The sequence below is a fragment of the Anabrus simplex genome, chromosome 14 (assembly GCF_040414725.1).
Source record: "Anabrus simplex isolate iqAnaSimp1 chromosome 14, ASM4041472v1, whole genome shotgun sequence".
NCBI classification, from domain to species: Eukaryota; Metazoa; Arthropoda; class Insecta; order Orthoptera; family Tettigoniidae; genus Anabrus; species Anabrus simplex.
The window spans coordinates 61444199-61694761 of NC_090278.1; the positions used below are offsets into that span (position 1 = coordinate 61444199).

The 250563-nt window shown below is 38.9% G+C and overlaps 2 protein-coding genes across 5 annotated transcripts; one reads left to right on the forward strand and one right to left on the reverse strand.

Annotated features, from left to right (window-relative positions):
* Window positions 1–1575: 1575 nt before the first annotated feature.
* RpL8 (ribosomal protein L8) lies at window positions 1576–17942 on the reverse strand. 2 transcript variants are annotated; one of them, XM_067158384.2, is made up of 5 exons: window positions 17866–17942; window positions 17377–17525; window positions 17040–17181; window positions 8281–8499; window positions 1576–1906 (listed from the first exon to the last, which is right to left on the reverse strand). In XM_067158384.2, exons 2-5 carry the CDS (start codon window positions 17512–17514, stop codon window positions 1629–1631), a joined length of 777 nt encoding a protein of 258 aa, XP_067014485.1. In that variant the 5' UTR covers window positions 17515–17525; window positions 17866–17942; the 3' UTR covers window positions 1576–1628. The 2 variants fall into 2 exon arrangements, with proteins under 2 accessions (XP_067014485.1, XP_067014486.1); XM_067158385.2 differs by lacking the exon at window positions 17866–17942 and adding an exon at window positions 17803–17864.
* A 490-nt stretch (window positions 17943–18432) lies between these two features.
* On the forward strand, window positions 18433–191638 carry bel (ATP-dependent RNA helicase bel). 3 transcript variants are annotated; one of them, XM_067157812.2, is made up of 14 exons: window positions 18433–18560; window positions 19115–19190; window positions 52450–52548; window positions 66841–67331; window positions 83410–83622; window positions 92857–92981; window positions 107580–107705; window positions 110743–110887; window positions 113397–113556; window positions 125836–126044; window positions 127660–127777; window positions 146315–146489; window positions 154635–154780; window positions 174966–191638. In XM_067157812.2, the coding sequence occupies exons 1-14, from the start codon at window positions 18516–18518 to the stop codon at window positions 175064–175066; spliced, it is 2229 nt and encodes a 742-aa protein (XP_067013913.1). In that variant the 5' UTR covers window positions 18433–18515; the 3' UTR covers window positions 175067–191638. The 3 variants fall into 3 exon arrangements, with proteins under 3 accessions (XP_067013913.1, XP_067013914.1, XP_067013915.1); XM_067157813.2 differs by having other exon boundaries at window positions 125863–126044; XM_067157814.2 differs by lacking the exon at window positions 52450–52548.
* The last annotated feature ends 58925 nt before the right edge of the window (window positions 191639–250563 follow it).

Sequence of the window (250563 nt, forward strand, 5' to 3'; positions counted from 1 at the left end):
TTGACCATGACCATAATTCTATAAAACCCTTATCCCTTTTCTGTAAGTGTTTAAATTTTGAGAAAAAATGTCCTTAAAAGTTTTGGAAACATTTTACACTTTGTAAGAACATAATTTATATACTGACCAACACTTGCGTGCAAATACCTACCCCACTATGCATTAGTTGGATCAAGGAAATCTTAAAATAGTGGCAAGAAATAAAATACATTTTCGAAATAATTTATCTTCTTAGCATTGTGGTAAAAAAAAATTAGTTGCAAAATGATGTTAGAATTGCTGTAGTCATTGGTACTCCTGTTTCGTTTTTAAAAGATATCTGTTTAGATGTAATTCATTGTCAATGGTAAATCACCATTTATATGGCACATGCAAAGAAAGATGGAATGTTCCACGTCGGGGATAGCTATACAACAGGGGAATTTCAAAATAATAAAAAAATATATAGGCCTAAGCTCATTTTATCCCATACACAGTGTGAAAATTGGAATGGCATTAAGTACATTACTACTAATTTGATGCTGTTACTGTGCAGTATCCCTTCTTCTAGGGCCGCTATCCCTTGCGGATTTTCTCTCTCTGAAAAGAACATATGATTGCTACTGTCTGCGTCTGATGAGAATTCGCGGCAGCTTGTAGGTAACTAAGGAGCAATTGCACTACCACTTTGAAAACTTCACGACAGCACCTCAATTCCCAAGAGTCACCATGGTCTGGGCTGATGTTAATTGTCAGACCTTGAGACAGCCGCATGCACTGTAGCCATGCTTACCCCTTGCACTCTTACCCCGCATCTTCTCGTCAGACGACAACAGTAATGATGTAAAATAATTAATTGTTCTAAATGTATTATAAGGAGGAGATCAAAAAGTTTCCGTTCGACGGCCGTACAGTCCTGAATCAGGATGTCAATCAAGCAATATCGTCGTGAGCATTGAGTGACTCATCCAACCGATGCACCAGGTTGAAAATCCCCGTGTCCTGCTGTGTGAAGAAGTCCGTAACCGTCTGCTGCACATCCTCCAGGAAGAGTCGACTCTTCAAGGCCTTTTTGAGGGGACCAAAGGCGTGATGATTGCATGGGGACAGATCAGAACTGTAGGGCCTCATCAATTGCTCCCTTGTTGTTGTTCGTAATAGATGAGATTGTGGCCTCCCAGATCAACAGGCGTCTTGTGTAAAACGGAACGTCGAAATTGACGAGCAGACAGCCAGATGGCATCAAATCAAAATGTCTGCACATGGTAGCTGAGGTCATATGATTATTATTATTATTGTATTGTTTTCTCTCATTTCATTAAAAATGATATCAATTGAACTGTACAAAATCTGGATATTCAAGAACAAAGATACTTTCAGCAAGCCCAATAGGTGATTAGGGTTGAAGGGTGCTCTATGACTTGGTGCAATAAAACAATCTTACAATATAAAAACCAAGAGGGGAAATTTGAATAGCCGCTGAGCAGACTCCAGAGAAATTAATAATACTCTAACACAAGTGATGAATGTAGGAGAAAAAATATAATGCGAGGAATGCTATTTAAAAAAAAAAAAAAAAATATATATACAAGGGAATATGGTCACGATATACGTTATTTATTATTAACATCACATTACATTCCAGCTGTCTAATCGTCGCCCTTCTTGGTGTCAGTCTTGCCACCACGGATCCTACCGGTTCTTCTGGCAGCGATCAGACCAATCTTCCTACCAGCGCTGGTGCCTCTCTTGACAGTGGATGCTTTACCAATATGCTGGTGGTTACCACCTCCATGAGGATGCTCCACAGGGTTCATAGCCACACCACGAACCTTAGGCCAGCAGTTACGCTTGGCCTTATATTTGTGGTATGCTCGTCCTGCCTTTAAGATGGGCTTATCAATACGACCACCTCCAGCAACAATACCTGGAATACAAAGAAAGTAGTTGTTAACAAGCTGATCTCAATTCCGAAATGATTTAACTTCCAAACTTTTCCAGATACTCAGAAAGAGCCTCTAGATGATGATCTTCACAACCCATTCAGAGGTAGGTGAAATCTAGAAATCATCATGATATCTGGAGTTCCTACAAATATTGTTAGAAGACTATGTATTGCTAAATCCATCAACTTTCTAAATGTAGAGCCTACTAATAATGAAAGAAAAGGTCAACATCCCTCACGCATTGCTGAACGGGCACACAATGCACCAGTGATGACTGGCCTTGGTAAGGATTTGGTAGAGAACAATTTCACAACCCGAGCGTGTCGGCCTTAAGCTGCAGGGAGCGCCAGTCTCAAAGCAGTCTTTGATATGGGCATGTGTTTGTTTGGATCATGCAACAGTAGCTCGTGTGATGTGTTGGTGCTTAATTTTACGTTTGTAAGTAGACTGTGGAACAATGTACATAAATTAGGTTTGAAGGACATTCAGTTATGGAGAAGAAGAAAGCGAGAGAGTACAAATAATGAAAAATGAAAGTTTACTGAGAAAACTAATGCTAATCCACACATGAAATGTGTGCAAATCGCCCACACGTTGGACACCCCTACATTAACTTTAAACATAATTGTAGGCGACTCGTATTGCTCGCGCCTCTAAGAATGTTTTTCCTGGATGATTTACTATGTTGGTGTTCTTAAAATACATTATGTCTTGATATATTTCATTAATCATAATTGTAAACATTTGTTTCCTTTTTTTCATCACAATTACTTTTATGTTCAAACCTACCCTTAAATTTAAAAGTGTAATTTTTACATTTTTTTGGCACATTCCATCATTATGACATTTTTTCTCTCCCCACAAAAACGTCCTAACCAGTTTTGGCTGTATATGGCAAGCCACACTGCATCTACAATTTAGTGGAGAAAGCTGATTCAGCTCTGTGTGCACATAGCTTCAGCCCAATTACATCCAACTTCTGTTGTTTCCCTTTCTGGCATTTCTCCAATAATTCGGGGCTGGCATTAATGGAGATTAAGCCAATTTTTAAGACAGGATATCCTCCCACAAGCTAACCCCATGCGGAGCGATGTATTCATTGCTGAGTGCTTCTGTGGTGGTTGGTAGTTTGGTGTGCTGCATGTAAATGAAGATGCACATTACGTAAGTATAGGAAAGGAACAAACAAGTGTCAAATCAAGTCAGAGAGAGAGAGAGAGAGAGAGCGAGCGGATACCCAGCCTGAGCAATTAATCAAATGTGGCTAAAAATCCCCAGTTGGGAATAAAACATGGGACCCTCTGAATAGAAGGACCCACTAACTACTCTTATGGTTTTCGGTGACGCCGAGGTGCTGGAATTTAGTCCCGCAGTTTTTTTACGTGCCAGTAACCGACACGAGGCCAACGTATTTGAGTACCTTCAAAACCACCGGACTGAGCCCGGATCGAACCTGCCACCTTGGGGTCAGAAGGCCAGTGCCTCAACCATCTGAGCCACTCAGTCCGTTAAACGTAAATAATATACTTAAAACAAGTGTAATGAATGTCATTTGCAAACTGCAGAATATACATTAAACAGTATTGAGTTACTTGTGTGTGTTTCTGTCATCCTAGTTTCAGATCACAATACCTAGAGATGGTAGATTTTAGCTGTTTAGAACCAATACTTTCTAACATTTAAAAAATTAAATCTAACCTCTTCTAGTGTTATTAATGTTAGCGTTTTACAATGGAAGTGATGTTTTTGAATGGAGAATTAGATGTTAAAATTGCTGGGAAATCGTTCTCCACCCACACTGTTAATATGTGCCCAGATTGGCTTAGCAAATAGTGGACAGTAGTTTAATACTACTGCTATTGAGATGGGAATTTGCCTATTTTATTCCTGTGTTCAGAAACGTAGGCTCTTGAGATATAAATCCGTTTTAGGGTCTTTTTAGCTATATTTCATTGGTTTTATTGTGCCTACAAACGCATATTTCAGGGGTTTGTGCCATTTGGAGTATAATTGACCATTTGATGCCTTTTGACTGTATTTTTAAAAAAGTTATTTTTTCCAGTGCATTATATTGTAGCTAGTGGGCTCGACGGAATTATATTCTCCTTCCACAACATCTGTTTACCCCACGATCAAAAATGGAAATTCTCAGAAGTCACCAGAAAAAGTTCTAGGAATTTTCCATCAGGAGAAATAAGGAACAATTTGACCTCGAAGTCTTCAACCCCTCCAACCTCGTAAGACATATGCAAGAACCAGTCAACGTCGAACTATGTTGCACAACCCACATACCCTGTACCTCCCTTTCGATGCAAACTGTTGTATGTGTACACTTTATGATCAGAACGTGTTGGTTTTTATTGTGAAGTGGAAGAAGAAGCAGTAGAAGAAGTGTGTTTGCGTCAATGCCCAAAGAAAAATCGTCGCAGTCCTACTGGCTGAAGCAGTGGATCACATGGGATCCCAATTTCACTACGGATGGAAGGGTAGTCTGTCAAGCTTGCTGTAAGGAGGTAAACTCGTTTGTTCCTTTTATATTTTTTTTGTGATTGAGAACTATGGTCGCATTTCATTGTTGCATATATAGGCCTATTCATTTATGTATTGTGGCAAGTTTTTTGTTGCAATGCTGTATTAGTCGTGAACCTTCAATAATTTATATTGCTAAAATGTAAATACAGTAGAACCTCGATTATACGTTCCCGGAAACTGCGTTTTCTCGTATTATCAGTTCAAATTATGTGGTCCCGCGAGCATCCTAATTAGATCACGTAAATATCCTGCATTATGCGTTCCTCGAATAAACGATTTCCCGGACCAACCGACCAGAAATTTCAGTCCCATCAACGCTAAATCCTCGATCATGCGTTTTTCAAAAAACTGCATCTCATGAAAGGACGGCTACGGCATACTTACGGATCTTGGTGTTAACACCTTGTCCTTGTGGTAATTTGAGGAAGTACTATACTGGAAAACCGATCGCGGCGAACTTGCATAAGCGACCATCTTAGCATCGCATTTGGGTGGTATTGTTTAGAGAATCCATGGAAATCATAAAGCAGAGTGTGTCCAAAACAATTGGAAGGAGACAGAGCGCATTTTGACAGCTCTACTTGAAGACGGAACGAATTTCGTCAAATGTTCGCACTTGCAAAACGTCTACTACATTATGTCCAGGGTTAGATGTTTATATTTTTGTAACTTTTTTCGAGTGTATATTCACTGGGCTTTCAGGCAGGAATCGAAACTGCTCCTAAATTAACACAAATTTACAGTAGTATTTTAATATTATCGTACACGATTATGTTATTGAGACCAGAACAGACGTTGCATCTTACATACACAAAGCCATGGGAGGTTTTGGGATTGCCTATTACTGTTTTTGTCCTAATATAAGACTGGGAATTTCACATTTTTGTGTTAAAATGTTGTAAAAAACGCAGACGTTTTATTTGCGCACGTTACATTTAAAGCTTTGTATCATTTCGGACTCGTACCGACTTATACAGTGAGCGCACTTTCCAGCTGAGCTCAAGGTTGCGAATAATCGTAATTTCGGAAGTGTCAATGATATTTTTTCTCTTCCCAATTCGATTGTGATTAGTGACTGGCAGAATTGAATTTAATGCATTCGAGAACTTGAAGAGTGATGCTTACATTGGAAACAATTCGAAACCATATTCTCGAGTTCAACAAAACCTTGAAAAGCTGATGTAGGCCTAATTTACGCGGTACAAGATTTCCATAAACTGGCTATGAACAGTATACCGGTGACCAAATTACAATGGAAGATAAAAAAAGAGGATTTCGCCATCATGTTGGGCGCTTTTATAACTAATGGGCTTTATTTATTCGATTAGAGAATTAAAAACCACTTGTGGTCGATTGTTTGATTTGCTGTTACGAGTATTAGATTTTTCGAAGAGTTTGACTGATCAAAGTTGCTGAACTGAAAGAAGTTTTCATATCAAAACTGACGAAGTTTCCCCGGTAAAACTGAATGTAAAGTTTCGAGATTTGTAGGTCGCGTACTGGTAATTAATGTTTGAAGCCGGCCCCGCGATCTAACTTGCCTGCCTCTCACCCGGAGGGCCCCGGTTCGACTACCGGCCAGGTCAGGCATTTTTACCTTGATATGAGGGCTGGTTCCAGGTTCATTCATTCTACGATTACCTTTAATTGAGGAGCTATTGAATGGCGAGATGGCGGCCCCAGTCTAGAGAGCCCGGAATAACGGCCAAGAGGATTCATCACACTGACCATGCGTCACCTCGTTATCTACAGGCCTCCGGACTGAGGATGGTCGCTTGGTAGGCGGAAGGTCCATCGGGGCTGTAGTTTGGTTTGGTTTAGGGGTCTTAAATATACATATTTCATTTTTGTGATGTTTAGCCAAATTGTTGATGGTTCATTCATTCCCGAATTTTCCGTTTTCCCGTGTTGTACATTTTTTTCCATGGTCCCTCCAAACATGGAGAATCGAGGTTCCACTGTAATCATTAAATTACTGAACGAGGAGTTAGAATGCCGGTGGTCTCTTGTCACATAATGGATGAAAATTAAATCGGTATTTTGAACTGCGATTAATTTCCTATGAAAGTAGAGATTTACAACTGAAACACAATTTTTAAAACTCCCTTTAAAATATCGTGAATTCTATTACACCTCCGCTAAGCCTTCGGGAGACACAGATCGCAGATCCAATGTAGCTCGGCTACGACGATGCTACAGTGCGTTTTAAAAGGTTGCCAAGATCTTTACAAGACCAGGCCAGCGAAAAGACCGTTGGTCTAGATTGGTGAGGTCCGGTTAGTAACCGTTGTGCTTTGGGGGGGGGGGAAAGAAAATAGAGTCCGAGGGGCATCAGCTCCAGGTTAACAAGCCTCTAGGATCCCCTCTAGTCCTGTTAAATTGCAACAAAAATAAGGTTATGCGCGCATATCACGACAATTTCAAATTACACGTTTTGTTTTAATTTTCAACGAGGGTGGTGGCCTTCTGGGTACACATGATGCAGGATCTACTGCAGGCAACAGAAAAATAGTCTTCATGACAGCTGACACAGATGACCAAACCCAGTGCCTCTACGCTATTCCAGTATCGTTTCATGTAATTTTTATTATATCTTTTACCCGGTGAACTCGACACGACACTGCCAAATTATAACTGAAAATCCTTGAGGATATATTTCCATGTAAATTACTAATTCCCTTGTTCCTACTTTAAAAATTTGTACTTCTAGAAATATTATCTCTAATAGTCTTTTTTATGAAACAAATGTGTGATATATACTAAGCATTATTGCCAATTAGCCCAACTGTAGAAATTTAAGATATAGGGACAATGTAATTTATGTCAATTTTATTATTTTTCAGATCAAATGTGAGAAAAATACCACATATATCAACTTAGGAATACTGCGATGCATCTGATACGAGTACAGAAATATGTATCAACGCAGCCTTTTTACCAATCCACTTTGAGCAGTGACCAACAACCATTTTCTTCACACCAATGCACTGCAATGTTGGGAGCTAATATGCCCCTGCATAAACCGGAGCATCTTCAAATTTCAACAAGCTGCCGGGAGCAATCAAAAAGTTGGAGAATAGAGGCATGCCCCTGGTGGAGTCATTTAGGCTTGTGGAAGAAGTCAGGGGAAGTTTTAACCAAACCTCTGGGAAGGCACCCGCTGTCAGCGAAATAAAACAAGATGAAGTGACTTCATTGAAGTTTTGTCCAATCACTTCATATGAAGTAGAGAGATCCTTCTCTTCGTACAAAAACATTATGCATGAGAGAACAAGACTGTTACCGGAAAACATTGAAACGTTGCCTGTAGATTCCTTTTATTTTTTCATACCTATTTTACATGTGAGTGCTTATTTAAAAGCTTATTTTGGCTATTTTAAGAGCCTATATGCCTGCCTATTTTAACTGTTTTTAGTGACTATAATTCCCTTATCTACTAATAACATCTGCAAGCAGCCAACTTTGGAATTCTTCTTAAAAAGAGTTGTTTATGTGTTTGTGAATGTAATCATAACCACATAAAAGTACACCTGGATGTTAAATTATGGGGTACTTGTCATACACACTCATGTCGCATTAAAATGGTATTTCACTCACATTTTGCATATGCATGAACATTTTATTGCAGATAACAAACCCCCACAACCACACACTCTTTTGAACATGAAATACACTTAATATTTACAGCATATGATCCCACTTTGTAGTTATTGTGATTTAAAATCTACCATTTCTAGGATAATCAAAGTGAAAACAGCATACATTCAACTTCTAATAAAATGATGAAAATACAAAGTAAAAACAATCCAGTAAGGTTACTCACCAACCATAGCTCTGTTGTTAGAAGGCATTACTTTCTTTGCTCCGGATGGAAGTTTCACCCTAGTCTTCTTAGTGTCGGGGTTATGTGCAATCACTGTGGCATAGTTGCCTGAAGCACGGGCCAGACGACCACGGTCCCCGGTCTTCTCCTCCAAATTGCACACAATTGTTCCCTCAGGCATAGTTCCAACTGGCATCACATTTCCAATCTGAAGGTTGGCTAGAAAAATAAAAAATAAGTAAATAAATTAATAAAATAAATAGATGAAATAAACCAAACATTGATCTACATTTAGGGTTGTTGCTCAGAAGGCAGATTCCTTACCAATTCTTTACCTGGTATTTTCTGAAACAACTTCGAAGAACTTGAAAATTTATCGAAAATTTTCTTGGGAAAAATTATTCCAACCCCTAATTCCTCTACCTATAAATAGACACTTGCCCAATTTACCCTCCTGAATTCCAACTATGATCTTTTTTATCATCAGAAGAACCAATCAAACTTATTTGTCTACTAATGTCATTCCACACCAGCACTCCACTGACGGCTCAGAAAATACCACTTAAAATCAATAAATTTGACCATTTTTGGTCTAGGATTTATTCGCATTGACTAAGCTCATGAAATATACCACGGCTGGAGTCATAATTATGTAAATTTACAAATTTTATAATAAATATTGACAGGGGGGACCCAACAACCAACCATGGTATTTTACATCACACACCACTTAGTCAAGCAGCTAGTCTCCTTTCTGCCAAATCTTCCCAGCGCGAAATTTGCAACATTGTTGTAACGCAACTGTTTTGTCAGAAATCCCTAGGAACAAATCATGCTGGTTTCCTTTGGATCTCCAGTTCTTGCATGAAGTTATCCTAGTGTAGGCTCCATATATTGGAACCATACTCTAACTGGGATCTTACCAGAGACTTAGGCCTATATGCCCTCTTCTGTACACCCGCACTACAACCCCTATATACCCTCATAGCCATGGCTCGGATAATTTGTGTGCAACTTTTCAGAAATATGTATTTTATTCATGCACTTGAAAAGTTGAAAATATGTGATTAAAGAGTGGAAGAAAAGGTCACTTCGGAACCTTTCATAGCACTGATTGTTTTGTCTTATACCGCTACCAGAGTACATAAATACGCTTTACAGGTGTAAAAAGTAAATTTCACTCTCAGCACACCTACACAAACACACACAGACAGTTCATGTGCAGGACATATGGAACTTGTTTCCTGGGCCCCCCGGGCAAATTCTCTAACTTCTAACAGACTTCAAGGATGTTCTGCAGCGATGAAAGTTGTATACCTTTCTTTTGAAGAAAACAAAGATTTAATGTGTACCAGTCTCCTTGAAACCCCTTTGCACACACAGCTTTTAAAGACTCATCATCTTTGTTTAGCTTTTTGAGGACGATTTTATAAGCAAAGTACCTGCACTGGTGGACACTGCCAGTGGAGGAAGCGACAAATTAGCAGCCACAGTTTGAATTTAACTCGCACCACTGGGTGTTCTAATGAACACTTCTCCTCGGATGCTATTACTCTGTTCACTTTTGTAAAAATACTCCTTACTGTTTAAAAATATCGTGTATACTGTGCACTAAACAGGTTAAATGAATCACCTTGCTATACACAATCTTATTAACCATTTCCCTGCCAAGTTAAGATACTGTAGAACTGCTAAAACAGGCAAACTATAAGGTTAAATGTAAGGTTTTATCTCTTTATTTATTTCGACTTTGCCAAACTGGAGATGCCCCTGTCCCCCAGAAATATATTTACCTTCATAACCTAACATCATGAATCGTGTGACATTTCAGGACGTTCAATCAATCACAGGTGAAAAACCACAGAAAAATTACGTGATATGATACCTAAAGTAACGTAGAGCAGTAATATTCAAACTTCTTGGTCGGCATACCCCCAAAATCCAGTTGTTTTACCTTCGTACCTCCAAAGTACAAGTATATTGCGATAATGGTAGAAATAAGAAGTGATTGTTGCTGGATGCCATAACTATAATAATCATCCTCACGTTTAGCAATTAATACAGATGCCCATCAAAACTCCGCCTGATCTCACAAACCCCCCAACAATCCAAGAGGTGGAAACAACATTCGGAGAGTTGAAAAATGATAAGGCATGCAGAGATACCAAGTTTTCGCAGAAATGTGGAAATATGCCTGTGATACAGTTCGAACATCCTTACACATGGCCCTAACAAAAATCTAGATAACAAAAAAGTTCCCCAAACAATGGACCACAGCCATAATCCACCCACTCCACAAAAAAGGAGATAAAAGCAATCCAGATAATTACAGAGGTATCTCTCTCTTACACTGCATATGCAAGATTTTCTCCAGAATCCTATACAAGAGGATCAAAGAGCAACTAGAGGAAGAATTAGGTGAATATACCACGGAGGCTTCAGACCTTGGAGAAACTGTGCAGAACAAATCATCACTCTAAAATTAGCCAAACAAACCTCTTGCAATAATCTTCGTGGACTTCAAAAAAGCTTACGACTGTAGCCATAGACCTTCAATGTTGAGAATTTTAAGAAATTTCGAGCTCCATCCCAAATGAATCAAATTGATAGAACTCACCTTAACCAACACTAAATCAAAAGTCAAGTTCAGAGGGGAATTCTCTGAGCCATTCATCATAAAAACAGATTTAAAAGACAAGGAGATTGCTTGTCACCACTGCCGTTCAACTGCGCCTTGGAATATATAATGAGGGAATGGTACAAGATTAACCCAAAGAAAATTCAAATTAGAAGACCCAAAAAAGTTTAAATTGCCTAGGATTTGCCGATGACCTTGCTCTCTTGTCCAACAATATTCAGGAAACCAGACAAGTTATATCACTATAGGAAACAACACAGAAAATTGGTCTTGGAATATCTTTTGAAAAGACAGTAATCATGTTTACTGCCCACCACTCATGAACAAAATTGCCATAGGAAACCAAGAAAACAAAATTGTAGATAAATTTAAATATCTTGGAGAAATCATAACAAATAACCTCAATAAAAAGCCAGCATGGCATAACAGAATAAATAAAATGACCAGAGCACAATATATCACCGAGAATACCTACAACAAAAAGGACCTGTCAATAGCAACAAAATTAAAACACTACAAAACAGCCACTCAACCAGAAATAACATACGCAAGTGAAACTATCTTCAAAACAACTAACACTGCACAAATAGACAAAATACTCAAGATAGAGAAGAGTCATTAGGACGTGCATCAACAAATCACACCAAAAAGATGGACACTGAAGAGTAGCTTCTAATGAAACAGTCTACAAGGAAATAGCACCAGTAATGAGCACAATCAGGAAGAAACGCATTTCATTTTTTGGACATCTAATCAGGACACCAGAGAACAGGATCATCAGGAGAATAATAAAAAAATTATGGAATAGTAAGTGCAACATAGAGTGGATTACAGAAATCAAGGAAGATATGGAGGAACTACAAATTACAATGGAAGAACTATGAAACAAAACAAACAAAATAAGGAACCTCACATACAAGCAAACCAGAATCAACAAAAAGACAATAGGAAGGGTGATTTCTGATGAAGAAAGAAGGATAAGATCAGAGAGAATGAAGAAGTACTGGGCTGACAGGAATCTGAAAAATTCCAGACCAATCGTCTTGTCCAGATGCTCTCCTAACCGTCCGCACGGCAAGAACGAGGAACAATCGAAGCATAGTACCTAACGTCCTTTCCGAGAAGGCCGCGAGCGAGTAAACAAACAACAGTTGTTACGCGTCTGTGTACATGGTGGCTCGCGGTCTGAACTAATGATAAGTATTGTTTCACGTCATTCTTTTTTTGCGATTTTCACCTTTGTAAAAACGCAAACTAGCTAGAAAAGTGGAACTATAATAAGACCGTTGGATAGTTAGGTCCCAAATCCTAAGAACATCCGGCACCTGCCTAAACAAGTCACTTTCAAAGTTCCAATTGTACTTGCTGCTGATCTAAATTCAGGGCTGTCGCCCAGGTGCCAGATCAGTTGTTCACGTAGTCATTTTTGTCATGATTTTCTCTTTCCTACAAATACGAACGAGCTATTTAAGCGTAGCCAAATGAGACTTATAATTCCCCAAAACAAATACAACTGGTCTCACTAACGTAATAACGTCAACTCTGAAGCATGCAGAAAACAGCAAAGGCGAAGAAAGGCACAAACCCTTTTTCATTATAATTTTACTTTCCGCAGCCCAGCACTCGCTACATTCAGCTGCGTGCGGAACGGCTGTTATTTGTTTACACGCTCGGGAAGGATGCTGTCAAGAGGTGCTCAGTGCTAGGAACTAACAAGTGGTACTTTCATAGCTAGTGGTGGTGATTACTGTTACATTGGTTAGACCTTTGGTCTGGATTGATTCTTGCCGTGCGGGCGGTTAGGATATGATCTGGACAAGACCCTTGGTCTGGACGGTTAGAAGCCGCGAAGCGGCCATAGGCCCCTAGTTTCGTGAGGAAACACAATTGGTCTGGAGGTTAGGATTCTTGCCGTGCACAAGACGATTGGTCTGGACAGTTAGGATTCTTGCAGTGGAGAAGACCATTGGTCTGGACGGTTAGAGGCCGCAAAGCATCCCTAAGCCTCCAGTTTCGTGTGGAAACACGACTAGTCTGGACGTGCGGACAGAACCTGGACAAGACCATTTAACGTCAGTATTAAATTACTGACGTTGTGTATTTCACATAGTTTCCTTCACATGGTGTTTTTTCTTTGTGCTTTTATTCAGCCGGGGTCGGTAACACAATGTGTTAATCGCACTGAAGGCAATGACGTCGTAAAGCTTCCATACCCGGTGTGCAAAAGTAAGGTTAGACATCCAAAATGGCGTGACTCGGGCGAAGTCACGTAACACTCGGGAGGCTTGCCAACTTACGTATTCTTAGTGACAAGACAATTGGGCTCGGACGCTCTGCGGCGGGTGATGCTCTTTTCTTTCTCATTCACTAGATTGCCGATAGGAGCATCTACCAGCGATCTGCGAATTGTAACGACATTGTACGATACTAGTAAATTACATTTTTTTCTTGCCATGCAGGCAGTATGCGCCGTGGCGATAGTTAAGCCTCTCGAAGGGAATATGACCCCTGAACAGGCCCACTGTTCTCACGACGGAGCTTGGCCTGGATTTGCAAGGATAGGTGAGAGCTACATTTTCTTTTTTCTTGACAGGCGAAGTAACACCGTGTTCTTATTTTTCGCAGTTTGGTAATGGGAGCTGCGAGTTAGGAATTCTGGGAATGACATCATGTCAGTGAATGAAATCTTCCATTAGGTTATAAAAGTAAATGTGCAGTTTTGGGCTGCCTGGGTGGGTCCCTGGCATTGGTAATGAACACATCTCCCTTCTACAAGCATTTTAAGGTATAATTCATATATATATTTTGGCAAAGTTGTGTTACAGACTGGAGTGAATACACTCATTTCTACAATCTGGAATGTTTGAAATTCATGGTTCTCTTACTTTTTTTTTTGCTAGGGGCTTCACGTCGCACCGACACAGATAGGTCTTATGGCGACGATGGGATAGGAAAGGCCTAGGAATTGGAAGGAAGCGGCCGTGGCCTTAATTAAGGTACAGCCCCAGCATTTGCCTGGTGCGAAAATGGGAAACCACGGAAAACCACCTCCAGGGCTGCCGATAGTGGGATTCGAACCTACTATCTCCCGGATGCAAGCTCACAGCCGCGCGCCTCTACGCACACGGCAAACTTGCCCGGTCTCTCTTACTTTTAGCAAATATGGCAGCCCTGTACTTGCACACGATGCGAGCTCTGTCGGAGAAAGCTTTTCCGGCGAATAGGAACTCATCGCAAACAATGGCCGGCCAACAGGAACACAGCACATGGTCACAATCAGCTCATTTAAACAGTCTGTTTTAATTCTGTATAAGTAAGAATACTTCTTGGGGCAGGACGGTGAGTTTCTGGCAAGCATGAAGGAAGGATCTCTCCTTTCTACTACTTAAGGTACTGTTGTACATCATTCTTATATGATTTTTATCATCCCCAAGTCTGCACACCGGGTAGAGAAGCGGCACCAATGAAGTCACATTCTATTCACGATGACGAATGAGAATGCAAGTAGTTACTTTCGCTGTGGCTGATGGCGGGTGCTGCTCTTATTAGGTTATAAAAGTAAATGTACTTCTGGGGGCGGGATGGTGGGTTCCTAGACATTGCAATAAAAACATCTCTCCTCTAAAAGGAATTCCAAGAAAGACTTGCATTATTTTTGCTTCATTATAATGTTAAAAACTCTGGGCTGAGGAAGAAAAAATGATACTCCATTTTTCATCAATTATAGTGAAAGGTGTGTACAGAATACCACAGTAACTGACCGACATTAATACTTTAGCCCGGCTGTCAAGATTTTGGTGCTCAGTGCTGACAACCTCTGTACTTAGGAACTAGTCATATTGACAAAGATAATAAGAATTCACAGACATAGCACTCCTATTCGTTGGTGCTAGCCCTGGACCTCAAGAAAGTTCTGCTTTTTTTTGCTAGGGGCTTTACGTCGCACCGACACAGATAGGTCTTATGGCGACGATGGGATAGGAAAGGCCTAGGAGTTGGAAGGAAGCGGCCGTGGCCTTAATTAAGGTACAGCCCCAGCATTTGCCTGATGTGAAAATGGGAAACCACGGAAAACCATTTTCAGGGCTGCCGATAGTGGGATTCGAACCTACTATCTCCCGGATGCAAGCTCACAGCCGCGCGCCTCTACACGCACGGCCAACTCGCCCGGTCAAGAAAGTTCTTGCCGTGCGGATGGTTAAGAATAGGATCTGGACAAGACCATTTAGTCCAATATAAGTTCCTTGGGCATTGTTGATTCCTTATTCATTGAATGGAAAAATGACTGCCTGCAGTGCTTGCGTTATTAGTGCTTCTGAATTCGCTATAACATATAAAAGCAATTTAAATGATTTAGCGGAGTTCCATGAACGTCACACTTTGCTATCCAATAAAACAGTTTGTGAAAACTGTGGACGTGATGTTCCATTGCGCGTGATTAAGTGTGGCAAAAGAGTTGAACAAATAAGCTTTCGATGTCGACTACTCACACGTGATATGCAATGTACATCGTTTGTTAGTGCTAGAAAAAAGACCTCCTTTGAAGGCTCTAATTTGAGCTTATATGAAATTGAGGTAAGTTTCACATATCTTTATTGCAGTTGTGTATTGTACATCGTTTCTTTAACATGTTACATTTTCTTGTGCTGGGGTTGGTAACGGATTATGATTAACATTATTGACTGCATTGACATCACATTAGCCAACAGGGATGCAAATAGCTACTTCAGAAATGAATTTTCTTTTTTTGCTAGTTGCTTTACATCGTGCCGACACAGATAGGTCTTACGGTGACGATGGGACAGGAAAGGCCTAGGAATGGGAAGGAAGTGGCAGTGGCCTTAATTAAGGTACAGCCCCAGCATTTGCCTAGTATGAAAATGGGAAACGGTGCCGCTTCCGTACCCGGTGTGCAGACTTAGGGATGATAAAAATCATATAAGAATGAAGTGCAACGATACCTTAAGTAGCAGAAAGGAGAGATCCATCCTTCATGCTTGCTAGAAACCCACCATCCCGCCCCAAAAAGTATTCTTACTTATATAGAAGAATTAAAACCGAGACTGTGTAAATGAGATGATAGCGACCATGTGCTGTGTTCCTATTGGCCGGCTAATATTCGCGAAGAGTTCCTATTCGCCGGACAAGCTTTCTAATGTCTCCGGCAGAGCTCGCATCGTGTGCAAGTACAGGGCTGCCATATTCGCTAAAAGTAAGAGAACCATGAATTTTAACTCGCTGTAACCTATCTTTGCAAATCCAGGCCAAGCTCTGTCATGAGAACAGTGGCCCCCTTCGGGGGCCACACTCCCTTCGAGAGGCTCTTAACTATGGCCGCGGCGCATACTGCCCGCACGGCAAGAAAAAAAAAAGTAATTTAGCAGCTCTAACCTATCTTTGCAAATCATGTTTGCAAATCCAGGCCAAGCTCAGCAGCTCTAACCTATCTTTGCAAATCATGTTTGCAAATCCAGGCCAAGCTCTGTCATGAGAACAGTGGCCCCCTTCGGGGGCCACACTCCCTTCGAGAGGCTCTTAACTATGGCTGCGGCGCATACTGCCCGCACGGCAAGAAAACAAATGTAATTTAGCAGCTCTAACCTATCTTTGCAAATCCAGGCCAAGCTCTGGTCTTGTCACTAAGAATGCGTAAGTTGGCAAGCCTCCCGAGTGTTACGTGACGTCGCCCGTGTCACGCCATGTTGGATGTCTAACCTCACTTTCGCACACCGGGTACGGAAGCTTTACCTGGGAAACAATGGAAAACCATCTTCAAGGCTGCCAACAGTGGGGTTAGAACCTACTATCTCCCGAATACTGACCGCACTTAAGCAATTGCAGCTATTGAGCTCGGTAGAAATGAAAATGGCGTGGAACATTCATTAGGTTATAAAAGTAAATGCAGTTCTTTGGGTGGGATAGTGGGTTCCTGGACTTCGCAATGATCACATCTCTCCTCCGAGATGCTCTCCAAGTAAGATTTCTTTACTTCCCATTTAATATAACATTACAAATAACATGACAACCGGGCTACATTTTTACCTGACCGACCCCTTTGCAAGCTGCTAGTTGTCAGAATAAGCAAAGAATTATTATGGTAAGCCCAATAGAATAAACTCACCTTTCTTCCCACAGTATACGAACTGGCCGGTGTACATGCCCTCCGGAGCTATGAACAGCTCCTTCCGAGTCTTAAATCGGTAAGGGTCACGGAAGTGTACGATAGCCAAGGGCGCACCTCGACCTGGATCGTGAATAATATCCTAAAAGGAGTATGAAGGAAAATTAAAACAAGATAAAATACCGCATATGAGAAGGCTTTTTAAAGGCTTCATCCAAACATTCAGAAAGAGCCTCTTAAAGATCTTCAATGAACTTCAGTTTACATGGAAAAGAAATCATCACAACGTCTGGAAATATGTCAACAGCATAATCACAATACAACACGAACCACCTACCTTAACAACTCCCTTGATATACCCATGTCTTTCAGCAAAATCTAATGCCCTCAATCTCGGAGCTCCTTTCCTGTGTTTGGTATGCGAACGGAAAACACTTCCCGCACCTTTACGCTGAGCACGAATTACACGTCCCATTCTTCCTTAACCTAAGAGTATAGAAAAATATTTAATACATCTTATAACCTAACATGGTTAGAAAAAAATAGAAATATCACTTTCATACACCAAAACAAAGTTATAACAATTCCGCTGCTCTGTTAATATAAACACAGAAGAATTAAATCACGAGGCATACTAAAGTATAACACGTCGCCGTATGCGAACAGTGTCTCATTACATTTAGGATACTAATACTAAGTAGCAACTGAAAATAAATAATTTATATAAACAATATGCTACTAAAAAAACACAAGAATCAATTACAATTTCCAGATGAAAAGTTTAGGGTAAGATTTCAGCAGATTTTCACTAATGTTCAATACGTACCCTAACCCCGAAACGTCCAAAGAAGTTGAAGGAGATCGCACTATCGAAATCATGGTTTAGCGATATCTCGAAGTGCACCAGACTGATTGGGGAGAATGTCAAGATGGGCTAGTAATCCTAATTATTTTCGGTGCTTACCTGGCTGGTTTAGTGAAAATTTAAATACGTATCGTCAAACTATACAAATATTTCAATCAATATTTTCGCTGAATATGAATAATGCAATAAAGTGCCAATCGATAGACTTCCAATATATTACTATCGATTGCGTTACTCATCCGTACGAATGATTATAAAGAAGCTAGATGTATAATGTTACATATTTTCTCTACACATATACGACTTGATACGAATAATAGGAATAATTAATTTCAATTTAATATCATCATTGAATGAGATATGTTGAAATTTCAATGATTTGACTAAGAGAAGTGTTTTCAATTTCCCTACTTTCCCGCTATATGCTGCCATCTGTGCACATTTATGTGAAACTAGCACACGGAAAGAAGTCCCAAAAGAAATATGATCTAATCATCCTCGTCGATCTGTATTTGGCAAAATCAACGTCGTTATCCTTTGTGTGAGATCTTCTTGAAAAGACGACGCTTCAAAGAAGAGCTCTCTAAACAAACGTCTTGATTTGTAGTAATATGAGTAATGTACCCAACCAAAATGGATCAGGTCTAGAGCAGCAGGTAATGTAACTATTTTTATATTAACACTGCTTCTCGACATTTGTATTTCCTGAACGGCTTGAAGGGCTTGTATAGACCTGTCCGGTCGTAGGCCTAAAAAGCTCGGTTATCGATTTGTGTTTTCTGCATGCTGATTGCAATTTATGTTTTGTTTAGGCCACTGGGAGATTATATGTATGTTATGGTCTAGCTTCCAAATTCCTGAGGGTCGGTCCGTAATCTTGTTAATTTCTACAGTGCTAACTTATGCCTATACGTGTCGTATTAATGGCGGCTTATGAGCAAGTGTTGGTTGAAGTATGCTGAAATGACAAAAATGTGTATCGTCTTACAGTTCCCCGCTCATTCCCTTTCATAGTTACGGTAATGATGATCTCTTCAGTGTTATTATTCCTTATATGCTATGTTACTGGCAGTAGCCTGCCTTGTGTAATTATTATTGTGGCAAATGTCAGTTACAGTTCTGTCAGTCAGGTTCCTCTAATGCACTTCCTAAAGGGAGAAGGTAGAGTGGTTATTGTAACCTATTTTATAATGCTATCTCCTTTTTTCAGTTTGCTGGTCTGGACTTGCAGGGCGGTCGCCAGCAATCAACCGACCGCTACGTGCCCCCACATTTACGCAACAAAGGTTAGTATCGTTATGAATTTAGAATTTATAACATTTGTTTTGTGCAAGTACATACAAATCAGTATTGTAGATTTCAGCATGGCTATGTTCCATTGCTTTAGTTGAAATGATTGGTCAAATTCTTGTAGTTTTCATGTTTTTTTTTCTTTTTCCCTGGAGTTGGTTAATCTTGTATGAACTTCCTACTGCTGCTATCAGTGGAGATGCTGTCAACTATATGAATAGTTTCTTGTTATCAGTATAGAACATCCTTTTTTTAATGTAATTTGGTAATTTAAATCATCCATTGGTAGTTTTTGTGGCTAGTTATGCGATAATGTTTTCAGTACCCCTTTTTTTATTTTATATTTTACAACTGCCATTCAAGAAACAAGTTGTTTTGGAGATAATGATCACTTGCTGCAAGCATTTTTGATTGAATATCTTAAAGTTAATTAGGTGGTACTTCCTTACCCAGTTTGAGGCTGTAAAAATTTTTTAAATGATGTTTTAGAGTACCTGACGTAGCAGAGGAGAGATCCTTCCTGGACGCTTGCTTGTGACCATCCTGCCCACCCCAAAAGCTACTTTTATTTAAATAGTGTAATAAAACTGGAGATCGCCACCATTTTCTTTCTCCCTATTGGCTGGCATCAGTCAGCTGTGAAAGGCTTTGACGAAAATAATGTTATTCTTTCCGATAGGGTTCGCATGAAATGTAGCCACAGGGTTGCCACATTCGGCGAAAGAAGGCAATAGTGGTTGTTTGAAACTAGAAATGGCGTGTGCTGGATGTGATTTCAATATAAACTATATTTGTGTTTTGGGTACCGAGCAGGTTAAATTCAAGGATTATTTAAAATGCCACAGATTAATTAAGGCTTCTATTCTCGGTGGTTCGTGTGCTAGGGAGCTATAAGTGAAAGTTTCTGGCACCAAGCTACGTTTTACTTGCCCCTAAAGCACGTGTAACCAGACCTAACTTATCCAGATCAATGGTCTTGTCGCTAGCCGGGTTCTAACCGTCCAGACCAATGGTCTAACCTATCCAGTCCAATGGTCTTGTCCAGATCCTATCCTAACTGTCCGCATGGCAGGACCCAGTCCAGAGCAATTGTGTTTTCTCCTTTAGCTAATATATCTAGACCAATTGCGCTCTTAAAACAATAATCACCACCACCACTTCTGCGATGCTGCGACTCGTAGGTTGGAAGCCTTGTCTAGCTCGCTCTGATGTCAACCGAGCTGCGCCATGTTGTTTGTGTAACAGCTGTGACATAATCCGAGCCGTGCTAAGTTGTGCGGAGCCGTGCCGTGTTGGCTCGCACACGAACCAGGTACGGAACATTTACCGTTAATTACTTCATGGAAGTAAGGAGTCTCGTATATGGGAGTGGGTGCAAACTGATGCGAAAAATTCTTGAGTTTTTCTTCAGAGTGATTCATATATTGTCTCATTAAGTTTTTCTGTTCTGTTTTCTGTGCTGTTCATCTTCTGTTGTAAATAAACATGACAACAATTAATCTTGCATTGAAATAACTGATTTGCAGCTATTATCTAATTAATCCCTGATCCCTGTATAAGATTAACTGATTTTAAAGCACAATTAGGTAATGTCTGTACTTGAAAAAATCTGTTGAATTGAGCCTGTCTCAATTTTAATTACACTAATATAATTTGTAGAAACTGGGGTAGTTCTGACAAGCTGATTCTTATGCTTGAACTAGGCCAGTATTTGTAAGAGCGAAAGAGTGAAGCAGCTGATTTGAGAGTTGTTTGTGTGTGCTGGTCCAACTCTAACATATTTGAATAAATAAAGAAAAATTAGAATTCAATGGTAAAATAATATAATAACCAGTGATATTGATTCTCTGTAGTATATTCTGTTACTACACCAATCAATAAATAATCTAGAGCATACAGTGATTGTCCGACTCATTGGCTTGAACGGTCAGCGTACTGGCCTTCGGTTCAGAGGGTCCCGGGTTCGATTCCCGGCTGGGTCGGGGATTTTAATCTTAATTGGTTAATTCCAATGGCACGGGGGCTGGGTGTATGTGTTGTCTTCATCATCATTTCATCCTCATCGCGACGTGCAGGTCACCTACGGAGTCAACTCGAAAGACCTGCACCTGGCGAGCCGAACATGTCTTCGGACACTCCCGGCACTAAAAGCCATACGCCATTTCAGTAAGAATGTAAAGGAGAGGGCACTGAAATTGCTGGTAAGAACCTGGGTAGAGTACGGTTCATGTGTTCGGGACCTTGCTAGAATGTCCGGCTCCATGGCTAAATGGTTAGCCTGCTGGCCTTTGGTCACAGGGGTCCCGGGTTCGATTCCAGGCAGGGTCGGAAATTTTAACCATCATTGGTGAATTTCGCTGGCACGGGGGCTGGGTGTATGTGTCTTAATTTCATCCCCATCACGATGCACAGGTCGCCTACGGGGGTCAAATCAAGACTGCACCTGGCTAGCTGAACATGTCCTCGGACACTCCTGGCACTAAAAGCCTTATGCCATTTCGTTTTACCAGGATTACTTGATTAAAGTGGGAAGGATCCAAAGGAAAGCAGCTCAGTGTTTTTCTGGTGATTTCAGACAAGTGAGGAATGTTATGTTGTGAATTTTAGGCTGGGAAAACTTGGGAGTAGGAGATAAGCTGCTCCACTAAGTGGTATGTTCCAAGCTGTTCGTGGAGAAATGGCGTGGAATGACAGTAGTAGAGGAGAAAGCTTGATTTGAGGTTTTAAAAATAGGAAAGATCATAAAATTAAGTTGGCATTCTAGAGGACAAAAGAAATCTTGCGCGACAATATTCTGACGCCATGATACTTCTGAAATCTTTCAAAGTAGTTAATGGGGTATAAAACTAAGGAATATGGTCTATAAATTTCCAACTTCTTTGAAACTGTTTAAGAAAAGACTAGGTTAACACTTTATAGGTAATGTCACGTGGGCAACAGTCCTAAATGCAAATCAATGGCGATCATGATTTCCATGTAATGAGCGCTTGCCACTCTGGTAGGCTGGCTGAATATCCAATTAAGTTTCAAAAATTTACTATCGCTAGCTGTTTAAAGCATGCCTAGATTGAACACAGTACTCAGTACAGTAGGGTCCCGAAAACTTTCAGTAACTCTACACCTACAAAACTTTCTTCTCTGTTTTGCTTAATGGGTAAATCATGAAATTAGTCATATTTTATTTCTGTACTTTAATTGAGCCATGTGACTTACGTGCAGTCATTTTTAAAACATAACTGGAGTTTATAACTACATTTATGGTGACGAGAGACTTGTATGGGGAAATTCCTACCTATGTCCTCGGGTAGGAGCGCCTGAAGGTGGGACAGTGTGCATCATTTACTCTTTTACTGCATTCCTTTCAATTTTTGTGTGGCATTTCTGTGGATCAGATTTTCCATTGAAGAATGTATTTGAAAGATTGCATGTCGTGCTGTAGCTACAAATTTCTTTCAGTTTAACGTGTGGTGGATTGGATCTGCCATTTTGATGCGATTTGATTTTTCGACTAGTGTTGTCGGTTTACCAGTGAAAATGTGTGAGGAGAGGAAACAAAACAAGGCCGTTGTGGATTTGGAGCTGGATGTGTTAGATTGGATAAAGGGGGAAGTGTATAATTTTAACATTACATACATAATCATTATAGACTGTTATGCCTTTCAGCGTTCAGTCTGGAAGCCTCTGTGAATTTACTAAACGTTGCCACAATCCTCGATTTGCAACAAGTGTTGTGGCCTCATTTAGTTCTAATTTTAATATAACCTGAAATTAGTTTAACCTTCCACATGTCCGTAAAACTCAGCAATTTCGTAACTTAGGCATTCACAGTCTGCATTTGGTCAGTTTTTTGGGACTACTGTATTACCACACAGTTACACATCTTAAATTTTTGGTATGTAACTTATAGTCCTACTTAGTACAGAGGGTGTATTTCTTTGGTTACACTTTGCTGGCAGTAGTGGGGGGCTTGTTTAGGGAGAATAGTCTGCAAAAAGGATATGAAATGATATCTTAAATAGCAGAAATAAGAGATCCTTCCTTTTTACTTGCCAGGGTCCCATCAGCCTGCCCCTAGAAATATTAATAGATTAGGTCAGTCTGGTTAATGTGACCAATATCTGCATTCCTATTGGCCAGATCAGTTTCCTATTGTCTCCGATAGAGCTTTCATCATGTTTTGACACAGATCTGCCACATTCTGTAAAAGTAACAAAACTGTGAAGTTTGAAAGTATTGTGGCATGTGCCAGCTGTATCCACAACAAAAATATAGGCCTAAGTACAGGAGGAGTGAACTTTACCAATCTTTAAGCCAGATCAGTGGTCTTATCACTAGTCAATACTACTGCCAGTGATACTGGATGTATGTAGGCTGCTTTGTGGTTCTCTTATGGGTGCTTCCACTTTGCTTGTCCCAGACCTATTGTTTAATCAATACAGACTATGTGGTTCTGTCAGTAGCCACTAATCTAACCAAAACCAGACTAAGGGTCTTGTCATTAGCCACACCTAAATTGGCAGTCTTATGTGGCATGTTATTATGTTGTGCGAATTGCACCATATTGGGTTCTTTACCGGTCGTTTGCATCCCTGTTCATAAAGTTTTACACTTCTTTATATTGAACTAACACTTTGATAACTAAGTTACCATATAATCTCGAATACCACCCACATTCTTTTCCCCCAAATATTGGTTCTAAATCATGGGTGCGGTCCGTATTCAAGCCGTTCATTCTCGTAAATCTTCACTACCCGTCTTACTAATAAACTGTGTATAACTTTCATACAAGTTGTGTACACAGTTTATGTGAAATTTGTTACTAATAAATCGTGTATAAGCCTCCTGTATGTACGTCTGTTATAGTTATTCATTGAATTGCTTATACAGACCAGGACTCTTGTATAGGCGTTGTATAGCAGTGAGTAGCAGAAAAAGAAACGAGTGAGCGGTTTATTTTCGTGGTATTTGTCTACGGTAATATAATCATGGTGAAATATTTGACTTACCCATTTAACATTGAACACACATTGAAAGAATGGACGATAACGTTGATGATCTTCACAATATTTTAAACATAGAAGACATACAGCATTCAGAGGTTATGGTGACCAGACATCTTCGTAAAATAAAACTCTTTAAGGAGATGCACTGACAATGAATAACTATAAAAGAAATGATGGTTGGGCATATTTTTGTGTAATGATGTGTTACTGCTTAATAGACTTTTGAAATTGCGAGGTATTATACATTATATGCCTCTACAAAGATCTTTCTCAAATTTGAGTATGAAAGGGCCATATTCCTCGACATAAGAAATTGTATAACTTGAAAACTGTACGTAATATTATTTCCATACTTTGAATATGCAGAAATATGATGTATAAATGCCCAATAAAAATTTTTTTGACAAACCTTTCTTTTAAGCTACAAAACAGTTTTTCTTTTCTCCTGAAAAGTAAGGATTGTAGAATGTGTACCCTTTTCAACTCGCCAATTCAATTGTAATTGCTTATGTTTTCCGTACTATCCCAGTTAGGAGCTTTTGATCTTTTCTTAAGCTTTTCCATTTCTTTTTTGGCATTTACACAAGCAAGCTGAGGAAATGTTATCAATATAAGCCAGTTTCCAGCTGTCTCACTTTGTGTTGCCACTGCCTTTTCGATATGCCGTGTTACTGCGCGACTTTCCGGAAGAAAGTTTTGCTCGTAGATAACCAGCAGAAGCGATCATAAGGGCGGTGGACGTGCAAAATACGTCCGTGAACTGCAGGAAGAGATTCCTACGCCTTGGAATCAGTGGATATGTGCTGTATAGTAATACAATGCGTATACCACGTTTATTAGTAAGAAAAATATACAACGCTTATACAGGGTTTATTCACTGTATAACTATACAAGTGTTAAACAACTGTATAAGGACTTTTTATTAGACAGTACGTTTACATGGAGTATTGAAATAGATTTAAATAGTTACCATACTCAATATACCACATGTAAATGGGCATTCAGGTCTTATTGTGTTAGTTGCGTTCTAGAAAAAAGATATGGTTACAGTGGCATGTAAACACGAAATGTAAGATAATGAAATACGGTAAATCAAGGAATATGGCTAAATATGAAAGCTGCTGCGGATGCTCGATTGTTAGTTTAGCAAGTGTTGCTGGCATGCTGGGTGCACGAATAGCTGATCTCATCGTACTTTGCAAGAGTCGAGACCGTTGGTTACGGAACTCTACCTTGTTCACATTCGAGTTCCGTATCTGTCCCATGAAAGTGCATCTCGATAGTAAGCGATGGATTCAAAACAGCGTCTGCGGTCATTTACTGTGCGTAAGAAACTTAAAGTTGTAAGCGAAGCTGAAATATACGGGAATCGTGTATTCGCGATTGTGTAAGAAGAAAAAACTTCTAAGAAGTAATGGCTATCGTACAACATTCCATGGGCGGAGTACAGTGTTTTCGGAAATTGAAGAACGACTCCACAAATTTGTGATCGAAAAACGTGAGTCAGGATATGGTGTTTCTAGTGAAATATGTCAATTGAAAGCACTAGATATCTCAAAAGAACTCTGAACACAGGGTTTTACTCCGTGGATGGATCCGAAACATTTTTCGGAAAAAGGGACTGTGCCTTCGGAGATGTACGTCTATTTCACAATGTCTCCCTGGGGCGTATGAAGAAAAATGTAACGGCCTTTCAGCATAAACGGTCACTATTTCTTTGTAAAGACCCTACATCCTTTGTTCCGCTTCTGAGAATTGTTTGATTTTCTTATTGCAGCTGTGCATTACCTTCCTCAATATGAATTACTAAACTGCTCCAATCTCATGAAAGACAAATTCACAAGAGAAATAAAATATAACACTTGTAGTGATGGACTTTCACAGCTCGTTTTAGAAATATTTCTATAGTGACTTCAGGCAACATTGTCTCCAATCATTTACAGAAGTGCAAGCGATTTATAAAACTTGCTAAGAAACCTGTCAACTTCTGTGAAATCTTAACGGCAAAACCAAGAAAGTGGCGTAATTTTTATCTATGAAACGTGCAGCCTTAATGTTGCAACTATTTATTTATTTATTTATTTATTTATTTATTTATTTATTTATTTATTTACTTTTCATAAACCTTGGCATACTGGAATTGCATGTTCAGTTTAAAAAGGTACTGTAGAAATTACGATTTGCAAATATCGCTATGAGGTATGAGGGGATTTAAGATGAAAATACTTCATTTCTACCAACTGTGCGCATTTGAAGGTTGAGGAAGTAGGGAGCTTAACTCCGAACCTGGTGAATGATTGTCGAACAATTAGCTTGCCGACTACCATCAGCTGCTTATCTGCCAGCCATATTGTATTTCACAGGTGAAGGACCGAACTTAACAGAGTTGCTCCAAGTGGCTGCACATTGTCATGCGCTAGACATAAGTCCAACCTGCCCCTAGAAATTGGCATACTCTTCCTTATATAGCTAAATTAAATCAGACATAACAGTCTGTGATGTGCTGCCATTCCTGTTACTGCTATGGGCTTTTGGGCAGTTCTTATTGCCTCGGAGCCCACATCTCCACTGCTACCATATTCTCTGAAATTAATGAAACCTCAGGGTTCAGAAGTGACATCGTGGCAAGTGAAGGTTGTCGTTACACTCTGTGCGAGGTAAGGTGTAAGTCATAGTTGATTGTGTAAGAGACCTGCAACTGAAAATCACCAAAACTTGCTGTGTGTATATTTGTTTAAATACAGCTATGTTGCATTTGACACAACTCTCACTGATACATGTTACTCAGCAAGGCAGACTTTTACCAGTTGAGCACACAAGACAATGATTATTTTAGTTTTCAACACCCGTGTAACAGCTCAGCTCCAATTTTAATATCGTATGTGTAACAGCTCAGTCCAATTTTAATTGTACATGTACAGGGGTTTCTTATTAGGACTGCTCATTTTAGATTAAAACCAATGGTGTCCAGCTCCATGGCTAAATGGTTAGCGTGCTGGCCTTTGGTCACAGGTCCTGGATTTGATTCCAGGCAGGATCGGGAATTTTAACCCATCTATTAAGGGGCAATGCTCAGCGCAGTGCACTCTGCGATTTATCACTACGCCACCTTTTCCATGACCAGTTCAGTTGTTTGTATTGTGGACCTAAGGAAATTCATCTCGGATACCTGCAGCCTTGATGAGTCTTTCTTAGTGAAGGTGCAGGCTTCAGTAAATAGGTTAAGATTGGTATGAATTACTGATTTAACATCACCAGGTTTGATTTTGTTGGTACTTAGGGATCCCAGAGGAGTGTTCGTACTTCCTGGTAAAAGTGAGAGCTCTTCTGCACTCTATTTACCACCTCCTTTGTGGCTAGTGTATCACGAGATATTACACTGCCGAGATATGTAAAGCTTTCCACACTTTATAGTGGATGCTTTCCTAGCATGATATTCGTTGGTTGTCCCTCTCTGTTTATTGCCATCACTACTGTTTTGAGTTTGCTTATCTTGAGATTCAACTCCTGGAACTTAACCTTCCATTCATTGAGTCTCGATTGTAACTTCTTCCTCAGTTTCTCTCCAGATCATATCAGTGAAGGCATTGCATTTTGTTCACCAGAGGTTTTCTTATTCTATACACATATTTTCCAGCCCTTTCCACAGAATATTAAAGTCCAGGAATGAGAATTTAGTCTAGGTTGGAATATTACTGATGGATTATGTAGTATTTATCATTACTGGCAAACTGGCAGTGGATGTAGCTGGTGCTGTCCTTTGTGACTGAATTTCAAATAATTTTTTCAGATATAGATTTGTGTTCACTTGTGTTCATATTAAATATAGTACGCAAACCTTTTCTTGATCCCAAGTTCCCATTCAGCACTAAGGAGCTCAGGGATCAAGAAAAGATTCGCGTACTATAGATGTCACAGTGATTCAGTGGTAGTGTGATAGACTTAACGCTAGCTTGCAGGCTCGATCCTGTTCATGGTGGAAAAGTTTTGGAGCACTGGAAAAACTTGAGGTACTTGTCATAATTATTTGTGTGCTAGTTACTTGACAAATTTAATTCAGTTATATAATGTGTCCAGTTTAAATTATTCACTTCTGTAACGCATCTCTACCTTAGGCTGCAGTGCAGAATAGGTGGTGTATGGCCACGTTGTTGTGATTTCTACTACTGCATGACAAGACTGAAGATTCTGGAGTTGAATTGAACTTCCTTGAATTATTGCATTCATGCATGCATAAGGTTATATAATGTAAGCAATGTTATTATTATTATTAGTGGCTAATTATTAGTTCGTGGCGCAGTCTGGTGGTATTTGAAAGTGGTCAAATACATCGGCCTTGTGTCTGTAGATTTACTGGCACATAAAAGATCTGCGGGACTAAATTACGGCGCCTCAGTGTATCCAAAGACCATAAAAGTACTATAGTCGGTGAGATGTAAAACCAATAACATTATTAGTTAAAATTTTGATGTAGTGGAATATAAATGAAGTTTCAATTCAATTCCATATTGCTGTGAACAACACTTCAATAAATTTTCAGTACATAAAAATACATGTCCAAAAAATGGGCATGAGAAATTCTCTAAATAAACTTATACTAATTAATATATGGACAGGAAATATCGAGGCATATTTTGAAATAAGAAATATATGTAAAGGGGGTAGAATGGATTTATTGGTCCAAAACATAAGTACAGTTCATACTGAAATGAAATTCACAATAAAATTAGCAATCTCAACCCCAAAATCGGTTGTAAAAATTTGACTCGCACTAGATAAACAATAAATTCAAAGAAAACGAAAGCGGGCAACGGCCCGTAAAATGTTACTAAATCTATTTCCATGGAGATTTGATCCATGTTACAAATTGTGTAGCTGTGCCAGCTAAGCACCTAAGTTTATTTGCCCCAGGGCATTGATCTTAATCGTCTGTATTGTGTTCCGGAAATACTAATACCCTAATACAAAAATAACTATATTTATACTCCAACAGATTTGGATGCAAATAATAAAACACATTGGTGCAGGGTGGTTCCTAAACATTACCTCCAAAATAAAGCACCGATTCTACTGTATGAGTCCGCACTGATATGCAAATTTCACCATACAAAGGTGGCTTCCCAGCAAATTAGCTATTGAGCTAAATATCCCCAAATTTACACAACACGAGACACACAAAAACAAATAGGTACACTCACACAAATAGAACAAACCTGTTGATAAAAACACATACAGCCAAGCATATAAAATAATAAAGATATCGGGTATCAAACCCGAATTAGGCAAGCTTTGTACGCTTACGCCTAAAACAGACACAGTTGTCAATCTCTTGCTCCACGTGTGTAGGTCAATCAGCTGTTTAAAATGCAAAACATTATCTAACAGGTGCAAAGCTCTGGGAACACACAACGGAATCTCACAAATCCACTTGCACTTAACACAAGGGGAGCTAGTTAGCCTTTGGCTGTCAAATGGGCCAACGTGCTGGGGAACTTATACAGTGGGACAGGCCTTCTGCCTGCAATACGTTTCGTGAACGAAGAAACGTATTCTTTCACATATCTTCACTCAGCTGTTACTTTCTTAAGGAACTCATCAGCTGGCTAATTATTGCCTATACAAACATGGCTCCCAGCAATAATACAGCATTTCTTGCCTAATCACAAACATTTGGCCCCAAAATCATCCCTTTTGCACTTCAAGCCGTTCACTTTGCATATCCTTGGTTCAGTCCCATGATGTTCCTGAACTTGCCTTCCAAATGATCCTATTCTGACACAACGGTGGACATAGTCACTGCACATCTTGGAGTTACTGAAATTATCCGTCACATACATAGAACAACGTAACTAATCCACGTTGCTAATTATCTGAATATATTCCAACACATCGGGCATATAGCCTGTTTGATATTTTAAGGAACTCTATCTGAAATATCTCTATGATAAGTGACATAAAAGAAAAATAAGATACACTAATCAAGCAAAAAAAACCCCATCTATCATTATCCTATCATTACCCTTTCTCCCATGTAGCTAAATATGTACACTTAAAATAGGCTAAAAGCATGCACACCACCAGCCCTGACTAAATTTAACATCAAGTAAATTTGAACAAAAACAATTGCCACTCTGGTCGACTTTTAATCATTGAAATACTCAAACTAACCCTACTCTAGTGTATTAATATTTCCTAAAACATGTTTATGTGGACATTGGCACAGCTTTTGCAGCTTCTCGCCATTCACCACGAATCACATCTCCGCTGTGTCACAATCACCTTAGCCAATCGTGACAGCGGTCAGCAACGGTTGAGTGGTCCTGGTTTCGATTCCTTGTACAGCATCGTTGTCTTCTTCTCATTCCTGGAAAAGTCTGAAAGGATGCTTTGCATGCACGAATGCACAATATTGATCCTAATGATAGGCCATAATTTTCTTAGCCTACGCGCGAGTTTAGGTCCCGACTTGAGCGTCATTACGTTAAGGGCGTAAACCCGATCAACATTAGTCCTTTTTTGCTGCTCAAAATATACGGAACTCATGTGTGATATCTTACTTGCGAACACGTACCGACCTGATATTCTAATTATAGCGTTAATTGTACTTCTATTTCACTCGCAGGTCTCGAGTTATTATTCTCAGATTAATGAATATATGGAATCTGACCGGCACGAGACCGCACTCGGTATTTCAAAATATTTGATAAAGACCAAGATAGAGGTAACCTTTTAAAAGTACTGCTAGTCACAAAGCAAATTGTAAGTTCTAGAACGCACACATAGCGTGTAACTGACTTTGATATTCACAAAGAAAAATATCACCTCTCGTGGAGAACGACACTCACCACGTACAACTCACTGAAAATACTTCTGGCGAATGGGAGAGCTTCCCCCACCACGGGAGTTTAAATAGTCTTACAATTTGTCTGTTGCTCGAGGTGAATCCCCGGCTAACAGAGACAATGCCTGTTAATGGATTTCCAAACTCTAACTGCTTCACGTTCAAATGAGTTTTGTTATCAAAAGTGCTCACATAATCATTATCACTCAGAAGTGAATGATAAATCTGTTTCCATTTTCTCATTAATTCGGACCTGTGGAATTTTTAACTTGGTGGCGAATATCTCTGCTTGAATTCAAAGGATCCCAGTCCTGTGAAGAGGAAGTTGGTCAACCTTATTTAGTTGTGGAGTTCCCAACTTCCAAATTTTACCTCTCCCCACGCTCATATCGGTTCAATGTGAAAAGTAGAGTGGGGTCTGCATGCCTGGATACATAGCCAATGGTTCGATTTGAACTTGAAAAAGTTTGCTGTTAATGGAAAAGTGCTGGGTGTGCCTCGCCTATGTCGCAGCTCTTTTGACATCCTGCCTTCATTCCCAGCTCCTTGCATATACATAAAATAAAATATTTCCACAGTTTTATAAGTAAATAATTGAGGCATATACGATATGGCTCAATGGCAATAAAGTAAGTCTTCATTAACTGTTAAGTGCAATACTCTTTTTGAATAAGAAATCTACGTATGTGTGGAGAATATAGTACACAGCATGCGTAAAAGAACATTGTCGTTTTTCAGACATTTGAACAGGCTGACAAAACAATTTTTAATAAAATCAAAAACCTTAAAGTACAACTGGCGTGGTTTACATTGACATTAACGATACACATAGTAGGAAGTTGTTTAATGACAAAATTTAAAAAGTGATCTTCAGAGATGGACAAGGAAGAAAAAAGAAAACAGCCATGTAACAGAACAATTCCAGAAACAGAGATCAGAACGAATGAAACAGGGAAACTACGGAAAACAATCTTCAGGGCTGCCGATGATGCGTTTCGAATCTACGATCTCTAGAATGCAAGCTACATCTAAATGGCCCGTACAACACACTCAGTTACACATCACTATTTCTTCATCTTCCCTTCGTCGAAGCTGCCGTATTTATGAGTAGATTACACTCACTGTAACAACACTATAATCAAAGCTACACTTCTCCGTTCAGTGGCGTGTCAATATTATGATGAGATTTAATTTCCACCGAAATTTTTACTCTTATCTATGGGCAAGTCATGCTCATGCTTAGCCGTATTTGAGTAATGTGTAGGAAGACAAAGAGCTGATTGGCGTTGGATGCACGCACAGATGAATTTCATTGGTTGCGACCAGCAAAGAGTTGTATGAAAGATATTTCTGTTTCCATTTTCAAAGCAAAATTGAAACTTCAAGTGATGTCTAGTTAAACATCGACTGAACATTGTTTGTGCAATGGAAGATCGTGCTTGATTTAGACGTCGTTTAGGTAGACGTTGTCTAAGGCTTAAAACTAGTAATCATTTCTGCAATCGGCTCTTAAGTTTTTTAATTTTATTGCCTTATTAGTTAAGTACTATGATGGCCCAAAAGGGTTCAAACATGTACTGTATATTATTAAATAATATTTTGTATCAATCCTGAAGATTGGATATTAGCGTATTGAACTATGTAGAATAAAACCCACTTTTTAATTGAGGCTAGGAAAATATAACGTATGAGAACAAGCAACTGGTGAAAAGTGGGAACTCTTGCACAAGTAAGCCAGTTATTACATCTCAATATGATAGATCAACTGTTACATGTTAGTAGAAAAGAGATACAGGGGATTAGCAGATGATATTAAAGAATTTATCATCATCATTGTACAATTCCAGTTTCCCGGGTACTGTTAATGAGCCTCTTCCACTTCTTCCTGTCCATATACAACTTGTCATGGAGAACATTATCCACTGTTCATCCTCTGGTAACTAGATCAACCTTGATCATGCCCTCCGGGTTTTAAGTCTTCCTTCTGGTCTTTTCCCCTCCAGCTGTCTTTCCAAATTTATTCTGGCTGTTCTGGTAAGCTCCATCCTCATCACATGCCCGTACCACCGTAGTCTGGATGTGCCGATTCGGTGTAATATGGACGTCTTTATTCCAGGTTTCTTTCCTAACCTGCCGAGCTGAGTGGCTCAGACAGTTGAGGCGCTGGCCTTCTGACCCCAACTTGGCAGGTTCGATCCTGGCTCGGTCCGGTGGTATTTGAAGGTGCTCAAATACGTCAGCCTCGTTTCGGTAGATTTACTAGCACGTAAAAGAACTCCTGCTGGACAAAATTCCGGCACCTCGGCGTCTCCGAAAACCGTAAAATAGTAGTTAGTGGGACGTAAAGCAAATAACATTATTAAAATTCTTTCCTAACCTCCTCATTTCTTAACTTGTCCATCTTGGTCTACTGGATGGTGGATCTAAGAAATTTCATTTCTGCTGCTTGCAGTCTTGATGAATCTCTTTTTGTGAGGGTGCAAACTTTCAATACCATAGGTCAATATTGGTATGAAATAGCTGTTAAACATCATCAGTTTGGCCAGTTGCAGAATTGTCATCCCATAAGTGTTCTTACTTGTTGGCAGAATTCTGATCCCTTTTGCACTGTGTTTGTAATTTCCTTTCTGACCAAATTATCACTGGAGATTACACTTCCAAGGTAAGGAAAACTATCCACACATTCTAGCTGGTGGTTTCCTAGTTTTTCACTTGCTGGATGCCCTTCTCTGTTGACTGCCATCATCACTGTCTTGGTCTCACTGATATTGAGATTATATTCCTGGAACTGGGATTTCCATACGTTTACTCTGGCCTGTACGTTCTCTTCTGTTTCACCCATATTCTAATATCAGCAGCAAAGGCCACTACATTTAGTTCACTTAACTTTTCCTTGACGTTCATTATGTTGTCCATAACAGTGATGAACAGTAGTGGGGACAGTGCACTTCCTTGCTGAACTTCACTCTTGGTCTCAATCCATGTTGATCGACCTTCCCCAATTTGTACATCTAAATAGCAGGGTTTAAAAAAAAAAAATCTCATACATGGTATTTAGCCCCAATGGATAGAGCAGTAATAACTGTCCCAGAATGTGTTAAAACCTGACCGTCGCCATGTTTGAAGATATGTGGTAATAGAACTAAGGCTGCCAACATGCTCATTTGTCCCTATTCATCAGGAAGGTAATGAAGATAATTGGAAATAAAAACGTAAATGAAAGAGCGCATAAAGAATTACGGAAAAGGTAATCATAAGGTGGGGGGCTAAAAGCCCTAATGTCAAGAGTTGGAAGAAAACGTGATGGTTACAATGTCCTAAACTTCTAAAAAATTAACACACCGACAGACTAAAGTTAGGAAGATAGGAAAAAGTTAGTTGAGATGTACTTTGTTTCTTCTGCTCTTACTACTGAGCTCCATTATATGGCATAACACAAATAAATGATGTGAAACTTAAGTTTATTTCAGAAGCCTGACAGATCAAAGGAAATGCCTACTCGTGAGTTGGCTGCTTCCTGCCCTCCATCGTTGCTATATGACTTGTCTGAGTCGGTGTAATCTATAATCAGTAGCAAAGAATGTCAACTCGAGATTCTGTGTACAAACTATCAAACGTGTATTATTTGGAAAAAAATTGACTGAGACATCAGGGTGTCCTTTTAAAAATTTGTTTTATGAGTAGGATAATCTGACATCACTGTTTAGTATGATTTTAGGGCCTACATGAATCAGGAGTGCTTTGCTTTTTTACTTCTGTAATAAGATGAGAATCTGTTAAGTAAAAGTAATAATTACATAATATTTTGTGGATATTAGGTAGTGTTATAATAATGCTGACATGTTGGTCTTGCAACCAAGACAGTCTTCAGGGCAATGTACTGTAGATTGAAAACCGTTAATGGCAATTATCACTCCATAGTAAGTGGACTAAAGATAGAAATACCTTCTTAGAAATGTAATTCATTCCAGGGCCATCAGATTCAAGGAGGAAGGTGTTAGACTTAACTATACCCCTGTGGGTGAGGGACGCAGATGAATACACCCACAGTATCCCCTGCCTGATGTAAGAGGCAACTAAAAGGGGCAACCAAGGGATGATTGAATTAGAACTATGAAACTACTTGTGATTAGTACAATCACTCGGGGAATGCCTTGGGTCGCCTTTACTTGCAAGTAGTACCACTATGTTAGGTACACAATAGGTTTGTGATTAGTAGCAGCAGAGAGCGGTTCAATGTGGGTTTCCAATACCTGTGATCAGTACCACTATATGTGGGTCTGGGCGTTGCCTGTGATTTGTACCCACTATGTGAGGAACACCATGGGATGGTATGAGTCCCTGTGAATAGTACACCTATGCGAGGTGCACCATGGGTTCGCATTGCCTATAAGTGGCACCATTTTGTTAGAAACCCCATACGTCCGCGTTACCTGTATGACTTACCGTACTTGTGAGTAGTGCCGTAATGTTTGGAACACCGTGAGTTTACGCTACCTTTGATTAGTCAATTAGAAATAGGAAAGGACTTCCACCTATCAACTTACTTATTGCACTTATTATGCTATAGTACTGGTTTTGACTGCCTACATAGGATCATCTTCAGCTGAACAATACATTCACATATAGATCATGAAGCTATGATTAAGATTACATTGTCTGGGGAATGACATGATAAATATTTGGTCACGTCCAAATGGGACATGTCAAAACGGGATCTGGCGTGTATGGCACTATGTGTGACAATGCAATTGTACGTCTATAATGATATGCTTTAGGTCTTAAAATTAGTTTATAAAATGCTATCTCCACTTAAAACTAACTTATAAGTATTTAAGATAAAAACAATATATGTAGGAACACTTCATGCACATGAACGTTCGTGTCTTGTGTGTTGTTCAGTTCATCGGTTGACTTCTTTGTTCAAGTCTTATTTACATAGTTGTACACTTGGTTGATGTTTTTGGAGCTTGAATGATACGATTTGCTTGTAAAATTATCACGTATGTATAAAGATTTTGTCTTCATGTATATACATAGAATAAAACACTTTCCAAGTTAGTGCCAGCTCACATATCAAACGCAACTCAACCACACCATTAACAATAACATCACTGCACAGATACAGATGGAAAAGGAGCCACTACTTTGAATCCATTGCCACTCAAATTTTACGGATGTCACAGGACAACATGATTCAATCTATATATATAAAATAAGAGTTTCGTCTGTACATTGCTCAGAATTTGAAAAAAGTGGTATTTCTGTATCAGTCATGTCCACAGTAACAAGGAAATGCATTTTTTACTTTTCCGTAATTTCTGTCTGTATGTATGTACACGCATCACGAGAAAACGGTAGAAGAGAACTTCATGAAAATCGGTATGTAAAGTCGGGGGATGAACCACTACAATCTAGGCTATAAATTATTTTATTCGCGCTGAGTGAAATGGTAGTTTAGGGGAAAAGGCCTAAAATTCAATTCTCGAATATTTATATTATTAGTGGCCCTATCGATAAATATTACATAACTAAAGTTACATAGAATTAAATTTCCGATCATTTATGTGTTATACATTTTTACCGTACCGGCTGCGATAACCGAGATATTCATGAATTTCGATTTTTGTTGCTAAGTCCACATCAACGCCGAGCCATGAGAAAATGAACAGAATTTAATCAAAATCGATATATAGAGTCGAGGAAGAAGAAATTATAGCCTAAGCTATAAACAATTTTACTGACCCAGGATTAAATTATAATTTAGGGGTAGCACGTTAAATTTTAATATTTAAATAGCCTACCTCTGTTATTGGTCCTATAGAAAAGTACTGCATAACAAAAGTTATAGAGAATACAACTTCCTATCATTTATGTTTTATTCAGTTTTACCGTACTGACTACGATAAGAGTACCGTAGTATTTCAGAGTCAGAAGGAAACTAAATGTGAAGGCCTACAATATCGAAAGCGCATAACATTGATCAACAATAACATTACATTGACCATTGTTTGTTGTGATGTTCTTTGTTTGTTACGGTGCCACTCAACTCCAATTGATGGGATTATTGTTGCGTACCGAGTTAAATTCTACATTCATTTTATTCCAAATTAGCAGTGAAGAGGGGTTTTCTCTTCTGGCTTGGAGGAAAAATTTGCCTCCAAGTCAGATTTTTCCGCCGCCAATGTAGTGAAATGAGATTTCCCGACTCATCGGGTATTCCTAGGAAACAGATTAGTGAATGGACAGAGATTTGCACTGGGACTCTCCACTATTCGACCCCCAACCCCCCGCCGAAAAAAGACAGATTTCAAGGATGACGGCTGTCTGCGGCTTGGTCTTTCCAGCTCCGGAACTTTGGACTGTTAAATCGGCAGCATAGTACTCTTTGTTAAAAGTGAGAAAATGCGTGGTTTTTAATTTGATCTTGTATTTCATATTGCTTTAAATCGTGCCGTTTCTACCGACGTCTTTGTAATGACCTATGTTCATTTCACTTGGGAAAACCACTATGACAGTCTTTGTGAGGATGTTAAAAAAGTGGAGAGTGAGTGTCTGCCATTATAATGAAAACTTCCCAACATGATTGTGACTGATGATAGGCAAGCAGGCCTACCATAACAATGAAAATTCCCTAACCCAGTCTTCAAATGAGAAAAGACGTTTGGTGACTTCCCCGCCGTGTTTCTAGGGCAACGTTAGGAGCTATGCAATATAATACAATCTTGCTCACAAGGTGTACACTACCTAATCTAGAATTCCGTAGCGAAGCACAGGTACTTCAGCTAGTTTTAACATAAAGCAACAAGATTCAACTTACAGCAGAGCGGAATATACATATTTTATCCTAATTGTATCCATACACCTGGCACTTTTTTTTTTTTTGGTAACTTCTTGAATCTGGTGTGCCATCTTTTCACCTGGGGTGCCAGCAAACTCTGTTGTCTTACGCTGTGAATTTACAATAGATGCCATTTTACCCATTTTATCCCTTGATATTCCAGTAGACTGCGAGCAGCTTATCCACAAGCAAAGCAGCTGGTTGGTATGCACTAAGACACAAGGAACAGTCAGGGTGAATCTGTTTTGGAGCCTGCAGCCACACACCACCTTCCAACAGTTGACCCTCTAATGCCAGTTTATTAATCATAATTTGATCACTTTATCATATCTTCAACTCTTGCTGGTGTATTAATGGAATACTATTCCAGTAGCATTTATTGTGCTGGCTTTCCCGTAATTGATCAGTTCTTCCCATAATGTGCTTTTGGGCCTTTACATCGTCACTACCATAACGGTTAGCTGTCATCCTTGGGGGCCAGGGTTCAATTTCTGGTACTGCCAAAGATTTAAGAGGGGCAGGAGGGTTGGTATGTGGTTAAAATGGTACATGCAGTTCACCTCCTTTGGGGGTATGCCAAAAAGAGCTGCATCATCTCAGGAAGAAGACACAGGTTTACTTTAATATTTCTATTTTGTTTCTTGGGCGCAGCATATCTGTTGTAAGTTTGCTTATGACCTTGCATAGCTCACCACTGCATCTTGTCATTGTGCTAACATTCTAAGTTGCTACTTGGGGTGTTGGGAATGCTTTCCAAGTTATTTTCTCTTATAATTTGTGATATTTGTCCGTTGACAGGAATGCCCCAGGGTTTGTATCTTCGCTAAGGCATAAAGATACCAATATTTTCGTAGGTGTTTCATGAGTAGTGTAAAATAGTTTTTATTTTACGGTCAATTATCGCCTGACGCCTAGGCCTTGTTGCAAGACCAGAGTGCTACCATTCACCATAAATCAGCCCTGTCCAACGCGGCACCCGAGGTGCCATTTTATGGCGCCCTTTGCAATTAATTTCCAAATTAAATTTTACTTAATATTTGAAAACAATACTTTTGCATTTCAATAAATATTCTTACCTTTCTTTTAAAAATACCGTCCTCAAAGTCAGGAATTTGTTTTATCCGTACCTCCAAATACACAAAGAGCTTTGAGTAAGCCATAAATGCGATATAGGCCTGACTGACTCGTGTCCGCAGTTAGTGAATAGATAGAAGAAAGGTTCAGAAAGAGAGCTATTCGACATGTACGTAGTTGCGACAAAGGGGAATCCTCCACAAACCTCACTGTGGGGGGTCTAGCGTCAGGTATAAGGCCCTCTCTACTCACGGAGCCAAATATAGCCCCATATTTATTATGCCAAACAGAACTGCTTCCTTATGATTCACTTGATTGCAATGCCATAAACTACCCACCATGACAGAGTTTCACCACGACGACAATGGGACACCCAATTTGCCCACAAAGTAACTTTAATCCCAATAAAGCTGTGCCGTAAACAATGATTTATGAGTCTTGCAATTGGAATGTTCCCAGTTCCTAGCTTTCAGGCGAACATTCAGTATTACTTGTGCGCTGTCCGACTCGTTGGCTGAATGGTCATCGTACTCGCCTTCGGTTCAGAGGGTCCCGGGTTCAATTCCCGGCCGGGTCGGGGATGTTAACCTTAATTGGTTAATTCCAATAGCCCGGAGGCTGGGGGTTTGTGCTGTCCTCAACATCCCTGCAACTCACACACCACACATAACACGATCCTCCACCACAATAACACACAGTTACATACAAATGGCAGATGCCACCGACCCTTATCGGAGGGTCTGCCTTACAAGGGCTGCACTCGGCTAGAAATAACTACACGAAATTATTAGTATTACTTGTGAGCTTATGCAGGGCTTATGGAATACGTTTTGAGTGCCTTGTGTTGTGATAAGTTGTACATTCAACATGTTTCGTGTGCTTTTTTTTGTTACTATTTAAACTAAATTATTCAGTTTATAATCAATTATATTTCATTAAACACAACTCTTCTTAACATGGCTAAAAGCCAAAGAAATTATAACTTTAACAGTGAATGGGAGGACCAGTATTACTTTATTGAAAACAAAGGGAAGTCTGTGTTTGTGTAATGCTAGCGTGTCTGTTCCTAAAAGAAGTAATGTATAGCGACATTTTTTTGACTAATTGCAAAAAATTTGACTGAATTTCCTGTTAATTCTGAACTAAGAAAACACAAAGTGAAAGACCTAAAATCTAAATTAGCATTGCAACAATGTGCGTTTAAGAAGCCAATTGAGCATACGCGTAACGTGACAATAGCTTCTTACAAAGTTTGTTACGTCCTAGCTAAAAGGGAAAAAAAAAGCTTGCAGTGATGGGGAAGTAGTGAAAGAAGCTATGCTAAATGCTGCTGAATCTCTGTTAGAATCTCTCAAAGATAAATCTGAATTGATATCTTCAATCAAAGGACTTCAGTTGTCTCACCAAACTGTTGCTAGGCGAGTTGAAAAGATTTCTAATAATATGGAATCTCAGTTACATCAGGATTTGAAATCGTGTGAACATTTTTCACTCCAGTTTGATGAATGTGCTGATATGTCTGACACTGCTGCGTTGTGTGTATTTGCTAGAATGGTTTTTAATGATTTTACAGTAAAGGAAGTATTTGTCAAGCTATTGCCACTTCATGGACGTACTCGGGGAGAAGACATATTTAATGTTTTCGTTAAATTCACCAAAGAGAGTTCTTTCTGTTTGTTTGCGCTAAGGATGAATCATTTCCAAAATATCTTTCTTATTATTCTATTATTCACCAAGAAGCTTTATGCGCAAAGGTTTTAAAGTTCGATCATGTCATGAAAATTGTAACTTATGTCGTGAATTATATAAGATCGTCATCTACTCAGCATCGATTGTTCAGAAATATTTTAACTATGTCAGATTCGGAGTATGGTGACGTCATCCTTCATGCATATGAATAGTAACACAGTAAGGTTTCCACCTATTCAGTACTAATATGTATTTACAATGTTATAAATTACATGGAACTAGTTTCGACCCGCCTAGGGGTCATCATCAGCCATATTAAAGCATACATAAGTATTTTGTCGAATCCTAAAAACATGTTATTTTTAACTGTAATAATCGTATGGATTTTATAATTTATAAAGTGAAGTTTGGTAATGAGATGAGAAATGTTAGTATGGTACAGGTGAGTAGTAAATAATAATATATATACAAACAAGTTTGGAACAAAGTACTAGTGGGGTGTTTAGAGTTGTAAAATATAACCTCGTGGATGTCAGTAGTCCTCGTACTAAAGAAACGATGTAAAATGACACATATAAACATATATACAAGTATGTACAAAGTCTGGAGAGTAAAGAGTGATACTCTTTTAATGTTGAGTTGGCTTGACACTGATCACTTAAGCGGAGAAATTAGGTATTTGGTGTATTAAAGCTGTGTTGGTCAGTTGCGTTGTTGGTTGTTGGACGTGAAGTTGTTTTTGAATTTCTGGTTGAGAAGAAGGTGGAAACTGCGCGTGGATATATTGATTCTCAGTTCTTAGCGGAAACCAAATTGGACCTGTTTAAATGGAGAAAGTCAGTAAAAACAAAAATGGAGATAGGAAAAGGTTAACATAAAGTGAAAGGACGCTTACCTCGCGCTGCGGTGTGTGTAGTATAGCTGATGGTGTGCGATTGGTGGCGGGGAGAGAAGTGTGGGCAGAGAGGAGGGCAGGCGCGTGCGGGTTAGGAGGGGGTTAGGAAGAGTGGGGGTGGCTTGGGGTGAGGTGGGGGTGGGGAGCTTTTAAGGCGGGGCTGAAGGGTGCGGGAAAAAGGGTAATTGTCTCGGAAAAGTACCTTTGATTAGACTTAGGATTGAGTTTTGGTTGGCTGCATTATTGTTTCTGAGGAAAGTGATGAATAGATCGAAGAGTATGTTGGGTTTCTCTGAAATTTCATTGAGATTGTGACTGGCATTGAAGTATTGGTCTAGGTGTATGTAGTAATTTTCCATTATGTTGAGTAAAGGGCCCTTGTTTGCTAATTCGAGGATGTCCATGTCCTGTTCGATATTGGTGAAATTATGGTTATAATCATGCATGTGTTGGCCGATGGCTGAAAACCTGTTGTATTTTATTGCATTAGTGTGTTCGTGGTATCTGGTATTGAAGTTTCTACCGGTTTGTCCGATGTAGGATTTTTCACAGGTGTTGCATTTGATCCTGTAAACTCCTGATTTTACAAAACTGCTGGTCTTGTTGATGTGTGAAGTATTGTGTAAGACGTTCGTGTTCTTATTGTTGGTTTTGAAGGCTATTTTAACGCCTTGTTTCTTGAAGGTATTGGTTAACTTGTAGATATCATTGTTGAACGTGAAGGTGGAGAATGTTAGAGGTTTAGTCACTTCTTTTTTGAGGGTAGTTTTAGGGCGATGTTTTTGTTTATTGATTATCCTTTCTATAAAATGATTGCTGAAGCCGTTGTATTTTGCAATTCCGCGAATTGTGTTAAGTTCGTTCTTTAGATCTTTCTTGGACATAGGTATGCTGAAGGCTCGGTGAACTAGGTTGTTGTATGTGGCTCGTTTGTGGGACTGGGGGTGCACTGAATCTTGGCGAATGGTGGAGGCTGTTTGAGTAGGTTTTCTGAATATTTTATAACTGAAAGAATCTGAGTTTCTAGTGATAGTTAAATCTAGGAAGTTGATTTTTTGATTTGATTCGGATTCTAGTGTGAATTTGATATGAGAATCAATAGTGTTGAGTTTTAAGAGGGTGGTGGAGGCATTAATTGATTGCTCATTCATGATTACGAAGACATCGTCAACATATCTGGCCCAAAAGAGAATGTTTTCAAATTCATTGTCAATTTTGGTGTGTTCGAGGAAGTCCAGGTATATTTCTGCTAAGATGCCTGAGGCCGGTGATCCCATTGCCAAACCATCTTGTTGATATATAACATTGTCGAAAGTGAAGAAGTTGTTGTTGATGATTAGTTTTAATACTGTGATAAAGTCTTGTGTCTCTAGTTTGCTTAAGTGGCTGTTTTTGTTTAAATTGTTTTTAATTATTGGAATTAATTTTGATACTTGTATGCTTGGGTACATGTTTACAATATCGAAATTTCAATTTCAATTTCAATTTGCAACCGGATTACTCCATCCACTCTTTCGATATTGTAAACATGTACCCAAGCATACAAGTATCAAAATTAATTCCAATAATTAAAAACAATTTAAACAAAAACAGCCACTTAAGCAAACTAGAGACACAAGACTTTATCACAGTATTAAAACTAATCATCAACAACAACTTCTTCACTTTCGACAATGTTATATATCAACAAGATGGTTTGGCAATGGGATCACCGGCCTCAGGCATCTTAGCAGAAATATACCTGGACTTCCTCGAACACACCAAAATTGACAATGAATTTGAAAACATTCTCTTTTGGGCCAGATATGTTGACGATGTCTTCGTAATCATGAATGAGCAATCAATTAATGCCTCCACCACCCTCTTAAAACTCAACACTATTGATTCTCATATCAAATTCACACTAGAATCCGAATCAAATCAAAAAATCAACTTCCTAGATTTAACTATCACTAGAAACTCAGATTCTTTCAGTTATAAAATATTCAGAAAACCTACTCAAACAGCCTCCACCATTCGCCAAGATTCAGTGCACCCCCAGTCCCACAAACGAGCCACATACAACAACCTAGTTCACCGAGCCTTCAGCATACCTATGTCCAAGAAAGATCTAAAGAACGAACTTAACACAATTCGCGGAATTGCAAAATACAACGGCTTCAGCAATCATTTTATAGAAAGGATAATCAATAAACAAAAACATCGCCCTAAAACTACCCTCAAAAAAGAAGTGACTAAACCTCTAACATTCTCCACCTTCACGTTCAACAATGATATCTACAAGTTAACCAATACCTTCAAGAAACAAGGCGTTAAAATAGCCTTCAAAACCAACAATAAGAACACGAACGTCTTACACAATACTTCACACATCAACAAGACCAGCAGTTTTGTAAAATCAGGAGTTTACAGGATCAAATGCAACACCTGTGAAAAATCCTACATCGGACAAACCGGTAGAAACTTCAATACCAGATACCACGAACACACTAATGCAATAAAATACAACAGGTTTTCAGCCATCGGCCAACACATGCATGATTATAACCATAATTTCACCAATATCGAACAGGACATGGACATCCTCGAATTAGCAAACAAGGGCCCTTTACTCAACATAATGGAAAATTACTACATACACCTAGACCAATACTTCAATGCCAGTCACAATCTCAATGAAATTTCAGAGAAACCCAACATACTCTTCGATCTATTCATCACTTTCCTCAGAAACAATAATGCAGCCAACCAAAACTCAATCCTAAGTCTAATCAAAGGTACTTTTCCGAGACAATTACCCTTTTTCCCGCACCCTTCAGCCCCGCCTTAAAAGCTCCCCACCCCCACCTCACCCCAAGCCACCCCCACTCTTCCTAACCCCCTCCTAACCCGCACGCGCCTGCCCTCCTCTCTGCCCACACTTCTCTCCCCGCCACCAATCGCACACCATCAGCTATACTACACACACCGCAGCGCGAGGTAAGCGTCCTTTCACTTTATGTTAACCTTTTCCTATCTCCATTTTTGTTTTTACTGACTTTCTCCATTTAAACAGGTCCAATTTGGTTTCTGCTAAGAACTGAGAATCAATATATCTACGCGCAGTTTCCACCTTCTTCTCAACCAGAAATTCAAAAACAACTTCACGTCCAACAACCAACAACGCAACTGACCAACACAGCTTTAATACACCAAATACCTAATTTCTCCGCTTAAGTGATCAGTGTCAAGCCAACTCAACATTAAAAGAGTATCACTCTTTACTCTCCAGACTTTGTACATACTTGTATATATGTTTATATGTGTCATTTTACATCGTTTCTTTAGTACGAGGACTACTGACATCCACGAGGTTATATTTTACAACTCTAAGCACCCCACTAGTACTTTGTTCCAAACTTGTTTGTATATATATTATTATTTACTACTCACCTGTACCATACTAACATTTCTCATCTCATTACCAAACTTCACTTTATAAATTATAAAATCCATACGATTATTACAGTTAAAAATAACATGTTTTTAGGATTCGACAAAATACTTATGTATGCTTTAATATGGCTGATGATGACCCCTAGGCGGGTCGAAACTAGTTCCTTGTAATTTATAACATTGTAAATACATATTAGTACTGAATAGGTGGAAACCTTACTGTGTTACTATTCATATGTTATTCTCAGTTCAGTACGGACCAACAAAATGAAATTCATAACCCTTGATCCTTCATGCAGACGTAAGATAGGGGGAAAACACTCGAACGGTTTTGCTGCCTGTTGGATGAGATACGAGACTTTATGAAATCATCTCCTGGGAAATATCACGAACTTCATGATATATCTTGGCTAATCGAATAAGCATTCTTGGCAGATATCACCTCAAAATTGAATGAGTTAAATCTCGAATTGCAAGGAAAAGATCATGATATTTCAGGTATGATAAGTATTGTCAATGCATTTGAAAAGAAACTTAAGGCATGGATTGTCCATTTAAATAGAAATTCCCTTTCACATTTTCCAAATTTGAAATCTATGGCTGATACAGTAAATGGCGGCAAGCGTGGTTTTTCATCCCTTGCTAAACATCTTGAAACTCTTGGGTCCAAATTTGGTAGCAAATTTAGCCAGTTTTCAATGCTTGAACCAGTGATCATGTTTGTCAATCACTTCGCTTCTGTTGACATTTGTGAGCTTGGAAGAAGGGTGTGTGAAATATTCGAAAACTATAATCCTGAAGAATTAGAAATGGAAATTTTAAGCCTTCAGTCAGACCTTTCTTTGAAATCGCAACATGTGGCAATTTCTGGACTCTGGTGGACGGTAAAAAATATCCCATTACCAGCAGTGTTGCTATGAAGATGCAATCTTGTTTTGATTCAACCTATCTTTGTGAAGTCGCGTTTTCGACTATGAATATAATAAACGAATACCGATCCTGCCTGATAGACTCGCACCTGGATGACACGTTAAGAGCAGCCTGTTCCAGTTACACACCAGACTTTCCTCAACTTGCAGCGAGCATGCAGTGCCCGATTTCACATTAATTATGCGAGTAAATATATTTTCATATAATTTTTAATTCTAGATTTATTATTATTATTATTAGACTAATATTATTTAAATAATAATATAGTCGCAGTACCGATAATAGTAGTCGAATTAGTGGAATCGTACCTGGCGCCCGCATACCCTTAGTTATCACGTGAATGTGCTCGGGTAGAAACGAACGTTGGACAGCCCTGCCATAAATGGTTCATCACCCACAAACTCTTCTGAGCCTACAGCGCTACCAGTTACCTTATCACTGGATATATTGAAACTGCTTACAGCATGGATGGATTCCAGTGACATTTCCTCTGCTGAGGAATTTTCATTCCAACCACTGAGGCTCATCTGTCGGAAACTGTCGGCTCCCTCAGGGGATAGACTTGTAACACCACTCAACATTTCACGTGGAGGAGCTGGCTGTGCGGTCTACTCAAGTGCCGTAGCAGGATACTGCTTATACTCAGCCAGGCTGATTTGAAATAACTGAATCAGTGGTTTTGAAAAGGGCATAAGTCGGTGGACTCTTCAACTTTTGGGAAAATGAAAAAAATACTTTATTAAGAAGTTGTCAACTTGACATATATTAAAAAAATTATCCCTTGTTACTTATTGTCAAAAGGCATATTCTACCCCTTTTTGATTTTTTACATTTAAGGTGAGTTTGTACAAATTTAATTAAACGATACGACTGATGCCCTTTCCAAAAGAGAGGGAATAAAAAATAATAAAACATACATGATGTAGCATAAACTATTTTAATGTTGTGTAATTGTACTGAGAAACGAGAGAATTGCAGTGTTTTAAGACACATTAAAACCAAAAACTGTATGTTGAAAACTGAAATTTATAATTGAATTTTTTTTCTTTTTTCTCCATCCTTTGTTGACCACTGACATATATCAGCGTAAAATGGTATGTGCTCTTCAGGAATGTAGTGTTATCTATTTTTTAGGGTTAATTGGACACTTATGTATGCCTTCACAGTAGGAAAAGGTATTGTTTCACATTTTGCCAACTTAAAACTATGGGACCTCAATAAATTTGCAGACTTTCATTGCTCCCTTGTTCTTCGTCACATATAAACGTGTAATAGTTTGACATGCTAAACTGTTCTTTTTCCTTTTTAGGAACATTCCTCCATAAAGATTCTACACAGACTTTTTTCTTATAAAATTTCTGCCACCAGTTTTTAAAATCAGTTGAAAAAATGTCCTCGTGTAATACACTTGCAGCTTGAACTAGCCTCCACCAACATTTTTGGATATTAAGTCCTTGACTGATGCCATTTTCAGAACCACTGATTCAGTTATATTGATGTTGCTTGAACTGGTACTTTAGGGGAAGGTCTACAAATTAATTCTCAAATATATTACTGATCCTGTTGATAACAAAAGTTGTAGGCAATAAAATTTCCAGTCTTATGTATGAGCTGTGCAAATGAATCCTATGGTGAATAGTAATGGAAATACAGGATTGGAAATATTTTAATTTAATTGTTTAAATTTAAGAACCTATTAGATATCACGGAAGGCAACCTCCTTCACTACAGAATTCCTATTGCTAGATCTTCTCCCTAGCGCCATAGCAATTGGAGGATCATTACAATATCGCTGGTTAGGTGAAACTGAACGTGCCTGTCAGTGACATGTAGGTCAGTTTTCTTAATCTGGGCTTCCTCTTGCTGTTGACAGTAAACTTGAACTATCAGTTTAATCCCAGTATAATTTTGTGATATGGACTGCCTCAAGATAAAAAAGTCCTTCCTGTGATGCTCTTGTTAGTTTGTTAGAACTCTTGTATGTATGAAAAGAGAATACTATTTATAATATTGTGATTTTATCTTAAGCCTTATCAGTTATTGCTGTGGTCATTGGAGATGCCCTGCCTCCTTTGGGTTGTCACTTTACAGTACCACATATTTCAGATGACCATTTTGACCAGAATTAGAGCTTTTGACTGTCTAGACTATCTCTTGTGGATGGGAAAATGTCTGTTTTGAAAGTAGGTGAAGATGTGCCAGCCAAGTTGTGTAGGCGTACCAGGTCAGTCCGTTACCCGAAGACCCTGGGTTCGATTATTCCCAGCCAAGTCGGTGATTTTAGTTCCACTCAGCCTATGTGAAAATTGTGGAGCTATCTGATGGTATAGCACCCCTAGTATAGAAAGCCTAGAATAACACCAGAGAGGATTTGTCATGCTGGCAGATGTGTCAGCCTGTAATTGGCAGACCTTAATATTGAACTACAGGTGCTTGGTAGGCCAAGGTTCATGAGGGCTGTATAGTGCCATAGGGGATTTTTTTGACATTGTTCTTGTCCTGTGCTTTGTTTGTCCTCGTCTCCCTTTCTGTTGCTCCCTCTTCTGCTGCTGACATTTCATTGTGTTTATCCCATTCATGTTCCCTTGTTATTTATTTATATGTATGATTTATCTATAAGTAAGTGTACCATAATGCAAAGCCACATAAATTAATTTCATTCTGTTTTTGTTATTCTAAACCACAATATTGTCTTGTTTTCTTTTCAATAAACTTGTAGCTTTGTTCTATTAGTCACAGAGGCTTTTGAGAGGGTATGCATTGTAAGATATAAAATTTCTTCAAAAATATAAACAAAGTGAAAAATAGTTTTGTCTGAATACTGTGTTCCAAACGGCTTCATGGCTAAATGGTTAGCGTGCTAACCTTTGGTCACAGGGGTCCCGGGTTCGATTCCTGGCAGGGTCGGGAATTTTAAATATAATTGGTTAATTCCCCTGGGACAGGAAGTGGCTGTATCTGCCATCATTTCATCCTCATCACGATGTGCAGGTCGCCTACGGGAGTCAAATCAAAAGACCTGCACCTCTCTGGAAGTCACATGCTATATTATTATTATTATTATTATTATTATTATTATTATTATTATTATTTCTCATTTGAACTTCCCAATTTGAAGTCTAGGATAAGTCTCTTACAAATGCAGAACTTCTATTCATTTCTTGTGATAGTAACTTTTCAATTGCCAGCACATGCTTACTATGCAAGCCTTTTGCTTCTTAATATATTCCTCAATACTGGTCTGTCTAAAAATTAACATGCAGTAGAACTGGTACAGCTAGTATGTGACAAATTCTAGAAGTAAGGATATTGTGCAAGTATTTTTTAAAAAAAAGTTTGCTTTGGTTGCTGATGTTGGTACAAATTCCAGTTCTTTAAAGTAATGTTCCATTATCTACATTTTGATAAGGATCAAGGCCTGATGTGTTTGTTATCATTTTTAGATCCAAGTGTGTAATTTGGAGGAAAACATAGTTCATTTTTTGTACCTTGTGGAGATTCCTTACTTACGCCATTTAATTCTTATAGGTGTTCAGTAAGTGAATTCATGGTATTAAATGCGTACAGCTCTGTGTGGTACAAAATCTCATAAAACTCTGAAATGTGAGCACCTGTTAGTTACCCATTAAAAGTTTAACCTTTCATGTGATTCATTTCTTTTGAGTAGCTGTTCCTACAATGGCATATCCATAAGATACTGATTATTCAAGTCTTCAGTTTGTACATTTAGTCCTGTTGCACCATGAATGTAAACTGAGAGATCCTATTTTTGTCTATACACCGTGCTGGATATCAGTGCTAGTGTTAGTCACGTTCACGTATGTCTTTTTCACCATAGTACTTGCTGTCACGTGACATTTCAACATTTCATGTGAACTAAAGTCAGTGATCAGACAATTTTAGGTTCCTTTTAATTATTCATAATAAATTTCTGTGCTGGTGACTAGCACACCATTTGTGGAAGCCTGTCTACACCGTAGTGATTTAATGGGCATTTTTTTTTTTTCCCTGCGGACTCTGATTCCCTACTGGTCACCAAAGACTATTGCTTATTATTATTGTTGTTAGGTTATTGTTGTGAAGATTACTGGAAATAGAATTGTAAATGAACATATATATAGAACAAGACTATTTTCAGATCATCAGGTTCTACAACAAATATGGATCCAGAACACACGTTGTATTTCCTAAATTTTTGAAGAAGTTGTGCTCAGAAATGACACAGTTGAGAAAAAATATCAACAAAAAAAAAGATGTGAAAATAAAATTACAGTGTAAATATTTGCTCATGAATGAAAAATGTATCACAGGCTTATCTATTCTGAATGATACTTTCAGGGGTTCATAAAAGCCTACACCTCAGGATGAAATGACCATGGTAATTATGACAATGTAAATGTACAAACCACCGGGCGAGTTGGCCGTGCGCGTAGAGGCGTGCGGCTGTGAGCTTGCATCCGGGAGATAGTACGTTCGAATCCTACTATCGGCAGCCCTGAAAATGGTTTTCCGTGGTTTCCCATTTTCACACCAGGCAAATGCTGGGGCTGTACCTTAATTAAGGCCACGGCCGCTTCCTTCCAACTCCTAGGACTTTCCTATCCCATCGTAGCCATAAGACCTATCTGTGTCGGTGAGACGTAAAGCCCCTAGCAAAAAAAAAAGAAATGTACAAACCTTACTAATGTTGTAAACAGTGTATAAACCATGTATAAAAATATGAAGAGTTCACCAGCAGATAAGCACATTAAGTTCTTTGCAAGTGTAAAAATTGCAAATGTATTTTAGATACATTATAAATAAATATTATTATTTTTACATTTTAAGTGGCTATTACGACATGTATTTATTGGCATGTATTGATGGATGAATGACCCCAATCTTGTCAAATTAATAAAATGGTGTTATCCTACTTTAAAGCTACCTTAACAATGTTATTAGACAAATTAGAATGTGGGAGGATTTCTATGACCTAAAAATGTTAGAAATACAGTATACTTCAATCATCTCAAACCATTCAAATGCAGGTCTATATCAGTGTTGAAACTGTGATCCTGTGGTGTGGTTATTTACTTACTAGTGACTCATCTGGCTTCGCACTGGAACAGTTTTGAATTTCTAGCGATAGGCCTTAAGATATTTCCTTGTGGGCGATATTAGGGGTTTTTCTGCTGACAGATATTGAATGTAATGTAATGCTATGCAACATTTTTGCAAGACCCTTCTGTCTGCCTGCTTATTACTAGAATTTCACTAACAAGGGAAGGCCGCTTACCGGGGAATCGCGGATCTTGCGTAAATTTTTCACGCGTTAAATTAGTCAAGAATAACACAATGGCCAAAGTACTTCTTTGGGAAATTTGTGTGAACTACAGAAAGCATAGGTAGTGTAGCATATTTCATATGCTTGAATTAGTGCGCTTGGCTATGCAGGCCGCTACTCTATACCCTACCCACAACTTGCACTGTCCAGCAGCTGATTTGAGCCCATGCTGACATACGCTTATAGTCGTATGGGGCACATGGTTGTTTGTGTAATGGTAATGAATTTATCAAAGTTATTTTTGTGTTGGAAGAAAAATATGGAACGTGATATTAACCCCAACCTCACTTCGTTATGTGTAGTTGGTGTAGAACCGCTTTGTGTTTTCAGCATTTCTACCCTGGGCATCACTGTTGCAGAAAATATATGGAGTATCGTGCTTTTGTGTGTAACGTCCCTTGTTATGCTAATTAACCTTTATTTTCACTGTAACAATCTATTGCCAATATTGACCCAAAATCAATGCAGGAATTAAATTCTTTTAATGCCGCTAAATCATTTTCACACTGTGCTACGCAATTGCTAACAGAATAGAAAAGATCAATGGTTCCTTGACAAGTGAACCCAGCACGCGCTGGAGTCCTGCGTAGCCAAGCGCGCCGGTTCAAACATGCAAACGCTTTCTGTAGGTCGTACGAGTTAATTTCCGAAAGATGTTTTGGCTGTTGTTATTCTTCACTCATTTAATGTGCGTGTGCAAAGTTTACAGAAGGTCCTTGAATCCCTGGTACGCGCCCTTCTCTTGTAAGATCTCTAGTGCTTGACTTCCGTACCTGTAGATTTTCCTACAGCTATACTTTTCTTGACAAGTACAGTGATAAAAACCTCTCAAAATCTCTTTGGTGTTCTTGACGTTAGCCCGCACGGACAGGCACCTGCTGGTGACTTCATTCTGTAATACGAAGAGAAATTGCCTCTTCTGCGAGATGTGATTTTATATTTTCCTCTAATAGAGCTGCGTTATTAGGAATGTTAAATGCTGATTTCATATTACAGCAATGAATGGTAACAATTCATAGGGGTGATTGGTACGGGGGATGAAGCTTCTGTATGAAATCACAGATTTGATACCATTTGAAATATGCAAGGATTGTGACTAATAATGTTGTTACAATTTAAGTGGTACTTGTACTTGTTCGCAATGTAAAGTGAGTGAAGTATTAAAGTGGAAAATGTCCTTCAGTTCTAAAACTAACTAGTGACTTCTCACCTTGTTGAGAACAGAATCTCAAGGGGGCACCTCATCGCACCAGGACAGTCGGGACAGTCGAGACAGTTACGATTACCGCAGCCAAGACAGAGGAGGAGGAAGTTACTCCAGAGGTAATTGGGCGTAGAGTAAATGAAATTAAATGTGGGTTGTGTGTGCTGTACTAACCTTTTCAGACTGCCATATGGAATTGAAATAAAATGCTCTCAACATTTATTACCACTTCTGTTGGAAATTATTTAGGAGAATAGTTCCAAATACTGCTGATATTATTGAATAAAACTGTGCTGGAAATGCTAGATGTTCTCAAACCTCCTGTGCTCTTACACCTCTTGACAAAATGGTGTTTGTGCGTGCCATCTGGATGTACAGTTAGTTACTTTGTTCTCCATTTAGTTCTAGCTAATTGATACTTGAGCTTATCCCCTGGTGCTATTCGACAGAATGCCGCCAGCAGGTTTCATCCTCTCCCTATTATTATTTTATTATATCATGCCATTAATTTAATCTCATTAACTCCTCTAATCTTGACTTCAGGAAGGGCATCCAGTCATAAAAATTTGCTACAAAGATTAGTCTTTCTTCATACCTCACCTTGTAGAGTAGCAGGAGAAGGGTTGGACTTTTACTGGAAGTTTTCATTAAACAATATTTAATTCAGATATTTTTAAAATGAAAGCTACACAAAAGGAAATCCACAATAAAACAATACCAGTCGAAATATCTACTTCAAAAACTATCCTCTATTTCTCGAATAAATTTTACTTTTTCTTCTAGGGAGATACATTTTTTTTTTTCTCTCACCCATGTCTGCTATAGACCTACTGGTCAGTCATTTGCATGGATGTGGAAATTAAATCTCTTACGTAGTGTGTCATTTACACCTACTGGAGTAAAATGTCACCTGAGCATTTTTCTCATTTTGTTTACCAGCACCACTATTGCAGTTCTTTCTTCTGTTTTCTGTTAAGAGTTTCATTTGTCACACTGTTATACACTTGATGTGTTCTGAGAGCAAGTATGGAATAAGAATACATATAATTCAGGAGATGATTATGTAATACTGTGGTTTCACTTGCTCTTAATTCTGAACCCTGTACAACTAGATTGTGTATAATCCAGTTTCATCTGTATTAGAAATAGGTTGGATGGTTTGCTGCATTCATGGAGTTAGTTACCATTTGTGTTCCCAAATTTTCTGTTAACTGTTCATACCATAATGACCTTCAATCGTCAGAAGAATGTGCTGGGGGCAATTTCCTTGAAAGAAGACATTTTCTTATGATTAAGTAAGGCTTGATGTTGTCTTTACAAGATAATCTGATAAAACATTTCTCTGCTTATTCTCGATTTTTCTGGGATAGCTTGATCCACTCTAGCCCATTTTAGGGGTTGGCCAATGTTTAAGACCAAATGTCCTTCCTGACACCACACACATCCGGTTTAAATTCCAGCAGAGTATCCACCATGATTTGAGTGTTGGTCATCTGACAAGGGAACAGTTTGGGTTCGACGAGACAAATTTACTGAAACTCGTGTGAATGTTTGGTCAATCAGCATGGCCTGAGTTTAATGATAATTCTGGTGCAGAATGACCGTTTGTTTGCACTGTAGAAATACTCCGATAGTTATATTTTAAAGTTGCATAAAATGTTTCATATTGAAAATATGATTTAGACACAACACTAACAAATATATCTTAACACTTGTAGTACATGAATGTATCAAAACATGAGGATTTTAATATTTCTATATTGTTTATAATGGAAGCTAAAATATTATGTAGTATGAAGCCTTGGTCATATACAGGTTATAATATTTTATTAGCACAAGCGAGGAAACAACTGAATTCCTGTTTAGAATTGCTCATTTTGTCATACTGTGGACCACCTACGTAATGACAGCAGACGTACTGCGATGTTCTGATTTCCTATTTCATCATCCTCCCATGTTTTATTGCATTCAGTTCTCACCAACCCAAACAAGTTACTCTTGTGAGTGGAAAGCCTTTAGCTAATCATCCCTACCCTGACAACATTAGTAAATGTTAGAAGATAACCATTGCTTATTTATGACAAACTGCCCTCGATGTTGCTTTGTTTCTTAAATAGTATTCTTATAGCAACTGATTTTTTTTTTTTTTTTTTCAGAGATGTAAAAGTGTTTTTATTAAGAGAGCATTTTATCTCATCCATACCTGCTTTTAAAGATGCAGAATGTTTTGCTTTGTCTAACAAACGTGCTGTAAGGTGCAACTGTGATGTGTTCCTGCTGTGAACTTGCCTAATGATGCAAACAATTGCGTGCTATGTTTTGGGGGAAGACTTTATCTGTTTAACACATTGAATGCTCATACTCTTAATATGTATTAGATTAACGGTTGTCCATTGGTTCTCTTGTATTAACTGCATCTCATTTTTCTTCACTTAAGTGGAGGTAGTTTCTGTATGAATTTATGGATACAAATCCTGGTTAAGGATTAATTTCATGTTGAAGAAAGTGAATATTTTAAACTAAAAATCAGGTTTTCCTTAGTGACATTTTCATAGTGTACGAGAGGAAGACTTACAATAGTAGGTTTTTATTTTATTTTTTTTATTTTTTTAACATAATGAACAAACACCATTTTCTAAACACAAAATGGTTCCTTAATAATACACCATTAAGATTGAGCAGCATGTATCTGCACAGTAGTTCATGCAATATAGCCGCTCCTCTGTCCTCGGCTGTTGTGTCATTCTTACCAATCAACGCAACACGTGTATGTACAGAAGAAATCAAAATACAACAGCCATTTTATAAAAACTACACAAATCAGAGTGTGTTAATTATTTGTTTATATAATTTGAATGTGTAACACAATGTTTTGGAAACTGCAGTACTAACACCTATATACATCAAAAGAAAGGTCTCCATCTCAGGATTACTAGATTACTAGAAAAATATTATTTCGTTAAATCCTTTATTTATGCAGTTATTTATTTGAATACTACAATGTGTGGGTCGTTGCAGTTAACTGTATTAGCCGGTAGATCCCTCTATGAAAGTTGTCTCCGCTGATCTTTCTATGCCAGCTCGATAGAAGACTGTGAAGGTTGGCTGCTCAGATCTATGTTCATCCAATAGATGGCTATATTTCATAAAGTCTTTTATTATGAAACTTACATTGAATTATTCAAGGGAGGGTTGTTAAATGAAATCTGCATGCACTGCCAAGCACATTTCACTGCAGAAATGGTAAATGGAGATTTCAGTTAGTGTTGCCACAATGGTTTGGTTTATTTTCGATAACTTCAAGTAAATGACGGACTTAATGGTATATGATGTACATGATAATAATTTTGTGAACCATATAAGGTATATGTCCTTTGCATTCTTCTCTGCTAACCGTTAGCCACATTTCAGGATTAGGTCCTTACTGATTTAAGATTCAGGGGATGATTCACAGGTACATTTCAGATTTACTGCGAACTGATAATTGCTAAGCATTATGTGACAGATTCAAGTCTTGCGAACAGAATTCATTGTGAAAATTCTATAAATTGCCAAGGTTACAAAATCCCATATGTATAGTTGCAACAGAAGTGTAAGTTTAAAGGCAAATAAATGGTCTTCCAGAGTTCAATATATTTTCTGTTATTGTTCATGCTTCATTTCATTTTTAGTCTCCGTAGCTATTGCTGAGACAGGCCATTAGTATACTATAATTTTATTATGAACAAAAAGAAGCCTTTAACCCTTGAGAGGTCGTAAACAGAGTTTTTGTCCGACCTTTAAATAAGTACAAATGTATGTCACAAGATTGTGCTTGTGGGCTGTGCCTTCAATAACTTTTCTTGAAACTGTTGGCTAGTGGTATGAGAAGTTTTAGCCCGGCAACAATCCTGTTTGCAAGAAATCGGCTTCATTTCCCGTATCAAATCCTATTTACAATGAATCAATAACAGTAAATTTCCACCTTTTTGATACATTTGCGTTAAGCAAATCATTCATGTAGAGTACATGTTTCATTCCATTTGAAACATCTTCAGCTGTATTACAACGCTTAGGTGAAATTACAAAGTATTTATCTTCTTAAGAACATCTTAATGGTTACCTTGTTTTACTTCAAAATCTCTTTGAATTTAAAAATTGAAATAAATTAAAATCAATGTGGATGGTTAAATGGGAGGGAAATGGATTTACTTATTTTAGCCTATTGTAAACCTAAATCTGTTCATTGGAACAGATGTTATAAAAAATGTTTTTGTTGCCAGCACTTTTCACTATATGGTATTCTGCTTGTCTACTAATAAAAAAAAAATTAAAAATAATTTTCCGTTGTCACTGTTCTATATTTTACTAGGATGTTCTCTTCTTTTGCTCCTTCCAAGACAAATGTTTGTTTTAATTTTATAAAAGTGTCTCTTGAATTCAATTAATTCAGGATCCCTGGAGCTTATTGCTGTCTTACTATTATTAAAAGAGCCTCCCCAAAATCTGAAATGAAATAAAATGAGGGATTGCTTTAAAAAAGTCTTTTAACTCTGCACAAGGATACCTAGTATATAAGAGTGGTTTCATACCTTGTTGTTGACAAAATCTACTGTGTCCTTGGAGGAGCGAAATCTGATGCAGCCTTCCGTCTTGTGAAGTAATTATGTGTGTGTTCCAAAGCTTGCTCCACCTTCGGGGGAGGCAAGGCTGTAGAGTAGGGAGGAGGCGTGTCGCTTAGGTCACAGTTTCGGCTTTAGAAGAAGGGGTAGGGGTTCGAACCCTTTATACAAAGGGATATTATCACATCTGGAAACATTAGGCATTAAAAACAACAGACAATAAAAGAAAGAAAATGAACGAACTTCTGTCCTTCCCGTATATTTAAAATAAGCAAATCCATTTCTCTCCCATTTCATCACCCCATTCAACCATCCACATTGATTTTAATCTATTTCATTTTTAAATTCACATAGATTTTAAGTAAAACAAGGTACTCATTGAGATGTTTTTATGAAGATAAATACTTTGTAATTTCACCTAAGCGTTGTAATACAGCTGAAGATGTTCCAAATGGAATGAAACATGTACTCTATATGATTGATTGATTTGCTTAATGCAAATATAAGTATCAAAAAAGTGGAAATTCACTGTTATTGATTCGTTGTAAACAATCATGTTGTTGGTGTGGGCGCACTTTTCATGAACGCCTGGAGCATTCCTCCATGTGAGACCCCGCACGTTTCTCAGTGAGACAGAGTTTTCATCCGTGTGCGACCTCTTGTATTACGGAAAGTACACGAACATTTATGCTCAATGTGTAAATATTTCAGTTGTAATGTGTTCTGACATTCTTCATGGACATGGAAGAAGATAACAAAAGAATTTGAAGACCGTTGGACAGTGTAGAATGCAAATAGGGATGGTCCAATTAGAAGACAGTTATTTGCTAAAGAGACAGAAGAGAAGCCAATTGATGATGATGCCCATTGTATTGGAAGACAACTCTCATTCCGAAATTTGTCACTGAATTACAGGAACTTGCTAAACTAGATGAAGTAAATGCAATAAACCAACCCGTGTGATACTGGAAGAGATGGGATAACATACTGGAACATTCACATACCGCCTAAAAATGTTAGAACTTTTGCTCACCACAAAATACGAATCCATTTACCCCAAGTGTGGAAGCAGGCCGTTGAAACGTGCTCTCCACGACATGTGTGGAAAGTTCTTTGCTAAAGATATGATAAATGATATAACTAAGTTTACAAACATATGGATAGAGAATAATCAAAGTAATAACTCGCGAGAAAGAGACGCTGTGGACACGACTGCAGAACCGAGACGTGTTCAAGAAATTTGTGGAAAACCGGCAGTGTAATTATGTAATTAGTTCCGTCACGCATTGTTAAAGTAGGCAATTATTGTGTTTTCTTGGTGTTTTAATTATGTTTTACTACTTCTGTAAAATACAACATAGCTTCATAAAAATTCTGTTACCGTTAAAATAAATTTTTATAATTCTAGATTTAGGATTTGAACAAAAGGTATGAAAAATGAGTTCAACGGAGATGTATTTGTTACTAGAATATTCCAGCTACAAAAAAATGTCAATTATGACAAATATATCGTAAGTGAAGCTCTATTTCTCTTTATCATGATCACAGAGGAGAACGCCTTGTGCGACCTCTGGCGTTCGAACATTCTACGCGCCATCTCACGGGTTAGTATAGTTTCATAATTGCTACTTGACAAAACTCCATTTTCTATGATTGTGAATATCTCAAACAGGTCATTACTGGCTCTCTAAACTCTATAGCAGTGCCCTTCATCTCTCCAAATTGCAAGTAAATTGATGTGCTCAGAAAGTGTGGTGTTTCCTTGTAAATTAAGAATTTCTGATGCCTATGTTTTAATATGTTTGCTTTGGGATCTGGTGCATGGATTTAAAAATTTTATTTCTTGCATGTATTTATAAATTAACATGTCTACAAAATTGAAATTTTAAGTATTCTGTTAACAAGGTAAAGATTGTAATACAGCCGGATTAATATTTAGTGTGTATTGTAAAGCTACACTGAAGAACATTGGAATGAATTATGTGGACACTCATAGGCCCTTTGAATGCATGTAGTCATTGCTCCTGGAAAAACCACTGTGATGATGATGTGGCAAAAATACTGACCTGTAGCACATATATCGTAAGTGCAAGAATTCTTTGAAATTACTCTCACGATATTGAACCTTTCTAGCCGAAGTACTAAGCTGAAATATTTCACATAGTGTTTTTTTCACAGGTACAGTAGCGATAATCCTTTCCAGCCAAAGTACTAAGCTGAAATATCACATAGCGTTTTTTTTGCAGGCACAGAGTAGCGATAAAAAATAGTTTAAAATTAAAAATATTCAATGCCCTGTGTGTGTGTCTTTTCAAGGTTGCAGTTAAACAAAATTTACAGATCTAGGTGATTGTTGAAACAGTTTTATGGTAAGCTTATTAGCCAAACATAGGCTAACTAAAAATACTTAATATTAATGCAATCCAATAGCATCTGTAGATTATAGTTTCATGTGTTAAGTGACAGTTTCCCAGTATGTTCTGTAAAAGACCAAGCATAAAAAGAAATGATCAATTACTGTTGTGGTAATAAGTAATTTTCCCCCCAAGTTCTATTGATCATTTCTACTCATCGTATTTAAAATGGAGATCCTCTTGCATGATACAAAACTCATATTGTTTAGGCACCATTTTACAGGTGGAAAAACATAACAAATATTATTTATAGACTATCTCAGACGACCGTTGAATCAGTCGTTGCAAGTGATGCCTGTCCTTTTGTTTTGGAGAAAAAACATTGTCATGCTAGATGTTGTGATCAACTTCGTGTCAAATGAGAATCCCTTTGTAGAAATGTGCTTTTTTTGTAATGGTTTAATGTCTCGCTAATGCATCAAAGGTTTTCGGCACTGCAAGGGTGGGTGAGGACTAAGGTTGAGAAGAGCGCGACTGGTCTTAAGATACAGCCTTGTGTGTAGAACAGAATCCATCTTCAGGGCTGCCAACGCTGGGATTGAACCCACCTCTTCCGAATGGATGCTCACGTGTACGCAATCCAAACATTGCAGTCAACTAATTTCTTGAAGTGAAACCATTGATTCCCAGTTCAGGATGACCACTTTCTGCTAGATTTCTGCAGGCTAATGACAACTCTGAGCTATGAGATTAGAATTTGCTCTCATTTGGACAATTTGTGGTTGTATGTTTCATAGTAGGTCTTTAACACTTATGTTTCCCCAAGTCATTGTTCAAATTTCTCATCGCTTGACATAATAGCTGTTGAACTCCTGCAAATTTCTCCTGGTGTCTGCTGTAGCCAATACTGTCGTTATTTTTCCACCAACATTGCAATACAAAAACTTTGCTGTTGATGTCCATAGACCTGTTTGATGAATCTTTTCATGCCATCCTACCCTGTGCTAATCTTTTCATTTCTATGTAACTGCTGCATCATATATTTGCTCTAATCTGCTTGTCATATTCATACCTACAGTTCTTACTGCTTACACTTCCCTCAAAAACAAACTGATCAAGTCCAGGTGTCGTAAGATGGTCTTGTCATTCTATCTCTTCTCGTCATATTTAACCAAATCAATCTCTCATAAATTCAGTTCGGTATCTCTTCATTCGTGATACAATCTAACCATCTCACTTTCAGCATTCTTCTGTAACACCACATTTCAAAAGCTTCTAGTCTCTTTCTTTCTGAGCTAGTTATCGCCCATGTTTCACTTCTTACTATGCCACACTCCAGATGAAAGAAAGTCTAATTTCCTATATCAGTGTTTGAAGTGAGTAAGTATCCCAAGTAACAATAGGCCTATTTCAAGTACTTCTTTTAAGACTTACTTTTCTAACCTAATCATTGCCATTGTTTTGGACTTATTTTCATCTTGTACTCCTTACTCAAAACTCCATCAAGACCATTCACTAATTTCTCCAGATCTTCTGCAGTCTTAGGTAAAATAACAATATCGGCAAATCTCAGGGTTTTGATTTTCTCTCTTTGGATTGTGATTCCCTTTCCAAATTCCTCTTTGATTTCCTTTGCTTGTTCTATATAAATATCAAAAAGGAGGGGGACAAACTGCAGCCTTGCTTCACTCCTTTCTGTATTGCTGCTTCGATTTCAAAGCCCTTGATTCTTATCGCTGCAGACTGATTTTTATTCAGATTGTAGGTAATTCTTTGTTCTCAGTATCTGATCTCATTGAACTTCAGCATCTCAAATAGCTTGGTTCAATCAACATTATAGAATACTTCTCCTAGATCTACAACCGCCATATACTTGAACTTGTCCTTAATTCGATCCTCCAAGTTCAGGCGTAAATACAGGATTGCTTAACTTGTTCCTACATTTCTTCTGAAGCCAAATTGATCTTCTCCCAACTCCGTTTCAACTTGTCTTTCCATTCTTCGATAAATAATACGTGTTAAAATTTTGCAGACGTGAGATTCTAATCTAATGGTGCGGTAGTTCGTACTTGTCAGCACAGACATGTATAACAACATTCTGCCAAAAATTGGATCGCAATTCCCTGTCCCATACATCTTGCACACTGAATGGAATTACCTCACCATGCTGGTTTCTCTGAAGTCAGTCAGTAACTCGAGGGAATGTCATCAATTTCAAGAGCCTTGTTCTTATTTGGATCTCTCAAAGCTCTGTCGAATTCTGGCCTCAAATGGGGCTCCCATTTCATTAGTATCATCAGCCTCTTTTTGTTCCAGAATTATATCTACATCTTTACCTTAATACAACTGTAGGATATGTTTCTGCCATCTTTCTGCCTTGTCTTCTTCCCTTAGAAGTGGTTTTCCATCTGAGCTCTTAATATTAATACCCCTCGTTTTCTTTTCTCCAAAGGTTTCCTTAGTTTTCCTCTATGCAGCGTCTACCTTTCCCAGGACCATACAACCTTCAACATCCTTGCACTTCCTTCAGCCATTCTTCCTTAGCTGTCCTACACTTTCTATCCTCTTCATTCTTTAATCGCCTGTATACTTTTCTGCCCTCTTCATTTTTTGTATTTTTGTTTTTTATCATTCTGGTGTAGTATCTCCTGAGTTATCGATTGATTCTTAATTGATCTGAATTATATTGTGGATGTTGAATCGGAGGCTTCCCCACTCATACCTCAGGCTTATTTGTCCATATTTTGTGGTCTGAGGTTTTACCAGGAGCGGAAATTCATAGAAGACTTTCAGCACAATACGAGGACAATGTTTTGCCACAGCTAAGTGTTTACCAGTGGATTCAACCGTTGGAAAGGGGTCGCATGAGCGTGAAGGCTTAGGAAGATCCGGGCGTCCATCTGCAGCCGTAATTGATGCCAATATTGAATAAGTGCGTGATATGATCCTGAATAACGGACGTGTGACTGTTGATGTGGCAAACCATGAGCACATGTGCTGTTCTTCCTTGGTGCAAGCAGAGAGTAGCGCGACCATATTTACATTGCAACAGCACAAGCTATACTGACCTGACAACACTGAAACCTACCATAGACGTATACAACGGTGTCATCTAGCGGCTGTTGAGCACACAATGCCGTAGAGCGAACCTGAAGTCAATTAGAGCAAAATTGCAGATACTTATTGACATGCCTTCATATATATATAATTTGATCGTGTAACACAGTGCGAGTAAACCGCAATACTAAGCCCGTGTATTATACATCAAAAGAAAGTTCTCCCTCTCAGGATTTCTAGAATTTTTTTTTTTTTCCCTTAAGACTTTTATTTGCGTAAAATACGCATTTATTCGAATAAGATACTTGGGTCATTGAAGGCAAGTGTATTCGCCGATAGATGGCTCTGTGAAATCAGTTATCAGAATGTTATTTGTTGCTCCATGTTGGTTCTAATAAATGAGAAACAGAAAGAAATCAGTCCTTCAAAAGTCCTTTATTATGAAACTTGGCATTGAATTTTTCAGTGTAGGGTTATTAAATGAAATTTGTATGCACTCTCACGCACATTTTGTTGTGGAATAGTAAATGGACGTTTCAGTTCGTGTTGCCATAATGGTTTGGTTTACTTTCCACAACCTCAAGTAAACGGCGTGCTTAAGGGTGTGGTGATTTCATGAAGCGTATATATAATTCACACATATATAAAATAACTTGTTCTGACTGACTGATTGATCATCGCCGAGCCAAAACTACTGGACATAAAGAAATGAAATTTTGGGGATATATTCATATTATGATGTAGGTGCTCGCTAAGGGAGGATTTTTGGATATTCCGTTGCTAAGGGGGTGAAATTTTAAAATTAGTGTATCTACATCTGTAAACTTTTAAAAGTTTACAGATGTAAAAAATGGTAATTTGAGTCTTCTTTAAAAATAAGGAAACACTTTTTTTTTTTGTTTTCAGAAAATCCCAATAGGAGGGGTGAAAAAAGGGTTGAATGCCTTTAATCAGGATACTGGTACTTATATCTCAGAAACTGAAGATATTACAGACCTGAAAATTGGTGTTTGGGATCTCCTTTAAAAATAAAGAACCATGTATTTTTTTGTTTTTGGAAATCCAATTAATGGGGGGTGAATTTTTAAAATGAGTGTATCTATATCTCAAAACTTTTAATGTTTATAGATGTAAAAATTGGTATTTAGAATCTCCTTTAAAAATAAACATGTGTTTTTTTTTGTTTTCGAAAAATCCCAATAGGAAGGGTGAAAAGGGGTTGAATGTCTTTAGTGAGGCTACTTATATTTCAGAACCTGAAGGTATTACAGATCTGACAATTGGTATTTGGGATCTACTTTAAAAATAAAGAAACAGGTAGTTTTTCGTTTTTGGAAAATCCAAATAATGGGGGGTGAATTTTTTAAAATGAGCGTATCTATATCTCAACTTTTAAACTTTATAGATGTAAAAATTGGTATTTAGAGTCTCCTTTAAAAATAAACACGTATTTTTTGTTTTTGGAAAATCCCAATAGAAAGGGTGAAAAATAGGTTGAATGCCTTTAATGAGGCTACTTATATTTCATAACCTGAAGATATTACAGACCTGAAAATTGGTATTTGGGATCTACTTTAAAAATAAAGAAATGGATATTTTTTCGTTTTTGGAAAATCCAAATAATGGGGGGTGAAAAGGGGGGTGAAGTTTTTAAAATGTGTCTACATCTTAAAACTTTAAAAGTTTACAGATGTAAAGATTGGTATTTAGAATCTCCTTTAAAAATAAAGGAGAATGTATTTTTTTTTCTTTTTTTTTTTTTTCTGTAAATCCCAATAGGAGGGGTGTAAAAGGGTGAATAATGGGTTGAATTCCTTTAATGAGGATACATATATCTCAGAAACTGAAGATATTACAGAACTGAAAGTTTTTATATGGGATCTCCTTTAAAAATAAGGAAACACGTATTTTTTTTGTTTTTGGTAAATCCAATTAATGGCAGTTAAACAAGGGTGAGAAACGTAAAATGTTAGGCGTAAAAAGTGGGTATTTGGAATCTCATGTAAATATAAAGAAACATAGGTGATTTGTTTTTGGAAACTCCATTTACGGGGAACTAAAAAGGGATGAAATTTTAAAATGAGAATTTCTACAGTATATGTCAAAAAACTTAACATGTTACAGAAGTGAAAAATGGTATTTTATATCTGTATTAAAAATAAAGAAACGTGTATTTTTAGTTTTTGGAAATACCACTTGGGCAGGAGGGGGCTAAAAGTGACTGAAAATGGTGTTGAATTCTTAAACACATTTGAAATAAATGATAGGAATGAGATTGACCGTCAAATTGTTCACCTCTATAATAAGGTCAATAATGCACTGAAGTATGTCATTCGTATCGCCAGAAATCCCGCACTCTTGCCTACGCGCGACAACAGTGCTGGTCACATTGTCGACAATGGCAGCAGATGTAATTTACTGCCAAGTAGCTGTCTTGCATCTTGCTGTGGGGTCCAGAACATCTAATAATAATAATAATAATAATAATAATAATGTTCTGGACCGTCGTCAAATTTGCGGACTAAGAATGCAGTCCGGTCGCGGGTTCAGTACCGCCAAGGCACCCAAGACGACACCACGCCGGATCTCCTGAAGTATTTGATATCCATGTTAAAAATGCTTATATTACAAGATGGCAAAGATTTAGGGACCCAACTGACCGGGTGGAATATCTGGACCTAGCCCGGGAAGTACGAATTAGATTGCTGGAAAGAAAGATTGAAAAATGGGAGGAAACTTGCCGTAATCTATTAGAAAACAAGTCAGATCGCGAATTTTGGCAGATTCTCGCAGAAAACAAGTCAGATCGCGAATTTCGGCGGATTATTTATCTAAAACAGTAAGCATTCAGTTATAAATTTCAGTATAATACCATAGCGAAGCATGGGTATCTTGCTAGTATAGTATAATTTAACTCGTTTTCATGTTTCTCTGCTTACCATAGCCACATTCCAGGATTAGATCCTTACTGTTTTAAGATTTGAGGGATGATCATAGATACATTTCAGATTTACTGCCTACTGAAAATCGCTGAGCTTAATGTGATGGATTCAAGTCTTGCAAAAAGAATTTGTTGTGAAAAGTCTTTAAATTCGCAAGGTTAAAAAATTCCATATGTTTGGTCACAATGGATGTTTAAACTGAAAGGCAAATAAATGGTCTTCTGGAATTCAGTATATTTTGTTACTTTCCTTGTGCTTCCTTTATCAGTTTTATTTTTAGTCTTTGTTCGTGGCTATTGCTGTGACAGGCAACTAGTCATTTATATTTGTTACAGTTGATTGAATGAAATTTGGCTAAATAAAAAAAGAACTTGTTTAACCAAATCCACTTCATTGTAAAATGTATGAACGATATTTGAATGCATATTGTGTGTGTTTTTTGTATTGTTTATGAAACTATTTGAGTTATAGAAATTTCTATTTATTTGGCAAATCCAGCATCTCGAACCATTACTACCGCATAGCATGTGGTGTTTGGTTTCCAACAGTTCTCGTGTCATTTTATTACATTGCTTTCTGCTAAGGTGGGCTTGGAATGTGTGTGATGCAACTGCTTGATGATGTAATCATGTTTGTCTCTTTTTGTCCTAGATCAATTCTTGCAGGGTAATCAGCTGCTTACTGTACATTTGTTCTGTGAAGTGTTGGACATCTTTCTTTTTTCTATTTTGATTATAATTAACTTCAACTGCTTAGTTGTTCAGTAGTTTAGTTTATTTGCATGTGAAAAAATTGTAGAAGCTGTAATTTTTAATGTGTAAGATGGACAATGGGCTATGAATATCAAGAAACATTGGGACTTGATTAATTTAAATTATAAAAAGCTCATTATTTTGATAAACTTGATCTTTTGAGCCCCTGCCTAGGTTGTATTTATATAAGCCAGAGGACTCTTTAAGTAAACAGATTTTTCAAAAATGACCAAATTTTTTTATAAATCGGGAATCATAATGTAGCGTACCCAGCCATGTTTGTTCATATTATTACAAGTCATTATCATCATGGTTAATCTGTATTGAATACTGTTATTAACAAGAGTTTTATAATTGTTTATATTGCCAATGAATTGCAACTGTAGGTGAGACTTCTAGAAAAAGCTCTATTATTATGAACTTTTGGAAACTACCGGTATCTGCAAACCTAGAGAGTACAGTACGTAATGAATCCAACCAGTCAAACAACTGTACTTATATTTCAGGATTTTAGAAAGCTTACTTTGACACCTGGGTGGGCAAGACTTCAAACAACGTGACACGGAGGTAAAATGTTCAGAAACCACAGGCATACATTGTATACAAATATCTTTGTAATTGATATGAAGGTTCACCTCGGTCTGCTTTGGAGGAATGTGTGCGAATGGTGCCCAAAATGTACTGACTTTCATTTGTTTTTAACAGGTGGACAGCAGAGCCGTGGTGACTACGGGAGCAGTGGAGGAGGCAGTGGTGGTTCCTTTCGTAACCGACGCAGTGATGAACGCTTCAGCGGCAGTGGGGGAGGTGGGCAGCAATATGCCAATGGTGGTGAACAATGGGGAGGGGATACTGGCAACTATCGTGGGGGGAACCGTGATAGCGACTGGGGTGGACGGAGTGGAGGACGCTGGAATGATCGCTCGAACGAACCACCTACACGCAATGATCGCTGGCAGGAGCCTCCGGGAGGCAGCCGTAGCTTCGGCGGCGACGGACGAGGAGGAAGTGGGGGTGGCAGCCGTTGGAAGGAAGGGGGTGGAGGTGGAAATGTTGACTGGACCATCCCAACTGCTAGAGACGAACGCTTGGAGTATGAACTCTTCGGCTCAGGCAATACCGGCATTAATTTCAACAAATACGAAGACATTCCTGTGGAGGCGACAGGTGAAAATGTCCCTCCACACATCTCCACTGTGAGTATTTGTTATTCATTTATTCTTGATTGTTTTAGAAAATTTATTTAATCTTGTAAAGGGTGAATAGGTTTGTTCATTGTAACTCCGGTATTTAATGACTTGTGTTTTTAATAGTGTAAGCCACTTTATTTCAAGTCTGTTTCACAAGAATGACATATTGTAGGCCTGCCATTTTGACCGGTCAGTATGTCCTTTGTATGAAGTACAAATCTAAATATTCTAATTACAGCAGAACATCATTAATCTGGACTAATTGAGGTTCTGGGTTGTCCAAATTAATGAAATTCTGGATTAAACAAAATAACTTAACGAAATTAGCCAAGGTACATATTGAAACACTGATCAGCAAAAAGAATGTGTACAGTACAGTACAGTATTTTAAATTTAAGACATACAAAGGTAATTTAGTGTGTAAGATATATGCAATACAGTATTAGAATGGAGTTGACAAAACCATTTGTAAACTGAATCATCCAGGAATTGATATAGTGGCAACAGCATTTTTTTTAATGGCACTTGCTACATCATTGTATGTTTCTGTAGGCCTACTAAACACACAGACAAAAGCACTTTCTAAAAAATCACAAAAGTAACACGAAATACTCCGAAGTGTAATCACGTATGAAGTGTATCAGGTGATAGACTGATTGAGACCAATGGGAGGCAGTGCATGTGAAAGTTGACATGTACACGCTCAACAACAGAGTGGCCTTGGGAAGGTCAGCAATCTGCCACAAGCTGCGTAGTTTACAGCATTGTACTCGTAACTCAGCTTTATACTGTAATTACATTTACATATAACTCAAGTTCAAATGTTGCCGTACAGGCTTTGATCATAGCAGACCAGTTGGTAAATTTGTGCTTATGATTCTCTTAATATATAGTGAAACCTGTCTGAACAACCACCCCTCTAAACGGCCATTTTTTAAAGGAACGGACTTAAAATCCCAGAAGGATAATACGTGTTGTACCTCTATTTAACCCCTCAGTGATGCAGACCGCTACTACCCAGTGGATGGAGGTGATTCAGCTGCGAGTGCTACGAAAGTGTGGTTAATGGGACAATCGGTTCTTGAGAAAAAGGCCATGTAATTTGAGGTGTATTTCTCTCCGTCTAGCATTTGGGCTCTAATGTGCACGCTTATTTTGTTTGCTGTTTGTCAGATTTGCCTCTCTTAGTAGAGATTTGCCTTACCTTAGTAATTCAATTTGGTGTGATACAGCTTGAAACACTTCAATCTAAAGGCCTACATCACACTCCTGGTAGCAATATACAGTAAAACCTCGTTAATTCAAAGTCGTTGGGATGCAACAATCGGACTTCGAATTAACCGCCAACACGTACTTCGGAAATGCCAACCCTTGCGGCGTTACAATATATTCTAAGACCCGTTACTGCATGCAATTAACATTGATTCACAGTTTAAAGGTTTCAAATGCCATGGAAAAATTGATCTCCAAAATGTATCCAACAAGGTGCATTTACAGTATTCAAATAATGCACTTGGGTAACTCACCGGCAAACTTAACCTCACGCAATGAAATCAAATGAAATCAAAAGAAAGACAATTTGATTCAAAGACGAGGAGAAATCTATACTGGCTTCCCCGTGCAAGTGCTTTATTCATTGGATTATTGTATTGTATGCATTTTAGATGCCTTGTGCTTGCATGGAATGTACCCGATGCCCTTAAGACATCGCTGCTTATCGAACTTTCCTACGACAAGAGGAAAAAGTCTCTTGCTTCCGTCCACATTACAACAGTACAGTGACTATACTTCTACGATTTCCCGCCATGGCACTTCTAAGACCCATCAATGCAGGCAATCACCTTGATTCTCAGTTTAAACTTTTCAAATGCCATGGAAAATACTATTTCAGAAATTTATCCAACAAGGTGCATTTACATTATTCAAATAATGCACTTGTATAAAACAGTGACAAACATAACCTCAAGCAACGAAAGGAAGAAAAACGCGATTCAAAGACGAGGAAAAATCATGCTGGCTCCCCTGTGCAAATGCTTCATCTTTTGGATTACTGTACTGTCTGCATTTTTACATGCCCTGTACTGGCATAGAAAGTGCCCGACGCCCTTACAACATTGTGGCCTTTCGAACTCTCTCGCTTCCGTGTACAATGTGCACTGCATAACACGGTACATTTCCCGGTTGGCAATTCTCTCCTTTAAAACTATAAGTCCATTTGGCCTCAGCATTTTAAAAAATAAAACAAACAATGTAGTTTCATCGGAGCTGACAATATTGTTTGGTGCGTAGAAATTGATTGTAGGCTATAAGCCACGCTTCTTTGCCAACTGTCTGCATCGCCACTGTTCACGGATTCTACCTCTACGCACACTGCCTGCTAAGTGATAATGTGGTGTTCCTAAAAACACGTAATACAAAATAATTACAATTCCGCTCGAAAATAGCAAGTATGAAGCACACTGTACACACGCCGAAGGAGGTGAAAGTGTGCAAAGTTAGCCCTTCACGTTCCGAAAGATGCGTTCTGTCATGCCGCGGAGAAATTTTGAATTTAAATTACTCTGTAAAATACTACTTTTTTCAAAATGTAAAGGCAGTTTCGAATTAAAAATCTGAATTTTGGTAACGGGACCGACATTGTTCTTCGAATTACGAATTATCCGTATTTCGAATTAAACTATTTAAATAACATGCAAAACCGTACCTCATGTTTCCGGGAACGAGAGCTGCTTCGAATTAGGCACGATTTTGAATTAACCAATTTCGAATTATCGAGGTTCTACTGTACATGGTGTTTCAAAAAGAATATACGTATTACAAAGTATTATTTTCTCCAAACTATCGATCGCTTCGGCTCGGCTTTTGGAGGATTGAATACATATTCTAGTTTATATTAATAGCCTCCTAGACATAACAAAATATTTTCAATAATCATCCTTAATAGGATAAGTTTACAATTTGAGAAAGAACTAGGAGAATATCAAGGAGGTTTCAGACCCTGGACGAGCTGTCCTGATCAGATCATGAGTCTTAAGTTGATAATGGACAGAGAGAAACAGAGATATGGTGATAACATTTGTATATTTCAAGAAAGCTTGTGATTGCATCCATAGAGAATCTCTTTTTAAAATTTTAAGACACCTTGGACTACACCCAAAATTATTAAACATGATAAAATTGACTCTCACCAACACCAAATAAAAAATGAAGTTTAGGGATGAAACATCAGAGACATCTTAAATTAAAACTGCACTGCAGCAGGGAGATGGGCTCTTGCCACTATTATTTAACTGTGCTCAATAAATGGTAATGAGGGAATGGTTGAGGAAATGTCCCCCCAAAATAAAGATTGGCCAAAAAATCAAAACAAATTGCCTGGGTTTTGCTGACGATTTAGCATTACTAGCAGTGGACATAAAAGAAGCAAAAGCCCAGATATCAGAACTTCAAAACATTGCAAATAAAATTGGCCTCAAAATATCATTTGAAAAACAGAAATTATGCCCCAAAAACCAACACAGCTACAAGAAGTTACCATAAATGGTAATAAAATCAAAATAGTAACTCAATTTAAATATCTTGGTGAAGTAATAACACATAACCTAAATGAAAAAATCTCAATCCAAATAAGAACAAATAGATTAGCTAAAGCACAAAAATTAACATGGGATATCTACAAAAAGAAATGTCTATCAATAAATACAAAACTAAAACACTACAACACAGTTATAAAACCAGGAGCTACATATGCAGTGCAAACACTCTTTTACCTGAATAAACAATCAAAGACTGACAGACTTCAGAAAATTGAGAGGAGGATTGGAAGAACCTTCATCAAGAAAAAAATACCAGAAAGATGGACAGTGGAGGTTAATACCTAACAAAGTCGTGTACAGAGAGCTAGAACCCATTACAGATACTATGCATAAGAGGAGACTGGGATTCTTTGGACATATCATGAGGATGCAGGATTCGAGACTTCTGAAACAACTAGTACAACAAATCTCGTCTCAAAAAAATACCACAACAGGATGTCAATGGGTCAGAGAAGTAAGAGAGGATCTGAAGGAAATAGGCCTTACAACAGAAGACATCACAAATAAGATAAAATTGAATACAAACCTCCGCTTTACCCTTACACAAAACAAACCAACAACACCCATATTTTCAACTGAGGAAAGGGCACGAAGATCGGAGCGTCTGAAGAAGTACTGGGAGCACCGCAAAGCCCGAACAATCCCTTCAAAGAGACCTGAACGATGGACTGATTAAAGTGATCATATGTGGTCATAAAGGAAGAAGAAGAATAATAATAGCCGCTAGATGTCAGTTGTCTTCTGTTTTGCTTGGTAACCGTCATGTTTAAAATGGCTACTCCGCAGCAGAAATCATTTGGTGTTCTCGAGTTTGCGAAGTGCAATTCCGTGATTACAGTGCAATGACGTTTCTGGTTGAGGTACCACATTGATCCTCCGAATGGGTGGAACATTCACAGATGGTATCGACAGTTTATAGATGCAGGATGTGTATGTAAAGGAAAGAGTCCTGCCCGCCCTCATGTTCCTGAAGAAAATGTTGCACGAATTGAAACTGCTTTCCAACGTAGTCCTTCAAAATCAACTTCTTGTGCCAGTCCGGAGTTACAACTGCCTACAACAACAATTTGGCGTGTTTTGAGTCGTCAGTTGGTTATGAAGCCGTACAAGTTACAGCTGTTACAAGCTCTGCGCCCTGATGACAAACGCAAACATGCGGCATTTTGTAACGAGGTTTTTGATGCTATTGACAATGATAACACTTTCGCGGAACGCATCTCATCGTAGTGTCTAGCAGCTAGCCTGCTGCACAGAGCTCTGGATCTCAGGTAAGATGATATGGGCTTTTACTGACCCTCTTATATACTGAAATGTGGGCTACGTCATGTTCGTTGCATCAGTTGTGTTACGGCAAGAAATCAGGTGATGTAAAGCGACATGTCGTAACCTTGGCTTACGTCACTCGTTTCACGTCAACCAAGGCAGGTTGGCCTATCTTCACCCTGAAAGTCTTCGTACTTTAAAATGATATCTTCTGTACCAGTGTTTCGGGTATAATACCGAAGTCTTCCAGGCTTGATGCACATGACTAATCTCCTCTGTGACATAGATTTTTTGCCTTTAGGTGGCACTTTTCTGATGAAAACTCTCTCTCCGTTAGCTTTGCCAGTGTGTTATCTAAAGGACGTCTTCCTACTCTTAATTTTTGACCACCGTGAAAATATTTAGTAAACAGCTCCTCCACTAATTGTATTCTGAGTGAAAGGTGTGTTCTGTTTATTTTCCAGTCACTTGTATACTAATTATAAGAGTTTAGTACAGCACAATTCAACAGCCTCTCAAAATGTTTCAGGTACTACTTTATCATAAGTTTCCTTTGAACTAGATACAGAACATCTAATCTTTCAGACAATATCTCTCTATCCACTCGTTTGTACTCGACCACGCATGACTGCAATCTGCCAGCCTCTTTTTGTCACTTACACGATGTCAGCATTGCGGTATCTCATATATTAGTTTCAATTTTTCCATTTTGCTGGGTCTACAATTCTCAATTATAAGGGTTGGATGTTACCAGCTAATCAATATTACCGTATTTACCCGAATAATCCCCGCCGTTGAATAATGCCCGCACCCTCATTTTAAGAAGGCTCATTTTGAAAAAAGTGAAATGGACTAAAATTCCTTCCATCGAAAGAGTAACGTAGGCATAAACAAATATTTTGTATCACTCTGGCGAGGTGCAAGTGGTCTTTACGCAAATATCACTGCTGTGAAATATATTTTCCATGAAAATGAGCAAGTAGGCCTACTTGCGTGACAGGTATTTCATTAATCGGAACTTGCAATAGACTCAGTTCCCTGTAGATGGGAAGATTTGTTGTCTCTTGCAGCACTAGAATCCTCTCCTAAATTAGCATCACTAGAATCCTCTCCCAAATTACTTACAAGTTTGTGGAGTTGGCTTTTATCTTAGTTTAATGCTACATAATCCAAGTTTGTATTAACCAACATTATCTCAGACAATGAGTATTATCTCGGTTTGAAATTTTACCGGAGATTGTTTGGCCGGTAAAATGGGAAATCTAAGATTCCAAGTTGGCTACTCGTAGACGGCTGGAATGTCTAATTGCTAGAGAAAGTCCCAGCAACAAGTAATATGATCAAGATTGTGCAATTAACAAACGTCTTGGATGGATGAAAGTACGTGCGGCATATTTTGAGGACTATGACTACTATACACATTTTAGGTTATCTAAAGCTTCGACACTGTCAGTATGTAAAGATAAAAATTTCATTGTTCCGTATTGAAAGTATTAACGTTAAAAATTGAATAATTGAAAAAGAGGTTCAACCTATTCAATACATAAGAGAAAGAAATGTAGTGATTACATTCTTACTTAATAGTAAATAGAAATGGGACCAGTTTCGACCCTAGTCCAGGTCATCGTCAGCCATTCAAAACATAAAAAGACCCAACCACAAAAATCCAGCGCCTACTCAAACATACTTTAAAAAACTCTTCCTTTCTCCTCACAGATCAAGAAAAAACTAAATTAATAAACATGAGCCCAGGACTACCCACTGCCAAAGCCCTCCCTAAAAAACATTCCCATCCGTCCAATAATCAATTAGACCCAGTCCCCTATACAACACTCCTAAATTCATCCAAACATTTTTACTAAAAAATTATTGATTTTTATCCAACAAATCTATCAAAAACACTGCTGATCTAATCAACAAATTAAAGAATTTTGAAATCCAACCAAATTTTTCTCCATTCTTTTGACATTGTAAACATGTACCCTAGTATTCCAATTTCCAAATTATTCCCCATTATAAACAACCTAAACAAATTCAGTAACCTAAGTAAACTTGAAATTCAAGACTTCATGTCTATTTTAAAATTAGTTCTCAACAATAATTATTTTACCTTTGACAACACCATTTATCAACAAGATGGCTTGGCTATGGGCTCACCAGCTTCTGGCATTCTTGCTGAAATTTACCTCGACTTCTTAGAAAACACAAAAATTAATAATAATTTCTCCAACATCCTCTTTTGGGCCAGATATGTTGATGACACTTTGGTAATTTTAAATGAGGAATCAACCAACGCAACCTCTACACTTCTTCATCTCAACAACTTAGACTCTAAAATTAAATTCACCCTCGAATCAGAACACAACCAAACTCTTAATTTTCTATACCTAACTATCACTAGACATCCTTCTTCTTTATCTTACAAAATTTTCAGAAAACCAACCCAAACAGCAACCACAATACGACAAGATTCTTCGCACCTTCAAGCTCATAAACGTGCTACTTATAACAGCTTAATTTTTCGTGCCTTCAACACCCCTATGTCCAAAAAAGATTTAGATAACGAATTAAACACCATCCGCAACATCGCTAAATTCAATGGCTTTAACAACTCCTTCATAAACCGCATCATCAACAAATTCAAACACCGTCCAAAAATCACTTTAAAGACACAATAAAACCAACTGCTTTTTCCACCTTCACTTTCACTCAGGATGCTTATAAAATAACTAATATTTTAAAAAAACATAACATGAAAATTCCTTTTAGAACTAACAATAGAAATCTTGATATCTTACACAACTCTAAATTTCTAAATAGGTCTAATGCTTTTTCTAAATCTGGTGTATACAGATTCAAATGCAACAACTGCAATTCCTCCTACATCGGACAAACTAGCCGCAACTTCAATATCAGATACTCTGAACATATCAACACCATTAAATAAAACAGATTCTCTGCCATAGGACAACACATACAAGACTCCAAGCATAGTTTCACCAATATTGACAATGACATGAAAATACTTAAAATCATTAACAAAGGCCCCCTCTTAAACATTACTGAAAATTGCTTTATCCACCTTGACCAGTACTTTAACCCTTTTATCCACCTTGACCAGTACTTCAACCCTAATTTCAATTTAAACGACATTTCTGAAAAACCCAACATCCTTTTTGACTTTTCTAATTCTTCTCAAAATTCCAAAATCCCAATTCTATTTTCCATGCCTTACAAAGTTCCCACCCACATTTTCTACCTCCAATAACCCACCCTCCTAACCCACCCTAAACTACCCCTCCTTCATTTCCCTATCTTATCCTTCAACACCATTTAACTTCAGTTTCTTTTATTCTTCTCTTATTTCACTATCACTCTTCCTCTATTAATTCTACCTTTTCTAAAAAAAAAAAAAAAAAAAAAAAAAACCCTACCTTCATTTCGGTTCTCCTCATTCAAATTTTAACTCTTGTCTTGTGCCAACTTCAACTACTTCAATCATGACCTAAATTTTTTCATTTAAAAAATAGCGCACTGTGCATATGTGTTTTCATTTGTTTTCCGATATTGCGCTTTTTACTATATTTTTTTCTCTTTACAATTGTTTTTTCAAGTCAACTGTTTTCCAAGAACTCAGGAGGAGCACAATTACTCATTCAATTATACTAAATTGCGTTGTATATTTCCATATATACGTACTTAACTTCCTGCAACCGAGGCAAATACTGGATCTTCAGGATATTCTCCATTTACTTTGGCGTTCGAGACCACAGCGCATGACCTTGAGTGTGCCACGCTGATCACCGGGAGTTGGCAGTTTGCTTCTATAAATCTATTCGTCTTCGACTTCAACATATTTATGGATCTTCATATGTTGTTCGATAGTGTTGTGACTTTGTACCTGACGGTGTGTAAAAACTGACCCATTTGACCGTTCTCCACTATTCATAAACATTGTGAGACTTTACCTATCATTGCGTGTGCCGTACTACCATTCATAATATTACGTACTGTTTTCTTTTAAGTGACTCACAATTTCTACTCCCATCATCAATTTATATTTCATCTTATACCGATCCAGAGCTCACTTAATCTTTTTCTTTTTCATATGCATTGTTTTTCATGTTTTTTATGTTTTGAACGGCTGACGATGATCTGGACTAGGGTCGAAACCGGTCCCATTTCTAATTACTATTAAATAAGAATGTAATCACTACATTTCTTTCTCTTATGTATTGGAATAGGTTGAACCTCTTTTTCAATTATTCAATTTTTAACTGTCAGTATGATCGAACATAAGCTGGAATTCCCAACACAGACAAGCCTAAAATGAAGTCTCGATTATATCTTGTACGGTACACGACTGGGTGACTTTTAAATAAAGAACGAAGAAATACTGCGTTATAATTTGAGTGAAATATACAATGGTCAGGCCATAATTTATTTCTTATCTTTGTTCATGCTTTCTGCCACTAGATTTAATAACAATCACGCTCTCGGAAAGTCATGTTAGGCTTCTTTCTTCGTTTCTGCTCAATAGCCGACATAATTTCAAGATGTTGGGGAAAAACAGAAAATCATCACATGAAGTCAATATATCTATTTAAAGGTCCAACTTCACTTTGTGTATGCAAATTTGAAAATTCAATTGGTTACTGCTCCATTAGACTATCAGAATGCTAAAGCATTGCGCTCCAGAGGCAATAGCACAGACTTGAGGAAATTTCATAAAAACAAAACAAATACTTGCTCGATCATGTCAACATACATATTGTAACAAGAAAGGCACAGTCTTGTGAACCTAAAAGACATAACGTGATCAGCATAATTCAAAAGACAGAAATTAACACTGTCCAAGAACTAAACGACAGTCTTTAGAAATTATGATACAGTTCATTGTGAAAGACTGATATGAGTCAAATGGTCTCATTTGTAACTGAACTATCACTTCCCTGAATATATACAATAACACAACGAACTATTATGTGGCGAGTCTGCCCAGTTTGTGCAAGTTGATAATTTATGATTATTCACTCGAAGAATTTAGTCCCGTTCTCAAGAACGTTAATTACTCGAATTGTTCAGGTTTTAATACACAAGTCTAGCAGCTGTTGACGACTCAGAATATTATATCACTTCCTATATCGCACAAAAATAAAGTTCAAAGTTTCCACATTCGACACTTAGAAATTTGTACGTCCATAGACGCGAACACTTGTACTTTCCATATTGAAAATGTGTCAATTTATTTCGTATAATTCAACTGCCTTCGGCAGTTTGCCGAACAGAGTAACGATCTCTGACCGATATCTTCCACATGTGGTCTGCACACCGTGGCAGCTGGAAATACACACAGATACTGATTTAAGCTAAATGAACTAGCTCCTTTTATATCCGTAGTCTGGGCATCGTGGCTTCTGATTCGTCAATCTCCTATCTTCAATTTCTTTGTTATCCCACCGCTGATTTTAATGAAATTTGGTATTCTACCCCCTGTTGTTATGGGCTACACGATGATGTAATTGAAATTTTTGTATCGCATTCGGTTCTGGAAATTATGAGATGGAACGAATCAAATGTCCGATGGCTACGTCATATATCCTTCGCTGGTTTTCCATCAGCAAGCAGGTTGCGTGCATAGCTGCTTCATCAGTCACCTGCATGCACAGTGGTCTTTTCAAGCCTCTCGTACAGCTGTTGTTACGAATTGCGCTTGTTTGCTCCAGAAATACTTTGATAACTAATGTCGCTGTAACATTCCCGTTTCAATATCAAATGAAAGGTGATGATTTGGAGTGCTATCAATTTATGTAAGGAAATGTGATGTATTGAGCCACACATCCGCTAGAATGCAGAAGAAATTTATGACTGCGTGTTTCAGCGGAAAGAGGGAAGACAATTTCAAATGCTGTAAAAAGAAACAGCTGGTAATTTAGGCTCATTTCATAATTAGAAGGAAGAGTTCATCTTCAAAGATATGTCATTTCCAACTTGACAGCGTTAAAATTTTATTAAAAGCTAGAGCAAAATTAATGCATATCACGAATGGAGGTCAACAGCATGTGAAGAACAATGGATCTATACGACTTATGGAGGTTGGCCTCGAGGGTTTAAAGATCAGCCTCTCCCTGACCACCGACCACGTATTCTGATTGGTCTGACCTCTTTAAAAGACCACTTGGATAAAATACTCTGCAATAAAGAATTAAGTGAACATCAGGAAGGCTTCAGACCTTAGAGAAGCTGCACAGGAAAGATCACTTCAAAATTGATCGTGGCATATGCCGGAAACAAAACAAAACAAGCCTCCTGCAATAACTTTTGTAGACTTTAAGAAAGCATATCATGTTTTTAATATGCTGCTCAAGATCATTGTATTTTAATTCCACACCCTTCATCAGTGTTTTTATTTGTTTGCATAAATGTAATATTTGAGCTTCTACTGAGGATGGCCTTTGGATAGGCTGAAACATGTATAGATATAGTCCCATCTAATGTAGATGGTTCTTTTATATTGAAAAGGATGATTATATAAGACTTTTTATTTGTTAAGTGATAACTGTCAATTTGGAATGAGATTTAGAATATGCAACTGAGTTTTGGTATTTGAAGCTTTGTCATCTTGTCCATCACTAGAGCTGTCGTCTGTAACTGTTCCATCTTCTTGAGCAGTGCCATGTTCAGATATCAGCCATGATCACCACCTCTTGTCAGGCTCCACATACAGCAGATCATCATCAAAGTGTACATACGTATTGAAATCATTTGTCTCTTTGAAAGTACACAGGCATTGGGCCCAGTACAGTACATTCTTAACACAGCAATACTTATAATACATATGTAAGTAGAAAAATACAAAATTTAAAAAAAGAAAATGCAGACAATGGAAAAGAATGAAAAGAAGAAAATACATATACAGAGAAAACAACAATCTAAAGTACATAAAGATATTTCTATACCATGAAAATACAAGAGTTAAAACAAAGATATAAGCAAAGTAATAAATGACTGTAATAATACATACATTGAGGAGCACCAATTATTTCAAAAAGGTTCGAATTTATAAATTAGAAACACAGGCCTTTAAACGTGTATTAATGACAGTGTGAGGTTCTAAAAGTAAATCTATTCCTGCAGCAAATGTGTTGTAAAAATGTAATATTTTAATAAATGGTAAATTCAGATGATGGAGATGTTCTTGATATTTGAACGTGAAATATGGTGTCTTGCGAGCTCTAACTCTTGGAACACTAAAGGGTGGAAAAAATTCAACAGTCCTCTGGTTAATGTAGTGGCTCACTGCCAGGCGTCTTCAGATGTACGAGTCATCAGACCATAGACTGGTTTGATGCAGCCTCCATGCCACCCTGTCCTGTGTTAACCTTTTCATTTCTACAAAACTACTGCATCCTACATCTGCTCTAATCTGCTTGTCATATTCATACCTTAGTCTACCCCTACTATTCTTACCACCTACACTTCCCTCAAAAACCAACTGCACAAGTCCTGGGTGTCTTAATGTGTGCTATCATTCTTTCTCTTGTGAAATTTAGTCACAACGATCTCTCACCAATTCGATTCAGTATCTCTTCATTCGTGATTCGATCAATCCATCTCATCTTCAGCATTTCAAAAGCTATCTTTTTCTGAGAGTTATCGTCCATGTTTCACTTCCATATAATGCCAAAGTCTTCAAAAACATTTTTCTAATTCCTATATCAATATTTGAAGTGAGCAAATTTCTTTCTTAAGAAAGCTCTTCCTTGCTTGTGCTAGCCTGCATTTTATGTCCTCCTTACTTCTGCCATCGTTATTTTACTACCCAAGTAACATTATTCATCCACTTCCCTTAAAACTTCATTTCCTAATATAATATTTCCTGTATCGCCTGACTTCATACGACTTCACTCCCTTACTTTTGTTTTGGACTTACATTACTCACCCAAGACTCCGTCCATACCATTCAGCAACTTCTCCAGATCTTCTGCAGTCAGATAAAATTACGGTATCATTGGCAAATCTCACGGTTTTGATTTCCTTTCCTTAAATAGTGATTCCCTTTCCAAATTCTTTGATTCCACGAACCTGCTATGCTGGGTCCTAACCGGCTTGCCGGCAGACTTGAAGGAAAAAAATGCCTCTCGCGGACCAAACACACAACCCCTTGTGGGTGGGGGACGCAGGCGAAGAATTAACCCACGGTATCCTCTGCCTGTCGCAAGAGGCAACTAAAAGGGGTGACCAGGGCGTGATCAAGTTAGAACCGTGCAACTACTTGTGTTTAGTACCACCACTCGGGGAACACCATGGGTCGCTTTTACTTGCGCGTAGTACCACTATGTTCGGTACCGTGATTAGTAGCAAACAAGGGCTCAAAGGCTTTTACAGTACCTGTGATTAGTAGCACTATATGAGCGACAACATGGGATGAGGGAACCCTTGGTTCTGGTTTGCCTATGATTAGTACACACTATCTGAGTAACACCACGGGATAGTACGAGTCCCTATGGTTAGTATACTTGGGTGATGAACACCATAGGTTTGCGTTGCTTGTAAATGGCATCGCAATGTGCAAAACACAGTAGGCCTGTAATATATGTGCGAACTTTACTACCTGTGAGTAGTACCATAACGTGTGGAATACCGCGAGTCTACGCTACTCTCGATTGGTACCGCAACATGACAAATACCATGGTTCTACTTTTCTAGCGAGAAGTACCATTATAAGGGGCCGATGACTTGGATTTTGGACTCCTTTCGACTACAAGCATTTCAGTATCGTGCTATAGAGGCAGTCCCTTGGTTAGTAATACTATTGTTACGCCAGCTTCTGTTCATGTGAGGCACTGTGGTTCGGTTTCACTGATCGTTTTAAATTCATATCTATTCATTCTTCGTCCTCACGTTTGAATTGTGGTCAGTGGAGAATTTTGGGTTTTTAATTTGTCATTTCATTTTCTCATTTCATACCATTAGGGGCTGATGACCTAGATGTTAGGCCCCTTTAAACAAAGCATCAATCATCTTTGATTTCCTTCAGTATCTTTACAAAAGGGAGCTGCTTCTTGTAGAAGATCAGCTTTATGGAAGCAGTTAATTGTGGAAGACACATGCTCCCAGGCTGCCGTAGTGAACCCCTTGTCCTGGGGTAAGTTAATGGACAAATGATCATTTCCTGCATCTGTGTGTGTTACACAATGTATAAATATTTTCATGTAGTGCATTTGGAAGTGTGCAATGATACACAAGTCATGCAGCTGAAGAACGTCGATGCAGTTTGAGGGGAAGAATTCCAGTCGAACATTTCCCAAGGATATTTTTGCTGAATGGGCTGCGCACCATTCTGTTAGCAATAGCATGTTTTTCCATTCCTTTCTCATTCTAAAGTACATATTTTTTTAGTCACTGCTCTGTAATCATGTTCATCCACAAATTTCTGTTCAGCTCGTCAGTAGTTTTGTTTTGACATACCTAAAGCCCCTTTGATTTTGAGATTTTCCTATCGCAGGAGGGGGCAGTTTGTCGGAGCTGTCTGCTTTGCAGCAAGAAGAGCAGTAACACTTTTTTTTTTTTATGACATGGGTCACCTTTTTCTGCTAGTGTTTCACTTGGAAGGAGATAGTAGAATAGAGCATTCTCATCACAGATGTAAATGTTTGAGGCTAATATTCTTCTGTGGTTTGTGATAGAAACTCTTTTGAAGGATGCTTACCTTGGTAGATCGTCATTCACAGGTTTTACCTCTTGAGCTTCAGATGTACCTCACATACTCTCAGCTTGTAACTGTTGATGCCAAACACACACAACCTGCTCCAGACACAGAAATTTAGCTATGTAATCGTTTATCGTAAGCCATAAATAGTCCAAAAACTGCAGAGACAATACAAAACAGATTAGTAGATCTGGAGAAACATGTTGGAACGGCTTATTTGATGTTGTAAAACAAATCCTCCAGAAAAAGAGAAAACAGCTGTGCTTCACAAAGCATTAAATCTTAAAACCGAAACTTCTGTAGCTTGAATTTTATTATGTCAGAGAATACATACATTGCACACCACGTCTTCTGGAAGCTTCAGATGTTGTATAGGGTAAAATGCAGCAGTTTGAGCATTCTGTACTCAACTCTTGTCCCTTTAAACTGTTACTTGAAGTGTCTCTCTAAAGCAAAGAACAACGATTTGAAAACTATTTTACGCTTTCGAGTCAAGGAGCAGAAGATGCTGCCATAGTAGTCCTCCCCTGCCTACAAATCCATAAAACTAAATAGATGTCGTGTATTAACACATTGATGACGGGCCCAGATGGAGGCTGCTACCCCATTCAGAACAAATAGTTCAAGCCTTAAAAAAAAAAAAAAAAAACTGATGCATTCAAACTACTGTAACTTGAAAATTGTTCTCAAGATATTGACTTCAAACTTGGAACATACACTTGCTAGGTTGCTTAGTAGTCTGTATGGTGTGATAGCTTTCAAAGCCGTATCCTTTCTGGCTCCATTTAATAATCTTTCTCACCATGGTGTAAAGGGAAATATACTGATCTGCCATGTCTGAGCCTTTGATGTACTTATTGTATGCAAGGATTTTTCTTTACGGTGACTTCCTGTTTAGGGTTAGTCGTTTACCGTTAGAAATGTAGTATCCAATTCAGTGTCACTCCGTACATCTTGTAAACAATCTGCACATAATCGCATAAATCGGTATGTCAGCAGCTGCATGCACTGCCCTATGTTGACATCTGCACTGAAGCTCCAGGGATTAGTTCTACATTTCTTATATTTTAACAAAATGAAAGTAGAGGGAGGCATACGGTGATAGCTCCTTTATACTCTGTTTCATTACTACATCGTTTGAAACTTAAAACATCGCCATCAAATTGTAGCAGTGATTGAGGAAATATGTGTGTAAAAACAAGAATTCTCATAGCCCATCACCTATAGTCAGCTGAGAAACTGCAAGAATTCTCAGGGCCCGTCACTCGCGTAACACATCAGATAATGAATGTGCGTATAATATATATGTAGTTTTCATGGTTGCAAAGTGTGTGCAAGTGGAAAGATATTTACCCATGTTTTTTCCGCGATATTTAAATTATTACTGATTTCTTAATAGAGTTTGAACTTAAGTTGAAAGATCTCCATTCTGTGGAAGGAGACCTGGAGACAATCTCACAGGTAAAAGAATTTATTTGGAAATGCTGATGTCATTTTTCCCTTCCCATTGCAGTTTGAGGACGTGCAGATGACTGAGATAATCTCAAACAACATTGCTTTAGCACGATATGACAAACCCACTCCTGTGCAGAAGTATGCCATCCCGATCATAATGGGTCGCCGGGACCTGATGGCCTGCGCTCAGACCGGTTCTGGCAAGACAGCAGCTTTCTTGGTACCCATCCTGAACCAGATGTATGAGCGAGGACCTCAGAGAAGTAACCAGGTAAGAACATGTGAACTGCTTTAAAGATTACCTCTGAGATTGTGTATGCCTTTTTATACAGTAAACTTTGGTACCGATACATTTTATTTCTTGTTTGTGTTGGAATATCGAAATCAGATGGACTGTTAGTAGTCCAAATGATGTGATTTTTAATCTAGAAAACCTTGGAAAAATATCACATTATGTAATGTACGTTCAGTTCCATCCTTTGTAATGTGAGACTGGTATACAGATTTTATAGATAATGCACAAAAATCACCAATTAAATATTCAGTGTGGTTATTATTATTATCATCGTTATTATTATCGTATGATGAATCTATGTACCCACATGTATATAGTTCAGGGTAAATGTGCGTAGTTGCAAGTCCGTACAATACTATAACCCTAGGTCTAGCATTTTGACCCAATCAACTGCTTCGTCCGATGTGCGGTGAATGTCCGTTAGCGTTCCTTTGAAAGCTCAAATTGGGCAGTCAGCAACAATGTGGTGGATTGACTGAGAAGAGGCACCACAGTCACAATCTGCAGACCTAGTCCATCCCCATTTACACAACAGATAACCAAATCTGCATTGTCCAGTTGTTATCCGATTGATGATTCTCCACTGTCGTCTTGGAAGATCAAATCCTTGTACTCGTTCAGAAGGATTCTCAACCAGATGTTTGTTCACTACTGAAGACTGATCCCACTGGGCTTTTCATGAACTGTTAACATGAAAAGAGGTTCTTTCAAGATCCTTTGCTGTACACCAGGGTGGTTTCCTTTATTTCAGTCGTTGATGTTCAGTGTGCGTAATATCTTGATGGATGGGTAGTTGGGGGTTCTGCTGAATGTTCTTCCAAACCTTTAGGAGAGCTTCTGATCGTCTTAGGGCTGGAGGTGCAATATTGCTGAGAACAGGACGCCATAGTGTGTTCGTGCTCCGAATGCAACCCGAGATTATGCGCATTGCCTGATTGAGTTGTACATCGATCTTCTTTGTGTGAACACTATTGATCCAAGAGGGGCAGCAGTATTCAGCAACAGAATATAAGGCTAATGCTGTTGATCTTAGAACATGAGTATTGGCTCCCCATGATGTACCAGCAAGTTTCTGAAGAATATTATTTCCAGTTTTTACTTTAGCAGCTACATTTGAAAGATGTTGCTTGAAAGTCAAAGTTCTATCAAGTGTTATTCCCAAGTATTTTGGTGTACTGCAGAACGGCAACACTTCACCTCGGAATCTGACTGTTGGTTTGTAATTAGATTGTCTGTTGCGTAAGTGGAATGTAGATATAACTGTTTTTTGAGGATTTAGGTGAAGGCACCATTTCTTGAAGTATACTTCCAAGGCTTCCAGATCAGTGGCTAAAGTAGTTTCAGCATCATAAAAGTTGGAGCACTGAGTCACCAAACAAATGTCATCAGCATTAATGAATTTTCTTGATGATGTGTCTGGGAGGTCATATATATACAGACTGAAAAGAAGGGGGGGGGGGGGGGGGGAAGGACTGATCCTTGAGGTAAACCATTGTTTAATTTAAACACTCTACTTCTGTCATTATCAGCGTAGATCTGGAAGTACCTATTACTGAACATATTGCTAAGTAAGGCCGTAAGTTTACGACATGGGATCGCACTCAAAAATTGTAGGAGTCCTCCTTGCCAGACAGTATCATAGGCAGCTGATAGATCCAAAAAGGCAGCCACGCTTACTGATTACCTCTCATATCCATTTTCAATATGCGTGGTGAGGGACAGTACTTGATCATTACAACTTCTTCCAGGTCTAAATCCTGCTTGCTCTACAGGAATGTAGATGTTGATTGTTTCATAAATTCTATTGTAGATCAGTCGCTCAAGGAGTTTATATGTAACACGTAGAAGTGCTATTGGACGGTAGCTTTCCACTTTAGATGGATTTTTATTTGGTTTCAGTATGGCTATTATCTTTGTTTTCATCAGAGGTGGTATGTTTCCAGTTTGCAGAATATTAATGAAGAAGTTGGTTAACCATTTTATTGTGGCTGGTCCGCAATGAGCCAAAAATTCAGGATAAATTCCATCAAATCCTGGAGCTTTTCCAAGTTTCATACTTTTCATTGCGGCTTCAGTTTCCCCTTCTTTGAATGGAGTAGAGAATTCAGAAAACTGCGGCGCTGCCCTTTTCTTGATGTTCAACTTTAATTTGATATCCTTTTTGGTTCGCTTGTCTTTTGTGTTTTTGGAAACTGATATTAGATGATTAGAAAAATCATTGAGATTGATGGCTGTTTCTGATCTCTCAATTGCAGGGTTTGAAGAATCCAGTTTCCTAATTATAGACCAGGCCTTTCTGCTAGAATGAGTGTAATGTAGGGATTCCACTGTTTCATGCCAGATCCTTCTTTGACTCTCGTCCAACGATTGGAGGAGACGAGCTGCATTGTCGGAATTAGGATGTTCTTCATATTCTCGTAGTAATTCCTCACTCTCTGAACTCCAGCCAGGGATATACTCCTTACGATATCCTCTAGGGATGCATCGTCTTGCTGCACCTTTTATAACCTCTACAAATCTGCTGTAGTTGTATGTTGGTTTGATCCATCTTATATTGGAGTCTGTTTGCTTTGCAAATTCAGTCCAATTGGCTTTCTTGAAGTTCCAACTTGGTTTAGGATGTGAACGTACAACAGGTAGACATCCCAACCTCCAAGAGAACAGGCCTGTGTTGACTATGTGGGAAATCGTTGAGCACTGTACGTCGAACTTAACTGTGTGAATTATGAAGCCGATTTGTGCAACAAATATCTGCGGTGTAGCCTCGAGACCAGCGAGCTGATTGAAAGGTAGGCAGGTCCTTAGCATCAAAAATCAGGTTCAAATTTTCAGTTTCCATCCAGTCCACAAGAACTTCACCATTAGTCATTCTTGTTATATCCCCAAAGATGATGATGGCGACTATTGAAATCACGGAGATATATAGTAGGATACTGCAGAGAAGGTATAGGAGGATTAGGCAAAGTAATATCTGGTGGCTTGTACACATTAACTATTGTCAAGTTTTCATTGTTAACTGTAGTAGTAAAAACGTCATTTTCAGAATTTACTGATAGTAATTGGTAATTTGTTTTATCATTCCTGACATAAGTTGCAAGGCCATAATTTTGATGATAGTTAGACGCTACCAATTTAAAGCCTGGAATTTTCCTCCTACTCTGTAACTGTAGTTCGTCTGCTGTGTGTGTTTCTTGAAGCACGATGACATCAACTGCATATTTCAGTGCAATCCTGGAAAGATACTCGCATTTCGCTCGACTAATCCCTTCGATATTAAATTGACAAATGCGCAGTGATGGTCCAATTCTACGAACTTGAAGGTCCTGAAAAGGACCACACACCTCCTTCTTGTTCGCTCTTTGACCGAGAGGTAGTTTCCGACAGTTCGGTCTCGTCTTATCACTGTTGCTTTCTTAGCACCACCCGGGGGACAAGTGTAGGGCAGTGTAGTGGTTAAACCTACGGGCGTGAAGCAACGTACTTGTAAATATATCATTAGGGTAAGTGGTATTGTTGAATGACCAGAAGTTAAGAGCACCTTTAAATTTCTTGCCTAGGTACACTGAGGTAAATCTACACTAGGTCAAAGAGAAAATCTTCAACTCTCTATTTTGTTTTTGCCCGGGATGAATATAAAGAATGCAGGAAGTAGTTGTGAGTGACAGACAGGTGCCAGTTCCGCTAATATTACTGTTCAGTTAAAAAGCATTTACTTCGCGTTTTGCAGTGGTTGGGTGTTTTATTCGCACATGTCGTGTATCTCAGTGTTCCGCTCTTCCCGTACGGGTCACAAACACATGATTAGTGTATCCTTGCATGGCCGCCATGTTTCTAGTGTACACAAGTGTTCTGACAGGTTACAGCAGACACTCATGTTTGCCTGAATTTCTTTTCATCGTTGGTTATCTTTTTACTCTTTTAAATGGATAGTGGAATAATCCTACTGACAAGCCAGAAAGTAAAAATGTTCTAGTCCATAGAAGAAAATTTCAAATTTTTGCTTGGCGCTCAACATCTTAAACATTGTTTTCTGATCCTAATCTTTGGCCATGAATTACTTGAAAATATTCTCACCTTCTCTCCATTTCAATGACAGCAGGCTCTGAGACTAGACTAGACTACAAAATTGGGCCTATCTTGGAAATACTTTTGGACAAATTTTCGTTAGTGTACACTCTCGAACGAAAGTTTGCATTAGATGAAGGGATGTTTGCTATTAGAGAGCACGTAAGGTTCTGCATTTACAATCCTGGTAAACTAACGAAGTATGAAATTCTAGTTAAAACAGTATATGAATCAATCAGGGGTTCATATGTAAACCAAGGATTTACGATACTAGTCGAATGAACCTTAGGGACACTATTTTTTATTTGCTGAATCCGGTTTTTGCCATTTTCTTTGACAATTACTACAATAGTGTCAGAATTGCTAAGGAGCTGTACAAACACACACCGTGATTTGTGTCACAGTTAGGCAAAACAAAGGGATATGGAAGGACTCGAGGGAACAGCTAAAGACTTCTGAAGAAGGGTGAAATGATTCTCATAAGGTGTCATGATTGGACAAGGTGAATACTTTCATATCCTCAATGAACTCCACAAATATAGTAAAAGTTACTGAAAATCGTATTTGAAGATTGGGAAAAAATGAAACCAGAAACCACAACTGACTAGTCAGCACACGCATGAAATGGACATTGCGGCTAGTTCCTTTCACAGTATCCCTTAATGCAAAAAACAGCAAAATGGCCTAAGAAGGTATTTTTTTATTTACTGCTTTGTACACTTTTCAGTGCATTCCAGTTATTCCTTAAACAAATTGTCCCTGCAATTTGTGGAGATTGTGTGTGGGAACTAGTTTTAAAAAAGCAAGAAAAGTACAGGAATATAGTGCGGCCACTTCACCAGCTCTATCTGAAGCCTCTATTGCATCCTCATCCGCACTAGGTCCTATTAGTGATTTCACACATTAGTAATTTCACGCTTTCTTTCTAAGTCATATTATTATCGTATGGCATTTACAAGCATAATGTGCAAAAATATACAATGAATATAGAAGTAATTAGACTAGAATGTCCAGCTTTGACAACCAGCCATAACTAGGCTGTCACAAGACAAATATGTACCACGTTACTGAACTTCTCTCTGTTAGGTTCTTAATCCATGAGTAGGCTATTGCATGACAAAATACGTTCACTGTCCTTCTCTGTAGCCCGCCTGGGGGCCGTGATCAATAAGGCGCAGAAGCCTAAACAGTCTGATACCGTGGTTAGCCGGTTCGAGTCTCTTTGGTCGAAAAAAATTTCACCATCAGAATGTTGGCCGGCAAGGTAGGGGGGGTGGTGGTATTAAATTTCTAATTTCCAAAAGCCTGGATTAAATTCCAAACATCTTCGCAGTGCACATATGGAGTGAGGGCATATGACTCTGTTGATTGTGATTCGTTCGTCGGGTGGGGATGTTAAGCCTTGAGCAGACTCTTTGGTGCTATTTGGCGGAAGTAGGCTATGTGCCGGCACCGGGTTTCGCCCTCTCCCTACTATCATATATCATGTCATTCATTTCATCTCATTAACTCCTCTGATGAGGTTGACGTCAGGAAGGGCATCGGGTCATAAAAACCTGCCATGACAAATTCATCTTACCGCATCCCGACCCCGTATAGAATCGGGACAAGGATTGAACAAAAATCCTTCTCTGTACAGCTCAACACAAATTTATGACTGGAATGCAAAATACAAGCACAACAACCTCGTTGAATTCTTCAGTATCCACACTGCTATTTGGCAAGTAAAACTGAACTTTCCTGTTGTTAATAGATTCTTCTTTTTCTTCCCCGGTTGTATATTTTACCAGGAACCATTGGTCACCTGTAACATAAATTTATAAAGTCCGATATTTGTAACGGTACGGCCAGAGTTTTCACGAGTTCTCAACGACGCAGCACGGCTATTCAGCATGCAGTCCACATCACCTGTTCCACGTTGCTGATGACGTAATAGCACCTGAACAAGTCGTGGTGATCGAGAACCGTCTTGTACATTTAATGACTGTGTTGAATTGTGATACATTCGTAACAAGTGTGAAACATTGAATTGCATTTTTTCTTCTTTCACATTCAAACTCTGAACGTCTCAGTTTCATTCACAAATGGACATTGTCGTGTGTTAATTGTTATAAATATTATGAGACTTACACTTCGTATTCATGAGTCGACTTTATCATTGCGTGCAAACACTTGTAAAATTACGTGAAATGAGCTTTACTATCAGACTTCATTTCTGCAAAAGCATTTGTAAAATACAATTTCGTCAGCAAACTCTGTTTTTTAGTAACATTACTTTCAAATTTGATTTTTATCGGTGTAAGAAAACTTTGTTCCAAAGTAACGACAGTTGAATAATTATTCATAATAAACTATGCTTTTAATAAACTGTAATCTCAGAGTGATATGATTTATGGATAATTGAACCGTGCTATAGATAGACTGTGATATCCAAGTAATATTACTTACGAGTAACTGAATTGTGCTTTTAATAAACTGTGATATCCGAGTGACATTAACTACGGAGGATAGAATTACGCATGTAATGGACTATGATTTCCAGTACAAAGTCTTGAAATATGCTGCTAGTGATTGAAATAACTCACTCGTGTGCACTTTACCAAATAATGTGGTATGTTAAGGACACACTTAATGTTAATGATAATCAGTTGAACTTTATCGTGTTCTACAACTACATTTGAACACGATAAATCTGACAAGTGCCTATCGCAATCATCTACACCTGTCAACGAGGGAGGAGAAGAGTTGGTTCGACGTGGGACATCAGGCCTTGCTTCAACGAGGGAATCAAACGTGGTACCATTGTGGACATCACAAGATCAGATTACAGGGATTCTACGTGTGGTTCGCTGAACTACGTGTTGTCCAGTACAGTGTTCCAGTGCTTCAAAAAAAACTTTGTGGTTCCACCAGTCTAACTTTTCATTTGTGGAACGGTAGAGTCAGTGATTTTGGAATGGGCAGTTCTGCGAACACTATAAACTTTAACTGAAAATCGTTCTGGTCTAACGCAATTGTCTAAAAGACAAGCTTAAGTTCTTATTAGACAAACTTTATTTACTTTTTTCACAATTTTGCAAATTTCAGTGTTAACACGTGAGAGGTTGCACCAGTTTTAGAACACGAGAGGTCGCGCGAAGGCAAATTGCTCACGCTTAATGTTCTACTGAGCTATTGCTATTTTCCTTTTGCAGTGAATGCTCTGATAAAAATATAGATATGTACCCTGTTTAACTGCCTTTCAACTAGTACTAACATAATTACCCAGTAACAATATTTTCTCAATGTAAAAAATTAATGAAATGTTTTTGCAAAATCTGGTGAAATTACACGAGTTTTTAAAGAACGCGAGAGGTCGCGCGTGAACAAATTGCCTCAACGTTTGCATTTGTACATTCAATGAATGATTTGGTCACAATTCAACATAAAACTACAGCACCACACTTCACTGAAAGCCGCCATAAACGTCATGAACATTACTTAAGAAACTTTCTTGGAAATGCAGTCATGTAAGAATACATTGCGTGAGTGGTCGCTCGAAAGCAATTTGCCGCGGCAAATGCAAGAATGAAAGATAACTTAAACTACAATGAAACGCAGCAGGCAATACACTGACGATAATCGTCAGGCGGGAGAAAGGGAGGGGAGGGATAAAATGAGCGCCCTAAGCTCTATAGCGGCTAGCAATGAAATTAACAAATATTTTAAGAGTGCGGCAAATTGACGCGGGTGCGGCCTCTTGCATGTTAAATATTTAGATAAACTCTAGGCAAAGATTTGCGTCTCAATTGCTCCAAAACTCTAAATATGATAGAATATTTAATTTAATCATTTTCTGTTCACTTAATATGAACTTATTTCAAGAAAGACTTTATCAGAAGAATTTGTTGCCTTAAGACATAGTTTCTTTTCATTCAAGAGAAAACTCTTAAGGACTTGGATAAGTGTTTGTTATTTTTGACAAGCCTATTTGTATGATAAATATTCTTTGTCATTTCAATGGAGGCTAGCCAATTTTTTTGTAAATCTATTATCAAGAGAAATGATAGGGAAATCAACCGTTCATGCTCAATGAAGGGAATAAATGTTTAAAAAAATATATACTGTCATTTCGCATACCTCTCTGTACCGCTCCAGAAGAACTGTATAACCTTTTGACGAACACTCATGCCTTATTTTCCTGGTACAATATGTACCCATAAACTGGCACTCCCAAGCTCACTAAGGGTCGGCTCGTCTAACTCCGAGAGTACTCTGTCTGATGTTCTTGCACAGGATATAATGGCACTTCACTTTTCCTTAAGGCAGCCTCAGTAGTTCCATGTTGCCTTAGAACACCTTCTTCCTCTCTTCAGCTCTCTGATAGCAAGAGTGGTGGTGGTGGTGGTGGTGGTTATTGTTGTAGAGCTTTCCGTATTAAATGGTGTTCTTCATGTCTTCTGATGTGGCCATACCAGCAGAGCTGTTTTTCCTCCATCTTGTCTCCGATGAGCACAACTTTTTAAAAGATGAACATGCTCATTGCACACTTTGTCATGCAGACTGATGCCTGCCGACCCTCGCAACGTTCTGTGACATGGTTCACCCCTGGTCATACTTCTTCTCTTGCCCATCATTTGGAGCTGTACTTTAGGCCAGGCCGGATAGTGGTTTCATTCATTTCACCCTATTTGACTAGCATCTGCTTATTTCACAGATCACTAATAAGAAACTGCAATTTCATCCAACCAACACCAATGCATCGCTCCTCGATGGTGCAGTTTAGTCTGTGAATTTAAAGATCAGAGTCGTTCACTATTCTTGTTCAACTTCCGCCAACCTGTCTCCAATGGCGTGGGTTCTTATCTGTTTTGGAAATTGCACTCCATGCACAAGGCATAACAGAACATTTTCAGGTGGGGAAAGTGGTTAAAGCAAAAAAAAAAAAAAAAAATTGTGACGATGATTAAGGTTTTTATAAACACGTAGATTTGATATGATGGGAATAGTCCTTGAATTTATCATCTTAGTGAGAAAAATGTCTTGCTGAGGAACGCATTGATGAGGCTCCGCTAAACCTTGATTCTAGAATCTGTTAAAATTTACTTTTGTGTCTCTCTCTTGTGTTTAAAAGGTATTATCTTATTTGTGTTTTTGGTGTTGCAGCAATACAGTCGGCGCAAGCTTTATCCACTGGGACTGGTGCTTGCCCCTACCAGAGAATTGGCCACGCAGATCTACGATGAAGCCCGCAAATTTGCCTATAGATCTCGCCTGCGCCCATGTGTCGTGTAAGTTATATTCCTTACTTTTGGCTTTTAGAATAACTTGCTTGGAGCATTTGCGATGGAAGAAATATATTCACTAAAGCTGAATGTTGGAGGGTTTGTCAAGATTCTGCAATGACTAGTGGAGTGCAATAATAGATCAGAACATAATGCAGTATTTTATTATTTTATAGATTTTATGGATTTTATTTTATAGTTGAACTGAAGAATGAAAGTGATAGTCTTTGCTGTAAATGGAGAATACCTCAGTTTCTTAGGTTTATTCATGTTAATTATATTTGTACAAATAAATTTTTGTATGGTAAATGCACATTTCCGTAAATTTTCTCCATGCTTACTTTTGCTAAACTCTTGACATTTTTACTGATCTGGTACCTGTCCCTTTGCTCAAGGATGCAGGACCAACTGTATCAGTGAATATTACTCGTAACATAAGTTATAAGCCCACCTGGTGGCTATAAGCATTGAGGCGTCAAGTCTATATGGCCTGACACAGTGGTTAGCTGGTTAGAGTCCCGTTGGTCAAAAATGTTTTCACCATCAGAATGTTGACCGGCAGTGTAGAGAGAGGTGGTGGTATACAGTTTCTAATCACTACATGCGTGCCTAAAGCCTGGATTCATTTCCAGACCTCTTCACAGTATTCATATGGAGTTACAGCATATGACACTGGTAATGGTGATTTGTCCATTGGATGGGAGTGTTAGGCCTTAACCGTTAAGGCTTACTGGTTATTCAACAAACCACCAGCTATTATTACACTTTCCTGACCTCCTTTTTGTTGAAATCTACCCTCTTGCATTTATTGACGTTCATGAGGAGCGTAGAGATAATTTTGAGAGGTATTTCATATTTTAGAGGGTTGGCAATCCTTAATTTTGTTCGAAGTGGTTACTTAGATAACCGGTATCCCTCTGCGACCTGGCCTTCGGGACAACTATATGGTTTGTCCTTGTTTTATTTTTTGTGAAGGGCTATTATGCATTCTTAGCTGCTTTGATCAAAAATAGATTGTTAGTAGGTAGTCAGAAGATTTGTTTCTGTGTAATACAGTAGCCAGGTTCTTTTGGAAGACTTCAAATCGCAATCAGTGCAAAATAAGTGTATTTATATACACTATTGCCCCTTTGTAAACACTTTTATATACCTGTCTGTTTCTTCATGTAGTATTTCTAATGTTATCACAGTTCTGTTATGTTCACTGATTTAGTTTCTAATCATGAATGATAATTTTCTTTTGGTGCAAGGATGTTATTTGTGAGAAACTGGCACCGCTCGTGAAATGCAAAAGATTGGAATATGGAAATAAGAGCATCTGCAAATCTTAGATTTCTTGATATTTTGGTAATGAGAATGTAATTTTCATGACCACCTTGCTTTCTTGGAGGAGCGGTTTTCTTCCTATTATAGATGCCCTGAGTTTGATTCTTTACTGGCGTTTACAAATGCTGTTACGTGATCAAGGGATCTGGGATAACTTCAATCAAGAGTTGTAGCTTACGAGACTAGAACTGGATGACCAGGCGCTGATTCAACCCAGGCTGGACATTTGTATACCTTTGTTTTTTTGTTATATATTTCTTCTATTACAAGCTAGGAGAAATCTGTAGAATTATAGAAGAAATAAAGTTGTACTTGTAACCTGAAATGGGCTTGCCAACTCATTTACAAGTAATGTACCCTTTGATACATAATATTTTTGTAATCACTTGGTATCTAATTACCCCAGAAACAGTAACTGCTTACTCACATAACCACCATCCCTTAGTGTTCCAGCTGGGTGCTTAAATGGATAGTGGTCACTTAAGTAACCACATATAATTTGATGATTTTTTGGCCAGAAATACTTGTACGGAATAAAAATTGGTACCCACACTCAGAATTTGTTATTGTGGAAGCTATAAAGTTAAAAAAGTTGTAAAAATAGTTTTATGCCTTAAAGGGTTAAGCAGACCCCTTCGTGCTATTTGTAAGGAGTCGGATATGCGCTGGTATTAGGTTCCACCCTCTCCCTTCTACTATCATATATCACATCATTCAATTCATCTCATTAACTGGTCTGAGGTTCACATCAGGGAGGGCATCCAGTCGTAAAAACTTAACAATGAACCTTCATTTCACTTCATACCAGACGCTGTAGAGGGACGGGATAAGAGTTGGACTTACATACTATGTAAGTTATGACGTCCATTATATTGCTGAAAAGGAATCTGCTGAGAAACTCAAATCTGAAACTTTGTAAGTCAGGTTGAGTTGCTCAGACAGTAGAGCGCTGCCCTTCTGAGTCTACTCGGCAAGTTTGATCCTGGCTCAGTCCTGTGGTATTTCAAAATGTTCAAATATGTCAGCCTTGTGTTGGTAGATTTGCTGATTTTTCCATCTTAAGTGGTCTTCAGCTCTTCTTAAGATATTGTGAAGAGGTAGACCGGTGATCTTTGCTTGGTCTAACCACCTACTTGTTGTTCTGCCTTTTGGTCTAGTGCCTTCAATTTTGCCGTGCAGAATGGTCTTTTCTAAATTGTCTACTTCTCTCCTCAAAATGTGTCCCAGGAACTGGAGGTAACTTTCACTAACGCAGGAAGATAAACGTTTTGTGATTCTCAGGTCTTCTGTAATGGAGGCATTTGTTCTTCTTTCTGTCCATGGTATTCTCCGCCAACTCCACATCTCAAAGGCATCTATTCGGTTCTTGTCACTAGCCTTCACAGTCCAGGTCTCGCAACCATACAGAAAAACAGAGAACACCAGTGATTCCACCAATCTTATTTTCACTGTTTTGGATAATGCCCGGTTCTGCCAGATCTTTGTGAGTTTAACCATTGCGGCACGACCTAGACAATCCGTCGTTTTATTTCTTTATCACATTTTCCCATGTTTCTGATTATGGAGCCCAGATATACACAATCATTCACCAACTCCAGATCTTTCGGGCAACCTGTTATTTGGATTGGGATTTGACTTTGTCGGTTGATAATCATTAGTTTGGTGTTTTTCCTGTTATTTCTAGACCAAAATCCAAACTAATGACTGTCACTCTAGAGAGCAATTCAAGTTCTTGTCCACTTCCTGCAATGGGTGTAGTATCATCAGCGAAGCGTAAATTGAATTTCCTACCCCCGATTGAAATTCCACTATCCCAGCCATCCAGTGCTCTTCTCATTACATACTCTGCATAGATATTGTTGAGTTGGGGTGACAGTATGCAACCTTGTCTGACTCCATTTGTCACATTGAAAAATTCTGAGCATTCACCATCCACCCTTATGGTTACATTATGACTATTAAAGGCCTTTCAATAATGACGTTAAGTGTTTTGGGACTCCACATTCATTGAGCACTTCCCACAACTTGTCCCATTTGACACAGTCGAAGGCCTTTTTATAATCGAAACAAATATAGGCAGGGACACTGAACTTGCGACAATTCTCAATTATCTGCCTCATGTTTGTTATTGACTCTCGTGTACCTTTACCTGCCACAAAACCTGCTTGTTCGGCAGAAATCTGAGATTGCAAGAAAGTTTTTAGTCGTTGATTTATTATGTACAGCAGGACTTTGCTAGTATGTGATATTAATGCTATGGTGCGGTAATTAGAACAGTCCCTAACTGACCCTTTTTTGTGAATGGGGATGAGAACAGATGTAGTCCAGTCTTTAGGCCATTCTCCAGTTTTCGACACTTTATTACATATTGAATGTAAAGCATGGAGGCATTCTTCTCCCATTACTTTCAGCATTTCTCCAGTAATACCGTCTATGCCTGGGGCTTTGTTGTTTTTCACATGTTTGATGGCCGCCTCAATTTCAAGTGGACAGCAAACTACAAACCGCAGAAATGAAGTTCCTACGAACTATGGTACAGAAGACAAAAAGGGACAGGGTAAGGAATGAAAGAATAAGGGAGCAAGCTGGTGTGTACCCATCCCTGAATGAAAAAGTGACAAGGGCCCGTTTGAAATGGTTTGGCCATGTCAAACGAATGGACGATGGAAGGACAGCAAAACAATGGCTACACACAGTCGTGGCCGGAAAACGACCGGTAGGAAAACCTAGGAAGAGGTGGCTGGACCAAGTGAAAGAGGACATAGGAACAAGAGGAATCAGCTGGGATGTCGTCTTGAGAGAAGAGTGGTACATGGACAGACAGAAGTGGAGAGTGCTCGTAAACCACACCCGGGCAACTGGAGTGGAAAACTGATGATGATGAGAATAGCAGGCTCTATGTCACATTCCATGCAGTTGTTCTCTTCTCTTATGCTATTACCTTTGCAGTGTTGTTTCGACCTGGATAAAGCTTCTTTCTTGTCGCCAATTACATTTCCGTGTGTGTCTTCAGTCACCCATGTACATGTTTTGAACTCTCGGGTGATTCTATTTATCTTCTTGTAAAGGTCACGTGTTTCATTTACCTTGTGATGGTGGTCTATTTCATTACAGATATTGGTAAGATACTGTGTTTTGTCAATTCTACAATTACGCTGTATTTTTCGGCAAAGTATGTTTCCTCATCATTTGCAGTTTGTATACCAAGTTTATTCAATGTGCTTCTTTTTTCAATCAACAGTAGTGTAGATGAAATCCAGGGATGTTTTGCTTGGGGGGTCTTAGGAACTTGTTCGGGAAGGGATGAATTGATGATTTCCCTCATCTTGTCCCATGTTTGAGAAGAAGCTCTTTCCTCCTCTACTTGCTGGAAGTTTCTTATTTTTTCACCAAATTCATGGAGAATATGTTTATCAGTAATGCATACCTGTTTTACTCTCGCACATTCTTTATTGATTTCAATTTTATCCGCATTTTCATAGATAGCAGTATATAAACACTACCACAGTCCGATCCAGGGTAGGTCTTACAATCCAGGATTGAAGTCTGCCTACGTTGCCTCACCAAAATGAAATCAATTTGATTCCTAAACTTATCCCCAGGAGAAATCCACATGTAGCGATACCTTGGATGATGTTGGAAGAGGGTGTTACATAAGTTGTTATTCACACAAAATTCTAATAAACGCTCTCCGCCTTCATTTCTCACCCCCATACCGAACAGTCCAACCATAGGTCTCATGTCTATCATCTATACTCTTACCTATCTTCGCGTTAAAATCCCTTTGGATGACTAATATTTCCTTTTTAGGTAAACCTGAATGATGTTGATATTAAAAGGAGAAGCTTTCATCTTAATACTGATGATTCTATCACAGATATGCTCATAACCCATAACAGCATTAAGATTCTTTGGAATTATTACAGCGACACCATTATGTCTCATATCCTCACTTCCAGAAAAATATACTGTATTATTTGTTTGAGTCATAAAATGGCCACAGCCTCTCCGATGTGTCTAAGTCCAAGTATGTCCAGATCATGAATTTTCATTTCTCTTTCAATGATGTGAAGTTTTCCTGTCTGCAAGAGACCTCGTACATTCCTGGGGCCTATTCCACAAAAGTATGGTCTTGTACATTACAAGTTACTAGTGTGGGTTCTTGTAATGTATGGAGTTGTACATTTCTGTTCCACAAAAGATTGATAGTCTCTTGTATATTACCAGTGAATTGTTACAAGTTTTACAAGTGACGACATATCAATAAACATACTACGTCATAGCATGAATCAGCTGTTTATCTTCGTATTCCATTCGTTGAATTAGGTTATGCTTTCCTCATTTATCGTAATATCGTATTTTACTGTAACTTATGCAGCAAAGATTGAAAGAACTAATATTCCTGTGAATTTTTTAATGCTACGATGTTATTTTTCAGTTTATTTCTTTGATGATAGGAAATTACTCCGTTATCACCCATTCTGTTCTTCCGCGATCCTCGCGTATGTTCTACGAGAGTCTAACATACCTACCTTGGTCTGTCATTAGGAATCAGATGCCGCTAATACCGATATTCGGCCGCCAAAGTTAATTGTTACGAAATTGCAAACTCTGCATGAATTGTTAAAATGATGTCAAGAGAAACAAAGTTATTCATTTTGAAGGAAATAGAAGGTAGGAAAGATATTTGTTTCGGTGGATTCAGCGAGAGTCTGAAAAAACAAGACAAAATAAATGGTTGGATGGAAATATTTGACTTGGGAAAAGCTCATGGAGCTTTTGAGGGGAAAAGTTGGACGTATGTAAGAGATATTCTGCTCATTAATGATTCCAGGAATGTCCTTCTTGGAATATGTTTTCTTCAGTATTTTCAGGCCAACAAACAATTTGAGGAAATTTTATATCATTTATTGCAGCTACCACAGACCGAATATTTTGCCATCCCAAGCCAATGTAATGTTGTTAGTAAATGTTGTTTAGCAGAGGGAGATTTATTTCTGTTCGTAGGATATTTTAACCTATAGCCAATATCTATCAAAAGTTCTTCCACTTGTACTGTGCTTAACCTAAAACGTCCATTTTATTCAAATACAGTGTTAAACTGGAAGTTTATTCTTTCCCTGTACAGACGATAGTTTTCATTTTCATCACCATCACTATCACTACTGCTAGACCACATATTTATCAAAATGTATCCAAAATAAGCGTATTTAAATAGCACTAGTACATTTATATATTATTGTCCTTTCACTGGTAGAGAATTCTTCTCACTTCGCTAGTAAGTTACAAGTACTAGTACTTTTGTGGAACACGCCTATAAAAATTCACTAGTAATTTGTAAGTATGGAGTAGTAAAGTACAACTGTAGAGAATTCTTTTGTGGAACAGAAACTCTGGTATTTGTACAAGTTACTAGAGAATTTACTTGTAATGTACAAGACCATACTTTTGTGGAACAGGCCCCAAGTTGCTATTCTTCTGACGACTAGTAAGGATGGTTTAGATAAATCTTCATATGCCGAAGCTCCTCTCAACCTGGGCCCCCCCCCCTTGAGATCCGACTGGGGGCCTTACTCCGGAATCTAATTTGAGATTGAGTGAAACCATGAGGTGGTCTTGGGAAAATAACAGTGGTGGTTATCCATTGCCTTCCACTGACCCACCCTTCCTGTCTGCTCACCGACCCAGTTTCCCGCTGGGATTGGATACTCAACCTTCCACTGGGTTGCTTGGCATAACAGGGGCACCGCATGTAGGTAGAAATGGAAGAATTGAGGTGTGAGAGGCTGAGAGAACTCTCTTGGCGAGTTCTTACAATTGCATCACACCCCCGTTTAGCCAGAGTCTCAAGGTGACCGCAGAGACTCTCCCTAGGTCGCTTCCCAGGGCCCGATTATCTGTTTTCCTCGGAAAAAAACTTGCCAAACGGGAAAACTGAAAATCCGGGAATGAATGAAAAACAATTTGGCTAAACATCACAAAAATGAAATGTGTATAATTATAATCATACAAACACTTCTAAACCAAACCAGAGGCTCAATGGGCGTTTGCCTGCCAAGCGACTGCTGCCCAGCCCGAAGGCCTGCAGATTACGAGGCGATGCATGGTCAGTGTGACGAATCTTCTCAGCCGTTATTCCTACCTCCAGACCGGGGTCGATGTTTCGCTATCAGATAGCTCCTCAAAGATAATCACATAGGCTGAGTGGAACTGGAACCAGCCCTTACATCCAGGTAAAAATGCCTGACCTGGCCGGGAATCAAACGCAGCCCTCCAGGTGAGAGGCAGTTAAGTTAGACCACAGGACCGGTATCAAACATTAATCACCTGTACGCAAGTTAAAACTCTCGATACTTTACATTCTGTTTTACCAGGGTAACTTACCTTTCAGTACAGCAACTTTGATCAGCCAAACTCTTCGAAAAATCTAATAACACCAAGCCAAACAATTGACCACCAGTAGTTTTTAATTCTCTAATCTAATAAAATAAAGCACATTAGATACAAAAGTGACCAACATGATTGTCAAACCCCTTCTTTTCTTAATCTTCCCTTGTAAATTGGTCACCGGTATACTGTTCGTAGTCTGTTTCTGGAAATCGGAAATCATGTACCGCTTAAATTAGTTCTACAATGACTTTTGTTTTTACAAGCTGCTTTACATCGCACAGACACAGATAGGTCTTATGGCAACAATAGGCTAGGAGTGGGAAGGAAGCGGCCGTAGCGTTAAGGTACAGCCTGGTGTGAAAATGGGGAAACCATAGAAAACAATCTTCAGGGCTGCCTACTATCGAACCCACTATCTCCCGGATGCAAGCTCACAGCTGCTCGCCCGGTACATTGGCTTTTAAAGGTTAACTTATGTTGAATTCGAGAATATGCTTTCAAATGCAAGTATTGATTTCTGAAAGTTCTCATACATACATACATACATACATACATCATCATCATTATAGATTGTTATGCCTTTCAGCGTTCAGTCTGCAAGCCTCTGAGAATTTACTAAACGTTGCCACAATCCTCGATTTGCAACTAGTGTTGTGGCCTCATTTAGTTCTATACCTCTTATCTTTAAATCGTTAGAAACAGAGTCTAACCATCGTCGTCTTGGTCTCCCTCTACTTCTCTTACCCTCCATAGCAGAGTCCATTATTCTCCTAGGTAACCTATCCTCCTCCATTCGCCTCACATGTCCCCACCACCAAAGCCAGTTTATGCGTACAGCTTCATCCATCGAGTTCATTCCTAAATTAGCCTTTATCTCCTCATACCGAGTACCCTCCTGCCATTGTTCCCACCTGTTTGTACCAACAATCATTCTTGCTACTTTCATGTCTGTTACTCTAACTTATGAATAAGATATCCTGAGTCCACCCAGCTTTCGCTCCCGTAAAGCAAAGTTGGTCTGAAAACAGACCGATGTAAAGAAAGTTTCGTCTGGGAGCTGACTTCCTTCTTACAGACTACTGCTGATCGCAACTGCGAGCTCACTGCATTAGCTGTACTACACCTTGATTCAATCTCACTATATTACCATCTTGGGAGAACACACAACCTAAATACTTGAAATTATCGACCTGTTCTAGCTTTGTGTCACCAATCTGACATTCAAGCCTGTTGAATTTCTTACCTACTGACATCAATTTAGTTTTCGAGAGGCTAATTTTCATACCATACTCATTACACCTATTTTCAAGTTCCAAGATATTAGACTCAAGGCTTTCGGCACAGTCTGCCATTAAGACCAAGTCGTCAGCATAGGCCAGGCTGCTTACTACATTTCCACCTAACTGAATCCCTCCCTGCCATTTTATATCTTTCAGCAGATGATCCATGTAAACTACGAACAGCAGAGGTGAAAGGTTACAGCCTTGTCTAAATCCTGTAAGTACCCTGAACCAAGAACTCATTCTACCATCAATTCTCACTGAAGCCCAATTGTCAACATAAATACCTTTGATTGATTTTAATAATCTACCTTTAATTCCATAGTCCCCCAGTATGGCGAACATCTTTTCCTTCGGTACCCTGTTATATGCTTTCTCTAGATCTACGAAACATAAACACAACTGCCTATTCCTCTCGTAGGCATTTTCAGTTACCTGGCGCATAATGAAAATCTGATCCTGACAGCCTCTCTGTGGTCTGAAACCACACTGGTTTTCATCCATCTTCCTCTCAACGACTGATCGCACCCTCCCTTTCAAGATGCCAGTGAATACTTTGCCTGATATACTAATCAATGAGATACCTCGATAGTTGTTGCAATCCTTCCTGTTCCCTTGCTTATAGATAGATGCACTTAGTGCTTTTGTCCAATCTGAAGGTACCTTACCAACACTCCACGCTAATTTTACTACTCTATGAAGCCATTTCATCCCTGCCTTCCCACTATACTTCACCATTTCAGGTCTAATTTCATCTATTCCTGCTGCCTTATGACAATGGAGTTTATTTGCTATCCTTTCCACTTTCTCAAACGTAATTTCACCATCATCATTTTCCTCCTCCCCATGAGCTTGGCTGTTTGCACCACGATTTCCTTTTACATTGAGATGATGTTCACATTATTCCCTCCAATTCTCCCGTGATTCCCTGGGATCTATTATGAGTTCACCTGAATTACTCAAAACACTGTTCATTTCCTTTTTCCCTCCCTTCCTAAGATTCTTTATTACTGTCCAGAAAGGTTTCTCTGCTGCTTGACCTAGCCTTTCCAGGTTATTACCAAAATCTCTCCATGACTTCTTTTTTTATTCGACAACTATTTGTTTTGCTCTGTTTCTTTCATCTACGTACCAATCCCTGTCTGCCTCGGCCCTTGTTTGGAGCCATTTCTGATAAGCCTTCTTTTTACGTTTGCAGGCTGCTCTCGCTTCATCATTCCACCAAGATGTTCGCCTTTTCCCATCTTTACACACAGTTGTTCGTAGGCATTCCCTTGCTGTTTCTACTACAGCATCCCTGTATGCCACCCATTCACTTTTTATATCCTGAACCTGCTTACTTTCTACTGTTCGAAACTTCTCACTAATCATATCCATGTACTTCTGTCTAACTTCCTCGTCCTGGAGATTTTCTACCCTTATTCGTTTGCAGACAGATTTCACTTTCTCTACCCTAGGCCTGGAGATACTTAGTTCACTACTAATTCCTCCCACTGACAAATTACCCACATCATTCGCTCATTTACGTGCCTAACAGAAACTATGTTGCGTGCAGTGGTCTGTATCATCGAAAAATCTGCGAAAAACTCGTGCATTCTTAACAGATTTCCTGAATTCAAAGTCTGTTAAGATACAGATTATGGATCTGGTACCCCTAGCCTCCCATGCGTAGCGGTGAATAGCCTTATGCTTGAAGAATGTATTCGTAACAGCTAAACCCACATTAGCACAGAAGTCCAGCAAACGCTTCCCATTCCCATTAGCTTCCATATCTTCCCCACATTTACCAATCACCTTTTCGTATCCTTCAGTTCTATTCCCAACTCTCGCATTGAAATCGCCCATTAGCACTATTCTATCCTTGCTGTTGACCCTGACCACAATGTCACTCAATGCTTCATAAAACTTGTCACCTTCATCCTCATCTGCACCCTCACATGGTGAATACACGGACACAATTCCTCCCACTGACAAATCTACCCACATCATTCGCTCACTTACGTGCCTAACAGAAACTATGTTGCGTGCAATGGTATTCCTGATAAAGAGCCCTACCCCAGACTAACACCCGTCAAGTACACTTTATAATCTCCTATCTCTTCCTCCTTATCTCCCCTTACCCGAATATCACTTACTCCTAGCACATCCAGATGTATCCTCTTTGCTGACTCAGCAAGTTCTACCTTCTTTCTTCCATAAGCCCCATTAATATTGATAGCTCCCCATCGAATTCCATTTCGTTCGCCAAGTTGTTTCCAAGGAGTCCCTCGCCTGTCAAATGGGAGTGGGATTCCATTACTCCCATTGGTCCGAGGCTTGCTTAAAGTGTTCTGAGCTCGGTAAATTCATGAAGCAGGATGCTGCCCTACTTGCACATAGTCCAAGTGAGGATCTCTCCTCTAACGGGTTATGGACTACCAGTGAATTGTATAGTCCTAGCCGCCTGAGCACAAGGAGGGCCACGACTCAGAATATGTCCGAGAAGCCCACTCCTATTCCATAGCAACTGGTATCCCGACTCTCAGGACCACTTACTAGGCCACTCAGCCGTTGCCCATGGTTCACGAACTAGGACGTGACTACAGTAACCCACAATCATGAACGCATTATATTCAATTCTGCCCGTCACTAATCACAGTCAAATTGGAAAGAGAAAAAATATCATCAAAACTTCAGAAAGTAGTTATTCGTGACTTTGAGGCCAGCTAGAAGGCACACTCGCTGCACAAATCGGTACGAGTAGGAATGTTGCAAACTTTTTAAATGTAACGTGCGTAAATAAAACTTAAATTTCCCAGTCTTATATTATGACCAGAACCGTAATGGGCAATCCTAAGGCCTGCCTTGACTTCGTGTATGTACGGTGCAACTTCTTTTCTGGTATCGATAACACAATCGTATACGATAATGTTAAAATACTAGATTTGCATTGAGAAGGAGCAGTTTCGATTCCTCTCCGAAAGCCCAGTGATTATGCAGTACCCTGAGAGAAGTGCCGAAAACCTGTTCAGCGATAGAATTTTTAAAAAAAGTAAAAATATAAACATCTGGACATAATGTGGACGTTTCAAAAGTACAGTGGAACCTCGATTCTCTGTTTTTGGACGGACCGCCGAAAAAAAAACGTACAACATGGGAAAACGGAAAATCCGGGAATGAACCATGAACAATTTGGCTAAACATCACAAAAAAGAAATATGTATACTTAAAATCTTACAAACACCCCTAAACCAAACTACAGCCTCAATGGGCCTTCCGCCTACCAAGCGACCGCTGCTCGGTCCGAACGCCTGAAGATTACGAGGTGACGCATGGTCAGTGTGATGAATCCTCTCGGCCGTTATTCCTGGCTCTCTAGACCGGGGTCGCCATCTCACTATTAAATAGCGCCTCAATTAAAGGTAATCTTAGAATGAGTGAACCTGGAACCAGCCCTCATATCCAGGTAAAAATGCCTGACCTGGCCGGGAATCAAACCTGGGTCCTCCGGGTGAGAGGCAGTCAAGTTCGACCGCGGGGCCGGCTTCAAACATCAATTACCGGTACGCGACTTAAAAGTCTCGAAACTTTACATTCAGTTTTACCGGGGAAACTTCGTCGGTTTCCTCTGAAAACTTCTTTCAGTTTGGCAACTTTGATCGGTCAAACTGTTCGGAAAACTTAATAACAGCAGGCCAAACAATCGACCACAAGTATTTTTTAATTCTCTAATCTAATAAAATAAAGCACATTGGATACAAAAGCGCCCACCATGATGGCGAAATCCCTTTTTATTTAAATATTCTATTGTAATTTGGTCACCGGTATACTGTTTGTAGTTAGTTTGTGGAAATCTTGTACCACGCAAATTAGGCCTTCGGCCTACATCGACTTTTAAAGGTTATGTTGAACTCGAGAATATTGTTTCGAATGTAAGTATCGATTCTCAAGTTTTCAAATGCATTATATTCAATTACTGTATGTCACTAATCACGATTAAATTGTAAAAAGAAAAAATATCATCCAAACTTACGAATTTATGGTTATTCGCGACCTTGACCTCAGCTGGAAAACGCGCTTGCTCTCCAAGTCGGTAAGAGTGCGAAATGATGCAAAGGTTTTTACATGTAACGTGCGCAAATAAAACGACTGCGGTTTTAACATTTTAACACAACGTGAAATTCCTAGTCTTGCATTAGGACCAAAACAGTAATAGGCAATCCCAAAACCTCCCACAGCTTTATGTATGTAAGGTGCAACATCTGTTCTGGTCTCGATAACGTAATCGTATGCGATAATATTAAAATACTAAATTTGTGTACTTTATAAGGAGCAGTTTAGATACCTGCCTGAAAGCTCAGTGACTATACAGTGCCCTGAGGGAAGTGCCGAAAACCTGTTCGGCGATACTCGCGGGGGGGAGGGGGGGAAAGTGAACATCTAACCCTGGACATAATGTAGACGCTTTGCAAGTTCGAACATTTGACGAAACTCGTTCTATCTTCAAGTAGAGCTGCCAAAATGCGCTCTGTCTCCTTCCAATTGTTGTGGACACTCTCTGCTTTGTGATTTCGATTCTCTAAACAATACCACCCGAATGCGATGTTAAGATGGTCCCTTATGCAAGTTCACCGCCGATCCCTTTTCCGCTTCCTTAAATTATCGCAATGACTGGACGTTAACACCAAGATCCGCAAGTATGCGCTGCCGTCCTTTCGTGAGATACAGTTTCTTGAAAAACGCGTGATCATGGATTTAACGTTGATGGGACTGAAATTTCTGAACGGTTGATACGGGAAATCGTTTCTTCGAGGAACGGATAATGCGGGATTTTTACAACGTGATATAATTAGGACGCTCGCGGGACCACGTAATTTGAACGGATAATGCGGGAAAACGTAGCTTCCGGGAACGTATAATCGAGGTTCTACTGTACGAACATATGACGAAACTTGTTCAGTCTTCAAGTAGAGTTTGTCAAAATGTGCTCTTTCTCCTTCCAGTGTTGTGGCCACTCTCTATTTTATGATTTCCCGGGATTCTCTAAACAGTACCACTCGAATGCAATGCTAAGATGGTGCCTTATGCAAGTTCATCGCCGATCGCTTGTCCAGTACAGCACTTGCTCTAATTATCACAGTGATGGGGCGTTAACGCCAAGATCCGTAGCCGTCCTTTCGCGAGATACAGTTTCTTGAAAAACGGTTGATTGAGTATTTAGCGTGGTTGGGACTGAAGTTTCTGGACGGTTGGTTCGGGAAATTGTTCTTCGAGGGATGGATAATGCGGAATTTATCGTGATTTAATTCGGATGCTCGTGGGACCACGTAATTTGAACGAATAATCCGGGAAAACTTAGTTTCTGGGAACAGATAATCGAGGTTCCACTGTATTATAAACCTTTGTGAATATAAGGAGTGCAGCTCAATACCAATTATATTATTGAAATTGGTATATATATTGAGAAGCAATGTGTGTGATGGTGATATCTTACTCAACTTTTATTGATGTTAGTCTTTTCCTGTGATGCTACAAAAATGTTTGAATTTCTTGTACTTGAGATGTTAGTACTCTTTGTTCTTTATATTTAAGTTTGAACATGTCATCTCATAGTTGCTTGTCGTTGCAGATATGGTGGAGCCAGCATTGGAGAGCAGATGCGGGAGCTTGATCGTGGTTGTCATTTACTGGTAGCTACACCAGGTCGGCTGGTGGATATGCTGGAACGTGGCAAGATAGGACTAGATAATTGCAGGTATGAAATTCTCATTACCTTGGTGTACTGCTATAACATTTCACATGACAGCTACATGTTCCTCAGAAGTGAATGTTCCATTGTAATGGCAGTAAGAATTTTAAATCAAAATATCCTTTGTCTACAGTATAGTTTCTCCAAACTGTAATTATACAGGGTGGCACACGAAATGTCATACACTGGAAATTGTTTATAGGAAATGTAAATACAACATACTGGATACAAAACGGCGTTACAACATTCACTGACATGTGCGTGGTTTGTTCGTGTGCAGGATATGTTCAATATGTCCACCTATTCAGTGTACAACAGCTTCGAGAAGAACCCGCATGTTCGTGATCACTCTGACACAAGTCCTCACTCAATCCCCGGAAGAAAGTCGCAATGGCTGCTTGCAATTGCTGTACATTTTCTGGTCTATGGCGGTAGATTGTCTCCTTCAAATATCCCCACAGGAAGAAGTCGCAGGGACTGAGTTCGGGGCTATGCGGTGGCCAGATTGAGTTGCTCTGAAAACGCTTGGGATATCAATGGGACATCACACGGGGCCGGCAAGGAGCCCACCGAGTACGGAAATGAACGCGAAACCTTTCCTGGGTCCGAGCTACGCTCTTTGTTTCCGCATAAAACAACACTATCTTTACCTTCTGTTCATGCGTCAATCTCCCTTTGTCCGCCATGCTGTATAACTGGCAGCCGGTACGCATGCTCGACATGTGGTGCTGCCTGTCGGATCACGCACGAAATAAGATTTCTGTTCACGAAAGGACATGGTTGTGAGCCCAGGTTTACACATTTTATAAAACATTTCCGATGTATGACATTTCGTGCGCTACCCTGTATATTGATTAATGACAGTTTTGAACTTGCCCTTTTATCTTCTTACATCCCATTACAACTTCAGCAGGTTGTTCTGCTGTTGACATGTCGGTCTAATTGTAAGCACATTGTGAGGGGATCCTTGTGCACTGTAGAATTGCACTGTTTACAAATTGTGCTAGAACTGCTGCTAAGAATTTCGATTTGTTGAAGATTTGGTACTAGACAGTCATGACCAGTATTTGAGACTAAAATATATTGTTTCCTCAAATTGCAGTGTTGGGTCAATTGCTTCCTGTCATGTAAAGTTATCATGGCCAAAAGAAAGCGACGATGCCAATGTAAAACATAAGGTACCCTTATGTTACGCCTGTGGAGACATTTTGCAATACGAGTCCCGTAATAAAGTTTTAAATCCTTTCCCATCCTTTTCCAGCATCTTATTCTAATTTAATTTTTCTGTTTCATACTTCAGTTACTGCATTGGATCGAGAATTTTCTGGATTTATAACAATTCTAATACTCATGCCTGTAACAAGATCCACTTGCTTAATTACACGACAACTAAGTACTTCACTTTATGAAGACTGGTGTTACAAGTCACTACTACGTTTACATATTCTCATCCTATTGTCACTCATTTTGGTGCTGCCATTGGTTTTTGGGGTTTCCTTATAACCGCATAACCTTGGGTGGTGCTATTTGAGGATCCAACCAGCCTCTGGGCTGTTGACCTAACAGACTCATTGTCAACATTCTATGGAGGAACAACAGTTTACGTCAGTTTTTTAGATAACATTCAAAACTCTTCTAGTGGTTAACAACGCCACACTTAAGACTTTAAGCAAAGTGATCAAGACTTATTTAAATATTTGTAATAGTTTTTCACCTTCTGTTTTACAATGGACCAACAAGTCCTTAACTTGTGTAAATATTTTAAGAATGACTTTCTCCTTAAGCAACATCACACTTTGTATTTTATCTGACCATGCCATTTTACTACTAATGGTCTATAGATTTTATTTTAATATGTGTATGTCTTTGTTTACTTGCCCAATTATGGCTGATGTCAGAGAGGTTGAAACCGGTACCAAATAAATGTGATTTTAAATTAGCAGCATACTTTTTATTGAAAAAGGTGGATCAATTGCACTCTTCTTTATTGTTTGTTAATCTCCATTCAATAGGACCAAAGATGAAGTTTTTAATATTAAATGTTTACTCAAGCAGCAAATAAGAAAGTGCTTGGCTAATTGGATTATAGGATCTGTACAGTATGTACTAACTTTGGTTGTCAGGTAGAATGCCATGAATGCATTCTATTTCCCTCCATATCTCAATAATAGACATATAACAAGGAAAAGCAGTCTCAAATTCTGCAATCCAACATTTATAAAAGAGACTATCATGTAACTTAACATTATATATCCACCAAAGTCAATAGAAAAGCCATATTATGAATTATAGACTATCAAATATTTACTATTAAATCCAGAATTCTTCAAAATAAGCATTATGCACACATTTTCTCCTAAAAAGGCCAAAACATGCCAACATGCAGAGAAAAAGAACAGTTATTTGGAATCGTTACATCATAAAATGAATATTTGCAAAGTTTGAGAAGTGTAATTACCTTATTTAAAAACATGCATTTGCATAGAAATCAGGGCTCTAGTGAAAAGCAATATGAAAAAAGTTCTCTTGTCCATAAATGGGGTGGGTTGGAAGTACGGTGCTTGCAACTGTTGGAAACTGGAACCAACATTATTCACGAGATTAGCTGTAGGAACAGACATGCAGTTTCCTTTCCTCAAGGTAAGAAGCAATCAATTTTAGCACAAGAAAAGTTAGCTCAAAGCTTGATACTTTTCTCATCAATGTCATGATCAGATTTGTCTAATATCTTCGGAAAAATTTGTGTAAATTTCAGTTGGTTGCTCGGCTTACCGGGGGCACTCGTGTAAGTAGGATTCTGGAGAATTGGAAGGAAAGAGAATAAGTAGCTCTCTTGATGAGTTCTTATATTTGCTGCTCACTCCCATTTTGTAGGCAAACGTCCTTTGGTTGAAGCCGAGACCTCCCCAAATAATTTCCTGGGGCATTCCGTGATTGGAAGTCTTGCAGTATTAAGTGTGATGTTGAGCAGGTAACAAATGAAAATGTGTTGGAAGTTATATCAGCAGTATAGACATTAAAAAAGTGTTCTTATCTTTCACAGATATTTAGTGCTGGATGAAGCTGATAGAATGCTGGACATGGGATTTGAACCTCAGATTCGCCGCATTGTGCAAGAAGATTCAATGCCAAAGACGGGTGATAGACAAACTCTCATGTTCTCAGCTACTTTCCCCAAGGAGATCCAGGTTTGTGCGCTCTCTCCTGTAACGATGATTGCTACTAAATAACATAACAATCTAGATTATAAAAACTATCTAGACGTATCTATATAGCTTGTACATCAGTATATCGTCATTGCCGGGACAAAATCTCCTGTATGATAATATTTTTCAAGATATACTGACTCGCAGCACATGCATTATGAAGAGCAAGAATGCCTTGAAAATATTCACACATTATTGCACCATGGGAGAACCTTACCATCCAAAGTTCCAAGCCATAATATTTCACATAGGAGATTTTGTCCTGGCAGCGAGGATATATTTATTAGTTGTACTAGATACTGTTAATTCTGTGACATTCTATCTTTAGTTTAATTGTACATATTGTACAAGTGTGTTTCATGCCAAGATTGGGCTACTAAGTCATGCTGAACATATTCACAAAGATTTAGAGTAACGGCAGTTGCCTATGAAGTTGTTTTATCTCGAAACATATGTAGGAATGTGTGGAAGAGATTATACAGTAGAACCTCAATGCATCATTCCCGGAACTATAGTTTTCCCATATTAATCTTTCAGTTTATTCGGTCGCAAAAATATTCCATATAAACCAATATTAAATTTCCCCGCATCTATCATTCCTTGAACTATTTTTTTATTGCATTGGTCATAAAAAAAAAATTATCCTTGGCCGCAGTATTCCTGCATTGATCGATCGTATGTAAAAACTCTAAAATTTAAAGTGATGGCACAATACTCTAGCATTGAATGGCGACAACCTCGTACGCGAGAATGTACGAACGATTCAGAGTTGCTAGTCTTGAGCAATGATCTTGTAAGCTGGAGTGTTGTGCGCAGGTTATTCACGCGCAACCTCCAGAGTCTCCTGGCACCAGTGCTTCGCTGCGACCCACTTACAAACCCGTCGAAGTATTCTTATTTACAGGAATTAAAACAGAGGCACTGTAAATAATCAGATTTGCCACCATTTTCTGTGTGGCTATTGGCCAGCTAGGGATGCCATTTTTGTTGAAACTAACTAAATTGTGCAGTTTAAAATCATCACTCCGTGCGCCAGGTACTTCTTAATTAGTCACAGGATGATTAATCGCATCGTACATTGTGGAGTGTGTGGTATGCTAGATGCCTGTTGACCGCTTTGTTGCCCCCTGACCAATTATCTTTTCACTAGCCTGGTCTTATGACTAGTCCTTAAGTTGGCAGCCCCTCTGTAACATCGCCAGAGACGTGCCTTGTTGAATTTCTAACCTCTTTGACATCGTCCGAGCTGCGCCGTGTTGGACCTCTATTTTTCTAAGCTATTGTCCACGAAGGGTCTATGGAATCTTACCAAAATGCAGGTTATCACTATAATATCCACGTATGTAATTAATTTACAATAAGAGAGCTAACCTTAAAGTTTTTCAATTATTATGAGATGTAAAGAAAAGTCAAACGAATCAGCGTAGTGCGCTTTTTATTTTCATTGCGTATATCGTGGTTGCAATATTTCAATGCTGTTAATGTATAGTAAGAACATGTCCGGCTCCATGACTAAATGGTTGACTTGTGTTGGATTTTTGCCCAAGGGCAGACCGGAGATTTTAACTTCCATTAGTTCATTCTGATTGTTCGGAGGGGCTGTTTGTGTGCCGACTTCATTAGAATTCATCATAGGTAAGGTCGTATTTTCAAAGGTTCGTAGATCGCCTATCACACGACAAGTAGGAAAACCTCCCCGGAGGCTACACGCCATTCTTCTAATAATACATTATTATTATTATTATTATGGGATTTTCATGTTGAAAAATGTCCAAATAAAGTACTTGTATCTTTTTATTTCCTCCTATTTTTTGTTACCCGTATTTGTTTTCCCGCATCCATCGTCATCCCCCCCCCCCCCCCCAAATCCGATGCATCGAGGTTTCGCCGTATACATGTATTAGGATCATTATACTGGTGTAGATTGTATTGATATTGTATGGCCTAGAAGCAGCAACACTTAGTGGGCCAACAAAGAGTCGTCTTCAGGCAACAGAAATGAAGTTCCTCCATTCTTGTCTACAAAAAAACAAAAATGGATAAAATAAGGAATAAGGATATCTAGCAACAGCTTCTATTGGAAAGAAGCTGTCTGTAGACTCTTAGAAGTGGAGATATTGCAATCGTATGGTCACATGAAAAGAATGGACCCTCACAGGACTCCTCGAACATACATTGATCACAATGTTCCTATAAAGAGACCAAGGTCCTTCAATATCTGCTTTTCTTGTGATGTTTGGGAAAAGCAGGTATTGAAGGACCTTGAAGTTAGAGGTGCGAACTGGCGACGCATATATGAGCAGCATCTGTGGATGGATAGGACAAACTGGAGGAAGCTTGTACACAACCGCACCCGGCTTGCTGGAGCGAAGAAATGATGGTACTGGTGTCCTACTTTAATATAAGTTTTTGTATCACATCCTTTCCTTTATGTTGCTTTTTGTCATTCCTATTCTAGTTTGATAACTTGCTTCTTCTTGAACTGTTTCAGATGTTGGCGAGAGACTTCTTGGACAATTATATCTTCTTAGCGGTGGGACGTGTAGGCTCAACTTCAGAGAACATCACCCAGAAGGTGATGTGGGTAGAGGAGCAGGACAAGCGTTCGTTCTTGCTGGATCTGCTCTCTGCTACTGGACTCAGCCAACCTAGTGAGACTTATTTTAGCCCTGTTACAGATACTTTAAAACTTAAGCAGAGAGGATTGTATCCTTCAGAACATTTAGTTTACTTTTTGTTACATCACTGATCTTTATTAGAAGATATGTCATACATAGAGAGAAGGAACAGGAAAAGAAACACTTGGCGAACACAATGGTTGGTCATTGTGGAAAGAGAAGAGGGCAACCATGAAAACACTACTGCAAGGACATTCTCCATATCTCCATACACTGCTGTCTTAGAATGAATAGGCCTTCTCATCAATCCTAATTCTTCCACATCTGTCTCTTCTTAGCCCCTGACGAACTCATTTCTGCTTCATGGCTTCATCAGGAGGGCAGGGAGCAACACTTATTGAGGGTCCATCTTGACAGATCTTCAATCGTAATGCAGGAAGTGTAGAATAAGAAGAAAGCCAGAAAAATGCAGGAAGAGGGAAGAAACACAAGATTAATACAGGTGGTAAAGGATATTTGTATACTTAAATATACTAGAATATATAAAATAATTTTTATCTTCCTTTCAGAAATCGTGAACTGACAATACTGTAGTTGTATTTTTCTCTTTCTGCAGTTAAAATCATCTTGCGCTCAGCCTATCAGCACAGGTCTGCTGGGTAACTCACAGATTTTAGTGATTTTGCAACCAAAATTTTAAAAACTTATGTAACATGCATTCAAATTTTTAGTCTCATGAAACTATTTAACATAATGGATAAAAAGAGGTTATCAATGACAGTAATATCATATATTATTTCATCTGGCTTCATGACTGTAAAACCTGATCGAGAGAATCGTGAAACTCTGTTAAGAAGTTTTTCAAGGGACTGCAAAAAAAAAAACTTCTTAAGCAGGAAACTTCTTAAAAGGGTTAATGCCCAAAAACTTATTCTGTACTTTGAAATACATGTGAAACACACAGCCAACAGATTTCCTTGTTTGTGAACAATACCGAAATAGGCCGATATATAAGAGCTGCTTACAGAAGGCCACAATATAAAAATTCGATTATCATGACAATATTTTTAGAGATAAAGTAAAATAAAAATATATTTGATAAGAGAAGGGAACATATTAAGTTACATAAAAACGTTACAAGGTTTGATTATTTTAGCAGGCAGAACCATGTCCTTCCACACTTCCCTTTCCTCCGAACTTACACTCTCTGCTTCGCAACAAATTGTTTTGTAAATGAAAACCAAAAACCCCACAGCACTACAGCCCTTGAAGGGCCTTGGCCTACCAAACGACCGCTGCTCAGCCCGAAGGCCTGCAGATTACGAGGTGTCGTGTGTTCAGCACGACGAATCCTCTCGGCCGTTATTCTTGGCTTTCTAGACCGGAGCCGCTATCTCACCGTCAGATAGCTTCTCAATTCTAATCATGTAGGCTGAGTGGACCTCGGACCAGTCCCAGGTCCAGGTAAAAATCCCAGACCTGGCCGGGAATCGAACCCGGGGCCTCCGTGTAAGAGGCAGGCACGCTACCCCTACACCGCGGGGCCGGCTTTGTAAACGATGCCGGCTCGATTTTTAAAGCGTTCCAGCCACCCGCTCGACGCGGTAAAAGGTACCCTTAATTTGCATGAGGCTTTCTCCTGCACAATAGTCCCACTGAAAGGTATGTTTAAACTTCGCTGCTGTTTAAACCATATTAGCAGAACTTGTTCTATTTCATCGTACTTTTCAGATTTAACTTCCTTACAATTAGCTGAAGTATTCCCTGCAGAAACAGAGATCTCTTCTTTCTTCGCTATAATACCGTTCAAAGTAGACGGCGGCATCCCCAGCTCCTTTGCCAAAGCAACACGAGAAAGTGTAGATGACGCCACTTTCCTTATAATCTTCACTTTGTCTTTTATTGTTAGTGCCATTCGCTTGATCTCTTTCCTCTGAGTTGCGCTCATTTTCACTTAAAAGAAAGCTTGTACGTTGATATTACAAGTACAACTAACTTCACCGACTCCTATTCATACTAATTATGACACTACACTATGTTAGGCAATCCGTAGCTTAGGCTTACAAGAAGCAAACACAAGACGTGTACTACAGTTTGTTAGCATGTGCTTTCTATCTTCCTCACACCCCTGACACCTGCTTCAAGGATAACGGCAGCAAATGGGAAATCTAGCAACTTACTCTTGGAGATTCTTAGAACCTAGGCCTAAATCGCCCCTGCATTCCTACGGGTTGTCACAGCAACGGGCGTAGTTTCTGGCTGTTTCACAAGTACCGCATGGCCAAGCCAGTATTGAGTTTATTTTCCCGCTTCAATCCTCTTCATGCTATAGGTAATGAAGAAAAGAAACACAGGTTCGAAGTTGCAGAAATTAGTGCATGGAAATGTATCTGGGGTATTACGTGGGAGGGATAAATGCACAGTAGTAACGCTATCACATCTAAACGTAAACAGTTTCTTCCCCCGCGAGAATTTTATTTCATGTCTCCTCGTCCTTGTGCTACGTTCTAATAATGCGATGTAATAATTACGAGTGACACAATAATACAATGTTTAGCTCATATAAAGGTAAATATAAAATAATTTTCAATTTTATGCTAACACGTGGTATTGCAATGCCTATGTGTGCCTCCCTCAACACCCAGTTGGCTATCAACATTCGTTCAACTTTGTAAACGATCAGGATCTTTCGGCCGGCTGTTTGGCGGCATGTGTATCAGCTGGCTGCTGGTGAATCGGCTGTGTCCTGCATAGAGTCGCGAAGTTGTTTTTATTCACCTCACTAATAATAGACGCGGAAAATCTTATCAGTTTAGTTCAAAAACGTAATTTCCTCTACGGCAAGGCCCATAAGTATTACTGCAACAACGTAAGACAGAATGCCTGGAAGGAAATAAGCAAGGGAATGAAAAATCAGACAGGTTAGAATATTCAGTTTTGTGGTAGGTTAACAGTAATGTTGTGGACAAATGCATTTTACTGTTTATAATTAATGTTTAGGCCACCTCGATTAATGACTTCACCCTGTTGCAGCCCGCAAATTACTGCATTAAAGTTTTATCAAATCATCCATTGCGTACTTTGTTTCTTACGTAGAATCCCGTTCGATTTTATTCCGCTAGATGGAATGGTGGAGTGGAAATGTTGACTGATGGGTTCGATTCGATTCCACAAGTCGAGTGAGCATCTGCTGTCCGTGTTGTCATAGCGTGACGTCATATGGCTGTGGCAGGCCCACACGTTCCTTGACACCAGACGCACACCGCGAGCGCGCGAACGGTCTAACACAGGGTGCAACTTGCACGGAGACTGGAGGGTTCTAACCACAGGCTGCTTTGAGCGGACGTTTTCTATCTCAAGGGGCTCTTAAAATCTGAACTGTTTAAGCGGGAAATATATTTACAACAGAACACTTTAAACGGGAAAAATATACATATATCTTAATGCAACTGATCAAGGGACCAAGAATATCACACTTCTTAGCCCGCCTGGTGACCATGGTTGTTAAAGCGTTGAAACCTATAGTCTGACACTGTGGTTAGCCGGGTTGAGTCCTGTTGGTCGAAAACAGTGTCACCATCTCATTTTTTGCTGGCAGGGTAGGGGAGATGGTGGTATACAATTTCTAATCACTAGATTGCGTTCCAAATGCCTGGATTAAATTCCAAACCTCTCCAAAGTGTTCATATGGAGTGAGGGCTGTTGGTGATTCGTCCATCAGATTGGCAATGTTTAGCTTTGAGCGACCCCTTGCTGCTATTAGACACGAGTAGGCTATGTGGCGACAACGGATTTCACCTCGATGTGCGGGTTGCCTATAGCTAGAGCCCTGCATGGATGGGGATATCCGCGAAGTTAGTGTCTTGGGGGATACAAACTGTATAGCAGTGCGGATAATTTTGCTGATAATTTCTAAATGATGACGTTTATTGATTTTCACTCGGGTATACTTTCATTTTTGCTTACGTTTAGGCGACCCTTGACATTGGTAAGGGAGAATGGTGATATATAAAGAGCCTTGAATCCATAAAGCCATAAATCTTACCTAAGCCTAACTGGCCCTTGCCCTCAATGAATTTAAGGAAGGAACAAAGGTCAATACGTCAGTAGTTGCCATAAGAAAATATCCCTCATAAACCTGCGACTAGGGGTCCTGGTGCCAGGCAGAAATGTTTGTTCTCGTAACATGTGAATTCCATTATACTTCGGTGTTACACAAGTATCTGTTACCTAGTTAGGAGAAAGGAGTGAATCACGTGTTATTATGGTTACAAGTGCAGAACATTTTTGTAATTCTTTCACTGCTGTAGAAAACCTTGATATTTTTGAAAATGAATATAATTTTGGAAATAGCACAGCAAGATGGAAGTACAATAGCTGCAAAGGTGGTATTCGTGGATATCAAGAAAGCAATACTATTCTTACCACGGCCAACCAGTGAAGCAGACTTTTTAAAAAGTCTGCGCAGATAATTTAATGAAAAGATCAGATTGCCGTTTCAGAGTGAAATACAGCGAAAACTGGTTAGGATATTTTTGTGGGGACCAAGAAATCTCATTAATCTCGCATGCATTTGTGTCAGTGTTTTATTTCAATGGCTGGGCCGAGTTCAACGCTGAAGATCCCAGAGTGCTTGGATATCTAGATGTTTAGATTGTGACAGAAACCTCACTGCCGAAAGTGATTCCGGTTATGTGAAAAGTGACTACTCCACACCTGAAGGACCCCTACGGTCATAGATGTTCACAGTATATTTGACAGAGAAGATGAGATGGCCCCATGTGAAGTGAATAATTGTGAATAAATTTAAGGTTAAATTTGAACGTAAAAGTAATTATGATGAAAACAAACAAGTGTTTACAGTTATAATAAATAAATAAATAAAGGTATAATAAGTTTTAAGAACACCAACATAGTAAAACATCATGGAAAAAGTTCTTAGAAATGTAAACTGTACACAACACTTACAATTATGTTTATAAGTTATAGTAGGAATGTCCAACATCGGGGTGATTTGCATATGTTTCACGTGTGGATTAGTATCCGCTTTCTCAATAAACTTTAATTTTACATTTATAAACTGTAGCTTTCTTCCTCTCCATAACTGAATGTCCTGCAAACCACTGTGCAAGTACAGTAGACCTAATTTATGAATATTGTTACACAATTCACTTACGAACATAAAATTCAACACCAACACGTCACACAAGCTACTGTTGCACAATCCAAACAAACGCCCACATCAAAGACTGGCTTGAGACTGATGCTCCCTGCACTTGTAGGCCAACACGCTAGGGCTGTGAAATAGTTCCCTACCAAATCGTCACCCAGGCCAGTCATCACTGGCGCATTATGTGCGGAACGTGGCCAGGAAGGTTAATTTAAATTTCTTATGGTGGGTATTATGAACATTCTAAAGAGTAACATAAATGTGCTATCCAGGTTTCTTTAACATATTTAATAGGACATCAACTGGGACTTCGGAATAATGGCTTAATACAATTAGAAATAGGAAAGGATTTCTACTTATCAGTGCTTATTTATTGCACTTATGCTACAGTACTGGTGTCGACCCCCTAGATAGGGTCATTTTCAGCTGAACAATAAATTCACATATATATCATGAAGCTATGATTAAGATTGCATTGTCTAGGGCAGGGATGGCAAACCTTTTCCAACTAGTGTGCCATTTGAGGTCGGGTTTATTATTCTTAACTGTCTACTGTGCCACTTGTTATTACAAATGTATATATTGTAAAATAATACATTTTATTGAATGTTTGGTGGTCGAATTTTGCCAGTAGGGCAAAAATACTTAGTTGTCATGTCATTTATGTTATGTTCACTTCTTGTCTTCAATAAGATACGAGAAGCACTTAGGGGTCTTACTAATAAAAAGTCCTTATACCGTTGTTTAACTCTTGTTTAGTTATACAGTGAATAAACCCTGTATAAGCGTTTTACATTTTTCTTACTAATAAACGAGGTATACGCATTATATTACTACACAGCACGTATACACTCGTTCCAAGGAGTAGGAATCTCTTCCTGCAGTTCACTGACGTATTTCGCACGTTCACCGCCTTTATGATCGCTTCTGCTGGTTATCTACGAGCAAAACTTTCCGGAAAGTCGCACAGTAGCACGGCATATCGAAAAGACAGTGGCAACACTAAGTGAGACAGCTGGAAATTCGCTTATACTGATATCAACATTTTTTCAGCTCGCTTGTGTAATGAACGCCAAAAAAAGAAATGGAATGGCTTAAGAAAAGATCAATAGCTCCTAACTGGGATAGTACGGAAAACGTAAGCAATTGTAATTGAATCGGCGGGTTGAAAAGGGTACACATTCCAAAATCCTTACTTTTCAGGAGAAAGGAAAACCTGTTTTGTAGCTAAACGAAAGGTTAGATCAAAAAAGTTTCTATTAGGCATTTATACATCACATTTCTACGTATTCAACTACAAAGTATGGAAATCATATTACGTACGGTTTTAAAGTTATACCATTTTTTATGTCAAGGAATATGTCCCTTTTTATACTCAAATTTGAGAAAGATCTAAAATCTTTGTAGAGGCAGATAATGTATAATAAACTCGCAATTTAAAGTCTATTAAGCAGTAACACCTTAATACACAAACATACGCCCAACCACAATTTCTTTTATAGTTATTCATTGTCATTCCGTGAGACAGCTGGAAATTGACTTATATTGATATCAACATTTCTTCAGCTTGCTTGTGTAATGGATGCTAAAAAAGAAATGGAAAAGCTTAAGAAAATATCAAAAGCTCCTAACTGGGATAGTTCAGAAAACGTGAGCAATTGTAATTGAATCGGCGAGTTGAAAAGGGTACACATTCCAAAATCCTTACTTTTCAGGAGAAAGGAAAACCTGTTTTGTAGCTAAACGAAAGGTTAGATCAAAAAAGTTTCTATTAGGCATTTATACATCACATTTCTACGTATTCAACTACAAAGTATGGAAATCATATTACGTACGGTTTTCAAGTTATGCCACTTTTTATCTCCAGGAATATGTCCCATTGTATACGGTAGGTACCTACTCAATTAAGAAAGATCTTTGTAGGGGCAGATAGGGTATAATAAACTCGCAATATCAAAGGTCTATTAAGCTGTAACACATTTTTACACAAAAATACGCCCAACCATAATTTCTTTTATAGTTATTCATTGTCATTCCGTCTCTTTAAAGTGTTTTACTTGACGAAGATGTCTAGCTTCCATAACCTCTGAATGGTGTACGGTACCGTATGTCTTCTATGTTTAAAATATCGTGAAGATCATCAACGTTATCGTCATTCTTTCAACGTGTGTTCAATGTTAAATGGATAAGTCGAATATTTTACAACGATTATATTACTGTCGACAATAAATACCACGAAAATAAACTGCTCACTCGTTTCTTTTTTTCCGCTACACGCTGCTATACAACGCTTATACAAGGGTCCTGGACTGTATAAGCAATTCAGTGAATAACTATAACAGATGTATACATAGGAGGCTTATACACGGTTTATTAGTAATGAATTTCGCGTAAACGGTGTATAAACCTTGTATAAAAGTTATACACCGTTTATTAGTAAGACGGTTAGATCTGAAGTAAAACGGTTTCCAAATGTTTACCTCACAACGTTCATTGTAGAAAACGGCTGCCTGCAGGCGTATGCTGACCCAAACATGATAACTGCAAATGTCTTCATAGCCGAAAACATTTGTGGCAGGCAGTTCCACTGTTCAAATATTATGTTTTCCGGTTTCTGAGAGAATATTCACCATCAACAGCACACTCGATTTTCACCATTGCTTTACCAAGGTGTACGAATTTGTTTACCCATGCAATGCTTTCTCGAAATTCAGTCAACTCCATTTCTAAATTTTCAATATCTAACCAGTCCAAAAATTGACATTAGGCCTAACATCACTCATTTGTGTGATATGAGGTTTTGAAATAAAGTGCGATAGTTTCTCCAAATCTCGAAATTGGGATATTCTCTTGGCAACTATTTGTCTTACAAAATTGAAAACAATAAACAGTTACTTACGAAGAATAATTACGTGATGCTGGCAACCACACATATGCCAAACTTCACTAGTCGACCAATGTAGATCGGAGAATGGCTCGTCCGCCGCGTCTGACGTTTATTTCACTTGGCTTCCGGACTTATCAGTGTTGCAGTGTTGCCATAATACACGTCCGAATGGAAGTAGAATTTAGGTTTTCATTATTTATTGCTTAAACCTGAAACACTACGACGTTACGATACACGAGATATGTATAGTCTATAGTACAAGACGTACATAAAATACGGTAATATGTACATGTGGTGTGCCACCGAAATCGTGTTCGCGTGTCACCTAGTGACACGCGTGGCATAGGTTCGCCATCCCTGGTCTAGGGAATGCCATATAACAAAAATTCGGTCACATCCAAATGGGGCATGTCGAAACGGGAACTGGCATGTATGTCACTGTGTGACAATGCAATTGTATGTCTGTAATGATATGCTTTGGGTCTTAAAATTCACCTTCACCTTCAATAATGTACACACATACCCCATAACTAACGTTTTTAAAAAAACATAACTTAAGAATAGCATTTAAAACTACACATAACAGTACCAACATCATACACGTCAGGACCATCAACAGCAACAACAAATACAACCACTCAGGGGTATACCGTATTAAATGCAATAACTGTGGGATAAGCTACGTTAGACGCACTGGTAGGAACTTTCTGCTCCGATATAATGCGGTAAAACACAATCATTTTTCCTCAATAGGCCAACATGTTGAAGACTATAAACACAGTTTCACAAACATCGAGAACGACATGCAAATCCTGAACATAAACTCCAAGGGCCCCCTGCTCAACATAACAGAAGAATTTTACATCTCTCTAGATCAGTATACCAGTCCAAATTTCAACATCAATGAAATTGCAGAAAAAACTAACATCTTCAATACCGTCATCCCCGCCCTAAATACGGTTACCTTAAGATATTACATGTTATGAGTCTCAACACTTCTATACTGATGCTTCAAGCACCTTTTGACCTTATCATGCAAACACTTGGAGTTAGCAACTCTTCTGTAATTCTACGTACCTGATTCTCAATCAACGTTCGAAGATTTATTTGTTGATATTTTACTTAATCTACGCTTCATTAATATCAAATAATTTGTACAATCCAAATGTATAGCAGATCATTATGACTATGTTTCGTTCTACTAATAACCACTTGTACTTTAGACAAACACTAGTATTTATTCCATGTACATATAATACTATGACAAGTTCATTATTGAATTTTAGTTGCATTTAAGCATTGCTCTCTCAACAGACCAGATTGTTATGACTGTTTTATCTTGTATTAAAGCAAGTATTATACTTGAATGAGGAACCCAGTTCAGGGCCCTGACTTAGCTTTAGATTAAGTATGGCTGAAGATGCTTACAAAGCCTAAATGAAACATGTCCCATTTTAACATATATATGTAATATTTGTATCTTAAACTTAAAGATTGTAAAGTATTTGAATGGTGGTTTTTTAATAAATTTGTTTGAAACTTTTACGTACTTTAAGATAATCAATAAACAGAACACAACACGCGACAGAGAAACATCAAACAACACACCTTGCTCCACCCCTAACCCCACAACAGCAACTCTCCATACCCCTCTTTTCCTTCCCCTCACAGCAGCTAGTATGAGTCCAAGAAGAACACGAAGCAGTACACAACAAGCTTGCATATCAAACGCAACTCAACCACACCAATAACAGTAAGTACATATTCAAATTAGCACACACAACCCTTAGACATTTCTCCAACATAAAACATCACTCACAGTTCAGACTTATCTTCCACAGACAATATAACATTACTGCACAGCTACAGATGGGAAAGGAGCCACTACTTTGAATCCAATGCCACTCAAATTTTATGGACGTCACATGATTCAATTTTAACATAAAGCAACAAGATTAAACACACAACAGAGCTGAATATACATATTTTAGCCTAATTGTATCCATACGCCTGGCAATTTTTTTTAACTTGGAAAGTGTTGTACTCTACGTTTATACATGAAGATAAAATCTTTTATACATACGTGACAATTTTACAAGCAAATCATATCATTCAAGCTCCAGAAACAGGAACCAAGTGTACAACTATGTAAATAAGACTTAACACAGAAATCAACCGATGAACTGAACAACATGCAAGACACGAACGTTCACGTGCATGAAGTGTTCCTACATATATTGTTTTTATCTTACATACTTACAAGTTAGTTTTAGGTAGAGATAGTGTTTTATAAACTAAATTTAAGACCCAAAGCATATCATTATAGACATACAGTTGCATTGTCACACATAGTGACGTACACGCCAGTTCCCGTTTCGACATGCCCCATTTGGATATGACCAAATTTTTATCATATGGCATTCCCTAGACAATGTAATCTTAATCATAGCTTCATGATATATATGTGAATGTATTGTTCAGCTGAAGATGACCCTATGTAGGGGGTCGAAACCAGTACTGTAGCATAATAACTGCAATAAATAAGTATTGATAGGTGGAAATCCTTTCTTATTTCTAATTGTGTAGTTTGTCAATACGGATATGAAGATTATAGATTACGATAATGGCTTAATAACCAGGGAAACTCGCTAGAGAGGGACATCTTAACCAGTTTCGACTGTATGCCAGTTTAAAGTTTGAGCTATAGCCAGGGAACTAGGCATCACTGGCTTCAAAGCTTGCCGGGGCTGGCTATCAAAATTAAGGCTTTTTAAAAAAAATTTTTAGAGTATGTCTCAAAATTAGGGTGAGTGGTTTGTTGTGGATATTATTCACGTATACGCAGTACATCCTTAATGCGAGATATGCAGCTGAGATCTGGCCAGTGTCAAAGGATTAACATCGGATACTTGAGCTGCAAAAATTAGCTTTCCAAGAAGTACGTTATGGAATACAGTGAGAAATGAAGAGGAACAAAGGGTGAGCAAGTTGTGTTCAGGGGCCACATGTCTTCATTCTATGACTCTCTCTTCCTGCATTGACCTGCCATTGTGTTTGCTGTAATACATGTTCCTTCTGTGCTGGGCTGAATGGTTCAGACAGTTGAGGTGCTGGCCTTCTGTCTCCAGCTTGGCAGGTTTGATCCTGGCTCAGTCCATTGGTATTTGAAGGTGCTGAAATACGTCAGCCTCCTCGTGTCGGTAGATTTACTGGCACATTAAAGAACTTCTGTTTGACTACATTCCGGCACCTTGACATCTCTGAAAACACTAAAAATTTAGTTAGTGGGATGTAAAGCCAATAACATTTAAATTATTGTTCCTTCTCTCTATGCATGACTATATGAAACAAAAATATACTTTGTATCAGGATTGATGTTGGACCTTTACTGGAAAAGAAGAGGAGGATTCAAGCAGTAGGAATGAATGAAATACGAGCATACAATGACAGACCAGATGAAGCAGAATACAAAATGAAATATGAGTAGATGTGTGTAAATTGCAAGAAGGAACTGAAAGCTAAGCTAAGGTGGCTTGGAAATTCAATGCAAATGCAAAATAACAGGATTCTGGAGAAAGCCTTTGAAAAACAACTGTAGATAGCTTGAGGAAGACCTTGACCGAGTTATACTCTGCTGTACAAAATGTCAAAGCGAGGGCCTTATCTTTAGTACAATGTCTTTGGTACATTCGCTTACCCAGTGTGTTTGTGGAAATGAGAATAAGTTATTATAGAGAAGGCAGCGACTAATGGCATGCTAAAAGGCAAATGTTCTGAGCAACAAAGGCCAAGTGTGTTTAAATAAGAGCCATAAAATGCAGTCTTGACATTGGCCACTTGCCCAACTTCACCAGTCTTTGATCTTGCTCAGGCATAGGTTTGGAAGTGTTACAAATAGCATAAGGCAGCAGGATGTGGGCTAGAATATGGTGATTGATATGAAGGGGTGGAAGAATATAGTGAAATGGAAAGAAACTCTATTTACCTAAATGCCCCTACCCAGTGATAGTGTTCGTGGCTGCGAGTATTTTACAATGAGTTATACATTGTTACCAAGAGATCAGAAGACAGTATTCCTGTACATATCCTTAATCTTGCTTTTATATTCCTGAGAATATGAAAACATTCTTTGGAGTGAGTGCCTTATATTTCACAACCATGACATATGTATTAATGAAATTTTTTTATGACCTGGGTATAATAATTGTACTAAAATGGTGATTTTAATCAAAAGTTCTGTTTCTTTTTTCCTCAGAAACAAACATTTCTCTTGTCGCTTCAGATTCCGACCACTTAACGTTAGTGTTCGTGGAAACTAAGAAAGGAGCAGACTCGCTGGACGAGTTCCTCCATAATGAGGGTTATCCAGTGACATCAATCCATGGTGACCGCAGCCAACGGGAGCGTGAGGAGGCTCTGCGTCGCTTCCGCTCTGGTGCAACGCCCATCCTGGTGGCTACAGCGGTACGTTATCTTTTATTTATTATGTTGGAAGCATAGTGACAACAAAAAAGAATATCATTTATTTCACCAAGGAGTGATAGTCTTACCTAATCTCTCTTTGCTCGCTGTGGTAAGGAATTGTCATAGTATTTGATGTCCCCAACATCCATATGTTTTAGTCTCTTACAGAGGAAGTTTTCACTGCAGAGTTATCTGACTGAATGTTGCTCAGTTTTCCCTCTTGTAATTTGCACTAAGGAAACTGTCATGATGATGCTTCATTCCAGATGTGTTTTACTTACTGCATTGAAAGATCAGTGATGCCTGAAGACATTTGAATACTGACCCTTTTATGGGGATAAAATTACTCTGAGATCTTTCAATATAAAGTAAAGCCATCCTCTTTTTAATCAGTTGAACAGCAGTTAATAAATTGGAAATGGTAAGCCTATGTACAAAAGTACACAGATTTTAGAAGTTAAAAAAAAAATTTTTTCAAGTAACCAAATTAGTAAACCCCCTCCTGTCAAATATCTGATTTTTCCATTTATGAGGAAGGCAGGCATAACATAATTCATCATTCCAAATCGCGCATCTTAGAACCTTTCATGACAAGCCAAAGCGCTCTTTACATCATTGAATGCTGCACTTAGTGTTCATCAGCAAAATGTGCGGTTTATGGGCAGTTGCCTGAACCATGATCCCCAGTCTTTGTTCCTCCCAATGCCCATTCATGGTGCTTGATGCACAGTTATTCTCTATCTCAAATAAGATGGGAGTCAACAATAACTCAAGCCATCTACACATTGCAGTACTACTCGTTTTTTAAAAATTGGTCAAGAAACAACAAGATCGATAATTTGAATAACCATAAGTCCCGCATTATTTTTTTCCTTCTCGATGACTTTTTTTATTTTGAGGAGTCGCTAGTTCAGTCCTTTCTAGCAACAGTTTTCTCTTTCTTCTGTAAGGGTGAAAGTTTTGTTGTTACAGCCACATGGACTTTCCACTTGGCTCCACAGAGTTTCTTTGGCTTTTTAGAGAACAATGGTACAGGTGTAATCTTGAAACTTGCATTCTCCATTGCAGTGTGACGCCTCCTACCCGATAAGTGCTGCAAGAATCTATAACACGCGGTAAGGTGGCATTAAAGAAGTACCAAATTGTCGCTATTTGGCTCGTAACGGATTCTCTTCCCGTCCTAATACTATATTATATTCCCTTTTCTCCACAATTGGTTTGGCAGTTTCTCAATTCTCACTGAATGGTAAGGCGTATTGGATTCAAGATGAGAAATAATATTAATAAAGCATGAACAATAGTTACATCCTGAACACCGAAAAAAAGACTGACAAGCAGCTTAATAGTGCTATCTTGCTAACAGGAAAGCAACTTGAAGTAATACGCAACTTCATTAGCGACAAAACCATAGTTGCACAGCAATACACTGAGTGCTCTTCCCCATGTGGTTCGCACGTTATGCCATAGGCATGAGCCTACACTGAAAGTTAAAATGGCTGTTCCACAGTTGACACTTCCCTCGTCAGTAGGTGCTTTAATGCACAGGTTTCATATTTGTGTCTTCACCTGATTTTTATTAAGAGATAGCTTTTATAATCTTACCTCTCCGTTACAGGTGGCTGCCCGGGGACTGGATATCCCACATGTAAAACACGTAATCAATTTCGACTTGCCCTCTGATGTGGAAGAGTATGTGCACCGCATCGGTCGAACAGGCCGTATGGGCAACCTTGGTGAGTGACCTTGTAGGAATCCTTTTTATGGGTGTTTGATTTTGTCACCAAATGATTTAATGGACGAGTTTGTTCTAATGCTTTTCTCTTCTTAAGTTGTGGCCATTCTTAGAGAAACTTTGGTTCAGCTCGTAATTCTATACAGTAGTGAGTGAATCACAAAAAACTCATAATATTGACATGTAGAAAGTGGTTTTGTTTCCCTTTTTACAACCGTATGTGGTAAAAATTGCATGTTCTATTTATCAATCTTGAAAGAAATTTGATTGGTGATAACTTGTGGTACTGACCCTTAACTACTATAATTTTTTATGTTCATTAAATGTGATCTGAACACTTTCCGCACTGTTCATTTTAATTATGCTTAGTTTGAGGATACTGCAGTTATTGGCAGTATTCAGGATTTTGCTATACGATTTTGGAATAACCTCATGTTCTATGTATGTTAATGAATCATCTTTCAGTGAGGTATTTTATCATGAAATATATTAGGAACCTTCTCAAAAAAAAAATTGACAGCCATATTTGGTAAAAGTGGCATATTCTATTTATCAATCTTGAAAGAAATTTGATTGATGGAAAAACTGGTACTAAGCCTTAACTACTGTAATTTTATGTTCATTAAATGTGATTGAACATTTTCCACGCTGTTCATTTGAATTTGCTTAGTCTGGGGACGATGAGTTATTGGCTATATTCAGGCTTTTGCTGTAAGATTTTGAAGTTAATCTCGTGTTCTTCTTTGAATGTTAATGAATCATCTTTCCAATGAGCTATTTTCTCATGAAGTACATTAGGAACCTTCTCAAAATGTTTGAAATTTGCTTGGAGAAACTTGTCAATACAGAGGAAAATGCAAATTGGATTTCTGGCCTAATCCCACCTGTTTGTTTAAATAGAGCTTGTTAAACAATGCATTAAATTAAAATGAAATAAGTTACTTGTACAGATTTTACCCTTCTCTTGAAGTTTGATGGCTGCTTTTGGGAAATGAGTAAAAATCTGTATTTATTAAACAGAAAGATCAATGATGTCTAAAGACATTTGAATACTGACCCTCTTTTGTGGGGAAAATACTTTTCTGAGATCTTTCATTGTTCTACATACATACATACATACATACATACATACATATGTACTGTACATACATCTTGAGTATAGACTGTAGTACTGTTAGTCTGTCTTCAGGCCTCTCTGATTTAGTTGTACATCTCTACAATTCTCTTATTTTCCAACTAGTTCTGGCCTCACTTCGGTCTACTCCTTTTTACGTTTAAATCATGAAAAATTGGCTGTAAACTATAGTCACTTTGGTCTCCTGATTCTCTTACCATCCGCTAGTCTATTATTGTCCTGGGTAACCTATCCTTCACCCTTATCATGTGACTCTGCCACCAAAGCTAGTTTGTATGCATAGCTTCAACCATTTTTCATTCATTTGTCAGCTTTTATCTTTTCATTGTAAATCCTTCTTCCATTGCTGGTGGGGACAGGTTCAGTGAGAGATAATTCTGTTAATCGAGCCAGCAACACAGGTGTGGGCATATTGCAGGGGCATTCCTGTGATAGCCTCGCTGTGTGCTGCCGAAGATTATCCTGTTGGACATTGCTTCTTAGAAGTCCTGCCATGAAGGAGAACACATGCGGCTGCACGATGACTTGCACACGCTGTGATGTCAGTAAGTCATTTCATTACTAGGGATGAATGACTGTCATATGCGATGGGTCCCAAAACCTGCACACCAGCAGTGGGGATGGTGTGTCACACCACAGCAAAGGTAGGATTGAGGTGTTCACCACAAGGTCTCCAGGTACTGCGTACAAGACCGGAAAAATATATAACGCAGGCAGTGAAACCCTTAACTGTTTATGCAACGGTCGTACTTGTTGTCAATTCACAAAGAGAACCTGGGTTCATCACTAAAGACAACCTATTTCCAGTCCATAGCTATCGTGGTTCGTCATTCACTACACCACTGAAAACTGAAATGGTGGTAGGTGGATGTTGGTGACAGGACTCATAATTTGCATTGTGAGACTAAATTTCCTTCAGGCAAGTTCCTAGAATTGGTTCCGGCAGACATTGCGATCTGTAGAAATGGTACTACTATTGGTGGATACCTTTTCAGTTCTATCTGGTAATTCCTGTTGGAGGATCAGACTATCCTCTGTCCTAGCAGTCAGTCAACGGTGTCTTGAGCGCAGTTGCTGTGTGCAGACCCTCAGGTATTCCCTCATCTGAACACTCCCTGACAGTCTGATGAGAATGGCCCAGATGACAGGCGTATTTTCGATGAAACCATCCAGCCTCAAACCAAACCCCACAGCATTTACGCCCTTGAAAGGGCTTAGGCCTGCCCAGCGACCGCTGCTCAGCCCGAAGGCCTGCAGGTTACGTGGGGCCGTATAGTCAGCACGATGCATCCTCTCGGTCGTTATTCTGGGCTTTCGAGACTGGGACCCCCATCTCGCAGCCGGATAGCTCCTCAATTCTAATCACGTAGGCTGAGTGGACCTCGAATCATCCCTCGAGTCAAGAGAAAAGTCCCTGACCTGCCTGGGAATCGAACCTGGGGCCTCCAGGCGAGAGGCAGGCACGCTACCCCTACACCACGGGGCCGGCCGTCCAGCCTCACACTTTCCAATAATGCTCTCTATCTCAAACTCTGATGATTGAGCAAAATCTCTTCAGTTGTATCATGGAGGTGTGTCCAATGATCGACAAGCTTTCCACATTACAAGTTATAAACCTTACTATTGATCCGTATTGAAAATTTTTATAGTTCAGAAACAACGAAGGTATTTATTAAACCACCTGTTCAATACCTTACATCCACTTTTAAGTGGTTACAAAGATATATTAACACTTAATATTTTCGGGACATGTTTCGCCCCTAATTTAGGGCCTCTTCAGCCTAACATACAACCTTAAAAAGTTACACATATTATTAAAAGAGAAGCTAAAATATTAGCCTTGTAGCCTAATTACTAAAAGTTGGTACACTTATTGTGAATAATACATTGATACATTAATAAAATATGTTATTGGAGCACGTTGGAACACGTTGTTTGCAAGGCATAATTTTGTGTGCTTGTGTTAACGCCTTTATTTTGTTGGCAATATACGCAATATCACATTACGTGAAATAACAACCAATTTTTGTTTGAAGCAGTTTTATTAAAACCACATCATTTTGAAAGAAGAAAATGTCTTGGGACTCGTTCATTTTAGAATTACCATAGACAATACTCCAATAACATGTTTTATTAATGTATCAGTGTATTATTCACAATAAGTGTACTAATTTTTAGTAATTAGGCTACAAGGCTAATCTTTTAGCTCCTCTTTTAATAAAATGTGTAACTTTTTAAGGTTATATGGTAGGCTGAAGATGCCCTAAATTAGGGGCAAAACATGTCTCGAAAATATTATGTATCAATATACAGTATATATGTAACCACTTAAAAGTGGATGTAAAGTATTGAACACGTGGTTTAATAAATGCCTTCATTGTTTTTGAACTGTAACAATTTTCAATACGGATCAATAATGAGGTTTATAACTTGTAATACGATAGCTAACCAGGCAAGATGTGGATTAAATAAGTACAGGTAAACCCCATTATAAGCGGATTTGTTATCTGCAATTTCGCGTATACGCGATTTTGGTTTTAAGTCTAGTGCTGCCATCTGTTAACAATACGTGGAAGTTGTAATTAGGGTACAAACACGCGTGCCGAACTCTGTAACATACACTACTTCGCGCGCCAAGGTTAAACGGGGCAAGCACATCTCTACGCACATCTTCTGTTGCGTTTGTCGAGACATGAATCGCCAGTTCAGTATAGCTGTGAAATTGCACAGGTTTCATATTTAGAACGCCGGATAAAAGGAAAGAAAGTGTGCCTGTCGAAGGAAAGAATCATGTAACAGTCATATTCGTTAGAAACAAAGTTAGAAGTTTTAGATCGCTATGAGAAAGGTGAGCGTGTTTTTGACATTCAGCGTGCTTTGGAACTTAGTGAATCCACTGTGAGAACTATTCGTGACAATCCAGAACCAATTCAAAAAACTGTTCAAACTTATACTGACTAGAGTGACCAAATGTCGCTCGGAAGCGATGGAAAGAATGGATTGGATTGAGCATCACAACCAACAACACAGGTCTCTCTCTGGAGCTGCTATTCAAGCTAAAGCCAAGAGCTTGTATGCAGACCAATTTATTATTGTGTGTTTATATCTAAAATTTTTAAGTGTATAAAGTTTGCATTAAAATGGGTTTCAAAAACACGATAATGGTTGCTTTTTGTAAAATTACTAAGAATCTCTGCTACTTTAAACTTAATATGTGAGTAAACGGAAACCTAACCTTTTTTTAATATAAAATGACTCGATTTACGCAAATTCGGTATGCGCGGCAATTCCGCAGAACATAATTATCGCGTATAACGAGATCTACCTTTATCTCAATCTTAAAATGAAGATTTGTAAACTAGTAAAAGATATAGCTTTCTTTAAATGGTGTCTGAGACTAAAATTGGTTCCCCGATTTCTAAAATCAACACAAAGTGGAACATAAACAGCCCAAGCCATAGTAGAGCCCAAAGTAAGGTAAATGAACTATGGATTAAAAATGAAATCAAGGCATACTATAGAAAAAAAAATCCAAATTGAATTTGGAATTGTATAACGTTCACTTAGCAGTAACACTGGATTTAGCCCCATTAGATTGGCAGTCATTTTACCAACACATGGAATACAAACTAACATACACACTTGACAAGAAACAGGACACATTAGATAAGAAAATGAATCATTTAAGAGACACACAAATACGTTACAGTAAACAAAAGATTAAAGAATAAAATACAGGCCCCACGGACACTATTACTCCTACGGTAGTTAACTTGACCAATGTACAGTTTACAGAAAGAGAATGAGCCACTTAAAAAGGGTCCAAAACACAATTGGCCTAATAAGAGTAGAGAAAAAGATATATATCAAGACACACATAATTCCAGTTTTCGCCGCAGACCGGAAGCTCAAATCCCTGTTTCGACCAGTCAAAGAGAAGCCACGTCTTGAGACACCGGGCGTATATGAAATTCCATGTGGTTGTGGTTGTTCATATGTTGTAATGACAAAAAGGCTTGTTAGCACCAGGGTGAAAGAGCACATCAGATCGGTAAAGAATGTCGCTCTTTCATCCTCCACGGAGAACGCTATAAGCCAGTCTGCCATAGCAGAACATTTCTACAGTACAGACCATGAAATCCTCTTTGACCAGGCGAAGGTCATCGCGCCTGTAAAAGACTTCTATGCTCGTCTTGTGAGGGAAGCCATAGAGATAGAGCTCCCAAATAACATCAACAGGGAAGACGGCTTCAAGTTATCAAATACATGGAGACCTGTACTGCAGAAATACATGCATAACACCACCATGGCACAGCGGGATGCACTCAAACTGTCGACAGAGGGCGGTGCATCAGTAACTTCCCTCCCAACCACCACAGCACAGCGCTACGATCCTTGAGTCCAGTTAGTGGGGTAGGCCGTGGATAGTACGGGCATGACTTCCATGTTCCTTCAGATAATTTCTTTGCTCACTGTCGGAGGCAAAACTTCACTTGCCCTGATGAAGGCCAATGCAATTTGGCTGAAAGCTTTGCTTTATTATTAATAAATATATATATAGTGGCTTTAATCCAGTTCATTTATTTCTTTATGTTAATACAATGAGCCACGAAAACTTACATTCATTAATTAACGAGCTGCTTTTCTTTGGATTTTTTCCAGTTCTTGAATCAAGTAATCCTGGTGAGGGTCCCATACACTGGAACCATACTCTAGTTGGGGTCATACTAGAGACGTATATGCCCTCTCGTTTACATCCTTAATCATCATCATTTACCTTTATCCAGCTGTAGCCGGGTAGGGGCAAATATGGTTCCTCTCCACTTTCTTCGGTCTTTCCATCACTCCTCCTCCAACACTGTGTCCCAGTCCAGGTTTCTTTTTATAATGCTGCGTTGGATGGTATCCTTCCATCTCAATCGTGGTCGTCCACGGCCTCTCCTTCCTTGGATTTGTATTTCCATCACCTTTTTTTGGCATTCTTTCGTCGCTCATTCGCTTTATGTGCCCAAACCATCTTAGTCGGCTCTTCTCTATTCTATCATTCATTTTTTCCACTCCAATTTCTTCCCGGATTTTCTCATTCCTTATTTTGTCTCTTCTACTCTTCTGTATCATACTCCTCAAAAACCTTCATTTTGGCTGCCTGTATTCGACTCTCATCCTTCTTTGTCATTGTCCAAGTTTCTGCTCCGTAGGTTGTTATGAGATGATAGGAAAAACTTAAAACGGTCCACTTTTTCAATACAAAAAGTTATATTTTATTTATAACATGTATTTGTACTTGGAACTAGTTTCGACGCTGTGTTTGCGTCATCATCAGCCAAAATGGGAAACAGGCAAGCATGTAGGCATTTATGTTACACAAGGCGTTACATTAAACAATACACATCTTACAAGGAGATAAAAACAGGGACGAATATAGGAAACAAATGAATCGTTGAGAAAACAAAAGTTATACAAATTAAAAATAACCTTAACCACACATCTTGCAGTGCGAAAGTGTTCTTCTTGAATGATTCCTGAATGTAAAACACACGCGCACACATTTCTGAGGAGCCAGCAGGCAGGACAAAGTAAAGTGAAACCTTAAGAGTTCTTCTGAGAAGAGTTCATCATTTTTCTATGTTCCGACTAACTAATGAAGTCTCCCTTGAGTTCCTGATAAACATACACAACAGGAAAATTAAACAATACATATCTTACAAGGAGATAAAAAACAGGGAAAGTTATACATATTAAAAATAACCTTAACCACAAATCTTGTAGTGCGAAAATATTCGTCTTGAATGATTCCTGAATACAAAACACACGCGCACACATTTCTGAAGAGCCAGCAGGCAGGACAAAGTAAAGTGAAACCTTAAGAGTTCTTCTGAGAAGAGTTCATCATTTTTCTATGTTCCGACTAACTAATGAAGTCTCCCTTGAGTTCCTGATAAACATACACAACAGGAAAATTAAACAATACATATCTTACAAGGAGATAAAAAACAGGGAAAGTTATACATATTAAAAATAACCTTAACCACAAATCTTGTAGTGCGAAAATATTCGTCTTGAATGATTCCTGAATACAAAACACACGCGCACACATTTCTGAAGAGCCAGGAGGCAGGAAAAAGTAAAGTGAAACCTTAAGAGTTCTTCTGAGAAGAGTTCATCATTCTTTCTATGTTCCAACTAACTAAAGAAGTCTCCCTTGAGTTCCTGATAAACATACACAACAGGAAATTCTCTTTAACTCTCAACAATAGCTATAAAAGAGCAACGGTAAATTGTATTTTAAATACTGTGCATGATCTTGAACATGATATAACTTCTTCATTTAACCACCTTTGAAAGATTCTCTCTATATTACATAGCTTCATTAACAACCATTCTGTAGATGCACAAATTAATCTTGTAATCTTCATAGGTCCGGTATTCAGCTTGACAAGAATATAAAATAGGTATTAAGGAATACGTTGTTGAGAGTTTGGAGGTTGACTGTGCCAGTATTGGTGGTGTATTGTTGCAGCGTTACGTGTAGGGTGGGGGCAGGTTTCTCTGATGTTTATTGCGGGACATAAGGCGGTAAAGCTATGGCGCGAGATGAAGAGGAACAGAGCGTGTTGGATAGTTTAGGTCTGGGCAGCGGCCGTTGTTGGATTAGAGGGGGAGAGGGGAGGAGGGGTGGAAGGGGGGGAAGTATGGAGGGTGATGTGGTGAAAGTGTGTGGCGTGACAGAGTATTATGCATGATTTGAAAGACAGATCTGTTTTTCGGGATATTCATGTTTTTGAAAAATTCAATGAGAAAGTCGAATAGGATCTTTGGTTTCTCTGAGATATCATTTAAGTTTAGGTTGGGATTGAAATATTGGTCTAAATGAATATAGAGGTTTTCAGTGACGTCTAGGAAAGAACCTTTGTTTAGAATATCTAATACCTCAAGATCTTGATTTATTTCAGTAAAGTTGTGCTTAAATTCTTTTATATGTAGGCCGACCGCGGAAAAACGGTTGTGTTTTATGGCATTGACATGTTCTGCATATCTGATTTTAAAGCTGCGTCCTGTTTGCCCTAGGTAAGAACTTTTGCAGTCTTGGCAAGAAAACCTATATACACCTGATTTAGAAAAAGGACTACTTTTATTTATTGATGAAGAGTTGTGTAGGATCTCTGTGCTTCTATTGTTAGTACGAAAGGCTATTTTAACGTTGTGTTTTTTAAAAACGTTAGTGACGTAAATTTCTTTATTGAAGGTAAATGTGGAAAGCGTGGCAGTGCTAGTATTGTCTTTTATTAGGGTGGTTTTTGGGCGGTGTCAGAATTTATTGATTATTCTTTCAATAAAGGATTCATTATATCCATTGAATTTTGCTATAGAGCGAATGGTGTTCAATTCTTTAAGTTTTTTCTTGACATTGGAATTTTGAATGCTCGGTCTACTAAGCTATTATATGTAGCCGCTTTGTGTGTTTGGGGGTGTAGTGAGTCATTTCTTATAGTAGTGGCCGTTTGAGTGGGCTTTCTATAGATACTATATGTGAACGAAGAGGGGTGCCTGTTGATTGTTAGGTCTAGGAAGTTGGAGTTGTTTGTCTCTGATTCTAAGGTAAATTTAATGTCATGATCAATATTATTAAGGTTTTTGAGGGTGGAAGGCGCGTCTATGGAGCGTTCATCTAGGATTATAAATGTGTCATCGACGTACCTAGCCCAAAATTGGATATTAGCAAATTTGATGTTATTGTCGATGGCGGTGTGCTCTAGGAAATCAAGGTAGATCTCTGCTAAAATTCCTGAGGCTGGTGAACCCATAGCCAAACCATCTTGTTTGTAAATGATCTTATCGAATGTGAAGTAGTTATTGTTAATTAGTAATTGGTAATTGGTAATTAGTTCGACTTTATGACCATATTAAGATGAAATTCTTAGGTTTAAATGGTTGTTATGGGTACGTAATACATCTTGTACATAGTATCCTTTGCTTCCGTTGGCACATCTTTGTCCCATAACATGTTTCTTACACTATGATAGAAACAACTTCCAGCTTGAATCCTTTTACTAATCTTAGCATCCAGTCGAGCATTCTCCATTAATTCACTCCCCAGGTATTTAAACGTTTCCACTACTTCCAGGGGCTTGTCTGCAAATCTAGTCTGACCTTTCCCTTCTTTCTCCCCTCTAGTCATAACAAGAGTGTTACTCTTTTCTACACTTATTTTCAATCCACATTCTTCGATCTTCCCATTCACCACATTCAACCGTTCTTGAACCTTCCTGTCGTCTTCTCTCCAAGTCACAATACCATCTGCAAATAACATCATGTTCATTTCTCTACCTCCATATGCTGTGCTTTTGCTGTTCTCATGTTGTCATCCATTACTATTGTAAATAGGATTGGTGATAGAACACTTCCCTGTCTCAGCCCACTAGTTATTTTGAACCCACTTGTCCTGCCAACTTGTGTTTGCACGCAACTACAACATTCCTTATACAACGCCATGATCATTTTTATTAATCCCTGTCCAATTCCTTTTTGCACCATACTGTCCCACATCCTTACTATAACCCCTAAATACCCTCATAACAATGTGCAGAGATCTGTACCCTTTATTTTCAATCATATTTATGTGATTGCCCCAATGAAGGTCTTCTTATATTAACACCTAGGTACTTACAATGATCCCCAAAAGGAGCTTTCACCCCATCAACACAGTAATTAAAACAGAGAGGACTTTTCCTATTTGTGAAACTCGCAACCTGACTTTTAACCCCGTTTATCATAGCATTGCCCACCATCCATCTCACAACACTATCGTGGTCACCCTGCAGCTGCTCACGATCTTGTAACTTATTTATTACTCTGTACAAAATATCATCTGCAAACAGCCTTATCTCTGATTCCACTTCTTTACACACATCATTTATCAATAATACTGCTTGAGGAATTCCCCTCTTAATTATTACAGGGTCAGATAAAGATTCGCCTACTCTAATTCTCTGAGTTCTATTTTCTAGAAATATAGCCACCCATTCAGTCACTCCTTTTTCTAGTCCAATAGCACTCATTTATGCTAGTAGTCTTCCATGATCTACCCTATCAAATGCCTTAGATAGGTCAATCGCAATACAGTCCATTTGGCCTCCTGAATCCAGGATATCTGCTATATCTTGCTGAAATCCTACAAGCTGAACTTCAGTGGAATAACCTTTCCTAATCCCAAACTACCTTTTGTGAAACCAGTTATTAATTTCGCAGACATGTCTAATCAGAAAGAGTGCTTACCCAAAGCTTACATGCAGTGTATGTCAAACTTACTGGCCTGTAATTTTCAGCTTGATGTTTATCACCCTTTCCTTTATACACAGGGGCTATTATAGCAACTCTCCATTCATTTGGTATAGCTCCTTCAACCAAACAATAATCAAATAAGTATTTCAGATATGGTACTAGGTTCCAACCCATTGCCTTTAGTATATCCCCAGAAATCTTATCAATTCCAGCTGCTTTTCTAATTTTCAACTTTTGTATCTTACTGTAAATGTCATTATCATAGGTAAATTTTAATACTTTTGTAGTATTACTCACCTCCCCTATCTGGAGATTATCCTTGTAACCAACATTCTTTACATACTGCTGACTGAATACTTCTGCCTTTTGAAGATCCTCGCATACACACTCCCCTCGTTCATTAAGGATTCCTGGTATATCCTTTTTTGAACCTGTTTCTGCCTTAAAGTACCTGTACATACCCTTCCATTTTTCACTAAAATTTGTATGACCACCAATTTTGCTTGCCATCATGTTATCCTTCGCTGACTTCTTTGCTAGATTCAATTTCCTAGTAAGTTCCTTCAATTTCTCTTTACTTCCATAACTATTTCTAACTCTTATTTCGTTCCAACCTGCACCTCCATAGTCTCTTTACTTCTCTGTTATAATATAGTGGATCTTTACCATTCCTTACCACCAGAAAGGTACAAACCTATTTTCACATTCCTCAACAATTGCTTTAAACCAATCCCAGAGTCTGTTTACATTTTTATTTACCATTTTCCAGCGATCATAGTTACTTTTTTAAAACTCCCTCATGCCTGTTTTATCAGCCATATGGTACTGCCTAATAGTCCTAATTTTAATACCTTCCTTTCTATCACAATTATTTTTAACTACGACAAAAACAGCTTCGTGATCACTAAGACCATCTATTACTTTGGTTTCTCTATAGAGCTCATCTGGTTTTATCAGCACCACGTCCAAAATATTCTTCCCTCTAGTTGGTTCCATCACTTTCTGAATCAATATGAATCCTAGGCTCCCAGTAACTAGTGCATTGCCCAAAGTACATAAAAAAGATCTTCTGATTCGCCCGATAATTAATTGCCTAAATTGTCCCACGTATAAGGTCTCCAAATACATCCATAACTTTCTGAAATTCCATTGATTTGTGTGACATTCTGAATAAATTTGGTATACGTCCAAATCAGATGATATGCTCATTTGACGTAGTGAATGTTCCCAAATATTCAGACAGAAAAAACTGTTAATATTATTTACGATAATATTTGTTAACACAGTGGGCTTAATAAACTGGAATTAAGGAATACATTAGAATATTAAAATTTGTATTAGACAATAATTACTTTTCTTTTAATAATAGGATTTATAAACAGAATGGATTAGCAATGGGTGATCCAATATTGGGCATCCTTGCAGACATATTCTTGGATTCAATCGAGTATAATGAAATAAAAGCAAAAATTAAAGGAATTGATTTATGGTTGAGATATGTAGGCAATAAATTTGTAATTATAAACAGAGGTCACCAATAATCAAGAAGTTTTAGATAAGTTAAATGAAATCGAACCCAATTTGAAATTTTCTAAAGAGGACGAGATAGATAACTCATTGAATTTTCTAGATAAAACAGCCATGCTTAAAGGTAACACCTTTGATTTCCAAATCTTTAGAAAGCCGCCACAAACATCTACAACTATAAACAATTCCTAATTACACACAAATTCACAAAAGCAGGCAACTTCCACAGTCTAATGTACAGAGTGCTTAGAATTCCTCTTATCTCCCAAGAGTTTGAAGAAGAGTTAAATTATATTAAAATCTTGCTAAACTGAATGGTTTCAAAGTAGAAATGATCAATCGACTGATCAACAATAAAATTAAGAACAGGTTATCAACAAATCTGATACCAAACAAAACCAAAAAGACTGAGTTTGCTACATTCACTTATAACAGCCCAGCTATTCACCAGATTGCTAACATATTCAAAAAACATAATTTTAATATAGCATTTAGAACTACTAACACATACCATTCCATATTTTAAAATCATAATAAAGTTATTTATGACAAAAATCGTTATTTGGGATCGGGAGTATATAGACATAAATGTTCAGTGTAATTATTCATATGGTGGACAAGCTGGGAGAAGCTTTATGGTAAGATATATGGAACATGTTAACGCGGAAAAGCATAGAAAGTACTCAGCGATGAACTTGCATATGAGAGAGACTGGCCACTGATTTGAATCCATTGAAAAAGATCCAGCGATAATAAGAGATATAGAAAAAAGAACGTTAAACGAACGAAGAAGTTTATATATTTATTTAGACCAGGTGTATAATAAGGATCAGAATCTTAACGACGCCACAGACATTAAAAGTATATTACATGAATTAACGCCTAAATTATTAAATACGGATAGTTCAGATAAAGTTAGGATCCCTAATACAGTGAAACTCGGTTAAGAAGTTTTCCCGCCTAAGAAGTGTGATATTCGTGGTCCCTTGATCGGTTGCATTAAGATATATGTATATTTATCCCGGTTAAACAGTTCAAATTTTAGAGCCCCTTGAGATAGAAAACGTCCGCTCAAAGCAGCTCATGGTTAGAACCCTCCAGTCGCCTTGCAAGTCGAACCCCGTGTTAGACCGTTTGCGCCTGTCATGGAGCCTCCCCGGGCTTTCCAAGGCCATATGACAACACGGACACCAGATGCTCACTCTCATCTTGTGGAATCGAATCGAACCCATCAGTCGTAATTTCCACTCCATCATTTACATCAAGCAGAATAGAATCGAATGGGATTCTACGCGGGAAACACAAAGCACGCAATGGATAGTTTGATAAAACATTAATGCAGTAAGTTGTGTGCCGCGACAGGGTGAAGTCATTAATCGATGTGGCCTCAACATTAATTAAAAACCGAAAAATGTATTTGTCCACAACACAGCAGCTTCTTATGCATTACCGTACTGTTTGTTAGGAATACATGAACGATAACGGTAGGGAATGCCACTTACAAAAATGTTCACGGTAAATACCGGTACTGTACATTCCAAGCCGTGTCAATTATCGTACTGACATACCGTACTGTATATGGACTCCAACATGATAATATGATTCTGAAATGTCAACAATAATTGCGAAATAAATTACCGTATAGGCCTAATCTACCACAAAATTTAATATTCTAACCTGTTTGATTTTTCATTCCCTTGCTTATTTCCTTCCAGACATTCTCTCTTACGTTGTTGTTGCAATAATGCTTATGGGCCTTGTCGTAGAGGAAATTACGGTTTGGAACTAAACTGATAAGATTTTCCGTGTCCATTAGTTAGAACTAATACGAAATAAAGAAACATCCCGACCATCCCGACTCTAAGCAGGAAACAGCAGACTTGCCAGCTGATACATACTATGCCGCCAAACAGCCGGCCGAAAGATCCCGATCGTGTACGAAGTTGAACGAATGTTGATAACCAGCTGGGTGTTGGTGAAAGGCCTGATACACGCACGCAGAGGCACTGCGATACCACGTGTTGGCATAAAATTGAAAGTTATTTTTATTTTTACCTTTATACGAGCTAAACATTGTACTATCGTGTCACTCGTAATTATTACATTGCATTATTAGAACGTACCACAAGGATGAGGAGACATGAAATAAAATTCTCGCGGGAAAAGCAACTTTACGTTTAGATGTGCTAGTGTTGCTCCTGCGTCTTTATCAGTCGCACGTAATACCCCAATACTTTCCCATGCACTCATTTCTGCTACTTCGAACCTGCTTTTCTTTTCTTCTTGACCTTTAGCATGAAGAGGATTAAAGCAGGAAAATAAACTCAATATCGGCTTGTCCATGCAGTACTTGCGAAACAGCCAGAAACTACGCTCGTGGTTGTGACAACCAGTAGGAATGCAGGGACGATATAGGCCTATGAATAGGTTCTAAGAATAAGTTGCCGATGTCGCATCTGCTGCCGTTAACTTGAAGCAGATGTCGGGGGGTGTGAGGAAGATAGAAAGCACATAACGAACTGTAGTACACGTCTTGTAGGCCTAAAAAAATTTTTTTTTAAACTCCGCATGGCTCTACTTCTAAATTGACGTTTTGGCAGATTTTGGTCATTCATATTGATTTTTATCGGCAGAGCACGATCTCGAAACCCAGTTGCCAACTCTTAATATTTACATTTGCCACGTGGTTAACCATTCTCGCTCAGCGTGTATGGTATTCGGTACGCTTAGCGATCTTTTGCATTTTCCTTCAGTAATTAGTGTGTTTTTCATATTGTTGGAGGGTTCTAGTGACTGAGATCAGTGGAATGTTCCTTATTCTTAATAATACTGTATATTATCTTATTAGTGTCAGATGTTGTTAGTAAGTGTAGTATTTGTGAATTTGTTTTCAATCCATATTCAATAGTTTTTCTGAGTACGGTATTACATTTTACAAGGGCTGTTTATCGCGGTCGTATTGCATCAGCTGTTCTCGCAGTGTAGCACGCCGGCAACAGAAGAAGGGCGATGCTCATTTGTTTTGGGAAACTTCAATTTAGAAGTAAGGAGTATAAGCCATGTATTGCCAAGTGTAGTGTAGCGTCGTAATTAGTGTGAATAGGCGTCAGTGAAGTTAGTTGTACTTGTAATATAAACGTACGAACGTTTTAAGTGAAAATGAGCGGAACTCAGAGAAAAGTGATCAAGCGAAAGGCACTAACAATTAAAGACAAAGTGGAGATTATAAGGAAAGTGGAGTCATCTACACTCTCCCGTGTTGCTTTGGCGAAGGAGCTGGGGATGCCGCCGTCTACTTTGAACGGCATTATAGCGAAGAAAGGGGAGATCTTGGCTTCTGCAGGGAATACTTCATCAAATTGCAAGAAAGTTAAATCTGGAAAGTACGATGAAGTAGAACAAGCTCTGCTAATATGGTTTAAACAGCAGCGAAGTTTAAACATACCTTTGAGCGGGACTATTGTGAAGGAGAAAGCCGAAGAAATTGCGTGCAAATTAAAGGTACCTTTTACCGCATCGAACGGGTGGTTGGACCGCTTTAAAAATCGAGCCGTATTGTTTACAAAACAATTTGTGGCGAAGCAGAGAGTGTAAGTGCGGAGGAAACGGGAGCGTGGAAGGAAACAGTTTTGCCTGCTAAAATAAGCAGTTACAAACCTTGCAACGTTTTTAATCTTGATGAATTCGCACTTTTTTACCAGCTTATCCCAGATAAATCTCTAGTTTTGAAAGGAGAATCTTGCCATGGGGGAAAATTAAGTAAATTGCGAGTTACGATATTGGTTGGTGCTTTAATGGAAGGAACTGAAAAACTACCTCTACTGATGATAGGGAAGTCTAGGAAGCCACGTTGTTTCAAAAATGTCAGGACTTCACCGTTCAAGTACACCAGCAACAAGTCAGCTTGGATGACAAGTTCCCTGTTTGAAGAGTATATGCAGGCATTAGATGCCAAAATGGGGAGCCAGAACAGGAAGATTGTGGTGTTTATGGACATCAAGGTAGAATTTTTTCCACCGAATACTACATCGGTTCTACAGCCCATGGACCAAGGAATCATTAAGATATTGAAGTCGAGGTACCAAAAATCAGTTGTGCGCCGTATGCTGTTACGCATGGTAGCAGGCAAACCCATCTATAAACCATCTCTTTTGGACACAATGCATTTCATTGCTTCATCATGGGATTCAGTGGAGCCTGTAATAATAGCAAATTGCTTCAAGAAAGCAGGCTTCAGTGGTGGTACCAACAGCATTATTATGGAAGTTGTTGATGAAGAGCCAGGATGCTGGAAAACTATACAGGAGAAGATGGAAATTACCAGTAGTTTCGATGACTTCACTGCCATTGATGATATGGTAATCACTTGCGAGGAGCAGACCATCGATGAGATCTGCAAGGAAATTCAGGCAGGAGATTGAAGAAGAAGAGGAGGAGGAGCTTGAGGAAGAGAATCCCCCAAGACCATCTTGCAGTGAGGCAAGCATCTGCCTTGAAAAACTGAGGCGGTTTATAGAAGGTTCAGCCAGTGTGCCTCAAAACACGTGGAAGGCAATGTGGGGAATGGAGAGGTTTATAGTTCAAGAAAGCAGTTAAAACCTAAAACAGTCAACCCTGGACAATTTCTTTTCCAAGTAGGAGCCTCGACTTTTGTGTTCTGAAATGTATTTAATGTCTAATACAGTATGGAATTTACATACTGTAGTCTACGGTTACCATCTACCATTTTAATGTTCTTAGTATTTTTTATCTCTTGTGCAAGGTTTTATATAATATGTTCCCTTCTCTTATCAAGAATTTTTATAATACAGTATGTTCAATTACAGTATTTAACTTTATCTCTAAAAATACATGTCATGATAATCTAATATTTACAGTATATTGCGGCTTTCTTTTAGCAGCTCTTATTTATCAGCCTATTTCAGTATTGTTCACAAACAAGGAAATCTGTTGGCTGTGTGTTTCACATGTATGTCAAAGTACAGAATAAGTTTTTGGACATTACCCCTTTTAAGAAGTTTTTTTTTTTTTTTTTTTTTTTTTTGTGGTCCCTTGAAAAACTTATTAACAGAGTTTCACTGTATATTTAATTCTTTATACTCTAAAGCTCCTTCCATATCGAATAGGTCTACTTCCACCAAATTTGATAACTCCGCCCCTTCGTCAACCTCGGCACAGTTAGCTCCACCCATCCTCTCCTCCCTTCCACTCCTCAATCCCTTCCCCTTCGAGTTCACTATCGCCTCTTCAGCACAGATAGAATACAAGAAACAGAGCCAACAGAATGGCGGTTACTAAAGCAACGGAAGGTAGTGTGTAACAGCTTACAAAAAACACCTAAGTCCTCATCTATTCTAATCAAAGTCGAAAGATTCTCTCAGGTGTTTACCCTTTTTAAGACGTTCTTTCCTTCTCTTACAGAGAACATTATTCCAGAATACTACTGGTATCTCTTGGCAAAGGTTCCCCACAATATTACCTGTATAGAGGGACTACATTTTATACGATAATCAACTGATGCGTCCGTTTTCTCATAATTTATATCTTCATGTTTATGACATTAACAGCGGCCCTGTACACGTTTGCGAGACATAATTTTGTGTGCTTGTGTTAACGCCTTAATTTTGTTGGCAGTATACGCAATATCACATTAGGTGAAATAACAGCCAATTTTTATGTGAACCAATTTTATTAGAACCACATAATTTTATAAGTAGTTTCAGTCTCGGACTCATTAATTTCAGAATTACCATAGACATTGCTCCAATAATATGTTTTATTAATGTATTAATGTATTATTCACAATAAGTGTACCAGTTTTTAATAATTAGGCTACAAGGCTAATCTTTTAGCTTCTCTTTTAATAAAATGTGTAACATATTAAGGTCGTATGGTAGGCGGAAGGTGCCCTAAATTAGAGGCGAAACATGTCCCAAAAATATTAAGTATTAATATATTTATGTAACCACTTAAAAGTGTATGTAAAGTATTGAACAGGTGGTTTAATAAATACCTTCATTGTTTTTGAAGCTTTCCGCAACCAATATGTAAGAGTATTAGGTTGGGACCCTGACTTTTAGATCAATAATATTTGATGATAGCAGTGAAGAAAACTGTTGCAAAGCTGTGTTTACTGCAGTAAATAAAATCCCATAAGTGTTATTTCAAATTACAGGCACTTTATTTATTTATTTATTTATTTATTTATTTATTTATTTATTTATTTATTTATTTATTTATTTATTTATTTTGGGAATTTTGCTTTCATCATAATCATCCTCATCTCCCAAAAATTCTTCATTCTTTCCAACCTGGCTGCCCTTTCTTTTTTGGATGAGATATTGTTTTTGTTGCAAAGTTTTTAGTTTAATAATAACAGGTACATTATTTAAATTAAATAAAAATTGCCAAGGAAAGAGGAAAAATGTACTAGGTCTTGCATCACAATTTACAATCCATTGAGTAGGTAATGATTGGGAAATATTTGAAAATGACTTAAATTGTCTGATTTCTGGGGACAAGTACAAAATATGGGCTTATTCCTGAGAGTTTTAACAATGTGTTCTAGTCTGGATGTTTTCTTTTTTTGTTCAGGCTTAGCGACTTCGTTTTTCAATGAAAAGAATCGTAACTTGGTACGAGACTTGGTAGAAATTATCCAGGAGACAAAGCAGGAGCTGCCACCCTGGTTGAACCTGATGGCCTCCGAACAACGCATGCCGCAAAGCAGCCGACGTGGTGGCGGCAGTGGTAGTGGCAGTGGCAAGAGGTAAGTTTAAGATATCTTGACCGTTTAAACCTGGATGCAACATTTTTTTAAGGGGAGGATGAGAATTATGATTGGATGTGTGAAAATAAATGCGGGTGACATAAAATAAGGGGGAAGCAAAATAATAAAATACGGGTACTGTATTTGGACATTTTTCGTCATGTAAATATAATAATAATAATGGCATGTGGCCTTTGAACCCAGGTGCAGATCTTTTGAGTTGTCGCATGATAGGCGATCTACGCACTTATGAAAATGCGGCTCTACCTATGATGAATCCTAACGCATAAATCGGTGCACATAGCCCCCGAACTGTCGGAATTAACCAACGATAGTTAAAATCCCTGACCGGATCGTGACCCCTTGAACTGAAGGCCAGCACGTGCTAACCATTTAGCCAATGAGCCAAACATGCTCATACTATACTTGCCAGTATCAAAATTGCAATCATGATATACGCGATGAAAATAAAAAGCGCAACTTTTACACGGTTTCATTTCACTTTTCCTTACATCTCGTAATTGGAAAATCTTCAAGGTCTCTTCTCTTATTGCAGACTGATATACGTGGATATTACGGCAATAATCTGTACTTTGGTAGAGATTCCATAGACTCTTGGCGAACGATAGGTTAGAGATTCCGCATGACGCAGCTCGCATGATGTCACAGTGGGCTAATGGATGCTGCCAGCTTAGGAATTAGTTTCAAGACCAGGCTAGTGGAAAGATTATGGGTTAGGTCCGGCTTGTAACAAGACAACTGGGCAGGGGGCAACAAAGTTGTCAGCAGGCCTCTAGCATCCTGCACACATCACAAGCTACGACGCGATTAATAACCCTGTGACTAATTAAAACGTACCCTGCGCATGCCGCGACTATTTTAAACTGCGCGATTTTCTCATTTTTAACGAAGCTGGCAGCCATAGCTAGCCAATAGCAACACAGAAAATGGTGGCAAATTGGAGTTTTAGAGTGCCTCAGTTTTAATTCTTGTAAATAATACTTCTAGGGGTCGGTTACTGGGTCGAGGAGAAGCATGGGCTCCAGAATGCTCGTAGTGATGTTGCGCGTGAATAACCTGCGCACAGCACTCCAGCCTATGAGATCCTTGCTCAAGGCTACTAGCAACTCGTAATCGCTCGTACATTTTAGCTTAACAGGTTGCTACTATTATATGCTAGAGTATTCAGCTGTCTCTTTAAATTCAAAAAATATTTGCGTACATGTTTCTTACATATGATCGATCCATGCAGGAAAATGATGGCAGAGGACAACATTTCTTTGACGATCAGTGCGATAAAACGATAGTTCAAGGAACGATAGATGCGGGGGAACTTAGCATAGGTTTATATGGACCATTTTTTGCAGCAAATAAATTGAACGATGGATACGGGAAAACGACAGTTCCAGGAATGATGCATCGAGCTTCTACTGTAAATTATTTTCTTTAATTTTTGTCTTCTATATTTCATTCATGGAGATGAATTTTTAACAATGTATAATGCTGGACTGAAGGTTGGGTGACACTAAACAGCATCTTGTGTTATGTAACAGAGCCTTCAGATGTATTATGTATTTTATGAAAGTCTCTTAATTAATCTCAATGCACTACAGAAATGAATACATCAAGCAAATAGATTGCAAAAACAGACTCCCTGGGAGAGTATCCAATTTTAAGATTTACTTGGACATGTAGGATATACTTGGACATGTAGGATAAAATTACGTCGTACTGTATGTCTAGGATTGTTCTCGCCTACCAGATTTTCAAAATCTAATGAAATGTTCTGGCTTGATGCAGCTTCCATAATACTTTTTAAATGTTTGTCTGTAACCTGACTTCCTTAACCCCAATGCATCCGTAAGCGGACTGGTACGCGCTCGAGCGCCTGGGCCAGGACTCCGTAAGCGGACTGATACGCCGGAGTGCAAGGTCGCATATTAGAGATGTTTGTGACATCGGTAGGCTTTTTCTGGAAACATTTCTACTGGAAATCTGTTCTTGGTGTCTCATAGTGTCCCCAGAGTGCTCTGGTATGCAACTTTGGCAAAGAGAATTGATTGAAATATCGATCGAGAAATCTGTATTCTGTTGTTGACAAGATGGCTGACTGAGAAGGAAGTTGCTTGCTCGCGCGAAATGCTCAGTAATAGCGAAATTCAAAGCATATTTGATGTTTTAGGCTCTGATTTCAGCAGTATTAGTGAGGAAGAAGTTATTAGTGATCCTGTGCATGAATGAAAACGAAATATATCACCAGAGATCTTTCGCGTAGTAATATCGTACGACATGGAATGCCGAATGAACTTTCTCCCGCCCCTCGAGATCCGATTGCGACTGCCGGATTTGAACCTACAATCTTGGTACCTGGATGTGAACACTTTACCACTGATCCTCAGACTTAATAATAATAATAATAATAATAATAATAATAATACACCGAGAGAGACATACGGCTGTAAGTTCGTATTTGGGATATAGGTTCGAATCTCTTCATTCACTTACTCGTGATTTGTTTTCCATTAATTCCTTATTTCCACATCAGGCAAATGTTAGGCTCATGTCGTATAATTAAGGCCATAACACACACTAAAGAACTTCTGAGGTGAGATAAGGTAATGAAAAATTTAAGATTTCAAAGGGATTTTTTTATGTGTTATATTTCTGTATTGTTCTGTTTTTGGTGTCATGAGCAATAGTGTGGAATTTCTCAATAATATACAACAGGTCCCGTGATAATACGCGCAGTCGATCACCCACTATACTGCTTTAACCGAAAGCTTGCAACACCCAGGTTGCATACTAAAAAGTTGGCGGATTCCTAGTAATGTCAGAGCAAAGGGCGGGTGGATGCATATGGGTTAATTTGGATTTGTTCAATTTTGAGAGAGGAAACTGTATGCACATATATTTAAGTATCTTAGTGAACTACATGCTCCAGTGCCTGTTTTAAAAAGGAAACATATTACCACGAACAGTAGAATGGAAGATGAAATGGTTGATTTCATTGAATTACAGTAGAAGTCCGTTATAACGAGAATTCATAACAGCGAAAGATTTACTCATTATAGCGGATTGTCGTTATATCCTATTTCTTGTAAAAGTCGGGAAAACTCCCATAGTCATTAAATTCAGTATGAAATGGCAATCAGTTTGTTGAAAATTTGGGTTTTCGCAGATAATATCCACACTGTGGATTACTTGTTTGTTGTTTTTCGAAATCCGATACTACATGAAAGTGTGTTTGATTTCATTCTGAAGAAATAAATATTACGGTATTTCTACGAATCCAAGACGGACGGCCCCTTCCCACTTTTTCCTTCAAAAAATTTTTAATCAGGCTTAAAAAGTGCATTGTAAAATCATATGAATGTCTTTCTTACACAGTGCGCACTTTTAGACTGTAGACGCCGAACATTGGTTTTAGTTATGCCGGGTTGGTTTTTTGTGGCTGTACAATTATGCTTTATTTCAGCGGGTTCAATAACCATTAACATAAAATTGGCATCATAATATCAAAAAGAGAACTCGTTGAAAATTTGCCGGCAATACACATTCCACACCTCTCTACAATACGACGACGATCCATCAGGAAAATGTTCTTGCTTACTATAAAACTGTTACTATCATTCGGCGTCAGATATAAGTGGCTGCTGCTGCACGCACGTCTTGCTTGCCAGATTCGGCGAACTTCAGCGGCTAGCGATGTATAGGTCTTAATTGCGGACTTTGAAAGTCAACGAGCGAGTTTATTGCGCCGCGGTATGGCAATTCTGCCCATGCATTTTCGTGCACATACATCACAATTTCATCTTCGACTTCTTTAAATAGTCTGTTGCGGGCCACTTAATGCATTTTTTGTGCAGTACGCATTTTCAAGCTATTTGTCTTCACGGTAACACCGAATATTGGCTTTAGTTAGGCCTATGCCGTATTTTCTTGCGGCTGCACAATTATTATATATTTCTGAGTGTTTAATTTGTCATTAACTTAAAATTGGCATCATAACATCGACGAGAACCCGTTGAAAATTTGCCAGCAATACCTGTACCATGTATTTTTACAATACGATGATCCATCACGAAAATATTCCTGCTGTCTATAAAACTTAATTTTACTAAGCGTCAAAGGTAAGCAGACGCGTTATAACTCTGCTACTGAGTACCCGTGGCCTTTCTAAGAATTCGAAGGCTCGCATGTTTTGATGCCGTTCTGCAGATTTGAGAAACGTATTTGTAGAGGATAATAGAATGTCATTCAGCGATGTAGGCCTATGATAAAGAGGCGGTCGTTTATTGTCAACGAGTTTTGCGGGCGCGGGGGTGAAAAGAAAGGTATCACTCCAGAGGCTTCTGTGGCAAACATTTCAGTTTTCTTCTACAAACGGCATCACCTAACCTAACTGTATATGTACCACGAAAACCTATTTGAAACGCATATAGAGAAATGATAACCTCCTCGCTAAAAATTGACATGGGAATAGCTTTCCGAAATTTAACTAGATGCGAGAAAATATAAACCATCCTCTGAAATCAGTGATGTAGGCACCGGTACCCTGCCATATCTTGAGGTGTTTCACTTATGTAATGTCAGTATATGGTATACCTTCATTTAAATTAAGAGATCGTTTACTTCAGCCTTTTATTTTTAACGAATAACAACTGCTACTGGCCACGTTATTTACGCATTTATTACGAAAAAGTGTCATTCCCTTTCATTTGGATTTCGAATTTCCTTTTGAGAACAGCAGTCGACGGGTATTACTAATCAACTCCGATATTGCCTTCGAATATCGACGAGAGAGCTCGCTGGTGGGCATAGCGAGAAAACGATACGGTATCAAAGATGATCGATCGCATGCAGTATAATGACTGGGTGCATGAATATCGGCAACGGAAAAAATCGAGCGCGCATAATCGCTCGTAATAACGGATGCGTCAGTGATAGGGTTCTCGCTGTAACTGAAGAATAAAACGCACTTTAATATAGGAATTTTGAAGGGACAGACAAAAGTTACCTCTATGACAGGGTTCTCATTATATGCCGTACTCACTATAGCAGACTTCTACTGTATTTGAATGAAGCCTTCTGTCTTAGACTGACTTACATATGCCTGCTAATTTGCATTTATATTTGGTTTCTATAAACCTCTAAGTTAAAAGTTAAATTATGCCAGACTTAATTGACTTAAAATCTTTTTGCCATGGACCATTAGGAAATTGCGGACACACATGGCCTTCGGTCCATACATCCCTCACTTAACATGCCTATATTATATTCAATGAAACCTGAAAAAAAATAGAATGCCGGGAGACCCGAGAATTTCTGTTGTATGCAAGATTCTCTTTAGTGAAAGTTAGTAAAAGATAACATAAAAATCGTTAGTACATTCTTCTGGTAGATATTAAAGCAGTAAATTTGTATTTTGTGCAGTTGTGGAATATACTAATTTTGCTAATCGCACAGTAATACACGCTGTAGTTCATCATCAAACCATTTTCCTACTTTGTTACATAAAACAAAATACTGAAAATGAATAGAGCAAGAAGGACATACTACTGACTCAATCGAAAACTAAGTTAAGGTAATAACGCTGTACTGGCAGTCAGTCCAAAGGAGCATACTGGACTAAGACTGGCATGCATGCGCACACACGTATCACAATCGCTTGTCCATTCACACGCCCAATTGATGCCATGTTCGTAAACCTTACACTCAAGACTTGTCCTCCGATGCTCGCAGCCTAGCAGCCTTGGGTTCAAATAGAACCCCCTAACGAGTCAAGTTAATGCTCTGACAAATAAAGTGAAAATAAGAATGAGCCACTGGACTCAGCCAGCTATCAAGACTGCCTTTGAAAAAGGAAAGGGGAATTACTTGAGGGGAAACAACCAATATAGACACACAAAAATAACAAACCAATAATTCTATAGTCGAGGATAATTATTCAAATTATCACGCAGGCGCACTTAGTGTCCTTTGAGCGTCCATGAGGAGCAGATAATATTTTGGTGGTTATGTCTTGTTATGAGACTTGAGATAACAATTGTGAAATATACATCTGTGATACTTGTCAGCCTCTGATGAGTTTGTTTCTGGTTCCCTTCTTCATCAGTATGATGGGCATTAATGCTAATTGAAAGACCAACTTGCGAGATCTTTAATCTTGATGTGGGAAGTAGGATAAAAACAAAGGAAAAAACAGATAAACACAGAGAAAGAGAAGAAACAAAAATATGAAGATTAGGAACACCAGACACATACAAGGAGAAAATGAAGAACCCTACAAGTAAATATCAATAACGGAATGGAGCAAGCAAGTGCTCATCAAGTCGTATAGGTAGATAGGAACACAAAATAGGATAAACACAATGACACATCAGTGAGGTAAGACGTGCCCATTGTTTGAATCCCAGTCATAAGTAGTCATGTACAATGTGGGTGGTTTGAGTCCCATGTTAAACACGGCTTCTTGGCTGTGAGCTATCAATAGTCTAATAAAATGACAAGCCTGCTTTTTTTATTTTATTGTTAATTTCAAGTATAAACGTGTACATGGTCTGTTTTCAGGTGTATTAAGGCGACACTCCGGAGATAAAAATCAATATCTTGGTCATTTTGGCAATTTTTTTAATGACTGAAACTGAAAGGAATGAGTTTCTTCTTTCTTGTCACTAAGTTATTTTGTTGAATTCAAACAATTTATCACTTTAATAATGCTTTGTTTGCCAGTCTGCATACAGCAGAAATGGGCGTGGCATCTGCTGAACTGCTTTGTTATGTAATGTCATGTTTCCATTCAGTGAAATATACCAATTCTTTGCAATTATGCATCCATGGGATGGGCCAAAAGCTACCCTCCCCCCGCCTTTTTCTCCGGATATATTTATACAGACTCAAGCTGCAAGATCTACCATATTTCTGAATGAATTTATAAAGCCTGTTATGGACTAATATTTCAGTACTCGGACTGTCATTGAGCAACATTTTATGCTTATATTGGTATTTCTGATGGTACTACAATAGTGGCGACAACAATAAGTTGTGTTATTCTTGTACGTTTAATCTTTTTTGTGAGTTCTGCGGTGGTAGCCAGTCTGTTTACTTTTGTGAATTTCGCACACAAGTAACATCTTATAGTTGCGTATCAAGATTCTGTTATTATTGAAAGACAGTGTGCTGTAATAATTGATTACTTCTATTCAAGGAAATAAACAATATGCGTAAACATAACTCAGCCTTAGCTAAGAGACGAATTGCTGAACTTTCGATAGGAAAGAGATGGCGATAAGCTATTACCGAACAGGAGTTTCCATTGAAGAAATCGGGGACAAAAGGTCATGAAATGTTATTGGAATCAGATTGTTCTCATCAGGAAAGTGTCGCATGAACTTCAAGCCTTGTAAGTCCTGCACCTATACCCAACAATTATGATATGACAAAACTAACAATCGCCATAACTTTGACTGGGGAAAGGTTGCGTTGTGAAAAACAAAATGCAGGTGAATCATTTTCCGTTCGTTGGAGAAGAAGAGACAAACCGGGGAAAGGTTGCATTGTGAAAAACAAAATGCAGGTGAATCATTTTCTGTTCGTTGGAGAAGGAGAAGAAGAAGAGACAAACTTCCTGAGTTACTGGTATTCACACAGAAGCTGCTAAGAAAGGAAAGGAAGGAAAAACATTCAGCCATTTGTAACAAAATTTGTATGTTATATGTATCACAGCTATATTAAGAAACCTGCGTATGGAATTTTTTTATTGCAGATTTTTTTTAAGTAGTAGAGATTTGAAAGTCCAAAATTTTTTAGTCTAAAAATTACACAAACTTTAGAACGATATATCTCCTAATATAAATTATGTTGAGAAAAATGATACGTTGTGCTTTTAATAGAAGTATTATCTACATAATTACAAATTTACTTTAACATGTTTATTAAATTTCATGAAAAAATGTAATTAAAAAATTCAATTCTTTTTTGTTTTGGAAAAACTGTATATGAATGAAATGTTCATGATATCTCTACTTTTATGTAGGTGGCATTCCCACAAAGTTTCATGAAAATCCATGCATTAGGTAAAGATATATTTTCATCTCCGGAGCTTCACCTTAACATAGTGTCATTCATAACCATTTTGTGTTGCAGTGGGCGTTTCAGTGGTGGATTTGGCTCACGAGATTATCGACAGACAAGTGGAGGCCGTGGTAGCTCAAGTAGTGGTGGAGGCAGCACTGGTGGTCGGAGCAGTGGTTATGGTGGGTTCGGTGGAAGTAGTGGAGGTGGACATGGAGGTAAGTGATAAGATGTTATTTATCTAGCTCTCTTGTAATTCCTTTTATTTATTTCTTAATATCTGTATCTAGTCTAAACATTACATCGCATTGAACTACAGAGTAAGTTTATGTGGCTTCTGACTAGATTAACCCTCCAGCAGGCACGCATAGATACAAAGTGCAATAGCACCACCATTTTTATATTATTTCTTTTTATAATTGGTGTGAAAGTGTTTGTCATAGTTTGTATAACCTAATGAATCGTCCAGCGCCAGGCATTGTTACTAGTGTTCATCTCAATACATACATTGTGTGTTACACTGTGTCCGTGCACACCTAGCCATGTGAGTACAGTTTGTTTTACCTTTCTTTCATGATGTTTATTACCTTTTACAGCTTACTGTAAACATAGTATTTACTGTTAGACGTTTGGTTACTGGTAGTTTTCACTATTTGGATACGAAGGCAGATCAAATATAAACGGTGGGTGTTTTTTTTAATGTATTGCGTCAACCAAATAAAAGATACTCAAATACTCTTTTCTGCGTACACATTTCCTCCATCAGATTGGAAAGTTTTTGATGACGCCCTGATAGAAATAAGAGGGCCGGGTGCTGAGCCAGTTGCGCATAAAATCTTCTACACTTGCATCATCTAACCGCTGTCCTCCTAGGTCTTGTTTGAGTGTTCCAAACAAATGGTAGTCCCAGGGCAATAAATCTGGACTGTACGGAGGATGTTGCAAAGGTGTCCAATGAATTTCCGATCCTTCATCTCCAATGCACCTCCCTCTGCACACCTTACTTGGATCAGAAGTGCATGCGGCGCACAGTTGTTAGTTAATCTGAGGCAAGCTTGGCGATAACAAGTCTCCCGAGGAGTGCGCTTTGTGTTGTGTCTCAAAGCTACATATTGACTTGTGCTAAATAGTAGTCTCTATGTTATAATTCATGCAGAAAGAAGCCGATGAAAACAGATTTATTATTCCTGCCGAAAAAGTGCAGAAGCATGTGTGCTGCAACTCTTGTGTGTGCACTGTGAAGTCCGTGAAGGAACAGTTACTACAGGTCCAGGCAGGAACATTGGCATCGTACACTATACTTCGCAAGAACAAAGAGAGAAAGCATCCACCCACTGGATTAGATGATTTTGGCATGTGCGTTATTTGAAGGACAATCAGTGAGTTTTATATAACTGAGAAAGAAATTCTGACTGAAATCTGTTGGCAAAACTGAAAAAAGTATACAGTACAAGGGCAAAAGCAAGTAGTTTACAAAAAAAATTCTAAGAACTTTGGTTTTGGTGGAAAAGGGTAGAAACCAACAGGTGTGTACTAATTGAGTGTAATGATATTCGCAATGCTCGAATCACATTTTAGCGTTCTGTTACTAGGTATCGTCAGGCGGTCCGCCCTATAGTTTACAGTGATGAAACCTACATTAACAGTTCCACATAACACCGAAGGCTTGGTGTGACACCACGTCTCCTACAGAGGGTCTTAAATCACTGATATGGAAGGGGCAGTACCTTATTATTGTTTATGCAGGGTATGAGCCGGGTTTTATTCCGAATGCCCTTTTGATCTTGAAATCGAATCAGACATCAGGCGATTACCATCGAGAAATGAATGCCATGAACTACATGAAATGCTTTCGCCAAACTTGCCTCCAAAGTCTGTTCTTGTGATGGACAGTGCATCCTTTCACAACATTCAGTACGAGAAATGCCTACTTCTAATGCTGGCAAACAGGAAATGCAGAACTGGCTAACGGAGCACAACATACCTTATGGAGATATTATGTTCCAAGACTGAACTTTATGAACTTACCAAGATTGATAAGCCTCGAACTAAGAGCTGTATTGTGGACAGTCTTTTCATGAATACGGGCACACTGTTCTTCACTTGCTGGCTTATCACCCAGATTTGAACAGCATCAAAAAATTCTGGGGTGATGTGAAACAATGGGTGGCACAGCGAAACACAACCTTCAGTCTGGATGATGCAAGAAATCTTTGCGTTCAGAGATTTTCTGAAATTGGTGGGGTTCAGTATACAGTCATGTCAGAGAGATTGAGGAACAGTATATACAGTCTGAAGGCCTTATGGAACCTGAAATTGAGCGCCCAACAGTTAATTGACTAACAGCAGTAGCAGTTAGAAAGATTCGTCAAGCAGCGGCTCTGGTAGTGAAAGTGAAGTTGACGTGGTTGGGATTGAAGAACTCCAGTCTTAGTTCTTGACAGTATAGGGTGAGCTCTGTTCATAAACGTTATGTTATTTTTGATGAGTGTTTGCGAAGCAACAACAGATGTCTTGTGATAAGGTTTCGTTGTTATTCAGGATATGAGTAAAATACCATAACCAATGGACCTCACGAGGTGGGAAATAAAATTAACCGCTCCAGCGAAAATACAAAATAAAAATGGAAGGAGATTGTAGCTGTAAGCAATAGCAGCCTATATTAGATAAACTTTCTTTCGTTTGCTACTCTGCTTACTGTATGGCACCTTCCATTTCCGTAAAATGAACCTGTTACAGGAGGATTCTGTTTGCATTAAAATTCATACTGGCTATTATTGACCATTTATCTTTCATATGAGGTTTTTGTAAAATATAAGAACAAATAAACAGCGTATTCTTTTAATAAAGATGTCTGTATGACAATAATTTCATTATAGACCCGTATTTCAAATGACCAGGGTAACATCTCAATATCCTGTATACCTGCCATGAGATATTACTACTGCTATAGTCATACGCCCTTTTTTTAAATATCAATTAACTTTTAGTTCGAAAGTTTTCTTAGTGACAATGTAGATGTGGTTGACATCGCTTGCTTACTACAGCAAATTTTCCTAAATATGTCACTAACATTCCAGACTTCTGTTGCTTATAGATGTTCACGATTGTGTAGATGCGTTACTGATTGTGCTATAAGAGAACTGAAAGCTCTTCGCGATTCGTCCCTCTTAAGTGCAATATAAAAAGGAAATGCGACTATGAGCGATTGTCCTTTCAAGCGAGTGATTTACGAATATATGGGAGTTGTGGGGATATTCTTTGCATTATACAGAATATAGTATGACGTGGACATAAACGCTAATTACAGGTGTTAATGCTACTCGGTTTCCTTTTCTGATCAAAATATGCAAACGCTAGACCAACCTCAACAACAACTTGCGTACTCTGGCTGCAGCTGCCTGGTGCTCTGGGTCTGTTCAGCGAGATGGGTAGGTGTGGCCTGGGAACTCCGAGAGACTTGCACTCAAGCTTCCCATAAAATGCAGCCAGAGCTGTTATTTGATTGCACGGTCTCTACCACTTCGCCTCAAACAGTGGATCCCCTTACACTTCATTGTTGTCAGGCCCTGGTCTGTGTCGCTTCGGTAGCATGGTGGAAGTGAAATATGAACCACGTATTAAGTAGGCCTATGGCTACTAGCTCTTGTAATCGCTCGTTCAAGGCTAAAGAAAAGCTTGGGGTTGTTGAAGATGCAGAGAACATTGGAAATCGCTCATCAGTAAGTACATTGTCAGAAAGAGTTGTACTCACAACTTCAAATAGCAAACAGCAAGCGCGTTACAACAAACAGGCAAAACTAGCAGATTACAAATATCAGGGGAAGGCAAGCAAGTCATATATTAATTCTGATCAAGAAGATTTTCTACCCAACAATATGTGAAGATAATGATTCATTTCTTAAAACAGGTTTATATTTTATTCAGTTTTGGAGTTTATCATTGTGTATGATTAATTTCTTAAAATAAAAACACAAATTAAAGCCAATTTTATTATGTTAAAATTCTGCCTTAATTTTAGGGCGTACAGATTATATGTTGATGTACAGTATATCTTTCTCGGGTACAGTCAGTTAAGTGTTCTTTCCCAGCTATTTTCTCATTTATACTGAATTAAGAGATTTTTCAGTCTGTTGAAACTGTTTTTGAGTAGACTCTACAGTATGAATGGAGCAAGAAAACCAAGAAGCAGTTTGCTTTAATGAAGAGGAGACTATTTACCATGCATGAATCCCTCGTATGAGTGAGATATATTACCATCTGAGAATGAATGTATTGTAAAAGGTCTTCTCTTTAGTGCAAAAGATCGGCCTTCAAACGCCCTGTGACAATGTTAAAGGAATTTGGTGGTACAGAATTCCAAATTGATATGTATAAAAAAGTTTTGAAAGACTCTATTCACATATTGCACAATCATTTGTATGGCAGTTTCTAGTTTGAACCTTGATGACATTTTTTAGCAGTTAATTGTCAACCTCAGATCTATCTTTCTTCCTGGACTTCCGTGGTCACCCGGAAAGCCAGCAGATGTTTGTTTCACTTGAAATTCAATTGAATCTCAGTTATCCATTCCGGAAACAACGGTTTCCTGGGTTATTTGTAGAAATCGCATAGTGCCGCAACCATTCTAATAAAATCAGGTTGTAAAAATACAATAGGTATAAAACTAATTGAGGCCATATCACTAGTTGCAAATTGAGGATTGTGGCGACTTTAGTAAATTCACAGAGGTTTGCAGACTGAACTCTGAAAGGCATAACAGTCTATAATTATAATGTATGTATGTAAAAAAAATCCCTCATTTTGCGTTCCTCGAATATACTATTTCCCGGATCAAGCTTTTTTTTTTTCAAGAAACAGTATGTCACGTTAGGATGGCTTTATTTAGAAAAGTAAAGGTTTTAATTAGCATTAACTCATTCAAAAGATTTTGGACTAATTATGATCAATGTAATGATAATCTTCAGCAAATCAGATAACATAAACGCAACCAAGAATGAAACATAGGTAAATGCTAATTGCCTCAAATTAATGTATTGATTATGTGGGATTAATACTTTTACTTTTTTAAATAGTCATATCCATCAGTACGGGTCTCAATATGAAAATTATCCTCTATACGATAGGATGGCTATGGCATACCTGTTGATAAACTTTCTGACATTTTAATTTTGTCTTCATTAGAAAGGCATTTCACGACCTTGAACGGCTGATGTCATACTTCTCCACTGTTTCTCCTTTCTCTCCTTCTTTCTCCACTTCCCGAAGTATTATACTTTTTTCTTTTAAAGAAAACTGCTTTTGCTTCCTTTGATCCATATTGGCGAAAGAGTTAACTGGCACACTAATACACACATTGCTTCACGAAAGAAAGATCAACGATGAACGCGTCATGAGACGTAAATAAACGAAATGCAGTACTGAGTGTAGATATGTGAAACCGTGATGTTCATTTGTTGATTGTAAATGTGGCGTTCCTACCCAGCCAATAGTGTTCTTTCTTACGTATTGGTTACTTTGGAATCTATATCCAGCTCGACCAATTGCGTAGAAAGGATTCCACCTGATCAATACTTTTATTATACTTGTAGTCCTTACAGTACCAGTTTCGGCCCTTTAGGCCATCATCAGCTGTCTAATGTTGATATTCTACATTAACAATATCTGAAGGAAGTTCCCATTTTTAGTTGGCATATCCGGATATGTCTGTAGGGCATATAAGTGGTTTATCGTTTGAATCGCGGCACTAAGTGTGAATGACCTTGAGGTTTAAGTTGTGATAATAAATACTTAACCTGAACTTAAGAGCTAATCAGTTGTACAAAGACATCAAACACATTGAAATGTACTAAAATATATGCAAAGCACTGGTTAATGTTTGTCTTCTTATATCTTCTTGGTAAAATTTTGTGGCACTGAAATATGTCTGTTGATGCTGGTGTGAATGATGATATGATGTAGTGGAGTTTGAAAAATTGGCGAGTTTAATTGTGCATATCTTTTTAATGACAAGTGTTTTTTTACGACCATCCAAATTACAATACATCATAGAAATTCACTATTGCTTACATAGTAACAACGGACGTAAATCTACGATTAATAGCATGAGAACTACAAGAAGAAAACACACTCAAGATATGCACACTTAAACTCGCCAGTTTTTCAAAAGCCTGCCTCTCACCCGGAGGGCCTGGGTTCGATTACTGGCCAGGTCAGGCATTTTTACCTGGATATGAGGGCTGGTTCCAAGTTCAGTTATTCTACTATTACCCTTAATTGAGGAGCTAATTAATGGTGATATGGCGACTCCGGTCTAGAGAGCCAGGAATAACGGCAGAGAGGATTCGTCACTGACTATGCGTCACCTCGTATCTGCAGGCCTTCAGACCAAGGGCAGTCGCTTGGTAGGCGGAAGGCCCATTGGGGCTGTAGTTTGGTTTGGTTTAAGGGGGTTTGTAAGATTGTAGGTATACATGTTTCATTTTTGTGATGTTTAGCCAAATTGTTGATGGTTCATTCATTCCCGGATGTTCCGATTTCCCGTGTTGTACTTCTTTTTTCCGTGGTCCCTCCAAAAACGGAGAATCGAGGTTCCACTGTAATGGAATTTTACTGTAATAAAATCGTCCGACTCGTTGGCTGAATGGTCAGCATACTGGCCATGGTTCAGAGGGTCCTGGGTTTGATTCCCGGCCGGGTCAGGGATTTTAACCTTCATTGGTTAATTCCAATGGCTCGGGAGCTGGATGTTTGTGCTGTCCCCAACATCCCTGCAACTTTCACACCACACATAAAACACTATCCTCCACCACAACAATACGCAGTTACCTACGCATGGCAGATGCCGCCCACCCTTAGGGCTGCACCTGACTAAAAATAGCCACACGAAATTATTATACTGTAATAAAATGGGCAGATAAGAATCTAACCGTACAACCTTCAAAAAAAAGAGTGTACATAGAAGACTCAAGTGGTCCAATGTGGCCAATAAAGTTAATAATACAGTAAAACTTGCTCAGAGTGGAATCACCGGGTGAGTTGGCCGTGCGGTTAGGAACACGTAGCTATGAATTCGCATTCGGGAGATAGTGGGTTCGAATCTCGCTGTTGGCAGCCCTGAATATGGTTTTCCGTGGTTTCCCATTTTCACACCAGGCAAATGCTGGGGCTGTACCTTAATTAAGGCCACGGCCGCTTCCTTCTCATTCCTAGGCCTTTCGTATCCCATCGTCGCCATAAGACCTACCTGTGTCAGTGCGACGTAAAGCAAATAGCAAAGTGGAATCGCAAGTGTCCGTGTTTCTTTTTGGAATTAGACGAGTTTCCGGTTTGAACAAAATTATTCAAAAAGATTCACAAATTACTTACCCCTGATCCATTATTCTAGTTTTTGTGTTACAAATCTCAGTAATACAATATCTTGATATACAGTAGGTTTTTATTACTCCTGCATAGGCCTGCACTACAACACGCTCGACATATTATGTACCGTATGTACTGTACTCGCTGAAAACCGGACAATTTCTGCCTTATTCCACATGTTTAATAGATAGGCTACAGTATACGTATAACACATTACACACAATACTCTATATGTCAAATTATTCCTTCTTCCACATGTCTAACAAAGAAACCTCTTTCACCTTCCCTGATGTTATGTCTTTCTCAATGCAGTCTTCAGCACTGTACAGTGGCTCAAGAAGTCTTGGTGAATTGGACTTGACAGCAAATTTCATAATGTCCCTGACATACTCAGTAGGTTGTTCACGAGTTTGTATTTTTTCCTGACTTTCTCTTTCCTCCTCTTCTTCTTCCTCCTCCTTCTATTCTTCGTCCCTCGGATTATAGTCTTCATTCTTTGTACGGCGGATCTTCAGAAACTGTACTGTGAACTGTAGTGAGTAGCAAGGTGGTCGTCGCTGCGAATGTATTCGTCTACATTACATGCAAAATTCTGTTGTTGGCTCAGTGTAGATCTCGGTGCAGCATTTTCAGTCACTTCTTTGGGTGTGCCAACGCCATCATTTTCTGAAAATCACGCTTCTGCAAAGCACTTTATGAGTGTTTGAGGTTTGATCTTCTTCATACCAAACTGATCCAGTTGACAGCATCCAGTATGGAAACTGAGCATGCAAGGGAGTAGGTAGTTAAAACCTGCATCAACATTCTTGATCAGTGACTGCATCAATAAACGCCTGTAGTGAGATTTAAAAGGTGTAAATTGCTACGATCTCTCCATTACATATTCTGTATTATTCCTACCTTCGGCTGCCACATTTTCTTCGACCGCTCTGTTTTGGCCTTTCACTCTACTGTCGTGCTCGCCTGCTGTCATCTACTCTGCTGAACTTGTGACTATGACGTCATCTCCTTCAAGATGCAGTGATCTTCGCCTCCTATCCCTTTCAGCCCTGAGAGATTTTTTTCTGAATTTTTCTCTGCAATGCATGTTTATACCCATTGTTTGACATGCAGAATCACGGAAAAATATTAGCCTCATCTTCTTTTCTTCTCTCTCTCTCTCTCTCTCTCTCTCTCTCTCTCTGGAGTTGTAACCAATGCCTGCCCCACTGTCATTCAAAAATGAGAAGATCGAGAATCTTACTTTTGGGAACTTTGTTTGCTCGGCAGTCCTCCCGGTACTGTAGCACAATGCTTGTATCCAGAAAGTGGAGAATCATTTCAAGGTCCATTTCTTTGTCCTGAACCATGCTCGGTAGCATTCTAATTCATCATCATCATCATCATCATTGTTCCACTCCAGTCGCCCGGGAGTGGTTAACAAACCTCCTCCACTCCTTTCTGTCCTTTCACTTTTCCTGCTCCATTACTTCTGCCACATCCAATCCAGCTTCTCTAATGTCCTTCCAAATCTGATCCATTCACCTTCTTCTCGGTCTTCCAACTGTTTTTCCCTTAATTTCTCATTCCAATTCCCATCTTACTACCCGTTCCTTTCCCACTCGTTTTACATGTTCGAACCATCTCAGTCCTGCTTTCTGTAAGTTCTGTATTAACGGTTCTGCATTTAGCCCTTCTCTGATTTTAATATTTTGAATTCTATCTCGTTGATTGCAAATATCTACTCTCCCCATGTGCTCCTTGTAATACTTAATCAAAAAAGGGCTGTCGACTTCAATATATTTGTCTTCATTTTTGGACCACCTTCTTACCTTGGCTAGGGGTTCAATCCTGGCACAAGTAGAAGCAACAAGAACTCTTAAGGAGTCTTTCCATTCCACAACTACAATGGTATTGTCAGAATGCACATATTCATGAACAAGTGTTGATCCCGTGGGTGCCCAGTCATCTTCATCACTTGACAAATCACTAATATGAGAGTTGTCCAAACAATGTAATATCCGGTCCTCAGATACACCTGTAAGCGTAAATAATGTGGAATTGGGCATAAATATTGTACAGTTATTCTATAAATATGAATTACTTCAAAAATACTGCCTACAAAGTAATATTTTTATTTGAGGTTAGAATTCCCACCGACCTGAAGCAAAGCCTGACTGCCACAATTGTGCTACTTGAACTTTGATGCAAGTATAAATTAATATTATTGTATTTACAACTAACGGTCATAAAATCAATAACTGTAATGTCTACAAGTAACACATTCCCAAACATAGCCCAACAACGTATTTTTTAAAATATAAAGCACTTACCTTGAGAGCACATGGTCAGTTCTTAACACCATTGTTTACCAGTCACTGCCGCTTCCTGTAGACAGGTAGACAAACGAAAAACAGTTGAATGATGTAGCGCGGAACCCACACAATCGTAGTCCGGTTCGAAGCACAGAAGTGACTTAGTTTAGCAGTTGGAAAAATAAAACTGAACTCGCACAAACGTGCGACCTGGGGCTGAAAGGGCTATGCCGTGCGTGTCTATGCAACACCTATGAACACGTAATTGTGACGTCATTCTGGAACATGCTGGCTTTCTTTTTCCATATACATCTAGACTTTTCCATTGCGCTTTATATTCTCGGGCTCCACCTCCCACAAATGAGTCTGTCTTCGTATCAGTGGTCGAGTACCAAACATCTGTGCTATATACCTGCCGACTGCTTGGTGACTATCAAAGGGTAGGAAGGGTCCACCTATTCAGTACTATTAGTTTGTAACTTATGACTGCTTGGTGAGCAACAACTATGAACTTGTTATTTGTACTTCAAATTTTTCATTAGGCTATCTGGCCTCTAACTACTTTTGTTTCTGCCAGCTTACCGGCGTTTAAAATTATGCTTGCAGTCTCCATTCCTTTTTTTTAATATACAGACTTTGCTTTGGACAATGAGAACTGTTATCTAAATAACTTACATGGCCTGTTTGCAACATGTATTACAATTCCACACTTGTGAAACTTCTTTTGTAAATATTACCCGGCGAAGTTAATCTTTCCTATAGTTTCGATCCTGCATTCCTTGATTGGAGTTCTTTCATTATTAACTATACTTTACTCTTATTGCATCAGGTTTTCACTATTCGTAATTCTTTTTTTTGATTTTCATTAAACTTTGGATATTGTAAATGTGGCATATTTCGCTCGCTTTCAGAGCTTTCCTTTTTTTTATAAGGCAAAATTCTTGTCTGGTGTTTCCTATTGTATGACATGTTTATTTATTCTACTTGTTGATTGTTAAATGGTTCATGTTTGTGGGTTACTGTAGTCACGTCCTAGTTCGTGAACCATGGGCAACGGCTGAGTGGCCTAGTAAGTGGTCCTGAGAGTCGGGATACCAGTTGCTATGGAATGGGAGTGGGCTTCTCGGACATATTCTGAGTCGTGGCCCTCCTTGTGCTCAGGCGGCTAGAACTACACAATTCACCGGTGGTCCATAACCCGTTAGAGGAGAGATCCTCACTTGGACTATGTGCAAGTAGGGCAGCATCCTGCTTCATGAATTTACCGAGCTCAGAACACTTTAAGCAAGCCTCGGACCTATGGGAGTAATGGAGTCCCACTCCCATTTGACAGGCGAGGGACTCCTTGGAAACAACTTGGCGAACGAAATGGAATTCGATGGGGAGCTATCAATATTAATGGGGCTTATGGAAGAAAGAAGGTAGAACTTGCTGAGTCAGCAAAGAGGATACATCTGGATGTGCTAGGAGTAAGTGATATTCGGGTAAGGGGAGATAAGGAGGAAGAGATAGGAGATTATAAAGTGTACTTGACGGGTGTTAGAAAGGGAAGGGCAGAGTCTGGGGTAGGGCTCTTTATCAGGAATACCATTGCACGCAACATAGTTTCTGTTAGGCATGTGAGCGAGCGAATGATGTGAGTAGATTTGTCAGTGGGAGGAATTGTGTCCGTGTATTCACCATGTGAGGGTGCAGATGAGGATGAAGTTGACAAGTTTTATGGAGCATTGAGTGACATCGTGGTCAGGGTCAACAGCAAGGATAGAATAGTGCTAATGGGCGATTTCAATGTGAGAGTTGGGAATAGAACTGAAGGATACGAAAGGGTGATTGGTAAATGTGGGGAAGATATGGAAGCTAATGGGAATGGGAAGCGTTTGCTGGACTTCTGTGCTAGATGGGTTTAGCTGTTACGAATACATTCTTCAAGCATAAGGCTATTCACCGCTACACATGGGAGGCTAGGGGTACCAGATCCATAAGACTATATCTTAACAGACTTTGAATTCAGGAAATCTTTTAGGAATGTACGAGTTTTTCGGGGATTTTTCGATGATACAGACCATTATCTGATCTGTAGTGAACTAAGTATCTCTAGGCCTAGGGTAGAGAAAGTGAAATCTGTCTGCAAACGAATAAGGGTAGAAAATCTCCAGGACGAGGAAATTAGAAGTACATGGATATGATTAGTGAGAAGTTTCGAACAGTAGACAGTAAGCAGGTTCAGGATATAGAAAGTGAATGGGTGGCATACAGGGATGCTGTAGTAGAAACAGCAAGGGAATGCCTAGGAACAACTGTGTGTAAAGATGGGAAAAGGCGAACATCTTGGTGGAATGATGAAGTGAGAGCAGCCTGTAAACGTAAAAAGGCTTATCAGAAATGGCTCCAAACAAGGGCCGAGGCAGACAGGGATTTGTACGTAGATGAAAGAAACAGAGCGAAACAAATAGTTGTTGAATCCAAAAAGAAGTCATGGGAAGATTTTGGTAATAACCTGGAAAGGCTAGGTCAAGCAGCAGGGAAACCTTTCTGGACAGTAATAAAGAATCTTAGGAAGGGAGGGAAAAAGGAAGTGAACAGTGTTTTGAGAAATTCAGGTGAACTCATAACAGATCCCACGGAATCACTGGAGAGGTGGAGGGAATATTTTGAACATCTTCTCAGTGTAAAAGGAAATCATCATGGTGGTGTTGCAAACAGTCAAGCTCATGGGGAGGAGGAAAATGATGTTGGTGAAATTATGCTTGTGGAAGTGGAAAGGATAGTAAATAAACTCCATTGTCATAAGGCAGCAGGAATAGATGAAATTAGACCTGAAATGGTGAAGTATAGTGGGAAGGCAGGGATGAAATGGCTTCATAGAGTAGTAAAATCAGCGTGGAGTGTTGGTAAGGTACCTTCAGATTGGACAAAAGCAGTAATTGCACCTATCTATAAGCAAGGGAACAGGAGGGATTGCAACAACTATCGAGGTATCTCATTGATTAGTATACCAGGCAAAGTATTCACAGGCATCTTGGGAGGGTGCGATCAGTCGTTGAGAGGAAGTTGGATGAAAACCAGTGTGGTTTCAGACCACAGAGAGGCTGTCAGGATCAGATTTTCAGTATGCGCCAGGTAATTGAAAAATGCTACGAGAGGAATAGGCAGTTGTGTTTGTTTCGTAGATCTAGAGAAAGCATATGACAGGGTACCGAGGGAAAAGATGTTCGCTATACTGGGGGACTATGGAATTAAAGGTAGATTATTAAAATCAATCAAAGGCATTTATGTTGACAATTGGGCTTCAGTGAGAATTGATGGTAGAATGAGTTCTTGGTTCAGGGTACTTACAGGATTTAGACAAGCCTGTAATCTTTCACCTTTGCTGTTTGTAGTTTACATGGATCATATGCTGAAAGGTATAAAATGGCAGGGAGGGATTCAGTTAGGTGGAAATGTGGTAAGCAGTTTGGCCTATGCTGACGACTTGGTCTTAATGGCAGACTGTGCCGAAAGCCTGCAGTCTAACATCTTGGAACTTGAAAATAGGTGCAATGAGTATGGTATGAAAATTAGCCTCTCGAAGACTAAATTGATGTCAGTAGGTCAGAAATTCAACAGAACTGAATGTCAGATTGGTGATACAAAGCTAGAACAGGTCGATAATTTCAAGTATTTAGGTTGTGTAGTAATATCGTAAGTGGGATTGAATCAAGGTGTCGTAAAGCTAATGCAGTGAGCTCGCAGTTGCGATCAGCAGTATTCTGTAAGAAGGAAGTCAGCTCCCAGACGAAACTATCTTTACATTGGTCTGTTTTCAGACCAACTTTGCTTTATGGGAGCGAAAGCTGGGTTGACTCAGGATATCTTATTCATAAGTTAGAAGTAACAGACATGAAAGTAGCAAGAATGATTGCTGGTACAAACAGGTGGGAACAATGGCAGGAGGGAACTCGGAATGAGGAGATAAAGGCTAATTTAGGAATGAACTCGATGGATGAAGCTGTACGCATAAACCGGCTTTGGTGGTGGGGTCATGTGAGGCGAATGGAGGAGGATAGTTTACCTAGGAGAATAATGGACTCTGTTATGGAGGGTAAGAGAAGTAGAGGGAGACCAAGACGACGATGGTTAGACTCTGTTTCTAACGATTTAAAGATAAGAGGTATAGAACTAAATGAGGCCACAACACTAGTTGCAAATCGAGGATTGTGGCGACGTTTGGTAAATTCTCAGAGGCTTGCAGACTGAACGCTGAAAGGCATAACAGTCTATAATGATAATGAATGTATGTATGTATGTTGATTGTTAAATATATTTATTTACCTTGTTTATATCTGCTTTTCTCTTGTCCCTTTTCACGTCCTCTGTGGGCTCTTTACCTTCTCACTGCACATTTGGCTACAACTTATTTCACTCGTATGCTGCTTTTTCTACTTTATCACTATTTATATTTACATACCCTAATATTTGCTCCTAGCAAAGCGTCTACTACTGCCCATAGTCCATTACAAAATCACTCCTTGGTCCATAGGTTGAACAACGCTGGTTGTGTGAGGTGGAAACCAGGCTAGCTTGACTTTGGAAAGCAACACGTGGCATTTTTTAGAAAAAGAATAGCTGCGAATTTCCCTCTTCATCCTACAGTTAAATTCGTTCAGCCGTTCTTCCATTAGAGCACTGGTCATCCAGGCTTTCCCATCGCTCCTCCAAGTTACCGGAAGCTTGCGCAAGTCCAAGTTTTTAAAACACCTTGGTTTTGCTGATTTCCCGATTACCCGGGAGTTTCCCATTTCCCCCTCCATGTTACCGCACAACAGTATACTGTAAGTCTTCCAACATTTTCCCCCCACCACACTTTTCCCCACAATGCTCAAGTGACTTTGAAGGCAAGGCTTGAGAAAAAAAAATAACAATCATGTTTCGTCGGCATTGAAAATGTCTTTAGGTCCATAGCCAGAAATTCAATTTTGGAGCTTTGATTTCCACTCAGCTACTACATTTCCATCCATGTCTTTGGACTCGCCTCAGGCTTCATTCCATACGACATTGTCTTGTTTTGAAACTCTCCAGCCATCCAGTTAATGCTTTAAAGGCTGTGTTGCCAAGTGATTTAGCAATGGCAAGAGCCTCATTCTGTAACATAGATCCACTACCAACCAGAAGGTTTCTCGAACGGGCATTGACGAACCATTCCCTCAGTAAATCATTGATTTCTTCATTGCCTGTTCCCTTAGATCCTTAGATTTCCTCTTCATTTGTCCATTCCTCTCCATCCACTGCTAAGTAATGTTGTCCTTACGTTTTAAAGTCTCATAAACTTGAGTTTTTCCACATCTGAAACTTGACATAATTTCATGCACAGACAACTTTTCCTTTTCACTCCCTTCAATAACTTTTTCTTTCAGTGCCAGTGACATATATTTCTTAGCCATCGTGCTATCTTAAAAACTAACGCAAAGTAAGGGAACTGTTTACCTTAGAATTGGGCTCAAGTTGTACATCAAGATAAAGATCTCTCCGAACCATGACAAGAGTCAGGCAATTAGTGGAGATTTAAATCCCATTCTACCAAGAATTTGGGAAACCCGCACCTCTTTAGAGCAGTATGTTAGTCTGTAAACACCTGGTTTCCCATCTTCACACCAAGCAAATGCTGGGGCGGTACCTTAATTAGGGCCACGGCTGCTTCCTTCCCATTCCTAGGCCTTTCCTATCCCATCGTTGCCATAAGACCTGTCTGTGTCAATTTTTGTCAATCTGTGTACCATATTTATATAAAGGTAAGAAACAATGTATCAGTACACAAAATGTTATTTAAGTTGAATTTCCATCATTCCTTTATTCAGAGGTAGGCCAGGCTAGAATTTCGGTATAGAACTCCAGAAACTCACGAGGAATGTATGCCATTAACTTTTTAATGTCATTTACTTTGGCAGGTTTTATAGGAACGTTGTTCAGTGGGATATACAAAGACTGAAGATCACAAATTACATAATAAATAACAGGGCGATTTCCAGTGGCAGATCACTTTCTGCGGATTTTTCGCTTTTGTAAATTCGACGTCTAGCTCACAGTGTGCTATAGGAGGAGCTGTGGCAGTGGGAAGAAAAGAAAAAGAAAAATATTGTACCATAGTCAGTCATAAGCGGTCTATATTTGACCAAATAATTTAATAATAATATAGTGCATGATCCATCTGTCTATTCAGATCAGTGCCAAATATGTAAATGAGGCTCTTTTTTTTTTTTTTTGCTCGCTCCGCAGCACCACTCAGAGCACGGCACGGCTGGCGCAATGACACTCTGTCGCTAACCGTTGTAATGCGCGCTTTTCCTCCTCACTACTCACAGCAATTCACACTTATAGAAATCCATTTCTAGTGAAACTATTGGTCTAAAATCTACCTGGAATTACATTTGATGTTCAAAATATTGTCTCTCAGCTGTCAAATACGCCTGACACCTTGTAAATAGGTTTGCAGACACTCGGCGAATCTCAGCCCATGTGATGTTCGAAATAACTTGTATAATGTTCTCTTGTAGTTCTCTTGTTTGAGGGTTGTTCACATACACTTGTCTCTTCAGCATCCCCCACAGTTAATAATCACAGGGATTTAAATCAGGAGATCTAGGGGGGATAATTAACCACACGAACTTCGAGAACTTCCCGTATTACCTCCATAGAATGGAAAATTCCAAGCTCCAATGGAGGGAATTAGATACCTTTCACCAACAGAGCATATTATCTTGCATAAAGTAACCATTACTCCTTTCTTCTTGCATTAGTTCTTGAAATGAGGTCTATCTATCAATCAGCATTTGTTTCACGGAAAAATATAGGCCCTATAATTCTGCGAGCACTTATTGCTCACCAGTAGCGATTGTTTTGACTATTTACATAGCCACTTAAGTGTAGCCATGCTTCATCACTATAAAATAAAAGTACCGGGCGAGTTGGCCATGCGGTCAGGAGCGCACAGCTGTGAGCTTGCATCCAGGAGATAGTGGGTTCGAATCCCACTGTCGGCACCCCTGAAGATGGTTTTCCGTAGTTTCCCATTTTCACACCAGGCAAATGCTGGGGCTGTACCTTAATTAAGGCCACGGCTGCTTCCTTCCCATTCTTAGGCCTTTCCTGTCCCATCATTGCCGTAAGACCTATCTGTGTCGGTGCTACTTAAGGGCACGTGTCTGTGAAGACCATAGTAAAATAATGGAAAATCACTGTATTTGCTAACATAATTTGGCCAGATACACTTGTTCTAGATAGACAAAAATTATGTGCAATCAGTGAACATTGTAGATTATTGTTATATTATTAGTTATTGGTTAAAGTTCATGGTTAATTTTTTATGAGAGTTTACTTCTTGTGATGTTTTTTAAGACTGCAAAATCACTCCAAGCTGTCGGAAGGGTAAACTCGGAAACTACTTGTGTGATATGAATATTTTTACAGGTGCTACCCACAGCATGTAGCTACAAAGTAGACTACAATCATGATATTTGGTAAAATGGTTCTTTTGTGGGAAAAGTTTAAAGATTGTTATTAAAATTTTCATACATTTTCTTGGATATTTTATGGCCTGTTTTTCATAAATAAAGGGCTATGTTCATGATTGTAGTCTACTTTTCAGATAATTGCACACTAAAACTGTGTGCCAAATTTCAGTGGTCTATCATTAACGGTTACTGAGATAGTAAAATAAATATTCTAAAAATGCAACTTTTCAGAAGAGGCATTCAAAGTAAAAATTGAAGTTTGTGACCAACCTGTACAGTTTCAATGCATTCCAGCTCCATATTCCCTATGAATGAGGACACTCTCGTCATCCTGCTGTCTTTTTCTATTCCTCCTCTTGGTTCTGGCTTCTTTAGAGCTTTCAAATACGGCCCTCTCAGCATCAATTACCCTGCGACGATCAATTGCAGCTAATGCTGAGGCCATATTTTCCCCTGGAGACATTCCTAAACACTCCAGTACCTTACATCTGGATGCAGCACCTGCATTGAAGCAGATAACTGCATCCAATACACCCATTTTTAGAGTAGGAAGACCTACAAATACACTTTTTGGCACCCGTTCCCAAATGCAATGATGGAAACTCTCATTAGGGTTCTGTGTTCGTCCATGTAGACATTTTTCCAAGAGTTTTTTGTCACTAAGATCTCTATAAATAGGTTTTATGGCTTCAATAACAGCATACGGTAATGAATGTTTATGAGAATAATCTTTACCTTCAGCCTTTGCTTTCTGGTACCCACACCACGAGTCTGGACCTGGAGGACATAACACATGTTGTGGGTGGTCATCAGTTGATGCTTTGTGAAGTAAACTAGCCCATACAGATTGTCTCATAGCTTCCAAATTACTCTGGATTCTCCTTATAGCTAAGCCATAGTACAGTTGTAATAAGTCTGCTTCTGTATCAGTGAGACGGCCTCGTCCAGTAATCAATTTTCCATCTGATAGTTTTACACCCTTTAGATCTTTTCGAAGCTTACGTAGACTACTACCTAATCTCTTCTGAACATGCCCTACGCATTCCAGCTTGACTATTGACACATTTTCTCCATATGGCTTAGCGTTTACAACATTCTGGAAACCCCTGGAATCACCATCCCCAAGGTATTTTGTGTACTGAACACCATAATTTTCCACTGACCTTCTAAAAATGCCTAGAACACCCTGTGACTCCATTTCCCCACTGTAACCTTCAAAATTAATGGCACATTCATGGTTTTCATTATCTGACTGGCAACTTTGGCAATATTTTGTCAGACACTCCACATCAATGATTTTTCCATTATCGAGAGATGTTGCAGTGACTACCCAATTTAGGGATGTATGCCCCCTTTTTTTGCCATCTCCCATCAAAGGCTGCAACAATGTTTCTATCCCCATCATTCAGTTCAATTGCTTCTTGCACAGCGTTTGTCATACTTGTATTCCCTACAATTATTAGGCTATCTAGAAGTACGTTGTTGTATCTGTCAAATCTAGGAGGCAAATTCATGACAGCACAGAAAGTTTGTGCAGCCCTGAATCCCTTTCCAATGCAATGCATGGAATAAGCTAGTCTTACATTTGTATTACACATACTTTTCTCCGTAACTCCAGATGTATAACCTTCTTCCTTGGTATTACACACACTGCATACAATGCTAAGCTTTGAAGCTAAACCGTTTCTTCCCTGGATATTTTCTGTAACTTGTAAACACCCACCACTTTTACACGATTTACAGACTACTCTTATTTAGGAGTTTAGAAAGAGCACTCAACTCAACTACTACACAACCAGATACAATATGATTTAGCCCTATATCAACACTTTAAGTCTCTTCTAGGTAGTGAAGCTTTTTTTTTTGATGCACTTATAGGTGTTCTAACCTCATGTGGTACCATGTGAGGTGAAGAAACCCTACCTGGTTCATTGTTTCGTTTCTTTGCGAATCGATTACCGTAAAACTTACATCTACCGGTACCAAATGCCTTCTTACCCAGCATTATTACAGACCAACAAACATTCACACACACGCTAAATGGATCTGAATAACGACGAGATGTTTACAAATAGAGAATTTCATGTACGCTACTAGCTTCTGTTTACAACCTAGCACGTTGCAGCTGGCAGGAATCAGGCAGGGCAGCCAATGTATAAAATACAACTTACCGCTTCCCGATATCTTTACTGGTGCAAAAGTTATGACGCTTTCAAATGTTTGACATTTATAGGGGCGTGGCTAGTTAGTGCACACATTTTTAAAAGCAACATTTAGGACAAAATACGTTTGCTAACATATGCAAACTATATATATTCTGATAGAGAGAACTCCAAAGAATAATAATACACGAAAATAAAATTTTCGATTTTTTTGAAAGTAATTCACATACACGTGCCCATAAAGCAAAATAGAAAGGGAAAAAAAAAGAAGTTCTGGGTCAACATATATATTGTGAACTGACTGAAGCAACCAGTTACAGTACCAAACCCTAGCGAAACTGTTAAGTGCTCTTTAAATATTGGACAGGGGTGGGTTTGTACGGTTTTGCTTTTTAACAGTTTTGTTACTTTGTGGGCAGAAGATAATGGCACATTAGCTTGTACGGCGAGACGCAACAGGGATTTTGTTGGAGTTCTTTCCAAGGGGGCTCCTATTTCGTCAAGCTTTTCCTCTGTTAAAACCGTTATTCTCCTGCGTGATTTCTTGTTAAGAATGCACCCTTTGGTGCGGAACTTCTTTACTAAATTATGTACCGTACTCTTATGGGGAGGTTGGATGCCTGGAAATTTGCGAATGAATCAAAAGCGACATTCTGTGTAAGAAGAATGCTTCGCATAGCACAACACAATTAATACACACTGTTCTACTGTCTACATCACTCGTTAAGCACACGATTAGTATTCATACTACGCTATTTTAAAGTGAACACTATCAATACCACAGATTCTGAACCAAACTATTGCTGTGAAGCAGTGGTTATCGCTGCCATACTGCATTAGATTATCTTAGCTGGTCATGAAGCAACGTATCTCTCGACAAATGGAGTCACCCAGCCGTGCTATCGCCTTCCATGCATATTTTCTGACACACGGAGCCAGCCAAAAAAATTACCCTGTACTTGATCAGTGATGCCTTTAAGACATTTGAAGACTGACCCATGCATGTGGGGATAAAATTGTACTGAGATCATATCATTAAAATATTGTTGCAGGATAACTTACTGAAGACAGTTCTGTATTAAATTGTTTTTGTTGCAGGTGGCTACTACAACAGTGGCAGTCAGGGTGGTAACTATGGTGGATCGTACAATAACAACAATAATGGGGGCAGCAGTGGCCCCGATTGGTGGGGCAGTTAAACTGCTCCAGTTCAGCAGCTGCAGCTCTGTTCAGATGGCCTGGCCAGAACATTGCTGTGAGGTTTATTCAACATTGTTTCTCGTTCTAGTAATTCTTGATGAAACAAAAGAAAAATTTACATCTGGTGTTAAATGGGCTGCCCTCTCATGTTTTGTTATTTTCATTAAATCCTTAAGCAAAAATCTGGACAAATTGAAGAGTTTACCTTGTTTTTACATTTCCCCTTGCGAATCTTCAAAAATATGTGAAAAAAAGTTTTTGAGCTGTCATGTCATTTTATAAATTGTGAATTATGATTGTTTTTTTCTTTGCAAGAGGGAGGGGAGTTTTGAGTTTAGAAGATTCACTTAGTACAGTATGAACTTTCACTATCCATTTAGTAATTTTTGGTGGGCTAAAATGTTAACTAAAAGAAAACGTGTTAGTGGTGTAGCAGCCCCTACCTGCCTTTTAGTGAGAGTAGGGAGAAATATATATAGAAAGAGAGGAGAAAAACTGTGCAGACTCTACATAGTGAAATTCCCAGTAGTTTCACAAGTTACTTTGTGCACAAGGATTTTATACATACTGAGAATTTGCATAATGGAAAAAAGGGGAAGTTGATACTTTCTTGTGTAGTGTTCACTTCATCATATAAAGGAATACTTACCTACGTGTTGCGTATGACATGACCTAACTGCTAGCCTAGCATCATGGCATGGTGGCAGTGTGTGGATTATTGTGTTGTACCTGGATGGAACAGGTGATTGGAGAGAATTTCTAAGCTAAATAAAATATGTATATGTGTGTGTTGATGGTTTGGGGTACACAAAGCAGCGTGAACTACCAATCCCTTTGCAAGAGGGAGCAACGTTGTACTATATGGAGGGGGACGATTTTTTTAATTTCTCTTAAAACATTGAGCTTTAAACACACAACTATTTAAAACGTTGCGTACGTACGGTATTATTTATTAAGTGCAATAAATATTACTATTATAATAGGGGCAGATTTTAAGGCACAAGTCTGTCGAGTATTTATACGTGTTATGTTCAATATATTTATATATTGCACAAGTAATAATGAATCTCAGTACAGATGAAGGGATGAATAGTTGACAGATGAATAAGAAACCTAATACTTCTATGTTGGTACAAAATATACGGGTTTTTTATGGCAATCACTTTCGAGGTGAATGTCATAAAGTTCAAATTAACTCACCGTTCTTGTATGGTTGGTTGGGGTGGATAAAAAGTTTTATCGTTTAGCCATTCTGTGTAGTAATTTCTAACTAATTTGTACTCTTTGGCTACAACATGCTACTAAAACAATCCTATATTTTGGAGGGAAAGAAAATGAACTCATTTTTTTTGAAACGTAATTTGTTTGTGAGGGTAGAAGGTTTAACTTTTATGTCAAACGGGGGTGGGCATTAATTTTAAAAAGTAAAAGCATTGTGAAAAAAGAACCATCTGTGATCGAGGTAACTTGTTAAGGCTGTACGTACGTTTGCGATCTTAACCATCCGTCTTTCAGTGGTTATTGCAAGGTAGCCTATAGTAGGCAACCAGCATTATGGAGAACTTAGAAATAACTACAGAGGTAGTAAGTTTTTCCTTTCTGTGATTGTTCCTTATTGGAAAACAGGTTTGCTTGCCCTGGTGGCACTTCCTGTACTATGTATTAACTTCGAAGGCTAGAGAATTCTTTCAGGGTATATAATTTTGTATTTGTTTTTTGAAAGAGTTACAGGTTTTTAGAGCTCGTGATAGAATTCTTCACTTGTTCGTGAGACAACTTATTTTTTAAGTGTTCACATTAGCTATGCTATTTATTGATTTCGTTGTGTCCATTATTTCATTGCCAAATTAATGTATTTATATATTTTCATCAAGTTAGTATTAAAGTTTCCTTTTGTTTTGGTTGCGGTTTTCATCTTGCTGTGAAATCTTGCGTTCATTTTTTCCAGTTTCATTACTGAATAGTTACAAGTTGTCGAAGTTTTCAAAGTAAAAATGTGGTGGGAATTATTTTTCAGTGACTTTTCCTATGTTGTGTTAGACAAAGGGCACATTTCTTTGGTTTATAAACAGCATAGATATGTTAATCTTGTTAGAGAACCAGTATTCTAAAACTACTTTATATGTAGGTTTTTTTAATTGATTTTATTTTAGTGCAGTGCTCATTTTGACACGCCAGTACCCCAAGCAAGCATTTCACGCCAAATAGAAATGACACACGATAAACTGACACACAAACAGGTATCAAACAGTGTAAACTAGGCAATTAGGGGGCTGTTGCACGTCACTTAATATATGCATATATATCTATAAAAAGTGTGTATTTCTCCTTTTATGTTATTAAATGTTTTTGAAAAAGTTTCTTCCTCATCCATTGGTTAGTTAAATATTAAAAACTAGTTAAAATGAATGTCTTATCAAGTGCTTAGTTTTAGAGATAACTTGTAGTCAGCAGAGTTTTGTTTTTGAGGAGAGAAATTTAAATGAATTATTCTGGGGCCCTACTTCTCTTCGTTTGATTTTTTTTTTTTTTTTTTAATGGCTAGTTTTATGTATCTCATGATGTATGAATTTTGGCATTACTATGTTAAAGGTAAAATGTTAAGCCGATGTTCATTATTTCGGAGGGGTAAAAATTTTAATGTACAAAATTAGTTGGCTCTTTTTAGTATTTTTTTATCGTTTATTAATCTTGTTTCGGTTGAATAAATTATAGTTGTTTTGATCAATTTTGGAAAAAATGTATTTCTCATTTCTGAGTTCTAACCTCTTACTGCATGAAGTTTTATTCTTCTGGGGAATAAGACTGATATTGGCACTTCAAAAACAAAACATGAATTGGGACTTTAGAAACATATGAATTTTTAATTAACAGGGAACAAAACTAATTGATTTTTGACTACCAGTCTATGTGTAGCAGGGACAAAGCTTTTAGTGATTATTTTCGGATATTTACGATTGATCACTTCAAGATTATTGCCTGTAGTATACAACAATAACTCTTTGCTTCGGAGAAGTCTGTGACAAGCTATTGCAATTGCTCATGAAGTTGAGAAAGGAAGGAATAGTACGATGGAGACATTAAGTTGAACAAGATCAAATTATTTTTTGTAGAAAATTAAATGTATTGTATGGAACATTGTTGGAGCATAATATTTTAATTTCACTTTTGGAGAGAAACATCAAAGTTCAGAAACGTTTTTCTCTATTTTATTGATTTCTTGGTTACTGTGCGCTATTCATTATTCATCCACGACAGTTGGGCTTTTAAAGGGCATTTTTTAATACCAGTTGTATGTTTTGGCAAAGTGACCTCAACCAATTCAGACAAGCCAGAGCTATAGCACTAAATTTACATAACTGTCAAATTAGGAAAATACTGAGAAAGTAGTTCACCTCACATTTAAAAGGGCATTAAGTTTACTCAAACAAGATTTTTTTTTTTTTTTTTTTAAATCTCATGATCCACGAGTTCAGCCTTAACATTGCACTCGCAGAATGACTGCTAGTCTGCTGCACCTGTAATATTTGAAGTTCGACATACATCTAATTATAACTACGCAGTACTTACAGTACTGACCTCTCGAAGCATTCAGACATCGCAGGTGTATAGTTTGCTTTTTCACTCTTCTTATGGTGATGCATGAGATTACTGCTGCATCATGTGTGGAATCTATTATTATTATTATTATTATTATTATTATTATTATTATTATTATTATTATTTTAAATACTGGTACTCTATATTAAATTTTATTATTTCAAGTTTTCTTCTTGTGGGGAAAAAATGCCCAAGACATTACCAGTGAATTGTGGGTTTGTAAAGGCATAGATTGATAAAGGTTCCTTGTTAGCCTAAGAGGTTACTTGGCTAGCTCATCGAAAAAGTTTCACATTACCAACACTGACAGTATTTCGTATTAGCAGGGTGTAGCTTTAGTTTGCTTTTTCTTATATTTTCAAAGCAGTTGTAGAACTAAATCCTGAAATGTGCAAATGCCAATTTATTAGTGCTAATTGATACATCTCATTGAAATATCTGGAACAGTCTGAAGATCCTTACAAAGGACAGTATTTCTGGAAGATGTGGCTTTTTGTTTCTCAATATGCTATAAAATGCACTTGTGTACTGACATTGGCTTGTATAATTTCTTATCCACCATGCAGTAAGGGGTTACAATTGTCATAGTTATTGAAGTGAATTGACATGGTATATTATTTAAATTGTTAGATATATTTCATTGTGCCTAGAACAAGCAAAGTGTATCACTGGTTCACTTTTTTGTGGATTTTTGTGACTTCTTGAAATGTATCTTGATACTCTCTGTATTGGTTCTATGTAAATCATTTATTTTGCATAAGCCTTTCAGATGGAATGTGCAGTTAATTTTCCTTCCCCTAACTGTTGGTTTGACATTTTTATTCAAAGTTGTTTTAAACTTCTGTACATAGATTTCCTCTTTATAAAATGTCTCTTACCCCTTCTTCTATTCAGTTTTTCTTTTCGTGATTTTCACCATATAAAACATGCATTTCTCAATTCTTTTAATGCAGTACTGTTTATTTCACTTTGTTAACATGCAAATTATGTACTCTGAAGTGTGATTGATTTGTTGTGTCTACTAAGATGAACATTCATTTCCATGTGATTGGTTGTTTAAGTTAACTTGAAAAAAAAAACCCTGTTGAATTAAGACTTCTTAATTAGGCCCTACCAAAGATATTTTAGTAATTATTGGTACAATCGTGAAAACTTCAGTAAATCTACAGATTGAAACACTGTTTTTGTTATGGATATACCAATATTTCATAGCTTGGTGAGAAACTTTCTTTATGACAGACTGTTTTTCCTGTACACTAGAAGACAGTCATTGTTTCTCTCGACATTTTGAAGCAATTCAGTGGCCAAACCTTATTTTACTTTAATTACTCTATAAAATGAGAGAATTTTTGCTAACACTATAAAGTTTCTGAAAGTATAGCTTGAGATATTAGTCAGAAGAGTTATCAGTACTGTATTTTATATGCGTTTTGGATAATTGTAATAGTTTCCTTTAGTATTAAAATACGAGATTTATTAAAACTTTCCTTGCTCTTTCATAAGAAAACTTAAAGCATTAAAAACTGTTGGGCTTATTTTTTAAATGGTATAACATTATTTTTCTTGATAATGACCTGCTTTTTTTTTCTTTTTTTTGCCCAGAATCATTAATGGAGCGATTTTTCTTTCATTGTTTAATGCTGGACTTAGTACTTTGAGGGGGGCTCAGCTGACCATAAAATACTGGTCATCTGACTTGTATTCCTTTGTTTTTATTTGTATGTTCTATTATAGCTGAGCATGAGAGAATTTCTAGTACTAATGTTTGATTAGTTTGCTCCGTTGTGGCTAAAGATTTATCAGGACAGTTGGGTTGAGTTAGGTGCGGGGAAAATGTTTCTGTGGTGTCTCAGATATGGGGGAAGTCATCTAATACACAGTAGCTTTTATTGCCCTTGAGAAATGATGTGAAACATTCAAGTACAAAGAAAGTATGGAAAATAAATTACAAGTCTTGAATAGATGATTGCATTTTGTTCAACATTAAGCATGCAATTCTGCCATTTACTGCAGTAGATGTTACGCAAGTTAGACTTGTGAAGGCCTGCACGATGATGGTTGCTGAGAGTATAGCTACATTGTTTAACTCGTGACTATTTAACGTACAAAGTATGAAGTTCGTCATTTTTGTCGTACATTGTACAGACAGTTCAGAGACATTGAGGCTCTGCAATACAACTATGCCAAGTACATCATCTTGTGGTTAGATTACAAAATTATGGTAAGTAAATATCGCATTATGTCCTTATGAGAATGCCAGTTATTTGGTAACTGTGGAATAGTTTCTAATTTTCAGTGGTACCATTACTGTTGTTCTTTTAGGTGTCTTTCCAGTAAAAGAATATACTGTGGATGCCCCTCGTTAACCAGCCTGCTCGGGGCTGGACCCTCGGTCATATAACGAAATGATGGGTTAAACCAACAGTATTAAAATATAGGGCCTATCCAGCAATTAATAGTACTGTATTTTAACTTTTCACCATATCCCGAGAAATATTATGTCCGGATTATGCGCTTGACCTAGATGAAGGTATTTTTCTTTGTTTAAATTAGCTATTTTATTCTTTAAATCTTCTGCAGATAGTTAGTCCATGACAAATGTCTAGTACATGGATGTCAGGCCCTTTTAAAGTGCTTCTAGTAGAAAGTGGGTTGGTTTTATTTTCTCTTCTTTTTCTTATGCTTCTTCCACGCAAGTACAATAGTCCTGAGATTTTTAATTGAGCCACCAATCATTTACCATACTTTAACAGACTCCTTATTCATTACAGATTAACTGCATAGATTCACCTTTATCTAAAAGTTGTTTTCTTTTCCCTGGGCATATTTTGTAATCATTAAAATAGTACTCCTGCTCAGTGTACCAAATGTGCAAAGGTGCTAAAAATGGTATTTGCTACTGTCGGCAATAAACAGTATGAAAGTAGATGCATCTTGTTTGTGGGCGGGTGTGATGCGAGGCAATGCGGACACTTGCAACCATGGGAAACCAGAAGCGATATTATTCACCAGGTTGGCCAGTTAAGAGGGTGTCCACTGAATCTTTATTGCTGAGTACTAAGCGCAGGGCCTAAAATAAAACTGCCCGAATTTTCAAGAAAAACGTGAATATTCAACACTGCAAAAAGAAAAGGAAAGGTAAAAAGTTAACCTGATATTCTAGCTTTACAAACAATTTTGTTATCCATAACTTATCATATTCAGGGATGGCAAACCTTTACTGTCTAGTGTGCCATCGGTTATCTTACTTTATATAAATCCATTTGACTGAATGTTTCATTTTGCAAGCATCACTGAAAATTGCATTTTAAAACAGGTACATTTTAAGAATAAGGTATATTTTTGCTTTAACCTAATAAAATTTGTAGGCCAGTGACCTAGCTGTTAGGCCCCTTTAAACAACAAACGTCTAATAAAATTTGTAAAAAAAAAACTGGCCGTAGAATTCAGAAATACTTCTTTATTCAAGCGTAATGTTAAAATATGTTGTTACTAGATTTTCGACCAATTTATTACATGTTAAAAACCTTAAAATGTGTGGTATGTTGTCTGATGTTTCACAGAAGTCTTATTCGCGTGTCACGTAATGACACACGTCATAGGTTCGCCATCCCTGTCCTGTACCTTTCGTTTAGAATCCCAGGTTTTCATCGAATATTTCTTGTTATGGTTTCTCGTTGCTTGTAGTTATGTTAAATGTACTAGCTTCAGAGAAAAGACATAAACATAAGTTGTTTGGAGGAGGGGCATTTGCTTATTGGTATAATGAATCCTTTAGTGTTAATGCTTTGTTCCCATTTATAAAAAAAAAAAATTGCTACAAATACAGTATGGTTAATAAAAAATGAAAACTATAGTTTACGTTTACAAGATTCTTTGCATGTTTTAGGACTGAAATTAAAAATGGAGGTGTGCTGATGTTATTTTAAATAGGTCATTTATCCAGTTTTTTCTCTGAATCTAATGTATATACTATGTATAATTGTAAATTGGGAAAATTTCATTTGAGAGGATACGTTTATTTATTCTAACCACATTACATGGAAACTGAATGAATGGATATTCCTAGAATTGAAGCTGTATTTCATTGTTTTTGGTATAGCACTCCCTAAATAAAGTTCTTTCTTGAAGGGATATTTACAAGGGCCCCAATCTAGTTTATTACTTCAGAATGGCACTAGTTGATTTTGTGCATAAGAAATTAAATGGGGTCATGTTTGAGTTTAGCATAAATTTGCAACTCAAACCTGTCCAATATTTGAAAGAGATGAGGAATTCACTGTCTTAGAAATTAAGATTTTGGAAAAAAAAAAGCTTACTTACAATTTTGAGGAATAATCTGTGCCCTTATATGTCTTGGTGTGCATTTCCAGTCCTCTGTCTCTTCACTGTAAGTGTTGTTTTCTTGAGAAAGAGGTATGTACTGTCACGGATTATTTTTCAGATATGGGTTGGGCAGTTGTACAGTGGAACCCCGATTCATATTGTTTTGTTCGTAGCATGGGAAAACAATTTAAGTGGGAAAAACTGATTTGGAGATGTAATATCATACATACACAATAGAATTTGTTCATTGCTTTTCTTTCGTTAAATTTTTCTTATTTTAGATTCCTTAAATCCATTTTTGTCGAGATGGAATTGTGAGCCTTCACCCTTTCAAATGCACTGTTCTTTACCATATGTAAATTTAGACCGGTTCTCTTGCCTTGACAGACACGGAAATAGATATATTTTGAATTTTTTACAGTCTGTTCCCAGAACATTACAAATTATAGCTGTGTTATTGTACATATAATGAAACCTGTTTATAGTGAAACCATGCGATTGTTCCCATTTAGCACAGGTTTCTGCTTGATTCAATTTTTAATAGACTATAATTTCATTAATCTGTAAATCCACAATATTCTTCAGTTTCTGCTAGGTATGGAGGAAATAGATTTTGTGGACTTCAATGAGAAGTACGGTTTACCTCTCCTTTAAAATGGGAAGTTCAAGGCCATCCTTAAGTGTGGGTAGCACCATGTGAAGTGGACATTGTCTGGCCACAATTCAGATTTCTTTTCTTCTAGAGTAAATTCTTATACCCTCTGTACCCTCGACTGTTACTAACTAGATATAAGCATACAGCGTAATTATCGATAGTGCATAATCAGTTATCTTTCCCATTCATGAATTATGTTCCACAAATACAAGTTATTTTACATAGTTAGTAATATATTTACACCTCTAGGAAACATGGAATGATATGTTGGAAATCAGAATGGGATGAATTTCAGAGAAGTTTTATTTAAAGGAAAATTACGATTTTCTTAGTCTGTCGTGATGGAAATCCACTTGGGACCACAGAATTCAAACTATGTTTGCTTCTGATAATGAATGGTCGAGGCTCCACTGTACATAGCTATAAGGGTGAGACTTGTTTATGTCAGTCATTTAGTTCTCATAAAAAATTGTTTAAAAAAGAAAGAAAAAATTGAGAATCCCTGGCTGGTGGAATCTTTTTGAGATTCCAAAATCCCTCATTTTCTCTTTTTGCCGTCCCTGCAAATAAGAATTATGAACACCTTGTAACATTCAGTAGGTTCTAATGTTTAGTCAGTAGGGACACGGTTTTTGGTAATTAAAGTAAAATTTTGCGCGAAATTTGTATATAACCTTTTTTGGTCTTTCCCTCTCTCTGGTAAATTGAAATTGTATGCTATTTTTTGGTTTTTCAATGACAGTTTGTAGTTAACAGTGCAATAAAGACAAACAGTTGAAAAGGTTGAGAAGTGGCCAACTGAAATACCTTTGAGTAGCAGTGGAAAAATAACTGAATTTGTTGACTAAGTAAAGATTTTGTCAATCAAAGGATAGGGTTGACAAATCTAAGGCTAAACACTAAGTGCAGTTAAATATTGTCAAAAATACTTGCAAGAGAATTACAAAATGTGAAATTCTTTGTATAGGATTTCCAGCAAAGTATTGGTCAGTTTAATGGAAAGCTCATAGTGACCTTCATGTGAATAAAGCATCTGTGCTTCAGAATCTGAACAAACAGTTTGTGCATTCCTTAGCAACCATGTTGTTGGAAAATCTTAGGCAGGTTGCATATTCAGAATTCACAAAGTAAATTTTTCTCCCTTGTGCTCAGAAGATTTCTGCTTTAAACCCATTGTATGAATAGTTCACCAATAAATCGTGTCCCTAGTCATCAGGGAAACTAAACCTACTCTGTACTCTGTAGTGTGCCGAGGTAATGTTCACAACCTTGTTATTGCTTTGAGGCGACAATACAAGTATCTACCGAAAATAAATATTCAATATATCTTACATGTATTAATCAACTGGGACGTTATCGGTTGTCAAGAATTAAAAAAAGAAATTGTTTTAATTGTATGTTATTAAAACATGTTGACTGAAATGAAGCAGTATTTTTTGAGCTGGGGATCTACTATTATGATAGATATCAAACTTAGATTTTTAAAAAACTAACCATTTGAAAAAAGGACTTAGTAAGTTTTTAAGAGTTTTACTAGTGCGTCTGTGTTTAGAATTTAAGGATAGTTTTTACAGAGAACGAAGTGTATATGCTCAAAACTTTTGATTGAAGTTGTTGTGGCTGTTTGATATTCTTTATAGTGGGAGTGTAGCCTTCAGTTATCGGCATTATAGAGCTGAGATGTGGCTCTCTTTGTGATGTATTCTGAATTTTAAACACAAGACGTGTTCTCTTGCTCTTCTGACCGGCAGGAAGTGGGGAAGACGCTGTTTCCTCTGATCGCTGGATGAATAAAACAGATGCTCAAAGAATAGTGCTCAGTTCAAAGCAGTCAAAAGATATTTCTGGGTTGCAGTTACAGTTTTATCCATTGACCTAATGTTAGCAAGAGATTTTTGTTTAATTGTTACAAAAAAAATACTGTTAGAAATGTTCTTACAAACTCACTAGGAGGGAAACCTTAAGAAGCTCTCTGAGGAAAATTACTCTTTTCTTCTGTACTTCCTAATAGAGCTGATGAAGTTTTCAAATTCTCATTTGATGGTTGTCACGCTATCATTGATTAAGGAAGTATTGCTTTTAGGTTCAGATACTTGACTTTCTCTTTTGTGTTTGAGAGGGGACCCTACTGAATTTTCTCTCTGCTAATTTTAGCCTGATTTTTACACCAAGTTTGGTGAGTCAGGTCTAAATTAAGAGAACTCTGCTTTAAATTAAGCAAATAGTTTCTAAATTATTATTATTATTATTATTATTATTATTATTACTACTACTACTGTTGAAAAGTGGTCTTTTCTCAAAATGTTCCAGATACACAATTTCTTTCCTGGTTTGAAACTTTGTTTTTAAGCATAGGAAAGTCAAAGGAAGAATTTATGATACTATGTTTGTTATTAATTAAAAACTTATATTTTTAAGAGCATTTCAACCATATTTAAAAATAGATATGACAAATTATGAATAACAAAAAGTTGCACTTTTGTGCAAAATTTGAAGCTAATCAAGTTAACTGTTATGTCTGGAACGTTTTGAATTCTAGCAAGTTACTTTCGAGAAAAAGCTAGCTATAGTGGGCATACCCAGTTAAAGGAAGATGATGAAAAGGAGAGAGAAAGTGGGGAGGGGGGCAGGGGTTGTACAACAGTGTGCCCCAAAGTTTTGGAGTAGTCTGCTGTTACCAAAACATTTTTTACTATGTTTGGCCCAAACTGTAGTTAGTCTCTCCCCTTAAAACTTTTGAAATACAAGCTAAATGTGTTGCTAATTTATAGATTATGCAGTAGGGAGGATGAGGACCATCTTACTAATCCAGACGTTAATGGTGCAACATCCTGTTTTGGAAGTTTGAGCCCCACTCCATCATAGTATTAGGAATGGTTTCCTGATCCATGATTGGAGTGTCATCCTCTTGGAAGACAATTGAGTAAGATATTTTATCTTCAGATATATTTGAAACTGACAGACAGCAGTGAGGTATATCACCCTGACTACATAGTGCTTGGCTCTGCCTCAGGAAGATGAACCATTGAAATAAGTATGACTTGAGAAAGGAAACAGTCATATCTGCAGCACTAATTAGCAATGGGCAAAAAATTACTCAAAATGAGAATATTTTCTTCTTTAATAGAACGTGGAGCATCACTTTGGAGTTGGATAATCTTGGGTCTTATAATCTAGTACTTCTGAGTAAGAAACCTTGAATGTGTTCTCAAAAGTACAAATTACAGTTCTGAAATTTTTATTTTAATTACCTCACTTACAGAGCCGAGCTTTGGTTAAACATTCTGAAATTCATCTATTTTCAGAATCTGAAAAGTGATTATTTATCTGACCATTCTGAGTAATAAATATTTCACCATGTTATTTTAATGTGAATTGGCAGGTTTAAGAACTGTAAAGCTGTCCAGTAAATTTACAACTTGGCAACATAATTTCCTGTCAACATTAATGTCTGCCTTGGTATTGTTTCTTTGTAAAATTCTTCTGCTGTTGATGAAATTATTGGTTTAAAGATCTTGGTGATAGTAAAATCTCAGTATGTGAAATTCATTGGCTTTTTGGAAGTTGCAAACAGGCTGTAAAAGTCTTTATTTAAATACAGCTTTATATTATTAGCAAGTTGGTGAAGGAGTATGTAATCTTTCTTTAGATGGATTGAACATGTACTGTATAGGGGAAGGCATCCAAGATCAATAGGTGCTCTGCAGATTTTGAGAAATCTTCAAAGTGCAGCAAATAATCTTTCAACTCTTATACTGTTTGTAAACTCCTATTTTAATACTTCAGCACATCCTTTATTTGTCAAGATTTGAAAGATAATTTTGTGGTTGGAATTGACCTTTTGTGGAGGTGCATAGATTCATTAGAGATTCTGTCAGGAAAATGTCATGGCTGGGGTACTGCATGTTTTTGAGTACTGGAAGCCTGTGAGCACGAGCCTTATTTCTTACAGTTGAGATGATTTCAATTCTTCTCTTTATGAATTTATTGCCTTACAGTGTACAAAATTGGCATAAGACTGATAAATGGACATCAGCTTCTTTGAATCTTATATCGTAGTCTTCATCACTTTCTCTTTTCGAGCTCCAGCAAGATGATAATGGCACCTTTCCATCTTCCTCTCTTCGACCACCATTGCTGTGGTGTTTCAATTCAGGTTCCTTCTTATTAATGTTGGCTTGATAAGAGTCCAACTCCCTTTGCTCTCTTTCAATTTTAGCCTCCATTGTTGCTTTGGTATCCTTCCATCTTCTTAACATGTCCAAACTATCTTTATTTCTTACTCCGACCTTTTTCTTTGCTATTATACTACTAAAAAATGTCATATCGCTGGCATGGATTTTACTCTGTCAGTGTCCAGGTCCCTACTGCATAGGTCACTATGGGGCAATGATACATTTTATTCATCACTTCTTTTCACCTCCTAGTTCTCCTTCCTGATCAAGTTCCTCACACACTGCTAAAATGCATTTCCCTGTTAGTATCATTCACTGATGATCTTGCATGTCCAGTCCTGTAACAGTTTGCTTCCCAGGAGCTTGAAACTTCCATCGAGATGTTCAGGTACAATTAATTTCTCAGGTTGGTTAAGATGGTAACACCCTTTTAGCACCGACATGTCTGAAAACAGCGTAATAGCCTAGGACAGAAAACAATTTCCATTAGATACCTGTGAAAGCTTACTTCATTGCAGTAATATTCAGCAGGCTCAGTGCCTCAGGGAGAGTGGCCAACTCGCAGAAGTTAATGGCGTTAAATCTGGACGAGATAGTGTGTAGGGGAAGTAAAACTCTCCACTCACGGTCATAAATGTTGGTATGGTATAGATCTTTTGGTGGTTCATTCTGAGTACTAAATATTTCCTTGCTTGATGGTAGCCATTTAAATAGCACTATTTAAGATCTGCAACGTATTAGCTGGAGCATTGTTTGTTCCTTTCTATGTTTGGGTTCAAAGGTCAATTTTGTTTATTACCAAATTTAGTATATTTGATGTAATATCATTTTATTCATGGTGCATGCTAGAACACAAAGTATCATTTTAAAGTTGAATTTTTGGGGGGAAAAGAAACACACCAGAACCTTGTTTATCTAGGGTAGAATATCCTGAAATTAATAAAACAATCTTCCTCCTCTTCGATACCATTTCACTCGTACACACCCAAAACACATGAATGAGGGAACAATACATCTCGTTAACTCTGTAAGGGACAAACCTAGAGTGACCTTTTAAGGTAGCTGTAGCTTGAGATGTGCGTCCAGCGGTCTCGGTTACCTGCTGTGATGAGAACAGATCAGTTTAATTTGTACTGCTTGAAGGGGCCTGCATATCATTGTAGGAAAAAGCTCTCTTATAAATTAGTTTTGTGTGTAATTAACTAAATATCAAATTTAGAATTTCCTCTGAAGAGGGAATTTGAAGTTCTTTCACCTGAAGTATGAGTTCATGTTATTTTTCCTATTAATGGATGTGTTGGTGGTTATTGTTTTAAGAAGAAGTGCAACTAGACAATCAGATTAGCTGATTGGTGTGGTTTGTTGGGTTACATTCCAGCCACCCTATTTATGTCCCCTCGAGACAGTGTGACCCAGTTGCTGTATATTCCCCAGGCACCAAATGTCTTACAACACATGTGGACTACGTTGGAACAATTCTTTTAGAAGTATTTTCACAATCAACGTGAAAAAATATAGTATACCAGTCTTCTCCTTTTCTCATTTTGACACACATGCACTTCAGTTGTTTCCTGCAGGGTTGAAACATTGAATAATTTTTTTTACCTATTTTTCATTGCATATCCAGATTGCCCTTCTGGTAGTCAGCTATATGATACAAATGTTGGACACACTTCTAATGCAGGTTGCAGACTTGAATCCTAGTACAGTTGCTCAGCATTCAAGTTTGTATGAATGTGACGCACCTGTTTCTCTGTATTTACTTGTGTACTTATGTTTGGATTGTATAATTTCAGCACTTTAGTACATATCTTAAAGACTTAGCAGCAAGTACAGGGGTACTGAGTGTATAGCATTGTATCTGTGGGTACTGCATTTTTATCTTTCTGCAAGATGTAAAATTTAATTTGCGACGCAAGTCGCTGTTGGGTGTTAAACAATCAACTCTGTCATTAAAGGAGTTATTGCACTATTTACTGTCAGACTTAGTATTTGGTTAAATATATTGTCAGATTAGGAGAGATTGGTTCCTCATTTGCGAATGTGATCAGGGTCCATATTAAATAAATGCTTTGTTATCTATTGGAAAGAAACTTTCTAAATATAAATTACCTTCTTGTATTGATTGTAGTGAGCAAATTCTTAGATTGCTGTGGACTGTATAGTGATTGATTTCTTTTGAGCTCTCTACCATCATATGGAATGGAAGTTAAAAGAATTAAAATGGTTTGCACAGATCCCAGAAATTGTTGGAATCAACTTTATGGGATATTCCCTGTGAATATTTAATTTTATTAGTTTTCTGGCTGTTTTGTAAATTTGGAAGGTCAAACTATTGACCCAATAGTTGTGAACAAAGAGGGTTTCCTCTTCAGTTTAAAAGGAGTGGAATTTTCTGAGTTTTGAACTCTTATAATTTGGTGAAACTGTTTATAATTTATGATGCAACAGCTATAACAATCCAGATGTTAGCTTTCCTGTAATTAGATTGTAATTTTATTTTATAAGCTAGAGAAACTGCAACACTAGAAGATATAGAATTCATTTTTTCATTCACAAAAGATGTTATCAAGAGAAAAAATATTTGGTTGATATTAACTGGAAAAATTTATCTGGTTTAGGTCTTAGTTGTGTACTTAGTATCATTAAGTATTCATGAACAATTGATTTTTATTATGTATCTCTGCTGAAACCATAAAGGGACTATTTCAGTCTCCTGAGTTGAGAATTTAGTTAAATGCAGTTTCAGTGTTTTATAGAAAAAGTGTTCCACGAATCTTGCCTAGAATTTTATGGTGCTTTCATTACAATCCTTGATTGCATGGTAGCTCATGTCTTGGTGGATGAATTAACAAATTTATATTTTATTCTAAAATGTTCAGTACTGTGCATACATGCAAACTGCTCTGGAGACAAAGATGAAGATCTCTTGTTAACTTTTTAGACGTTGAACTAGTGTGACGTCACAGGTACATTAAAATACGTTCACTCTAAACCTTAATCAGTTATTTATTCATCGGGAGATCTGGCAGTGTTTTTCAAAATGATTGAAGTTTTTAAATAAGAGTTTGTGAAAACACATTATTCCTTCCCCCCCACTTAGCCACTGCCAAAGAACGGTCAGGTGTTTTGAGTAAATGATAAGTGTGATGTATGTGTTGTGTGAAAGTAGATTTTAATGATAGTGATAGGGTTTGCGTGTGAATATATGAGAATCTTTTATCGGAAGAGTTATTATAGCATCCTTATTAATATAGGATACTCCTACTATAATATTAAACCAACGAAAGATGCATTCACGATCATTTCTTCATGAAAGGTCGGGTAATGGAAGATTGACATTTGTACCTGTGATAGTCGCCATTTAATAAAGCATTCTAATTTTATGCTGCATTTCATTTTTTTTTATCTTTTCATTGTTTTGTGTGTTAACTGTTTTAACTTATTTGTGTATATGACACAGGGATCCTGTGTAGCTAGATGAAATGTGTTGAAAGAAATATTTATGATTATTCCTATATTATTGCTGCATTAAATAGGCACACTCGATTGGTGGTGCAGCAAATATATGGCATTCTTTTTTGTTATAATAAAAGTGGTTAAATTTTGAACAAAATATTGAACACAGCTGTGACTGCAAATCAGTGTTCATTCTAAAAACTGTGTTCACATTAAAAAGAGGGATGGCAAAAATATATATTATCAACTCCTTTTTCTTGAGAATCATTGCATTTACAATATTGTCTCCTTTATTTGTTTGTAGTGGTATTATTGTAAGTTCTTGAGAAATGCCAGAAAATAAACCATGAAGTGTGGATGTGAAAATTTTTTTTTCTGTTCCTCTTTTAAAAATCATGATTCCCTGAATTCCCATTTGCAGTGGCTGTTCATGGTGGTATTATCTTTGTCTATAAAGCATAAATGTATTCTAGTAAGTAAATGACTTTATTTTCCTCCGATCTACAGCATTGAAGCCTTATTGATCTACTAAGGAGAAAAATAATAGTGCCCAACCTAGGCAGCTTAATCTAACATACACATATAATTCCTGTAAAATAAACATATCTGACACCAAAGCAAGGAAAAAAAGCCATATTGATATAAATAATAATCAAATGGCAACGGGGCAGAATGGTCTGTTGTCCCTAGTATAAGACAGTATAAGACAGTATGGCAATGAAAAACTAACTGGTAACATATTGCTATGTAGAGTACGATGTTGTGTCAGATTTGCATCTGCACTTTAAACAAAGAGTATATCACTTCCGGCCGGGTTCAGACTCAGCATATTCTTTCTTGAATACTGACCTCTCTGGTTCTCTAACTTAAGTTGCAAACCTGGCTTCGTATTTCCTCCACTGTAGTGCCGGTGTGCAATTTTTCACCTTATGTTTCATTACTGTTGACCACTATTTGAACTCTATTATCTCACTATATTTATTATCTTTAGAATCCAGACAAATCGCTACCTTAACTGAAACCGTATTCGCTCACCATTAACTTGGACCCTCAGCTCATATACCAACCATTTCCACATATTAGCTTTATCCTTAACAGCTATCCAATTTACAATCTCTCTCTTCCTCATTCACTGCACACTTTACCGCCTACGAATTTAACTGTTTAATCACTCTGGTCATAGTTACGAATAACACACAACCTCTGCAATTCTCATGTGCACACCAATTTACTTTCTACTGCAAATTGCCTTTTTTGCTTCTTGTCACTATGCCTTCATCCAATTTGTTCTTCTTACCCCATATCTCCCTTAGGCTTAAACTTCTCCCTTTCGCCAGGGTACCCCTTGCTTCTTCCTGTCTCCCAGCCGAAATTTCACTTCCTTTGTGTGCTCTTGTCACATCTTGTGTTTCCGCCCCCACAATCACTTCCTGTATCTTCCTTTCTTCTCTCCCACAGGCCTTCGTCCTCTGCTCCTTAAATAATGCTCTGGTCTCGCTGGTTTCCTTCCTTATTTCCCTCCTCATCTCAGCTGTTACCTCTCTGGCTCCTTCTTCGATTGATTTGTAAATAGCTTCTATCAAGTTAATTTCTTCTTGCTGCGAGGTTTGGTCCAGTGTCTTATTTTCTTTGGTTCTTTCTTTATCTCCAGGTCCGTCTTCACCCACTTTACTGTCTCTGACTTGCCTTTCTTCCACTCTCTTCCCCACTACCCCTTCGTTCTTCCTATTCTCTTCCATTTCCTGTAATTTCTTTGCTGTCCACACTCTGGTCCATAGTCCATTGGATACTACTAGCGGTTTGCCCCTTAATGTAGGCTCTTAACCCTTGTATTTTAGCCCTAACTAAATGTTTTTTTCAGGGTGTTTATATTCTTTACCCCTTCTCTTCCCATGTCCCTTTTAATCCAAATTTTTGTGCTACGTATATATTATCTGCGCCTCTTATCACTACTTCCGCCATCAGGGTGGAGAACAACTTCAGTTTTATCGGCCTATCGGCCCGTTTTTTTTTTTTACCTATCCTTTCCACATCAATATCAACTTCACTAAAGTTTAATTTTCATCATTTTCTGAATAACTTCCACAACTTTGTAGGTTGTCAGCACTTTGTCTTCCGGCACTCCATATATAAATAAGCATTTCTTCCTGCGTTCTCGGTTGCTGTCTTCAGTTTCTGCTTTCAGCTTCACCACCTCTTCCTCCATCTCCTTTATTTTTGCCTTTAGTGATATCATTTCTCTCTCGCTGTTTTCCACTTTGTTCATTGTCTCGTCTGTTTTTCCCTGTATCCAACGCCTCATATGTTCAAATTCCTTCATTTGTTCTTTCATCATATTTTTAATCTGCTCAAACGGGCATACTTCTTCCACCACTTCTTTCACCACTCTTCTTATGACCTCGACGTCTTCCGAGTTCATGTTGCCACTGGAAGTTGGGCCGGGGTTCACCTCCACACCTCCTATGGCTAACAGTACCATAATCACCGCTGCCACCAGTATCATCTCGCCCATCATTCTTGTTTCCACTTTACCTCCTTTATTTGTTTCCTTTTTCCATCTCCCCTGCCATCTTCCAATAGCTGCACGATATTGATCCACACCAATCATCTTCCTCTTCCCTCCCATCTTACTTTTCCACTCACCGGTCACACTCCACACCGGCTCTACCGGCACCTCACTCAGCACGTCTGTCACCGAACGCTGACTAGGTTAGACTGCATAAATGTATTCTCCGTAGAATTTTATTTTCTAGAAGAATATTGTTCTCTACATGCATGCGAGTTTTACTTCTTACTCTTCAAAAACCATATTTCTTATCATCCCGCAGTTTGTGACAGCTCCTATATATTTCTGTTTATTAAGGAAGCAACCTCCTCTATTTGCAGGCTACCATTAAACAAGGTAATGTATAACAAATTGAATTTATCAAGTTTTATTGGTTAAGGTAAATGTATTATAACTGGTGTGATACTTCCGTGCTGTAGAGGTGTCTGGATATTGATGGAGCCTTGGAGGATGTCACAATTCCAGGGATGTGCTTCAGTTAAAGTTTGAAGCACTGCCACACTGTTGCAAAGTGATGTATGGTACCACGAGGTCCAACTATTAACCGTATTACTTAAATTTCCTGAAGGTGGTATTTCGATTTGTGGTAAGGGACAATGGGTTTGTATGGGGTTTTTTTTTCTTCAGTACATTGACCTCGGGCTGGTGCTCAGACATGATAGCTGAATCTAAAATGAATCCCTGAGAAATGTTCTCTTTAACAGCTAATATGAATTCTCTGCAAACTGCCATTTATGATTGTTCGTGTACCTCCTTGTGTAACATTGAATCCTGTCTTCACTGATGAAGGATCTAATCTGATGGTGCTGAAGAGTTCCCTAGGAGCTCACCATGCCAGCACAATCATAGGACATGAGTAAGAGTTTTTCTCTCCATGGGAATGCATCAGAGGTGGTTGTACCAATCTTGCTGTAGAAACATTGGCATTCATCTTCATAGCCTGTCTCTACTTGTTACAAGACAGTCGGGTATGATCCTGTACCCTAGAGTTTGCTGGTGTACACTCCTTAAAGTTGCAGCCCTAGACCTTTTTTGGAGTAGCAAACACCGGGAGAGAAAATTCACGTTTGTAGCTCTTGACAGACCATCTTAATATCGTGCAGGCCGTTCTGGGCTGGGAATTTTTTTAAAGTATCGGCTGTTGTAAATTTGTGAAGTACTTTACATTGCAGACTGCACGAGAACCCCTCCAACCAACGGAAAGTAGGTAGTCGGTCGTAAGTAAGATGTTGACGGCATTGATGTATGTAGGTAGACTTCGCACAAGGTTTTAAAAAGAGTGAGCCTTTTTGCATTACTTTTCAAAGTACACCATGCTGTGTGAAGTATCCGTTGGCAAATGTAATATCTCTTTTGTTTCAATTCTAAGTTTTATTGCTGTCAGGAATTTCTGCGTGATTTTTGTATAACTGCAGGTCAGGAATGCATATATTACGGTACGAGACGTTCAGGACCGTGGGATTTTGGTGTTAGCTAAGCAGTGTCAACAATGTTAGAAGCTGGAGATTTTTGTGAAAATCGTTCATAACGGCAGTCTCCTCAAACTCTAGTCTGTCCCTGAAGGTAGTTCCAAGACCATGAATTTGTGCACAGTCTACAATTAAATTAGTCCTACAGTCTTCCTCCAGGGATAGCAAATCTTCATTTGACTCTCCTCAAATTACATTTATCCACTTACACTTCTGAGGATTGATATAAAGTCCAATTTTTTCTAACCTCCTACAGGCAGCTGAACTGCTTTGTTCTTCCCTATGATGACCCAGCCCATTATGGTTATAGGCGGTAGTTCAGATGTTGGAGATACCCTGTATTTAAATACAAAGTATGTTACAAGTGTTATTTTTAATATCCACCTATTCAATACAAAGAGATCTAGTAAATTAAGAATTAAATCTTATCAAAAGTTAAAAGGGACATGTTTCGCCCATATTAAAGGCATCATCAGCCTCGACTCAAACCTGTCCCTTATAACTTTTGATAAGATTTAATTCTTAATTTACTATATCTCTTTGTATTGAATAGGTGGATATTAAAAATAACATTTGTAACATACTTTGTATTTACGTACATTTCAATACGGACCTAACATGAGAATTATAACGTAATACCCTGTATTGCCTCGAGAGACTGTTTGCTTAATTCATTTAGGATAAGATAGATGCCTGCATCACATCCCTCTTCTTTGGTATAGGTCTTATTCCACCCTTATGCATTTCAATTTGAGCATCATTCCTTATCTGAAGGTTGGAAATTACATCAGAGTTTTGTATGTTTTTTTTTTTTTTAACTGTAGAGGTTATTAAAAGGAGACTGACAGATATTGTCAAATGTCCAAGAATACTTCTGTGACCTCTTCTTTCCTCTTGCAGGTTTTATCGATTCACTGAGAATGGGAGTTGATATAATTGCGTCTGGAGTTAAACAGAATTCTTGGTTGGCATTGTAGCGGATGTACTCGCGTAGATGGCTGTCAAATGCACTATTACCCCTCTTATGTCTGAACACTAACAGGTAGACCGAGCTTGATAGCTGCACTCGCTTAATTGTGGCCAGTATTCGGGAGATAGTGGGTTCGAACCCCACTGTTGGCAGCCCCAAAAATGGTTTTCTGTGGTTTCCCATGTTCACACTAGGCTGTACCTCAGTTAAGGCCACGGCGGCTTCGTTCCCACTCGTAGCCCTTTCCGGTTCCATCGTCGCCATAAGACCTATCTGTGTCAGTGCGACATAAAGCAACTTGTAAAAAAGAAAGAAAGAAAAACTACTAACAGTGATGGATTGCCACTTTAGGCAAGTCAATTGGGCAACTTTTCAGATAACAAAATTTGCGTGCATTCCATTGTAGACATTTGAGAATTTTGCCACTTTGTAGCATCTGGTTACTATTTTTGCGATAAGTCTGCAAGTCATCTTTAAGGGGGCTCATCAAAACTCAATCTGGACCAGCATTATCTATTGCGATATGATAGTGATAGTGAAATGACATGTGGCAAAAGGGAAATATTCAATCAAGAGTATTGAAGAATCTTTAATGTTGGACTCTTAAAACCTTTCTCTTCCGATTTTTACTGATATACCTTCAGCAATAGATACAATATATTTAGTAATGGACAGTAATACCGAGTGAGTTGGCCATGTGGTTAGGGTCGTGTAGCTGTGAGCTTGCATTCGGGAGATGGTGGATTCAAACCCAACAGTCGGCATCCCCGAAGATGGTTTTCCATGTGTTCTCCATTTTCACACCAGGCAAATGCTGGGACTGTACCTTAATTACTGCAAGGTGACAGCCGCTATCCTAACATTCCTAGCCCTTTTCCATCCTTGCATTGCCAAACACCTTCGACGTGCTAGTGCAATGTTTAACAACTAGCAAAAGAGAATTTGGAAAATGGAAGGGAACAAGTCAAGTCATGATAGAATTTGTTTAGGTTTGTTTCCAAATTTAATTCATTTTCATAGGCAAGTGAAACTGATATCTCCTCGAAAAACAAGATTTGTTTGGTAACTATTTGTTTATTCTGTATGAATCATACAGAAAGTAGACATGGCTTGAAGACTCCTTGTGCACAACCTAATGTGTATAAAGAATGACTTTTGGTTCAAAGTCCTAGTCTTAGTGTGTATTGAACATACTACATATATTCCTGAACAAGACAACCCCCTTCGGATCTGGAAAATAAAACAAGTAATTGCTTATTTCCCTTCAAAGCAAAAGATTTTTCTAAGACGGTGATAAAGTACAAGACCTAAATTACTGGAATATAACACCACGAACTACAAAAATATTATAAACTAAAATATGACTTACAAAAATACAAATGAGCTGATGAAATGTGCAAAGATTCTTTGAGAACTACGCACATCAAGAAAAGTTTTGAATCACCCATATGTTCATAGGATTTATTTTACTGGTGATTTCATCATATATTTTGTGTGTTGTGCACATAGTTCATCCCAGATGCTTTTAATACCTTTTAACGTCATTTGTGTTTGTACATATGTTTTAGTCGTTAGATGTGTTTGTACAGTTTTGTATTATGACTGATGGCCAGCTAAGGCCAAAACTAGGCCCAAGATTAAAAATGTAAAAATTGCATAATGAAAATACACAGCCTGTTTCCAGTCATTCGACTGGGTCAGGAATGGAATGAAACCCCCATCTAGCGGCAAGGATAGGAATAGTGCCGGCTGCCAAAGCCTGTCCCACTCCCCTGGGGCAATGATTAATGACTAACCAATGAAATGAAATGATATTGGAGTGTGTCACTGGAATGAAAGATGACAGGGAAAACCAGAGTACCCAGAGAAAAATCTGTCCCGCCTCCACTTTGTCTTTAAAGATAAAAATTTTCATGATGTTCCGTATTGGATTGTATCACAAGTATTCAATACTTGTATTGAATAGGTTGAACTACGTTATTTGTTATTTTAATTTAATTGTTCCATTTTGCCTAGCACAAATCTCACATGGAGGGGTTTGAACCACAGAACCCAGCGGTGAGGCAGGCTGCCTGAGCCATGGAGGCTTGTGTAAAAACATTGCATAATGTAATATTGAGAAGGTGGACCATTACAACATAAGTTGAATTATTATTGTCACCCATGTGTGTCATTTAAGGGCATCACACTCCTGCATCATGTCAAAAAATCAACACCGTCTGCCAGCAAATGGGTGTTCACCCATCACTGAGAAGGCATGGGAAAAACTTCTCCAATGATATGGTCACGTCCTGTGTGCTGCACCTGGAACAGTAGCCAGTTTCACCCACACCTTTGAAATTGATGGGCAACAACCGCGCGGACATCCAAAGCATCCCTGGCACGGCACAGTGAATGCGGATATGAAGACTGACTTAAGACCACACGATGCTCAAGACCGTGCAAAATGGCAAGCCAAGATTAGCACAGCGGGAAAATGCTAGAAAGAAGAAGACGTGTGTCATATAACTCCTTTTCTATCTTGGCTTGTGCTATGCAGACCAGAAAGACGACCCTTAGGATGTTTGTAAACATACAACTGCACTTGCCCCAACCCACAGGCAGACCGTCACACTCGAATCGGAGGCAGTATTTCAGTTGAAGTTGTAGCACTAATATAGAAGCATTAGAAGTGCATTTTAAGCAGTTTTTTTTTTTGCTCGGGGCTTTACGTCGCACCGACACAGATAGGTCTTATGGCGACGATGGGATAGGAAAGGCTTAGGAGTTGGAATGAAGCAGCCGTGGCCTTAATTAAGGTACAGCCCCAGCATTTGCCTGGTGTGAAAATGGGAAACCACGGAAAACCATTTTCAGGGCTGCCGATAGTGGGATTCGAACCTACTATCTCCCGGATGCAAGCTCACAGCCGCGCGCCTCTACGCGCACGGCCAACTCGCCCAGTTCTAAGCAGTTTAGTGAGCATCTTGGATGGCACAACATGCAACGTCGACATGTAAACGTGTACGCATTATGTTGAGAAGAAGGGCAGTTGAATGTATAATATAACTATTTAAAATAGTTTATTTGAATCCGCGGCATCTGGGCTCTAATCAGCGATGTGGTGCAGGGAGACAGGAACTGTTGACGACTTACCTCGTACAGGTTACCCAAGGGCTATGATCGAACTCGGTGACCGTACCTTTAAAATTTCAGGTTAGGTGAACCCTAATCACAATGCCACCATACTAAATAATGATCTTCAGGCAGCTGCAGGACACACGTTTCAACACACTGAGAAACAGGTTGCACGAGGCACAACTCCACTCTCGAAGCCAAACTCTCAAACATAGAAGACGTGGGGAGTGTGGTACAGACGGGCCCAACATTATGCTGAATGGTCTCTTCAGAGTTGGACATAAAGTCCTTTTCACCAATGAGTGACACATAAGCCCTGTTCCTGACGATCGTTGGCAACGTGTTTGAAGGCAGTCTGGTGAGGCTTCACATCTTGGACACAGTCTAGGACGTGCAGCAAGGTAGTGGTTACTTGGTTTTTTGGAATGCCTATGTGGGGCCACTACACGCAACTCCTAGTCGTGCAGGGCAATATCACAGCTTTACAGTACGGCGACTAAATAATTTGATCCACAGGTATACTGTATCGCCAATATTTTGGAGAAGTCCTCTTAATGCACAATTAACACATCCACCGTGCAGTTCTTGTTAATAACTCCCTTCGTCATCACAATATTGCTAGATTTTAATGGCCTCTGAGTTCCTAGACATGAACCCTATCGAACATGTTTGGGATAAATTAAAGACACGTCATGAACGTCTCAAACCACCAACTACTCTGAGAGATCTGTACTGAATCAACATTGAGTGGGACAATTTGGACCAACATACTCTTGACAAACTGGTGGACATACAAATTCAGGGATGCATTAATGGGGTTGTGCTACCTGATATTAAAGGTACTGGTGTGTGCTGTATTCAGTAACTTAAATTGAGAAAGCAAGGCTGTATTATTGTAGAGGCACTACTTTGTTTTGTTGGGCAATAAATAATGCTGATTGTGGTACCTATATGTCTTTCATGCTTCATAAAAATGTTGATGTGTGTATAAGGGATGTCGGTCTGTTGTGTCATTTGCCTGGAGAGTGGTTGGATACTCAAATAACACCACCGCAAAAATCAGTAGTGATGTCAAGAAAGAGGCATACTAGGCATCACGAGTCAGTCATTGCTTTCCCGACTAGGCAGAAGGTTGCTATTGCAGCACAACCGACCCTATGAGTAGCACCTTCCACAACATGTCAATACTAAGCTGAGAAGGATCTAAACAGGCACTAAACAGGTTTAAGTAGGCGCTATCCATGTTTGTATAAACTTATATTAACTTCGCTATCTTAAATTTTCCCACATCCTAGTCTGGTCGTGGGTATGAACTTGTGCCTGATTTTTGATGGTTTTTCGTTCATGATACCTGCCGTATGTGGGGGGCGGACATATTAAGTATTCAGTGTTTTCCATAGTGGATGGTAGTGTGGTATGTTTCTGTTACACATGGGTTCTCGATACTGAGAGGTATTAATATTGGACAATACTACTATAAATGAGGTTGATACTTAATTGTTACAGTGTTAATAGAACATTCAAATTTTTAATTAATATTAGAAAATTATCAGAAGTGGCAGTTTTTAATGGAAGGAGCACATCTCAACTTTTGAGTTTTAATATAGCAGGTAGACAAAGAAATTGGGCTTGTTTATACCTAACCATTCTCTTTCCATAAAAGGGACCTTCCTTCCAAATTTCTGTAGATTTTCTGGTGTCAGTATGTCGGAAGTGCAAATTTCTTTTAATAGCCACGTGCCAAGGCAATGATTGTACCTTGAGCAAGATATTTTTGAACATGAATTTTCACCAATTTGTTGCATTATTTCTTTTCAATTTGGACAGCAATGGATAAACCATGCTCAGTCTCAAATAAGGTAGTTCTGAGTGAAACCAGTAACAGACTTTCAGTAAACTAATCACAAGGAAAGAAGCAACTTATTGTAAAATTGTCCGTACTTTTAGCATGAAACGTGATTTTGATTTTAATTTCTGTAACCCTCTTGAATGGACCACAGCAGTTACATTAAAGGGAATAAGACAGTAAAAGTTAGTGGAAGCAAATGAGGCTGGTTCTTGGGTTGGTAAGTCGCTGGTAAGACCCCAATTAGAATATGGTTTCAGTGTATTGGACCCACACCAGGACTATTTTATATGACAACTCGAAAAGATCCAAAGAAAAGTGGCACGATTTGTTCTTGGCGATTTTCGATAAAGGAGTAGTGTTACGAAAATGTTGTACACTTTGTGCTGGGAAGACTTGGGAGTAAGGAGATGAACAGTTGACTAACTGGTATGTACATGTAATAATTCTCATTGTTGATCTGTATTGAATTGCACGTTATATCAAAAATTGTCATTAATGTTTATTGATAACCACCTATTCAATACAAAGTAAAGTTCTTACATTAAGATTTATATCTTGTCATAATAACTTTTAGGGACATGTTTCGCCCATTATATGAGCATCATCAGCCTTTATCTTGTACCTTTTGGTCATTGATCAGGATCCTGATTTACCTTTTCCAAACATATTATATAGATACTACTTTATACAAGGTTAAAAAGTCTTATTGTATGTTCTATTTGACAGTTTAATGATTTGCACAATAAAAAGCATCTGAAAGTATGGATGAGATGGATGATTGTTGTGATGAAATCTTATGAATAAAAAACTTTTTAAGAACTAGTTGATCGTTATGTCCGTATTTTCAATGTTGGGTTGAATGTCTATGGCTAAAACTGTGATCCTAGTTTATATATATTAAAAGTTCTACTTGAACACATTTGTGTTTTTTTAGCACATTAAATGGAATCTGGTTAGATTTTTTTTTTTTTAAACTGGTTGAAGTCATGAAATATTGTTTCCTAGGATTTGAGCAATCTTGTTCAAAGGTGATGAAGTTGAATTGTCATTTTTTACCACTCTTAGTTAAGATTTTGTTGTGAGTGTAAGATTGTTTAACTATTTAGGTAGTGGCCTGTTGACGTTGTTCCTATTATTATTGTAGCTTGTGTAGTTTAGATCCGGCATTCTTCTCAATCCCGTTGCAGAAGTGAAGAATGGGTTCTCGACTAGCGATGCTGGAGGTGTCTTAGCTTGAGGATGCGACTGCTGCCTCTTATTATGTTAATAAGCGAAAGAGGACGCTTAGACTCGGTATTAAATGTTGGCTCTGAATAACTGAGAAGTGTGTAGATAATGTCTGTAATGAGAGGAGGATAGAGAAATTAGACTTAGAATTTGAAGACAGCTGAATTTGAAGAAGTCGCAGTGTGCATATTACTTACCCCTTTGACTGTTGTGGTGACCAGCTGCATTGGCAGTGCTGGATCGACTGACCGTTGTGCTTCTTGTGTTATATCAGTGTGAGGGTAGGGGATGGGGATGAGGGGCTAGGCGTGGCCTTAAGTTTATGCGCTGTTGGCTGCAGGGAGTTTGTAGGGGCGGACTAGGAGGGAGTTGTGTTTGTTGAAGTAGTGGACGTTTTTGAGGACAAAGAATTTAAAAATTTTAGGAAGTGTTTTGTTTTAAATTCAATATTTGTAATAAATTAGGTAATATCTCCTATAGGGGATTTTTAACTTCTATTATATCATTGAGATTTTTGTTTTTGTTGTAGTACTGGTCTAAATAAGGGGCTGCCTGGCCGAGGCGATAAGGGCGTGCTCAGTTCATCCGGAAGGACGTGGGTTCAAATCCCCCTCAGGAAGTCATAAAATTTAACCCTAAAATGGGCGCGCCAATTTCTGTCACATTACCGGGCGCACAGTTGACTTTATCAACCAGTTACGTTTTCAGTCATTTACAGGCTTCCAATCGCATGAACATTTCATTTAACGGCATTTTATCTTTTGTTTCTGTTATTCTCCAAATAAAATTAAAAACTTGTAGTAGTGAATAATATGAATGTACTTAAAATGGATAATCATGAATACGTAAACTAATTCTGATAGGTAGATGAATACTGCACCTATTTAAAATGAGTTAAGCAGTAGACACATAATTAAATTAAAATAATCGTCATATTTTAATATTTTTCACAATTATATAATGAAATGATCAGATATAATAGCAAAAAATGACTGGACGAAAAATAAACTTTGTTGCCATGGCCTAGAAATCTTTCACACCTTATCCCCCGAGCAATGTCATAATTTCACTGCAGTTCGCAAATTTAGCATCGCACTCACGGCTGTAAATTCACTTCCTGCTTCCGAGAAATGTACAAATTAGTCCAGTGTTTTAGTTCATCGAACATCTCAGCGTTTATCAACTGCATTAAACAGTCGATTTTTGTTGATACCTTTCTCGCCTCCCCTTCCGGTCCTGGCAGTATTATTCCTTGCTTTTACCCTCGTAGTAAGTTTTGAAAAGTCTGTCATGGACCACACTGTTCCTCCATCTCTCTCGAAGATAAATTCCCTTTCGTTATCACCTCCATAGATCTCGCTGTCCGAATTGACCTCCTGCTCTGTATCACTGTTATGATCCTGTTCAGATCCGTTTATAACTTCCTCCTCCCCATCCAAAAAATCTGAGGCAGAGTCCTCTATTTCATCGGACAACTGGCTCAAAATGACAGGTACATCTCCATCATTGACAAAATGAGACCTAAAATAGAAATATACTACATGTAATTATGCCTGACTTTGGCTAATTACCCAAAAAGTACAGAGGAAAGGAAATTTTAAAGAAATAAATTTTACTTACCTGACCAAGCGGGCGGTTGACTTTGTCAACCAACTTCGGGTTCCAAGAGTTCGCTCGAAATAATTACACATGTATCACTTCCACTGTTGTCGAAACTCGACTGAACTGAAGGTTAAGAGTAAGAGCAAAAGTATTAGTTGCGAGGTGGTGAAAGACTGACAGTTCTAGGAATTACGGCGTAAAATAGCGCGCTGGTTGACAAAAACAACCAGCACGCCCGGTCTATGGTTAAGAAAGGAGATTTCCAATTCCAGAGGTGCATATGACCCTGAGGTTCACTCAGCCTACACCAAAAATGAGTACCAGGTTATTTCCTGGGGGCAAAGGCGGCCGGGCGTAGAGCTAACCACTCTACTCCATCAAGTGCCGAGGTTACGAATAGTGGAAGCCTTTACCTTCCACTCCTCCAAGGGCCTTCATGGTCTGTACGGAGATGACTTTGCTTTTACTGGTCTAAATAAATGTAAATGTTTTCTAGCTTGTTCATTAATTTTCCTTTGCTTACTCTTTTGATAATTTTAAGATCCTGTTCTATAGTTGTGAACTGATGCCCTGTTTCTTTCATATGAGAGCTCATTGCTGAAAACTTATTGTGCATGTTGGCATTATAGTGCTCCAAGTATCTTGTTGTAAAACTCCGGCCTGTTTGCCCAACATACGAGATGCTACATTGCGAGCATGTAAGCCTGTATATACCGGATGCTGAATAAAGACTACTTTACGTTCACTGTGTTGTGATTGAAGAATAAGTTCTGATTGGTGTTTATTGTTCTAAATGTGATACTGATGTGCTTTTTTAAGGGGTTTGAAACTTGGTAAATGAGTGGATTATTATAGGTGAAGGTGGCGAATTTAGATTTTTTAGGTCTGTGTGGGATGAGGTTTGTTGATAGTTTAAGTAAGTACCGAGCTCGATAGCTGCAGTCGCTTAAGTGCGGCCAGTATTCAGGAGATGGTAGGTTCGAACCCCACTGTCGGCAGCTCTGAAGATGGTTTGCCGTGGTTTCCCATTTTCACACCAGGCAAATGCTGGGGCTGTACCTTAATTAAGGCCACGGCCGCTTCCTTCCCACTCCCAGCCCTTCCCTGTCCCATCGTCGCCATGAGACCTATCTGTGTCGGTGCAACGTAAAGCAATATATATATTTTTAAGTTTGACCTTGTTAATTAGTTGGTTGATCATTTCTTTATATAGTTAAGTTTGATTTTTAGGTGAAAGAGGGATATTTAATGCTCTATAAATTAAGCTGTAAAAAGTCACCTGTTTATGGGAGTTGGGGTGTAATGAAGAGGTTTTTGATTGTTTTTGGAGAATGGGTAGTTTTCTAAATATTTGGAAATCAAAACTATTGTTGATACATGTTGCCATGATGTCTAGAAAATTTATGGAACCATTGACCTCATCTTCTTTGGTGAAGACAAGATAAGAAAGAAGTAATTGGGCCATACTGATATGAGAAAAGGAATGAAGAAAGAGAGAAACTAGTTGAGTTTTGTGAGAGGAATGGAATGCTTGTGGGCAACGCATAGTTTCGGAAGAAAAACGGCAGGAAAATTACAAGATATGGCTGAGGTGACGGAAGAATAAAATCAGGAATTGATTACTTTCTGGAAAGGACAAATCGCAGACAGTTGATGGATGTAACAGCTCATATAGATCATTGAGTTTTGATACCAAAAATGGGAGTGGGAAAAATGAAAGGAGATAAGAGATAGTAAAATAAAAGTGTGGAAATTAAAAGATGAATATACAGGAAATAATTTCTGGAGAGACTTAAAAGTACCAAGTTCCAGTTCCTGAAATAGAAAATGTAGAGGATGAATGGTCCAACTTCAAAATGGTGTTTGTAAGTGGGGCAGAGAGTGCCTGTGGTAAAACATCGGTGAGAGTGAAAGAAAAGGAGACACCGTGGTGGAATGAGAAGGTGAGAGAAGCAGTGAAATAAAAGATGAAAGAATGGAAAAATTGGATAGAGATAAAAAAGAAGAAAGGAAAAGAAGTATCTTGATAATGAAAGGAAAGTTAAAAAATAATTAAGAAGTAAAGTTGAGAAGAATTTACACAAAAGATGGAAACAGATGGAGGTGGAAGTAAAAGAATGCTGTATGGAATTACAGAAAGTAATAGGAAAGAAAAACTTTACACAAAGCTGATGAGAGGAAGGGGAAGAGTTTATAACATCCAGAAGAAATAAAGAGAAGATGGAAGGAGTATTTTGATAAACCATTGAATGTGAGAAATTGTGCAGAGGAGACGGAGTAATACGGTGTGATGACTCAACAGTAGAAGATGATATAACTATCTCAGGGGTGGAATTTAGCAGTATATAAAATGAAAATGGGGAAGGCACCAGGAATGAATGAAATTAGTGTGGAAATGATAAAGGCTGCTGGACCTGTTGGACTACAATGGGTGGAGAGATGGTGTGGAATGACATCAGTAGACGAATATGTTTGAGTGATGTCTTTAAAAGTAGGAAAGATCACAATATGAAGATCAAGCTGGAATTCAAGAGGACAAATTGGGGCAAATGTTTGTTTATAGGAAGGGGAGTTAGGGATTGGAATAACTTACTAAGGGAGATGTGCAATAAATTTCCAATTTCTTTGCATCATTCAAGAAAAGGCTAGAAAAACAACAGATTCACACCAGGCAAATGCTGGGGCTGTACCTTAATTAAGGCCACGGCCACTTCCTTCCAACTCCTAGGCCTTTCCAATCCCATCGTTGCCATAAGACCTATCTGTGTCGGCGCGACGTAAAGCCCCTAGCAAAAAAAAAAAAAAAAAAAAAAAAAAAAAAAAAAAAAAAAAACAGATAGGGAATCTGCTACGTGGGTGACTGCCCTAAATGCAGATCAGTAGTGATTGATTGATTGATTGATTGATTGATTGATTGATTGTACAGACTGTTAAAGTGCATATGGAGACAGAAACGTGTACCAGAAGACTGGGGCAAGGGAATAATAATACCAGACTTTGGGGAGACAAAATGTGTGTGATAACTAGAAAGGAATCACATTCTTATCACAATAGGCAAAAATACTGGAAAGAATATTAGAAAAGGGAATGAGAAGAAAGGAGAGTTGCTAGGGGAACAGCATGGCTTTAGAAGTGGAAGATCTATAGTGGACCCCGTCTTCAGCATGAGACAATTAATGGTAGGGACGGTAGGGATTAGCCCCTCTCTGAATGCAGAGGCACAGAACCACATCTGCTCGGTTGGTTGGTCGGAATGCAGAGCTGTTGGACCACCGCCACTTGTAGGCCGAAACCTATTCTGCGTCCACCGATCGCGAAAGCAAACAATCTCCAAACTTGTTGCAGAGAGGCAAGTGACTCTCTCATGGTGTGGGCTGTAGCTCCATCTTGCTGCATCCATTGTTGCAGTGGCAGATTTCTAGCGACATTCATTACTGTTTGATGTTTGAGCAGGGATTTTATAATTTCAGTACTGTTTGTTTTGCTACGTACTCTATTATTCTGCGATTTATCATACCTGATTGACTAGGAATACAAATTCCACATTGAACAGAAGCAGTTATGTACTGTACTTTGAAGACAGCAGTGCATGATGTGAAGACTGTTTTTTGTTTACAAGTTGCTTTACTTCGTACCGACACAGATAGGTCTTATAGCGACTATGGGACAGGAAAGGGCTAGGAGCTGGAAAGAAGTGACCATGGCCTTAATTAAGGTACAGTCCCAGCATTTGCTTGGTGTGAAAATGGAAAACCACAGAAAACCATCTTCAGGTCTGCCAACAGTGGGGTTCAAACCCACTATCTCCGAATACTGGTCTGAAGACTGTCCTTGTCTTGTTATATTCTTATGTCCTAGTCTCGTCTTTTTTTTTGTTTCTCCCTCTTCCCACAGTGATCTGTCATTGTGTTTATCTCATCATGTGTTCATATCTCAATGATCCCCAAGTAGCAAGTAGATTCAGAAAGTACCTCGCGGATTCTTTCCTAAGTCTGAAATGGTCCTTGATCCTTCTCTCTCCGTGTAAATGTCATACTGATCTCACCTTCCACGCACTGTACACCCTACTACATTCCCATCGTTTTCTTCGTCGAGGTCGACAATGACATATCTGTGATGGTGGGATGTAAAAAAAAAAAAAAAAAAAGAGATCAACAATGTAATCTAAGTAGCCTGAACATTGAACATCTAAGTAATCATTGAGAAGGGAGAAGAAACTATGCCAATCATAACCAACTTTAAATGTTTGGGCATTACTTTACAGACATTAGGAACTACTTATACCACACACATCAAGGATAGAGTGGCTGCGGCCGTAATAGCAATGAATGACATCTTGATCTTACGCAGACTTTCTGTTGAAGTCACTATGAAATTGTTCCATGCAAAAATATCCCCGATAATGACGGTACAGACTAGAATTAATATGGAAACTTCTCGCTAAAAGAAATATTACCGAGCTCGATAGCTACAGTCGCTGAAGTGCAGCCAGTATCCAGTAATCAGGGGATAGTGGGTTCGAGCCCCACTGTCAGCAGCCCTGAAGATGGTTTTCCGTGGTTTCCCATTTTCACACCAGGCAAATGCCGGGGCTGTACCTTAATTAAGGCCACGGCCGCCTCCTTCCAATTCCTAGGCCTTTCCTATCCCATCGTCGCCATAAGACATAACTGTGTCGGTGGGACGTAAAGCAAATAGCAAAAGAAAAAAAAAAGAAATATTCGAAACATTGAAAGTGTAAAAGCAGTCTACATGGAAAAGGTATTATGTTTGTCCAAATTCAGTCCTTCAAGACTGTTACGAGATCACAAGAGAACTCTTCTATACAGAAGAACTACGTCACAAACTAACATTGTCATCTACAGATACATTTAACCAGTTACAAACAGAGCTGCGAACCAAGAAGGGAGATATATGGGAAATATTTTACACTACAGAGTCTATGACCAGTAGGCTACCTACGGATTGGATGAAGGCAAACTATGAACTCTGCACATAGCGACCAGATTAGCAACACACGGTTTTCAAAACCGTGTGTGTGCCAGCAAGACTTTTCACACCCCGAGAAAGGAATGTACTGTGCGAGAAGACTTGCGACGTATATCATGTTGTGTCTTTTAGCCTACTAAAAGACAGATGGGACTAACCAAATTCTGTGTAACGTAAACTTAGAGATGGCCAGTGTTGCTAACTCCTAAGTTCAAATTCCCCCCAGATCACTTCTAAAATTCCTCTAAATGAGGCAATAACCCCCCCCAAATACTACTAATAATGGCACTGCCCAGAAATAATAAATCACTCCACAAAATTATTCACACATTGCAATGGGAAACTACCTCACTCCTCATTTCCCTAGTATGCCTCTTCAGTGATGCCTAGGCCATCTATGACAGCTGATGGCAGAGCTGTTGAGGATCCAACCAGCCTTAGGGCTGAGGACTGAACATATCGCCTCACATTGTTAACACACCACGCAAATAGCCTTACAACTGCATGAAGACTGCTACGGTCACGTACTGCGGGGACTTTCCTCCTACATGACGTTCACTCTACACTCTATGTGCGAGACCTGAAGTGCCTGATTCCCCTTAACATCTACCAAAAAAGGAGGAGGAGGGACAGAGAGAGAAGGTGGGAGCAATGTTTTGATTGTATTTCTTATTAATTAAAAAACAGTAGATTTTACATAAATACACCCAGGGCCGTCGTGTGGGTGGGGCGACCGAGGCGGTCGCCTTGGGCGCTGCGATCGGGGTGGGGCGCCGCCGTGGGTAAAAAAATTTTTTTTATGCATTCCATGCATTTACATAAGCCAGATGTAATAGAGACTGGGCGATAGTTGTCCACATTTTCCCTGTCACCGTCTTTGAATACGGGAACGACATTTGCTCTCTTCCATTCTTCTGGCACTGTCCCACTGTTCATTGAAATATTAAATATTGCACAAAGAGAAGGTGCTAATGCTTCTGCACAGCAATGGAGAATTCTGGCCAGCACGTTATCTGGGCCGTTCGCAGCATGAGGTCTAGTTCTCGGAAGACTTGTTGCGACCTCGTTAGCAATGAAGTACAAACTAGTTACTGGTGGAAAGGGAGGGGTTGTCTTTGTAGTGAACATGTCTTCATCCTTGTCAGCAGTGGTGAAATTATTTTTAAATTTACTGTTAAATGTGTTTGCTATTTCTTGGGGAGAGGAAACTGATAGTCCGTTGTACTTGAAGACGGAGCACTGTTCCCGCTGTTGTTTTTTATGAAAGCCCATAGCTCTTTACTATTGGAACTAAGGCTGTGGATATATTAACTGTAGACATCACGGATGAATGATTTGAGTTTATTCCTAGCCAGTCTGTACTTCTCCCACCTACTGTCACTTGGATTTTCCTTCCATTTCTTGTATAACCAATTTCTCTTTTGAATACCCGATGTGTTTGGTCTCTGTGTTATACAACAATACAGTGGATGCATGGCTAAGTGCACACAAATTCTCTCTATGGATAATGTATTGTAGTAACTATGTATACTGAGCAGTGCGCATGGAACACAGTTTACACTTGTCTTGGTGACTTGGTTTTATAGTGACATTGACATAGACACGCCGTCGCTGTTTACGCCAATTGTTAATAGTTTATTCTTCCTGCGTTACGAGCTTTATGAATACTGAACGATGTTGTTGTGAAGTGCATAGTGATAGTGGATAGTGCTTAGTGGAAAACTCACGCATTATGTTGAAAAAGTTATCAGGGGCGCAAAGGAGAAAGTTATACAAGGAAAGTGAGTTAGCGAATGAGGCTTTATTAAGTAAAGTCATCATCATCATCATCTGTATCTGTTTACCCTCCAGGTTCGGTTTTTCCCTCGGACTTAGCAAAGGATCCCACCTCTACCGCCTCAAGGGCAGTGTCCTGGAGCTTCAGACTCTTGGTCGAGGGATACAACTGGGGAGTATGACCAGTACCTCGCCCAGGCGGCCTCACCTGCTATGCTGAACAGGGGCCTTGTGGAGGGATGGGAAGATTGGAAGGGATAGGCAAGGAAGAGGGAAGGAAGCGGCCGTGGCCTTAAGTTAGGTACCATCCCGGCATTCGCCTGGAGGAGAAGTGGGAAACCACGGAAAACCACTTCCAGGATGGCTGAGGTGGGAATCGAACCCACCTCTACTCAGTTGACCTCCCGAGGCTGAGTGGACCCCGTTCCAGCCCTCGTACCACTTTTCAAATTTCGTGGCAGAGCCGGGAATCGAACCCGGGCCTCCGGGGGTGGCAGCTAATCACGCTAACCACTACACCACAGAGGCGGAAAGTACCAAAACTAATTTCTTTAAAACTAATACAACACAAAATGTTGCCACGGCTGAGACCAGTAGGCCTATGTCTGCACCTAGCTGTAGTTCCTCATCACAAAATAGCAGTCAAGAGGCCAAAGACACTGAATTTGTACCTGTACCTTCCCCTACTGATGATACCGTTACATGGCAATAAAAGAGTGATAGAACCGTCCACAGACACTGAAACTGAAAATTAATTTATTTCCAAATCGGAGCAGGTGCCGTGATTACTTTAGATCCTGCAACATGGCCATCGCATATTATGCACATACAGCATGACGAGTTTGTTTTGAAAGGGCCGACTGAATATTCTAAAGAAGACCATGATTACCCTAAAAATTACGAAAACAGGCACTTTTCAAATCAATTTCGGTATCGGGTTTTGGAAAATGGAGAAAAAATATCAAGACGATGGTTGATTTGTTCAGAAAAATCAGATTCTTTCTATTGTTTCTGTTGTAGATTATTTAATCTCTCATTAAAGTCACATTTAGGTCAAGCAATGGGTTTTAACAACTGGAAAAATTTGGCAGACCATTTAAAATCCCATGAGTTGTCACCAGACCATTTCAAAAATATGGCTACATGGTTTGAAGCAGAAAAAGAAGCGAATTGAAGCAAATTGAAACTGAGGGTCAGCGTTCAGAAGAAGTATTGCGACGGTTAGTGGAAATTACTTTATATCTAGCAGAGAACAATATGGCTTTTCGTGGGTCATCTTCCAAAGTTTTCACAAAAAATAATGGAAACTTTCTTGGGCTTGTGCAACTTTTAGGAAAATTTGATAGTGTAGTAATCAACGAGCTAGAATAACATAGAGAGGCGGAAGCGCTGCCTGGGTGAAGCTAATAGAACGAAAGTCCGCCATGTTTCCTGTTGTCACACAAGCAAGGGGGCATGGCCTTTAAATGACGAAAAGTGTATAAAATACGCATTTTAGAATCACTGGGGGAGAATTAAAGACCGTTGCCGATAGCTTGAAGCATTAAAGCGAATACCGCCACTTCATCATATTGCGGCACGAGGCCAAGAACACGATCAGTTGATTGTAGGGTAGTTCGAAATCATCGCACAGTGACATACGAATAGGCCTCGAAATCGGAACAAGAGCGTTACCCTGCTTGGCTGTTGTGGTTAAGCGTAAATTAGAATAAAAGTGATGGACATAAATATTTATGACAGGAAGCCTTAAAATCATAGGGACCTACAATAGGTTACAACCTCATTCTGTTCATATTTCTAAAATTATTGCATCCTCATGAGTACTGTGTTCCTTTCTTAATCTGTTTACCCTCCCGGGTTGGTTTTTCCCACGGACTCAACGACGGATCCCACCTCTACCACCTCAAGGACAGTTTTCTGGAGCGTGAGACATTGGGTCGGGAGTAGTATAATGGGAGAGTTCGGCGGCCACCGCCACCTCCGGCTCCCAGTGGCCACCTCCACCTCCACCTCAGCCAGAGGCCTCCCAGTGGCCACCTCCACCTCAGCCAGAGGCCTCTTCCAGTGCTGCCAACTTAACCTAACTAGCGCGAAATTTGAATTTGTAAACAAAGCCACGTGCTTTTTGACAGCTGACATCGACAACAACGCATCGCTAACCTCAGTACTGCCATCTTGACGGGCCTAAACCTCAGTAGTGCCAACTTAACCTAACTAGCTCGAGATAAACAAAGCCACGTGTTTTTTGACAACCACGTGCTTTTTGACAGATTTGTAAACAAAGCCACGTGCTTTTTGACAGACAACAACGCATCGCTAACCTCAGTACTGCCATCTTGACGGGCCTAAACCTCAGTAGTGCCAACTTAACCTAACTAGCATGACGTAAACAAAGCCACGTGTTTTTTGACAGCCACGTGCTTTTTGACAGATTTGTAAACAAAGCCACGTGCTTTTTGACAGACAACAACGCATCGCAAACCTCAGTACTGCCATCTTGACGGACCTAAACTTTAGTGGTACCAACTTAACCTCACTAGCGCGAGGTAAACAAAGCCACGTGCTTTTTGACAGCTACGTGCTGTTTTGACAGCTGCCATCCGCCATCTTTGAGCACCGTGCTGCCCTCTTTCGTCACCTGTCATCGGCAGTGCTGCCATCTTGACGGGTCTAAGCCTTAGTGCTACCAACTTAACCTAACTAGCGCGAGGTAAACAAAGCCACGTGCAGCTGTCATCCGCCATCTTTGAGCACAGTGCTGCCCTCTTTAGCTACTTACCTTTGAAATGTGGTGGCGGATAATTTGAAAAATGCTTTTTTTTGACAGCAGCCATCTTGCATCGCAAACCTCAGTGCTGCCCTCTTTAGCTAGATACCTGTGGTGGCAGGCAATTCCACGTGACAGCAGCCATCTTTAATCAAGAGAGCACCGTGCTGCCCTCTATGTGGTGGCGGCAAATTCCACGTGCTCTTGTTTGAAAACAAACTCACGTGCTTTTTTGACAGCTGTCATCCGCTATCTTTAATCCAGAGAGAACAGTGCTGCCCTCTATGTGGTGGCGGCAAATTGAAAAATTCCACGTGCTCTTGTTTGAAAACATACTCACGTGCTTTTTTTGACAGCTGTCATCCGCCATCTTTAATCCAGAGAGAACAGTGCTGCACTCTATGTGGTGGCGGCAAATTCCACGTGCTCTTGTTTGAAAGCATACTCACGTGCTTTTTTGACAGCTGTCATCCGCCATCTTTGAGAACAGTGCTGCCCTCTATGTGGTGGCGGCAAATTGAAAAATTCCACGTGCTCTTGTTTGAAAACATACTCACGTGCTTTTTTTTGACAGCTGTCATCCGCCATCTTTAATCCAGAGAGAACAGTGCTGCACTCTATGTGGTGGCGGCAAATTCCACGTGCTCTTGTTTGAAAACATACTCACGTGCTTTTTTGACAGCTGTCATCCGCCATCTTTGAGAACAGTGCTGCCCTCTATGTGGTGGCGGCAAATTGAAAAATTCCACGTGCTCTTGTTTGAAAACATACTCACGTGCTTTTTTGACAGCTGTCATCCGCCATCTTTGAGAACAGTGCTGCCCTCGGCGGCAAATTCCACGTGCTCTTGTTTGGAAACAAAGCTTTTAATCCAGAGAGAACAGTGCTGCCCCGGTGGTGGCAAATTCTACGTGCTTTACAAAGCTATGTGCTTTTTTGACAAAAAAAAATTCTGCTCTCGAGATACTTACCGAACTATACTTACGAAACTGCTCATCACCTTCTTTCTTCTTCTATGAGTAATAAACAAAAACTCTATCCTGCAAATAAGGAGCGGGAGGAAGGTGATACCTAACCTAAAATAAAAGAATATGCCAATTCTACATTATTTATTTACATCTTGTATGTACAAGTTTTATCTCGAATCATTTTACCCTAGCGTACTTCTCGATGCAATTCTTGAATGTACAAGTTTAGACTTGCCGTACCAGCGTTCCTCTCCCGAATTGTGATGTAAGACAGCGTAACGTAAGTACACACACCTCTAGCATAATGTTTATGTAAAGTAGTACTTATCAATACTACTATGCCCCCAGGCTAGCGTGTTGGTAGAATTTGGAATGACAAACCGTTTACAATCATCGCTATTAAGGGCTACCTTACTAATTAAATGAGTGTACAACTGATGCTTCTTGCTTCTAATGACAGACATTTGCTTATGCAAAACAGGTGGATTACTTTTAATGCAATTTTTATAGTTTTCAAAACTTAGCTGATTCTGAACGACATTCTTTTTAACCCCCTTCAATCTCTTTATTTGTAATTCATTTAAGAGTTTTATGCAATATGACTTGGATTTAGTACCTACAAATGAATCGATAATATTCCCAGCACATTCATCTTTCATTTTACCTAGAACCTTTTTGTTCACTAGCGGTAGATGATATTGATTATCTGCAGGATAGTTACTCGTATCAAACCTACCCAAGTCAGGCTTTATATCATTGTAATAGTCATCAGTTTTGATTTGATAAATCAACGAATCGGTATCTGTGTAGAGCAATTGCGCATTATGCGCGTACTTCTTCATCATATAATCGTAATGGAATTCATACATGAGTGTTTTAGCCAATTCAAGTACTGTGAAGCCGACGTAGGTAGGTTTGTCATACTTAACCTTGACACGATTCATCTGTATAATAACTAAATTCTCATGTATGATGGTGCAGCTGTGGAAATTTGGTTTACTTATTAAATAGTTAGCACCATACCTTTTCTTAATATTATCCCAGTTTGTAATCAATTTTACATCAACGCGTTTGTCAACATTCTCCATAGTCTTACCAAACACACTATTATTCATGAGCTTGTAGAAATCTTTTTCAAACTCGTTAACCGCATTCGTTCTTAAATTATAGTTCAGATCGATATATGGCTTTAGCCACGGTGACTGATTAAATTCTAGTACGCGATGAATTTTGGATAACTTCAAACCATGCTGCAAACACTGTTTTAAATTTCGGTAATGAATGATATACTTAGATTTATCGCATAAATTAGCAATGAGCATTTTCGTCGTTGATGCAATGTACGGGGACTTCATATTTTCGGGGCAGAACGGTAGGTCATTATGAGAAGTGTGTAACTCTTTCGGATACTGTAAGTCAACTTCGAGGAAATAACCTTTATCAGCTTCATCACCTAGGGCGTGTAGCTGTAAAGCATCAATTTCGCACTGCGTCAGCCAGCGGAAACCACTCACCGGTAGATGCTGACTCATCGCCCACCCATACTGATTATTAGCATCGAGGTAAACGATATACCGAGATTCCTGACTGGAATCGAAACTCGGCATGTACTTATTATTAGCACTCGAATACCGGCCGCTGCACTGACTCAGACCGCCTCGAATGGATGCTTTTATAAAGTGCACCATATCAATATCAGTTAGCAGCTCCAAATTCACACGCGTGTATTTTAACATCGCGTCCCAACTTAACCCAGGTGCAGTAAAATACTGACATGGGTCAAGGCTGTAGGTGTTCATGCAAACACAGCGAAAATTTTCAAAAACATCAGCTAACAAAAGTACATCTGTCTTTAAATATAAATCGGAGTATTCACCTAGCGTTTGAATGTGGAACTGCTCCCAGATATGTTGTGCATGTAAATAGTCATCATCACTAATATCTGCTGAATTCAGCGAGCTGTAAAAGGATTGTTTCGATGGTAAGGCACGTTCTTCGAGGCGGTCTAAGCAGTCGAGATATTCGTAACAAAAAACACCCTTACGCCGAAGTAAATTAAACTGCGCTTCTTCAGGGAAAACGCGTCGAATTTCTGTAAATTGTTCAGGCTGTAAATGACTAGAAAGTTTATCGAGGCTACTCGCCATAAAGCGAAACGAGTCAAGGAATCTCATTTTTATAGAATGCTCAGCATCTACTTTTACAGACTTTGCAAACGCAATGTACCGCTCTTTATTCCGAGGGATTATATCTACTTTTTCATCCGAAGCTCCAAATTGTGAAATGATGAAATGAGAGTCGTAACCAGATAAGTTATGAAAAATTACAGGGATAAATTTAGGAACTCTATACTTAAGATTACAGCTATAATGAGCGGCACATCTGTAGAAACCAGTTAAATGATCATGATCAAAAACTTTAGGGTCATTTTCGGAAAATTCCCCATCACAAATGCTACACTTTGTAGCACGTTCATGATCATTTAACTGAATGTCGGTGAGTGGCTTCATAGGAATATTACTATTCAGAATACGACCGAGACGAACTGCATCACTTTCAAGTCTTTCTAAAAATACTTTAGCAGCATCATGTCCTCGATACAGCTCTAACTTGTTAAGCGTACTATCGTAACTACACTTGATGTAATACGCGAAGCTATACGGGACATGCATGTGCGTAGTATTAGTGAAAGAGTTGTCAGGATTAGGTGAGCATGTGTTGCATGGCGTGAGGATGGCTTCAAAGTCTGCATAAATCGCGAACGGTACCCACATCTGCTTATGAAAATTTGTAAATTTTAAAACATTATTGCCTGTAGTAGGTATCTCCGTACGTACATGATTGCAGTCATTCTTGGAATGCTTCGTTAACTGATCTTCATTTCTGAAATACTGCAAGCATCCATCACATAGCCACTTTTTACCATTACGTTTTGACAACTGACTGCCAACAAGTCTACTCAGATTTTTAATCCAGCAAAAGTGGCTATTCTCACTGTTCTCAATATAGAGTAAATTAACGTGAGTACTCTTCTTATGACATGTATAATACAGAGGACCTACTACAGACTTTTTCTCTACACCATACACATTGATACTAATGTTATTTAGTTCCTCAAAGCGCTTAATATCCTTTATCTGCACAGGAAATTCTATACTATCGAAATTTAGCCGCGTTGAATAGTGTGGATAGGATGATGTTCTCTTAGCTACGTCTGATTTCGCAGGATTTAAAGCCGACATCACCGCCCATGCGAAACATGCTTCGTCATTGTTTTGGATGTTTACAACAGCTTCTTTTCGCTGAATCCATGCCGGCAGCTCGATGTACGATGAACCTCGCATGGGATTGTACTTATTGATGTTAACTTCTAGATACATTATCTCAACTAAAGCCCACCCTGATTCCTTTTCCTGAAATTCCTCGCTCTTAGTTGAAATAATGTTAGAGACATCCCTAAGTACATCACCAAAATTAGTCGACTCACTTATGACAAAATTCTTCGTATTAAATGATTTAATGTCCGTTATTTCGGATTCATCCGTGCTTTTAATGTACAAGGCGAAAAGTTCAAAATTAACTTTAAATAAACTATGATTGGACAAAGATTTAGCAAGAAGCTGTTGTACATCCGGTTGAACGCAATTTAAAAAGTTTGAAGTGCTCTGAAACTTTTGACTGGTGCGAATTCGGTAACTAGCAATCCTACTTTTAAATGCTGTATTAATTTCCTCGATGTTTGCATTACTACCACTTCTACACGCATTATTTTTATGCGCATTACTCCGTAAGTGTCCCTGAAAATGCGAAGATGGTACATCAGTGTTACAGTGCTCGCAGTGAATAGTTTGAAGTTCATTTTTCCTAGGTTTTTTACTACTAGTACTTTCTACAGCTACATCAGTAGCTGCACGCTTTTTCCCTACTACTACCTGAGGGCGAGTAGATATTTGATGTACCTCTGCTAAGTGAGCCTGGTATTGCTCTACATTAGCGAAGTACAGCCCGCAAACATCACATAAAGCAGATGTTATGCTAGGGTGTTTTGCTTTTATATGACGTGCGAGGTTATCCCGTCTTGCGAACGTTGTCTTACACTGTTCGCAGGGGAACATAGTAGGGTTATAGTCGCAAGCAGATAGCTGATGATGTTTTGTTTTTACATGGCGTGTAAGGCTGTCACGTCTTGTGAACATTGCCTTACACAGCTCGCATGGGAACATAGTGTCTTCTCTTTCTTCGAATAAAGTGCTTAGGTGAACAGCGTATGCAACAAGTTCTGAAAAGAGAACAACCAATAGAGATTAGGCTAAAGTTGCGATGTTCAACCTATAGAGGTCTATAGCATGAGGATTGAAGAGAACGACTAAAGTTACGATGTTCGGAAGAAACCAAGTTTCAACCTGTTGAGGACAGACATAGCTACGTGTGCGTGTTTGAAATTATACTACGTCTATAGTATGTAGATTAAAGAGAACAACTATTTATCAATAGACTAAAGTTACGGAAGAAACCAAGTTTAAGCCTGTTGAGGACTGACATAGCTATGTACGCACCTCGTCTATAGTATGTAGATTAAAGAGAACAACTATTTATGATTAGCTTAAAGTTACGGAAGAAACCAAGTTTCAGCCTGTTGAGGGCAGACATAGCTATGTACGCACCTCGTCTATAGTATGTAGATTAAAGAGAACAACTATTTATCAATAGACTAAAGTTACGGAAGAAACCAAGTTTCAGCCCGTTGAAGGCAGACATAGCTATGTACGCACCACGTCTATAGTATGTTGATTAAAGAGAACAACTATTTATGATTAGCTTAAAGTTACGATGTTCGGAAGAAACCAAGTTTCAGCCCGTTGAGGGCAGACATAGCTATGTGTACGTGTTTGAAATTATACCACGTCTATAGTATGTTGATTAAAGAGAACAACTATTTATCAATAGACTAAAGTTACGATGTTCGGAAGAAACCAAGTTTCAGCCCGTTGAGGGCAGACATAGCTATGTGTACGTGTTTGAAATTATACCACGTCTATAGTATGTTGATTAAAGAGAACAACTATTTATGATTAGCTTAAAGTTACGATGTTCGGAAGAAACCAACTTTCAACCTGTTGAGGGCAGACATAGCTATGTGTGCGTGTTTGAAATTATACTACGTCTATAGTATGTAGATTAAAGAGAACAACTATTTATCAATAGACTAAAGTTACGATGTTCGGAAGAAACCAAGTTTAAGCCTGTTGAGGACGGACATAGTTATGTACGCACCTCGTCTATAGTATGTAGGTTGAAGAGAACAATTATTTATGAATAGCTTAAAGTTACGGAAGAAACCAAGTTTAAGCCTGTTGAGGACGGACATAGCTATGTGTGCGTGTTTGAAATTATACCACGTCTATAGTATGTAGATTAAAGAGAACAACTATTTATCAATAGACTAAAGTTACGATGTTCGGAAGAAACCAAGTTTAAGCCTGTTGAGGACGGATATAGCTATGTGTACGTGTTTGAAATTATACCACGTCTATAGTATGTGGATTAAAGAGAACAACTATTTATGAATAGCTTAAAGTTACAGAAGAAACCAAGTTTCAGCCCGTTGAGGGCAGACATAGCTATGTGTACGTGTTTGAAATCATACCACGTCTATAGTATGTTGATTAAAGAGAACAACTATTTATGATTAGCTTAAAGTTACGATGTTCGGAAGAAACCAACTTTCAACCTGTTGAGGGCAGACATAGCTATATGTGCGTGTTTGAAATTATACTACGTCTATAGTATGTAGATTAAAGAGAACAACTATTTACCAATAGACTAAAGTTACGGAAGAAACCAAGTTTAAGCCTGTTGAGGATGGACATACCTATGTGTGCGTGTTTGAAATTATACCACGTCTATAGTATGTAGATTAAAGAGAACAACTATTTATGATTAGCTTAAAGTTACAGAAGAAACCAAGTTTCAGCCTGTTGAGGGCAGACATAGCTATGTACGTACCCCGCGTGAGGATTAAAGAGAACAACTATTTATCAATAGACTAAAGTTACGATGTTTTAGAAGAAACCAAGTTTCAACGAATAGAGGTCAGACATACCTTAAAATCTTCGCGCTGCGAACTGTTACTCGGATGTATAAAATGCGTGCGTTCAAGCCTGAAACTCGAATGATAATATTCTGGTCGTACCTAAAAAAGAGAAGAAACATATATGAATGTAGTGTAGGGTGCATCATCTAACCTAATTATCTTTACAACTCAAAGTTCGAAAACATACCTTAAAAATGCACGTGCTGCAGACTGTTACTCGGATGAATAAAATTGCGTACTTTCGAACGGTACCTAAAAAAGAACAAACATATATGAATGTAGATGTCTAGCGTAGAAGTTGCTTTGCAAATAAAAAAAGTAACTAATAGTTCTAGCTTACCTTAAGATAAAGGCTGAAGAATAATATTCACAGCAGACGGGAGATGTGTGTGTACGTAATAAACGCATACAGAGAACTGTGAGCACTTCGCGCAGACTGCAGCGGCTAAATATTCTGCTTGTTACCAACCGGATGTGAAAAAATCGCTGACAAACTGCGGGTACAGTCGGGACGAATGCAAACAAGAGCTCCTACCTGCAGGCTGACGTATTCGAACCTCCTGTTGATGCCGAGGTGTCAGAATTTAAGAGTTCGAGCCTTGGAAAGTTAGCGTGTGATCCTCGACTTCTCGCTATCTTCTGAAGTAGCGAGAATGATTGGAGAGTGTTGAGGGTGATTCATTCGTCGCAGGCTTCTTCTAGTCGGGGTACGCGATTCAAATCCTAGTAACTTACGCCGTCGGGAAGGGCATCTAGCTAGATCATGTTATGACGATCGCGCAGGTCCCTCACCTAGCATTTACGGCTTCCAGTTCGAACCCGCTATCTTCCGAAGTAGCGAGAATGATTGAAGAGTGTTTGAGTGTGATTCATTTGTTGGATGGAGGCGTTAAGCTGCCTTCTTCGGTAGGAGTAGGCTATGTCGGGATATCGATTTAAAATCCTAGTCAGGAAGGGCAGCCGGTCGTATAAAACTATGGTGTGAGGCGGGGCGTGCAAAAAAAAGCTAGCAATAAGTAAGGGCTGTTGATGGGGACGTTAAACCTTGTGCAGACTCCTTCGAAAATGATTTTTTGAGTACAAGAGTGTTGATGCTGATTCATTTGTCGGATGGAGGCAATAAGCCTTGTGCAGGCTTCTTCAGTCGAGTAGGCTATGTATCGGTACCGGGATATCTAGTTATAAAACCCGCTACAACAAATTTATCACGTATACTGCGATTTAAAATCTTAGTCAGGAAGGGCAGCCGGTCGTATAAAACTATGGTGTGAGGCGGGGTGTGCAAAAAAGCCAGCATTAAGTAAGGGCTGTCGATAGGAGGCGTTAAACCATGTGCAAGCTCCTTCACCAGGAGAAGCCTACATGCCGGTACCGTGCAGGTTCTTTCGATAGGAGTAGGCACTGTGTGTGTTTTAACCTCTCCGTACAATCATGATAGTTTACGTTAGGAACTTACATAGGCTAAATGCTACACATTCCGTAGCAGAGCCGGGAATCGAACTCGGACCTCCGAGGGTAGCAGCTAACTACTGCACTACAGAGGAGGACTATTTCAGAATATTTTACAACCTTAATTAGTACTGTGTTTTAAGAGCTTGAATGGTACTCAGCTAAGAAGACGTTCGCGAGTTACAAGCCGCTTGTCAGCATGTAGTGTCCTCGCTCAAGGTCGAGCCGGAAGATACGTGTACAATTTCAGCTAACACGCGCATTCCACACAACTCGCTCAGAATGACTGTGCCGATACTTCGAGGACTGTAGAACAAATCTATAGCCTACAGTATGCATGCCTCTCACCCGGTAGTCTCGGGTTCGATTCTCTTGGGAATAAAAATGTGTTTAAATCACATGAATGTGTTGAGTTGTCCTTCCTGATGCAAAACTAGCAGTATCTAACCTCATACACTATAGTTTTACGACCGGTTGCCCTTCCTGACAACTCGGATTAAGAATCTGTTTTACAACGTCTAACACGGGAATCGGGGATTTACAGCTAGATCCACTTCTTAGATTTTAAATCACGAACTATTGTTTTACGGCCGGATGCCCTTCCTGACGCAAGTTCCCAACAAGAGCACGTGGAATTTGCCGTCACCCGGCAGCACGGTGATTAAAGATGGCGGATGACAGCTGTCAGAAAAGCGCATAGGTTTGTAAAGCACGTGGAATTTACCACCACCACATAGAGGGCAGCACTGTTCTCAAAGATGGCGGATGACGGCTGTCAAAAAAGCACGTGAGTATGTTTTCAAACAAGAGCACGTGGAATTTTTCAATTTACCGCCACCACATAGAGGGCAGCACTGTTCTCAAAGATGGCGGATGACAGCTGTCAAAAAAGCACGTGAGTATGTTTTCAAACAAGAGCACGTGGAATTTGCCGCCACCACATAGAGTGCAGCACTGTTCTCTCTGGATTAAAGATGGCGGATGACAGCTGTCAAAAAAAGCACGTGAGTATGTTTTTAAACAAGAGCACGTGGAATTTTTCAATTTGCCGCCACCACATAGAGGGCAGCACTGTTCTCTCTGGATTAAAGATAGCGGATGACAGCTGTCAAAAAAGCACGTGAGTTTGTTTTCAAACAAGAGCACGTGGAATTTGCCGCCACCACATAGAGGGCAGCACGGTGCTCTCTTGATTAAAGATGGCTGCTGTCACGTGGAATTGCCTGCCACCACAGGTATCTAGCTAAAGAGGGCAGCACTGAGGTTTGCGATGCAAGATGGCTGCTGTCAAAAAAAAGCATTTTTCAAATTATCCGCCACCACATTTCAAAGGTAAGTAGCTAAAGAGGGCAGCACTGTGCTCAAAGATGGCGGATGACAGCTGCACGTGGCTTTGTTTACCTCGCGCTAGTTAGGTTAAGTTGGTAGCACTAAGGCTTAGACCCGTCAAGATGGCAGCACTGCCGATGACAGGTGACGAAAGAGGGCAGCACGGTGCTCAAAGATGGCGGATGGCAGCTGTCAAAACAGCACGTAGCTGTCAAAAAGCACGTGGCTTTGTTTACCTCGCGCTAGTGAGGTTAAGTTGGTACCACTAAAGTTTAGGTCCGTCAAGATGGCAGTACTGAGGTTTGCGATGCGTTGTTGTCTGTCAAAAAGCACGTGGCTTTGTTTACAAATCTGTCAAAAAGCACGTGGCTGTCAAAAAACACGTGGCTTTGTTTACGTCATGCTAGTTAGGTTAAGTTGGCACTACTGAGGTTTAGGCCCGTCAAGATGGCAGTACTGAGGTTAGCGATGCGTTGTTGTCTGTCAAAAAGCACGTGGCTTTGTTTACAAATCTGTCAAAAAGCACGTGGTTGTCAAAAAACACGTGGCTTTGTTTATCTCGAGCTAGTTAGGTTAAGTTGGCACTACTGAGGTTTAGGCCCGTCAAGATGGCAGTACTGAGGTTAGCGATGCGTTGTTGTCGATGTCAGCTGTCAAAAAGCACGTGGCTTTGTTTACAAATTCAAATTTCGCGCTAGTTAGGTTAAGTTGGCAGCACTGGAAGAGGCCTCTGGCTGAGGTGGAGGTGGCCACTGGGAGGCCTCTGGCTGAGGTGGAGGTGGAGGTGGCCACTGGGAGCCGGAGGTGGCGGTGGCCGCCGAACTCTCCCATTATACTACTGTCGGGGGATACAACTGTGAGGGACGGCAGCACTTGCTATGCTGAACAGGGGCTTTGTGGGGGAGGAGAAGGAAGGGGCCGTGGCCTTAAGTTAGGTACCATCCCGACATTTGCCTGGATGAGAAGTGGGAAACCACGGAAAATCACTTCGAAGATGGCTGAGGTGGGAGTCGAACCCACTTCTACTCAGTTGACCTCCCCAGGCTGATAGAATCCCGTTCCAGCCCTCGTGCCCCTTTTCAAATTTCGTGGCGGAGCCGGGAATCGAACCCGGGCTTCCAGGGGTGGCAGCTGCTCACGCTAACCAGTACACCAAAGAGGCGGCTCATGAATACTTTACCACAATAATCGTTTAGTGTAATTATTTATTATAATATAGAGGGGATATCATGTTTCTCCCATTACCATATCATACTGGGATTACTAGCTGAAAGGTAAGCTTGAAAGTTGTCCATTATGAAGTGTGACATAGTTTTAAAAACCAAGGCAACAGACATCTACAGTAAAGGCTGTATACATTTCAAAAATAGCAGTAAAATGCTGCATTTATCATACTTAGTGTACGTTTGAACGAAATAAGTGCTTTTTGTGGTTACGTTTTCTTGGTGGTGGGCGCTTCATTTCCTTTATTTGTAAATGTGAATGAAAATTAAATAGGGCTGGAAATGTACAGAGCATAAGCAACTGAATTGAGTGGGATACCATTTATCTCTTTTCGCCCTCACAATGCATTGTTCCGTTAATTCCTTGTTCTTTAAACGAAATCTGAAACAAAATTCGACAAATAATTACCGTGGCTATCCGTACTTTCGCTAAGTAAACAATAAAATGGATTTAATTGCAAACAGAAATTACAAAAAGGAATCTCGGCTATAATTCAGTAATACTTACTTAAAATACGATATATCCTTGGTTTTATTATTCCGATTAGAACAACCATACGCTGAGCTTACGGCTGACATTCTTGAAAGCGAGAATCTATGTTTTCACTTCTTAAAACTTAGGGAATTAAATTGGCATGCACGATCTCCCTGTCACCTCAACATATGCTCTCGCGCCAATTCGCTTTGTTTTGACAACCGTTAACATGGCTGCTCCTTATCAACTTGCTTCAAGCAGGGAGCGCTGATGACAGGCATACAGCCCCTGTATGTTATTCTAGCTCGTTGCTGCACACCCTCTTTTCTGCTCAACTTGTAAGCAAAGAGAATGCTTGTAAGGAGCGATAAGGTGTCTCGATTTCAGTAATAGCCGCGTGAGCGCTAAAGGTGTGGTTTGTATGTTCCATCTCTCGTTTCAGTATTCGACTAAACTATTGGAATGGCTGCAATAGCCGGTAAAAAAGTACCAAATATTTATGATGTTATCCAGTCCAACTGTAAGAATACGATTAATATAATGACCCTATTTATGTTATATTCTCCTCTGCCTTATTATTACCATATATATATTTTACCGAACTCGTACGCTCATGTTCATCGATAGTACTGATTTTATAGGCTACTTACTGAACGTATTTATAATTATTATGAAAGGTCTTGTCAATACAATTTGAGGTTAGGTATGTACATAATTCCTAATGATGTTGACAGGAAGGAAATATCCATGTAAAATCCATCTGCGGTGTAAAAAGAATCTGTTGAATTAAATTTAAAAAATAGTATATGCTACATATAGCATACTTGAATAATATTTTATATTGATTTAAAGGTGGCGTCCGGGGTATGTTCGATCACTAACCTAAGTTTCGCCCAGTGGGTACTGAAAGTTTCACCTATTGATATATAAATGAATTCACTTTGGAAGCTCTTAGTCTATTCTCGCAAGTTATTGCGCAACGCTACGAAGTACGTCCCTCTAAAAATTCAAATCAACGACCCTTGCCACCAAACGCTAGGAAGTAGAACGCAGAAAAAATCCAAATTCGCTAGGAAGTAGTGCGCGAAAGAAATTCAAATCGCCGGCTATTACCGCGATTCTAATAGTTTAGTTAAATGCTGACAGATGGCACATACAAAACACGCCTTTAGCACCACCGAGCACAGAATAACATAGAGATGGCAATGTGTCGTCTGAGTTGAAGTCAGTGGACACAAGCGGTCGCCATGTTGTTTTTTACAAAACATTGGAGACCAGTTAGTGTGAGTAAGTGAACAGTGCGCTACGTGTGAAGTAAATAAAGGAAGTTGTGTTATGATTTTAAAATGCCGACTTGTGTAGCGTATGGATGTGCAAACAGAGCTTCAAAGAAAATACCAGGGATAAATTTTCACAGGTAAGCAATATGTTTTTGCGAATATTCAGTGCCTAATTGTTTTCCACTTGCACATGCAGTATAGGTTAAGAACCCCTTTATCATTTACAGTTTTCCTAAAGATAATGAACGACGGAAGAAATGGATAAGAGTTATACGAAGGGAAAATTGTTACCCCGCACCTTTCAGCACCATATGTTCAGCTCACTTTACTGAACGTGATTTTGATCTACTTCATTGTGTGTCGTAAGGCTGAGGGAATGGGCTGTGCTGAAAGGCATAAGTCTATAATGATAATGTATGTATGTATGTATGTATGTATGTATGTATACATTACAAAATAATCCTTGAGATGAATTAATTTCATCAAGTGTACTAATGTAAAAATATTTCTCTATTTTTTATATGATTTACTTGGCTCAACAATTCTATAATAATTAGGCCTATTTACCTCATACTTACTGGTCTTCCAGGATATCTTTATTATTGACCGTGTATTATTTTATTTATAAGCCTAAAGACTGTGTATATTTTTATTGTATATGAAATTTTGAGTGGATTTGTACTGTATATGGTATCTATATAAATATTCATGGTCCATAACCTGTCTTATTCTTTCTCTAAAATAGGTCTTTATGAAAATTTTCCATTATTCTGAGCTGCACCTTGCAAATCGGTAATTCGTTTGAGCTAAATATAATCTGATATAATAACAGCTATTTGAGCTCGTATTTCCGACTTTTAAACTACCGGTACTGCGATTAAAACAGTGTTCTGGGCTGTCCCGTGCTTATCATTACGACTAAGGTACTTTTCTACTGCGTTAGATACGTTAACCAATGAAATAATGTTACAGAAATCTTTTAAAATGACAGACTCGGATAGGAATTAATTCGTTTGAGCTAAATATAATCTGATATAATAACAGGCTATTTGAGCTCGTATTTCCGACTTTTAAACTACCGGTACTGCGATTAAAACAGTGTTCTGGGCTGTCCCGTGCTTATCATTACGACTAAGGTACTTTTCTACTGCGTTAGATACGTTAATCAATGAAATAATGTTACAGAAATCTTTTAACATGACAGACTCGGATAGGAATTAACTAGCACGGCTGGTAATGCCAACATGGCGATGCGCGCAAAACTCGGCATCAGCGAGCCAATGCATTGCGGTAGGCATTGCCATCTCTATGTTATTCTGTGCTCGTTGTTTAGCACTCTCGCGGCTTTTACTGAAATCGAGATTCCTTACTGCTCCTCACAAGCGTTCTCCTTGCTTACAAGTTGTGCAGAAAAGAGGGTGTGCAGCGAGGAATCTAGGTGGCCGAGTGTTGGACTCGTATACGCTACTGAATTCAAACAAGCAGTGTTTCCAACCCAATTTTCATTTAATAAACTAGATCATCATCCAATATAAGCTAGAAAAAGCTAAATGGGAACTAGAAAAAGTATTAAAATAAGCCAAATATTTATAGCACTGCTCATCGTGTAGGGAATGTAATTACTCTTTGTTCTGATGAAGTAGCAGACTACTATAACCAAACCCCACGGCATTTAACACATTGCCCAGCTGAAGGCCTGCAGATTACGAGGGGCCTTGTGGTCAGCACGACGCATCCTCTCGGTCGTTATTCTTGACCATCACACCGTCAGATAGCTCCTCAATTTTAATCGCGTAGGCTGAGTGGACCTCGAGAGAGAAATCCCTGACCTGGCCGGGAATCGAATCGAATCCCCTATTCACACTAATTAGAGGGGAAAACGGAAGGAATCCAGTGCTCCGAAAAATGAAGGTACCGTATCGCCACAAAGGGCGAAAAAGTGACTCCCTAGGCCTCACTAATACCGGTGGGGTTGGAAAAGATCAAGAGTTGAGCATGGCAGGTGGGATATGATAGATGAAAGTGAGGAGCCTGGCACATGTAAGGAAGTTTTGCGAGGTCATCGGGTGATAGTAAAACTGAAGAATGAGAAGGAATGCCATAATATTACATCATAAAGGCACATTCCATGCTCCCACTGGATCAGTGGTGTGTCAGACACCATGACTAGGTGACCATAGCTATATAGTTTCGTTGTTGCTGCAAAATCATCATACAAAAAGGTAACATAAGGGCGAGGGGGGGGGGGGTGAGGGAGAAAGAGAGTCTTCGTTCATACTGGAGGATCTACAGTGCCACATCACATGAAATAAGCTAGATTTAGCGAGGAAAATGCTACAGCGAGAATATTGTTCTTTTGCCGATAACGTTGAATTAAATAAGCTAGATTTAGCGGGGAAAAAGCAGGGAGACTCCTTGGGAAAAAGCTAATTTGGCAAATCTGCAACAACACAAATACTGTAGCATCATGGGAACCAAAGAGGATGGAATATGAGAACTGTCGCTTAAAATCGATACGAGTTCGAACAAGTTTAATCGATTGGGTAAAGTCGAATTCGATGTAATCCAGCAATCTTATCTCCATAATGCTTGACGTTTTATGACTAATTCTTTGTTCGAAGGGCCCACTGATTGAGGTTAGACTTGAAATACTTCACTTCGAGACTAACTGCTTTAATTATTAATATCGCTCATTTCATGCCTACTTGCGAGCCGTCTACAGAACCTGTATACAAATACAACTATCTACACGTTATGAATGACCTCCAGCTTCATCTAAAATCGGGGACGGAAACTATCTAAAGCTAGCTACAGATTGGAACCATAAGCCCCATTAGACTTTCCCTGTTTTGTCACACTGGCTTTTAGACTCATGCCGGGTTGCAGAATAGCCAATCAAAGTTTGACTGGAGTTTGTTTGGCAATCAGTGTGAAGCTAAGCGCATCACTACAGTCTATTAATTTTGTAACACATATATGCTTTTTTATTCATTGTGGCCCCACATTAATAAATCCGGGGCTTCCAAATATTCAATTTATAAAATCCGATATAAAAGAATGATTTAATTAAGGCTTTCCAAAACTTCAAGATATAAATTGAAAACGAAATCCTTACCATTTAAGAGTACTTTGAACAAATTAATATAATCAGTCTTTACAAGAAACATTTTATAATTAGCTGTATACAGCGATAATGAAAATATTGATATTAGTAGTATAATGGGAGAGTTCTGCCGCCTCCTCCTCGCGCGGCGCGGGAAATTTGAATTCTGGCGGGAAATTTGAATTTTGGCGGGAGAATTGAATTTTGGCGGGAGATTTGAATTTGTAAACAAAGCCACGTGCTTTTTGACACCTGTCATCGACAACAACGCATCGCTAACCTCACTGCTGCCATCTTGACGGGCCTAAACCTCAGTGGTACCAACTTAACCTAACTAGCATGAGGTAAACAAAGCCACGTGTTTTTTGACAGCCACGTGCTTTTGACAGACAACAACGCATCGCTAACCTCAGTACTGCCATCTTGACGGGCCTAAACCTCAGTAGTGCCAACTTAACCTAACTAGCATGAGGTAAACAAAGCCACGTGTTTTTTGACAGCCACGTGATTTTTGACAGACAACAACGCATCGCTAACCTCAGTACTGCCATCTTGACGGGCCTAAACCTCAGTAGTTCCAACTTAACCTAACTAGCGCGAGATAAACAAAGCCACGTGCTGTTTGACAGCCACATGCTTTTTTGACAGCTGTCATCCGCCATCTTTAAACCACAAAGCACTGTGCTGCCCTCTATATCGCAGTAGCTGCAAAATTCGTCACCTGTCATCGGCAGTGCTGCCATCTTGACGGGTCTAAACCTTAGTGCTACCAACTTAACCTAACTAGCGCGAGGTAAACAAAGCCACGTGCTTTTTGACAGCTGTCATCCGCCATCTTTAATCTATAGAGCACAGTGCTGCCCTCTTTAGCTACTTACCTTTGAAATGTGGTGGCGGATAATTTGAAAAATGCTTTTTGACAGCAGCCATCTTTGTGCACCGTGCTGCCCTCTTTAGCTAGATACCTGTGGTGGCAGGCAATTCCACATGACAGCAGCCATCTTTAATCAAGAGAGCACTGTGCTGCCATCTTTAGCTAGATACCTTTGAAATGTGGTGGCGGCAAATTGAAAAATTTCACGTGCTCTTGTTTGGAAACAAACTCACGTGCTTTTTTGACAGCTACCATCCGCCATCTTTAATCAACAGAGCATAGTGCTGCCCTCTTTGGTTCGAAATGTGGTGGCGGCAAATTCCACGTGCTCTTGTTTGGAAACAAAGCCATGTGCTTTTTTGACAGCTGTCATCCGCCATCTTTAATCAACAGAGCACCGTGCTGCGGGCAATTTCGTCAGCTGTCATCCGCCATCTTTAATCCACAGAACACCGTGCTGCCCTCTTTATGGCTACTACCTTAAGCACGTAGTAGCGGACAATTTGAAAAGTTCTGTTAGCTATCATCCGCCATCTTTAATCAAGAGAGCGCCGTGCTGCCATCTTTAGCTAGATACCTTTGAAGTGTGGTGGCGGCAAATTGAAAAATTTCACGTGCTCTTGTTTGGAAACAAACTCACGTGCTTTTTTGACAGCTACCATCCGCCATCTTTAATCAACAGAGCATAGTGCTGCCCTCTTTGGTTCGAAATGTGGTGGCGGCAAATTCCACGTGCTCTTGTTTGGAAACAAAGCCATGTGCTTTTTTGACAGCTGTTATCCGCCTTCTTTAATCCAGAGAGCACCGTGCTGCCCTCTTTATCGTAGTAGATGTAAATTCGTCACCTGTTATTCGCAGTGCTGCCATCTTTAGCTAGATACCTTTGAAATGTGGTGGTGGATAATTTAAAAAGAGAAATTCTACAGCAGCCCTCTCTCAACGCTAATTGCATAAGATGGCGGCTATACATGACTCCTTAAGGGTGCTTACGCAAGATGGCTGCTATACACAGGTTCTTATGAGACGCCCTTGGGATGCTTGCGCAAGATGGCAGTTATACATGGCTCCTTATGAGATGCCCTAGGGATGCTTGCTCAAGATAGCGACTGCTCGTATGGGACGGCTTAAGTGTCCTTGCACAAGATGGCTTGAGACGCCCTAAGGATGCTTGCGCAAGATGGCGGCTATACACAACTCCTTATGAGACGTTTTAAGGGTGCTTGCGCAAGATGGTTGCTACTCTTAAGAAGAAAGCTAGCTTAGAGGCTAACGTGTCGTGCTAGTTCGATTCATTAAATTTAGGGCTTAAATGCAAAATGTTAAATATATCGAAAACGGTGCACCGTAGAGCAAAACGGACAAAATTTTTCTGCCTAATACCTAGGTTCGCAGTATGAGGAACAAGAAAACCATAGTCTAATGGTGAGATCAACGGTTCGGTTCCTACTTAGGCCCTTTGGCATTTGCTCTGTTTTAGCTTGTATTGAAGCGAGTCTTCGTAACATGATCAGGTCTAGCTATGGTAGAGAGTATAACGTACCGTGCTGGTTCGATTCATTAAATTTGGAGGCTTAAATGCAAAATGTTAAATATCTCAAAAACGGTGCATCGTAGAGCAAAACGGACAAAATTTTTCCGCCTAATACGTAGGTTCGTAGTATCAGGAACAAGAAAAAACATAGTCTAATGATGAGATCAACGGTTCGATTCCTACTTAAGCCCTTTGGCATTGGCAGCTATCTATTTCTACAAGATGGTGGCTGCTCTTATGAGACACAAGATGGCTTGAGACGTCCTAGGGATGCTTACGCAAGATGGCGGACACAAAATGGTGACTATACATAGCTCCTTATGAGACAGCCTAGGGGTGCTCGCACAAGATGGCAGCTACTCTTATGAAGAAAGCTAGCTTAGAGGCTACTGCGCAAGATAACAGCTGCTGTTATGCATGTGGTGGAGGGCAATTTGAAATTCTATGTGCTTAATCAACAGAGCACCCTGCTGCCCTCTTTAGCTGAAATGTGGTGGTGGAGAATTTGAAAAATTATTTTGACAGCTATCATCTTTAAACAATGGCGACTATACATAGGCTGTTAAGGCCTTATCATTCTCCTCCTCCTCCTCCTCCTTCTCTACCTCCTCCTCCGCCTCTTATGTCAAGGCATAGCTTTATATCGAACAAGTTTAAACCTGCATCGCGAAGGCAAGCGTGTGCATGTTTAGACTTTCGAAACATAAGAAGAGTAGACTCAAACGCTGTACTCGATACGACATGTGATCAGAACATTGATTGATGCGTTCAGAACACAAAATAAGTGATCAAGACTAGAATCGAACACTGTACTCAATACATCATGTGTTTAGAATATGTCAGGGGATACCCTTGTTCTAAGAAGATCAGATTGAAACATAACAAGACTAGAATAGAACACTGTAATCGATGTTGTTAACTTCAACATGTGATCAGAACATTGATTGATGTGTTCAGAACACAAAATAAGTGATCATGACTAGAATCGAACACTGTACTCGATACAACATGTGATCAGAACATTGATCGATGTGTTCAGAACACAAAATAAGTGATCAAGACTAGAATCGAACACTGTACTCAATACAACATGTGTTTAGAACATATTAGGTGGTACCCTTGTTCTAAGAAGATCAGAATGAAACATAACAAGACTAGAATCGAACACTGTAATCGATGTTGTTAACCTCAACATATGATCAGAACATTGTTTGATGTGTTCAGAGCAAAAGTACAATTTTGATGATATGCTTAGTGTAAAATCAAAAACTATGGAAACACACTGTGTACATATCGCATAGCTAACTCGCTCAGTAAGCAATATTGCAAAACTACAACTTCAATGATTTGCCTAGTGTAAAACATCAAAAACACACTGTACCCATACAGCGCAGCTAACTCGCTCGCTAAACGATATAGCCAAAGTATAACTTCAAATTATTTACCTTCCATCATTCGTCTTGTGTGAAAATCAGTCGAACAAGTTATCGCATTAACATGTAACATGAAATATCAGTCAATCTGTTGGCATGGGTTACAAGCATGTAGCTTATGCGGGAAGTAAAATTAAACAGAACGCTAGTGCTATAAGAAATACTCTGCTTACATTTAAGTCCTTAGCTGTTGAACAAGTTATTACATAAATATGTAACATGAAATATCGGTTCGGAAACATATTGTTTCGATCTGTTGGCATAGATTACAAGCATGTAGCTTATGCAGGCGAGGGCTACAATGCAAAATTCTAAGCCGAAGAAAATAATCGTGATAGGGTATGGAACCCAGGGGTTACATCTTATCAGAAGGGCGAAAAGGATGAAAGGACTCTTCCTCCTCCTTTCCGCACATTCCTTGTAGGGCTAATTAGCTGAAGGGCTAATGGGCTAAAGGGCTAATGGGCTAAAGGGCTAATGGGCTAAAGGGCTAAAGGGCTAAAGGGCTAATGGGCTAAAGGGCTAAAGGGCTAAAGGAACAACAACCTCATCGATCGCTATCAGCAAGAACGCTTGTACTTTGTTAAGTGTAGAAAATTAATCTTTATTTGTAAATGGTTTTATGTTCAGAACAAGGAATGGAACCTAGGGGTTACGTCTTACGTAATAAAATCCCCGAGGTGCGATGATTTACGTTTTTCGAACTAGTGTTTGGAACACTGAACTTTTCAAGATGATAGCGGAGAGTTTAGAAATGTTCTGTTGTTGGATTATAAATTCCGCGCTACAACATGCATAAGGTGGCAGCCTTGAGGTTTACTGCCGTAAAGATGACAAGAGTGAGGTTAACAATGTTCCGTTGTTGGATTTTAAATTCCGCGCTATAACATGCATAAGGTGGCTGCCTTGAGGTTTACCGCCGTAAAGATGGCAGCAGTGAGGCTAGCGACGCTCTATTGTCCTTCAAAGTGAGGTTAGGGTTCGTCAAGAAGACAGCTGTCAAAAAAGCACGTGGCTATGTTTACCAAAAAAGAGCACGTGGCTGTGACGTCACGGTCAAGTAATCAATACTTAGCTCGACGTCGTTAAGAGCAGTATTAGGATTAGCTATTCTTAAAAGTCTTGGGAACAGAGCAGCAGTATGAATTGCCATGTTTCAAAGCGTGTACACATCACCTATCGATTTTACATGCATCGACCATCGTACTAAACTTCATCCGCTAGATCGTGCTGCTATCTTAGCATAACCTATACGCATGACCTTAAAGTACAATGAATAGCCATGTTTCAAAGCGTGTACACATCACCTATCGAATTTGCATGCATCGACTCTCGTACTAAACTTCTTCCGCTAGATTGTGCTGCTATCTTAGCATGACCTTAAAGTACAAAGAATAGCCATGTTTCAAAGCGTGTACACATTACCTATCGAATTTGCAAGTATCGACTCTCGTACTAAACTTCTGCAGGTAGATTGTGCTGCTATCTTAGCATAACTAAGACGCATGAACTTAAAGTACAAAGAATAGCTATGTCTCAAAGTGTGTACACATTACCTATCGATTTTGCATGCAACAAATATCGTACTAAACTTCTTCCACTAGATTGTGCTGCTATCTTAGCATAACTTATACACATGAACTTAAAGTACAAAGAATAGCCATGTTTCAAAGCGTGTACACATTACTTATTGATTTTGCATGCATCAAATATCGTACTAAATTTCTTCCGCTAGATTGTGCTGCTATCTTAGCATAACCTATACCCATGAATTTAAAGTACAATGAATAGTCATGTTTCAAAGCGTGTACACATCAACTATCGATTTTGCATGTATCGACTCTCGTACAAAACTTCTTCAGGTAGATTGTGCTGCTATCTTAGCATAACTAAGACGCATGAACTTAAAGTACAAAGAATAGCTATGTTTCAAAGCGTGTACACATCACCTATCGATTTTGCATTTATCGACTCTCGTACTAAACTTCTTACGCTAGACTGTGCTGCTATCTTAGCCTAACCTATACGCATGAACTTAAAGTACGAAGAATAACCATGTTTTAAAGCGTGTACACGTCACCTATCGATTTTGCATGCATCAAATATCGTACTAAACTTCTTGCGCTAGATTGTGCTGCTATCTTAGAATAACCTGTACGCATGAACTTAAAGTACAAAGAATAGCCTTGTTTCAAAGCGTGTACACATTACCTAATGATTTTGCACGAAACGACTATCATACTAAACTTTTTCCACTAGAGTGTGCTAAAATCGTGTAAGTGTACTGCTATCTTAGCATAACCTATCGATTTTACATGCATCGACTATCATACTAGACTTCTCCCGCTAGAGCATGTAGCAATCGCTTTTGTGTATCCCTAACCCATGTGCACGAACTTAAAGCACAAAGAAGAGCTATGTTCTAAAGCGTGTACACATCATCTATCGATAATGTATGTATCGAATATCGTACTAAACTTCTCCTGCCAGAGCGTACGACTATCGCTTGTGTGTGCACGAACTTAAAGCATAAAGAATAGCAATGTATAAACATCTTGTAAACAAAGCAGCAGCATTACGTATAGTCAAGTTTAAATGCGTGCACACATCATGTATCCATGATGCACACAGTACTAAACTTATTCCATTAGAATGTACAAAGTTCGCATGTGTTTGTGCTGCTATCTTAGCATAGCCTATGTGCATGAACTTAAAGCATAAAGAATAGTTATGTGTAAAAAATCTTGTGAACATAGCAGAATGTTTACTACGTAGGTGTAGACATTGAACTTTGCATGCTGAGGCAGCATACTACGTGACCGTGACGTCACGACCACGTGCTCTTGTTTGGTAAACATAGCCCCGTGCTTTCTTGACACGTGTCTTCTTGACGAACCCTAAACTCACTTTGAAGGACAATAGAGCGTCGCTAACCTCACTGCTGCCATCTTTACGGCGGTAAACCTCAAGGCTGCCACCTTATGCATGTTATAGCGCGGAATTTAAAATCCAACAACGGAACATTGTTAACCTCGCTCTTGTCATCTTTACGGCAGTAAACCTCAAGGCTGCCACCTTATGCATGTTGTAGCGCGGAATTTATAATCCAACAACAGAACATTGCTAAACTCTCCGCTATCATCTTGAAAAGTTCAGTGTTCCAAACACTAGTTCGAAAAACGTAACTCATCGCACCTCGGGGATTTTATTACGTAGGACGTAACCCCTAGATTCCATTCCTTGTTCTGAACATGAAACCATTTACAAATAAAGATTAATTTTCTACACTTAACAAAGTACAAGCGTTCTTGCTGATAGCGATCGATGAGGTTGTTGCTCCTTTAGCCCTTTAGCCCATTAGCCCTTTAGCCCATTAGCCCTTTAGCCCATTAGCCCTTCAGCTAATTAGCCCTACAAGGAATGTGCGGTAAGGAGGAGGAAGAGTCCTTTCATCCTTTTTGCCCTTCTGACAAGATGTAACCCCTGGGTTCCATACCCTATCACGATTTTTTTTTCGGCTTAGAATTTTGCATTGTAGCCCTCGCCTGCATAAGCTACATGCTTGTAATCTATGCCAACAGATTGAAACAATATGTTTCCGAACCGATATTTCATGTTACATATTTTTGTAATAACTTGTTCAACAGCTAGGGACTTAAATGTAAGCAGAGTATTTCTTATAGCACTAGCGTTCTGTTTAATTTTACTTCCCGCATAAGCTACATGCTTGTAACCCATGCCAACAGATTGACTGATATTTCATGTTACATGTTAATGCGATAACTTGTTCGACTGATTTTCACACAAGACGAATGATGGAAGGTAAATAATTTGAAGTTATACTTTGGCTATATCGTTTACCGAGCGAGTTAGCTGCGCTGTATGGGTACAGTGTGTTTTTGATGTTTTACACTAGGCAAATAATTGAAGTTGTAGTTTTGCAATATTGCTTACTGAGCGAGTTAGCTATGCGATATGTGCACAGTGTGTTTCCATAGTTTTTGATTTTACACTAAGCATATCATCAAAATTGTACTTTTGCTCTGAACACATCAAACAATGTTCTGATCATATGTTGAGGTTAACAACATCGATTACAGTGTTCGATTCTAGTCTTGTTATGTTTCATTCTGATCTTCTTAGAACAAGGGTACCACCTAATATGTTCTAAACACATGTTGTATTGAGTACAGTGTTCGATTCTAGTCTTGATCACTTATTTTGTGTTCTGAACACATCGATCAATGTTCTGATCACATGTTGTATCGAGTACAGTGTTCGATTCTAGTCATGATCACTTATTTTGTGTTCTGAACACATCAATCAATGTTCTGATCACATGTTGAAGTTAACAACATCGATTACAGTGTTCTATTCTAGTCTTGTTATGTTTCAATCTGATCTTCTTAGAACAAGGGTATCCCCTGACATATTCTAAACACATGATGTATTGAGTACAGTGTTCGATTCTAGTCTTGATCACTTATTTTGTGTTCTGAACACAGCGATCAATGTTCCGATCACATGTCGTATCGAGTACAGCGTTTGAGTCTACTCTTCTTATGTTTCGAAAGTCTAAACATGCACACGCTTGCCTTCGCGATGCAGGTTTAAACTTGTTCGATATAAAGCTATGCCTTGACATAAGAGGCGGAGGAGGAGGTAGAGAAGGAGGAGGAGGAGGAGGAGAATGATAAGGCCTTAACAGCCTATGTATAGTCGCCATTGTTTAAAGATGATAGCTGTCAAAATAATTTTTCAAATTCTCCACCACCACATTTCAGCTAAAGAGGGCAGCAGGGTGCTCTGTTGATTAAGCACATAGAATTTCAAATTGCCCTCCACCACATGCATAACAGCAGCTGTTATCTTGCGCAGTAGCCTCTAAGCTAGCTTTCTTCATAAGAGTAGCTGCCATCTTGTGCGAGCACCCCTAGGCTGTCTCATAAGGAGCTATGTATAGTCACCATTTTGTGTCCGCCATCTTGCGTAAGCATCCCTAGGACGTCTCAAGCCATCTTGTGTCTCATAAGAGCAGCCACCATCTTGTAGAAATAGATAGCTGCCAATGCCAAAGGGCTTAAGTAGGAATCGAACCGTTGATCTCATCATTAGACTATGTTTTTTCTTGTTCCTGATACTACGAACCTACGTATTAGGCGGAAAAATTTTGTCCGTTTTGCTCTACGATGCACCGTTTTCGAGATATTTAACATTTTGCATTTAAGCCTCCAAATTTAATGAATCGAACCAGCACGGTACGTTATACTCTCTACCATAGCTAGACCTGATCATGTTACGAAGACTCGCTTCAATACAAGCTAAAACAGAGCAAATGCCAAAGGGCCTAAGTAGGAACCGAACCGTTGATCTCATCATTAGACTATGGTTTTCTTGTTCCTCATACTGCGAACCTAGGTATTAGGCAGAAAAATTTTGTCCGTTTTGCTCTACGGTGCACCGTTTTCGATATATTTAACATTTTGCATTTAAGCCCTAAATTTAATGAATCGAACTAGCACGACACGTTAGCCTCTAAGCTAGCTTTCTTCTTAAGAGTAGCAACCATCTTGCGCAAGCACCCTTAAAACGTCTCATAAGGAGTTGTGTATAGCCGCCATCTTGCGCAAGCATCCTTAGGGCGTCTCAAGCCATCTTGTGCAAGGACACTTAAGCTGTCCCATAAGAGCAGTCGCTATCTTGAGCAAGCATCCCTAGGGCATCTCATAAGGAGCCATGTATAACTGCCATCTTGCGCAAGCATCCCAAGGGCGTCTCATAAGAACCTGTGTATAGCAGCCATCTTGCGTAAGCACCCTTAAGGAGTCATGTATAGCCGCCATCTTATGCAATTAGCGTTGAGAGAGGGCTGCTGTAGAATTTCTCTTTTTAAATTATCCACCACCACATTTCAAAGGTATCTAGCTAAAGATGGCAGCACTGCGAATAACAGGTGACGAATTTACATCTACTACGATAAAGAGGGCAGCACGGTGCTCTCTGGATTAAAGAAGGCGGATAACAGCTGTCAAAAAAGCACATGGCTTTGTTTCCAAACAAGAGCACGTGGAATTTGCCGCCACCACATTTCGAACCAAAGAGGGCAGCACTATGCTCTGTTGATTAAAGATGGCGGATGGTAGCTGTCAAAAAAGCACGTGAGTTTGTTTCCAAACAAGAGCACGTGAAATTTTTCAATTTGCCGCCACCACACTTCAAAGGTATCTAGCTAAAGATGGCAGCACGGCGCTCTCTTGATTAAAGATGGCGGATGATAGCTAACAGAACTTTTCAAATTGTCCGCTACTATGTGCTTAAGGTAGTAGCCATAAAGAGGGCAGCACGGTGTTCTGTGGATTAAAGATGGCGGATGACAGCTGACGAAATTGCCCGCAGCACGGTGCTCTGTTGATTAAAGATGGCGGATGACAGCTGTCAAAAAAGCACATGGCTTTGTTTCCAAACAAGAGCACGTGGAATTTGCCGCCACCACATTTCGAACCAAAGAGGGCAGCACTATGCTCTGTTGATTAAAGATGGCGGATGGTAGCTGTCAAAAAAGCACGTGAGTTTGTTTCCAAACAAGAGCACGTGAAATTTTTCAATTTGCCGCCACCACATTTCAAAGGTATCTAGCTAAAGATGGCAGCACAGTGCTCTCTTGATTAAAGATGGCTGCTGTCATGTGGAATTGCCTGCCACCACAGGTATCTAGCTAAAGAGGGCAGCACGGTGCACAAAGATGGCTGCTGTCAAAAAGCATTTTTCAAATTATCCGCCACCACATTTCAAAGGTAAGTAGCTAAAGAGGGCAGCACTGTGCTCTATAGATTAAAGATGGCGGATGACAGCTGTCAAAAAACACGTGGCTTTGTTTACCTCGCGCTAGTTAGGTTAAGTTGGTAGCACTAAGGTTTAGACCCGTCAAGATGGCAGCACTGCCGATGACAGGTGACGAATTTTGCAGCTACTGCGATATAGAGGGCAGCACAGTGCTTTGTGGTTTAAAGATGGCGGATGACAGCTGTCAAAAAAGCACGTGGCTGTCAAAAAGCACGTGGCTTTGTTTATCTCGCGCTAGTTAGGTTAAGTTGGCACTACTGAGGTTTAGGCCCGTCAAGATGGCAGTACTGAGGTTAGCGATGCGTTGTTGTCTGTCAAAAAGCACGTGGCTGTCAAAAAACACGTGGCTTTGTTTACCTCATGCTAGTTAGGTTAAGTTGGCACTACTGAGGTTTAGGCCCGTCAAGATGGCAGTACTGAGGTTAGCGATGCGTTGTTGTCTGTCAAAAAGCACGTGGCTGTCAAAAAACACGTGGCTTTGTTTACCTCATGCTAGTTAGGTTAAGTTGGTACCACTGAGGTTTAGGCCCGTCAAGATGGCAGCAGTGAGGTTAGCGATGCGTTGTTGTCGATGACAGGTGTCAAAAAGCACGTGGCTTTGTTTACAAATTCAAATCTCCCGCCAAAATTCAAATTTCCCGCCAGAATTCAAATTTCCCGCGCCGCGCGAGGAGGAGGAGGCGGCAGAACTCTCCCATTATACTACTGATATTCACCAAACACATTGAATGATTTTAACAAGAATGAGTAAGTGATCCAGTACTGAAAAATAGAGTTTGCAATATATACAGACCTATTCGCACTGTTCAATTTAAGTAATCGACTTCGAAGTGTTTCTCCTGTTACATTGTTTTCTTTGAGAATTTGTCACACGTTTGGTAGAGATGGCAGTGTTTAGATATGGCTTAACGTTGGAGGAAGTTCTGCTTCTATAATGAGCATTTTTTTTAATACAGAGAACTTCATCAAGGAGGCACGCGCTTGACGTATGATGGTGCTGGTGTCTACCGGTGAATGTTCGAATTGGCTGCAAGTAGCGTATACGAGTCCAACTCAATTGTCCAACCACTGATCTCTATACATGGATGGCTGGTGGCTTGGGTAGCAGTAAGCCGAATAGAAGATGATTGGCGTAGTAAGATGGCAGCGAGCGCACGGTGCAGTAGACCCATTGAATAGACCACGAGGAGCGGGCTTGCTTTGTTTATGCTTAGTTCAGTGACGCCAACCCCCTTGATTGTAGTTCTACGGGTGTTCTGTGCTGTGTTATTTCAAAAGAAGTATAGTGTATTTTATGAATTTAGGTTTGTTGCCTTCTAGTCTGCTTGTAAATTCGTTTGTTCGTAATCTGTTTATCCTCCAGGGTTGGTTTTTCCCTCGGACTCAGCGAGGGATCCCACCTCTACCGCCTCAAGGGCAGTGTCCTGGAGATTCAGACTTTCGGTCGGGGATACAACTGGGGAGTATGGCCAGTACCTCGCACAGGCGGCTTCACCTGCTATGCTGAACAGGGGCTTTGTTGGGGGATGGGAAGTTTGGAAGGGATAGAGACAAGGAAGAGGGAAGGAAGCGGCCTTGGCCTTAAGTTAGGTACCATCCCGTCATTTGCCTGGAGGAGAAGTGGGAAAGCACGGAAAACCACTTCCAGGATGGCTGAGGAGGGAATCGAATCCCCCTCTACTCAGTTGACCTCCCGAGGCTGAGTGGACCCCGTTCCAGCCCTCGTACCACTTTTCAAATTTCATGGCAGAGCCGGGAATCGAACCCCGGCCTCTGGGGGTGGCAGCTAATCACACTAACCACTACACCACAGAGGCGGACACTGCTTGTAAATTACAAAATTAAATTTAAATGTGCATGTATTTATGTGAAAGCCGAATGAAGAAACATCCTACAGGGTATTAACATACCTCAGTGTTCAGCTTGTGGATGTACAAACAGAAACGATCAGCAGAAGGAGAAATCATTTCATCGGTGAGTTTTATACTGTACATAATAATCTTCCTAGGGTAGTGTTTTGAGTTTTAGGTTTATTGTATCTTATTTCGCATATTCTGGGAGCAAAATGGCAATTTTTCTAGGTTTTCTTTCTCGAAACCCGAACATCTAAGATCATGGATTAGGAGTATCAGGCGGGAGACTTGGGAGCCTTCTAAAACAGCTGTTCTTTGCTCCCGTCACGTTGAGGAAGACTGTTTAGATAAAAATGGACAAACTCCACGCCTTAGAAACGATGTATAGCCAACTGTTTTCAATTTTACTGAACATTAACTGTAAGTAAAGATTTACTTATATTTTTATTTATTTTTCATAATTAAACTGACGGTTTTGATGAAATAATTGACGTGACCTTATAACAATCTTAGAAAATGAAGTCTGGAGGAATTCTAGACCTTATTTACATCAGTAATAATTATAGGTTTCAGACACTGGAGTGGTGGGAGAAGGCAAAGTGTGGTGGGTGTTTTAGGCTATCGCATTATACTAGTTGTGGTATTTGGGGCTCATTTAACAGGTGTTACATATTTCTGATGATGACCATCAATATTGCTTTGGTAGCTGAATTTAATTAAAGAGTTCTGTAATAGTAAATTAAGCTGCAGGTAATGTGATATATTGACAAGTTTTGAATATTTGCTGGTTTTATGAATGTGTACATTTGCTTCAATTATATTTTAATTTGATACACTGCGCGTTATTTCATAGAAACAGGAAACAGGAATTCATTATCAAGCACCGATTATGGTATGTCGTATCTAGGCCTGTATAGTGAGCTACATTTATAGGTACATCATTTTAAGAATGCATAATTTCGTGACATACATGTATACAATTTACAGCAATGTTTCCAGAAACTGATTTTCACTCGTATTGTGTTACCGATCGCTAATTGCATGTATTCAGCACCTAAGTTAATATTAGTCGGTCGTTATTATACACTCATTTTTATTGCTATCCCGGAGATTTACTGACCTCGGAACGACGTGTCAGTGATCCCAATGTCCTTATGCTTTGAGTGAACATGTCGCTATATTTTTAATTATTCCAACGCGCCATTAATTGCGATTTAAAATTGACTATATTATCATTGCTTCCCCATAAGGAGAGCTCTAGGATGGGTACGCCAACATGGCGAACCGCGCGCTCAACTTGGCGTACTTTCTCCTGCAGCGGAGAGCTGCCATCAGCGATCCATGTATAGAGATCAGTGGGTCCAACCAAAGACCTGAAAGATTTTTAATGTCGTTGATTCATCGTATCTCGAGTTCTTCTTCTTCTTCTTCTTCTTAGGATTTTCTTGGGCGCTGCTGAAAAGCCATTACCCAATCACAACACTTATTAGCACAAATCTGCAAGAGAAACAGACTGAGTTTAACTTATGAGGGATAGAGTTGTTCAACACTTGTAGAAACACTCGGGTTACAGGTCGAGAACGTTACGTCAGCAGATGTTATAGCAAAGTGATTGGGTTACAGTTATGTAGAGGAGGATGCGAGTTAATAAGCTCATATGACTCACTACAGTAGTCAAAAGAATTCAGAGTTTAATATGGCAACTATCCAAAAATTCTTGAATAGCAAGAACAAGTGAAGGTGTAAGCTGTTGAACGAGGCGAGCGACCGTTGTGGGTACTTGTATTTCTTTTGAGCGTAAAGTTTGGAAAAAACGTTTTCTATGTAGGGCGAAATGGGAACATTGAAAGAATATGTGAGTAGTGTCGGCCATACTATTTTTACATGAACACATGGCTGAATCCGCTAACTTTAATTTGAATTTATAAGCCGGAGTTAGAGCATGATTAAAACGTAATCTGATAATTGTTGGAATATGTCTGCGTGAATATTTTGTTGTTGAAAACCATGGGTGACTAGCAATATGTGGTTGCAGCTGATAATGATATTTTCCTTTGAGTTTCGCCGATTGTGTCCAATTGTCCTGCCATTTTTGTTGAATAGCAAGTTTAATAAACATCGTGAAATCTGTGTAGGGAAGGGCTATGGAAGCATTGATTCCGGTTCCGGATGCAGCTTGTTTTGCCATTTTATCAGCCTTATCATTACCTGCGTTGTTCGAATGACCTTTTATCCATGTTAACGTTATATCAGCACAATTTTCATCGAGTTCAAATAAAAGTCGGCGAATATTGCAGATGTACCAATTTGTATAGGACTTATGTGGCATTAAACTTTGAAGCACACTTAAGGAATCCGTAAAAATGGTCGCTTTGGAGACTTGGTTATGTTTTAGGTATAGCAAAGCTTGTCGTATAACGAAAGCCTCAGCAGTAAATATTGAGGCAGGGTTTGGAAGTGTGTATTGCTCACAGACGTGTAACTGCGGAATGTAATATGCGGCCCCTGTGCCCACATTTTGTTTGGAACCATCTGTATATGTTATGAGAGTAGGATTGAGATCATTGATCGCCGTTTTAAGTGTTAGTTTAGGTATGTCAGAAATTTGCATTGTGCTGTTATTAAAGGAAATGTGCTGAGACACTACAATATTAGGTTTGTAGTGCATAATATTGTATGGCATTGTATTGTATGGAAGCGAAATATTTTGTTGAATGCTAGTATGATATTGTCGCGTCAAGTTGAAAGCGTCTAACAAAGCAGGAGTTCGTGATTGCTGTTGAGAACGTTGCCGATATTTCTCCAGTAATTGTAGTTTGGGTAGGATAGGATGTCTAGCTAGTGCCATTCGGGGCAATAAAAATGTAGAAGCTAAATACAAACGGCGATAGTGGAGCGGCATGTCACATGTTTCAACAAGTAACGCATTAGTAGGGGAAGATGGTAAAGCGCCTATACATAATCGGAGTGCTCGATGTTGAATTACATTGAGTTTGTGAATAAGAGTGGAGGAAGCAATATCAAAATAAAAGGATCCATAATCTAAAAGCGAGCGTATGGTATGCCGATAAAGTAATAAAGCCGTTACGGGATCAGCACCCCAGTTTCGTCTAATTGTTAATTTCAATATATTGGTAAATTTTTGAGTCTTTTTTGAAAGGTATTCGAAATGGGGTTTCCAGGACAGTTTATTATCTAAATATATACCAAGATACTTGTGCACCCGGACTATCGGAATTGTAATATTTGCAATTCTGAAAGAGTCTGTATTATACTTGCGTTTATGCGTGTAAATCATGGCCACATTTTTGGTAGAGGAAAGTTCCAAACCATGCTCGTTTAACCATGCTTTAGCCGTAGTTAATGCTCGAGTAATACTAGTTCTGCAGACTTCCAGACTTTCATGAGAAGAATAAATGTCTATATCATCCGCATATAATAGTATTCGTGCATCACGAATGACGATACCTTCTAAATCCTTAGAGCAAATAATAGGCCACTTAAAATATCGCCCTGGGGCAACCCATGAGATGCGTATCGTACGTTAGACGTAGAGGTTGGGCATGCGAGTTCTATTCGCCGAAAATATAAAAGGTGTTGGAGAATTTTAATAAAATTAGCAGGGAGGTGCAAGCTATGAAGTTTCGACAGCAACATGTGTATGGGCACGTTGTCATAGGCAGCTTTAATATCAAGGAAAGCAGCAGTTGTTCCATGTTTGCGTTGTTTTGCAAGCACCAAATCCATTAATAATATTTTAATGCGATCCGCTGTGCTTCTTCCTTTTATAAAGGCATATTGATAGACGGGTAGCAAATTGTGATAAGCGAGACACCATAAAAGCCTTTCCAATAGAATACTGAGGAAGACTTTTCTTAAACATGACCCTAAACAGATTCCTCTATATTCAATGAGATTGGTAGCCGAGTTTTTTGGTTTCGGTATGGGCACAAGCGTAAATATATTCCATGCAGAAGGAGGAACATCGGAGTTTAGTATTTGATTGTAATACGCTGTGATGATGGCATGTGCATGGTAAGGAAGATGGGAGATCATTTTATAGGTAATATAGTCCGGTCCAGGAGCAGAAGTAGGTTTCTTTTGGAGTATGTTAAAAAATTCTGGGTAAGATATAGGTTGGGAAAGTGTGAGAAATTTATCTGGAAGAGACACTGTAGTATACTGCTGAAATTCTTGAACAACAAAATCCGGCGTTAATGTGTCGTAAAATTGGGAGATGCTTTTGAAGTGTGGTTGGTCGACTGTATTGCATCCCATATGAGTTAGTTTTTTTATGGCAGCCCAAATATCCTTAATACAGGTGTTTCTATTGAGGTAGTTAATAAAACATTTCCAAGATTCTCTTCGTCTTTCGTTGAATACTTTTCTCAGGTGGGCAGTGTACTTTTTATATTGCAAATAATTAGCAGGTGTGAAATTTTGTTTTATGCTTCTGAGCAGGCTGCGTCTTCGTTTCACCATAGCAGTGCATTGCTTATTCCACCAGTGAATATTAAGCCGTCTAGTAGTGTTGCTATATTTGCGATAATGAAAAGGGTGATATATATCTAGGTAATTTTGAATATGCTGATATAAGGAAGTACAGGCAGAAGATGATTGTGAGGCAAATTTAATGCGATTTGAAATATTATCATGAAAGAGGCCAACATCAAAATCTTGGAGATACCGTGTTCTACGCTGAAGTTGTAAAACTATGTTCTGCGGATGGAGTTGTGTTATAATGTCAATAATTATAGGAAAGTGATCACTTAGATGAGTGTCTTTGTGCGTGTACCACATTGATTTATGGACGATATTTTCGGAGCAAATTGATAGATCCACTGCACTATTAGGGTGTCCTGGTGGAGATAGCCGCGTTGGGGAGTCATCATTTAAAATAAACAAATGGTTATTTAAAACTGCATTAAGAATATGACGTCTTTTTGTTGTGATATCGACACATCCCCAGTCAGTGTGATGTCCGTTGAGATCACCTGCTATTATTAAACTGTCTCGGGCTGAAAACTGTGAAAAATAGTGATGCCATTGAAAGGCGTTGCCTTGTATGGAAGGCGGGCAGTAGAGGTTCACGATAAGGAAATGTTGCACTCTAACAGCCAAGGACTATGTGTTAGGAATCGTGTAAGGGAGCAAGACGTTAGTATATGGTATTTGCGACTCAATTAAAGTGAGTACCCCATCGTAGCCACTATCATCGAGTCGTTCAACATTATAACCCTGGACGGAAAATGTGGAGTCAGGTTTTAACCGTGACTCTTGTAAGATAATAATATGGTGATGATATTCTTGGATGAGAAGTATTAATTAATGCTTTTTTGGAGTAATACTTCTACTGTTCCATTGCACTATGCGCATCTTCCTCTACTAAAACTGACTAACCTTGTTAAAGAGGATTTTTAATAAATGAGCCCATTGCGGCTGTTCATCCAGAACGTCTGCTAATCGCTTGAAGTCTTGCAGTATTTCTGCTTGAACATTCTTGGTTAATCGCGGGAGTATAGGGCGATCAGATGAATTCTGAGGACCTTCTATAGGGGAAGCTGTGCTAGTTGACTGTTCCACTTGCACCTTTGGCGGTTGAGTCTGTGAAATAGATACCCGTGGAGCATGTTCCAAAATAGGATTGCGTAAGATCGCGTGATAGCCTGCTCTATCAAAGCCTGGCAGGGGAGCTGGTCGAATTGGTCTTTGAATTACTTCAGTAAATTTTTGTTTACGAGGAGCCTCACGTGGAGACTTCGAAGTGCTTGTACTAAGCTGTGGAAATAGATGTGGGACGCTAAGGGGGAAAATCCTGTCGGATGGAGTTTTTCTTGTGCTTCCTGGAAGGAAATATTGTCCACACATATCATGCGCTTGATTGCGATTTGTTGCTGATGAACTTCACATCTATCGGATCCTACACTGTGATTTAGCCCACAATGTAGGCATTTACGTATTACATCGGAACATGTGTGACTTTCATGATTCTTAGAGCAGTTACCGCATCTCGGGTATTTTGTTCTGCAGTTTTTGGCTGTATGCCCATATCGTTGACACTTCCCGCAGATAATAGGGCGAAAAATGAATGCGTGAACCTCTAGTATGACGTGCAAAATAGTAACAAATTCTGGTAAAGATTGACATTTGAAGGTTAATTTTATCGTTCCCGTAGGAACAAAGTTAGCTTCCCCATCAACTGACACACGGCGGTTGAGCCGTTGGGCTTTAACTATAGGAACGGGGGATTCAATGTACTTAATAATGTCCTCCTCAGTTAATTTCTTATCGACTCCCCGAATTAATCCAATGCGATACAAGTTGGAGTCCGGAATGAGAATTCAAAATGGGGTGTTTGAGAAAAATGTTGGCATTGTTAGCTGAGTCAAATAGAACTTGTATACGCTTTGCACCTTTCGGTCTGATAGATTTTATACCGACAATTTTACTATCGGAGAAGAGCCTACCAAGCGCCATGGGATGAATATTTCCAGTGTTTTTCTCATCAGCTGACTCAACATATATTACGTACGGACCGCGGTGTCCTGAATAGTAGTAAATCGGATTAGTTATAACAATCTCATCAGATTGTGTATTGGATAAAGAGTTTTCACCACCGAGAGCAGGTGTGATGACACTATTATTGGTTGACCGCACTGTCTCTTCATGATCAATATTACTAGAAATGTCCATGTCCGGTGAACGGTTAGTACCGCCACCCCCACTATCGAAGAGAGCCATACATATACTGTAAACCTTGCACTATAGAATACTGCACTTGACGCACACGAACCAATTAGGAAAGTGGAACCGCACACTACCACTGTTCGAAGCGAACTGTATCACGAGTTACCAAGAGAGGAACGTGGAACTATTAATTCCAAGCAGTTCCGACAATAGTTGATAGATGTTGTTACAGCATCAGTGGAGTCGACACTGGAGTCGAGAGTGTCGGTTCCAGAGGTAGCAGTTTGGACCAATGGTCTGGACTCTTCGCGACTCCGTTCGCAGCCCATCCCTACCATGCAGTACAGTAGATTATAGTTCTAAGACATGTCCACAGATAGTAACACTAGTATGCTTGGACTCGAGTCTGGAGCGGAGTATACCGATTCTAAGAGCACAGTACTCGATTCCGTCACTAGCCCATCATTAGCTGCAATAAAATCTTTAATAGTAATCATTGAACACATTCAAGTAACTATGTTCTTCTCATATACCACTATTCTAGTCAACAAGTTTACTCCTAGCTCGTTCCGTACACGACGTGAGAGTATATTCTAACGCATATTTGTGTAATAATGCACTACAAAACGGCGCTCTTCAATATGTTATTTGTAGTAATTTACTCAGCGAATATATATGGAAGTTATTTACTCTAGTTTAGAAGTCGCCGAGTGTTGACTTTAATATTATTCTACTAAAGGCCAGTCTCCACTGATTAACATTTAACAACAACATGTTAAATGTTAAAAGTGTTAAATGTTAACTGGTGACACCATCAACATGTTAAATGTTGAATACTGTTTCATTTAACATTGTGTCCACACTTAATAAACATGTTAAACTTAACTTTCTTTGTTTATATGTACGTAGTTCATCATATCAGTTTGCGGTAATAAATTTAGGTGGTGTCTAGTATTTTCAAACAAGGACAATGGACTCAGATGGAAAAGATTTGGCCTTTGTTATTGCCACTGTTGCTTCTTGTTATGATATACAAATGCAGTTTTATTAGACACATTTTCTCCCCTCATCCTGCTCATTGCTTCAAAAGCAAAACACTAAAAAGGATAACCTTCGTCCGTTCCCGCCCCCCGACTTCAGACTTTTTCTGAGGTTTTGCAATACTCGACTGTACTGGGAGCGGAGGTGCGCTAGGTTTTTTAGGATGCACTCGCGGGAATAATTATAATACAGAGTTCCTGGAAAATGTTGGCTTTCTTCGCTTTATCTCTGTATTCCTTTGATGAGACATCCCACAAACAAGGCCTTTCTATTATATCATTAATTAAGACCAAAGGAATCCTGCTCCACTCCATTTCTGACTATAAATGTTAGTATAGTGCAGACAGAACGACACGCGTACGCGTACCGGTACTGGTACTGTATTTGTAGCTTATAACAAAGAGAATGAGTGTTGCGGAGTGTTGTAACTATAATGCTACTTCACGAGAAGCACGTCGTTTGGCTATCAGTTGACATGGAAATGGCAAGGAAGTTGCCGAAGCTGTGCCAAACATCTCACGAACAACGAATTGACTTGACATGTTTTTCACTTGGAGCGGAAAACACGCCAACATGTTAAAAGTGTTAACCTGAGTTAACATGCAGTCAATTGGAAGACACAAACACAATATACATGTCAATTGTAACATGTTAAATTTAACATGTTGGTGTTAAAAGTTAATCAGTGGAGACCGGCCTTAAGGAAAGCAACGTTGGTGCACGCCACTGTTAATGTGTTTACATTTTACAGTTTTCATTTTACAAC

Excerpts from the sequence above, each read along its gene's own strand:
- RpL8 (XM_067158384.2), bottom strand. The coding sequence starts at position 17,514 with ATGGGACGTGTAATTCGTGCTCAGCGTAAAGGTGCGGGAAGTGTTTTC. Across the intron at positions 17,182-17,376 it reads ATATCAAGGGAGTTGTTAAG|GATATTATTCACGATCCAGG; the intron begins GTAGGTGGTTCG and ends TACTCCTTTTAG. Across the intron at positions 1,907-8,280 it reads TAACAACAGAGCTATGGTTG|GTATTGTTGCTGGAGGTGGT; the intron begins GTGAGTAACCTT and ends TTTGTATTCCAG.
- bel (XM_067157812.2), top strand. The coding sequence starts at position 18,516 with ATGAGTAATGTACCCAACCAAAATGGATCAGGTCTAGAGCAGCAG. Across the intron at positions 83,623-92,856 it reads GACCTCAGAGAAGTAACCAG|CAATACAGTCGGCGCAAGCT; the intron begins GTAAGAACATGT and ends TTGGTGTTGCAG. Across the intron at positions 154,781-174,965 it reads TAGTGGAGGTGGACATGGAG|GTGGCTACTACAACAGTGGC; the intron begins GTAAGTGATAAG and ends TTTTTGTTGCAG.